Here is a 288,358-nt window from a genome sequence, read left to right on the forward strand (position 1 = left end):
ATTATCAACCTCCTGGCTCCAGCCTATACCCACAGCATTCCACTCCTCCCCCATCACAGTCCAACACTGTGGACTTCCAGTACCTACTGCACTCAACACCCATCCCTCTGAAGTTTGGCCGTGCTGAAGTACAGTACCTGCTGCATTGTACTCCAAAGGAGAAATTTGGATATGATCCCTGGACATACACAAATCTTTAGCTGTCCCGGGACCCCTCCTCCTCCTGGGACCTTCCCTTCCCCCATCCCACTCACTGCTGATGGCTTTTTTTGTTTAACTCTCTCCCCCAGTTGTTGTTTTTTAATAAAAGAATTGTGTTGGTTTGAAAGCAATCTTTATTCTATTAATTGAAAGCAAACAGAGCCCTGCAAAGCAACAGACAATTATCTTAAACCTTCATATTGCATCATCTGCACCAATCACCTAGCATTACAAGCACTGCACTCCTGAGAATTGCAACAAATATTAGTGGCTTTCAGCTTCAAATTGCTGCCTCAAGGCATCCCTGATCCTTATGGCCCTGCGCTGCGCCCCTCTAATAGCCCTGGTCTCTGGCTGTTCAAACAGCCTCCAGGTGCTGAGCCTCTGTTGTCGAGCCCTGAGTGAAGCTTTTACCCTTCACCTCACAAATATTATGGAGCGTACAGCATGCGGCTATAAGTACAGGAATATTGTCATTGGCCAGGTCCAGCTTCCCATATAGGCAGCACCAGTGGGCTTTTAAACAGCCAAAAGCACACTCAACAGTCATTCTGTGCTTGCTCAGCCTGTTGTTGAACCGCTCCTTGCTGCTGTCAAGGTGCCCCATGTATGGCTTCGTAAGCCACGGCATTAAGGGGTAGGCGAAGTCTCCCAGGATCACAGTGGGCATTTCAACTTCCTCTGTGGTGATCTTCTGGTCCAGGAAGAAAGTCCCTGCTTGCAGCTTCCTGAACAGGCCAGTGTTCCAAAAGATGTGTGTGTCATGCACCTTTCCAGACCGCCTTGCATTAATATCTGTGAAACGCCCACAGTGATTCACAAGGGCCTGGAGAACCATTGAGAAATACCTCTTGCGATTACTATACTCGGTGGCTCAGTGGTCTGGTGTCAGAATTGGAATATGTGTGCCACCTATCACCCCTCCGCAGTAAGGGAAGCCCATTTGTGCAAAGCCATCTACAATGTCACTCATGTTGCCCAGAGTCACGGTCTTTCAGAGCTGGATGCGATTAATGGCCCTCCAGACTTCCGTCAACATGAGTCCAAGGGTAGATTTTCCCACTCCGAACTGGTTAGCGACTGATCGGTAGCAGTCTGGAGTAGCCAGCTTCCACAGTGCAATCACCACATGCTTCTCCAATGGCAGGGCAGATCTCATTCTCATGTCCTTGTGCCGCAGGGCTGGGGTGAGCTCAGCACACAGTCGCATGTATGTGGCTTTCCTCATACTAAAGATCTGCGGCCACTGGTCGTCATCCCAGACGTGCATGACGATGTGATCCCACCACTCAGTGCTTGTTTCCCGAGCCCAAAAGCGGCGTTCCACTGTGGTCAGCACCTCCGTGAATGTGAATGGAAGCACAGGGATTGCTGGGATGCGAAGCAATGCATCCTGGGACAGGACCCAGGATGCCCCGCTACCCCCTCTGCCTTCCCACAACTCTTGGTGGCAGAAAAGGAAGAGGTGCTCTGTGGGATAGCTGCCCAGAGTGCACTGCTCCGAATACTACTGCAAGTGCGAACACGCTACTGCACAGGCAGCTGACAGTGTGAACACACAACAGCGGTTTCCCTTCAGTGCTCTCTGAGCAGCGCTGCAACTCCCGGCGCTGTAACTCTGGCAGTGTGGACATGCCCATATTCTCTGAATCTTGAGAATTGAGAAAGCAAGATGTCCATCCCAACCTGTAGGCTTCTATTCATCAGCTGACCTTGAATACATGGTGTATGAGTCACACTGAAATGGTGCCCTTACCTCAGTCCCTCATTTGTACCAGATGTCAGCTCTTCTGCCAGCTACAGCCCTTGCCCAGAAGTTTTTATCTAGCTTTATCAAGCCCTTTGATAACAGAGTGGATTAGTTCCAAGGTTACAGCTCACTCCACATGTACTGAGAGTTCCAGAACATTATGGTTTTGCTTCCCCTTCTTTAAAAAAAGAAGGATTTATGCTTTTATTTGTCTGTTTTCCCTCACTAGGGGGAAGGTTACACAAAAGAGGGATGCAGAGGGTTGCTCACAACTATGGTAATGGCAAGGAAAAAACGTCCTGCTTAGAATATGAATTAAAATCTATGCCTCATGCAAGGAAGGGTATGAACCCTTGGGCTGAAAGAACATAAAGATCCTTCTAGAGTAAGATTGGGAACCCATTAGAAGATTGGGGAGCAGTGGGTGGAAGAGGTCTAACTGTCTCTGCTGCCCCATCCTTTTTCTCTCCCACCCACCACACACATACTTGTTTCTTTATTTTCCCTGCATCTCCTCAAATGACTGGCTCCCTCAGGGATACATGCAGGTGGATTTGAGAGCATTTCTTCAGGAGCATTTCTGCTCTCATCCTTTTCTGACTGGTTCCTATTGAAATGTGCCGCAAACTGACAGCATGGTGACTGCTCCTGGCATATGTCTCTGATGCGGATGGGAAGATGCTGAATTGAAGCCAGGACCACATGGCTGGCTCCCAAACACCAGGTTAAAAGCACCCTGACTGATTTTGCTGACCCCTCAGGCCAAGTTCATGTGTGAGCTATAAGCAATGTCACTTGAGGTAAACACTCAAACAGGACTTCCAAATTCAGTCTGTTCTCATGTCTGAACTGAGTTTAATAAGTCCAATCTCTCAATTGCCAAGATAAATGAGACTGAGACAGTTCCCACCACCGTTATTTGCTCTCTACATTTCCATTTCTGTAGTCCATCCCCATTCCTCCACCCCTGCCCACACACAGCTCTGCCAATGCCCCTATAACCTGACTTCAGTGCTAGCCCTCAAAGCTCTACCAATGCATCTCAATCTGGACCTGACAGAAGGCTGTACACATTATCCAGCTGATGGCTCTCCATCTTGGGTCTGAGATATTCTCAACATCCTCCTCCCCTTTGCAGCAGTCACAGTCTCTCAGTTCATGCTAGTTAATCTTTAGCAGCTTCAGTTTTATGAGCTCTGCAGAGAAAGCTTTTTTTACAGCCTTAGCTGGAAACGTGGTGACAAAGCTTCATCCAATGCTGCAGCCTCAATTCTGTCTGTCTGCCCAAATCCTTCCCCTTCCCCTGTCCTGCCCCAATTCCTCTGAGATTCCCACTCCTCCCTGAAAGCCCAAAAGCTGGGAGAGGGTCCCACGAACGAACGTCATGCTCTGTCCCTTATCTGTGGCCAGTGACAGCTCTGTTGCAGGAGACGAAGTTATCACCACGAGAGAATTGCTTTGGCCTCACCCACAATGGATTTATTATACTGGCTGCTTTCTCTTCTGTCTTTTCCTTGTTTCTCATCTCCTGGCACATCATCACTGTGGATCATATTGTGGGAAGCAGGAGAAAGACTCCAGCCTCCTAGGTCTGTCATACATTTTGCTGCAGTGAGGTGTGTATCTGTGTGTGTGAGGCCTGATCAGCACTTTTAAGAAGTTTTATTGGAATAAGTGTTGGTAAGTGGTGTGATTTTTTAACCAACATAACTAGACCAGCAAAGCCCTAGTGTAGATGCAGTTATTCCAGTATAGTTTATTTCTTCCTGCTGAACTGGAATAAGCATTTTTATACCAGTATAACTGTGTCCACAGGTGGGTGGGTAATATCTTATATTGGACCAACAGAAGCTTTTGAGTTTACACAGTCAGAACAAGGAGCAATGGGCTCAAGTTGCAGTGGGGGAGGTCTAGGTTGGGTATCAGGAAATACTATTTCACTAGGAGGGTGGTGAAGCACTGGAATGCGTTACTTAGGGAGGTGGTGGAATCTCCATCCTTAGAGGTTTTTAAGGCCCGGCTTGACAAAGCCCTGGCGGAGATGATTTAGTTGGTGTTGGTTGCTTTGAGCAGGGGATTGGACTAGATGACCTCCAGAGGTCTCTTCCAACCCTGATATTCTATGGTTCGTGATTCTTTGAGAGAACTCACCTAGTCTCTCTAATAGGGGTATGAAAAAACCACATCCCCTACCCATCATAGCTATGATTGCAAAAACCCTGAGTGTAGATGCAGCTATGTCAACAAAGAGCTTCTGCCTGCATACCTACCATCACTCAGGGAGGTAGTGTGACTATGGGTATGTCTACACTATGAAATCAGGTCTCTTTTATAGAAGTCGATTTTTAGAAATCGATTTTATTCAGTCAATTGTGTATGTCCCCCCTAAGCGCATTAAGTTGGCGGAGTGCATCCTTAATACTGTGGCTAGCATCGACTTACAGAGCAGTGTACTGTGGGTAGCTATCCCACAGTTCCCGCAGTCTCTGCTGCCCATTGGAATTCTGGGTTAAACTCCCAATGCCTGATGGGGCAAAAACATTGTTGCGGGTGGTTTTGGGTACATGTTGTCAGTCACCCCTCCCTCCCTCTGTGAAAGCAACAGCAGACAATTGTTTTGTGTCTTTTTTCCTGGGTTACCTGTGCAGACACCACATCACGGCAAGCATGGAGCCCGCTCAGCTTACTGCTGCTGTTGTGAGCATTGTAAACACCTCACGCATTATCCTGGAGTATGTACAGAACCAGGCTAAGAGAAGCCAGCACAAGGATGATTGTGGTGAGGACTTGGACACAGATGTTCCTGAAAGCACGGGCTGTGGCAATTGGGACATCATGGTGGCAGTGGGGCTGGTTGATACAGTGGAACGCCAATTCTGGGCCAGGCTCATGAAGCAGTACACAGGCAGCCTGGACAGTAGTAAGGAGCAGTTCATCTACAGGCTGAGCAAGTGCAGAATGGTGGTAGAATGTGCCTTTGGATGTTTAAAAGCTCGCTGGCACTGTTTGCTGACTAGGTTAGACCTCAGCGCAACCAACATTCCCATTGTTATTGCTGCTTGCTGTGTGCTCCATAATATCTGTGAGAGTAAGGAGGAGAGGTTTATGGCGGGGTGGGAGGTTGAGGCAAATCACCTGGCAGCCGATTTTGAGCAGCCAGACACTAGGGCGATTAGAAGAGCACAGCAAGGCGTGCTGTGCATCAGAGAGGCTTTGAAAACCAGTTTCATGACTGGCCAGGCTATGGTGTGACAGCTGTGTGTGTTTCTCCTTGCTGCAAACCTGCACCCTTTGTTGATTTTAATTCCCTGTAAGGCAACCACCCTCCCTGCTTTGATCACAGCTGGCAAAGGAAATAAAGTAACTATTGTTTTGAAACCATACATTCTTTCTTTATTAATTAAAAAAAAGTGAGATAACTGACAAGGGAGCCTGGGTGGGGTGGGGTGCGGGAGGAGGGAAGGACAAGGGCACATTGCTTATTGTAGACACACTACAAATCAAAACTGTTTGAATGACAGCCTTCTGTTGCTTGGGCCATCCTCTGAAGTGGTGTGGCTGGGTTCCCGGAGCCTCCCGCTCTGTGTTCTTGAGCATCTGGGTGAGGAGGATATGGAACTTGGGGAGGAGAGCAGGCGGTAATACAATGGATGCAGCGGGGGGTCTGTGCTCTTGTTGGCTTTCCTGCAGCTCCAACAGACACATCATCATGTCTGTTTGCTCCCCTGTTTGCTGCCTCTGCTCTTCACGTTCACTTAATGCTTTCCTGGCCTCTGCCACTGAATGCCTCTATGCATTAAGTTGTGCCCTATCAGTGCGGGAGGACTGCATGAGCTTGGAAAACATGTCATTGTGAGTGTGTTTTTTTTGCCTTCTAATCTGCGATAACCTCAGGGAAGGAGATGATAGAGGGAGCATAGAAACATTTGCACCTGGAGTGAGATAAAAAGGAAGAGTAAAATTTAAGATGATACATTTCTGAGAACAAAAGGGAAACTCTTTCACAGTGAATCAAGCAATTCACAGCAGACAGCACATGTGATTTAGGTACAAGGCTGCATTTTGCTTTTATATTGAGCGCCTGCTGGTATGGTGACACAACACAAACGGCTGGGCAACAGAATTCGGTTTCCAGGCAGCCATGGTAAGCCTTTTGGTACATGGGGTTGGCTTCTTACGCCTTCATAACATGTGGGAATGGTTTCAAACTGCAGCGCCATCCTTTCCCATAGCAAACAATGCTGGTTGGGTTTCACATTTAAAAGGAGGGGCTGCTGTTTTTAGGTGGATGTGTAGCACCCACTTCCCCCCAACTCACCGTGTGGCTATTCCCTGGGATGATCTCTTCACCCCTCCCCCAGCCATGTGGCTATTCTCCAGGATAATTCCTTTTAGCCAAGTGCAAACAACCCAGCATGAACAGGGTCCTTTTACTGTTCCCTTACAAAAATTCCCCTATTTCAACCAGGTGACCATGAATGATATCACTCTCCTGAGGCTAACACAGAAAGATATAGACTGAATGTTACTTGAATGCAACCAAAACCCAGGACCATTCGCTGCTATGCTTTGTGCTGCAATGATTCCAGACTACTTGCTACTGGCTTGGCATGGTAAAGTGTCCCACCATGGCGGACAAAATAAGGCTGCCCTCCCCAGAAACCTTCTGCAAAGGCTTTCAGAGTACCTCCAGGAGAGCTTCATGGAGATGTCCCTGGAGGATTCCCGCTCCATCTCCAGACAGGTTAACAGACTTTTCCAGTAGCTGTACTGGCCGTGAATGCATCCCAATTCTTCAGGGCAAATCAAACATTAAACACTATTGCTTTTAAACCCTGTACTGTAGTTACAAATGTGCACTCACCAGAGCTGCCTTCTCCGGCTTCAGGGTCGGGGATCCCACCTTGGGCGGGTATTGGCTCCAGGGTGATGAAAAGGTCCTGGCTGCTGGGGAGAACGGATTCACCGCTTGCCTGTTGCACATTCTCCTCCTCCTCTTCCACAAAATCCTCCTCCCTGTTGCATGAGACTCCTCCCTTGCAGTCTCCACGGACAGTGGTGGGGTAGTGGTAGGGTCCCCCCATAGAATGCCATGCCGCTGATCATAGAAGCGGCATGTCTGGGGCTCTGACCCAGAGCGACCATTTGCCTCCTTTGTCTTTTGGTAGGCTTGCCTGAGCTCCTTAACTTTAAGGCAGTACTGCTGTGTGTCCCTGTTGTAGCCTCTCTCCACCATGCCCTGTGTGATTTTGGCATATATATTAGCATTTCTTCTTTTTGATTGGAGTTCGGCCTTCACAGATACTTCTCCCCATACAGCAATCAGATCCATGGTCTCCCTTTCGGTCCATGCTGGAGCTCGTTTGTGATTCTGGGGGGACTGCATGGTCACCTGTGCTGCTGAGCTCGCCGCTCTGACCAAACAGGAAATGAAATTCAAAATTTCCTGGGGCTTTTCCTGTGTACCTGGCTAGTGCAATGGAGTTCAAAGTGCTGTCCAGAACGGTCACATTGGAGCACTCTGGGATAGCTCCTGGAGGCCAATACTGTCAAAATTCGACACAGCAAGGTCAATTTTAGCGCTACTCCCCTCACCAGGGAGGAGTACAGAAGTTGATTTTAAGAGCCCTTGAGGTCTATGGAATGGGGTTGGTTGTGTAGACACATTCATTTTAAAATCGACCTAATGCAGCTAAATTTGACCTAACCCCGTAGTGTAGACCAGGGCTATATGTTGACATATGCTGTGTCTACACAAGGGTGTTCTGCCAATATTGCTGTATCTGCAAAGCTTGTGTAGTTTACATTAGCCCTAAATGCATGTAAGAAAGAGTGAGAGATATGTGGTTTCCCCTTTCCCCTTAGAGCAGGGGTGGGCAAACTTTTTGGCCCAAGGGCCACATCAGGGAATAGAGATTGTATGGCGAGCCATGAATGGTCACAAAATTAGGGTTGGGGTGTGGGAGGTGGTGTGGGCTCTGGGGTGGGGCTGGGGATGAGGACTTTGGGGTGTAGAAGGGTGCTCTGGGCTGTGACAGAGGGGTTCGGAGGGGAGGAGGGGGATCAGGGCTGTGGCGGGGTGCGGGAAGGGGTGCAGGTTTTGGCTGGGGGTGTAGGCTCTGGGGTGGGGCTGTGGATGAAATATTTGGGGTGCAGGAGGGTGGTCCAGGCTGGAATAGAAGGGTTTGGAGAGCAGGAGGGGTATTGCATAGGAGCTGGAGCGGGGCTATGCTGGCTTCCGGGAGCTGTGTGGTGCAGCCCCGACCCAGTGCCCTGGCCCAAGCACTGGAGCAGGGGCCGGCTTAAAATGGCTTGCAGGCCAGATTTGGCCCGCAGGCTGTAGTTTGCCCACCCCTGCCCTAAAGAATTGTCTTCTACACTTCTGAAAACTGAAATCAAACCAATCACACATCCCTGCAGCCCCACCAGCTGTGGTTCAAAACCTACACATCTTCAGGTTCACTCTGTTGAAGCTGGACAACGAGCAATTCCAGAGTCTGGCATGTATGTCAGTTCTACTGCACTGTACAAAGGATTTTTTTCTGAATTGTGTCTCCTTCCAAGCAGAGAGCATTGGGTGGTGACTTAGTAGGGGTTGTCCTTCAGTCTGAGTTAGTACTGACTCCATTGCTCTACTTGTCTAACCCAATGCTAATGTGTATATAGGATTCATGGTGGAATGTTGTGTTATAAAGATTTCATCAGCATAGGTCTGGGATGGCAGCATTACCCAACTGTGAAAGGTGCTTCACTGATGGCTTTGGAGACTGAAGTATCCCCACAACAGGTACACAGCTGGCAGTATCACAAGCTTGCATATGGGTCTCTAAGGAAACCAGTCTCTAAGGATGAGTCTGCATGCCCCATTCAGTCTATGAGCCATTGCTGAGAATACCTGTAAGGGAACCAATTGAGATGCTGCTGTTTGGAATGTGGATACCTGTCCTACTAGGAAACGGACAAAGACCCACCTAACTCATTTCAAACAGCTCACAGAGCAGTTGTCAGGTGGAAACAATTTTCATTCACTACCGAGTTAGGCTGGATTTGGACTAGTAGCCTACAGTTGAAAGGTTTCAGAGTAGTAGCCATGTTAGTCTGTATCTGCAAAAAGAAAAGGAGTACTTGTGGCACCTTAGAGACTAACCAATTTATTTGAGCATGAGCTTTCGTGAGCTACAGCTCACTTCATTGGATGCATGCAGTGGAAAATACAGTGAGGAGATTTTATATACACAGAGAACATGTGTATAAGGAAAGTGCCGTGCTCTATGTGTGTGTAAAGCTCTGTCTACCTTGCTGGCACTCTGTACAAGTTGTTTTGCATAATAGTAACTCTGCCTCCTCAAATTCTTCCCTCATCTCCCTGAAGTTTTAATTCAATATAGGATTCTTCATCACCCTTTGCTCTAAGCTGTTGTGTAGCATTGCTGAATGGCCCACTAAACAGCTGTCATGTTCCATCTGGGAGGGGGCTGCATTCTAATGGGGGGTCCTGAGATTCTTATACACAGAGATTGTAAAGCGCTCTAGGGCCTTTTAGAATGAAAGTGCCAGAGAAATGTATGAGATTGTTATTCCTCTAATCCCTGGTTTGAACACAAGGCTCAGAACCTGGTGTTTGAGAACTGTATGGGCAGGGCACAGTGGGTAGTATTAGTCCTACTCCTGGTGATTGATAGCACTGGGATTTGAGGTAATAAATTTCCAGGACAGGGCTGTGAGAGAGGTGCTAGCACCCAAGGTCGGTCTAGATATCGCCCCCTCCTCTCACTCCTCTTCAGTGAGAACCTGGGAGGAGAAGTCTCACTGTTTACATCATAAAGGTGGCAGGTGGGAAGGGTTTGGGAGGGTGAGTGGGTGGGAGACTAGGAACTATATTACAGCAGGTCTAAACAGGTGACTGCAGCATCCTTAGAGACAGAAGAAGTGAGTGTTGGCCTGGAGTGAGAGACTGGGGATCAGAAAAGAACGTGGGGCTTGAGAGTGAGCTGGCGAGGGAAGGAGAAAGAGAGAGAGAGACAGATGGCTGACAGGAGGAGACTCCCATCTCATGTGAGTCTTCCCTCCATTTCTCTTCCTTTCTGTTTCATGCTGTTTTAAATAAAAATAGAGTACAGGGCTGTAGTCACAGCCCCATGCTGAGATGGGGGTTTGCAACCTGAGGGGAGTGCCATGAGCACTGTGCTTTGGGGGAATCCAGATCTGCCGTCCCAGTGCTGCCAGGCATGCAGAGGGGCCACACCTGTGAGGGGTTGAGGCATATTAGAACGGGGTGACATTTTTTCAGAGAGTAGAAATTTCACCAAAAATGCATTTTTTTGCGGCTCTGAAATGTTTCATGAATTGGATCAAACTGGACAAAACCCCTGATTTTTTCCAAAAATTCAAAATGTTTCTTTTCAACCATTTTGAGACATTTCATTTTGATTTTTTTCATTTCAAACTGGCATTTTGTTTTCAAATTTGGCCAATTAAAAAAAAACACAAAAGAGGGTGAAGAACACCCAAAATGGCCAAATCACAATGAAAATCTGGAGAAAAAAATCATTTCAAATGAATTGAAATGATTTGGTTGATTCAAAATCAATTTTTTCCTAGTTTTTCAATTCGATGGAAAATGTTGAAAAAATTGATTTCAGTTCGAATCAAAGTGGATTTTTCCCCAGATTTTTTAGTTTGGCCCCTGAACCCCAAAATCCATTATTTGCTCAGCTCTGCAGCATATGTCCTCTTGCACAGTCAGCTATCTTGGGTAGATGCTGGAGCAGTAATGAGGAGCCACCCCTGAGTTTGTGCCAATAGTGAAGGCTCCTTGCACTGTCCCCTGCTTTGTACACTTACCCAAAATGAGAAATGTTTACTGGTCCTGGAGTGGGGTCACATGGGTCACTTGCCAAGCACCACAGTACAATGCTGCTGTGTCTTGGGGGAAGGGGAGTGATATGCCAAGCAATGATGAAACCAGGTAGCAAGGAGGACTTGGGGGGCTGAGGGCAGTAAGAGAGATGGGGGGAGGGTGAGAGACAGAGAGGGATATCACTTCAGTGGATACATGGAGGATGAACTGGGGTGATTCACAGCAGAGGTGGGAGGTTGATGGCAACAGACACGGACAGGGGATGCACACAGGAGTATGGGCAGTTCCGAGCTGGGTGACCACTTGTAAGAGTCACATAGGGAAAGAAGGGCTGAGAGACGCAGAGGGGGAATCTCTTCTAGGGGATCCTCACCAGGGGATTTTGGGCAGATCTAAATAGAGAATCTCCCTTTAATGTTCCCACAGAACGAGAGAAGGAAGGGTTGGAAAGCTGAAGCAGGGGGTCTCAAACTGGGACTGTGGAATGGAACATTTGGAGACCCCAAGCAGTATGGGACTGAGCCCATGAAAGGGCCATCTTCCCCGCAAAGTGGTCCCCAGAGTGAAAAGCTGGGTAATCCCTGCTCTTGGGGGGATTGTGTGGGGACTGGGGCAGCCTCTTTATCATGGAGAGAGTGATCAAACCCCAGGAGATACACACAAGGGACTGGGACCGTTCAGAGAGGCTGACCCTTTTTAGCTTCCACAGGAGGAAGGAAGGGGCTGATAACAGCTCCTGGACAGTTGTGTCTCAGGCATATGATTTCCTCTTTCCCTGCATGCGATTCCTGCCAAAGAAATATTCCTGGGTTCCTTGCCTCATTAATTAAAAGCCCATTAACAGTCATAAAGTCACTGACAGGCCAATAACAGCATGAAGACTTGCGGCTGGGCCATGTGGAGGAAAGTGTTCCCTATTCTTGTCACTGGCTGGCAGGCTCAGTGGCCCAGATGAACTGGGTGCTCCCTAGCCTGACTGCAAGCAGAGCTGTGAAATGGAAGGCAGAGAGATGGGGTGAAGGTCCCAGCTGCTCCAGTCCATGGGAACCTTAGCACTAGGACAAATAAATTTCTGAAAGGAGCCAAGGCTGAGCACCCACAAAACTCAGTTCAGTTACATTCTTACAGCAAGTTAATCCTTGGGGCAGTCAGCAGGGATGTGGTTAAAGACTAGTTATAAGTACCTTCAGGAGGTGCTCTAGGACCCGTCTTCCATGTGCTGCTACTCTCACAGCCACTAGGGCCTTGAACACTTATGGGGCTTTGTGCACATTCCCAGCTTGTTCTAGTTGCATGATTCCACACTGGGCCCCATGGTCCCCTTTACCTTTTAATTTTGGTTCCCCAGGCTCTCTTGGGAGCTGGAGAAACATAGGAAAGAAACAACCTACTAACGGGGTACTGTAAATGTGGCACACTCATGACAGGAAAGATGTGCAGGGACAGGGGAGCCATTGGACGGGCACTCCTTCCTTCTCACACTTCCTCCTTCTGTGTCTCTGTACCTCTGGGTTTTTTTCTCACTGTGTATCTCTCTCTCCCTCAGTGCCTTCTTCTCCCCCCTTCCCTCTCCTTCAGGATTCCCCCCTCGCACACACCTGATACTCAATCCTGGCAGAGTTAATGCCTCTCGCTCAGATCAGATGTGGCACTGGGGGGGGATCATGTGACAGAGGACGGTTGCTATAAATATAGTTAAACCCTGCAATCACTGCCCCAGACGCCTTTGGGCAGGAAGAGGAGAAAGTAAGAGAGACACAAGGAGGAGGGTGAGGGGGGGAAAGAGAGAGAGAGAGAAAGACAGAGATAAGGAGTAGGAGTACATGACAGGCAGAGGCCATGCTCTGGGCCAGCCGGCTAGGTGGTTCAGGGTTGGGCCTAGACCAGCACCATCGTCACAGCTGAGAGTGTGTGTTTGTGGGGCAGGGCAGTAGCATCATGGAGAGTTCTGAACATAAGATGGCAGAGCCCAGATCGGACTCAACCCTGTGGGGTGGTGCTCCTCAGTACGTCTATGTCCACTTTGAGAAGTGCACCAGTTACGGAATCCCGTCGGAGGCAGGGTGCGAGGTGAGGGGTACGGGGGATGACCTGCACTATCTGGAGAACTCCCTCAGCCATCCACAGGTAGGGCTGGGCAATGGGGATGTTGGGGCAGCATAGATCTCTGTGGGGTGACATGGGCGGATGAGGCTGAAATGGTTCTGGGGAGTCCTCCTGGAGGTGCCGTGGAGCATGCAGCCCTATCAGAGTGCCCTTCCAAACCTCTCCCTCCCTTTGTTCCTTGGCCCACAGAGCTGGAATTGGCCCATCCACCAGGCTTCTGTGGTGGCACTTACATTCAGGAACACTGAATAGTGCTGTCCAGGGTTGTCCCCCCTTCAGGGGACACAGAGTACTTCGTGGAGATGGGGAAAGTGGGGTGGGGGGAAGAAAACTGCCCCCATAACATATGTATAGTGTGATAAGAGAAATGTAGTCTACCACAAAAGCATAGCACTGAGACACCACTGTGATAATATTTAGAGAGATCTGGAGAGAGAGAAAAAGAGAGAGAACACATATAGATGTATAGACAAAGATACACACCCGATGCCATGATTTATCCCTGCACTAGTGCTGAGCCCAGCACAGGGACCAACAAGAGACAGCTTTCACCACCCCCTCCCTGATCCTGGGGCTTCTGGGGGCTGGTTTGACTCCTCGTGCAGATTAAGATTTATTCAACCCCTAATGCTGCTCTGATTTGCACCCATGCCAACCTCCCTCCCCTTGCCATGCTCATGACCTGCCTCTGGTATGTTCCCTGCACCAGAGGCTCCAGCGGGGGCAGATGAGGAGCTGGTTATGCTAGCTCTGTGCCTGACAAAAAGGCCTCCTCCACTGGTATTCCCTGGGGAGGCCCTTATGTCTGCTTTTCAGCCACTTTGCTCAGGTTTAGCTGGCAACAAAGGGGCTTTACAATGACAGTGAATTTAGCCCAGTGATTATAGACAGAAAGAGTGAGAGAGTGAAAGACAGAGTGAGAGAGTGAACAGGGCTGGAAAGTATTTGCAAACATTTGTTTGAATAAAATGCTGCCAGTTTGTCTGGATGTTTTTTCTGGCTTCTGTGACGTTGCACTCCATATGTTTTATGGAAATATGCTTATGAGTGTAAATATGATGTAACTGGAATATGCTTAAGCAAAAGGTCTTTTGTAAGGTATCATTACAAAGCTTATAATCTACTGAGTGTGTTCATCCTATTTGTGTGCATGTATCATTCTTGTATCTGAAGCTAGAAATATGAAGTCTAACTCTGAGGTCCTATTGTAATTGTGCAAAGTGTGGGCCATTAATGATGGTTTGGAAGTTTGATGGCTGCCATTGACTTGGACAATTGGTTATAAATGGCTCTGTTTACTTGCAAACCTCCCTGGGTACACGCGGGCCAGCCCTAGAAGAATGAAGAATGAGGGCTCACAGGACATGTGACCATATCACATAATGCTGAAATCCATCTTAAATCTGGTGCTTTTCCATTTAGAAGGAGGGGTGGGGATCCAGAGAGACAGAGGGTTCCCACCTTGGGCCAAAGCTATAAAAGGAGATGGAACAGAACAAAGGGGGCTGCCAGTCATGAGAAATTCCCTAGTTACCACCTGAGCTGGAACTAACAAGGGCTGTACCAGGGGAAAGGATTGGGCCCAGAATAGGAAGGAGTGTAGTCTGTGAAAGAATCTTATTGGAACATCTCTGAGGGTGAGATTTATCTATAAACAGTTTCTTAATATGTTAGGCTTAAAATTGTGTGTTTTGTTTTATTTTGCTTGGTAACTTACTTTGTTCTGTCTGTTATTATTTGAAACCACTTAAATCCTACTTTTTATACTTAATAAAATCACTTTTGTTTATTAATTAACCCAGAGTAAGTGATTAATACCTGGGGGAGCAAACAGCTGTGCATACCTCTCTATCAGTGTTATAGAGAGTGGACAGTTTTTGAGTTTACCTTGTATAAGCTTTATACAGATTAAAATGGATGTATTTGGGGTTTGGATTCCATTGGGAACTGGGTGTCTGGGTGCTGGAGATAAGTGACCTGCTGAGCAGTTTTTGGTTAAAGTCTGCAGCTCTGGGGTGTGGACCAGACCTGGGTCTGTGTTCCAGCAAGCTAGTGTGTCTGGCTCAACAAGGCAGGGTTTTGGAGTCCCAAGCCGGCAGGGAAAATGGGCTCAGAGGTAATTCCAGCACGTCACGTGACAGTCCCGGGGGGGGGGGGGGGTGTCTCTGTGACCGAACCCGTCACAGCCTCTTTCTAGTTGTTTTTCATAAATATTTAGATGAGTGATTTTTGTTGGTATCAGAAAGTGACAATCTGGTGAATATTCATGCACAGCTTCCCATCTTGAGAATGCTTTGATTTCTATCCTCCTGTATAGAAAGGTGTCAGCCATCCAATCGGGGAGCAAAATGCCAGATCATGTGGCTTAGGTGACCAATCACACGGACAAAAATAACAAACTTTCATCAGCAATAGCAGCCACAGCAAAGAGTTACAAGTGGCCCCTAGACCGAAATATATTCACAGGAACCATTTGCTGAATAATTTGGAAGAACGAGCCAAAATAGAAAAATTGGAAAGTGTCTGCAAACAGAAAAGTAGTCTAAATTTGTTATATATAAATTGTTCTCTTCTAAAGATTGCCTAACAACACACAGAATGAGAGACAGATGGATAAACACATACACATACACACACCCAGATAATATATAATATATGCATGCTCCATCATCAAAGCACATCCATACAAACACAGTACACTAACACACACAACCTCACGCATAAGCAGAGCTACCTAGACACACACAAAGCCACCCCCATGTCCACCCGCTCTCACACACAAACAAGCACACAGGGACACAGACACCACAAACAATGACACCAAACACCCTACACACATGCCCTGGTTCCCAGACACTGCATGGAGTTATAAGCAGACACATACCTCAAGTAGTCAAACACATGTTTTTCCCTCAATGTCCTCTACCTGAGTGCACATGCATAAACACGCCCTCATGCAAAAAACAGCATGAAGTCACACGTGTGCATGCACATACACATACATACCCCCCACATGTATATGCGTACATGGTCTCACACATTCTCCTTCAACATCCATACACATGCAGCCACACAGATGTTTGCACACTCACTGAACACATGCACACACTCAGACACACAGCAATATGTACATAGGTCTCAAACATACAAACATATGCACATACAGCTTCACAAAAAGATACATTCATGCACAAACATGCCTTGCACACGCATTTCTCATGCACATATATTGCATGTGCACAACCCCCCAGCATAAATACATATGTGGACACTCACAGCTTCACACACATAACTTGCACAGACACACATGCATGCACATAACCTCTTGTGCATATATGTGAATGCACACAGCCTCCCAACCTCCCACTCACAGAATCTCTCTCTCTCTTGCTCTCTGCCACATACACACACAGAGAGACCCTCATGCACATGCACTGTCCGATGCATACCCACAAAGAATCATCTATACATGAATGCTGCTGCACAGTGGAGTTTTGGATCATTCTATCTCTACATCTTAAATAAGACGCTTTCCCAAAGAAGTTCCAGGTGCTGCAGGGAGTGCAGCAAGCAGGTTGTGAGTCACACTAGAACAGTCTCCCATTCTGAGTCCCCCACTCGCAGCAGGGGGTTCTCTGAGCAGTGAGTGGGCGAGCAAAAGGGGAATTGGAGGTACAATAATTACCAGGAGATTGCTGTGGGAGATATGGTGGATGAGGCAATGACTTTATGTCCCGTTAGGTCTAGAGACTTATCTTGATATTTAAAGTTACACATGAAATGAATATAGTGAGGTCTCAAACATCAAGCCCAAGAGGAACTGTGGCCACATCACACTGCTAGTTGAAGTAGAACTGCAATAGCAGGGGGCTGCCGGGCAGGACTGAGGGGCATTGACAGGGCTGTGTGGGGAGCTCAGCACTGGAATAGCATGGAGGTTGCAGGGCAGGACTGAGGGGCATTGGCAGGGCTGTGTGGGCAGCCCAGCACTGGGACAGCAGGGGATGAGGAGGCTGCTGTTAAGGCTAAGGTGAATGGGAAGCAGTTCGTGTTTTGGACTGAGTTATACTGGCAACTGCATGCAGTTGCCCAGGACAAGAATAGCAAATCGGTAAGTCTTGTGAGATCATCACTACATACATACATTTTACCTGGTGCTCTCTCCAGCCTCCCTTAGAATAACTCAAGGCATGAGGCTTCCCTCACTTCCTTTGGGAATCTCTTCTGTGCTCTAGTAGATTACTAGATTTCACCACTAAGAAATACTTTCTTATATCCATCCTGAAATTTACCATTGCCCAATTTCATTTAATTTACTTTTAGCTTCTTCTCCCTCCTCAGTATTTACACCCTTCAGATATTTGGAGCCTGTTATTATGTTCCCTCTTAGTCATCATTTAGCCGAGCTAGACATACTTAGCCCCTTTAATCTTTCCTTTCAGGTCCATCCCTCCAGCTGCTTCTCAGGATCCTCTGCAAATTTCCTGTTTTTTTCTGGTACTGAGGTTGCTCCCTGTGCTGAAAAAGTGAAGTCACTGAACTAGTCCCATCAAGAGAGGGACTGTCTCTCACACACATACCCCACCCCCAGTCAATGGCAGGAAACCTGTTGTGCTATTTTTTTAGTTATACATCTCTTCTCCCCTGACAGAATGGGGAGTTCCTGGCATATCCCAGTTTTCCTAAGTACTAGGAATGCCAGACGCTTTAATTTTCAAGGCTCTGTCCTACTCTTTCCTCCTACCCCTTCCTCCTTATGATCTCAGACAATTCCAGAGGTCTAGAAGCACCTAGAAGCCTGGATATTTGGTCTGCCATCAGAACTGGACAGTTAATGTGATTTTTGGTATCCCCTGCTTCCAGTTGGGCAGGACCTGCTGTATGAAGGCCTTTCACTTGGGCTATTGCAACCCTTCCAGTTGATCCAGTCTAACCAGCCTGAATCAACAAATTTTTCTAGCTACTCCAGATAGGTTTTTTCACCTGGCCTCTTCTAGTTCATATTCCTTTTTCTTGTGAGACTCTTCCTCAGCCCCAACAAACAAACACTCACACACAAGCTCCATACAGACTTTAACCTGTCTTCACTGGACAGACCTTTCTTCCAAGTCCTTTCCCTGCCCCCTGGGACTAACTCATTTTCCTCCAAGTCCTGATTCTTTCATCCTCCTGTCAAATGAGGCTGCCCGGGCAAGTGCAGCAGGAGGCTGACTGGCTGGCAGCAGCACTCAGCTGGGTGGTCCCCTGGAGTTTCTGCTTTCAGGCCTCTTTAGACGAGTCAAAGCAGTCTTGTTTGAGCATCATACATCGCTCAGGTTCCAGTTCATAGCTTGGATGCTGTTCATTTTACCTGAACTAATGACAGTCCATTCCTGGTCCATGTGTGATAATGGAGCAAACATTAGGTGAGGTGATCCAGATACACTCAAATGCATTGGCCGGGTGAAATCCACATAACGAATGAGAGATGGCGCATGGTCTGGCGGCCAGGGCAGATAACTGGGAGTCAGAACTCCTGGGTTGTATTTGTGATGCTGACACTTATTTGCCATGTGAGCAAGTCCCTTTCCTACCTGATGCCTCAGTTTCTCCCTTCGTAACATGGGCATAATAATATTGACCTACCTCGCCTCAGGAGGCTGTGAGGCTTAATGTCTTCCGTGCTTTGAGATCCTTGGATGGAAATGTCTGACCAGGGAAGCAGTTAGTAACTAAATGAAACTGACCCTCTCTTTCCCAGACCTGCCTGCAGTGAGTTCTGAGCTCCTCTGCCTAGCACGTTTAGGTTTCCTGGTATGGGCAGCTGTCCTTGTGACCACCAGCTGGGGTCTGGAAGAACAAAAAGGAGGAAGAGATCTTCTTATGTTACTCAGTGTGGGTAACTCCTGCTCGTGTTAATGGCGGGGGAGATGGATTTATCCTAAAAGACTGGCATTAAGTATGAAATCCCTTGTTCTAACTCTTTGTCCCTTTTTCCCCTTGACAGAGACTTGGCTCCATCTCAGTGTACAGACTGCCTCTGCCTCCCAAAAGTGCCCAACCTGGCCCCACCACTGTAGGTTTCCTTCACTCAGTTCCCAACTCCCTTCCTATAATGCTGAGTTCTCCAGTTACACAACATCCCCACTACAGAAATGATCTAACACCCTCCAAGTACTCAAGATACATACTAACCCCTCCAGCTTCTACTCCTTGCCCACTAGTTCCCTCCTTATCCCTGGATGGCCTACAGTAGCCTTGCAGCAGGCAAGGTGCATTTCTAGGGTGGAGGAGGGATAAGGAGCATTTCCAACAACAGGGTAGTTAGCTGAGGAGCATGCCCAGCAGGTGGTATGGGACCATACAGTGTGCAGGGGGAACTGGGCAGTCTCTGACAGCCAGGAAAACGCCTTGGAAAAGCAGTGACTGAGTGAGCGGAGTGTGATAACTGCTTACAAGTATCTCCAGAGCGTAAACACCAAAGACTCTAGAGAGGGATTGTTCAGGCTGGTACAAGTGGAGATAGCTGAACTTCAGCAAATGGGGGACATTTTGGCCTGGTTAGAATCCCCAAGGGACGTGATGGCAGCCCCATCTCCTGCAGCACTTACAAATGAGTCTGGACAAACCCTTATGTATGGGGCTCAGGGTAACTCATGATGCTTTATGTCTCTCTCTTTTATATCCTGTGATTCTCCTGCTGAAGTGTCTGGTTCTGCTGTTCCAAGCAAGGCCCATCCCCCTCCTGGCACTCAGAAAATCTTAAAGGACTCTTGTGTGTGTGGGCTGGAGGGTGGGGGAGGGCTACATTCTGGGAGGTGTGAAGTGCCAAGACCTCAGGACATGCCACCAGCAGGGGAACACGAGCTTCAATGAGCCCTCAAGCCAACGTCGGGTCATTGAAGGGCATGTGACGAGGAGCCGCCTATTCTCAGCTTCTCAAACAAATCACTCCCCACCCTACTTGCTGAGCCCAGAAGGAGGGAGGGCAGCTACTCCCTCTGGAGCCTGATACCCTACAAGAGAGCACAGCCAGGATCCCTGGAGTTTCCATAAAGAAAAGGAGTACTTGTGGCACCTTAGAGACTAACCAATTTATTTGAGCATGAGCTTTCGTGAGCTACAGCTCACTTCATCGGATCATCATGCATCCGATGAAGTGAGCTGTAGCTCACGAAAGCTCATGCTCAAATAAATTGGTTAGTCTCTAAGGTGCCACAAGTACTCCTTTTCTTTTTGCGAATACAGACTAACACGGCTGTTACTCTGAAACCTGGAGTTTCCATGTAACCCCGGACCTTCTAAGAGTACCTAGTCTCTGAGGACATTAAAGGGTGGGGAAGTCATACTGTTCTGAGCTGGTCTGTCTCCCTCAGCTCAAGTGTGTCCCTGCCTAGAGATCTCTCCTGCTCTCACTCTTTCTCTCTGTGAGGTGGCATGGCTGCCAAGTTTGGTGCAGCTCAATGTGGGACATTTCATGCAAATTATTTAATGACCTAATTTGCATATTTTAACTAATTTGCACATAGCCTTATACTTTCAAGCAGTGATGGAGACAGGGTGTGGAGCCACATAGAAGTAGGCATCTCTGGCGGAGGAGGTGTGGAGGTGTGGGGGTGCTGGGTAGTGGTCTGGGGTGCTGGAGAGTGGTAGGTTGAGTGGCTGCTGTTTCTGAGGTCTGGGGTAGCTATGTGCTCAGAGAGGGCTGTTTGAGGGAGTGGCTGAGGCCAGCACTAGGTCTGCCTCACATGTCTCTGCTGATTCTGCCTGTTGTTCCCTCCCCATTGGAATCCAGCACGGGTAGCTGCGAGAGGGGAGGCAGAGTGGCTGCCACGCTGCCTGCAGGGCAGTCCCACAGCCACCCACCCTGGCAGGAAGAGAAGTTGGAGGCAATTCTTGCAGCCATCTGGACGTGAGAGATCCCAGCTGGCTGCAGGGAGGTGTGACAGGGATGGCTAATGCATGAGGCAGCCCTGAGGGCATCACCCTACGGTGAGCTGCACCAGCCCCCTGTATGTGTTCCCTAGCGATCCCCCAAATGGTATCTCTCAGCCCAACTTTCTCTTTGGCTGAAGAGAGCTGGAGATACTTGTGGTTGTATCTGGTACCCAAAGAAGGGGGTCTCAGAGGAGATTGAGGGCTGGCTGGCAGGTGGTGGAAGAAAGACTGAAATACTGAGCAAACCCCTATCCCCTGCCACCTTCAGACAAATTTTTAAAAATGCCATTTAAAAAATGCACATTCAGGGAGGTAGAGTTTGCTTTAGGCACCTGCAATGTCTACAGCGAAGGGTGGAGCTTCCACCTATCCCCAAATTCCCAGGACACCCACGGGGTTTATGAATTCTTTGTGGGATAACTAAAGTGGTAAAATAATTTCAAGAGTCCCATGCACACCCATAGCTGCTGCAGCCTCCACTCCCTGGGGAGAATGCTGTGTTCTCATGGCATCACAATGCAACAGTGAGTGAAAGCCCCACTGCAACTCATGGGATTTCATGTCAAAACCCGAGGGCATCTGTGTAAGCGGGGGAATGGTCCTGCTATTGTAGGGAACTTTCCTGGCTTATCCACTACCCTGGTGAAGTGGGCTAGAGAAAGGATCTGAGTTCTTGCTCCCACTTCCTTTAACCAGAGGCCTGCTTGACCTCAAGGGCTCCCCTTCCACTCTCCTGTGTGGCAGAGTCCTCGTATCCCCAACAAGACTGGGCCTAGGATTCCTGGGGGGCTTGACCCCCAACCTTGTTGTGGTCACTTAGAGTAGGGGCTAGGATGTCCCCACTCCGGGGTGCTCTCTCTGGATTGGATGCTTCCCTGACCCATTGATCATTTCATACAGTTCAAAGTAAATACAATTTATTAAACAGCAATCCATTAAAAAAATAAGGAAAAAATGGGAAAGGTTAAAGGAAAACACATAACCCTGCTCTGTGGCACGGGGACATCACAACCAGCGTCTCTGGAATGTAAGGGAAGTTCACAGTCTGTTCCTCACAAATCCCAGGCCTCCTTCTTAGGCCCTGGCTGTGCTGCAGGGATGCTGCGGGTCGGACACTTGCTCTGGCGGTGGCCATATGCTCTCAGGCTGTAGGTGGCAGGACCTTTCTTCCCAGTGTCGCCCCGCCCCGTCGAGGTTACGATCCCCCTCGAAGTCTGGCCTGCATGGGTGTCTTCCTGCACTGGGACTGCTGCCCAGGGTCCCCCTTGCTTTCCCCAGCTGCTCACTGCACCTGGCTCCGGATTGGTCCAGGCCCAGCTCCACTCTGCCTCAGCACTGCTGCTGCTGCTCTGCCTCCAGCTCCCTGAGCTGCTTCTCTGGCCCCTCTGGCTCTGGTTGCTGCAGATCTGCTCCCAGGACAAGTCTGCTGTGTGGGCTGCTTCTGTCACTCTGCTCCCAGCACTGACCTGCTTCCTGGGCTGTTTTTCTAACCCCTCTGGATCTGACATAGCTCTGCTCCCTAGCTCAGCTTGGGCCCAGGCTTTCTTCTTAGCTCAGCCCCACTCTGTCTGACCCAGGCAATTCCAGCTCACACAGAAGATGGGACCCCACTGGCCTCCTGACTCCCTGATTAGCCTGCCGGCCCTGTCAATCAGGCTGACCTGGAGCATTGGCCTCTCCCCATTGTTCATGGGGACTCTCAGTCTCAGGGTCCTGATTTCCCATCGACCCTTCCCCTTTCTTTTGGTACTAGGAGCTAGCCAACCAAAACACCCCCTGTGACGTTATGAGTGTAGTATAATATTTCATTGAAAGGTGAGATAAGGCCAGAAAGAATTAATTAACTCACAGACTGACCTGACCCATAGCTGAACTTTAAAGACTGGTTAGGAAGATATGTAAATGAATAGAGCTTTAAAATGCAAGCCTGCATTATTAGAGATAGAAGGGTAGATATGTGCTCAGGTCTTGTGATGTAAGCAAACAAGTCTTGTCTATTGCTATAGCTTTGATTCAAAGATCAAAAAAGGAATATTAACATTTATGAAGACACTTGAGTAAAATTGTATTGTTGTCTATATGTCTCTTTGAAGGTTGTGGTAACCTGTATCTGAACTGTTTAATGGATAAATTACCCTGTGCTAATTGCCATGATGTTTAGGAGAAGGAAAGTTAAGCCTATTGTTTTCTCAGGCCAAAAGGCTGTTGGAAATTTATAAAAACCTTGGGACATGATCCTTCTTCATCTCAGATCTACTTTGGGTTTCAAGAGGGGGAAACCTTAAGCCATAAGGATTGAGATCCCCAGTCACTGACTGGAGTCACACTGAATATGGACATTGGACTATAACCTATGGACCATTTCTAAAAGGATTTTTGGCAACTACAAGCTCATCTCTGCTATCTATCTGAACCTCAAGAATTGAATTCAAGTCTGTATGGAGATTGATCTTTTAATCAACACTCTCTCTTCTTTTTTTAATAAATTTTAGTTTAGTTAACAAAAATTGACTATAGTGTGTATTTTGGGTAAGATCTAAGTTATAATTGTACCTGGGTCTGGGGCCTGATCCTTTGGGATTGGGAAAACCTGTTATTTTATATGATGAAGTAAGATTTTCAGAATTCATAGAATATCAGGGTTGGAAGGGACCTTAGGAGGTCATCTAGTCCAACCCCCTGCTGAAAAGCAGGACCAATCCCCAATTTTTGCCCCAGATCCCTAAATGGCCCCCTCAAGGATTGAACTCACAACTCTGGGTTTAGCAGGCCAATGTTCAAACCACTGAGCTACCCCTTCCTCTCCAAGTCATCATTATATGGTTGACGTGTGACTGGATAGAGGCCTGAGGCTTGGTACTTTAAGGGAACTGCATTGTTTGAACTTCTGAGTAACCAGTGAGGTACAGTAACTCCTCACTTAATGTTGTAGTTATGTTCCTGAAAAATGCAACTTTAAGTGAAATGATGTTAAACGAATCCAATTTTCCCATAAGATTTAATGTAAATGCGGGGGGTTAGGTTTCAAGGAAAAAATTTTTGGGCAGACAAAAGGCATTATGTACTGTACAGTACTGTACTGTGGTTGGGAAGTGCCCCTGGCTTACCCCACACAGGCACAGCCCACTGCAGGCAAGGACGCTAGGAAGCACCTTCGCAGCAGCAGTGGCAGCTTACCCAGAGAAGAATATGCGTCGACTTTGCCAGGGGATGCTCCAGACCCACCTCTTCCTGTCCCCGCTCCACTCCAGGCCCTCCTCTTCCCACTCCCACTCCACCTCTTCTCTGGAGCACACCGCATCTGGAGCAGCTCCTTTCCCCCCTCCCCGAAAGTCCTAAGCGCTGCCAAACAGCTGTTTGTCGGCGATTAGGACTTTCTGGGGGGGAGGGAGAGGAGTGGAGACGTGGCGCTTTCTGACTTTCTGGGACGGTGGGAAAGGAGGGGGCTCTCTTCCCCCTCCCTCCCAGAAAGTGGGGGAAGCGCTGGGAGGGAGGGGGAGGAGGTGGAGAAGGGGAACTTGTGCAATGCTCCCTTGTAAAGTTGCTGCTCTTCCACAAAATCTTACAAGCAGTGGACAGAGCAGGCAGCCAAACGATGTTATAAGGGAGCATTGCACAACTTTAAATGAGCATGTTCCCTAATTGAGCAGCGACGTAACTTTGAAACAACGTTAAGGAGAGAGGACTTTAAGTGAGGAGTTACTGTACTATAGAAGCTGTTTTGTGTTGGCTTGGTATATCTAAATATTGGAATATCCACCAGGTTTTGGGGTTTGTCTGCCCCGTTCTGTTTGCAGTTCACCCTAATTGAGTGACCTCAGCTGGCTCCCACGGGCAGCATCATTACAACAGTCCCCTTACATCTGCACCAATTCCAGGGAGTGTCTGTAACCAGAAGAAATTTCACATTTGATTATACCATACTGTACATCTCTATATATTTGCTGGCTTATTTGAGTTACCCACACCACTCTGTGCAACACCTGGCCTTTTCAGAAGGTCTCTCCTCCAACTATTACCAGGCATAGTCCAGTTTAGTTTATGGGGTTTGCAGAAGTAATAGCACCTGAAAGGGGGATGGGTGCAGACCATGCATTTAGATTAAAATATAGAGGGATAAATTCAGTCCTGGTGTAAGTGTGTGCTCCTCCAGTGAAACCAACTGCTTTGCATGAGATCTGAATTTGGCCCATCTTTTCTAATAGGGGAAGCAGGGTCACACTAGTCAGCCCCGTGAGGTGGAGTGGATCCACAGCTGGGACATAGGGACAAGGCGAGCAAGGAGAGCAGGAGTGGAAACACTAAAGACTTTTGACAGGGGAGTCAGGCCTCCCTGGAGAGGGATCTGAGGATGTTTACACCTTTACACTGTATTATTACTATTATTAAGCTCAAAACAATACCCCCATGGGCTTTACAGAATGAGACAATGCTCTCCCGATACCTGGTGCCATGTCTTGCCGAGACAACAGATGGGGGGGGGCATGCAGGGTCACATGCCCACCCCCACCCCCCAAGATTTCTGCCAGGGTTCACACCACAATATGGTCAGCAGCAACCTTTTGGCACTGTGAAGGAGGGAAGTGACAGGAGCTACTTCCAGATGCAGCAGGGGAGGAGGGGAGGAAGGGATGACCTGGCCATGTCTTTGCAGAGTTCATTTCTTTTTCTTCTCCCCTCATGCCCCCCATTCCCAGCTGGAAGCAGCTTGTTCCTTCCTCCCTGCACATTGTTTTTTTTTTTTTAATTTTGTATTTATTTTATTTTTTTACAAGAGGAATAAAAACTTTTATTTGAAAATAGGCCCCCCACATTTCATATTTCTGCCAAGAAGAGCTCTACAAAAATAATTCTCTAAAGAGAAAATCTGAATAATCACAAGAAGAACAACGTTAACCCTCCCCAACAGCAGCAGGATCAGGCAGCTAATACCTCCAGGCTGCTGCTGGGCACTGACATAACCCAACCACCTCCTGTCCCCCGGCTCCAGCATGGGCAGGAAGGGGTTAAGCCCTAAGGACATATTGTGCACCAGGGCCCAGGGAACCTGACTTCAGGGCCTTCAGTGAACCAGCCAGAGAGGTGGCTCAGCAGGGGAGGATACAGGAACAAGCTGGAAATTGCTTCCCCCCCCCAACTCCAGAGCTAAGCTGAGGGGTGGAGAGGCTTTCCCATGCCAGTGCTGTGCAGGGCTTTGGCACATGTAGGGCTTGGCTCCTCCTGGCCAGTGACTGGGCCGGTGGGTCTTGAGCTTTCCCAGGGCGCTGGCCCAGCCAGAGGCAGTGGGGGAAGGAAGGAGCCTGACAGCCAGGCTGTGATGAGCTGAGAGCTCTGACCAGGAGCTGGTTCTCTGCACAGTGCTGGGAGCAGGATGTGCCCCACCTGGGGCGATATGGAGGAGCAGCGGGGCTTAGGGGGTGAAGGGGCAAAGCAGGGAGAGGACAGTGAGAGGGGGAGTCCATAAAGGTGACACGTAACTGGCCGCCGCCTGGTGCCTGCCTGCATTGACTAACCACCACAGCTTGCAATGCACAGTTAGTGCCAGCCAGAAATGGGATGCGGGACGGGTCTTGAGGGCCAAAAGCCAACATGTAGCAGGGGCTGTGCTGACAGACCAGAGTGGGGAGCGGCTGGCCCTGCGCGCTGCATCTTTGCTCCGTCACCAGCCTTGCACACGCACCCCCATCGTCAGTCACTGTACCCCCTCCCTGCTCCCTGCTAGTGGGCTGGTGACTGACGAGCAGGGATCTGGCCAGCAGCAGGACCCGCCAGTACTGATGCGGGGTGGGGGGAGACAGAAAATATGGGAAAATTTACCCATTTTAAAGAAAAAGTCAGGACACCTGCAGGGGGGCTTAAATACGGGACTATCCCTTTAAAAACGGGACATCTGGTCACCCTAGTCATTCCCAGCTTGCGTAGACATTCCTGCAATAGCTCTGATTTAGCTAGTGCACTGAGAATAGAAGTAGCCATGGTGGTGCAAATGGCAAGCCGCCACAAGTATGATCCCATCCAAGATGCAAGGCACATACTGTGGGCAGCTAGCCCCTCCCACCACTGCATCTGTGCTTCTATTTTTAGCACCCTAGCTCAGTCTGAGCTAGTGCAGGTATGTCTACTTAAGCCGCTAATTACACCTTCCAGCTCAAAGTGTAAACATAGCCTTAGTATTTACCATCTCAATGATTCCAGATCAACTGTACTCCATTTACAAGTAAAAAAGTTTTCTTTTTAAAAGCAGCACCACAACATCCCTTTGAGATGTGAGGGTCAAGCTGGGATCTTTCCATCCTGCACAACATCAACATAATTAGGCTCTCTGTGACACCTGTGCCTTTCGGGAGGTGGTGGGGGGCAGTTTACAGGCACAGATAAGACTACACTTTGAAGACAATGTGGTTGCACAGGTGTCAGTGAGGACACAATTTGTGTAGCAGAACCTTTATTATGGTTTATGAAGAGGGAAGGAGCCCAGCTTGACTCTCAAATACCAGGCTGAATGTGCAAAGTTGGCAGCAGGTGAAAATGTTTTTTTACTAGTAAACTGCATACGTTTGAGCTAAGAAATGATAAACACATAGCCCTATCATGGCATTTATGTGGACATGCTTTTTAAAGTCCTGAGGTAAGTGGGGAAGTGGGATACCGGGAGGAAGCACGAGCAGGAGATGGTGAGAGGGAAGGGCTCCTGCCTCATACTGAGAAAGAGGGACGATCAGCCATTTATCTCAAGTGCCTATACACAAATGCAAGATGCCTGGGAAACAAGCAGGGAGAACTGGAAGTCCCGGCAGAGTCAAGGAATTATGATGTGATTGGAATAACAGAGACTTGGTGGGATAACTCACATGACTGGAGTACTATCATGGATGGATATAAACTGTTCAGGAAGGACAGGCAGGGCAGAAAAGATGGGGGAGTTGCATTGTATGTAAGAGAACAGTATGACTGCTCAGAGCTCTGGTATGAAACCGCAGAAAAATCTGAGAGTCTCTGGATTAAGTTTAGAAGCATGAGCAACAAGGGTGATATCGTGGTGGGAGTCTGCTATAGGCCACCGAACCAGGGGGATGAGGTGGACGAGGCTTTCGTTTGACAACTAACAGAAGCTACTAGATCACAGGCCCTGGTTCTCATGGGAGACTTCAATCACCCTGATATCTGCTGGGAGAGCAATACAGCGGTGCACAGACAATCCAGGAAGTTTTTGGAAAGTGTAGGGGACAATTTCCTGGTGCAAGTGCTGAAGGAACCAACGAGGGGCAGAACTCTTCTTGACCTGCTGCTCACAAACCAGGAAGAATTAGTAGGGGGAGCAAAAGTGGATGGGAACCTGGGAGGCAGTGACTATGAGATGGTCAAGTTCAGGAAACCTGACACAGGGAAGAAAGGAGAGCAGCAGAATACGGACCTTGGACTTCAGAAAAGGAGACTTTGACTCCCTCAGGGAACTGATGGGCAGGATCCCCTGGGAGAATAACATGCGGGGGAAAGGAGTCCAGGAGAGCTGGCTGTATTTTAAAGAATCCTTATTGAGGTTACAGGGACAAACCATCCCAATGTGTAGAAAGAATAGCAAATATTGCAGACGACCAGCTTGGCTTAACAGCGAAATCCTTGTTGATCTTAAACACAAAAAAGAAGCTTACAAGAAGTGGAAGATTGGACAAATGACCAGGGAGGACTACAAAAATATTGCTCAGGCATGCAGGAGTGAAATCAGGAAGGCCAAATCACACTTGGAGTTGCAGCTAGCAAGGGATGTTAAGAGGAACAAGAAGGGTGTCTACAGGTATGTTAGCAACAAGAAGAAGGTCAGGGAAAGTGTGGACCCCTTACTGAATGGGGGAGGCAAACTAGTGACAGAGGATGTAGAAAAAGCTAATGTACTCAATGCTTTTTTTGCCTCTGTCTTCACGAACAAGGTCAGCTCCCAGACTACTGCACTGGGCAGCACAGCATGGGGAGGAGGTGACCAACCCTCTGTTGAGAAAGAAGTGGTTTGGGACTATTTAGAAAAGCTGGACGAGCACAAGTCCATGGGGCCGGATGCGCTGCATCCGAGAGTGCTAAAGGAGTTGGCGGATGTGATTGCAGAGCCATTGTCCATTATCTTTGAAAACTCATGGTGATCGGGGAGGTCCCGGACGACTGGAAAAAGGCTAATTTAGTGCCCATCTTTAAAAAAGGGAAGAAGGAGGATCCTGGGAACTACAGGCCAGTCAGCCTCACCTCAGTCCTTGGAAAAATCATGGAGCAGGTCCTCAAGGAATCAATTCTGAAGCACTTAGAGGAGAGGAAAGTGATCAGGAACAGTCAGCATGGATTCACCAAGGGCAAGTCATGCCTGACTAATCTAATTGCCTTCTATGATGAGATAACTGGCTCTGTGGATGAGGGGAAAGCAGTGGACGTGTTATTCCTTGACTTTAGTAAAGCTTTTGACACGGTCTCCCACAGTATTCTTGCCATCAAGTTAAAGAAGTATGGGCTGGATGAATGGACTATAAGGTGGATAGAAAGCTGGCTATATTGTCGGGCTCAACGGGTAGTGATCAATGGCTCCATGTCTAGGTGGCAGCTGGTATCAAGCGGAGTGCCCCAAGGGTCGGTCCTGGGGCCGGTTTTGTTCAATATCTTCATTAATGATCTGAAGGATGGGATGGATTACACCCTCAGCAAGTTTGCAGATGACACTAAACTGGGAGGAGAGGTAGATAAGCTGGAGGGTAGGGATAGGATACAGAGGGACCTAGACAAATTAGAGGATTGGGCCAAATGAAATCTGATGAGGTTCAACAAGGACAAGTGCAGAGGCCTGCACTTAGGACGGAAGAATCCCATGCACCGCTACAGACTAGGGACCAAATGGCTAGGCATTAGTTCTGCAGAAAAGGACCTAGGGGTTACAGTGGACAAGAAGCTGGATATGAGTCAACAGTGTGCCCTTGTTGCCAAGAAGGCCAATGGCATTTTGGCTGTATATGTAGGGGCATTGCCAGCAGATGGAGGGACATGATCGTTCCCCTCTATGCGACATTGGTGAGGCCTCATCTGGAGTAGTGTGTCCAGTTTTGGGCCCCACACTACAAGAAGGATGTGAAAAAATTGGAAAGCGTCCAGCAGAGGGCAACAAAAATGATTAGGGGACTGGAACACATGAGTTATGAGGAGAGGCTGAGGGAACTGGGATTGTTTAGTCTGCGGAAAAGAAGAATGAGGGGGGATTTGATAGCTGCTTTCAGCTACCTGAAAGGGGGGTGCCAAAGAGAATGGATCTTTACTGTTCTCAGTGGTAGCAGATGACAGAACGAGGAGTAATGGTCTCAAGTTGCAGTGGGGGAGGTTTAGGTTGGATATTAGGAAAAATGTTTTCACTAGGAGGGTGGTGAAACACTGGAATGCGTTACCTAGGGAGATGGTGGAATCTCCTTCCTTAGAAGTTTTTAAGGTCAGGCTTGACAAAGCCCTGGCTGGGATGATTTAGTTGGGGATTGGTCCTGCTTTGAGCAGGGGGTTGGACTAGATGACCTCCTGAGGTCCCTTCCAACCCTGATATTCTATGATTCTATGAAAGCAAGGCCGTATTTCAAACCATTGTAGGGAAAATGCAGCTTTAATACTATAGTTTAGTCCAGGCAATGGAGAAAGATGATTTGTCACCACTGAGAGATTCAAGCTGAGCTCTATCACTGGTGGATTAACGATCACCCAATTCTGGCACAATGTGGAGGGAGGATGGGATGGTCAGCAAAAGCCCCATTCTGCCCTAAATGAGCCTGTTGGTCCTTACTAGGAATGGAAGTTGTTGGGAGTCTGTAGCCCTGGAGTAGACTGTGGATGATGGCCTGGCCCCAGCAATATGGTGACAGGAGACATGTTTGAGGGAAGATCAGTCACATGGAGTATGTAATATTCATGCCACCCCCCAATCCCAGACCATGCTTGCTGTGGAGAGGAGCTGCTCACAGTGGTCACACCCAGTCTTAAGTGGCTGGAGATGATGGGGAGTGATTGTAGGCAGGGAACAGTGGATGGGCTACTCTGGGTGTGAAGTTGTTTCCTCCCAATAGGTAAGGACCAGCAGAGGAGAAGAACAATGAGACAAACTCTGTCTGTCTGGGTCTTCCTGAGTTTCTGTCTTCTCTGTTTGGGTTTGTGCATCTGACTGTCTGTGGTACTCTCTGTCCATCTGTGGAGCTGTCTCTTTGTCTCTGTCTGTGAATTGGGACATTAACCTTGCTTTTTCCTCTCATCTTTCCCTCTTCTGGCTCCTCTAGCTCTATAGGCAGTACACAGACCAGCTCTCTGACTTTGCACAGAAGGAAGCGGCAAAACTACTGGGTGAGAAAGAAACCCAAGGGAACAGCCAGAGCCCCCAGAAACAGGACAGCCAGACAGAAGTCAAAGAGGAGCGGTACTCCAAATGCCAAGGTAGGACCACTCAGCCGCACTGGACAGACAGGCTCACTTTATTACCAAAAGATGGACAGTTCAAGCTGGAGGTGCAGAGGGATGGAATTCAAGTGGGGCAAAAGGGGGACAAGTGCACACTGTTCCAGGAGAAGGAGGAAGAAGTCCCACTGGGTGGAAGAGGAGAAGCTAATAGAGGCTAAATTTCCTTTCCCATCTGCCCCGCAGGAATATGTGTGACAGCAAGGGATAGTTTTTCTCAGAGCAGTCTCTCCTTCCATCACACAGTAGGTTACAGATCTCCTGTAGGGGGAGATCTGTAGAAAGAGGCCTTTTCACACTTGCGGGATCATTTGAGGAGATCTCTCCTTCCGGTGCACAAGAGGTTAAACACCCCATCCTGCCCATACTGCAGATGACTTTGCAGTACTGTATAGCACAGGGATATGTGCCGAGTCCTCCAGCACTCAGACATGATGTTTCCACAGGAGCTGCTTGTGATGGGATCTCCAGGGTGCAGCCTGAGAGTGTGGGACTGCTGTGTGCCCTGAACTCTCTCCAGCCTGGGCTATCTCTCACAATGCCTTGCTAGCAACCAACAGCAAGCCCCTCCAGGCACTGTGATCACTCAACACAACAGCATGTGGAGCCCCACACCCAGCTTTATTGCATGAATGCTCCCAGAGCCACTCATGAATCACATAGAGAAAGGCACCAGAGTCAAATCCCCCAAGCTCCCAGCACTGTACCCCAGGAATATACTGTCTTGCACTGCTTATGATGAGCAATGCCGATTTATTAATTGGTTCACCACTTCATCAATGGAAAGTGGACATACACCAGCCTTTGCAAAACCTAAGCAGATTTACCACACACTTCATACAAACTTGCTGGTAAAGGTAAATAGTTAAACAAATTTATTTACTACAAAAGATAAATTTTAAGTGTTTTAAGTGATAGGCAAATAGTCAGAGTTAGTTACTAAAAGAAATAAAATATAAGCACGCTGTCTAAATTTTCAACCCTATTAGACTCAGCAACATATAGATTAAGCAGTTTTTCTCACCCCACTGGATATTGCAGTCCCTAGTATACAGATTTCACCCTTGAAATCTGGGCCAGTCCCCTCAGTTGGAGTCTTCAGAGTGTCCTTGTTGCTTGCAGCGTAGGTGGGGGCAGGGGAAAGGTCCAGCTTGTGGCCACTGTGTTCTGTTTTATACCCTCAGTCCCATGTACTTGGGGAGCACAAGTCCAGGCATGTCTGGGGGCATTGCTGAGTCTCCAGGCAAGGTTGAGCAATTCCCCTGGTGTGGCCTCATGATGCATTCAGGTGAGTCATTGAATTGCAACTCCCTTGCTGGACAATGGTTGTTGATGGGTTGTTTGACATTCCACCCGGACATTGGTTATTTTCCTTGCTGTTGCCTCTGGGGAGCTAATATCTGGCTGATCCCCCAATTTACAGCATGGTTTAGTGACAACCATACACAATCTCACAACTTCATAGGCATTAATGATATACATATTTGGATAGAAAAATGACTTTCAGCAGATTATAACCTTTCCCCTGATACCTCACATGGCTTGCTTTATATGCAAGATCACAAATATATATAAATGAGGAATATGGAGGTTACAGGGTGCTCCCCCAAGGTATAGAATGTCACACTGCTATCTTGCCATCCTCAATAAGGGAAAGAAGAGACAGACACGGGGCTTCCTCAATATTTCTTGACCCTCCCTGGCTTACCCTCTTGTCTCAAGACTTTTTCTCATCCACAGACTGTTCTAGACACATTCAGAAATATGTTACCAAGAAGCTTGGAGAAGACTGGATATTCCTGGTTCTGTTGGGTCTGGTCATGGCACTGGTGAGCTGGGGAATGGATTATGCCAGCGCCAAGAGCCTGCAGGGTGGGTCCCATTCAGGTGCTATGAAACTGCCTCATAAATCACATGAACAATTCACTTCTATGCCTAATGTCTCATGTTCCTCATCCTTCAGCACCAGTTCCCTGCAGCACATTGCCCCATAGTGCCATTGGGGTCAGTACTAACTCCCAGGGCAGAATATCCCCTAGTTTGTTACCCACACCACTCCCTGAGTACAGCTTTTCTCGCACCACACTGGGGCACTGGGATCAGTACTGACCTAGAGGGGAGAGTATCCTCTTCTAAAGAGTCACACTAGATCTTGCAGAACATTCATTTTATTTGGAAGTTGCTCCTCAAAATATAGGCCAGACATCCTCTGCTTAGCTTAGGATATTTAACAGTTACAGACCAAGGTAGAATGGTATGGCTTGACCATGAAGTCGTGTTAATTTAATATTATATTTCTCCTCTCAAGATACATACGTACACACAGCTCCTCTAATCCAGTCCCCACGTCCTCTTTATACTGGGGTGAATTCAGTCTTCAGGTTCATTCAGCCTTGTGTTTCACATCCCCCTAATACACACTGCTCCCTGTGACACCTGCTGTCTGCTGGCAGGACCCCTTTCTGCTGAGGGGTTCAGTCCTGAACGTGGTTGGATTGTTCTCGGTGGGGCTATCCTGATTTTGAGCTGGGTTTGTTTGATGCTCATCAGCCCCTTTGGGGAGGTACTGCTCTCGCTGACTCCTGCTCTGTCTGCCCACAGCTTACAAGTGGATGTACAAGGAGCTGCACCCGAGTGTCCCTATGCAGTACCTGGCCTGGGTCACCTACCCCCTCATCCTCATCCTCTTTGCTGCTGTCTTCTGCCACCTTGTCTCCCCACAGGCTGTTGGTGAGAGCAGGGGGCAAGGGAAGATCTGCCTTTGTCTGTCTCTTTTTCTGTATGGCATGTTCCTTGTTTCTATGGCTTATTTATTCATTCTCTGGTCTGGTTTTTTTCAGGGTCTGGGATTCCTGAGCTGAAAACAATCATGCGGGGAGTGGTCCTCAAGGAATACCTCACGCTCAAAGCTTTTGTGGCCAAAGTTGTAGGCCTGACAGCTGGGCTGGGGAGTGGCATGCCTATAGGGAAAGAGGTGAGTGTTGCTGTTGTGTCTGTGTGGAGTAATGGCCAGGGAGGGGGAGGCAGGTATAGGTGTCTCTTTGGGCACTGTGAAGCCCTGGGGAGGAAGGGGCTATAAATAGCTTATCTTTATGGACAAGGGGCCATTTCTCCCCCCACCTCGCACTCTGCTTTTGTTTCTGAATTTCCCTACAGCATTGACCTCCCATTGGTCATTTTCCTGACTCTGTAAAAGGTTTGCTAGAGAAGGGGTTAAAGGAAGTGTGACATCGCACTCCATAATGATTTATGGAAATATGCTTAAGAGTGTAAATATGATGTAACTGGAATATGCTTTATGCAAAAGGTCTCTTGTAAGGTATCATTACAAAGCTTAAAATCTACTGAGTGTGTTCATTCTATTTGTATGCATGTATCATTCTTGTATCTGAAGCTAGAAGTATAAAGTATAACTCTGAGGTCCTATTGTAATTATGCAAAGTGTGGGCCATTGATGATCATTTAGAATCTTGATGGCTCCCATTGACTAGAACAATTGGTTGTAAATGGCTCTGTTTACTTGCAAGCCTTCCTGTGTTCCTGTAAGCCAGCCCAGGAAGAATGGTGGACTCCATCTTAAACCTGGTGCTTTTCCATTTAGAAGGAGGGGTGGGGACCCAGAGAGACAAAAGATTCCCGCCTTGTGCCAAAGCTATAAAAGGGGGTGGAAGAGAACAAAGGAGGCTGCAGTCATGAGAAAACCCCTAGTTACCACCTGAGCTGGAACTAACAAGGACTGTACCGGGGAAAGGATTGGGCCCAGACTAGGAAGGAGTCTAGTCTGTGAAAGAAGCTTATTGGAACATCTCTGAGGGTGAGATATTATCTGTAAGCAGTTTCTTAATGTATTAGGCTTAGACTTGCGTGTTTTTGCTTTATTTTATTTGGTAACTTATTTTGTTCTGTCTGTTATTATTTGAATCCACTTAAATCCTACTTTTTATAGTGAATACAATCACTTTTGTTTATTAATTAACCCAGAGTAAATGATTAATACCTGGGGGAGCAAACAGCTGTGCATACCTCTCTATCAGTGTTATAGAGGGTGGACAATTTATGAGTTTACCTTGTATAAGCTTTATACAGATTAAAATGGATGTATTTGGGGTTTGGATTCCATTGGGAACTGGGTGTCTGGGTGCTGGAGATAGATGACCTACTGAGCAGTTTTTGGTTAAAGTCTGCAGCTTTGGGACCAGACTTGGGTCTGTGTTGCAGCAGGCTAGTGTGTCTGGCTCAACAAGGCAGGGTTTTGGAGTCCCAAGCTGGCAGGGAAAATGGGCTCAGAGGTAATCTCAGCACATCAGGTGACAGTCCCAAGGGGGGGTCTCTGTGACCAAACCTATCAGGAAGATGCTGAGATACCTTCAAATCAGTGATTTCCTACCTGAGAGAAAGAGGGGAGAGGTGGGAGGAGAGAGACAGAGATGATCAGAGAGAGAGAGAGAGAGAGAGAGAGAGAGAGAGAGGAAAGCGTGCGCCAACTTCTGTGTTTATTAAATCCATGTCAGTTGCACAATGCACTGACCCTCTTTCCTCATCATCTTTTCCCTTCTCTTCTCTGACAGGGTCCCTTCGTGCACATTGCCAGCATCTGTGCTGCTGTGCTCAGCAAGTTCATGTCAATCTTCTGTGGCGTGTATGAGGTAAGGCACAGGTTTCTGTGTACACTTGTCCTGAAGCTCTCCATCTCCTGGGAGAGACAACATGATTTCTTCTCTGGAGGAGGGCATAGCAGGGGGAGGGGGCAGGATACTGGTACAGGGAACGCAGTCAGTTCACCAAGGTGTTACAGACCAGTACATTACATGCACTGGCCAGGATTATGGACAGTGGCCAGGTATACAGTCCAGTAAGTTATAAGTACTGGCCTGGTATGTGGCATACTAAGTTACAGAACAGACTGGCTAGGAATATGATCTGGCAAGTCTGGATTCTGATAGTGCTGAAGCCATAAGCTGCCTCATTGTAGTCACTCTCCATACATAAAGACTTGCCAAAAGCTTTGCATAAAGACCAGTTTGTCTTAGAATGTGCATGCACAGAGCACTGCTAATCATAGGAGTGGTCTATATATCTGCTGTAGAAACACCCTTTACAGTAAAAAGATCATTGTAGTGATGAGCTGTTTATTAAGACTGGCAGTGTCCCTAGAGGCTAACTATATGCTATATAGAGAGACTGACTCACTGTAATAGAAACAGCTTGTGCAGACTGGCTCCCTGCAGAGACTGGCTGTGTAATATAAGATAACTACAGCAGTTGTTTATATAGACCAGATCTGTATAGAGACTGGTGCACAAGAGTAGATTGGTGGCATGCAGGCACCACATCACAGCAATACAGTAGACCTTGGCTGTGCATAGTGACCAGATCTCCATATTAGAGACAAGCTTACTGTACTAAAGACTGGCAATGTGTAGAGCCCGGCTCACCATAGCAGAGACGTCTGCATTTGCTGCTGGCTGTTGCTTCATTTTGGAGGATGGGGGGACTAACCCTGTGGCTGTGCTCCCTCTAACCCTGGCATGCCCTTCTCTGGCTGGGCTCTCTGTTCCAGAATGTGTACAGGCAGCTAGAACTCCTGGTGGCGGCTTGCGCGGTTGGAGTTGGATGTTGCTTCGGGGCTCCTCTCGGAGGCAAGTGTATTCTTATATACAACAGTTTGTATACATCACCTCAACTGTCTCACTGTGAATCTCCTACATGAAAACAAGTTCTGCACAGACTTACCTCCTTTCCAGTTCTGTGGTGAAATGTTATTTCTTTTTTCATGTAATCATGGAGGATGGAAGGCAAGGCAGGGGGAAGGAGGGGGGAATGCCATAGAGGAAGTGACATTTGGGCAGGAAGTGTCATAACTAATGGCTGAGCCTATTTAGTCCCCAAGTATCAGGCCGAACCTCCAAAGATGGGTCTGCCTACACAATCAGTAAAGACCACCTTCCACAATAGAGAGGAAGGACCAAAAAACACTAGTGGCGGGGAGTGACATCACTCATGGGCAGCAAGTGATAATACTCATGAACAGGAAGTTATATTTTTAGTGCACAAAATAAATTCTTTATCAGTAAGCTAGAGAATAATAAGGCTTTGGAGAGAAATGTGAGTGTTAATCACTCACATCTTTGCTTCTGAATCAGAGCCACTCTCTTAAATAACACATATGACAGAGATATAGATATATATCTATTGTTCAGCTAGATGGGCAAGGCCCAGGGCAACAGTACACAAGGTGCAACAGCCTCCAGTCAAGAGGGAGAAAACTGATACATAGATCATTTGTCATAGAATGTTTCCCTTTTGATTAGTCCTGAGCGGGTGTCTGAGTGTGCCCACCCCACCCCAAGGCACTACTCCGATCACTTGGACGCTGTGCCCAGGGTAATTTTGAGGGTATTCACAGTTTGATGGTTGTTCAAATACTGTGTTATTTCCTTGAGACAAATACTTCACTTCCTGTCTTTAGATGGAGTGAGTGAGGGGAGTAATAAACTGTAGCCCAGTTGGCTCAGGCCATCCGAAAGAGTTCATTTCATTACTGTTTGCCATAAACAAAAAGCAGCCAGTTAAGCATCTAGCCAATAGAGGGCTTCTGAATGCTTAGCAGACTGGTAACAGACCTGACATCCAGAGGGCAGGGGATCCTTCTAAGGGAAAGAGACAGAGGTATGTGTGTGAGAATGGAGCAGCAGGCCGGAGACAGCTTGATGTTGGCTTCAGAGGGAAGGCTAGATAGCAGGCAGCCTGAGAGCTGCAACAAGGAGGCTGGATGAGAGCCAGGTGTCTAGCAGAGAAGCAGGCTGTGACTGGCTGAGGGCCAGCAACACCACACAGGAGGAGCCCTCTACAAACACGAGGCATGAGACTCTCACTATCTGGATGACGAGAGAACAGTGCAAAGGGGCTCCCACCAGATGATGGGCCAGTGGGGTCTGCAGGCCAACTCTTAATTACCTCCAAGAGAGGGATGGACTAGAGGAGCAACTAGGGGTTAAAGGAGATTAAAACAGAAGAAGGCTCTCTTACAGCATCAGCCAAGAAGCAGGGTGAGCTGTGAAGGGGCACTGCTTACCCAAGCCAGGGGGAAGAGGGAGAGCTCCCTCTGCATTTAGCAGAGGAGGGGGAGAAATGCCCCCACCCCACTTCACTTCAACCCCTGTGGACAGCCCATTACCTCTCTACTGGACTGCAACATCCATTAATATACATGTTTAAGCCTTGCACCTAGTGTACATGGACTTTTTCTTGTCTCCAAACCTTAGTAAAGAATCCTCCATTGCTCACGCAGAATGTGAACGTGGTGTGTGGAGCAACTCTAGTGCTGGCCACTGAGTGTGCTGTCCGATCCCTAGAAGGAGCGGGGGTACCACAGCCCAACAGTGACAATACCTGAGGAGGAATCCAGTGCTTCCCATAGGAATATTTTTGTGGGGAGGTGGTAAAAGAAAGCAAAACAAAAACAAAAGAAAGTGGCCTCTCCATGGGACAGTCCAACGTGTGTCTCTCCTTTGCAACAGGCTGCAGAAACGCCCCCTTACAAAAATGGTAGCCACCCAGCAAACAGCAGATTCCTGGACATGCAGAACTGCAGCACAGAGGAAACAGGAGTTGCACGTAGCAATTACAAAGATAGATATACCACAGGAGAATCTCTTCCCATAGTCTCCCGGCCCCCCAAACTCCATATGTGGAGCTGATAGACTCACAGAAGGAGCAAAAGGCATTTCATTTGGCTTTTGCCAAGCTCATTGTGTCTGCTCTAATTGTGGGACCCTCACTGCTTATCAGAGATATGCATGCACAAAGCAAACACTGCTGGAATGAGCTGGGGTGCTAGCAGCAGTGAGATGAAACCTTCTTCCAGACTCACCAACTGATTGGGCCCACCAGCCTTGAAGGTGAGGCAAATAAATGCAGGGATACCCAGATACCATGTTTTCATAATGGCTTTTCTGAGCCTAACCATGATTTAGCTTCCTGTTTCTGCCACGGAAGCAAGTAGAGGACATTTCTTGTCCTAGCTAGCTCCTTTTGAGGTTATTTCCTGTTCAGATATATGTTTAATGTTATTTCCTGTTTGGATGGATTTGTTCTGAGGTAATTTCCTGTTTGATATATATTTTACCACGGAATGGTGTGTTCCTCTCTCCTCATTTTTAAGCAGTGGATTTCAGGGGTTCACACAGGGCAAGATTAAATCAAGATGGGTCCCTAGGCTTTTCCCCACTTGTGGGTACCCTTGGGCCTTGCTCCTGCACTATAGCTATGGCCTCTACCCTCCTTGGGGTGTCAGGGACCATCCGCACAAGAGCGATCTGCTGAATTGGTGTTTGACCCACTAGCACTCCTCTTTGGGAAAACTGGGGCCTCCCCTGTCTCTAGACCATCACCCCCTTTCTTCAGACAGGCAATACATGACTGGTGCCTCCCCATACTGGAGGGGCACAAGGTAAATGTGAGGACACATGATCGCCCCACATGTCTTCCCTGCCTAGTGACCCCTCCCGCCCTGAACCCAGCCCAGGGCCACAGCACTCTCCCCATTCCACATTATCTGTGAGGGGCTGGGCTCTCTGCGCCGCTCCAGTGCATGTTTGGCTGCTCTCCCTGGCAGCTGCAGCTCCGTCCCACTCCCCGCCTGGCTGCCAGGGAGAGAGGCTGAATGTGCCAGGGGTTGGGGTGGGGGAGAGGCACAGGGAGAGGAGGATAGAGTCCCTCTCCTTCCCTGCCTGCATTTGACCCCCCCCCATGCTGCCCCACGCGTTGCCTCTGCACTGGAGGAGGAAGGACTTAGCTCCCACTGGTCTGCATATGGGGCCTCCGCTGACACCACACCAGCAGTCATGATGAAGTGGCTGCTGTGAGAGTCCCCACAACACAGAATTCCTGGCTGGGGCATTTTTTCACAACCATGAGGGCTAGAAATACATGTACTTCAATGAGAGCTGAGACTGTGCCCTCATCACTTGACTAGTGCCTATGCCTTATTCCAGACCCAATTTTACCTCAGCCCCTTTGGATATTTTGGAGGTGTCCAGGAGGGAGGAATGAGAGAGAGATTATGGACATACACCCCACAAGCATTAGTGATAGCGGGTTGGTGACAAGCTGTGACACTTGGTCTAATTTTGTCACTCACTCTCCCTTTTCTTTCCTCTTGTCTTCTGTCTGTCTGTCTCTCTTCTGTCTCTTCCACCAGTAGCAGCCGTATTATTACACTGATGTCCTAACTGTGGGCTGTGCTGTGGGGGTTGGCTGCTGCTTCGGGACACCACTTGGAGGCAAGTGGCTGCTCCCCTTCCTCTGCCTTTCCTCAGGATACCTTCGTCCCCGACCCCCAATTCAATGACCATTCCCTGTAGTTTCAGCCTCACCCACACTCATTCCCTGTTATGTCCTCCCCACAGAGAGATACCCTCCATCAGCAAGAGACTCTGCCCTCTCACTTTTGCCATCCCTTCAACTCTGCCTCCTTTGCAAACTCTTTTTGATCCAAACTTGATGGGAGCAGTGGCCAAGGATGGCTGGACGGGATTCTAGACATTCTGGGGAGATTTCCAGTATATGTCCAGGTGATAACATCTCTGTTTTATCTAGGGGTGCTCTTCAGCATTGAGGTTACTTCCACCTACTTTGCCGTGCGCAATTACTGGCGTGGTTTCTTCGCAGCCACATTCAGTGCCTTCATCTTCCGAGTGCTCGCCGTGTGGAACAAGGATGCAGGTAAGGCTAGAACCATGACCTCTGTGTCTGGTGCATAGGCCTCTATTATCTACTTCATCTCCAATTTTTCCCCAAATCCAGAAATACAGTGGGGATGTGACATTTCCTCCACCATTTTCCTTGCATACATAACAGGCAAAGACAGGGAAGGAAGCGGGAGAATGGCAAACTTTTGTCACAAATTAGCTAACTCCCTGATTCCTCTGAGGCCTAGGTGTGTCTGGGGTTACCCAAAAAATTCACCATGCAGATACATGAGTCCCCAAGAACTGGGGGGATCCTTGAGGTGAGAATTCACAGTTGGTCAATGTAATGTGGGGCTGCATACACAGAGGCATGCCATCCCAGAGCAGGGAGGTGACAGTATTTGCAGCCTCACACTGGGAATGCTGTGCTCTGGTTGGGTACCTGTCAAGCAGAAAGGTAACAAATTGGAGGGAATTCAGACAAGTGCAATAACCAACTGATTAGGAGGCTGGAAGGACTGATTTATGAGGAAAGATTGAAAGAGCAAAATATACTGGTTAATGATGATGAAAAAGGACAAAATAACTCTACAGGTAGCAGAAGAGGGTAAATGCATTCTCATGCAGACACAAACACCACAGGGGGTGAGGCTTGTTCAGGATGGTGCAGGGAGGTAAAGGGAAAGTTTCAGATATTGCAATAATGGAGACAGAGAGAGATTAAGTAGCTGGATATGAGGAAAATATCTTCTAATGTTGAGGGGTTGTTAAACTGTGCATGGTCCATCTAGTCCAGTGTCCCATCTCTGACAGTAGCCAGGACCAACCGCTTCAGATGAAGGTATAAGAGCACTGCAGTGTGCAGATCTGCCCCCCCACATTAGGCCTCATCCTAGTCCCTAGTAGTTAGAGACTAAATTAGGGCCTGAAACATGGGGTTTAACATCCCTTCCAATACTTACTGTCATTAACTATGATAACCCTGGATATTCTTGTTAATCTTGTCCAGTCTCTTTCTGAATCTTACTAGGTGCTTGGCTGCAAGTACTTCCTGGGGCAGTGATTTCCACAGTGTAATCCCACTTTGGGTTGGAAAGTATTTCCTTTTGTAGTTCTGAATTTTCCACCTTTCAGTGTCATTGAATGTCGCCTTGTTGTTGTGTTAAGTGACAAGGAGCATAGAAGTTCTTGCTCTACCGTCTCTAGACCAGTCATAGACTTTTATCATGTCCCCTGTTATTTGACTCCTTTCTAAGATAACAGTCCCAATCTTTTCAATCTCTCTTCATACAAGAATTTTTCCAGGTCCTCAATCATTCTCATTGCTCTTCTCTGAGCCCCCTCTAGCTCTTTAATATCCTTTGGAAATGAGGTGACCCGTGCTGAAAACAAAATCCAGATGAAGCTGTACCATGATTTCTATCAAGGCATTATAATGTTCTCCATATCATTCTTCATCCCATTCCTTATGCATTCTAGCATCTTGTTTGTTTTTTTGATTGCAGCTGCACATTAAGAAAACGTCACCACTGCTGTCTATGAGACCTGGGTCCCCTTCCTGAGTTAATACAGTTAATTTAGAACCCTATACTGTGTATCAGCTTAAATTTTTCCCTCCACTGTGTGTTACTTTGCATTAATCCACACTGAATTTCATTTGCCACCATGTTGCTCATTCCCCTAGTGTGTTTAGGTCTCTCTGAAGTTCTTCCCAGGCCTCTTTGGTCCTGACTAACCCAAATAACTCTCATCTTCAGATTCTGCTACTTTATTACTCATCCTCTTTTCCAGATCATTAATATATTAAACTGAACAGAACCTATTACAGAACCTTGTGGCCCCCACTGTTAATCTTTAGCCATGATGAAAATGGACCCTTTACTCCTACTCTTTGCTTTCAGTCTCATAGCCAGTTTTTTCTCCATGAGAACACTTTGCCTCTTACCATATTGTGCAGGACTAAATAAATTATGTCAACCGGCCCCTATTTTACTGACATGTTCAAAGAATTCTAAGAGATCAATGAGACATGACTTGCCTTTGTAGAATCCATGCAGGTTACAACCTGTCAGATCATAAACTTTGTTATTGTTTTTAATGATCATTTCAACCAGTTTATGGATCTGAGGCTCACTGGGTTGTCATTCCCCAGAGCACCTCTAGAACCTTTTTAAAATATAGGTACATTTGCTACTCTCCAATCTTTGGAAGCAGTGGCTGTTGTTAATGAGAGACAGTGTATTTTTTATTAACAACTCATCTACTTTATCTTTAAACTATTTCAGAACTCTTGGGTGTAACCATCTAAGCCTGGTGATTTATTGCCTTTGAAATTATCAGTTTGTCCCAGCACCTCTTCTCTGACACCTCAATCTCTGAGACCTCATCTCTAATGTTAGGAAAGAGAAGGTCAGGGTCAGAATCTCCCCAACACTCTCAGCAGCAAAGACAGATGCATCTTACCTTCTCAGCCAAGTCCTTATCTTCCTTAATTTCTCCCTTTAACTCCTGGGGGTGATCAAAGGGACCCACCAATTCTTTCTCCAGTTTTCTGCTTCCCATATACTTGTTTTTACACCTTCAGCTATTTGCTCTTCAAACTCCATTTTAGCCCTTCTAATTTCCCTCCCACTTAATGCCTGCTATAGTTTGTTTTCCTGTTTACTGGCTTCACTAGGGTCAGATTTTCAAATTTTGAAGGATTTTTGTTTGGCTTGGATAGGCTCTCAAGCCTTGCCTGAAGCTATATTTGTTTACTCCTTGCCTTCCTGGTTGTCTTTTTGTTCAACGGTGCACATGTCTTCTGAAAGTACTAATGTTTCTTTAAATTGCATCCATTCCACCTGGAGGGCTTTCACCTCCTTTGCTTTCAGCTTTAGGGCCTTTTGACTAACCATTTCATTTATTGAAGTGTTCCTTTTTAAAGTATAGTGTCACTTTTTGGTACCTTACTTGCCGCTGGGATGTTGAGCCTTATTATACTGTGGTCACTGTTACTTAAGTCTGGTCTACACTGTGGGGGGAGGGGGAGAATCGATCTAAGTTATGCAACTTCAGCTACGTGAATAACGTAGCTGAAGTCGGCATACTTAGATCTACTTACTGCGGTGTCTTCGCTGCAGTAGGTTGACTGCTGATGCTCCCCTGTTGACTCTGCCTATGCTTCTTGCTCCAGTGGAGTACTGGAGTTGACGGGAGAGCGCTCGGTGGTTGATTTATCGCGTCTTCACTAGTGAAGACGCGATAAATCGACCCCTGCTGGATCGATCGCTCCGGAGGTAAGTGTAGACATGCCCTTAGTGACTCATCTACTGTCACTTCTTGAATTAGCAACTCTGTTTCATAAGAGTAAGCTGAGAATAACCTCTCTTCACTTGTGGTCTAGAACTAGCTGTTCCCAGAAGCAATCACCCCAGTGTCAAGAAATTGTTTCTCTAAATTTGGTCATGTTGTGCTGTTTGACCAGTTTATATTTAGGTAGCTAAAGTCCCCCCATTATCACCATTTATTAGGTTTTCCTGCCTCTGATCTCTCTCCACATTGTGCACTCAATTTCCTTTGCTTCATCTGGAGGCCAGTAGTACATTCTTACATCTTGGAATTTGAGATTTAAAATCCTAGAGATTTTAAAATCCTAGAGATCCTAGAGATTTAGCTGTGTGGTTCTGTCCACTCTACATTTGTATCTCACCATATTCTATGGAAACCTTCAGTCACAAAGCTACTCCCGCACCTCTTCAGCTTAGTTTGCCTTTCCTGTATAGTTTATAATCAGATATTGCAGTATCACATGAATTTTTGTCATTCCAACACGTTTCCGTAAAGCCTATTGTATTAAAATCCTCATCTGCTGCAAGACCTTCTTAGTTCACTGATTTTAGCTTTTGAACGTCTTGCATTAGTATGTAGATGTTTATAGTTTTAACTCTTGGGTAGGTGCCTCCAAGGGAAGAAGTGGTAACCCCATCACTTGAGTCATTTAAAACTAGAGTGGAAAACAGTGAGGGTGTGGGAGCAGAAGGTAGGAAGGGGCTGATGGATAAGATGTGACCTAATTGGTCTCTTCCCTCTTTGATTTCTATGACTGTGATAATTCCTTCTGTACCTCTTATGAGAACTGGGTAAATGCAGTTCCCAGAGAGGAGCCCAGCTTTGTCCCCATGAGGTGATCTTGTCAATTTGTGACAGGGATGATCTTATCAGGGGCTGACTGAAATGCAGTGAATAGAAAGGAAAAATCCCATTTATCTTCTGAGGATAAGAAACTATTCCCAAGCAGAAAACTTTGACAAACTGAGGTTAGATTGAAAGTACATCACTTCCATTAACCCTCTACCCTCCATCTCCACACAAATTAAAAGAACATTAAGGGTTTGCACCAAGTTAAAGCTGTCTGCACACACTTAATTTGGTGTGTGCATTGCCATGCAGTCTTTAATTACACAAGCCCATGCTGCTATTTCCCCACAGATCCTATCTCATATTCTCATTCAGTATGCAGACTGTACTTTCTCACACTTTCCCCCCCCCCCCCTTCCCGTCTCTTGCTCTCTCTTCTCTCACGCAGTCACCATCACGGCCCTGTTCAGAACTAACTTTCGAATGGATTTCCCCTTTGATCTGCAGGAGCTGCCAGCCTTTGCTGTGATAGGGTAAGTCCAAAGGGACTCAACAAATTGCAGTGCTAAACTGATATCAAGCTGACCCCATTGCAAATCTTCATATAAAATGGAATGACAGTCTGTTTAGACCATAAAAAGAAAAGGAGTACTTGTGGCACCTTAGAGACTAACCAATTTATTTGAGCATGAGCTTTCGTGAGCTACAGCTCACTTCATCGGATGCATCCGATGAAGTGAGCTGTAGCTCACGAAAGCTCATGCTCAAATAAATTGGTTAGTCTCTAAGGTGCCACAAGTACTCCTTTTCTTTTTGCGAATACAGACTAACACGGCTGTTACTCTGAAACCTGTTTAGACCATAGGACTCTTTCTGGAGGCTTGCCCTTAGAGATATTGCAGAACAACCATGTTTGAATGAGCATGGAAACCCAGTCCCAGTTCTTCGACTGCTCACAGGGTCTGAGCCCAGAGCCCATTCGAAGAGTGCAGAAATCCAGTTCAGGTTCTTCACCTTCTTTTGGGAGGCTGCACCCAAATCCATTCTAGGGGGGTATAGAACTGCAGTGGAATTTTCAAAAGCACCTAATGTCTGCACTTCAAGCTGGTGGCGTACCTTCCAGCATGAGGGGATATATCCATGCTAGGTCTGATTGAGCTAGCACACTAAAAATGGAGTGTAGCTGCAGGCACAAGCGATGGGAGGGGCTAGCTGCTTGAGTACATATGTACTCGTTTGAGATGCTAGGCATATACTGGGGGCAGCTAGCCTCTCCTACTGCTCATGTCCATCAGTGCTGGAACTAGAGGTGCTGAAGTGGTTTCCATCATATACAGGGTTTACACTGGGGTTCAATGGCTCTCAGCACCCCCACTACACAAATTGTTCCAGCACCTCTGGCTGTGCCACTGTGGCAACACTCTATTTGTAGTGCACTAGCTCTGATATGTCTATCCAAGCTCGAATTTACACCTCCAGCTCACAGTGTGGACATACCATAGTGAGCTAGGAACACGAGTCCCACTGAAAGTCACTTAGGCACTTTTGAAAATCCCACCCATCCAGTTTGTTCTCCTGCTTCTAAGGCTGCCTTGCAAAAGTCCACTCACTTACTGACTGTAGGTGAGTCCATTTGTTTGGGTGGGCAAGGGGAAATTGCTTTTTAACTTTGAAACTGTAGGACTGTGACAGCTCCTGCAGATGTCTTTTGAGCTGCCTCAGACTGTAGTTCTGTTCTTCTCCAGCACCACCCCTCCGGGAAAGGGGTGTACTGATGGGACACTAAAAAAACCCTTCTGAAGCTGAAAAGGAGTGTCAAATATCACAGCGATCAGTGTGGTATAAAGGGAGAGAGCGACCTCCCCTGGGGGAAGCCAGGTGCCACCTTGGAACTCACAAAGCTCATTGCAGCATAGCTCTAATCCTCCACCCATTTAGAAATGCATTTCCCCCACTCTAGCCAGCATCTTTCCTCACTTTCAGGAAGCACAAAGAAAGACACAAGTCCATGCAACATGAGTGAACAGATTTTGTTTTCCTGGGCTTGTAAATGTACAAGACTGTTCTAAGAGGAGCACCGCCTCCCCTCAGTGCCAGGGTGGTGGGGAGGAGAGCACAGAAATCCACGTCAGATTAGAGAGAGCACACCTGAATCCACCAAAGGGAATTTCTTTTCTATTAAAACCAGAAAATGAACCAATGTTACAAACATAGTGTAGACAACACATGTGATTTTATCATGTCTTATGCTGTTTGGCACTTCTGTTAAAACACCAGGTCCTGGAGTTATGTGATTTCACGAGAATTTCAGCTTTCATTGAAACAAAGTAAGTTTCTAGCCATTGTGATTTCAAAGAAAAGCTTGAAAAGGCACCTGAGTGCACGTCAAAGGCTCCAAAACTGGAAGGCCAAGAAATACAGCTCCCCTGTTTATTGTTTAAAAATCTCATGATTTTTAAGCCAATCTCAAGATTTTTTGGGGCCTGACTCATGAGTTTGAGTGCTTGGGGTTGGCAGTAAGATTACATTTTCCTTGTGGATATACCCAGAAAATATTTTAGAGCTTGGTTAAAGGTCTGGTTGTAAAAATATTTCTCTCTTGAGTAAAGGCAGCTGGTCAACATTTTCTGAACAAAACTCTTTTTAATTGAAAAATGGTTTTATTTTAAAAATGAACATTTTGGTGAAAGTTTCCTCATTAGGGTTTTTCTTCTTTTGAAAAATATGGACAGATGCTGTATGTGAAACACTCAGTTGCTGGTGTTTTTGTCTTTGTTTCTCTGTCGGGCTGTTGGTGTTTGTGATGTGGCAGGTGTGGCCCGTGCAGCTTGGCCAGAGGTTTTTGTGGCCTGTGCAGCCAGTGAGGCCCAGTGGTTGGTTGTGAGTAGTTTTTGTTCCCATTGCCAGTTTTGATTGGTGGGGCCAGTCACATGGCTGGAATTTTTCAAAATGACATGTATCTTTTTGTCATTTTTCAATTTTGAAATAAAAAATAATATTTGGAATGGCTGAGTTGGAAATTAAAAAGATAAAAAATTCTATAGAAAATTTCATAAAATGAAAAATTCATCAATTTTGAAAATGCATGCAATGAAAAGTGAGTTCTTGACGATATCTTGTGGCAATGAATTCCCCAGCTTAATTATGTGCTGTGAAAACAGTATTTCCTTTTACCAGTTTCCAGCATGTTGCCTTTTAACTTCATTGGGTGAATGAGATGCAACCCTGTCTCTCAGGTTACATTCCCTGGTCCTGATTACAGCAGGAAGTACAGAGGCAAATGCTAGCACAGAGAGTCCGTCACACTTTTTGGTAAAATAATGAATAATTAGGAACATAGGCTTCTGTTCAGCAAAGCACTTAAGCATGTGCTTTCCTTAAAGCACATGAGTGGTACCATTACTTTGCTGAATCAGGGCCAGAGTCTCTGTATACTCTGTATGATTGTATTTCCTGGTCCAATCTGACTTCTCAATTCTTCTGGCCAGATTGGTCCTCCACCTTGACCCGGATCCCCTCTTTCATCCCCCCATTGGATCTATCAAACTCTCATAGTTTCTTATACCTCGCCCATCACCCTGGTATCTGAGCAACTAGTCAGTTGCTCGTACACATAGCTACAATGATGTGCAGTGTGGTTGGTCTCCATCTTGGTAATGCCAAGTGGAACCTCTGACAAGTCTTATATCCCACTGCTGAGCAAAAGCGGTATCCCCTCCATTGCACCGGATCCCTGCAACCAACGTAACACAGACTGACTGTGGGGTTTCCCTATGGGGTGTGTGTGCCTCCAGAAAGCATCTTTGGAGGCCTTTGTAACAGATGGCACTCTCCAAAAAATAAATAAAAAGCTGGAAAGCAGCAGACAAAAGACTAGAACACCCTTGGAAGGTTCCTGTGGCACTCAGGACTGGGGCGTCCCTTTCTAACACATGTTCTGGATCCCCTTTTGGACATGGGAATGTTTAAGATATAAAGTGGGGGAGAAGGGAGTTATAATACGTTTTTTATCCCTTTACCAGAAACCCCAGTGACATCAGTAAGTGGCTGCTCTGACTGAGATACGCAGCCTTAGGTGCAAACTTTGATTCTGCCCATTTGTTGCCATTTAAAAGGCAGGTGAATATCCATATGTGAAAAATACTTAGACTTTATTCCCTGGTGGATAAATGGCATTTTGTGGGTTGTGCTTCATGTTACTTTATTTCATTTCCTCCACTTTAGGATCTGTTGTGGGTTCCTTGGAGCCTTTTTCGTTTACCTCAATCGCCAGGTGGTTCTGTGTGTCCGACGGCATACAGCTCTGAGCCGATTTCTCACCAAATAGTGAGTGTGCTTGAGCAGCAGTACTCTGCCTTAGAGGCCATTACCCTTCCTGACACTGGATAATACCTGTGGAGTTAGGTGCTACTCAACATCAGTAAGAGTATCAGAATCTGGCCCTAAGAGTCTAATTCATGATAAAATATTTTTATCTGCAGGGAAGAAAATCTCTTCTGGGCTGAACGTTTGTCTTTACAAGCCATAAATGGCTTCTTGGTCCAGGAGAGACAGTCTAACAACCCCCTGCAATTTTTATTAGGAGGAGAAAATATAACTGGTTAGAAAGGAAATGTTCTTAAAGTAGAAAATCAATAATTTCTTCATAACAGCCACAGTTTATTTTTAGAATATATCAAAGAGAAAATGCCAGTTGAAATCTGACCCAGTATTTCAGTTTTGTAAAACAGACATTTATAAAATTAGGGCTGACAGAAATGTTTCCATGTTAAAAAAAATTCCAGTGAAAAAGTGATTTTTAAAAAAACAATTAAACACTGCCTTACATCAACCCAAATATTGCATCCCTGAGAACAAACAGTGAAACTGATTCTGTTGATGTTCTTTGTCCCAGCTGAAAGCCATATTAAAAAGAAAGATAACAAAGAGCTTTAAAATAATGACATTTGTGCAGGACATTTTGAAATATCTTTCACCTCTAATAAATCCTAAATTATTATTACCAACACAGAGAAAGAAACATGTCTGTTTGCAACATGTGTGTTTTAAGTGAGCATTGTTCATTTAAAGAATAAATAAAATATTGTATTGCCTCCTAAAATTTTTAAGGTCCTTACCCTCTGAGTTGCTGAGTGGCCTCAACAGCTAGCAATTTGCAGGTCTGAGTAGTGAGGAGCTCCTAGTTAAAGGAAAATAGTGACATTTCCCTTTGAGTGTCAAAAGAACTGGATTAATGATGTGGAGGCAGAATTTTCTTTCATTCATTATGGAGCCTTTTGCTGGGGTACCATCAGAACAATCTAAAATATGACAAAGTAAGTGTAAAAGGAGAGCAGAGCCCGAGAAGCAAGTATTTTAATTTATATCTGTGAACAACTTTTCCATAGATTCATAGAGTTTAAGGCCAGAAGGGACCATTACATCATCTAGTCCAGAGGTGGGCAAACTACGGCCCATGGGCCGCATCCGGCCTGCTGGACCGTCCTGCCTGGCCCCTGAGCTCCCAGCTGGGGAGGCTAGCCCCTGGCCCCTCCCCTGCTATTCCGCCTCCCCCGCAGCCTCAGCGTGCCACCAGCGCCCTGGCTCGCCGCTCCTGCCAGGCAGCGCAGGCAGTGTGGCTGGCTCCGGCCAGGCCGTGGGGCTGCGAGCTCCTGCCGCTCTGAGCAGCATGGTAAGGGGGCGGGCAGTGTGTGTGTGTGGGGGGTTGGGTAAGGGGTAGGAGGTTCCGGGGCGCAGTCAGGGGATGGGGAACAGGGGGCGTTGGATAGGCATGGGAGCCTGGGGGGCCTGTCAGGGATCGAGGGAGTCAGGGGACAGGCAGCAGGGGGGGTTGGATAGTGGGTGGGGTCCCGGGGGGTGGTTAGGGTTGGGAGGTCTCGGGAGGGGGCAGTCAGGGGACAAGGAGCAGGGGGGTTGGATGGGTCAGGGGTTCTGAAGGGGACAGTCAGGGGGCGGGAAGTGGGAGGGGGCAAATAGGGGGCAGGGGCCAGGCCATTTGGGGAGGCACAACCTTCCCTACCGGGCCCTCCATAGAGTTTCACAACACAGATGTGGCCCTTGGGCCAAAAAGTTTGCCCACCCCTGATCTAGTCTGATCTCCTGTATGTCACCCAGTTATTCCTGTATTGAGCCCAGTAACCTGTGTTTAATACTAAAAGCTGCATGAGAGGAATTCAGAAAAGTGTGATGAATAACAATAATATCTTGCACTAAAATCATATTTTTGCCCAAAGGATTCCATTGCCTCAACTTTACATCTCAGCTAAGCAACATACTTCCCTTTAGCATCATACTGGGCCATTGGGATCAGTGCTGATTCAGTGGGGAGAGCACCCTCCCCACTACTAAGCCACCCACCCCACTGCCTGCAGCACAGCGACCCCTAGCACCACACTGGCACCTTGGGGTCAGTGCTGGCTCAGAGGGGAGAGCATCCCCTAGTGAGTTATTCTCTGTAGTCTGTCTAACACCTTAGTTGTTGACTCTTCTGCAAGCATTATGAACATAAGAACAGCCACACTGGGGCAGAACAATGGTCCATCTAGCCTAGTATCCTGTCTTCTGACAATGGCCTGTGCCAGATGCTTCAGAGGGTGTGAACAGAACAGTGCAAATTATTGAGTGATTCCCCAGGCCCACCTCTGCTTGTATGATCTGACATAGTCACAGCCAAGGAAATAAGACTGCAGGAAAAGAACATAATATTACAGTTTGTTAAACTTCTTTCTTTCTTGTTTCAGCCACCTTGTATACCCAGGAGTTATAACCTTCCTGATAGCAACAGTGACCTTCCCGCCGGGGTTCGGGCAGTTCATGGCTGGAGAGGTAAGAGTAGTTATAAAGGAGTAAATGTGTAATCCTGAAAGAATCCCCAAATCAACAAACACACACCATGGTGAGTAAGAAGAACTCTGAGGTTCCCCTTCCTGAGCAGGAGGCAGGGAGAGATTTAGGAAGAGTCTGACCTCTCCTGGGCTGGAAGGAGAGATTTCTCTGAGAGTAATAATCTCCACGCTCCCCTTCAGGCAGATCTGGGGAGGGTCCCTCCATTCCCACCTAGGGGGTTTAGGCGTGGAAATGTAACCCCTTGAACACTAGAAGAGATTAAATAGATTCTCCTCCATCCAAAGCCCTCTCTCTTTTCTGAGCGGGTTAAGGTTTAACGCTTCATATTCTAGGAGGAAATATCCAAAGAGAATCAAATGTGGGGATCCTCTCTCCTCTCTGGTGGGGACCCTGGGTATAACATTGACCCCATTTAATCTTTTGAGACTCACTGACTGTTTTCTTGTCTTCTTTCCTTGAAGCTGATGCCCAGGGAAGCCATCAGCTCCCTGTTTGATAACTACACCTGGGCAAAGCACATGGGGGACCCACAAATCCTAGGGAAATCTGCCATTTGGATCCACCCCAAAGTCAGTGTCTTCGTCATCATCCTGCTTTTCTTCGTCATGAAGGTAGGAAGCCCACCCATCCTGACCTGGCAGTGTGTCGCCCCTCTTGTGGGGGTCAGAGCTCTTGACACCACCCTGCTGTTTGTAAAGTGCTTTGAGACCTGCTGATGACAAAGTTCTACCTGAGAGAGGAGATTGAAACAGAAAGAGATTTTCTACTCCAGTGACCAAAATAGGAACTAGCAAGAATGAGATTTCCTTACAGAAAAATAATGATGAGGACAAACTGTGTGTTATCCTGGGGGAAGGAAGAGAGACAGCATCCCCCAGATCAGGACTGGACAATAATGGCCAGTGGGCACAGGGGTCCCAATATACCATCCTGGGCAGACTGTATGTACTTCCAACGGACGCTAACAGGTTCTGCTTCTTTGGTAATGCTGGGATTGCTTGTCATTGCATGCAGATAAAGGGTTAATTATTTGAACTGAGAGATGGTGGGCAATGGGGAGTAGCAGTGCAGTGTACATCTGATCTGCAATGCAAGAAGTGTATCCTTCTAGAGTCATGTGAATGTTCCCATATAGTTTTATAGGTCATTCCTGCCTCTAGAGTCTTTGCTGATGTGACAAACTGCTAGAGTGGCTGTTTCAGGCTGCTTATTTTGGTGTTGGTTTGTGTTAAAGAGGAGCAGACCGCACAAAGAAGCCCTGCCTCTGTGGCTCTGGGCAAAGGTTGGGCCTGATCATGGGTCGTGCGTGAACCAGCCCCACACCTTCCACCCAAGGCCCTGCCCCTTTGCCCCCCCTCCACCGCAGACACCGGCTCCAGGCCCAAAGGAGTGCCAGGAGGGCGAGCGGTGCGCAGCCCCAGCTTCCCCAGCTCCAGAGCATGAGCAGCCCCAGCCCCGGAGTGCCGGGAAGGCGGATGATGCGGCCCCAGCCTCCCCAGCTGGAGCACTGCGGGCTGAAGGACTGGAGCCGCACACAGGGAGCAGTGGTAAGCAGGGGCTGGGGTCACACCTGGCTGTTTGGGGAGGCAAAGTCTCCCCCAGTCTATGCGATCCATCGCCCATGGGCCTGATTCTGCACTGCATTGCACCTTGGTCCCAATACTCAGCTGCATATGGGCTGAGTTTGGTACTGCTCAGTGGAAAGGGAGCAGAGCTGGTTGTACTCCTCTGTTGCAGCTTCCAGATTCTGGGACCAGCCAAGAACCAATCAGGTCCTCTTTGTTAGAGTAGCCACAGGGCTGCTGACCCAAGGGCCCACTGCAGCAGCCAAGAATAGCCAGAGTGTGGAGGTGCTCAGGCCATGGATACTCACCCCTAGCATGTCTCTACACTAGAAGCTGTAGAGCTGTTCTGCTGGCTCCACACCACTTGGAGGTTCTCCATCTGCTGGGGGTGTAGCTGGATATACTAGCTTTATGGCCCTTTTACATCAACTACTCTGCACAAAGCTACCCTTGAAAGGCATTCAGCAACTACATGATGCAGAGTGTGTCACACCCACTTTCTGAAGCGCTTACTGACTTTCAGCTCTCCTAGAGGAAATTCAAGGTGTTGCTCTCTGGATACCATAGACAGCGCCTCTCTCCCTAGGAACTGTACCACTTCAACAGCTGAGATCTGCTGGGCCACACCTGCTGAGAATCCCTTGATGTGAGCTGTCTGGGGATGGGTGGCAGAGTTCTCTGTGGAGTCATCAATGGTAGAATTCACTCACCCTTTTAATCTGATGAAGGCCAAGTGTGTTGGCTGTCAGGGCATGGGACAAGGCTGGTCTGTTTCCTGAAGAAGGTGACTGTGAGATCAGCTAGGGAGAGGTTTAGGGGTGCCCAGTTCCAGCATGATAGTTTGTTGTGGCTCTCCCAGAGGTTGTGGCCTGCACCATTTTATAAATAAATAAAACTTCCTGCAGCATGGGGGGGGCCCATCTCTATGGATCAAAGGGAAAGTAATTTTCCAAGTTCAGCCCATTCCTTATGGATTAGCTTCCCTAGCAGCACAACAGTCACTGGGAAGCTCTGTGCAGTAGACAGTCTCTGGGAGTGATGGTGGTTTGCATTAATTCTTCCCACTCTCCTTTGCTCCCCACATTCCCAGCTGCCCTTGGCTTCCTTGCTGAGTCTGTCAGATTCCCCAGAAGGCATTTCCTCATAAGCAGGCAGGCTGGAGGATGTGGTGCAGCTGCAGGAGATGCTGTTACCACACACTAACTGTGACCCCATATCCCTCTGTCCTAGTTCTGGATGTCTGTCGTCGCCACTACCATGCCGATACCTTGTGGAGGCTTCATGCCTGTTTTTGTACTGGGTGAGTGTTAACCTCCTTCTTGGCCTTCTCAGAGAGAAAGAGAGAGAGAGAGAAAGAGGGAGAGAGAGAGAGAGAGAGAAATTATCATTGACAGGGAGACAGAGAGAGCAAGCTCACAATGGTGTTTCTAAGAGGGAATTCGGATCATGGCTCCCACAAGCTGTCTATGAGGAGCTTCATTAACAGTCCAGTTGCCCAGCCTCTGACCTTCAGCTCCTCTTCCTTTCTCCCCAAACTCACAGATGCTGATCTGGAAATTCCTGCAGTTTCTCCACATAATGGACTGTGCACAGTAAACAACAGACATACTTACTAGATAAATCAGACACAGGGTCAGGACTTGAACCCTGACACTTCAGTTCCAAAAACTCAGGTCCCTGCCTCTTGAAGAAAAGCTCCCCTAACTAGTACTAATAGTAGGTCCCCTGTCCTCTCTGTGGGCCCAGCTACAAGACAGCAACATCCAGCCTTCACTCAGAACCAGTACCTTACAACCTCAGCCATGGATTATCAAGTGATTCATGACAAGTGGTTGATGACTGATTATTGATTGTTAATCCTAAAACAGAAAAAAAACTATGTTAAAGTGTCATTTGTACTGAGAGTACATATTAGTTCAGTAGAACCTCAGACTTACGAACACCAGAGTTACAAACTGATCAGCCAACCACACACCTCTTTTGGAACTGGAAGTACACAATAAGGCAGAAGCAGAAACAAAAGAAAAACAAACAAAAAAGCAAATACAATACATGTTAAATGTAAACTACTAAAAAAATTTAAAAAGAGAAAGCAGCATTTTTCTTCTGTATAGTAAGAAAGCTGTATCAAGTCAATGTTCAGTTGTAAACTTTTAGAAGAACAATAATGTTTTATTCAGAGTTACGAACATTTCAGAGTTATGAACAACTTCCATTCCTGAGGTGTTCATAACTCTGACGTTCTACTGTAATTTAGAGTAAAATGTTGTAATTATCCAAGCAATTATCCAACAATTAAAATGTTGTAATAACCAAGCATTGCAATCCCAGGAAATTCAGTTATGGTTGCACTTAAAAGATATCCAAACATGGCTGGACTCGCACAGTTTGGACACCCAAAGAACCCTTAACTTTGCACTATATGGACATCATGCAAAATATGATCCAAAACCCAGTTTTGTCCAGTCTGGGACCACAGACTCACAGTAATCATAATTGTATGGTCATTGCATGGTGTCACTACAGGGCAGAGTTAAGGTTATTTGAGTGCCTTAACTGTGCATTTTCAGACTTGAACATATTTGGATTTATTTTAAGTGTAAACTTAACTCTAAATTTCCTGGATTTGTATTTCTGTGTTTTGGGATAAATACACCCTCCCTGGAGTGGTTTTTGTCCTTTTATTACTGATACAAAATCTCTACCTTAACTCCGTCATAATGTAGTTTTTGTTTTAACATATAAGCACTGGTAAATTACCATATGGCTTTTATCGGCAGAAGAGCACAGCCATTTTGGGTGGATGGGTGTTAATCACTGACTTCATGTGATGCTTTCCAGGGGCTGCATTCGGCCGTCTCATTGGTGAAATCATGGCATCACTCTTCCCTGATGGGATCCTCTTTGATGGCATTGTTTACAAAATCTTACCTGGAGGATACGCCGTCATTGGTGAGTCTCTTTTTTCTTTTTTCTATCCCTCCTCCATGAATCCCCTGGTCTGCATGACACTGTCTTTCCTCTTCCCCCACAACTGGGAAAGGTGCAGCAGCCCTGACAGGAGCAGTGAGCCACACTGTCTCCACAGCAGTGATCTGCTTTGAGTTGACGGGTCAGATCTCCCACATCCTGCCCATGATGGTTGCCGTCATCCTCGCCAACATGGTGGCCCAGAGTTTGCAGCCCAGTCTCTATGACAGCATCATCCAGGTGAAGAAGCTGCCTTACCTGCCTGACCTGGGCTGGAATTACATAAGGTGTGGTACCACCAGTGGGGATTGGGGAGAGGAGGGAGAACACAGCAGAAGAGGGTCTGGCAATGGGAAATGAAGGGGGATAGGCTAGGCCACAAAGAAATGGAGCAGGGATGGGGGGTGGCAGACACATAAATAGAGTGGGATGAGGCAGAGAAACAGCGGGAGGGCAATAGAGAAGGAGGTGATCATCCATGAGGGGCGGGAGCAGAACCATGCCTTAGTAGAAACCCAGTTGGTTTGTGGATGGTCTCACTTCCCCTGTAGTTACTCCCACATGCAAGTATGTATCTGGCTGTATAAAGCACACACCTGAAAGGAGCTCCTGTTTTGCTTTCCTCTTTGGGAAGCTTTTCTTTTAGACATATTTGAATGGTATGTTAACCCCTCTCTTTATTTTCTTTGTTCCTCTAGCAAATACAATATCTTTGTTGAGGATATTATGGTCTGTGATGTGAAATTCATCTCCTCTACTTGTACATACCAGGACCTGCAGACCCTGCTTCAGAGCACCACTGTCAAGACCTTGCCTCTGGTAGATTCACCAGGTACGCAGTATGGGGAATCTGACCTTTTCTGAAGCCTTCCTTGTTTGAAAGAGTCTGTCTCCAGAGGTATGTAGTTTGGAAGATAGGGAACCAGCCTGGGAACCCAGTGATGTGACCCTAGCTCTGCTGCTGATTTGTTGTATGACCTTGTCCGAAAAAACACCACCATCTCCATTCCTCAGTTTCCCTATCTGTAAAATGGGAATGATCATGCTCCTTATCCACGTGGATAAAGTGCTTTGAGATCTTTGGATGAAGAACATGATTAGTTTTCTGCTTTGGTTGGAATGGATGTCAATTGGCCATTGTGGTAGAGACACAGGATTTGGCTGTAATGCCACTCGGGGGATTCTCTGCTGAGGCTGTTGGAGAAGACAGACCCTGTTGTTCTCTCTGGCTCTGTAGCTGCCTTTTCTCACCACACAGGGATTCCCCTGTCACAGAAGAGACTGGTGACTATAATACCTCTAGTTGTCTGGGAGGGAAAAAACTCAGGCCTGAGCACTTTTGAGAAGAAGGGATTGCAAGGAGGGTTTCACAGCTGGGAGTGGGATAGGCATTTGTTGTGCGGGTTGTGAGGGCAGCTTGGCAGGGTGGGGCACTGGGGAGTGAGTGGGTGAGGGCAGAAAGCGGGAAGGAGACTTTGGCCAAAAGTTTTGGCTGCAGGGATGGCTGTTGTATTTCAGAAGGAGGCTGATCTGATTCATTGTCAGGCAGAGATGGGGCTCAGCAGCAATTCGGACTTGTGGGAGGTCAGTTGGCTGGGGTGTCATGTCAGGGCCATCTGTTGGGTAGCAGAAGGGAGAAGGAGTCAGGAGTGTTTTGTAGAGGCCTCGAGCTGGGATGAGTATGAGGAGGACCTCTTGCCACACCATCTTTGGGATCCTCAGGGCTAATGTGGCCAGTTTGGGCAGGGAGTGTTGGCCCACACACATCCTTCGACTGGCTCCCCATGTTATCTCCTCCTGCAGAGTCCATGATCCTGCTGGGCTCAGTGGAGCGGTCAGAGCTGCAGGCTCTTCTCCAGAGGCATATTGGCCAGGAACGGCGCCTGCACATCATCAAGGAGATGCAGCAGAAGCTGGCTGAGGCGCCCTATGACGGGCACAGCAAAGGCCAGTGGGCAGCCATGCCCAGTTGGAAACGCGAATCTTTTGCTTTTGTGGATGAGGATGAGGATGAAGAGGAGAAGGCTGAGGTAAGGAGGGGAGGAGCGAGAGACTGAGGTGGGGAGATGAGGGGGAGAGAGAGAGTGAGCCCTGGTCTACACTAGAAACATGTCTGTATAACTCCGTTGCTCAGGGGTATGGAAAATCCACACCCCGAGTGACGCAGATATACTAACTGAACTCCCAGTGTAGACAGCACTATGTCCCTGGGAGGGATTCTCCCATTGCCAGCATAGCTACTGCTGTCAGGGAGGTGGAGAACCTACACTGAGGGGAGAGCTTCTCTCGACAGCGTAGGCAGAGTCTTAACTACATGCTACAGCAGCACTGTATGCGTACACGAGCCCTGAGAAGCAGAGAGGCACTGGGAAAGGGAGGGAAAGGAGCTATTCAGGGTGATTCTTGTTTTATTTCCTTTCCTTCTGTAGCCACCTCAGCAACCCTCTCCTGCTCCCAGTCACCCTGAGGAACCCAATGGCCCAGTGGCGCCTCATAAACCAATGCCAGAAACACTGGGGCCCCAGGAAACCCCAGGTATTGTGACCTCCAGAGTGCCCCAGCTTGCCACGTCCCAGTCAGCACTGGGAAAGCCTCACTGCCTATTGCTTGTGTGAGTGTGAGGGGCTGAGGCTAGAGCTGGCTGGAAAATTTTCACTGGAAAAACTATTTCAAAATTATTTTTTCACCAAATTGTGTCAGTTTTGACAAAATTTACTACAGAATTTTTTCTCAAAACAAAAATGTTTTTGTTTCATTTTGAAATTTTGTTTCAAATGTTATTTTTTTCATTTTTACATTATTTTTGCTTTTCTTATAGTGTGTCCTGACATGTCCATATGAATAGTACATGTAATGCACTACTGTTATTAACATGTCATAATATAATAGTGGAGCTAGTTTATTTTTAAAAGTAGCAGCTGCTCTTAATGATTTTAACAATATTATGCACAACTACTACTGACGTCAGGAAGTAAGGTAAAAATTGCATACAGATGAAAAATAAAATAAAATTCAAAATGAAAATTTGACATTTGAAATGAAGATTCACAGTTCCAAAACAAAAATCCAAAACTTTCTGAAATGCACATTTTCCAAAATGGACATTGTATAGAAATTTGTTTCATGGGGAAAGCACACAAATTTTGAATATATTTGTTTTGTTCCAATTCAGAATGAAAACAAATTTCAAAATGTGGAAATTTCTTGCAAAATGGAAATTGTGAGGTTTGACCAGCTGTAGCTGAGACACTGTGTCTGTTTGTATGAGTGATGATGGGGAGGTGCTGGCTGCTGTGAGCTTATCTGCTCTCCGCATGTTAAGGGGATTGTGTTGAAATACTATCTGCAATGTGCCTTGTTACCATATACTATGAGCATGTGACTTCCTCTGTAGCCTTTTGTAGACTCGTGGTAATGTGGACAGATCAGGCTCACCAAGTCTGTCTCCCTCACATTGCAGGACTCATCACACCGTCTTTCTCACTAATATCTCTTCTAGCCAGCTCTAGAGAACCTGTGGTGAAGTTGCCACCACCACTTGCCCACCTGCTCCACATTGTCCTGCCTGTGAAGACTCTTGTCCTGACATCTTATCCTACATTTTCATCCTTAATAGCTTAGACTATCTCCTTAGTGCCATCTCCTGAGGCTGAATGGCCTCCCTGCCCCACATATACACACATCTTTACTTATCCAGCTCCGTCTGTGGGGTGTATGTGCAGTGACATATTGTCTTCCCCAGTTTGGAACCATATGAGCTGAGCTCTCCTGACTCTAGTCACGTCTCTCCTCTGATCCCTGAATCACATTTGTTGCTCCATGTTGTAGTTTCTCTCTGTGCCTCCTGTGCACAGAGAGAGCCTAATGGTGGCTAGCTCCTGAGGGTGAGCAAGGAAGGCAGGGCTCCTGGCTAGTGTTTGTAGCTGTCCAAAAGGGAAGAGGGGAGTTGGGACCATAGTCTCACTCTCCACCCTACCCTGGCCAGTGGAGCTGGCTGGCCAGGGAAGAGAGCACTTCCTTGCTGCACTCCATTGGGGTGTAGCATTGGGCACAATCCCCTTTCTGCAGCACCACCAATGTGGGCCAGTGCCTTTAAGGCACAATAGGGTCCCTTATATGCTCAGTGTGGTTGCAGAGCAGTATACCAGCTAATCCCCCTACTTACCAGATGGCAAAGGTTTACTTGTCTGAGGAATAGTCACCCCAAGGAAATTGGGTGGGGGGGCATTGCTTGAGCCATTTTAAACAAGGCTAGACAAAGCCCTGCAGAATAGATTGCAGGGAGCCATCCTGAGGTGGCAGGAGGAAGAGGGGATGGAGCAGATGTGCCCGAACAGGGCTTTCCCCTCCCTCATTTTTATTCCTGGGTCACCATCAGCTTAAAATCTGCGTATCAATATCAGCTCTCCTCTCTTCTTGTTCCTATCAGGATGAATAATCCATGGTCCTTTCCATTCCCAGCCTCAGGCCCATGGTGTTATCCTTGACCCCTCTCTCTCCTACACCCCTCACATCCAGACTGTTGACAAATTCAGCTGCTGCTTTGTCTATGATGGCATCTCCAGATCCCATCCTGCCCTGTCTGTCCCTGCTGCCCAAACCACATTCCTGCCTCTGCCACACCCTTTTTGCTCCCCTCTAATTTAACCAAAATGCTGCCAGACTCCTGTTCTTCACCCACCACTCTGACATCATCACCCCTCCTTTACGAGTCCTCTCAGGGTCTCTACAACCCTTTCTGTGTGAACAGCATGGCACTGGGACCTTGCACGTGGGTGACCCTCTGCTTCTGGCCCCTTCTTGAAATCATTGCTCTCTGGATAGCCACCTTCCAAGGCTCTCTCTTTGCAGAGTTAGTTCCCCTCAGTAGGTAGGGGATATTGCATGGATTAGTGTGGTTGATTCCTGCCTGTCTCAGATCTTGCCCCATCAGCAATGGAATAGTGTATTCTGACTGGCTGGACCCTTTCATACTAACACTGAATTCTCCCCAGCCTGCCTTGGGCGAGGCCTGGTGCCTTGTGTTTAGTCTCTCACTTGTCCTCGTTTTTTCTCCTCTTTGTTCATTCTCTTCCTGCAGCCAGGAGTTTCTGGAGCTTGAGGCAGCTGATCCAGCAGCTTTTGTGTCATTACAACCGGCCACCAGAGATGGAGAGTGTTGCCCAGGTTAGGGACCCAGAGAGCTCACCTGCACAGTAATGAGGGAGGGAAGGTGAAGGAAAGAAGGCTCCCTCTGAGAGGTCTTGGTCATAGGGTGGGGGCAGTGGTGTCAGAAAGGGAGATGCATGAATGATGCTGAGTGTCATGGCGTCACTGGGCCAATGCTCTGGAACTACTCCATATGAAACCAGTCAGGACTCTGGGGTAGCATGCCTCCTCTCTCTGAGCATACTGTTGCCAGGGCAAGAAGCTTACACAGCTTCGACCTTCCTGGGTTTGACCTCGGAACATTCAGCATCCCCTTCCAAACTGTGCACTTCCCACAGCGAGTCCGCCTGGGCGGGGAAGCCAGAGGTCCTGTACTCCAACTCCGCAGTCAGCAGTGACTCTCAACCAGCATAAAACAGTATAAAACAGACTTTATTAGTCGACAGGAACACAGCGTAGAACAGAACTTGTTAGCACGGAAATCAGTGACTTTCAGCCAAGTCCATCTTGGGGGAATCCTGGGCCAGATGCCCTGGACTCCCCGCTCCAGTCCCTCCAAGCAGATCGGCCAGCTACCAGCGACCCAACCTCAAAGACCCCCATTGCGCCTCTTCCTGGTCTTTGTCTCACTTTCCAGGCAATGTGTCACCTGGTTGCATTCCCCTCCTGGGGCTCAGGTTACGAAGGGCACCGGCTACGGGCTGGCAGCTGGAGCAGCCTCACCTGCTTCTGAGGGTCTCAGTCAAAGTCCCACCACCTAGGCATTGGTGCAGCACAGAGGGAAACTGAGACACACACAGTATTCATGAAAAACAGTAAGACTCACATAGGCTCACAGACCACATAACAAGGGAAAATCCCCTCTTTGTTACACTGAGCTCCTGGTAAAGCATTAGGGATTTCCGCAGAAGAGAATGGCTATGGCATGCATGGGGAAGTGAGGATCCTGCTGGCTAGGTGCTGTCTGTGCTGCCAGTACTGAGAGAGACAAGGTGGGTGAGGTCATATCTTTTACTGGACCAACTTCTGCTGGTGGGAGGTACAAGCTTTCGAGCTATACAGAGCTCTTCACTAGCTCTGGGAAAGGAAGCAGACTGCAAACTGCAGGTACTGAGGCAGGCTTTATGATGATCTGTTCAGATCTAAAGAATGTATAGGCCAAGGGGGCTGTCCAAAAGGCATCCTAAGCAAAACCCCACACCAAACCAGAACCTGCATCAGTGTGCAGGTCAGAAGCATCCCAGTGCACAGATTCCGACCTCCATGACGGTGACATCTGGGGAAGGACGAGGGCCCCTGAGTATCTGGGGGGTGAACAGTGGGGATTAGGGGGAGCAGGAAGCGGGGGATCCTGAGTATAATGAAGACTTTCTGGGCTTAGGGATGGGGTGGGGCGACAGGAGGGTTAGTTGCCAGAGAGTGGGTGATACAGCTGAGATTAGGAATAAGGGGGTCTTGTACTCCGGGGTTCTCCTGTGGAGCTAGAGCTGCATACTCTTTCACTGACCATGGCCGTGTTTTCTGTTCTCCCCAGGAGTCTGTAGAGGTTACAGATACAATGAAGCCAGAGGAGGTAAGTCTGGATGAGGAGAGGGGGGGCGGGCTGATCTCTCCTCTCACCCTTGGAAGTTGTCTCTTTCCTGGGAGGGTCCAGTGGCCAGGATATGCTCATATGCTACAAGGAGAGGCCATCCTGAGAGAAACTATCCCCTCATCCCATGGAAATGGAGCAGCCTATCCTGGAGTGACTGAAGCAGGAAGGAGAGACAAGGAGCTCTCATCCCCTCTAAGCAGGCCTGGGGAAGCCCTCACCTTCCTGGCTATTTTTCTCACTGTGTGTCACTGTGTGTCACCCTTGCTGGGGGCATCTCAATCAATGACACCTCTAGTGGCTGCAGCACCACCAGGTTTCCAAAAGGGAGGCTCCAGCTCATGCTGGAGGGATGGGAAACCTCAGAGGAATAATATATTGGGGGCGGCAGATAGGGAGGAGCGGGAAACAGCAGCAGGAGACTGGGGAGGCTTGGAGTATGGGCTGGGAGCAGTGTTGGTCACTGTGATTGTGATCCCCTCTTCCCTGTGTCAGATAGATGCTTGGGAGCAGGACGAGCTGAATAAGGAGGTGTGCTTTGACAGCTGCCGCATAGACCCCTCCCCTTTTCAGCTAGTGGAGAGGACTTCCCTGCACAAGGTGGGTCGGACCTCCCTCCCAGCTACAGTCCATCCTTCTCCAACTTGTCTGTCTCTGTGCTAGCCCACCCCAGGGCTCATCCCCTCCCCTCTCCCCGTCTCCCTCCCCTCGCTTTGCATTTTTCTCTCTCTTGCTCTCTCTTTGTTGCCGTTGCTATCTGAGGAGCTCACTGAGCTCCCATCAGCACAGTGTCTGACTGCAGTCTCCTGGAACGTGAGCAGATTAGTTTAATAAAAGAGCTTCAGAGAACCACACTAGGATCCAGCCAGCCATTGCATTAGTGTTGGAATTCCCTCTCCCAGCCTCTGGGGGCTGTCTAGATACACATACATTAGCACTGGGATTCCCACTCTCAGGCACTGAGTGCAGAAGCAGCCACACCTTAGGTGTTTGTAAAAGCAATGATACAGTAATGATGGGTTTCATACATTAGCCGGTCCACGTGCAGCAGTGTGGGGTGGGATTCACACTCCTGGCTCCTCTCGGACCAGGGATCTCCATACCAGCACATGAATCCTGGGATTCACCCTCCCTGCCTGAGAATGCCTTTATCATTGTATTTATTAGGGGTCTATCACTGATTATAGCATTGCTGGAATCCACACTCTCAGTCCCAGAGCACAGCAGGATCTACCCCACTGTGCATTGGTCCCTGCTGGGTGGACTGGGATCTGATCCCTCGTAGCCATATGCCAGGTGTGGGGATGTGAGTTAGTGTGAGAATGTTCTGGGTGTCCCTAAAGCATCCCAAGCATGCACCAGTGTGACCTGAGGGGAGTCCTGGCTGATTAGAAGTCCCAGGAATAAAAGGAATGTTTGAGCTGTATGGGACTGCTGCTCTGGGCTAACTACTGGTATATACCAGGAGTTCCAGGTCCTCCGGAGTCCCCACTACCACCCTGCAAGTGCAATGAGACTACCCACCAAGGATTAACATTAGATTTCCCACTCCTAGGGCAGCTTCTTACCAGGGTGGTGCCAAACCCAAAGGAATTTGAGTTGGGATTCCCACTCCTAGCTTTGGAGCCCAGAGGGGATCTCAGGCCTAGGCTTAGCACCAAGACTCTCATTCCCAGCCTTTGAGGACATCAAGCCCTATGCAACTGGTAATGGAGATTCTCTTGTGTTTTCTCCCACAGACACACACCTTGTTCTCCTTGCTGGGCCTCAGCCATGCCTATGTGACCAGTAAGGGGAAGCTGAAGGGAGTGCTGGCTTTGGAAGAGGTAAATACAGTCAAGTTTTCGTGCAGACACTCCCACCTCCTGCTCAGCCTCAGACATTCTGTGTGTTATCGCAATATCCCACAGCAGGCGAGAACCAGCTTTGGGATGGAAGTTTCAGCTCTGCAGTCAGTACATTTCCTAGCATTCCAGTTTTGAGTCGTGGCAGCACACTGACTTAGCCCTTTTCCCTTCTGAGGGGAGAAATTCCGTTTCTGGATGTGAGTTTTTCAGAAGGGGCCTTAACAAACTAAGGGCCTGTCTGCTTTACATGGATATTAAAGATCCCCTACTCCTTTTTGTGAGAGACAGGCTCTTACCTGTTTGGCTCGTGCCGAATCCATTTAGCCAGTGTCCCTCCCAGAAGTGGCTACATTGAGATGGCATGGAGTTTGCCAAGTGCTGTGGGATGAAAGGCACTGTAGCAATGCAAAATCTGATCTTTCCAGGGGCTAGTCTCCTGCCCCCTTATTTTGGAGAGTAGCTGAACTGTTGTGCTGTGGTTTATCAGCTGCCCTTTAATTCCTTCTCTGTTCCTCTAACCTTCTGCCCCTCCAATAGCTCCAGAAGGCAATTGAGGGCTCCACGTGCTCTGGTGTCCGCCTCCGTCCGCCCCTCGCCAGCTTCCGTGACACCAACAGGACCTCAGTCAGCAATGACCAGAGTAGCCATGTTTCACAGGTGTGGAGCCGACAGGACAGCTGTGTGGTGCCTGTGAGAGGAGCTGCAGACTCAGGAATGGGGAGCCCACTGTCCTCCAGCTCCCCTTCCCCACAGCCTCCGCCCTTCCCTGAGGAGGGGAAGGGGCTGCGCTCTGTCTCAGCTGCTGACGCTGAGCTGGAGGAGATGGAGCTGTCTGGCCCTGCTGCTGAGAACATCTCAGACATCCTCAAGGATCTGAGCCTGCGCTCCACGGACCTGGAGGAGGAGGATGAAGAGGATGTGCCCCTATAACCGGGAGGAGGAGGGGATGTCCCACTCCACTCCCTTCAGCGAGCCAGCCCTGCTACACATGCTTCTCAGGGAGAGGCCTGGGGACTCTCTCGCCAGTGCTCCAGCATCCGCAGTAGCTTAGTTGGGGGAGGAGTCACAGGACTGCCCTTTTGTCTGCTGCCCTCACTGCCTGGAGTGTCGTACTACCTGGGACAGATGGGGGTGTGTGTGTGAGAGTGGGGAGATGGACTCCCCCAGGTGGCAAGGGGGTGGCTGGGATTAAGGCCCCTACTCTTTCTTTCCCAGCACTCATGGTAAGCATGTGGGGGAGAGGCAGCAGGAACCGTAATCAGGCATGGACACCACCTGCTGCAGGGGCAGACAGTCTGGATAGATTGTGCCACTGTGAGAGAGAGGTGGGGAGCAGATGGGGGCCACAGCCCTTCCTCTTCTCCATTCCCCAAACACCCTGCAGAACAGCATGACTTTCTCTGCTTCCCCCACCCCCCAACAGTTCCTGCAGGAACCTCCCCACAACCCAGGATTTCTGACTAGTGAAAATTCACAGGGCCAGGGGGATTGTGCAGGCAATGAGAGGGGAGAGGGCAAGACCCCTGAGCACCATCCTGTACAATCCACCTAGCCACAGCTGTATCCCCTGAGATTGTGGGTTGAGCCAGCCTGGCACCTAGAGACACCCAGCATCCCTGGGGTAATAATAGCTTTATAAACAGTGGCTCATTCATTAGCACGACACTCTTTCCTGCAGTTCCTAACGGTGGTCGCCATCTTCCCAGACACCTCACACGCACACGCTGCCCACACTTGTATCCTAGAAGCAACTTTCTATCTCAGAATCCCAGCACTCCATGCCCCTGCAGCCCCTTCAGGCCCCTCTCCCATCCTGTGCACCAAGAACATTCTTGTCCAGAAACACTGGGTCTTGTTCTGGATTCTTCCGCTGTTATTTTTCTTGGTGGGAGGAATGCTGGGGGCTTCTCCTGGGCCTGCCAGCACTGCCACAAAGAAGGAGCTTTCTTACTGCTCCCATAAGCATGGTTGGAAGGGAGGAAAGGCTGCCTGATCTGTGTCACTGTTCTTTAATATACTCAGGACTTTAAAAAAGAATTGGACGGGAGGAAAGACTCCTTGCTGTCCGGTTGGCTCGCTGAAGTCTTTAAGCAGAATGGCCAAGATTGGAGTGGGTTGGTCAGAGGTCACAAATGCATGGGCAAATGGCAGTAAGACTATATATATTTTTATCTTTCAGATATTCATGTGTTTGTTTCTGAACCACTATCAGCAATTTCTATGAAGTTATAGTCTTAAAATATAAGATCGTCCACAGAGGGGGATTGTGGGCTGGGAGCAGGCTGATGAGCCACTCCCCTGCCTTCCCCTTTGCTAACACAGGAAGGCCCCTGTCTTTAAACACTGCTCTCTCCTGCTTCTCCAGGAGTGGGTACCTTCCACACATCTCTGCCAGTACAACTCAATTGTAACTTGCAGCACCCTTTGCTATTCCAGTTCCATCTTCACCTGTGTCCGGAGGAGAGACGCTGCAGCAGCTTGGTGCATGCATGTGACACTCTGACTCTGGGAGATGAGAGACTGCCAGGCTAACTCACTATCCCTGCCAGGTTTTCTCAGTACAATGGCAAAATTCAATGCTGTAGGGTCGGCAGATTTCCCCAGCCATTGTGCAGCTTTCTACTGTCAAATTTTTATAAAAGAAACCAGGAGCAGTCCCTGGGGCTCTGCCAGACACAATCCCACTCATCAGGCTGTGAGGAGAGGAGATCCCAGGCACTTTATGGTATGTCCTGATGCCTGGCCAGGTGCACCTCCACGAGCTGGCTGCCTGGAGACTATGACAAAGCCAGAGGCAGCACGTTTCGCAGTTCCTGCCCTGTTCCCTGTTCTGGGAGACATCTCAGAGACAACTGGGAGACATCAACTATGTTGGGTTTGCCAGGCTTATTTAAGCAGATGGTTCCCCTGCAGTGCTCCAGAGGCAGGTAAAATCCTGGGGCACCTGCCAATATACTAGTGAGAATTCTTCCTTGGCCTCAATTCTAGCAATTAGGCTTGTACATGTAAACAAAAATCCTTTCTAAAGCTGGGGGTCTCCATTGTGACCTGACCTGGCCTGTGTCCAGCTGGGGGCAGTTATATTGGGGAAGAAAGGGTTTGATTTAATTCCCTGGCAATCCCAGGGTCCCTGCCCAGCTCACCCTTCCCTCTGCATTGGAATCTCTGCGTTCTATGTCTGTCCCTCCCCTTTGGGGACAGATGCTTTCTCTCATACTCTTTTTTGAGCTGGTGTTTATTTTTTCCAGTTTTACGTAGAGGCAACATAATTTTAAGACTAACACAAGTAAATAGAAGGGGGGTGGCAGCCTCATGGCAGCAGCCCAATTCACAGAGACTGCCTCTCCCCCAGGCAGCAGTGCTCAGACAGGCCCTGTTTCCTCCCTGTCCCCATGGGGGGAGAACAGAGTAGCCACCCTTTTTTTCTCTTTATCTTAAAGTTTTAAAGCATGGGGAAGTGGGAAAGAAAGAAAACAATAAAGGCTTATCTTCTCGTAAAGTACCTGCAACTATCTGGTGTGTCATGCCCCATCAGCACTAGGGCTCTGTGAGCTGCCACCAAGCCTGAGTTCTTACCTCTCTGGGATGGCAAGGTCTGTGGCTTGGGCTGATGTTGAAGCTGGCTCTTTAAATCAAAAATCAGAGAAAGGGAGAAAGGTGTGTGCATGAGAGCAAGACAGAGACAGATACAGACAGAGAAGCGATAATTAAGTCCCAGGCAGACTGTGAAGAGCTACAAAAGGATCTCTCATTATGGGCAACAAAATGGCAGGTGAAATTCAATGTTGATAAATACTAAGTAATGCACATTGGAGAACATAATCCCAACTATACATATAAAATGAAGGGATCTAAATTACTTGTTGCCGCTCAAGAAAGAGATCGTGGAGTCATTGTGGATAGTTCTCTGAAAACATCCACTCAATGTGCAGCGGCAGTCAAAAAAGCAAACAGAATGTTGGGAATCATTAGGAAAGGGACAGATAATAGGACAGAAAATATTATATTGCCTCCATATAAATCCATAGTATGCCCACATCTTGAATGCAGATGTGCAGATGTGGTCACCCCATTTCAAAAAAGATATAGTGGAATTGGAAAAGGTTCAGAAAAGGGGTATGGAATGGCTTCTGTATGAGGAGCGATTAATAAGACTGGCACTTTTCAGCTTGGAAAAGAGATGACTAAGGGGGGGATATGACTGAGGTCTATAAAATCATGATTGGTGTGGAGAAAGTGAATAAGGAAGTGTTATTTACTCCTTGTCATAACACAAGAACTAGGGGTCACCAAATAAAATTAGTAGGCAGCAGATTTAAAACAAACAAATATTGTATTGCAAGTATTTCTTCACACAACGCAGTCAGTCTGTGGAACTCTTTGCCAGAGGATGTTGTGAAGGCCAAGACTATAACAGGGTTAAAAAAAGAAATAGATAAATGCGTAGAGGACAGATCATTAAAGTGGCTATTAGCCAGGATGGGCAGGGATGGTGTCCCTAGCCTCTATTTGCCAGAAGTTGGGAATGAGTGACAGGAAATGGATCACTTGATGATTACCTTTATCTTTTCATTCCCTCTGGGGCACCTAGCATTGGCCACTGTCAGAAGACAGGATACTGGGCTAGATGAACCTTTGGTCTGACCCAGTATCCATATCGTTCTTATGGTCTTAAGATGGGAACCGAGAAATACAAAGAGGGGGAATCTTGGGCTTGCACACAAAGGGCTGGGGCAGCTCAAAATATACCTCGTAAGGCCTCGTATACACTAAAGAGTTTTTGTCTGTGAGCTAGGAGTGTGAAAAACTCACGCCCTGAAATAGCTAACTGTCTAGATGGTAGTACTGCTGGAAAGGTCTGGGGGTTATATTGGATCACAAATTGAATACGAGTCAACAATGTGATGCAGTTGTGAAAATGGCTAATAGCATTCTGGGGTGTATTTACAGGAGTATTGTATGTAAGACACAAGAAGTAATTGTCATGCTCTGGTGAGGCCTCAACTGGAGTCTTGTGTCCATTTCTAGGCACCACACTTCTGAGGAAAGATTAGAAAACCTGGCCATGTCCTGTCTTAGAAAAGAAGCATGAGCAAGAATGTGCTAACTGCCTTCAAATGTGTAAAGGGCTGTTTTAAAGAGGATGGTGATCAGTTGTTCTCCATGTCCACTGAAGGTAGGCAAGTAGTAATGGGCTTAATCTGCAGCAAGGGAGATTTAAATTAGATGTTAGGATAAACTTTCTAACTATGAGGGGTAGTTTAAGATCTGGAACAGGCTTCCAAGGGAGGTTGTAGAATCCCCCACACTGGAGGTTTTAAGAATAGGCTGGACAAACACCTGTCAGGGATGGTCTAAGTATACTTGGCCCTGCCTCAGTGCAGGGGACTGGCCTAGTTGACCTACCGAGGTCCCTTACAGCCCTACATTTCTATGATAGCTATGCTACAAAAGCCCTGGTGTACATGCAGTTATATCAGCAAAAAGTGATTTTGCAGTATAGCTATATCAATACAGTAACCTATGATGCATTTGAACACCTGGAATAGACTTCCACTTCAACCGTTGGGCAAAAAAGTAGAACTGGTTGTGGATTCGTATACCCTAGGATACAGCATTGATAAGCCCATTACTGGAATACTGGCTCCAGTTCTATTATCCACTTTGAAAAGAATGTTGAAGAATTGGAAAGGACTCAGAAAAGACTTACAACAATAATTAGAGGTCTGGAAAGCCTGCCTTACAGTAAGAGCTATAAGAAGCTAACTGTTGAGTTAATCCAAGAGAAGGCCAAGAGGTGAGTTGATTGATTCACGGGGAAGAGATTTTTTGATCTTGCAGAAGGCATAACAAGATCCAGTGGTTGGAACCTGAAGCTAGACAAATTCAAGCTAGAACTAAGGCATACATTTTTAACTCTGAAGGTAACTTACCAATGGATTTGGTGAGTTTTCCATCACTTGGCGTTGTTAAATGAAGACTCGATGTCTTTCTAAAAGGTACATTCTAGCTCATCCAGAAGTTATGGGCTCGATGTAGAAACTATTGGGTGGGTTCTCTGGACTGTGTTATGCAGGAGCTCAGTCTAGATGATTATAATGGCTCCTTCTGGCCTTAAAAGTATAAGAAACCATTTCTAGGCCCTGTTGAAAAGGGGATTCATCATCTGGAAGTACTGAGGCCAGCAAATAGAACAAGGGAAGGAAGCTTGTGTCTGCTTGATCCTGGGGGCCAGTTCAGTCATTGAGCTAGTAAGATCAGACCCCAGATCTACCTCAATGTGTACCTCAGCTGATGAAGTGCCTAAAGGCCTTGTGGGAGCTGGGGAATAATCAGGTGTAGGAATCCTTTGTCCATGACTCCTCCTGCCCTTGGCCCAGAATGCCCCCAGCACTGGGCAAATCCTGCAGGGCATGTGCAGAGCTCTCATAGGGTACCTGGGTATTCCTCAAGAATTCTGAAGGCTGCTCTGCAGCCCCTTTGTGCCATGTAGCCAGCCCACAGATGCTGTAGAGCAGTGAAGGATTCCCCTGAGGGCTGGTCTCTGACTCTGCCCAGGCTTCCCGTTACACACAGTAAAGGCACCACACTCCCTTAGACCTGTTTTTTTCTGGATACCTTTCTCCATGCATAGAAGTGGTCCTGTGTGCTGTACAGGAAACCATAGATGCCAACTCCATGGGTGCTTTAGGGCTGGAGCACCCATGGGGAAAAAATGGTGGGTGCTGAACACACACCAGCAGCTAGCTCCCCCTTCCCTCCCAACGCCTCCTGCCCATCACAATCAGCTGTTCTGCAGCATGCAGAAGGCACTGGGGGGAGAGGGGGAGGGGGAGGAGCGGGGGCTGGGCAGCTTGGGGGAGGGAGCGGAATGTGGCGTGAGACAGGAAGAGGTGCGGTGAAGGTGGGGGCTTGGGGGGAGAGGTAGAGTGGGGGCAGGGCAGGAGCGGAGCAGGGGTGGGAAGAGGTGGAGCGGGAGTGGGAGCTTGGGATTAGGGTGAGGGTTAAGGTTAGGTACATGAGTTGACACCTCTGCAGGAAGCCTCAGAGTTTGACCTGGAAACCTTTGCTCCACAACATGAATCCCAAACCTTCAGGCCAGAACCTGAATCTCCAGCTTCTACCCCATAAAACACACACAGGGAGCTTTACTTTAAAATCAGAATCTTTTCCCAAAACCTGTAAACTTCATCCCACAATTGAACTATCACCAAAGCCTTGAACTTTCTCTACAAATTCAAACCCAGGTCTATATGCCCAACCTTCATCTGCAAAACTGAATTCTTCAAAGCCAAGAAGCACTGGAGCATACAGAATTGAAAGCAGATTGTATCACTCCCTAGCACCACCTTGCCCTGCCCAACTCCCCTAGCCTTTCTATACCTCTGTGCTTTTCCGTTTCCTCACTTGAAGAATGCAATATTCCACGTGCTCGGAATGGCCTGTTGCCACTGGATGTTGCTAGCCCAGTGCTTAGCCAGGGAGCACTGCAGTAAGGGGAGGGTGAGAGAAACTGATTCTGGGTGATTTCCTGAGCCCTTTTCTCTCCAGAGAAGACAGACAACCCCACCCAGACTTCTGGCTCCTGCTGGACCTGGTGGCTCTGAGAGCTAGTGGAGTACGTGTCCTGGGAGGGGATATTGTCAGTAACAAGGCAGTGTGGAGGGAGGCACTAAGGGAGGGAGGGAGCTGAGCAGCAGTACTTGCTGCAGCTGAAAGACAGATATAGCATGTGTTCCCCACAGGCCTGCACTTCCACAATGGCTGGTGTATGGGGTGGAAGGGAAGCCAGGCCTTCTCCACGTCCCCTTACTTCCCTATGTGCCCAGACACATCCCCCCGAGTTCACTCGGAGAGCACAGGCAGCAGTAGCATTTTGGCAGCCGCCTCCGGCCAAGGTGTGCTAAGGGGTAGACAATACTCCTGTGGCCTCCTTCTCCTTCCCAAACTCAACTCAGTGGATTCACACAGAGCAGCCATAACAGAACCAGTCTCCACTCCGTTCCTCAGTGTTCCCCACCTATACAATGGGGAGAATTATAATTACCAATGGTACCTTCACAGAGGCATTGTGAGGCTCAGTTCATTAATGTTAAGGCCTTAAAGTTCCTGAGCTGGAAGACGCTAAAGGAAGAACTTGGATACTACTGAGATGACTAATCTGTATAAATGCCTAGAAAGAGACAAACATGGAGAGAGAGGACATGAGAGAGCTATTACTGACTTAATTTTCCAATCAAGAACAAGTTTTAAAACAACCATAATGAAGACAGATTTTAAAATGTAAACTATTTATTTTTAAATAAATGTCTTAAAGCTGCCCAGTAATAAATGGCAAAGTCACCTGTGACTCTGAACAATGAAGGAAAATTAAAGAAAAAATCAAGGTAGAAAAAGGAAAATCACTAACATAAGGTCAGCATTTCAGCCACACAAGCTGAAGCTACAGTCTCCTCAAAGCCTAACCTTTAACCCCAAGTGCAACAGAACTGTGAGCAAAAGGCAGCACTGAGGATTTATGAAGAATAAGTTGACAACAAACTTGGCTGCCTTTTGCTCCTGAGATATACAATATAAGTGGTTACAGAGAAAGCAGGAGTTGTAACATACTTGGATGTTGGTCCAATATTTTATGAGATGTTTGTGTGTTTCACCAACCTAACCCCAGTGTAAACAATGCTATGTTGAGGGAAGGGCTTCTCCCATCAACATAGCTACCTCCTCTCGCAGAGGTGAATTAACTATGCCGATGGGAGAAGCTCTCCTGTCAGCATAGTAGCAGCTTCACTAAAGTGCTACAGCTTTATAAGTGTAGACCTGCAGCTTTATAAGTGTAGACTTGCCCTCACTCTCAGTCATAATTCAAAGTGACTGGGATATGAGAACTGCTATGTGCAGCTAAGAACTGTCTGAAGAACTGTAAAGAAATCATGCTGGCAAATGGCAAAGCTGAAGCTGGGGAGGTGTCAAGCAGGACTGTTCCACGTCCATCTTATTTAAAATCTTCATGAATAACTGGAAGAGGAAGTAAATGGCCTGGCTAATGAAATTCACAGACGATAACTTGGGAAGAGCAGTGAATACCAGACAGGACAGAGAATAAGAAAGAGACCTACAGAGAGCTGAGATTGGGACAGAAAATAACAGGATAAGAAAATAATGAGATAAGAAAATAACAAGAAAACACAGCTAACTTGTCTGGGCAAAAGAATCCAAAACATACTCAGTGGGAGGAGAACCCTAGGACAGAGAGATGCTTAAAAAGACCTTGAAAAGCTACAACATACAGCAAATTAAACATCTGTTTGTAGTGTAACAGGCAGTAAAAAGGCCCATACAGTTTTGGTATATGCAGAGGCATCACTTCAGGGGTCAGGGAAGTGATAGCCCTCTTCTGTGGCTCTGGTGCAAGCACACTTGGAGTATTTGAACTCCGAGCACCACATTTCAAGAACAACTATTGGCAAACTGGAGGCAATTCAGAGAAAAGCACCAGAAATGGTTAGAAGGCTAGGGACTCACCGACAAGGAAAGACTAGAGGTGTTAACAATGTATGTTTTGTGAAAGCAACATCTAAGGTAAAGGTGCACAATAGTATAGACATATCTGCAGGGTATTCACACCAAGGAAGAGAGAAATTATATTCGGTGGCAAAGGGGGTACAACTAGGAGTTTTGGGATGAAACTAAGGTAAAAAAACATTTAGAATGGACAGCAGCAAACTCTTGCTGACAGTGAAATGTATTAGGCCATTAGTCTTTCAAGTGTTGAAAGCTACATTGGTTGGCAGATGTAAACTAGACTGGAAAAGCTGCAAGGAGATGGCAGCAATGTTGGCGACTCCATAGGGGCATCTCCCCTCTGAGTCAACATTAAACCACTACTCCAATACACTAGTAGGGGGATCAGGCAGCTAGAATTGCAGTTTTTTGGATTAGATGTACAGCCAAAGTCTGGATTATTCAAGGTCATTATAGATCTCATCCTGTTTAAACCTTCCCTGTGGTTTCATCTGGCTCTGGATTTTTCTCCATGTCCTGTCCTAACCTGCTGTCTAGCACATTGTGTACCATCTGCTAGGCTCCATCTCAAAGATGGCAGCATTTCATTAGTGATTGAATGACTCTTATATGTATAGTCTGTAACATGCTTTGAGATGAAAGACTGGAGAAATATCAGTATGAAAATGCATACCACAGCTAAATGAAAAGAGAAGGGCAGGGGAGGGCAGCAGTGTCAGGCCAGACACTGTTGAGCTCACACAATGATCTCTGTTCTGTGACACAATGGCTGCAGATGAAGTGTCATCTTTTTATTGTGGAGTGCAAAAAGCTCTCTTGCCTGCTCGGCATGAGATACTGCCCCTATACTTGTATATGTCTCCAGCATGCTCTGGCTTTACTCCTATCAATGATTTTGTGCCTCCACTCCTGCTAGGATACTGTTTCCTCAGACGCAAGTCCCTTGGATCCTCCCCGCAGAAATAAAACACTTCCACCAGACAGAATGGCAAGACCACATTCTGTTTAATAATAACTCTATAAGGACTGTACATGCCATTTTGGCCTACATCGTCTCCTTTTTCAGTGGCTGCTGCCACACATAGGTATGGACGTGTGTAGTGCCATATAGTTTCCTATGTCTGTATGTATAGTTTATATCTATATCTCTATATATATATTTTTTCTCATAAGTCACATTATCAAAACATGCAAAGAATAACCAGCGAAAAAATTTCAGGCAAAGAAGTTTTGGACTGGGAAGACCGAAGGCAAATCAGTTTTGTTTTTGTTTATTTGGGGGTGGCAGGGGTAGGAGGGTTTCAATGACAGACCCCCTTCTCTTCCTGCTCTTTCTTTCCCCATGAAGAGCCATGGCCCTCCACAAAATGCATCCTTGAGGGATAAAAAGAATCTCTATTCAGTCCCGCACAAAATCACACACAGCTGGGGAAGAGGGTCTTTACATTGCCCAGCTACAACCCCTCCTTGTCCTGTCCCCTTATGCAATAGCAGTTTCATATGTTGAGAATACAAAATCTTAAGCCCCAAACCTTTGGTTGCTTTTAAACATGCTTCAAGATTCCACTCCCCATTCTCCCACCCACCAATAGACACCCACCCATACCACCCAGAGATCACTGTACCTCCCACTCCCCAGCCCTTACCCACCCAACCCCAAAAAGAGCTTTTTAAAAAAGTCCTGCTCATTGTAAAATGATTTTTGATGCTCATTCTGTAGTTTGGAGGATCCCAGGGACCCATTGGTGACTACCCCAATCATGGAAGACACCCACAAAACCAGAGAAGATAAACAGAAATCAACAAACAAAATACACCTGCAAAGCTGTTTCTGCTTTTCACACTGCTCATCTGTGCACCACACGGGAACTGGATGGAGGTGGAGTAGATGCCTGTGCTTGCCTGGAATGGACTGGGCACAGCATCTAGGTCAAGAACCTGAATGGGATTTATGACCTCTAGAAAGGGAGCAGGGCAACAAGGGAAAATGCTTCTACTGGTTTTCTATCCCTCCTGCAAAGGGCTTTGGGGTTCAGGTGAACCTGGACTGGATGCCTGTGTTATCCTGGAATTAACTGTCAATGCATGACTTTTCTCCTGGGTGGAGAAGAACTTTGCCTGACAGGATGGACACTAGTTGTACCCTTGGGAGGAGCAGAACCAAAACTAGATTTCTGAAGACACTGAGCATTGACTCAGTGCAAGGTGGAAATGGAGGCTGAATTCCCACCCACCCAGTGATAAGATAGCAACTCTCCCTTCTTAAGAGTACCACTTAGCCTAACCAGGAGCCCTTACCATCATTCTAGAACAGGCAGGTTCCTTGTTGACTGCCCTGAGGAGCAACATTCATGACTGAACAGATAACCTGTCAGTCCCTACATTTCCAGGAGAAATCCTATTGTCTGGGTGGAAATATTGTCCAAAACCGGGGCCTGGCCTGGTTACATTGCTTCCATTCGAATCCAGATCTGTCTGTGCTGGGGGAAATACAATACACAACCCCAGCTGGTCCATATTACTCTTGTACAGACCTGTTCATATCCATACAAGGGAAGGACAAAATGTCCAAAAAAGGTCTAACTGGTACACATCACACACACCTGTACATGTACTGTCTGTGCTAGGAAGAGCCAGATATATAACAAAAACCCAGATGGTCTCTATGCTCCAATGCAGATCCTGCCATATCTGTGCTGGTAACACAGTGACCATGTGGTCTGTATCACTTCCCAACAAACCTAGAGAGCTGTCTGTGCTGGCAGGGGCCTGTGATCTCCAGCAAGGGGCCAGACATTCTGCATAGTGAGAAACACTGTGCTGGGGAGAGAGGCAGAAAGATACTGATCTGGCACAGATGTCTGTCACTCTCCTACAGATCCAGCCCTATCCATCTCACCTGGGGAGCGACTGTGATATGAAAGAGGGCCCCAGCTGGCTCCATTCATAACAGACACTGCCTCTGCTGTGCTATCTAATGGGTGCACACCAAATCCATATTCTGCATATCGCTCTGTTTATCCTTCCCTTCCCTGAGTTAAGGCACAGCACATCCCTGTCAGACTTCCTCTTCTGTGCTCCAGCTAAACAGAGAATGTTAATTCCTCTCCACTTCTCTCCAGACAGCATTAAATATGCTGATTGCAGATCACTGGTGATTGCTGTATTTGGAAGGCTCTTTTGGTAACAGCAGTTTAAAATGACATTTCCCATTGTTTAGAAATGTCTGAAAATGAGGAAAATCCAAAGTGGGGTGAGATGGAGAAATTTTCCCTCATACCAGCTAGTGTGAGATAGTCTGAGCTGGCAGGAAGAAACAGTTCTAGGCTGTGAGAGAGCAAGAACCTTCTCCTTACATGGGAAGGCTGAGGTGATACCTTTCCAGATTATGCAGCTAAGCTTAATGCCAGCCTGCGCTACTCTCCAGAGTACTGAAGGGTGTTTACTTTTTACTTATCTTTTCCTCTGTCAGGACAATTAATCTGACATTTAAGTCAAATGGGACTGACTCTGGTGATTCAGGGCCTCACCCTGTTCCCATGAAAGGCAAAGTCCCAGCTAACTTCAGTTGGAGCAGAATTGGGCTCTTACTTGGGACAGTTGCTGGCTGGTGCCCACAGGAGGAGGAATATAGTATTCTGGCTGTTCAGGGGAGACAAGGAAAGAAGTAGGTAACTTCTTGAGTGTGGAGAAATCGCTCTCTTCCTCCTTGTCTTCCAGAGGGGAAAGCTAGATGGCCTATGCATAGGCTTGGAAGGATTAGATTTTTATTGGTAACGGTCAGTAAACGCTGATTTCACTGTACACACACACACAAAAACTAATGAAAAAATATTTCCATTGACAATAAATGAAATTTACAGCTAGGCAAGGTAAGAAAAATGCTGCTTGAGAACTTTGAGTTTGATCTAAAGATATTTACTTTGTATATTTTAACATGACATGTTGACAATTTGTGTTTTAACACTTATGAAGCTATATAACTTTTTGAATCTCAACATCTGTCATTAAATAATCATTGTCTGACCCACCCATAATTTCATGCAACTGTGAAAACTGAAATAGATAAAACTAGAAAAAATGCTTAAAAATAATATTGATATTATCCATCAAAATTATATATTAAAAATCTAATTCTGCCAAGCCTATTTATTCAGTACCAAGCTCTGTAACAGCACTTGAGCTACACCAGATTGGAAGAATCTCTTTCTTATTCTGTGATTAACCCCTCCCCCCAACACACACACCTTTTCAGATTTAGAAAATAGTTTCCTTTCCCCTGGCTGTCCTGCCGGCTCCACAGACAATTTCCATTTGCTGGACACAGTAAGGATGGTCCAGGCTTTAGCCACACATGTGGCCAGTCTATAAATCTCAGGGCCATTCCAACTCTCAAGTCACCTTGGAACTGGCATGAAAACAGGCATGTTCCCTGGCTGCAGAAGCTGTCTCACCCCAGGAGCCCACCACAGTCCCCAGTCCTTCTCACAGACTTGCTCCTGCCCTACAATCACAGGACAGGACTTATCAGTGGTGCTTACCTTTCCCTGTCCCAGCGTAGTCAAAGAAAAGGGGTGGAATTGGCAAGGGTGACTAGCCACTGCCTGAGATCTGTCAGTTCACATGGAAACTGAAGAGCTGCCAGATGGGAATGACTGTCAGTCACTACAAAGTAGGAACAGATTGGAACCAGTCACCTAGGAGTGGTAAGATCTGTGGCCTTTCCTTAACTCCCTGAGCCATTTCCCCAGACCGAAGGATGTATCAGAACTGATGCCCTACAGATGAATGGCCCCTTCCCCTTGTCTCATTCACCCAGCCAGTTCCCCCAGCCTGGAGCCAAATTGAAAATTGTGCTTTAGAGATGAAAGACCCTATATCTCACTTCATGATTCCCCTGAGCCAGGCACTGGAACTGGTGCCCTGGAGGTAAAGACTCCAAACCTGCAAACAACTTGTAGGTTTAACAACAGTAATGTGAACTGGACAGATGGTGACAGTAGAGGGCACAGGAGTGAGAAAGAGGTCTGTCTGTCTGAGAGCTGATTCAACTACTAGAGTCACCCATATTTAAAGAAACACTTCTCTGTTCAGCAAAGAACAGAAGTCATGGCTCCTACTAAAGACTTAATGGCTTTACGGCGGAAAGCAAACAAAGGCAGGGAGCCCTCTAGCTACACAGCTTCAAGCAATTTTAGAAATATTTCATGAGTGCAGCTCTGTTCACAAGTGACGACTCCAGATCAAACTTACTTGACAAATAAAAAGATATTTGTTTCTGTCAGCCCTGCAAACTCAGCCTGGGCTCTGAGAGTCAAGTTGGACTCTTTCCAGATCATCCCCTAGAATAAAGGATCTGCAATTCAAATTGTGCCCCCAATGACACCTGTGGCAACCCCATGGCCTTCAGGAGGTTTGCACAGGTGTGACTAATTAGAACATAGTAAACAATTCTGCAGATGCTGCACAAGAAGGAATAGGTTCCATTACCCTCTTTCTGAGCTAGGCTGGCTCTGCAGAGATAATTTGAATAAAAAGCAAGTCAAAATCTAGGGCCAAGATTTTCAAAAGGGACTAGTAACTTTGCATTCCTCTGTTTTTGGATACTTTCAGTAGACCTGATTTTCAGAAAGTGCCGAAAATCAGGGAGCCTTAAGGCATCTGAAATTGGGCCCCCAAAAACTGATGAATCCAGAACCATGTGTCACTTCTGAAAACCTTAGCAACGTGAGAAGATCTGATTCTGGATACAGGCAGGGTGCAGGCCTGTTGCATAAGGAAAGCCCATTTTTATACAGTCACTTTTTAAGGTAGAATAACATTTTGCAGGAGACTCAAAGTGACCTATCAGTTTGTTATTAATATTGTCCATTTGGGCCTCACTTAGGCAATAGTTGGAGGCCATGGGAATGCTGTGTCCAGTCAGGTTCCTGGCAACGAGAAAGGCATATGTGTTCTTGGATGGTGGGGACACCAGCGGAAAGTGCTGTTGTTTTTAAAAAAAGGTAAGATCTTTATTTGCAAAAAAGCAAGATCTTTATGAAAAATCTTATAGAATTTAATAACGTGAAAATAATACGTTTCTGTAGAAATTACTTTAAACACCTGTAGGATTTAATAGACAATGAGATCCCATCTATAAGCTTTTTGAAACTGTGCTATAGAATTCTGTAGCAGAAGTATAATTCTCCAGAGGTCAGAAAACTCTGTGGGAAGGTTTTCATTTGCTATTACATTCTGTGGGATTTTCATAAGGTACATTTCTTTTCTTTTTCTTTTTTAGTCTTTGTTTTCCATGTAATGTGTGTCCCTCTGTCACTTCTCTCCTATGGAGAAAATGCACCTCATACATTTGTCACACATCTTACCAAATGCACAACTTGTCTGCATTAAAAAAAATAGACCTAACCAAGATGACCCCCTTGTCCTGGTCCTGTGAATGACAAGGTGGGAGCAGGATACATTTGAAGATACACTGAAATATAATTACTGTAAACATCGGTTGGTCCTGGCTAGGACCTTGGAGGCAGAATGGTTGGGAAAAAATAAGAAGCAGGCTTATCAAACCTTCCCCCCGAAAGAAACACCCCAAAGAAACACACCTTCAGTTTTCCTGCCCATGCACTTTCCCAGTTTCTCTGTTCTTGCTAGTGAGATTTCCCCAATCCATGTAGCAGCCAAACCAAAGCAGTTCAGATAAACTCAGGATAATGAGTCCTCCCGGGATTTTGGGAGGTGCTTTAGCCAACCTTCTCAACCTTGGGAGGTTGGTACCAGAACGTGTAAACATATTTAAGTAGATATTGAAACCTCATCACCCATGAAAGGAGCAACCTCCCCTGGGAAAGACAGGGAAGCTCCAAAGAAATGGGGACAAAGAGGTGGTAACAAATGCTTTTGTCTCATATCCACCCCCAAGCGTCAGCCTCACATAATCCTCCCAAACACTCCTCCCAGTGGCGTTTCCATTAGAGGTGCAGTGGAGCGGGAAGACAGATCCTCTTGAAATGGAGCTTTGCCAGAGAGACTCAGAAGTTCTCTGTGGAGTTCCCTATAATCCCAATTGCTGGTAGGAAAGGTGTGTGAGCGGAAATACCATCTCCAAGGCTCCATAATTCACCCTCCTCTTGACTCCTGGACATGATCCACTTCTGTTTTCCTGTGGCTGTCTCAGCTCCTAGCCTCCTGGATAATATTCCTGCCACATTCTCCTCTCCTGATACATTCTCCTTCCCTGCTACATGGGTTGGGTTCCAAACCTGGATCAGGAGAGGAACATGCCTCACTCTCCCATCCTGCAAGCAGCAATATCAATTCTACCATCAGGGAGGAGAAGACAGAGAGGAGACAAACATCTGTATTGCAGTTGAAAAGAGTGGCTCTGGCTTGGAGCAAGTGGGGAAGAGATGCCTCCGGGGTAGTGCAGAAAGAGGGCAATCTCCAGCTTGGTTCATTTATCCAGTCCCCCACCCTTAACTCACCCTTTGGTGGGACTTCTTTGTTGGAGGGATGCAATTGCTCACACACTGCCCACATTTCAGTGAACACCCAACACTTCTACCATCCCCTGGTGGTCATGTTCTGCTATCTGAACATCTGAACAATGATTGCCCCCACACAATTTTTGTCTCCTGTTTATTCCCTAGCAAGAGCAGAGGGGAAACAATTGGTTAATACCTATTTAAAGTCCCTTCTCCTGTAGTATGTCTGCAGCAACAAGAAGGGGAATCACATGGAATCAAAACCCCATCAGTCCATGAATCATAAACTTTGTTAACAAAAATATAGAACCCGTACAAATGGGGAAAATTCCCCAAAACCCAGCCTTCCCCACCCCTGAAAGAGAGATGGGAGGAATGAGAAAAAAGAAAACAGTGCCAAGGAATATTTACATTGTCAAGAAAAAACAGAAAATGTAAAGCAGGAAAGAGAAATGAACAGGAGGGAGGAGAAAAGTTTCCCTCCCACCCCCTTTCCTCCATCCACATTTGGCACCACAGAAGGATCGGGGATACTGAGAATGGTATGGCAGTTATGGTCAGTGGTGGCCAGCCCATAGGCCATTCCCTTTGTTAACCACTGTGTTTAGAACCAGTACTCGGCAATATAAACCTGTAGAAAAAGAAACAGCAACAAAAATCCAATATAAACTGGAAAATGGTGATACTGTTTGTTCCTGCTGTTCCTGGCCTCCCTGCAGAGGAAAAGAGGGAAGGATTCAGGCAGCAGTACAGAGGTGGACAAACTCCCAAATCCTCCTGGAAAGTCAGCTTTATGTTACAATGTTTATATAGTAGAAAATGGCAGGTGACCCCCTCCCCGTGCATGTAGTGTCCAACACCACCTGGAAATATCCCCATGCCCACTCTCCCCCCACCCCCCGCCCCCTGGCCTGTTCTCCTGCAGCTCCCAGGCAGACAGACATGTCAGCGGGAGCAAAAGAAAAATGTTTCAAAGAGACCGAAGCACAGCTGTTGCTGTATGGATTGAGGTCTGTATCCACAGAGCCTCACCATCCGTACCAGAGCACAGCCCGTGTCCACAGAGCCACACCATCCGTACCAGCACACATCCTGTATCCACAGAGCCTCACCATCCGTACCAGAGCACAGCCCGTGTCCACAGAGCCACACCATCCGTACTAGAGCACAACCCTTGTCCACAGAGGTATGCCATCCTTACCAGAGCACATCCCGAATCCACAGAGCCACACCTTCCATACCACAGTACAGTCTGTATCCACAGAGCCTTGGTTCTGCATCAAAGAACTGTACAGTATTTATCCATATAGCTCATCCATCCTATTAGTGCAGTGGCTATATCCATACAGCCTTACCCTGTATATCAGCCACAATCCCTGTATCAGTGCAACCTATATCCGCACAGTCTTGTGCCCTGTTCAAAACAGACTCTGTATTCACATATCCCATGGATCAAAGCAGATTGTAGCCCCAAAACAACATCCATTCTGCCAAGATAGATCCTATCCATACAGCCACATCCTTGTATCAAGCCACTGTTTGTATCTTGGGAGCCACATCCCAGCATCTGAGCAGTCTGAATCCAGAGCCAAACCCTTGTATCAAAAAGATTTAAAGTCCAGAGTTCCCTGAGCCCCCAGCATGCTGTCCAGAGCAGTGGGGCCAGGGGATCAGCCCATGATGGTGGGCAAGGAGGGCTCCGCCCCTGTCAAACACCTCCAGTCCTTTACTTCCCTTTTGTTAAAAATTAAATGTCTGAATGAAAGATGTGTCCGCCTGGGAACCTGGGGAGAGGTTTTCCTGTCATTTCATTCCCCCCTCCCCTCCCATTTGGTAATGGTGAAAGATTCCTCACTGGCAGCATCAATTGTTTGCTTCCCCCTCCTCCTCATCAAAGGATTGCACCCCAGATGAGGTGACATCTGAGACCTTGCGGCTGAGTGCGGCATGTTCCAGCTCCTCCCGAGGTGACAGTGACTCCAGGTCCCGGCATACAGCATCGTCCTCCTCTGGAGATGTCTTCTTGTTTAGCAGCGGGGCCTTCTCCAGTAGTGGGTTCCCTTCCTCCTCTGTGTGCACCCCCATGTATGTGCTGGATTCAGCCCCACCACCACCCCCTGCAGCAGTCTGAGGGGGCCACATGTCAACGAGCCCTGGGTTCTGGAGCAAGGCCTGTGGTTGCTGCTGCTGCATCTGATGCTGCTGGATGAGGCTACTCTGAATCAATGTGCTCTCCTGCAGGTTGGACTGGGTCTCCTCAAAGTTCTGGCCTAGGTAGGAGCCAGTAGCCGGGGAAGCAATGAGGGATTGGTCACTGGTCTCCCAAGCATCAGAGGAGCCCAGGCAATACATGCCCTGAGAAACATAGGAGTGGGGCCAGCTGTCATACTGTGTCTGGGCCATGTGATCTGCAGAAAGAGAAGGGGGAGAGTGAAAGGGGAAAAGAAAGAGTGCAAAGGGAGGAATTGGAGAGAGAGAATGAGAAAGAGAGTGAGACAGAGCAACAGAAACAGGGAGAGACAGAGGGGGGAGATCAGAGAGAGGTGTCGGGGAGGTCAGGAAAAGAGAGGGAGGGCAAGATGGGAGCCATTGGAAATGGCAGACAGACAGATCTGCAGAACCTGGGTATACAGGTGATTGATTCCAGCAGATGCTGGCCTCCCCTGCTGTGCCCAGAGGCCTAGGAGAATGGGGTCTGGAGTTTGTCTGCTGGGCCCTGACTCTACGGGGAGCTCCACGAGTGGGGAATATTCCTCTCTCTGCCAGATCTCAGCTCAAGAGAAAGGGTAACAGTGACTCCCTCAGAGGATAAAGAAACTAGTAGGGATGGAAAGGAGCCTGGCAGCAAGGATGGGGGAGGGCAGGGACGTCCCAGGACCAGCAGGAAGGGGGTAGGGCTCACCCTGGTTCTCCATCAGCTCCTGGTAGTTCTCACTGTAGTTGCCTGCTGGGTTCTCCTGGTTGGAGTTGACACTCACATCCTCACCATCCATGGAGGACCAGGCCATGAGAGTGGCCTCAGAGATGGCGAACTGCTCCATCACCCCTACACCAGAGAGAGACAGGGAGAGGCAGTGGAGACATGAGGAGCTCCCCATGTACCCCCACCTCACTGACACCCCTGAAACACTGATCCTTCCTATTCCTGTCTCAATGATATCCCCTGCTCTGACCTGCCCCCCCTCATGCATATCCCCCAGCGAGTCCCTCCTGCCCCCATCTGAGCTGCACCTCCCCAGCCGATCTGTGTGCATTCCCCAGCAATTTTCTTCTCTGGATCTCTCAGGCTCCCCTTTCTCTCTCTCTGCTCTCAGACACCCCAGATCCCTGGTGTGGGGGAAGTCAGCACTACCTGCAAGGAATCGGGCCTCCTTCTCACCGTCGCTCAGGTCTGAGTAGGCATCAGCATCCTTGCGCACCGCCTCATGTGTGTGCTGTTGTTGCTGGCTGTTACCTTTGCCCCAGCCTTGCCACTCAATCATGTGAGCTACACGACCCTGTCCCATAGCCGTTGGCTTTGTGACGTGATCCTTCATGCTGCGGGATATCCCTAAGGGGCCAGACATCAGAAAACAAGGAGGGGCTATTACACAGCTCCACGGCTGTTTGTCACTCTATTCACCCTTCCCTGGAAAGGGGCTCCCCCCATCGTCCCCTGGACTCCTTCCCTTAGATGGTGCCCCCTCCCTCCCTTGCTGTGGGGCTCAAAAGGCCTATTAAGCAACTCCAGGAGTTGTAATTGCTCTGTATACCCCTCCCTGATATGGTTTGTCATCATTTCATGGATAGGGTCCCATTGGGGGTGCAGTAAGGAAAGGAGGAGAAACCCAGAAGTGAAAGACCCTGGAGAAAGAATTATTTTTTTTTTTGCCCAGCACAGAGTTCAGTGTTAGGGGAACAGTGGGTACAAGGGGAAAATCCCAGAACTGGATGAACTAGGAGACTGAAAAAGGGTCTCCTCCCAGGGCAGTCTTGAGGGAAAGTAGTTGAAGAGGTCTGAGCATGGGGGCACAGTGAGAAGAGCCTGAGGGGTATGAGACAAACTTGAAGTTTTAAGAGGCAACAACTGGGATAGGCTTGAGGCTAAGCAGTTGTGGATTAGAGAGGTCTTTAGTTGGGCAGAGCAGTGAGGAGAGGACAAGGATTAAGGGGCAGCAATAAGAATAACAGTGAGGAGAGGCCTCAGATTAGGGGGCAGCAGTTAGGAGATCAGCAAGTAGAAGAGGCCTCTGGTTACGGGGCAATGGTAAGGAGAAGTCTCAGGTTGAACAGAGAGTGGGAAGACACCAGGGAAACCCTGCTGCTGCCCCACAAACCCAGGTGTCTCCCCACTCTCTGTTCAACCTGAACAAATGGGGAGAGGCCCAAGGTCAAAGGGAGAGGAGCAGTGGCAAATAAACCCAAAACAATGGGGAGAGGCCCCAGGTCAAAGGGAGAGGAGCAGTGGCAAATAAACCCAGGTTTGAGGTTCTCACCAGAGAAAGACGACTTAGCCAGAGCCCCGATTCCATAAGCATTGGAGTTCCGCTTCAGCTTGGGGAGAATGGAGGTTGTGTCTTCCATGGAAAGCTGAAAAGAGAGAGAGCATGAAGGTGTGAAAGAGAGGGAAAGATGAAGGAAAAAGAAAACAAGAGAAGGAGAAGAAGGGGATGGAAATGAGAGATCAGTTGAAGAGTTCGGGAAGGATGGGAAGCAGAAGAAAATGACAAGAGAAGGAATACAAAGAGAAGGGGAAAAGGGGATGCAATATAATCTGCGACAAAGAATCTGCATGACTCCCTTTGCAGGGCTGCATGAGGTAAGAGCAGGGTTGAGGGGGAGGCCCCTCTCTGTGGGGATGTTGCCCTTCCTCCATCTCTCTTTTGATGACTGTGGTGAGTTTTTCTTTATGGTGACTGCTGGTTTGGGGTGCAAGGAGTAGGGGTTGAGGGTGAGGAGGTGTGACGTTATTGACATGAACTGTGACTGTATAGACCATTGTTGTAACCAAGGTCCTATAGTGGCACCAAATCTTGTACAAAGGAGGTCACATAAGGTGTCCATTAAAAGGTTATGATTTGCTGGTTATGATTTTGCTATCTGTATGAATGTATCATTTTTGTATTTCAAGTTATAAATATTGGATCTATACTGTCTGTATTTCAAACTTGTGCTATGATTCTGGGTGACACTCCAGACAATTTGGTGTCAGCACTGCCTAACTTGCTTGATGGCCCATTAAGGACCATCAGCTATACAACTGACCCATTGAGAGAAAGCAGATACACCTTGTAACTCAGCAAGGCATGCAGGGACATACCTATGGACAGAACTCTAAGGTTTTTCCATGCCATGGGCGGGGTGGCTTGTGGTTGGAACAAAGAAAGCACAAGTCACATGGCAAAAGGACTATAAAAGGCATCATCATCATCTCCATTTTGTCTTCAATCCTGCTTCTGACCTCTGGAAGAACTGTGCTTGAAACTGAAGCTCTGAACAAAGGACTGAATGACCCATCCCAGATGTGGATGTACTCCAGAGACTTGATTTGAGCCTGCAGTTTATTCCATCACTGCTACAAGCCTGAACCAAGAACTTTGCCATTATTGTATGTAATTGATTCCATTTAACTAATTTTAGCTCTCATCTATATTTCTTTCTTCTTATGGATAAACCTTTAGATTTTAGATTCTAAAGGATTGGCAACAGCATGATTTGTGGGTAAGATCTGACTTGTATATTGACCTGGGTTTGGGGCTTAGTCCTTTGGGATCGGGAGAATCTTTTTTCTTTTACTGGGGCATTGGTTTTCATAACCATTTGTCCCCATAACGAATGGCATTGGTGGTGATACTGGGAAACTGGAATGTCGAAGAGAATTGCTTATATGACTTATGGTTAGCCAGTGGGGTGATACCGAAGTCCTCTCTGTTTGGCTGGTTTGGTGTGCCTTAGATATGGAGAACCACCAGCCTGGGGCTGTGACTGCCCTGCTCTAAGCAATTTGTCCTGAATTGATACTCTCAGTTGTGTCCCGCCAGAGGCCGCGTCGTTACAGGAGGTGACAGCACAACAGGGCAGGAGGCAAGAAGAAGTAATAACAGGGGAAGAATATGCTTTTGGCCATTGTTTTCTCTCACATTTTAAATAATCTGTAATGAAAAAAACAAAATGAAGAAGCATGTGATGATTCGCTCTTTATTCTGTCCATTCACAGCTACAAAAAAAATACACAAACAAACAATAATAATGGCCTCATCCTTGTAACTCCCAGCCATTCCCCTCTCTATACTCAGCCTCAACTCTAGAGAGAGGGGGACACTAAACCACCACAGGAGAGAGGGGTTAATTGGTGTTTGTTTCTCCTAGGAGTGCATTCATCCCCTTCTTCCTTGAGAATGACAGGGTTTTGAACTCCACATGCTCCTCCACAAGGGCTAGTTTCTCCAGCTAAATCCATCAGGTTCCCTCATCTATTCCAGCCAAAATCATCAGACTTTGGGGTTGCTTATAAAATTGGGCACCTATGGGCTGATTTTCACAGGGGCTGAGCAACCACTGCTCCCACTCCCAACAATTACAGGTGAAGATATAGGTGAACAGCCCTTCTGAAAATCATAAGAGCATAAGAATGATACTGGGTCAGATTACTGGTCCATCTAGCACAGTATCCTGGCTCTGACAGTGGCTGATGCCATATGTTTCAGAGGGAATTAACAGAACAGGACAATCATCAAGTGATCCATCTGTCATCCACTTCCAGCATTTGACAGTCAGAGGCTTAGAGTTATAGTTTTTGCCTTCACAACATCCCCTGGCAATGAGTTCCACAGGTTGACTGTGCGTTGTGTGAAGAAGTACTTCATTTTTGTTTGTCTTAAGCCTGATGCCTATTAATTTCATTGGGTGATCCCTTGTTCTTGTGTTATGTGAAGGGGTAAATAATACTTCCTTATACACTTTCTCCACAGCATTCGTGATTTTATCATCTCTTCTCCAAGTTGAAAAGTTCCAGTTTTTTTAATCCCTTCTCATATGGAATCTGTTCCGTATCCCTGATATTTTTTGTTGCCCTTTTGTTTTCATTTCTAATACATCTAATAATCAGGCCCAGAGTGTTTCAAGCTGGGCAACCAAAAATGAAGGCACTCAAAATTAATGGCACTGTTTTGCTGGAAGGTGTTAATAGCTGCTATCAAGCAATTGTTTGATCTAGGGGCAATCACAGAACTTGCTAAGGCTGATGAGTGTGCCAGCTACCCTTCATTCAGGTTAAATGGAAGAAGCAATTAAGTGCCTTTATGGAATAAGATTTCTGGAGACAGTGGAAGCCACCGTCCAGGGCACTAAGCCACATGCAAGGCCAATCAGAAGCTAAGCAATATGGCCAAGGGATTTCCCTGGAGATTGATCTGGGCCACTGATTAGTTGGAGTTCTGTATGTGTCTGCATGTGTCAGAGGGAGAAAGCAACAAGAAAGCCAGAGAGCAGTTCTGAGTATGGCCATGAAAGGAAGCAGAGGGACAGAGCTCCTTGGGACAAAGGATTGGCTGAAAAGGCAGGCTTTGGAACTGTGAGCAAGGAAACTGCCTGTTGCTGTTTGTTTCTATTACAATCAGGGAAACAGGACTTTGTACATTCTTTGTAAATAAACAGGTTTGCACCAAAGAAATACCTGACTGTATCATCAATTTCTCCTTCTCACAGAAATAATCCAGCAAGGCCCCAAATATTGGATAACCGCTCAAGAAAGTGGTCAACAGGAATTTTTGAAACAATGGTCCTTGGAGTGTAAATAATTGTATACACAGGGAACGCATGCAGGTATTGTTTAGTGCAAGGATTTTATCAACAGGAATTTGGGATGGTTCCATTACTCACTAGTGACAAAGCCACAAATCATCCAAGTGCCAAAAAAACTTTTTCTTCCACCACACCACCATGGATTCTGTACATGTCACAGATTTTACAGGAATACTATGTTAGGAACATTTTAAAGAATTTTTACAAAATTTTATTGGAACTTTAATTAGTATATTTCTATACTTGTATCCAGTCGCCCGGGTTACCTACTGTACAGGGCTCAGATGAAGCCATGGAAACCCCAAATAACATCTTTATTAAATAGCATTTTGATATATGAACAAATAATGATTTTAAGATCTGATAATTCAGGCACTACCAGTCCTACTTGTTCACTGGAAGCTGGGAATTCCCTTTCAAGTGATATGAAGTTCCTATTTCTAGCTTAGCAGTGACATGAGATTTGAAATGTAAATCTGTCAGTGGCATGGGATTGAGTCTCATCTATCCTGGATCTCAGGCAGGTGCAGTTATGGGGATAAATTTATACTTGTAGGAAGGAAACAGCTCTGTGCCTGGCTGATTTTGGAAAATGGTGATTGAGTAAGTACAGAGTGCTGGAAGGAGTCCCAAGGGAGTGGGCACAATGAGGGCTGAAAGATAGGGAAGCACAAAAAAATGCGAGCCATCTGATACATGTATTTATCCCCTGGAGACCAGCTCCACGTACTATACATGGTGAGACACACAGAGTTATTGTTGGTACAGTTCTTCTGGGGCTTGTGGTAGAGATGAATCTTCATTAAGGACCTGAATGTGCAGAGGAGGTGGCCTGAAGAACAGGGATAAGGTCAAGGAAAGCATTTCACACATAGGGGTGGAGTGGAAAAGGGCAAAAATGGAAGTGGACAAAGGAGGGGAATATGATTTCAAGGCTGATTGTCACTGGTGGAATAGAGGGCAATGTGATAAGACTCAAGGCCTTTGACCATTATCTTTGAAAACTCATGGCGATCGGGGGAGGTCCCGGATGACTGGAAAAAGGCTAATTTAGTGCCCATCTTTAAAAAAGGGAAGAAGGAGGATCCGGGGAACTACAGGCCAGTCAGCCTCACCTCAGTCCCTGGAAAAATCATGGAGCAGGTCCTCAAGGAATCAATTCTGAAGCACTTAGAGGAGAGGAAAGTGATCAGGAACAGTCAGCATGGATCCACCAAGGGCAAGTCATGCCTGACTAATCTAATTGCCTTCTATGACGAGATAACTTGGCTCTGTGGATGAGGGGAAAGCAGTGGATGTGTTATTCCTTGACTTTAGCAAAGCTTTTGACATGGTCTCCCACAGTATTCTTGCCAGTAAGTTAAAGAAGTATGGGCTGGATGAATGGACTATAAGGTGGATAGAAAGCTGGCTAGATCGTCGGGCTCAACGGGTAGTGATCAATGGCTCCATGTCTAGTTGGCAGCTGGTATCAAGAGGAATGCCCCAAGGGTCGGTCCTGGGTCCGGTTTTGTTCAATATTTTCATTAATGATCTGGAGGATGGCATGGATTGCACCCTCATCGAGTTTTCAGATGACATTAAACTGGGAGGAGAGGTAGATATGCTGGAGGGTAGGGATAGGATTCAGAGGTACCTAGACAAATTGGAGGATTGGGCCAGAAGAAATCTGATGAGGTTCAACAAGGACAAGTGCAGAGTCCTGCACTTAGGATGGAAGAATCCCATGCACTGCTACAGACGAGGGACTGAGTGGCTAGGCAGCAGTTCTGCAGAAAAGGACCTAGGGGTTACAGTGGACAAGAAGCTGGGTATGAGTCAGCAGTGTGCCCTTGTTGCCAAGAAGGCCAATGGCTTTTTGGGATGTATAAGTAGGGGCATTGCCAGCAGATCGAGGGACGTGATCGTTCCCCTCTATTTGACATTGGTGAGGCCTCTTCTGGAGTACTATGTCCAGTTTTGGGCCCCACACTACAAGAAGGATGTGAAAAAATTGGAAAACGTCCAGCGGAGGGCAACAAAAATGATTAGGGAACTGGAACACATGACTTATGAGGTTAGGCTGAGGGAACTGGGCTTGTTTAGTCTGCGGAAGAGAAGAATGAGGGGGGATTTGATAGCTGCTTTCAACTACCTGAAAGGGGGTTCCAAAGAGGATGGATCTAGACTGTTCTCAGTGGTGGCAGATGACAGAACGAGGAGTAATGGTCTCAAGTTGCAGTGGGGGAGGTTTAGGTTGGATATTAGGAAAAACGTTTTCACTAGGAGGGTGGTGAAACACTGGAATGCTTTACCTAGGGAGGTGGTGGATTTATTACAGCTGACCCACAAGAAAACATGTACTCTCTTTTTCATAAAAAAACCCCAAACCCAACTGTGGACAATCATATGAACAGACTTGTGAAGAGTAGAGAATAAAATTATGTGATGGATCTGCAAAGCAGGAAACGACAACTCCCATCAGCTCTCTCCACATTGTACATTCCCTTTCCCCTGGCTAGTGGCCATGTATGGGGAAAGGCCCTGAACCAGGAAGTGTCTGGGATCAGTTGACGAGGAGTAGAGGTTGTGGGAAGGGGAGCAGAAGCAGTGGCCACATGGCGGCAGCGGGGAGCTGGAGAGAAGCTAGAGGCAGGAACAGTTGCAGAGCTGTTTGTGGATTGGGCTGTGATTGCCTGGCATCACAGCTGGGTGCAGGGCTGTGCAGAGTTTATGGGGGAGCAGCAGCGGCTGGACAGGGAGCCAGTACAGAGGGGCCCCAGTGAGACACTAACTGAGCCTGTCCTGGAACCATGCAAACTCCTATTTGCATGAATAGAGACTGGGCTGGAGAGGACATCCTAGGCACTAGGCCTGAAGAGTCCTGACTCTCTATTGGACTGCCCCGTGGACCAAAACAGGAACCACTGTTGCTCCCTTTGAACTGTAACTGTTTAATCCTCTGTACCTAGGGTATCTGTAATCTTTCCCCTTCCTGCCAGCCCTAGGAAAATATCTTTTCCTTTAGCCATGTGTCTGAGCGGTTAGTGGGACCCATCAGGGTTAAGCCTACAAGGCCTAGTTGCTGAAGCACTTATAGTGCTTGCCTTGGAGTTGCAGTATACCTGGCACTAGGGTTGCCAGGTGTCCAGTTTTTGACTGGAACGCCCCGTCGAAAAGGGACTTTGGCAGCTCCGGTCACCACCACTGACCAGGCCATTAAAAGTCTGGTCGGTGGTGCAACAGGCTCCAGGGCTGTCCTTAGGCAATAGCAGCATATGTAGCTGCATAGGGCATCCGAAAATTTGGGGCATCCCTAGGTCTTAGTGTCCACCCTTCTGCCTCTTCCTATCCCTGTTCTGACCCTTTCTGCAGGTTCGCACCACAGCTGGCTGCTGCAGCCTGGTGAGTCTAGTACTTAAAAGCGAAAAAGCCTTCCAGCCTGCCAGACCTATTAGCACAACACTGAAACTGTTAAAGAGTCACTCAAGTGGTAATGAAGCCATTTAACAGGCATTTGCCAATATACTGTCAGTTTCTGAGTTTACTACAAAAACAGCTGTGCATTACTGTTTAAAATTTGCTTTAAAATATTTCATTAGTGTGTTGCTGAAGATTATAAAATCACATCTCTAAAAAATCCTTGCATAGATTTTTAGGTGCACAATCTGAGTATTCATCTTTAGCCTTAAATGCTCGGATCTTCAGACATATAGTTTTTTAAATAAATCCTTCAAAAGACCACCCTTATCTAAAATACATGTGTGAGCCCGGGCTGCCGTCGGTCATAGGGGCACCAGTTTAATAATACTGCATAGGACACCATAAATCCTAAGGATGGCCCTGGCAGGCTCCCTGCCTGCTCTGGCTCTGTGCGGCTCCGGGAAGCGGCCGGCATGAACCTGTGGCCCCTAGGTGCAGGGGCAATCAGGGAAGCTCTATGCACTGTCCCTGCCCTGAGCGCCACCTCCGCATCTCCCATTGGCCAGGAACTGCAACCAAAGGGATCTGCGGGGGTGGTGCCTGCTGGCATGGAGGTACCTGGCTGCCCCTGCACCAAGGAGCTGGGTTGGACATGCTGGCTGCTTATGGGAGCAGCGCGGAGCCAGGGCAGGCATCCCTGCCTTAGCCCCCCTGCGCCACTGCCCGGCTGGAGCCCACACACTGAACCCTCTGCCCCAGGTCAGAACCCCCTCCCACACCCTAACCCCCTCCCAGAGCCCACACCCCAAACTCCCTCCCCCTCCCTCAGGTTGGAACCCTGTCCCGTACCCTAACTCCCTCCCAGAGCCTGCATCCCAACCCCAGCCCTGAGCCCCCTCCCAGAGCCCACACCCCACGCCTCCTCCCACACCCCAAACCCCTACCCCAGCCCTGAGCCCACTTCCGCACTCAGAACCCCTCGGCTCCAGCCCAGAATCCCCTCCTGCACCCCAAGCCCATCATCTGCACCCTCAACTGGAGCCATCACCCCCTCCAGTACCCCAACCCTCTGCCCCAGCCCAGTGAAAGTGAGTGGTGGTGGGGGAAAGCGAGCAACAGAGGGAGGGGGGAATGGAGTGAGTGGGGGTGGGGACTTGGAGAAGGGGCGGAGCCTTGGGGAAAGGGCAGGGTAGGGGACAGGGCAAGAGTGTTTAGTTTTGTGCCATTAGAAAGTTGGCAACCCTACTGCACTGCTTGCACCTTTACGGTGTGGGTTACTCCATTTCTGAGCAGTCCCAATAATCACATGACATGAGCTCATATCTCATGAGCTGCCAGTGCTAGAAATACTTTTGGGGGAACCAGTACAAATGGCTTCAGCACCAGGAAACTTTCCTCTGCACTGATATTGCACTAGCGAGCAGAGAAAACAAACACAAATATGGTCATTGCAGGTTAAATATGACCTGCAAAAGGGGGAGAAGTGGGAGCAATGGCTTGTATCTTTTCTCTTTTCCTTACGGTGTATGGAAAAAGCTTTGCTTTTAATCTATGCCTTTGCCTGTTGTTTTTTCCCCTCCCTGTTGACAACAGTGGTCAGTGCTGGATACTCCAGAGAGAAGCATAAAACCCGAAACCTCATTGTATAATGCTGTCCTGTAAGGATACATTTCTTCCTAACCTCTGAAGGTGATATTATGCCCTGATCAAGAGTATTAATAGCCAGATATGCTACAGATATACCTCAATAATCCAGCCATACCCAGAAACCCCAGGAAAGCACCCGAAATAATCTAGCAGCCTCAGAGATCACACATAGGCACCCAAAGATGGCTAGAGATAGCTCAAGATCCAATGGCACCTACAGAGCCCACAGTTATCTCCACTAGCAAAACACCAGAGGACCTGGAGACAACCCAAATCCACCAACACACAGATACTCCCCAAAATATTACTGCAAGGTCTATCAACAGCCAGACACCCCATAAAGATGCCCAGAATTTCAGTGGCACTCCAGGTCCCCAGAGATATCTCCATAATTGTGTTCACTATTCATAGTGACAGAGTTAGACATATTCTGTTAATCCTGGGGTGCCATTCAGTGAAAACTTGAACATCCTCATCAGCTGTGCAAATGCTCCTTTGCTGCCTCTCATTAAAGGAGGAGGGCTTCAGGGTTTATACTCACATTAATACCATCCCAGGAGAAATCTGTCCGGGTTTGCTATGGAAGAAAGAGAACATGTTAATGTAACACATGGGTGTAGTGTGTGCGACCATGTATTTCTCTAGTGGCTGGTCCTAATGATTATAACAGCCTGCTACTTACTCACAGATAAAGGAGTTACTCCTTTAGCTCAAGTGGTATGGGCTTGTGCTTTTGGTTCTGAAGGTCCCCGTTTCATTCCCTCCTGATCACTGTGGTGTCTGTATGTATGCGGCCATGGTTTATGACATAAGGGAGTGGGAATATACAAAGAAACACAGAGGGAAAAAGAGAGAGAGACAGACAATATATAACCCTCTGATAGGAATCCCCTGCATTCACACTGCCTTCCTTCTCTGAACATTGTGCACTGGCAATGTCAGATATTTTCAAAGAGGATGAATTTGTCAGGTCCTTATTTCAGGGCAGTAACAAGTGCATAACCCTTTGTGGGAGCTGCACGGCCCTTGGACTCACTCAAAGAGGAACTAGAAAACTAGAATATTTCAGACGAAAATGGTTCTATAACAGGGTACAAAACCATTCACTCCTGAAGTGGTTAAATGCATCCACAGAAAACCAATCTTCCTTCTGCAAACCAGTTCCAAGTGTCCCCTTCTGCCACTATAGTGCTAGTTCATTGAGGATCTCCTTGAGTTACTTATCTCCTGTTCATGGTACAACTCCCTAAAACAGGAGCTTCTGGGAGTTACACTCCACAGTTGAAGAAATGCTGAATCAAGATGCAATTCTTATATATCGTTATTTTGTAATGTGTAAAATTGTATGTGCTTTGTAAATTAACATGGCATGGCTACTGAATAAAAAGATCCGTGATCTTTTTTGTTTAATGTGAAAGGTCTTGTGATTGCATGCACTGGACATTACAAAACAGAAAACTCATATGTGTTAAATTACAGAAGCTGCATCATTCAAAACATGAAATGAATCAGCACAGGAGATACTGCCCAATAATTTAAGAGCAGAGATTTAACTGTGAATACCCCCTAAAAAACGTAACGAGAGACTAAAATGCTCTTTGTGTGGAAGAAAAATCTAATAGGCCTAAACTAATAGGCCTAAAACTTTGGTCAAGCTAACTGTGTGTTTAAAGCATAAGAAGAGGGTGAGGAAAATTCTATTAAGACGCAGATAGCAACAGCTCAGCTTAAAAATGTAACCACAACCGCTAGAAGTTAGAAAAGACCGTTAACCACAAAGGAAGCACCTGTCAATAACAGGTAAAACTTGTTTTACTATATTCCAAATAAGGCAAAGCTACCATTGAAGCTTGCACTATATGCTAAATAAGGAAAATGCTGTTGAAGGAAATGTGCTTAACAGATTGTGGTTTTCAGCTATATAAGCTCCTGTATTTTCTGTTCATGTCAGAGCAGCTCCGGCTGACTCTCTCTGTATGCACATACTTAAATAAAGTGGGTCTCAGGCTTGGTTCTGATCCAAGCACAATGTGTGGTTAATTTTTCCACTACAATCTTGGTGCTAGAGTAACAGCCGTGTTAGTCTGTATTCGCAAAAAGAAAAGGAGGACTTGTGGCACCTTAGAGACTAACCAATTTATTAGAGCATAAGCTTTCGTGAGCTACAGCTCACTTCCTCAGATGCATATCGTGGAAACTGCAGCAGGCTTTATATATACACAGAGAATATGAAACAATACCTATTCCCACCCCACTGTCCTGCTGGTAATAGCTTAACTAAAGTGATTTCCAGCACAAATCCAGGTTTTCTCACCCTCCACCCCCCACACAAATTCACTCTCCTGCTGGTGATAGCCCATCCAAAGTGACAACTCTTTACACAATGTGCATGACAATCAAGCTGGGCTATTTCCTGCACAAATCCAGGTTCTCACATCCCCCCCACCCCCATACACACACAAACTCACTCTCCTGCTGGTAATAGCTCATCCAAACTGACCACTCTTCAAGTTAAAATCCAAGTTAAACCAGAACATCTGGGGGGGGGGGGGGGGTAGGAAAAAACAAGAGGAAACAGGCTACCTTGCATAATGACTTAGCCACTCCAAGTCTCTATTTAAGCCTAAATTAATAGTATCCAATTTGCAAATGAATTCCAATTCAGCAGTTTCTCGCTGGAGTCTGGATTTGAAGTTTTTTTGTTTTAAGATAGCGACCTTCATGTCTGTGATCGCGTGACCAGAGAGATTGAAGTGTTCTCTAGCAAAGTGTGCGTTGTAAATGAACACTTCAATCTCTCTGGTCACGTGATCACAGACATGAAGGTCGCTATCTTAAAACAAAAAAACTTCAAATCCAGACTCCAGCGAGAAACTGCTGAATTGGAATTCATTTGCAAATTGGATACTATTAATTTAGGCTGGGGGATAGATCTGGATAGATAGATCTGGGTCCATGTGCCAGTGTGAAAGTGAAGGTTGGTAGACCGGTGTGAATGTGAGTCACAGGAAGACTCCCAGAGTGCCCTGCAAAGTCAGAGGTGTCTCTAAAGCAAGCCCTGTGACTCCATCTAGTGGGCATTGTGATAAATGCCCTGACCTCGGCAGTTTCTCTCTGCATGGCATGGCATGACCGGCGAGGGGCCTGTCTTGGTCTAGGAGTGTGTGATCCTATCCCTTCCGTCCTCGGACAGTCTGTTTCCGTACCCTCTTTCCTCCCCTGTCTCTAGCTCCTGCCCAGAAGGCGGCTTAACAAGCCACTGACTGGTCTGATCATCTCACCTGAAGCAACAGAGTATGTGGTGCCAGCCAATGCTCTTTGCTGAAGGCAGGCTGTAAGACAGTCGTGGAGACCCTAAACAAAACCTTCCCTGTGTGAGTGTGATGAGTGAATTGAGGTAAGTACTGGGGGCCGTGAAATCCAAAAAGGATTCCCCTCTCACCAGGTGAAGTACTGGGGACCAGAGGATCCAAGAGGATTCCCCTCTCGCTAGGTACAGATGGGGGCCGGTGAGTCAAAAAGGATCACCATCCAGCCAAAAGGCACACCGGCATGTACGCAAATTATAGCCCTTTCACTTGCAAGTTTTTAGAGAAATGGAATTGGTATACCATGGATGATCCGAAATTACAGTTTCCCCTAGAGGGAAGTTTCGACCTTGACAAGATTGTGCACCTCCGAGGCGCACTTCTTGCCAATAATGTCGGACAAGGTTAGTTTGATGCATATTTCGATTGGTATGGGAAAACAGAAAAATGGCGCCGTGAATCTCAAATGAGGAATCTGAAGGACTCCCAGGAGAAACTTAAAACACAATTAAAAGAGGCAAAGGAGAAATTAACTCTTTCCCAAACCCCAGCTGGCCAGCAAATACCCCTTTACCCTTCAAGGCCTCTTCAGAAAAACCCCTCGGCCCCATTCACTGATCTTATAGATTTATACTTAGAATGTAGACAGCTGACTGCCCCTACATCACCTAGACAGGCAAGTGCAGGTCCATCCACTCAGGGCAGAAGAAATGGAGAGGGCAGTGGACCCCACACACCTCCACCAGACTACAGTCTGGAGGCTGACTCCACTACCCAGGGACCCCTGCTCCAAGCAGTAACACCAATGTCAGCATCTACTTCACCCCCTTCCCCTGAGTTGCCCTCATATCCCACAGGGAGACCAACCACTACCCTAGCAGACTCGGTCCAATACAAAGACAAACTGCCGGAAAGTTCATCTGGACCGCCGGCAAGGAATACTAGACAACAGAAGTTACAATCCCAGGGGCCTCTCTCCCCGTCATGTAACAGTGTTCCCCTTGCACCAACTCCTAGGCCCAAGTGTTGATAATTCGGGTCACGCAATCCTGGTGACTATACACACCCCTTGGTCTCCCACAGATCTGTATAATTTGATTGAAAAATTTCCTAAAATAAGGGAAGACCCCATCAAATTTCAAGAAGAATTAAAAACAGTCATAAGCTGTTACAACCCTAACTGGGCAGATTTAAATCAAATCCTAAGAGGAGTCCTGTCCAGGGAAACATTAAATCACCTCCTACAAGAGGCCCAGTGGCCCAGCGATGACCAAGGCCATAATAGGAACTTAAACACAGACAGGAACAACCTGCTAGATGCAGTTCTCAAAATCTGCCCAAAAAGGCAGATTGGACTAAAATTAGTGCTTGTAAACAAAATAAAGGAGAAAACCCTGCTGATTATATGCAGCGCATTAAGCAGGTTTTCAAGAGATATTCTGGCATAAATAATGTAGAGGAAGATGCTAAACAAGACATAGTGGCCGCTTTTGTCCAAGGACTCAATCCACGATTGGGAGCCCAATTAAAAATTGGTACCATAGATTGGGAAGGAAAAAACCCAGATGAAATTCTAGCAGTTGCCCAGCATTACTACCGTCAGTTAGAAAAGAAAAAGGATGACATTGAAACTAAATTAATGACCCTCCAGATCCAGAATATACTGAAACCCCACAGCAACCGCCCGTTAAGGGGAAGAGGAGGGAGACCCAACAGAGGTCCCCACTGTCCCCCTACTCAGGGGCAAACCAATGATGCCTGTTACTGTTGCGGACAGGTGGGCCATTGGAAAAGTAATTGTCCCAATTGCTTTAACTGACCAATCGACCCTGCCCTTGCACTGCAATATTCTTCCACAGTTCCTTTGTGCCCTCAAAACCGTTAGGATAGCCAAGAGATGGGTAATTTCATTGCTCCGCTTGTCCCTTTAAACCAAACAGGACCATATGTAAACTGTATAATTAATGGCAGCCCTACCTCTTGCCTGCTAGATATCGGTGCCTTGTGGTCCACCCTCCGCACGGGCGACTTCCCTTCCCTTCCAGTAAGCTCCGAAATAGTAAATGCAGTAGGAGTGAGCAACACTCCTATTCCCCATCCCGTCTTCTCACCTCTGACTGTCTCTACCGGTCCTCTGTCTGAGCACCACGCTTTCCTCCTCAGCCCCTGCTCACCTGTTAACCTTTTGGGAAGAGACTTGCTGTGCAAATTAAATTGTACAATTTATTGTACCCCAGATGGTGTGTATTTGGATTGTTGGATCATATTAAAGAAGTTCTGTATTAAAATCACAAATGAGTTTGATTCCCCATAGTTTAAATTCCAGGGTATTACTAATTAAGAGGTCTCTTGGTTTTTGGTACTGTTTCTCTCCCTCTCTGTGTGAAACTTGCAAGCTGCTAATTGTGTTAGTACATTCTAAAACAGAGTTTGTTCTCAAAGCAATTCACACACAGAGAGAGACTCAAAGCAATACTCTGTAACAACAGAAACAGCACCCAGAGACTCCCCGCCCTTTTGTTGTATTAACAATTGTGATTAAAATAGAGATAGAGGATGTTTGTGGATGGATGCTTGGTGTGGATAATAACTGAATGATCAGGTAGGTGCCAGCCTAAGAATCCAGTGTCCATCGGCTGAAGAAGGCGTCAAGTCGAAATAACCAGAGGATCCCCGGAGGGCAGACTGGAATCCACCCAACAGCCTCAAGAATGGGAGAACCAAAGAACAAGATAATATCTGGCAGCACTGAGCCGTCAGGAATGTGCCGTCTGCTGATTGATTCAGCAATAACATGATGAAGCAATTCCCATAGACTGGCATAGGAAGAAATTCCTATAAAAATGGACTCTAGAAAGTGAGAACTTTGGGGTCTGATTCTGCAAACCAACTTCCAGGAGCATCAGATGAGCATCTGACAAGGCCCTGCTCCCTCCTCATGTCCAGGCCACCTGGCCAGTGGCTTGGCATGAGCAACTCTAAGGCTGGTAACTATGATAACAACTGTGCAGAACCTGTGTGTGTGTGTTTGTATGAATGAATGTGTGAATAAATATGAGATTGAATGGAATGTTATAGCTATAACTAACTGCTTACTATGATTCTTTCTGTATTCACAATAAATGTGGTATTTTGCCTTTTCCTCTTTAATAAGATCCTGCTGGTTTTTATTTTATTGGTATAACAGGATGTCCCTGACCCCCATCAAAATGAGGTCCTGGCAGTCCTGCAATTGGGTGCTCCAGAGGAGGAGACCGACCCCAGCCCTTCCTTGTTGCAACAGGAATTGCTGGCCAAGGTTCCTCCTTGTTTGTGGGCCGAGCATGCCAAACAGGTAGGGTGCATCAGGACTGCCCGACTGGTTCAAATTCGCCTAGATCCGACAAAACCCCTTCCTAGAGTTCAGCAATACCCTCTTTCAAGGGAGGCCAAAGAGGGAATCCGCCCAGTGATTACCTCCCTAATTTGGCAAGGAGTTATTATTCCTACAGTCAGTAAATGTAACACCCCCATTTTACCTGTAAGGAAACCTGGCAAGCAGACTTGGTGCTTTGTCCAGGATCTCCGGGCTGTCAATGCTGCTGTTCTCCCTACCTACCCAGTTGTCCAAAACCCTGCTATTATCCTCTCCTATATTCCTCCCTCTGCTGTTTATTTCACGGTTGTTGACCTCTGCTCGGCTTTCTTCTCTATCCCTGTCCACAGAGATAGTAAATATCTGTTTGCTTTCACCTACCAAGGGTGTCAGTACACTTGGACCAGGTTACCCCAGAGCTACACGGAATCGCCCACCTTGTTCTCGCAGATCCTCAAAAGGGATCTGGATGATATTGAATTCAAAATGGGGTCCACTCTAGTCCAGTACGTAGACGACCTGCTATTGGCATTGTCGTCTTTAGAGGCCTCTAAAACTGATTCCCTTACGCTATTGCAAGCTCTAGCGAGAAGGGTCATAAAGCCTCCAAGTCTAAACTGCAGCTCTGTCTGCCCAAAATCCACTATTTGGGACATGATATTTCAGCTGGAGAGAGATGCTTGTCCTCTGCGCAAATACAAGCCACCCTCCAGGTCCCTAAACCAACCACTAAGAAACAAATGTGCAGCTTCCTAGGTATGGCCGGGTATTGCCGACAGTGGATTCTTAGATATACAGCTATTGTTAGGCCCCTGCAAGAATTAACCCTTGACAAAGTCCCTGAACCCCTTCCGTGCACCCCAAAAGCTGAGGAAGCATTTACTAAGATTAAGGAGGCTCTTACCAGGTCCCCCGCCTTGGGCTTACCTGACTACCAGAAGCTTTTCACCCTCTACTGCCATAAGAAGGAGGGAATAGCCTTGGGGGTCCTTACTCAAACTCATGGTGACAAATGATGCCCCGTAGCATATTATAGCTCATCTTTGGACCCTGTAGCAGCTGGACTCCCTCCTTGTCTTCGGGCGGTAGCTGCAGCCACTTCCCTTGTGGAGGCTTCTGCTACTCTCGTTTTCGGTTCCCCCTTATGTGTTGCCGTCCCGCATGCTCTGACCACCCTACTTCTAAAAAGCAAAACCCAGCACCTCTCTAACTCCAGACTAAGTATGAAATGCTGCTTTTAAATGCCTCAAATGTAACTCTTACTCGCTGCCCTGTTCTTAACCCCACTTCCCTACTTCCCATGGCAGCTGAGGGAGAACCTCATGACTGTTTAGCCAAGACAGCAGAACTCTCCACCCCTAGAATTGATTTGAAGGATACCCCACTTCATAATCCTGATCTATTATTCTATGTAGACGGGTCCTGCCTCAGAAATTCTGCAGGCCTGCTCGTGGTTGGCTATGCTGTTTGTTCCTAACACAAGCCTGTTGAGGCCCACTCCCTTCCGGGAGCACACTCAGCCCAAGTCGCAGAGCTTGTCGCCCTTACCCATGCTTGTACTTTAGCCAAGGACAAGTCTGTTACCATCTACACCAGGGGTCAACAACCTTTGAGAAGTGGTGTCCCGAGTCTTCATTTATTCACTTTAATTTAAGGTTTTGTGTGCCAGTAATACATTTTAATGTTTTCTAGAAGGTCTCTCTCTATAAGTCTATATATTATATAACTAAACTATTGTTGTATGTAAAGTAAACAAGGTTTTCAAAATGTTTAAGAAGCTTCATTTAAAATTAAATTAAAATGCTGATCTTACGTCGCTGGCCTGCTCAGCCCGCTGCCAGCCTGGGGTTCCGTTCACCTAGGCCAGCAGCAGGCTGAGCGGGGCTGGCGGCCAGGACCCCAGACTGGCAGTGTGCTGAGTGGCTCAGCCCGCTGCTGGTTTGGGGTTCCGTCCGCTGGCTCCTGCCAGCCACAGCCCTGGGTGCTGACCCCACTCAGCCCGCTGCTGGTCTGGGATCCCGGCCCTGCCCACATAGAGTGGGTACCTTCCTTCTCCCTGATTCTAGCCGATTCTCTTCCTCTCTCTCTGCACTGAGCTGAGGGTGGGAGTGCACTGAGCACAGGGCTGGGAGTGAAGGAGCAGGCTGGGGGGTGCGGTGTAGGGTCTGGCCAGGAGCTAGAATGAGGGAGGGGACTCAGGGTTGGGGCAGGAGGTTTGGGGGTGGACTGCTTACTTGGGCAGCTCCCATTTGGTGGGAGGGGTGCAGATGGGAATGTGGGGGGTGCAGGAGTCAGAACACAGGGTGTGTGGGGGCTGGGTGTGTGTGAGGAGGGTGCAGGAGTCAGGGCAGAGGGCATGTGAGGAGGGTGCAGGAGTCAGGAAAGGGGTGTGGGGGGGCTGAGTATGTGTGGAGGGTGCTGGAGTCAGGGCTGAGTTCGTGGGGGGGTGTGGGCTGGGGTCATGGGGGTGCTCCCAGCCCCCTGCCCTGAGCAGCTCACGGCAGGGGGTTGGAGGGGATATGCCCTGATTCCACCCCCCTTCCCCAAGGTCTCGTCCCCTCCTCTTCTCTGCCTCCTCCCCAGAGCAGGAAGCACGCTAAGGCTCCGCTTCTCCCCCTCCCCCCTCCACAAGGGCCATCAGCTGATCGGAGGCAGGGAGGGAGAGGAGGAGGGGCAGGAACCCAGCATGCTGGGTGAAGAGGCGGGGGAGGGGGAAGCTTGCCTGCTCTGCAGCAGCAGCTGGCAGGACCAAGCTTCTTCACCCTGCCCCGGTGGGGGGGGAGCAGCGGCGGAGAAGAGCGAGCCGGGGCAGGAAGGAGTTTTAATGGCACGCTGCTGCCTGCCAGGGTCCTGGCCTGGGTTCGGCAGCGGGCTGAGCGAGGCCGGTGGCTGGGACTCGGCAGGCAGCAGTGTGCCATTAAAAATCGGCTTGCATGCCATCTTTGGCATGCGTGCCATAGGTTGACGTCCCCTGATCTACACAGACTCTCGATATGCCTTTGGGGTGGTTCATGATTATGGGCAACTATGGAAACACCAAGGATTTCTCACTTTGGGGGGGGAAGCGGGGGCAAAAATTAGTAATGGGCCCTTTGTTGGTGCCCTTCTCTCTGCCCTTCAACTCCCTTCTGCCATTGCCATTGTGAAATGTACTGCTCACCAAAAACCTTATGATGATGTTACCAGAGGAAATGTACTGGCAGATGCTACTGCCAGACAGGCAGCCCTTTTCGGGTCTCTGGCTCCACTTGATTTTATTTTCCTCAGTTCATAGTTCCCCCCCAGGCCTGCCTCTCTCCAAGATTTAGCTCTTATGCAAGATTCGTCCCCAGAACCAGAGAAGGACGGATGGAGGTGGGATGGATGTACTTTGCATCTGGATGCCTTGCTCCCCAGATGGCCGCTTGGTGGCGCCCAAGGCTGTGCTCCTCTATCTTGTCCGTGTGTCCCATGGATTGGCGCATGTGAGCAAAGGGGGGATGATCGCTTCAGTACTGCGTCATTGGTATGCCCCGAATTTCTCCATTATGGCACAGCAGTACTGCAATTCTTGTCCGACCTGCTGAGCCCACAATAGTGGCAGACCAGTTCAGAAAAAACCCGCTGCACACCCCACTCCATGGGGACCTTTTGTAAATATGCAAATCCATTTTATCAACATGCTGAAATGTTGTTCTTATGAATATGTTCTTGTTTGTGTCTGTGTGTATTCTGGTTGGATAGAGGCCTACCCTTGTGCCAAGGCTGATTCCCTCATCGTAGCAAAAAAATTGTTGAGGGATTTTATTCCTCGGTTTGGTCTACCTCTCTCTATTAACAGTGAATGAGGTACCCATTTCACAGGCCAAATCATGCAACAGATTTGCAAGGCTCTTAACATCACCCAATACTTTCATTGTGCTCATCACCCCCAGAGTGCAGGGGCGGTTGAGCGCAAAAATGGGGAACTAAAGAACAAAATCTCTAAGATCTGTGCCGAAACCAGCCTTAAATGGCTTGATGCCCTACCCCTTGCTCTCATGTATATGAGAAGCACACCTGCAAGCAAAAATGGCCTATCCCCATATGAAATCCTTATGGCCAGACCCATGCGTATGCTGGCATCCCCTCCCCCACTCCCTTGTCAGTTGGACTTGCAACTAAACGATGATACTGTTATAACATACTGTCAAACGCTAATTCATTGCATTAGGTCTATCCACTCACAGGTCCAAAGTGCCCTGGTGGAACCAGCTGACACACCGTGCCACCCCCTTCAGCCTGGAGATTGGGTTTATATTAAGGTATATCAAAGAAAGACTTCTTTGGAACCCTGTTGGAAGGGCCCCTACCAGATCCTATTGACCACCCATACAGCGGTCAAGTGTAAGGGACTCGTCAACTGGATACACACCTCCCACTGCAAGAAAATAAAGCCACCCTTGAACCCAGACGCTGAGGATTTCCAACCGCCAGACCCAGTTCCTGAAAGCAACGAGAGTGGCCGTGACGACAACCCCGCTTCAGGCCCCAAAAGGGAACCTAGGTATTACCTCAAGAAGAGACAGTGATACCTCTAGTGATTTGCCCTTATAGCCAGTTAAGGCTTCAGGCCTGCTGGTAAAGGGGACAACAGAGATCAAAGGTCAAAACAAAGCCTTTAGAAGTCCAGTGGAGAGCCTAGTACCCACTGGCACCCGACTGCCATGACTGACCCCGCGGTCAGAATAAAGGAATCAGCCATGATGCAAAAATGGCTGATGCCTTCTGTTTGGTTCGTATGTGGAACTATGTTCTTGCTACTATTGCTGAATTTTCATGATACTGTTATGTTCCTTTGGATGCACAAAGCCACCAGCAATTTACCAATAAACAACCCCTCCAAAGAACCGAATAAAGTGCCAGTAACCTCTCCCTTATATGATGCTAAACCACGGAGATTCCAAGAAAGGAAAAGGAACATCCGCTCTGCTGAAGCCAAGGTACAAGAATTTCTGACCACAAAAGACATTAAGAACTGGCCCTGGTGGAAAAGATGGAATGTTGTAAATTGGCAAGGAGGAACCTGTGGGTCCCATTCTTGGGAATGTGGTATTAATTGGGTATTGGGGTTTATTCCACAGGCTGCGCCCTGTGTTTTTGGACAAGTGCCTTCACCTTGCACTGCCCTCCCTAATTGGCTTCCAGACAATGAATATCAAAAATGCCTTGCTACCACAACCACCAAACCCACCATCCCTTCCTCCATTAACCTCACCACTGCCCCCACAACCTACCCAAATGTAGACGATACCATATATTCAAATGAAGCCCAATGGCCAAAACCTTCACATTTAAGTGATTTATGGAAATTTTGCTCAGAGAAATTATTTTTCAAGGTTCAGGACCGTTCATATAAGCGAATGATTGAGTGGAGAACAGATGGGGTGGTGGAAATAGAAATATATGATATCACCGCCACTGAGCCCCAAAAGTTGAAAATTGAAATTGATGGGGCCCATGGCGGGACAGATATGATGGCCATTCCCGGAGTTTGTAGCCTGATAAATCAAAAAGGCCCTTATTGTTATTTGGTTACCCAACTAGTAAATAATCAAACAAATACCCCAAAAGTTTGCTTCTCTGCTGAAAAAATTTCCTGTACTGAATATGTCCCAATAACTACTAATTTAAACTGCACTATATTGCAGTACACCCCGTCCTACGATATTGATGCTGAGGCCTCTCAAAAGTATATACAGGTGTTCAGCCATCAAATGTGGTATAATACTTCATCAAAAAGAGATGGGTTGCAGTTTCGATGGACTGTAATTAATGCTACATTAGGGACTGTAAAATTTACACTACCCTTATCTAGTTTTCAGATTACCTGTATATATCCTAATTGTTCAAAAGAAGCTGCCATTCGACTGGCACAGCAACGGACCTGGATTTCCGCTAGAAAAAGGAGGGACTTAGCCGGACACCTATGGGATGGGGCAAATAGCGTAGCTGCAGTCTGGAATATCTATAAAGGTCAGCAACATGAGGAAAAATTGGGACAGTTGGAAAAAGCCATGGGCCTTATTACTGGAGCACAGCTAGCCCAGGTTCAGGCCAGTGTTGGCGAATTACGTGTTATCTCCGCCCTTAGTTCAATGACTCAAAAGCTGTTAACAGAAATGGTACTGGGTATCACCAACGCTGGAAAGGTATTGCAGTGGGATCTGGCTTGTTTGGAGGTTCAGGATTTTCTGAATGACCAGCTTATGGCCATTCAAAGGGATCTTGAACATCAGGCATGGCCTACTGCCCTTACAAATACCTCAGGAGTTCCACCTAATCTGTGGCCGTGGAGACATACTTGGAGATTTTCTGCGTGGAACTGCAGATGTTCACAGTGCTCCTTCCAAGCCTACAGGCCAATCAAAGGGATATGGGCTCCCACCTACTGAATCCTGCTGGGTCCGTGGGGAGGATGCATGTGGGACTGGATAATTCATTTGGGAACTTAAACTACCTGGTCTGCCCAACCAATTCATAGTCAGTGCTCCTGGAGTAACACCCGACATTTGGCTAGGGGTTGGAAGCCAACGGACACTTTGGCCGTTAGAACCCCCTCAACTTCAGTGTGTACGTAAACTAAAATCAGGAGAGGTTGTTACCATTCGTGACAACATTTGTTGGGAGGGTATGGGACACAGAATTATCCTGACAGGACACTTACTTTTCCAAACTAATAATAGCTATGTGCATGTTGAGACCACCACCTTGAATGACGTACATTTTAATCTCACCACAGCCGCAGGCAATCATGTCATTTATTGGCCTGCGGATAACACTGTACAATTAGCCCTCAGGTTCCAGATACCCTTTAACTGGACTGCTTTAGTACCTGACCAATTCCAAAATTTGCTTTCAATTTTACCTAAGGTTCAGAAAATTTCCGAATTACAGGGACAAATTCACGTGCTCCAAAATATATATCAAGCTGAAAAAAATGCCTTTTATACTGCCTATAGAATGTCTACTTTTTGTACCAAAACTGATGTATTGTGTTTTGTAACTAAAGCTATTCGACAATCCCAACCACATCATATTATCGCCATGGGAATGTTGTTGCTTTTACTGCTGTTTAGCATAGGATTGTGTTATTGTTGTTATAAAAGATGTATTTACCATTGCCTGTCCAGCCCTAAACCTGACAGCCTCGGTGCAAGGAAGCAGGTGGCACTAATGATTGTAAATGAAATGTATGACACTGCTTGGGCAAAAGAACATGAGAACGAAAAGGAGGAAATTAACAGGCTGATGGCTATGGAAGTTTAGGCCCAATTAGTGGTGCCAAAAAAAAAAATGGCACCAAAGGGGGGAATGTGGAAGAAAAATCTAATGGGCCTAAACTAATAGGCCTAAAACTTTGGTCAAGTTAACTGTGTGTATAAAGCAAAATAAGAGGGTGAGGAAAATTCTATTAAGAGGCAGATAGCAACAGCTCAGCTTAAAAATGTAACCACAACCGCTTGAAGTTAGAAAAGACCGTTAACCACAAAGGAAGCACGTGTCAATAACAGGTAAAACTTGTTTTGCTTTTTTCCAAATAAGGCAAAGCTACCTTTGAAGCTTGCACTATATGCCAAATAAGGAAAATGCTGTTGAAGGAAATGTGCTTAACAGATTGTGGTTTTCAATCTGTGGTTATATAAACTCCTGTATTTTCTGTTCATGGCAGAGCAGCTCCGGCTGACTCTCTCTGTAGGCGCATACTTAAATAAAGCAGGTCTCAGGCTTGGTTCTGATCCAAACACAATGCGTGGTTAATTTTTCCACTGCATTTATTTCCCCACAACAGTGTAGATCTGTTCTATGCCAGGGCCTCCCATCTAAGCCAGCACTCAAGCAATTCAGACTGAAATGGTTTTCAGACTCACCCTGAGCTACTTTTAATGTTCTACTCTAGGAACTGAAAATCAAAGCTTTCACTTCTGAAAATTAACAAGGAGTCCAGTGGCACCTTAAAGACTAACAGATTTATTTGGGCATAAGATTTCATGGGTAAAAAACTCACTTCTTCTACCCACAAAAGCTTATGCCCAAATAAATCTGTTAGTCTTTAAGGTGCCACAGGACTCCTTGTTGTTTTTGTGGATACATACTAACACGGCTATCCCCTGATACTTCTGAAAATTGATGCCCCAAAGTCTTTAGTGCAAGTAAGACTTTTGTGCCTTTCCCAGCTGAGGTTGGTGACCCCAGACTCTTTATATGTATTCAGTGGGGTTGAGACTTTCTAGTCTTCTCCCCCTAAGCATAGGATGGGCACTCACCTCAGTGGAGGGTCGGTGGATGCTGCTGCCATGCAATGAGCTGGTGCTGTCCATATTGATCTGATCCACATCTTTCAATCCCTTCCAGTCCACTGCAATCACCTCATTCCCTGCGGGGACACAACATCCAGTCAGGATTCCTTGCTTCCATCACTTTAAACAGTGCTATAAGGGGTTTTACATGAGAGTTCAGCAAAGGAAGGAGTGTGTGTCATAGATTCATAAAGCTTAAAGCCGTAACAGGCCTTTAGATCATTTAGACTGACCTCTGTATAGAACAGACCATTCAGTTTCATCCACTGATCCCTGTATTGAGCCCAATAACCTGTGTTTGACTAAAGCATATCTTCTAGACAGGTATTCAGCACTGATATGGGATGGAGAATCCACCGCTGGTAGTTTATTCCAGTGGTTAATCACCCTCACTGTTACAATTTTGTGCCTTATTTCTAATTTGAGTTTGTCTGGCTTCAACTTCCAGTTCTTGTTCTGTCTTTCTCTAGATTAAAGAGCCCTTGAGTACCCAGCATTTTCTCCCACATGAAGGTTACTTATCCACCATAATCAAATCACCACTCAGTCTTCTTTTTGATAAGCTCTCTCACTGATAAATCTCTCACTGTAAGGCATTTTCTCCAGCTCTCAAATTTGTGGCTCTTCTCCACAGCCTTTCCAATTCTCCAACATCATTTTAAAAAATGTGGACACCAGAACTGGATATGGTATTCAAGTACTTATCTCAGCAATGCCATGTACAGAGGTAAAACCACCTCTCTACCAGGGTTGGCAATTTCCAGGGAAAAACTAGTTTAGGACAGGGTACATACTAGCTTAAACCTGGGTTAAACTGTGAAAAATAATGGCATCAGTGGCCAGCAAGTTCAGCAAGCACAGAACGAATCTTTTCAAACTTTGAATACATTCATTCAAAACTGAGGAATAGGTGCGGTCTATCCACTACCTCAAAGTTGGTCTTCTGCTACAGAATGCTGTATGGCCAAGTGGACCCGGACTAGTAGTTTGCAACTCTGCATGCTTCTGATTGCTTAATGCTTCAACTCTGCATTATTGTCATTTTCATATAATCAAATGTTTTTGACTTCTGTTTATATAATATTGAAAACTGAAATGAGTCATGACCTGTACAACTTCCTTGAGAAAATTCCGAACCAGAATGTATAGACAGTCAAATGTTCAGTATTATAATTATATATATTAGTATTACACTCACTGCAGGTTTACATTTTATTTGTACAACTCTAAATTAATCTACAAATCTACTGCTTTATGACACCACAACTTGAATATGGAACTAAAACAAAGTAGAATGTAGTGTGCATTAATGAAAACTTTTTTAAAATAGAAAATGCCTTAAACTGTGACTAACTAGTTTTTCCCATGATTTTACCAGGTAAAATGCACTTCTGGTAAATACCATGTCATCTCTGCTCCCTACTCCTACTCACTACTTCCCTGTTTATACATCCAAGAATTGCATTAGTCTTTTTTTCCCCCACAGCATTACTGAAAGTTCATGTTCAGTTGCTTGTCCACTGTGATCCCTAAATCCTTTTCAGAGTCTCTACTTTCGAGGATATGGTCCCCCATTCTGCAGGTGTGATCAGCATTCCTTGTTCCTAGATGTATAATTTTGCATTTGGCTGTATTAAAACACACATTGCTTGAATTGGCCCAGTCTACCAAGTGATCCAGATTATTCAGTATAACTGCCCTGCCCTCATCATTATTTACCACTCTGCTAATCATTGTATCATCTGCAAATTTTATCAGCAATGATTTTATATTTACTTCCAGATCATCAATGAAAATTTTGAAAAGTATTGGGCCTAGTACCTATGTCTGTGAAACCCCACTAAAAATACACACCAATTTGATGATGATTCCCCATTGACTACTACTTTTTGAGATCTGTCAGTTAGCCAGTTCTTAATCAATTTAACATGTGCTTTGTTGATATTGTATAGTGCTGATTTTTTAATCAAAATGTTGTGTGGTATTAAATCAAATGCCTTACAAAAGTCTAAGGGCTTGTCAACATGCAGAATAAAGCTAAGGTGTGAATTTAAAGTGCAATAGCTATTCCACACTAAGTTCCTGTGTGGACCTTCTTATTACACACTAAGAGTGTCTATTTATGGTTTAGGTTTATCCACTGCCAAAGTGGATCCAATTCCAAAGTGGATTAAGGTAAACCACACAAAGGCACTCTTAATGCAGAGTAAGTGTGTTCACACAGCAAACTATTGAGGAATAGCTATTCAGCAATACCTATTGTGCAATATATATTCTGGATTTTTCCCTGTATAGACAAGCCCTAAGTATATTACACCTATGCAGTTACGTTTATCAATGCAACTTGCAATCTCATCAAAAAATGAAATGAGGTTTGTTTGACAATACTTATTTTCCACCAAACCATGTTGACTGGCCTTAATTATATTCCTGTCCTTTAATTTATCAGTTAAATCCTATATCAGTTTTTCCCACTATTTTTCCCAACCTGCAGTTATTTGTGTCATCTTGCTTGCCCTCTTTGAATACAGGCATAACCAGCCTTCTGAAATTTTCCCCATATTCCAAACTGTATTAAAAATGAACATCAGTAGGCCAGAGATCTCATCAGCCAACTCTTTTAGGATTTTTGGCGGCAAGTTATCTGAGCCTGTTGATTTAAAAATGTTTAACATCCTCCTTAATTAATAATGGACTGGCAAGTACTTCATCATCCCCATGTGGTACAAGTCCATCATCTTGCTTCTTTTCAGGAAAGACAGGCAGGGCAGAAAAGGTGGGGGAGTTGCACTGTGTGTAAGGGAGCAGTATGACTGCTCAGAGCTCAAGTATGAAACTGCAGAAAAACCTGAGAGTCTCTGGATTAAGTTTAGAAGTGTGAGCAACAAGGGTGATGTCGTGGTGGGAGTCTGCTATAGACCACCAGACCAGGGGGATGAGCTGGATGAGGCTTTCTTCTGGCAACTCATGGAAGTTACTAGATCGCAGGCCCTGGTTCTCATGGGAGACTTCAATCACCCTGATATCTGCTGGGAGAGCAATATAACGGTGCACAGACAATCCAGGAAGTTTTTGGAAACTGTAGGGGACAATTTCCTGGTGCAAGTGCTGGAGGAACCAACGAGGGGCAGAACTCTTCTTGACCTGCTGCTCACAAACCGGGAAGAATTAGTAGGGGAAGCTAAAGTGGATGGGAACCTGGGAGGCAGTGACTATGAGATGGTCGAGTTCAGGATCCTGACACAGGGAAGAAAGAAGAGCAGCAGAATACGGACCCTGGACTTCAGAAAAGCAGACTTTGACTCCCTCAGAAAACTGATGGGAAAGATCCCCTGGGAAAATAACATGAGGGGGAAAGGAGTCCACAAGAGCTGGCTGTATTTTAAAGAATCCTTATTGAGGTTACAGGGACAAACCATCCAGATGTGTAAAAAGAATAGTAAATATGGCAGGCGACGAGCTTGGCTTAACGGTGAAATCCTTGCTGATCTTAAACACAAAAAAGAAGCTTACAAGAAGTGGAAGATTGGACAAATGACCAGGGAAGATAATAAAAATATTGCTTGGGCATGCAGGAGTGAAATCAGGAAGGCCAAATCACACCTGGAGTTGCAGCTAGCAAGAGATGTTAAGAGTAACAAGAAGGGTTTCTTCAGGTATGTTAGCAACAAGAAGAAAGTCAAGGAAAGTGTGGGCCCCTTACTGAATGAGGGAGGCAACCTAGTGACAGAGGATGTGGAAAAAGCTAATGTACTCAAGGCTTTTTTTGCCTCTGTCTTCACGAACAAGGTCAGCTCCCAGACTACTGCACTGGGCAGCACAGCATGGGGAGGAGGTGACCAGCCCTCAGTGGAAAAAGAAGTGGTTCAGGACTATTTAGAAAAGCTGGACGAGCACAAGTCCATGGGGCCGGATGCGCTGCATCCGAGAGTGCTAAAGGAGTTGGCGGATGTGATTGTAGAGCCATTGGCCATTATCTTTGAAAACTCATGGCGATCGGGGAAAGTCCCGGATGACTGGAAAAAGGCTAATGTAGTTCCCATCTTTAAAAAAGGGAAGAAGGAGGATTCTGGGAACTACAGGCCAGTCAGCCTCACCTCAGTCCCTGGAAAAATCATGGAGCAGGTTCTCAAGGAATCAATTCTGAAGCACTTAGAGGAGAGGAAAGTGATCAGGAACAGTCAGCATGGATTCACCAAGGGCAAGTCATGCCTGACTAATCTAATTGCTTTCTATGACGAGATAACTTGGCTCTGTGGATGAGGGGAAAGCAGTGGACGTGTTGTTCCTTGACTTTAGCAAAGCTTTTGATACGGTCTCCCACAGTATTCTTGCCAGCAAGTTAAAGAAGTATGGGCTGGATGAATGCATTATAAGGTGGATAGAAAGTTGGCTAGATTGTCGGGTTCAACGGGTAGCGATCAATGGCTCCATGTCTAGTTGGCAGCCAGTATCAAGTGGAGTGCCCCAAGGGTCAGTCCTGGGGCCGGTTTTGTTCAATATCTTCATAAATGATCTGGAGGATGGTGTGGATTGCACCCTCAGCAAGTTTGCAGATGACACTAAACTGGGAGGAGAGGTAGATACACTGGAGGGTAGGGATAGGATACAGAGGGCCTTAGACAAATTAGAGGATTGGGCCAAAAGAAATCTGATGAGGTTCAACAAGGACAAGTGCAGAGTCCTGCACTTAGGACGGAAGAATCCTATGTACTGCTACAGACTAGGGACCGAATGGCTCGGCATCAGTTCTGCAGAAAAGGACCTAGGGGTTACAGTGGACGAGAAGCTGGATAGGAGTTAACAGTGTGCCCTTGTTGCCAAGAAGGCCAATGGCATTTTGGGACGTATAAGTAGGAGCATTGCCAGCAGATTGAGGGATGTGATCGTTCCCCTCTATTTGACATTGGGGAGGCCTCATCTGGAGTACTGTGTCCAGTTTTGGGCCCCACACTACAAGAAGGATGTGGAAAAATTGGAAAATGTCCAGCGGAGGGCAACAAAAATGATTAGGGAACTGGAACACATGACTTATGAGTAAAGGCAAGGGAACTGGGATTGTTTAGTCTGCAGAAGAGAAGAATGAGGGGGGATTTGATAGCAGCTTTCCACTACCTGAAATGGGGTTCCAAAGAGGATGGATCTAGACTGTTCTCAGTGGTAGCAGATGATAGAACGAGGAATAATGGTCTCAAGTTGCAGTGGGGGAGGTTTAGGTTGGATATTAGGAAAAACGTTTCACTAGGAGGGTGGTGAAACACTGGAATGCATTACCTAGGGAGGTGGTGGAATCTCCTTCCTTAGAAGTTTTTAAGGTCAGGCTTGACAAAGCCCTGGCTGGGATGATTTAGTTGGGGATTGGTCCTGCTTTGAGCAGGGGGTTGGACTAGATGACCTCCTGAGGTCCCTTCCAACCCTGATATTCTATGATTCTATGAAATACAAAATAGAAATATTTATTGAACACTTCTGCCATTTCTGCATCTTTATTAACATTTTTACCATCTCTGCATAGTAATGGATTTATTTTTATGGTTTCTAGGAGTTTGTTGGTTCCTAATGTACTTTAAAAACTCTGTCTTGTTATTCTTAGCCCTGTCAGCCATGGATTTTTCCCTGATGTCTTTATCTTTCCTTACACATTTTCTCCACTTTATAGCTTCTAATTTATACTGATTACTTTCTAATTCCCCTTTTTTCCATTTGTAATATATTGTTCTTTTTTTTCTAAATGCTGCCATCAGTTCACCACTGAACCCACCTGGGCTTTTAGCCAAAGTTGTCCTCTTCCTTGATTGTGGAATCATGTCTTTTTGGCCAGCTAAAAAAACTCTTCTTAAAAGCTTCCAATTTACAGGCATATTTTTCTGCCTAAATTTTTCCTCACAATCAGTTTTGTTCATGAAGGCAGCAAATGTAATTATATATATCACAATCAAGAAAGATATATATACTGATTGGGACTGTCCTCTATTTTTCATAGGTTCATAGATTCTAAGGCTGGAAGGGACCATTGTGATAATTTAGTCTGACCTCCTGTGTTACACAGGCTATAGAACTTCCTATGATGAGGTGTGTAGCCCATACAGGTGCTGACAGGGTTAATGTGGGCCTAGGAGGCCAATAATGGTACCTGGCTGCACCTGGAAGGGGAGCCAGGCTTAACGGAGCCCACCTAGGCAGGAGCAGGCTGGTTAGTATAAAGGCAGGAAGTTGACAGCAGCAGAGGGCTGCAGAGAGGGAGTCTGCAGTCACTCTCTGGGAACAGAGAGGTGGTGAGGAGGAGGAAACCCAGGGGAGAGGATCAGTCCTAGGATCCTAGCCCTGAAAGAAGGGTCAACCCAGAGAAGTTGCGGGGAAGAAAGGCTGGGTAGGAAGAAGCCCAAGGAAACAGCATCATGGAATGGAACTGGCAGAACTTGGCTGCTGGCTCAAGGGTGGGAACCCACTGTAGAGGGAGAGCCTGGGTTCTCCAGTCAGCCACTGGGGGAAAGTGGCACAGGACCTGGAGATCTGGAATGGAAGACCATCTAAGACAGTGTATGGTGGGACTTTGTTACTTCAGAAGAGGAGGACTATATAGTGACCTGGACAGATGGCTGAGTCATGAAGATGGAGCATTCTGAATCACAAAGAGAGACGGGCCACAGTCTGAGCAACCAGCAAAAGGGGGTGCCAGACAGGGCGAGTGCTCATTCCCAGATGTACCCAAAAGGAGGTGCACCTGCAGTGAAAGAACTCCTTTACACTTCCCCAGAATAATTCCTAGAGCAGATCTTTTTAAAAAAATCCAATCCTGATTTAAAAACTGTCAGTGATGGAGATCCACCACAACCCTTAGTAAATTGTTCAATGGTTAATTACACTCACTAATTAAAAATTTACATCTTATTTCCAGTCTGAATTTGTCTAGCTTCAACTTCCAGCTATTGACTCTGCTTATACCTTCCTCTGCTTGATTGAGCTCCTTGCCTCTATCACTGTAAGGCAGGTTTTCTAATCCTTTAATCATTCTTGTGGCTCTTCTCTGAACCCTCTAAAATTTACCAACATTCTTTTTGAATTGTGGACACCAGAACTGTACACAGTATTCCAGCAGTGATTGCACCAGTGCCCATTTTGAATGTAATCAGGTCATGATCACTGGTCCCCATGGCAACCACCAACTTCCAGTCCAGTGAGTAATTCATCTTTATCCATCATAATGAGACCCAGAATAGTTACCTCATGTTGGGTGCAATACCTTTTGTGTTAGACAATTATCTATAACTTACAAAAGTACCCCCTGCTTGTTAGCACATTGATCCCTGTGCATTCGAGATACTGTGCCTCTGACTTATCAATATCTCTAAAACAGGTAAGGGTGTCTTTAATGTAGAGTGTCACTCCTCACCTTTTTCACCTACCCTGTCTTTCCTGAACGGGTTGTTGTTATGTTCATGGCATGCACACAGCAAAGTTAAATAGAAACATAAAATACTCTTGCCAGATGGTTGCAAAGTAACACTACTTTATTGCTTAACATTCAGAATGATAACACAAAAGAACCACATAACTGAAGAGACAAAGCAGGCTGCTCCCTAAGGCAGAGAGGCACAACTCATCCCAACTTACTGGCTCTTCGCAGTGTTGCCAACTCCACATACCATGAAGTCACCAGACAAACCCTGAAAAGTCACTAGATGTAGCTATTTAAGCACTCAAAAGGTGTAAAAAATGTCACTAAAAAAAAAATGTCCAGAGAATTCAACAGAGAATTATATATTAGGGCTGTCAAGCAATTAAAAAAATTAATTGTGATTAATCACGCTATTAAAAAAATAATAGAGTACCATTTATTTGCATATTTTTGGATGTTCTCTACTTTTTCAAATATATTGATTTCAGTTACAGCGCACAATACAAAGCATACAGTGTTCACTTTATGCTTATTATTATTGCAAATATTTGCACTGTAAAAAACAAAATAAATAGTATTTTTCAATTCACCTCATACAAGTACTGTAGTGCAATCTCTTTATCATGAAAATTGAATTTACCAATGTAGTATTATGTACAAAAAAAACTTCATTCAAAAATAAAACAATGTAAAACTTTAAAGCCTACAAGTCCATTCAGTCCTACTTCTTGTTCAGCCAGTTGCTCAGACAAACAAGTTTGTTTACATTTGCAGGAGATAATGCTGCCCGCTTCTTGTTTACAATGTCACCAGAAAGTGAGAACAGGCATGGCACTGTTGTAGCCGCGTCACAAAATATTTACACGTCAGATGCGCTAAAGATTCATATGTCCCTTCATGCTTCAACCACCATTCCAGGGGACATGCGTCCATGCTGATGACCGGTTCTGCTTGATAACAATTCAAAGCAGTGTGGACTGACACATGTTCATTTTCGTCATCTGAGTCAGATGCCACAAGCAGAAGGTTGATTTTCTTTTTTGGTGGTTCAGGTTCTGTAGTTTCTGCGTAAGAGTGTTGCTCTTTTAAGACTTCTGAAAGCATGCTCCATATCTCTCCCGCTGAGATTTTGGAAGGCACTTCAGATTCTTAAACCTTGGGTCGAGTGCTGTAGCTATCTTTAGAAATCTCATATTGGTACTTTCTTTGTGTTTTGTCACACCTGCAGTGAAAGTATTCTTAAAATGAACAACATGTGCTGGGTCATCATCTGAGACTGCTATAACACGAAATATATGGCATAATGAGGATAAAACAGAGCAGCAGACATACAATTCTCCCCCAAGGAGTTCAGTCACAAATTTAATTAACACATTATTTTTTTAATGAGAGTCATCAATACGAAAGCATGTCCTCTGGAATGGTGGCCAAAGCATGAAGGGGCATATGAATGTTTAGCATATCTGGCACGTAAATACCTTGCAGTGCCAACAAAAAAGTGCCATGCGAATGCCTGTTCTCACTTTCAGGTGACATTGTAAATAAGAAGCGGGCAGCATTATCTCCCATAAATGTAAACAAACTTGTTTCTCTTCATGATTGGCTGAAGAAGTAGGACTGAATAGACTTGGAGGCTCTAAAGTTTTACATTGTGTTGTTTTTGAGTGCAGTTATATAACAAAAAAATTTACATTTTTAAGTTGCACTTTCATGACAAAGAGATTGCACTAGTGTGCTTGTATGAGGTGAACTGAAAAATACTATTTATTTTGTTTATCATTTTTTACAGTGCAAATATTTGTAATAAAAATAATAATATAAATGTACACTTTGTATTCTGTGTTGTAATTGAAACCAATATATTTGAAAATGTAGGAAAACATCCAAAAATATTTAATAAATTTCAATTGGTATTCTATTGTTTAACAATGTGATTAATTAATCACTGTTAATTTTTGAGGTAATCACATGAATTAACTGCGATTAATCGACAGCCCTAATACACACACACACACACGTGCGCACAGGCAAGTATAGTAACAAAATCATTCAGAAGCAGCTCAATAGTGTTAATAAAATCATAGAATCATAGAATCATAGAATATCAGGGTTGGAAGGGACCCCAGAAGGTCATCTAGTCCAACCCCCTGCTCAAAGCAGGACCAATTCCCAGTTAAATCATCCCAGCCAGGGCTTTGTCAAGCCTGAACTTAAAAACCTCTAAGGAAGGAGATTCTACCACCTCCCTAGGTAACGCATTCCAGTGTTTCACCACCCTCTTAGTGAAAAAGTTTTTCCTAATATCCAATCTAAACCTCCCCCACTGCAACTTGAGACCATTACTCCTCGTTCTGTCATCTGCTACCATTGAGAACAGTCTAGAGCCATCCTCTTTGGAACCCCCTTTCAGGTAGTTGAAAGCAGCTATCAAATCCCCCCTCATTCTTCTCTTCTGCAGGCTAAACAATCCCAGCTCCCTCAGCCTCTCCTCATAAGTCATGTGTTCCAGACCCCTAATCATTTTTGTTGCCCTTCGCTGGACTCTCTCCAATTTATCCACATCCTTCTTGTAGTGTGGGGCCCAAAACTGGACACAGTACTCCAGATGAGGCCTCACCAATGTCGAATAGAGGGGAACGATCACGTCCCTCGATCTGCTCGCTATGCCCCTACTTATACATCCCAAAATGCCATTGGCCTTCTTGGCAACAAGGGCACACTGCTGACTCATATCCAGCTTCTCGTCCACTGTCACCCCTAGGTCCTTTTCCGCAGAACTGCTGCCTAGCCATTCGGTCCCTAGTCTGTAGCTGTGCATTGGGTTCTTCCGTCCTAAGTGCAGGACCCTGCACTTATCCTTATTGAACCTCATCAGATTTCTTTTGGCCCAATCCTCCAATTTGTCTAGGTCCTTCTGTATCCTATCCCTCCCCTCCAGCGTATCTACCACTCCTCCCAGTTTAGTATCATCCGCAAATTTGCTGAGAGAGTGCAATCCACACCATCCTCCAGATCATTTATGAAGATATTGAACAAAACTGGCCCCAGGACCGACCCTTGGGGCACTCCACTTGATACTGGCTGCCAACTAGATATGGAGCCATTGATCACTAGCCGTTGAGCCCGACAATCTAGCCAGCTTTCTACCCACCTTATAGTGCATTCATCCAGCCCATACTTCCTTAACTTGCTGACAAGAATACTGTGGGAGACCATGTCAAAAGCTTTGCTAAAGTCAAGAAACAATACATCCACTGCTTTCCCTTCATCCACAGAACCAGTAATCTCATCATAAAAGGCGATTAGATTAGTCAGGCATGACCTTCCCTTGGTGAATCCATGCTGGCTGTTCCTGATCACTTTCCTCTCCTCTAAGTGCTTCAGGATTGATTCTTTGAGGACCTGCTCCATGATTTTTCCAGGGACTGAAGTGAGGCTGACTGGCCTGTAGTTCCCAGGATCCTCCTTCTTCCCTTTTTTAAAGATTGGCACTACATTAGCCTTTTTCCAGTCATCCGAGACTTCCCCGGTTCGCCACGAGTTTTCAAAGATAATGGCCAATGGCTCTGCAATCACAGCCGCCAATTCCTTCAGCACTCTCGGATGCAACTCGTCCGGCCCCATGGACTTGTGCACGTCCAGCTTTTCTAAATAGTCCCTAACCACCTCTATCTCCACAGAGGGCTGGCCATCTCTTCCCCATTTTGTGATGCCCAGCGCAGCAGTCTGGGAGCTGACCTTGTTAGTGAAAACAGAGGCAAAAAAAGCATTGAGTACATTAGCTTTTTCCACATCCTCTGTCACTAGGTTGCCTCCCTCATTCAGTAAGGGGCCCACACATTCCTTGGCTTTCTTCTTGTTGCCAACATACCTGAAGAAACCCTTCTTGTTACTCTTGACATCTCTGGCTAGCTGCAGCTCCAGGTGCGATTTGGCCCTCCTGATATCATTCCTACATGCCCGAGCAATATTTTTATACTCTTCCCTGGTCATATGTCCAACCTTCCACTTCTTGTAAGCTTCTTTTTTATGTTTAAGATCCGCTAGGATTTCACCATTAAGCCAAGCTGGTCGCCTGCCATATTTACTATTCTTTCGACTCATCGGGATGGTTTGTCCCTGTAACCTCAACAGGGATTCCTTGAAATACAGCCAGCTCTCCTGGACTCCTTTCCCCTTCAAGTTAGTCCCCCAGGGGATCCTGGCCATCCGTTCCCTGAGGGAGTCGACGTCTGCTTTCCTGAAGTCCAGGGTCCGTATCCTGCTGCTTACCTTTCTTCCCTGCGTCAGGATCCTGAACTCAACCAACTCATGGTCACTGCCTCCCAGATTCCATTCCATGCTCTTCTTACTACATTCTGTTGCACACCAGAAGCAACTACAACAAACTACAACAGTACACTGTCATTATCAGGAGGGTGCCCTCTGCTCATTGAGAAGGAAATGGCAGCCCTCTGCTTATTGGGAAGGGCGCTTTGTACACTGCAGCTCTTGCCATTCTGGATTTGAGTCAACAGGTTAGTGAAAGGGAGAGCCCAGAGCCAGGGGGAAGAGGGCATTCGCCTCACCTGAGCTCGTTGCTGCAGGGAGCCAAGAAAGTAGATTTAAAAACAAAAATCTGCTAGCCAGCACCCTTCCCCACCCCTGAGTTTGATTTCTGAAAACAGGTGGGCAGCTAACCCCAGGCCAAGGCAGGAGAAGGAGTAAAGGGGAGCCGAAATCAAGCTAGCTCCACCTTTGATCCTGGAGTAAGGGCTTCATCCCTGGAGGCATGGTGCCCCTGCCCCATTGGGGCACATGGCCCTGTCTCATCCCACCCCATCTTCCATCTGTGCAGCTCTCCTCACTGGCTAACTTGCCTCTCCCACTCTGCCTACTTCATTAGCCATCTTTCTTTGCATCACAAAGAACATATCTGGATAAAACAAGCCCTGGCTAATGTGCAGCTCTCTCCGAAGTGTATCTGGCTTTAGCAAAGTATTTAATTAGCCTCCAGAAATTACTTTTCTTCACCTGCAGATTATAGTGATCTTAGCCCAAGAAGCCCTGGAGTGTGATTCCTTCCAAGGACATGCTCAGTTGAGACATAATGACATTGACTTGGTGTGCAAAAGAATGTAGTAAGAAGAACATGGAATGGATTTTATTAATAGTATTGAGCTGCTTCTGAATGATTTTGTGATTATATATATTGGTGACTTCTTTCTCTGAATGTCACTGTAATTTGCAGTGAAAGTCGCTAGATTTGTCACTGGTCAGTTTGACACTTATTTTTTCACTAGGGAAACCAAAAAGTCACTAAACCTAATGACAAAGTAGCTACACACTTCCCTACCGGGCCCCATAGCCCACAAGCAGGACCAGGAAAAACCCTGAGCATTTAAAGTGATAGCTTACAATTTCAATTCAGTTTTCAATGCACTACAGTTGTAACTAGGGTGACCAGGTGTCTGGTTTTCAACCAGAACACCCAGTAGAAAAGGGACCCTGGTGGTTCCGGTCAGCACCATGGACTGGGCACATACAAGTCTGGTCGGCAGTGCTGCGGCACTAAGGCAGGCTAGTCTCTACCTGTCCTGGCTCTGCGCTGCGCCCCGGAAGGGGCCAGGAGGTCTGGCTCCTAGGCAGGGGTGCTACCCAAGCACCAGCTGCGCACTCCCACTGGCTGGGAACCTGTGGACGAGAGCCTGCCACGCCTCCGATTAGGAGCCAGACCTGCTGGCCACTTCTGGGGCACACTGCGGAGCCAGGACAGGCAGAAAGCCTGCCTTAGCACCCCCCACTGAGTTGCTGACCAGGAGCCACCGGAGGTAAGTCTGTGCCCCAACCCCAAGCTCCAACCCCCTGCCCCAGCCCTGAGCCCCCCCAAACCCATGGCCCCCTCCTGCACCCCAGAGCCTGCAGCCCCAGATGGAGCCCTCACCCCCCTTCACCCCAACTCCTTGCCACAGCCCAGAGCTACCTCCCACACCCTGAACCCCGCTGCCACATCCCACAGCCTGGAGCCCCCTCCTGCATCCCAAACCCCTCATCTCTGGCCCTACCCCAGAGCCTGCACCCCCAGACAGAGCCCTCACCCCCTCAGGCACCTAACTCCCTGCCCCAGTCTGGAGCTCCCTCACGCACCCTGAACTCCTCATTTCTGGCCCCACCCTGGAGGCCGCACTCCCAATTAGAGCCTTCACCTCCTCACGCACCCCAACCCCCTGCCCCAGTCCAGTGAAAGTGAGTGAGGGTCGGGGAGAGCGAGCCACCAAGGGAGGAGGAATGTAGTCAGCGGGGGGCAGGGTCTTGGGGAAGGGCCAGTGCAGGGGGCGTGGCCTCGGGGAAGGGGCAACCCTAGTTGTAACTAGTGATTTTAATACTTTAATCATGTGAATTGTCCCAGCAGGTTTCAGCAATGCCAATTATATAAAATTTCTTCTAATCAATAAGAGTTTGCATTTCCTCTTGCCTGTTACCCAGACTCTTAGCACTGATGGGAGCCTGGGGTGGCTGGCTGTGACACATAGAGGAGTCTGAGGAAACTCCTCCAGGAGGAAATATGTGACAACGAAGGGAACCAGGGGGCACTCACTGGCTGACATTCACAGTAGAAAAAAATAATTCATTCCTTTTAGAAAGCTAAACTTTACTTAAGCTAAAACTAAAAGGAATCAAATGCCATCTGATGTAGAGCACATGTCATCCAGCAAACCACTGCTCTTCAGGTGGGAGGTAGAGACCCAGTAACTGTGCAGATATTCCATCTCACATTCAAAACATGCTTCCATCCAATAGCGTAATTGGGACCTGTTGTTTTAACAATGTCCCCAAACCATGTTATTGCCTTGGATAGAGTAGAGCAGAAGCAGGTTAGGGCACATGATTAAAAGACAAGTGAGGTTTCAGTATTGTATGATAACATGAACAGGCACATTAGAGCTTAGACACAGACACATTTCCAAAGAGAAGAGTCAGGACGAGAGTATGATGAGTATAAGGAGGATTCTCTCTTGAGGCAGTGGTCCTCACTGTCTGCTATAGACCACCGGACCAGGGGGATGAGGTGGATGAGGCTTTCTTCCGGCAGCTTGCGGAAGCTACTAGATCGCACGCCCTGGTTCTCATGGGTGACTTTAATTTTCCTGATATCTGCTGGGAGAGCAATACAGCGGTCCATAGACAATCCAGGAAGTTTTTGGAAAGCGTAGGGGACAATTTCCTGGTGCAAGTGCTAGAGGAGCCAACTAGGGGGGGGAGCTATTCTTGACCTGCTGCTCACAAACCGGGAAGAATTAGTAGGGGAAGCAAAAGTGGATGGGAATCTGGGAGGCAGTGACCATGAGTTGGTTGAGTTCAGGATCCTGACACAGGGAAGAAAGGTAAGCAGCAGGATACGGACCGGGGACTTCAGGCAAGCAGACTTCGACTCCCTCAGGGAACAGATGGGTAGGATCCCCTGGGGGACTAACATGAAGGGGAAAGGAGTCCAGGAGAGCTGGCTGTATTTCAAGGAATCCCTGTTGAGGTTACAGGGACAAACCATCCCGATGTGTCGAAAGAATAGTAAATATGGCAGGCGACCAGCTTGGCTTAACGGTGAAATCCTAGCGGATCTTAAACATAAAAAAGAAGCTTACAAGAAGTGGAAGGTTGGACATATGACTAGGGAAGAGTATAAAAATATTGCTCGGGCATGTAGGAATGAAATCAGGAGGGCCAAATCGCACCTGGAGCTGCAGCTAGCGAGAGACGTTAAGAGTAACAAGAAGGGTTTCTTCAGGTATGTTGGCAACAAGAAGAAAGCCAAGGAAAGTGTGGGCCCCTTACTGAATGAGGGAGGCAACCTAGTGACAGAGGATGTGGAAAAAGCTAATGTACTCAATGCTTTTTTTGCCTCTGTCTTCACTAACAAGGTCAGCTCCCAGACTGCTGCGCTGGGCATCACAACATGGGGAATAGATGGCCAGCCCTCTGTGGAGAAAGAGGTGGTTAGGGACTATATAGAAAAGCTGGACGTGCACAAGTCCATGGGGCCGGATGAGTTGCATCCGAGAGTGCTAAAGGAACTGGCGGCTGTGATTGCAGAGCCATTGGCCATTATCTTTGAAAACTTGTGGCAAACGGGGGAAGTCCCGGACGACTGGAAAAAGGCTAATGTAGTGCCAATCTTTAAAAAAGGGAAGAAGGAGGATCCTGGGAACTACAGGCCATTCAGCCTCACTTCAGTCCCCGGAAAAATCATGGAGCAGGTCCTCAAAGAATCAATCCTAAAGCACTTACACAAGAGGAAAGTGATCAGGAACAGTCAGCATGGATTCACCAAGGGAAGGTCATGCCTGACTAATCTAATCACCTTCTATGATGAGATTACTGGTTCTGTGGATGAAGGGAAAGCAGTGGATGTATTGTATCTTCACTTTAGCAAAGCTTTTGACATGGTCTCCCACAGTATTCTTGTCAGCAAGTTAAAGAAGTATGGGCTGGATGAATGCACTATAAGGTGGGTAGAAAGTTGGCTAGATTGTCGGGCTCAACGGGTAATGATCAATGGCTCCATGTCTAGTTGGCAGCCGGTGTCAAGTGGAGTGCCCCAGGGGTCGGTCCTGGGGCTGGTTTTGTTCAATATCTTCATAAATGATCTGGAGGATGGTGTGGATTGCACTCTCAGCAAATTTGCGGATGATACTAAACTGGGAGGAGTGGTAGATACGCTGGAGGGGAGGGATAGGATACAGAAGGACCTAGACAAATTGGAGGATTGGGCCAAAAGAAATCTGATGAGGTTCAATAAGGATAAGTGCAGGGTCCTGCACTTAGGACGGAAGAACCTAATGCACAGCTACAGACTAGGGACCGAATGGCTAGGCAGCAGTTCTGCGGAAAAGGACCTAGGGGTGACAGTGGACGAGAAGCTGGATATGAGTCAGCAGTGTGCCCTTGTTGCCAAGAAGGCCAATGGCATTTTGGGATGTATAAGTAGGGGCATAGCGAGCAGATCGAGGGACGTGATCGTTCCCCTCTATTCGACATTGGTGAGGCCTCATCTGGAGTACTGTGTCCAGTTTTGGGCCCCACACTACAAGAAGGATGTGGATAAATTGGAAGGAGTCCAGAGAAGGGCAACAAAAATGATTAGGGGTCTGGAACACATGACTTATGAGGAGAGGCTGAGGGAACTGGGATTGTTGAATCTGCAGAAGAGAAGAATGAGGGGGGATTTGATAGCTGCTTTCAACTACCTGAGAGGTGGATCCAGAGAGGATGGTTCTAGACTATTCTCAGTGGTGGAAGAGGACAGGACAAGGTTTAATGGTCTCAAGTTGCAGTGGGGGAGGTTTAGGTTGGATATTAGGAAAAACTTTTTCACTAGGAGGGTGGTGAAACACTGGAATGCGTTGCCTAGGGAGGTGGTGGAATCTCCTTCCTTAGAAGTTTTTAAGGTCAGGCTTGACAAAGCCCTGGCTGGGCTGATTTATTTGGGGATTAGTCCTGCTCTTGAGCAGGGGGTTGGACTAGATGACCTCCTGAGGTCCCTTCCAACCCTGATATTCTATGATTCTATGATTCCTCTCTGGCCCAGAATTTCTAACAGAACCTGGGAATTGCTTAGTGTTAACACAGGGTCTCCCTAAATCCTGGCCTGGCAACCACAGTTCATCGAAGGGTCTGCCGGCTACACTACATCTGTCAGTGCGCATATTGATTAAATAAAAACCTCAAAACAAAAAAACAAAAGCCACAGTTCCAAAGGAGACAAATCACAGAAACACAAAAACATTCAAACCCTCCACACCCCAGATTCCCTTCCCTCCCTCTACTCCTCTGGGTTATTTTCTAACAAGAATGCACCTCCCCAAGCAAACACAAACGTTTATTGCTGAGTTCTCCAACTGGGGGTTGGGACCCATCAGGGGGTCATGAAGTTATTACATGAGGGGTCACGAGCTGTCAGTCGCCACTGCCAAACCCCACTTTGCCTCCAGCATTTATAATAGTGTTAAATATAAAAAATGTGTTTTTAATTTATAAGGGGTTGTCACACTCAGAAGCTTGCTGTGTGAAAGGGGTCACCAATACAAAAGTTTGAGAACCACCGCTTTATCGCTATGTAAAGCCTGCCATATCATCCCAGGCCCCTTCCCAGCTTCCTCCCATTCTTTGCTTCTCCCATATCAATTGAAGCAAGTACTTTTATATAGCCCTGTGTGGGGTAGGGCAGCCACCTGTCCAGGATTTCCCAGGATCGTCCCTTTTTTGAGGTAGCTGCTCTGGGACATCTGCAAAAGGGTGCTCCAGACACTGCCAACTGGCTAGTTTTATGGAATCAGGCTCACCCCAAACGTCCCAGTTTTTTGAACCTCAGATGTGGTAAACCTAGTGTGGGGTGGAGCGGGAATAACATGGTAATGGGAGGTTGAGGACACTATTATTTAATTGGGGCAACAGAGCAGTCTGTTGGAAATCTCCCTATGAGTGGGGAAAGCTGCAGCTTACTACAGAGCAGATTGTGTCCATTAAAGTTGTTGCCATCTCTTGCAATTATATTTTAAGTCTCATGAATTTGGTGTTTTCCTTAAATCTTTAGCTCCTGGAGTCCTGAGAACACACAAGAATTTCAGCTTTCATTTAAAAAAAGGTTTTCTTTTCTCATAGTTGCAAAGAAGGGCTTGAAAATGTGAACCCGAAAGGCTCAAACACCCAAAGAATCAGAATAAATTTCTTATATATAAAACCTCATGGTTTTTTAATCCACTTGGGAGCCTAACTTATGCTTTATTTGACAATACTGTTATTAGGCTCTGGTTCTCTTTGAAGGTGGTACAGACTCTACCATGCTCAGAGGAAGCTCTAGGAGGCACAATGTCTCTCAGAGGTCAGTTGTGCAGCACAGGGGAAACATGCCTGTTGTAAAGTTTTTTGGATGCAACAGTGTGCTCCTTTTCAGTGGTTGCCCTGTTTTCTCCATTAGGGGGTACTATCAGGGAGCAGTTGCTGCATTCAAAAGAGTGCAATAACTGCAAACATGCATGGCACCTGCATAAGCGGGTAAGAGAGGGAAAGACTCCATGCACCTTCCTCCATTTGTACAATAGTCATGAACAATCTGGTCCTGTGATGGCAGCAGCTGTAAATGGGAAGGGGTGCAATCAGTCTAGGTAAAGCCTCTGCTCTCACTTCATCATGATGGCTTCAAATAGTCTCCTCTAAGGCTGAAACTTCCTATGTTTTGTCTCAGTCCAAAGGTTAATTTTAATTGTTTTTTTTTTGTTTTTGTTTTTTTAGGTTTGAGCTTAATTCATTTTCAGATCAGACATGCAGGAAACAAGCAAACTTTCTTCACTAGGAAAAAAATGACTTTGCATGCAGAAAAACGTAGAAGTGACTAAACCATAAGATGGTGAGTTGTCCTCCTCGGGGAGGATAATGGCACATTAAAATCTGCTTATATATAATAGTGAATAATTGAATTTCAATCAGAGTTGGGTTCCTACATACTTTCGGCTCCTTTAAAACTTGTTGCCTTAAAAACCACACAAGTTACAAGGAATTAAAATTTTGTTTCACAAACAATTTGTACAAAATATTAATGTTAGATTGCTAGGTATCTGCAAAAATTTTTGGAAATCCCAAAAAGAAAAGGAGTACTTGTGGCACCTTAGAGACTAATCAATTTATTTGAGCATGAGCTTTCGTGATCTACAGCTCACTTCATCGGATGCAATGAAGTGAGCTGTAGCTCACGAAAGCTTAAGCTCAAATAAATTGGTTAGTCTCTAAGGTGCCACAAGTACTCCTTTTCTTTTTGCGAATACAGACTAACACGGCTGTTACTCTGAAACCTAGAAATCCCAAAAGCTTCATGAATTTTAACATAATTATTTATCTGCAAATTCACACTAAAAAGTGCCTTATTTATCATTCATCATTCTCCTAATGAAATATTTCAGTCATGCAATCATGGAACAGAAACAATAATATGTGACCAATTGCAAACTAGAAATAGTGAATAGTCAAAGTGAAAAATTCATGAATGACCCACAAGCTGAAAATTATCTGTCCAAATTATTCAGTGAACACTTGGGAAAAATGAACACATTTGAAGGAAATCAGAAACAGTTTGTGAACATTTAACACACAGAAATTAAATGCAAAAAATAGGGGTTGCCAATTTTGGTTGGACATATTCTTGGAGGTTTCATTACATGACATAATCATAGATTATCTTTAATTCCTGGAGACTCCAGGACAATCCTGGAGGGTTGGCAACCCTAAAATCTGTATTAACAGTCAATGCTAGGGAGGAAGCGAAGGTAACTTTTGTATCTAAATATGATCAGGCCTGGGAGGTACCCCTCCTGTCCAAAGTCAGGAATAGTTTCAGATTTGCTTTTGTGAGAAACAGTCAAAACAGCATTAATTCATAGACAAAGAGCCAACTTCTGATCTCAATCATTGAACATAATGGGGTTGCACCAAGGTAAATGGGAGGTACATTTATCACATGATGTTGGATAAAGTGAATTTTCTATAAAAAGAAATTAGTGTTTGCCTTACAGTTGTGTTTTTCTAACTTCTTTCCCTTTCCCCCTCAGTCTTCACATTTCCTTCTATATTTTCAGGAATCTTTTCTTTCATCTTTTCCACCCTCAGTGTTAATTTTTTAAGTACGTGATCTTTAACTTTTCCCTCTAAAACATTCTTCTCCTTCAAAATGTTTTTCTTTTCTGATTTTACCTTTTTTCAGATGTTCCCTCTCTGCCCTCCTTACCCACCTTTATCCCAATCTCTACTAATGATTATCTCTCTAACCCATTGCTCCTTCCAGCACCGGTCTTCTATTCTCTCCCAGAGCACAGGTCTTGCTCAACCTACATATAAAGCTGATGAGAGCGTATTAAAGGGTGAATGGGTGACATAGCTAATTTGAGGGTGTCACCTTCCAAATGTGAGCAAGTTAATTGCCCTGTTAAAATGATGAGCAACCAGAAAATGAAAAGAAAATTGAGTTTTTTGTTTTTGTATAATGTATAAGGAAGGGCTGAAAGGGGTTGTCTTTTTGTTTTGGGGTTGTTTGTTTTTTGTTGTAGCTGTTGTTCTTTTTAGAGTCTTCTTGGGTTTTTTTTTATAGTAGTTTTTTACATTAGAAATTCCGATCTTCTCTTGGAACACCCTACAGATGACTGGCTAACTAGTAGGATGTAGCATCACAGGAAAGGAAAGGAAACCTGAGCAACTGAGATAGCAAAGTATTTTTAGTCAGAATGTTTATTTAAAGCTTTTTTTTGGAGGGAAGGGTGGGTTCTGTTTTTGTTTAACACAAATTTAACTCAAACATCTGCCAAACAGTTTGGTAAAAAGATCTCTTTGTTAACAATTTAACACTACCATCCCTTCAACAACTAAAGGGCAGGAAAGCTTCAATTCAAGTTCTCTGGTCCATCAGATCAGGAAAAGCCAAAGTGGTTATCCCTAGTATTTCTAAGGTAAAGATCAAAGAGATTTAAAAATAAATCAGACACCATAAAAAAGCAAAACATACAACAAAATAAAAATGGAGGTGGGGCATCACAAACACTTGTTTCCCTTTTCAACCCACTTTTAAAGTAAAAGTTAAAGTTCTCAAAGCAATGTGAACTCACCCACATTGTGAAAAATGTCATGGAACATCCAAGGGCTAGACTGAATGAATCTATCTCATTGTGTTCATTTTATATTACTGCCCATTTCTATTTCAGTGGCTCAGGCTGTCACATTCTGTCCCATATGTCCTGCATGTCTTTCAGTTCTCCCAGACACATACAGGGATTTTCTTCGTGGGTCATTTTTTTCTTTTTCGAGTGACTTTCTTCTATTTCTGTCTCTTTCTTGTACCTTTTGTATTTTGTAGGAAGAGTGTCTTGTTTTAAATTTCTCTTCTGTCATAATGTTTACAAGTCCATTCTCCTTGGGTTTCCAATGGGCCGTATGTTTTCTCAGTTCCTATTTCCAATCTGTAATCACTGATACTATATTTCATAAGTTTGCCTGTGTTTTGTTCATTTGACTATAATAAGGTCATCTGTACTGGGCCCGCTAACAATCTACTTTGTTGTAATCTTTCAACTGCTCATACAATAGGCCTGATGCTGTCTTTTTTCTTATTTGGTTTAGTGTGAAGTACAATTTTTAAATGTTGTTTTGTCTCTTGGTCCTGATTGTAAATGTCACTGGGAGCTGGAAGTGATGCTACTGTATACAGGTATGGAGTGTGTACCTATCACATTTTTAGGTGTTTTGTGATTAAAGCTGGTCAAATAATACAAGAAGTGATTTGTAAATAAACATAGTGATTTCCCTCCACTGCTACTGGTGGGGTCATATTATTAATTCTTTACAAATAATCTCCTGTTTCTAAAGTGTCCATCATTTCATCAGGGAACAAAAACACTATAATGTAATTTAGCTGACCAATCACACCCCCTGAATAATGAAGTTCATTCATTTCTCCTCATAAACTATTAGGCAAACAATAAATACAGTCATGGAAGTTCAGATCAGTCGTTGAGTGATTAATGAATAGAAAAAAGTTAAAAAGATAAGATACTCTTGCGGTGACCGAGGAAATGTATGTTGTTTTGACTGCAATGACACCAGAAACAGAATATTCTCTTTTAAAGAGTAACTAGTGGAGACAATCATCTCAGTGCGACGTTTCAGCCATTGTTGGAAACAATACTGTATTAAAAATGGGCCTGATTTTCCTCACTTATATTGGTAGAGCTGCATTTATTTCAGTGGTAATATTCCTGATCAAATATCAGGTCTGTAGCATTTATTTGCAGATCTTCAGATGCAGGTTTACTGGGTTTGGTCCCATATGTTATAATCTTTGGTAAGTACAGGGCCCTGGGTATTTCAAACATATATAAAGTAAAATTGATTGAATGACATTATCTATTCACTTATAATCCTGTACTTCTCTGAAGAGTGAGTGTAAAAATGGCACCTTTGTTCCCTGGTAGTTATTCACTCCTCTGCAGAGGATCAGCACAAGCACTATTTAGTGACTATTTAGGGATTTAGTGAAACTGAAGTAGTACATACACACTTTGTGCTTACCTTCCTAACAGAGATGAATTTCAAGCCCTGTGTCTATTTAGAGTCTTAATTCATGTCTTGAATGACAAAAATAAGTTTTAACAGCTCTTTTCCACATTTTAGCCCTGCAGAGATAGCACAGCTCTGAAAGTGCAAGCTAGGTACTTTTCCATTTTGGGCCTCATCAACAGAATTGTTTACCAAATGCCAATCAATGACCCCTGTGCAAACCCACTGAGGAAAAAAGAGACTGAACAGGAGTTACAGAGGCATCAAGTGAAGGCAATGAGGTTGCAGAGGAGTCAACACAGGCCTAATTTGGCCTGCATAACCTTGTTTACCTGTGATGATGTGGGAGGAGGAAAGAGCCCAGCTTGCCACTTAGCGCCTAGGCTGAGTCTGTTGGGCTGGTGGTTGGAGAGTATATCTGTGTAAACTGAATAGGACTTGTTGGAAAATATAATTAATTAACAGTAACAATACATTTCCATTCCAACAACAAAATTTACCATTTTCTGTTCACAGATTCTAGATTTTGTTCATAGATTCTAAGGCCAGAAGGGACCATTAGATCATTTAGCCTGACCTCCTGTATAACATTCAGCCTGGCAGCTGAATCAGGAGCATGCAATGGAAATATTGTGGGGGGGCTGATCTAGGTTTCTGCCCCCAGCACATCATTCTGTGTGCATTTGTGAGGAGGGGCCAGAGGAGGAAGTGGAGGCAAGAGTGGGATCCTCAGGGGCTGGAGAGGCCACTGCAGTGCCCAGGATCAGTCTGAGGATAGAGTGACCAGGTGTCTGGTTTTGGATCGGAACACCCGGTCAGAAAGGGATCCTGACAGCTCTGGTCAGCACTGCTGACTGGGCCATTGACTGTCCGGTTTGCGGTGGCATATCCGGCTCCTAGCCTTAGGGGTGGCCAGGGAGGGCCACGTGCTGCCCCGCCCGCTGCCTGCAAGGGCAGCTCCCTTTGGCTAGGTCAGGGCAGTGGAGGAACTAGCATGAGCGTGACTCGTGAGCGTTCAGCAGGCAGCTGTTGAGGGGTCGCATGGTGTGCACCTCTTCTGCTGCTGCTTGGTCCTCTTCTCACGCTCTTCATGTGGCTGGGCTCGAGCTCTGGCACGTGCCCTGCAGTGAACCGTGGTCTGTCGCCCCATCACCAGCACCCAGGAGTTTGAGGTATGTATATCCCCATCTCCAAATGCTGGGAATGGGGCTGCACCCCCATCCCCCTCACTGCATCTCTCCCCCGTCCCATGCTGTCCTTCACCCCACACCTTCCCATCCCAGCCCTGTACCCCTTATAGCGTTCTCCCACCCATCCTCTCCACCTTCCAGAGCCACCACCCCCATGTCCCTCACCCCCCACAGCCCTGCACCCCATTTACCTCCATACACTGCTGCACTCCCATTATGTCCCTATACACTCCTGTGCCCCCACATCCTCAAGCACCTGTAGCCTTCTGCCTCTCCCTGCATCCCCATCCACCCCACATACCCCTGACACCCATTCCTCTCTCCTTCACTGCTCCCTCTCATCCCCACCCTGCTCTCGTTCTTGCCCACTTTCCCTCCCCATCCTCTGTCCTCCACCGCCACCCATCTTTTCCCCCCCAGGACCACCCTCCTCCTTTCTGGCTGGGTGATTTAGGCAAAAGTGGAATGAGAATTGTGGCACTGGAAAAGTGTATGAAAAAGTGTCTCTGTGTAGGCAAGAGTGTGCATGCATACTTTGTATGTGTTTAAGAGACTGTGTGTCTTTGTGTAGGGAGGTGTGTGTATTGCCGCATGTGTGTATACCTATATGAATAAAATTAGCATCCTAACTCTTTGACTTTTATTAATTTTGCTGTCTTGCACACAAAAAAATTGATGATGTAAAATATGTGTGTATTCATTTCATAATAAGTTTTTAAACGAGAAGGGAACTCTAAAAGAAATGTATTATTTCTTAAAAAGTGAACGTCGTTGACTAGTAATTGAAGAAGAGCCAATGTATCATAGATTTCTCCCCACCTTTGTTTAGCTACATTATGAACTCTTTGTTGCAGACTCTCTCTTTTTATGTGTAAGTCCAGCACCTACCACCCTGGAGTCCTGATCCTAGTTGGGGTTTCTAAACACTAAACGACAATTGTAATATTAAATAATGTGGAAGTATACGCGTTGGTGCATGCTAGATGTGTACACATGAATACATATGTGTATCTGCATGTAGGTGTGGGAGTCAGTTTCTACAGATTTATTTATCTGGGTATCTGAACAGGTGTGCATTTCTGTGGTTGTGCTCTATGGATTTGTATTTGGGCTCAGGAGTGGGCCTTTAATGGACCCAGTGCAGTTGTGATAATGTGTGGTCCTAATTCCACACATAAAATTACAATAACTTTAGTGAACAAAAAAGATGGAACTGGTTACGAAAAATGGGAAGAGGGGAGGCAAAGAATCATGAAAACCTTTGTGAAATTTAATTTTTTTTAAAATTACCCTTTTTGACTATTTTGCTGCCAGCTCTAGCATCCTGTAACAAATAAAACCTGAACTTAGCATAGTACATCCATCAAAACTATAAATATGCCTGTTAGGACCTAGCAGTGAAAATGAGCACATGAGAGAGGACAGGGAAAAGCAAGCGATGGAGGGAGGGGAGAATGGAGTGAATGGAGGCGGGGCCTTGGGAAGGGGCGGGTCAGGGTCTCAGGGAAGGGGTGGGGCAGTGGGCAGGGCAAGAGTGTTTTCTGGAATTAGAAAGTTGGCAACCCTAGCTGAGGAGCAGGTAAGAAACACACTCCCCACTGCCAAGTCTCACTAGCTCCCATCACTCCCCTTGCAGAGCACCCACCCTGCTCCCCCTCCTATCTCTGAGACCCTGATCCCTCACCTCAACCTGCTGCCCTGATTCTACCCGCTGCCCATTCAGAGCACCTCCACTCCATCCACCCCCCCATTCAAAGCGAGTTTCTGCCACCTCTGCTGCATAACACCGGCTATAACACTTCTCCAAAATAAATTCTTCCAACCAGCTATAAAACTGAGCACATCTGATATTCTGTCACTAAGAAAGGTCAAACACAGTCAGAGCCCAAGAGCAGAGTGCAGACACACACTTTATTGGGAAGCAAAACACGTCTAGTGGACACAATTACTTTTTGAATTTAATCTTTTAATCTGGTGTTGATGAAAGGTGCCAGGGTGACAGTCTGAGACACTAAAGTCCTCCATTGGCCACAAGACAGATATTGGCTCAGCATAGACAGCAGCAGTGAGCTAATCATCATGCTGTCCCTGCGTCGGCTCGGATTAACCACTTGAACGTGTACCCACAGAATCAGGCGGTCTTAAATTTGGGCATCTAGCCCAAGCCGTGCCCTGGGCCAGTGTGGCCACACTGCTATTTTTAGTGTTAGCTTGAGCAGAGCTAGCGTGTTTCTGTTCATCAGTACTGAGAAGCACCATCCCAGCTGGAATGTAGACATACCCTTTGATGCAACTACAACTACAGACTTCAGCCTTCTCCACTTAAATTAGTAGAAGTTTTGCCATTTAATCTTTCCCCAGAAGCCATCTCGCCTCCCCATACCACCTCCTTCCCAGACATTCAGGCCACAATCTAGGTGTTACCTTCGACTCAGCCCTCTCTGTAGACTAGACCAGTCATCCAAGCTGTGTCTAAATCTTGCCACTACTTTCTACACAACATCGCTAATATCTGACCTTTTCTTTTCGTCCACACAGCTAAACTCTGGTTCAGGCCCCTATCATCTTCCATCTTGACTACTGCAACATTCTCCCATTCTGCCCCTTATCCATGGGAGGTATGACCCATAAACATCCACAAAGCCTCCTTTGTCCATGGTCCTCCTTCAAATTCACCTCTCATGTGATGCCTACAAAACTCTTGATAATGGCCCCGCAGTTAGTGTAACCACTGCTTACTATATTGAATATGACCATTCCCACTGTTACCTGTCTCCTCCCTTTCTTGGTCTGTTATATGCCAAGATCATAAGCACATGAGGACAGGGTCTATCTGTATGACATGTGTACATGGCCTAGAACAATGGTGCCTACTTTCCTGACTAGGGCTGCAATACAAACAATCAACAAACAATCATAATGATTACAGTAGGAGTGGAATCACACCCTAAGTGGCCCATTTGTGCCAGACGTGGAGATGGTCTTTGATGAAGATATCATTTCTTACATTCCACATCATGGTAAGCTGTGTCAAAAGCAAACAGATCTGGCATTTTCTAGAGGGTGCTAGGTTCCTGGTCCAAGTTCTGATGGATCATACAAAACTGCAGTAACTAAAACAGCTAGGCACCTAAACCAGTGACAGGCACCCTGATCCTTCCACTTGATGTGATTCAAGTTTGTGGTCACCTATGAGCCAGGGACAAGGAATGGGAAGGAGGATGCATTGTCACAAAAGGATGAGTACTACAAATTGGGTGAGGAGACTATGTCCATGATTCTCAAGCCCTCCAAGGTCATTTCTGGCACTCTATCCTTCAGGATAGGTTGTAGATCCTTGATGAAGCATTCTTACAACTACTATACCCACCTGCTGAAGTGAAGAAACAGATTGACAGAGCCAGAAGAGTACCCAGAAGTCACCTACTACAGGACAGGCCCAACAAAGAAAATAACAGAACGCCACTAGCCATCACCTTCAGCCCCCAACTAAAACCTCTCCAATGCATCATCAAGGCTCTACAACCTATCCTGAAGGACGACCCATCACTCTCACAGATCTTGGGAGACAGGCCAGTCCTTGCTTACAGACAGCCCCCCAACCTGAAGCAAATACTCACCAGCAACCACACACCACACAACAGAACCACTAACCCAGGAACCTATCCTTGCAACAAAGCCTGTTGCCAACTGTGTCCACATATCTATTCAGGGGACACCATCATAGGGCCTAATCACATCAGCCACACTATCAGAGGCTCGTTCACCTGCACATCTACCAATGTGATATATGCCATCATGTGCCAGCAATGCCCCTCTGCCATGTACATTGGTCAGACTGGACAGTCTCTACGTAAAAGAATAAATGGACACAAATCAGACGTCAAGAATTGTAACATTCAAAAACCAGTTGGAGAACACTTCAATCTCTTTGGTCACTCAATTACAGACCTAAAAGTGGCAATTCTTCAACAAAAAAACTTCAAAAACGGACTCTAACGAGAGACTGCTGAATTGGAATTAATTTGCAAACTGGATACAATTAACTTAGGCTTGAATAGAGACTGGGAGTGGATGGGTCATTACACAAAGTAAAACTATTTCCCCATGTTTATTTCCCCACCCCCCATCATTCCTCAGACATTCTTGTCAACTGCTGGAAATGGCCCACCTTGATTATCACTAGGGAAGGTTCCCTTCCCCCCCCCCCCCCCCCGCTGGTAATAGCTCACCTTAAGTGATCACTCTCCTTACAGTGTGTATGGTAACACCCATTGTTTCATGTTCTCTGTGTATATAAATCTCCCCACTGTATTTTCCACTGAATGCATCCGATGAAGTGAGCTGTAGCTCACGAAAGCTTGTGCTCAAATAAATTTGTTATTGTCTAAGGTGCCACAAGTACTCCTTTTCTTTTTGCGAATACAGACTAACACGACTGCTACTCTGAAACTTAACCAAGATAGTGTATTTTGTTCCATTGCAGGTGCCTCCTCCCTCTGGTCAGGAGACAGCCTGTTTATTTGTAAAAAGAAAAGGAGTACTTGTGGCACCTTAGAGACTAACCAATTTATTTGAGCATGAGCTTTCGTGAGCTACAGCTCACTTCATCAGATGCATGCTGTGGAAACTGCAGCAGACTTTATTTATACACAGAGAATATGAAAAAATACCTCCTCCCACCCCACTGTCCTGCTGGTAATAGCTTATCTAAAGTGATCATCAGGTGGGCTATTTCCAGCACAAATCCAGGTTTTCTCACCCTCCACCCCCCCACACAAATTCACTCTCCTGGTGGTGATAGCCCATCCAAAGTGACAACTCTTTACACAATGTGCATGATAATAAAGTTGGGCCATTTCCTGCACAAATCCAGGTTCTCTCACCCCCTCACCCCCCTCCCAAAAACCACACACACAAACTCACTATCCTGCTGGTAATAGCTCATCCAAAGTGACCATTCTCCCTACAATGTGCATAATTAAGATGGGCCATTTCCAGCACAAATCCAGGTTTTCTCACACACACCCCCACCCCCATACACATACATCCTGCTATTACCAGCAGGAGAGTGAGTTTGTGTGTGTATGGGGGTGGGGGGGATGTGAGAAAACCTGGATTTGTGCTGGAAATGGCCCATTATTTTATAAATAAAATCTGCTGCAGTTTCCACGGCATGCATCCGATGAAGTGAGCTGTAGCTCACGAAAGCTCATGCTCAAATAAATTGGTTAGTCTCTAAGGTGCCACAAGTACTCCTTTTCTTTTTGCGAATACAGACTAACACGGCTGTTACTCTGAAACCTGTTTATTTGTGAGCAACATCTTTCGTCTCCACTGCATGCCTGCAGGATAATGTCTGACTGAGGATCCCAATTTATCTCCTACTTCTGGTGAGAATTTCTATGCTGTCTGAGTGTCAATGCCCTAATCTCAGTGGCCTATCACCCAAGCACCAATGGGCAGGCAGAGCAGGTCAGTCAAGCCCTTGAGCTACATGGCTTCCTAAATCTATCACCAATATTACTGACTGTCCCTGATCCCTCATGCTGAGTTTGCTTATAGAAACCACCAAGCACACTCCCTTCTTTGCTCACTATGGTTTCTATCTTTGTGCTCATCCAGTAATCCCCTCTGAATCATCAATGCCCACTGCTACCAAACTCACAACTCACATCCAGCAAACTCTCCAAGAACTCCAGAGGCAATTAGAAGTCACCAGGGCAACTTACAAATGGCATGCTGACCTATCCCTCCAGTTGACACCTGGCTTTGGGGTAGAGAGCCAAGAAGAACATGTGCTTCAGCAGATTCTAGACTCTCATTGGGTCCAAGGGAAACTACAATATGTAATTGACTGGAATGGGTACATCCCAGACAAACATTCATGGGAATGTACAGAACACTTCCGTGCCCCAGCTCTCCTGCGTTCCTTTCACCATGCTTATCCTTAGAAACCAGACCCCAGGGCCTGGATGGTGCCCTCCAGAGGAGAGTATTGTCTAGAATCAGGACCTGCAGCAGACTTAATCTCCAAGCAGTTTCATCACAACAGCTGGCCTGCAGCATGTTGCCTGATTCACCATGCCACCTGATTGGCTGCAGGGGCAGCAGGCCGGCTCTTAAGACGGCAGCAGTAGCTCTCTGGCTGCTCAGTGCTCATGCTCACCAGTGTGCATGCTCCTGTGTTACCTTGTTTCTGCTGTCTCTGCCTTGCACCCAGCCTTGCCTCTGTATTGTCCTCTCCTTGAGTGCTACCCTGCTCGCTCCAGTTCCTGGCCTCCGGCTTGACCCTTGGCTCTGGTATCCAGTTCCTGACCTCTGGTTTGACCCTTGACTTTGGCTTCTGACTGCTGACTTCAGCTCTGATCCTTGTCCTTGGTTCTTGATGCCTGCTCCAACCACTAGACTAAATCACCCTCATCCTGGTTGGCTGAAAACAGTGTAAACAGGGTCTGAATGAGCTCTCCCCTGACATCTAGTGATGAACTGTGGAAGAACAGTTCAGGAGCTGACCTCATTTGCATCGGCACACCCACTCTGTCTCGGTGCTCAGCAGGATGGGATTGCTTGTCCAAATGATCACTTTTGGCTTGTGTTGGATCCCCAGTCTCCTTGTTATTGGGGCAGCAGTAATAAAGGGTTGTTATCCTTGGTATGTGCATCAAAGGCAGCAGAACTATGCTTGGCATACCCTGATTGAGGGACTTACCCTCGATGAAACAGCATTCACTAGGCAGGGGACATGGGTTCCAAACCCCCAGTGAGGGGAGAGAGGGTGGGGACAGGTAACTGTACCTGGTGGTGTGGGTACTGCTTAAGGGCTTTAGGTACCATTTGACCCTTTCTCTCTCCACTGTGTAATAAAAGAGATAATTTAGGATCAATTGAGAATCTTCTTACACACCACAGAGCTGAAATCATTGATATGTAGGTCTCAGCATTAGACCTGCTTTGGGACAGTATCTCTGATGCAAGGGACTACTCAGTGTGCACCAGCAGTAAGGATCCCCCACTAACAGCTGTGATCCCTACGAGCTGTGTTAAATGGTGGGAAGACATCCTGACAAGTGGCCAGCAAGGTGGCTGGCGATGAGGAGAGGTGAGCGAATGCCTGGACAGTGGAGTGAGCATGGTGTCTTCTTACACCCCTCTTCCACCTAGGGTGGGAGGTGAACTCTGCAGATGCACTCTGAACTCTGGGCCTGCACTGATCCAGGACAAGAACTGTGAGTGGGGTGCAGAGATGGGATGGGCATGTTAAAGGGACTTTTGGTTGCTTAACTTAAGAGCCTGAGGGAAAAGGACACTGCCCAACCTACTTAGGCAGGGTAGGGTGGGTCTTTTGCTCATGGTTTATGTTTATGAACTCTGATTGCGGCATTTTCCCAAATTAATGCCCAGTTACTTCCCTCCTTTTATTAAAAGTTTCTTTGCTACACTCAGACTCTGTACTTGCGAGAAGGGAAGTATTGCCTCTTAAGAGGTGCCCAGTGAGTAGTATGTATTTGTTCCAGGTCACTGGGTGGGGGCTCTAACTGGTTTTGTGTTGTATTCATAGAATCATAGAATATCAGGGTTGGAAGGGACCTCAGGAGATCATCTAGTCCAACCCCCTGCTCAAAGCAGGACCAATCCCCAATTTTTGCCCCAGATCCCTAAATGGCCCGCTCAAGGATTGAACTCACAACCCTGGGTTTAGCAGGCCAATGCTCAAACCACTGAGCTATCCCTCCCCCCATTGTTGAAAAGGAACCCCTAGATACTGAACCCAGCCCTTGTTGCTGCCAACTCTGAATGGCAGAAGGGTTACAACTGCACAGATAACTTGAATGTTACCCCTAACTTGACTCATGTCCACACCCAAAAATCGTCGTGCTTTTAACTCAGGCTAGCTGGCCTATCATGGTGGTGAGCTGAATCTTGAGAGATGCTGATGCTCAAGCTAGTGATGCAGAAGAAATGCAACATCTTGAGATACAATTCATCAGTAGCTAATCCAGTCACTCCATTCTGCTAATCATATTAGTTTGTACAAACTTTCGAGCCACAAAGAGCTCTTCTTCAGAAGAACTCTGTGTGGCTCGAAAGCGTGTCTCTCTCACCAACAGAAGTGAGCCTAATAAAATATATTACCTCACCCGCCTTGTCTCTCTAATATCCTGGGACCAACATGGCTATGAATACATGGCATATAACTCCAGTGTTGTTTTGCAGTGTGGTCACTCTCACCCAAGCAAAGCTAGTGTGAGTTCATTCGTTAAGACTCCCCTTTATATTCATTACAGCTGAGGCCAGTCTACACTATGGGGACTATAGCAGCATAGATACAGCACTGCAGCTCTGCCAAGATAACCCCATAATGTAGATGCCACCTACAGTGATGGCAAGGGGTTTTTCCATTGCTGTAGGAACTCCACCTCTCTGAGTGATAGTAACAGAAGCATTCTTCTGTTGACCTAGCTGTGTCAGCATATTTATGTCACTCAGGGATGTGGATTTTTTACATCCCTAAGCATTGTAGCTATGTCAACTTAAATATTAAGTGTAGACTAGACCTGAGTCCTGTCTCTTCTCTATCATGGGGGGGCACTACATATCTTTCAGGAAATTATGGTCCTACTCAGAGGTGGGCAAAATGTTTCAACTGAAACTTTTTTCTGTGAAAATTATAGTTCAGGCCACACCAAAAAAATTCATGAATTCCTGTCAATTTCACTGAATTGTTTCAATAAAAAAATCAAAATGTTTTGTTTAGACATTTTTGAAACAAAACAATTCAAATTTTTATTCAAAATAAATGTGTGAAATTTTCTTCAATTTTATCAAAACATAATTAAAAAGTGTTATGCTAGAAAAAAGGGAAGAAGGAAGATCCTGGGAACTACAGGCCAGTCAGCCTCACCTCAGTCCCTGGAAAAATCATGGAGCAGGTCCTCAAAGAATCAATCCTGAAGCACTTGCATGAGAGGAAAGTGATCAGGAACAGCCAGCATGGATTCACCAAGGGAAGGTCATGCCTGACTAATCTAATCGCCTTTTATGATGAGATTACTGGTTCTGTGGATGAAGGGAAAGCAGTGGATGTATTGTTTCTTGACTTTAGCAAAGCTTTTGACACGGTCTCCCATAGTATTCTTGTCAGCAAGTTAAGGAAGTATGGGCTGGATGAATGCACCATAAGGTGGGTAGAAAGCTGGCTAAATTGTCGGGCTCAACGGGTAGTGATCAATGGCTCCATGTCTAGTTGGCAGCCGGTATCAAGTGGAGTGCCCCAGGGGTCGGTCCTGGGGCCGGTTTTATTCAATATCTTCATAAATGATCTGGAGGATGGTGTGGATTGCACTCTCAGCAAATTTGCGGATGATACTAAACTGGGAGGAGTGGTAGATACGCTGGAGGGGAGGGATAGGATACAGAAGGACCTAGACCAATTGGAAGATTGGGCCAAAAGGAATCTGATGAGGTTCAATAAGGATAAGTGCAGGGTCCTGCACTTAGGACGGAAGAACCCAATGCACAGCTACAGACTAGGGACCGAATGGCTAGGCAGCAGTTCTGCAGAAAAGGACCTAGGGGTGACAGTGGACGAGAAGCTGGATATGAGTCAGCAGTGTGCCCTTGTTGCCAAGAAGGCCAATGGCATTTTGGGATGTATAAGTAGGGGCATAGCGAGCAGATCGAGGGACGTGATCGTTCCCCTCTATTCGACATTGGTGAGGCCTCATCTGGAGTACTGTGTCCAGTTTTGGGCCCCACACTTCAAGAAGGATGTGGATAAATTGGAGAGAGTCCAGCGAAGGGCAACAAAAATGATTAGGGGACTGGAACACATGAGTTATGAGGAGAGGCTGAGGGAGCTGGGATTGTTTAGCCTGCAGAAGAGAAGAATGAGGGGGGATTTGATAGCTGCTTTCAACTACCTGAAAGGGGGTTCCAAAGAGGATGGCTCTAGACTGTTCTCAATGGTAGCAGATGACAGAACGAGGAGTAATGGTCTCAAGTTGCAGTGGGGGAGGTTTAGATTGGATATTAGGAAAAACTTTTTCACTAAGAGGGTGGTGAAACACTGGAATGCGTTACCTAGGGAGGTGGTAGAATCTCCTTCCTTAGAGGTTTTTAAGGTCAGGCTTGACAAAGCCCTGGCTGGGATGATTTAACTGGGAATTGGTCCTGCTTTGAGCAGGGGGTTGGATTAGATGACCTTCTGGGGTCCCTTCCAACCCTGAGATTCTATGATTCTATGAAATATAAATGAAACATTTCAATAATTTTGGAAATTTTTTAGTATTTTTTTTAATTTTGAAAATGAAATTTCTCGTATTCTTCCATTTCCTAAAAAAAAGAAAAATTAAAATCATCTTCAATTCAACCTGAAACCACACACACACTTTATTGTTAGGAATTGGCAGCAAATCAAAAAGTTCATTATTTGCCCAGCTCTAGTCCTGACTAGCAATATGCAGAACTGTCTTCCTTCCATCACTGTACATGGAACGGCTCAGAGATAACAGTAGCATGTCCTCATATAAGGTTGCAAGGTGTCTGTAGAGGGGTGAGCACCAGCTCCAGCCCTGAAGGGGTTGGAAAAGCCCTGCAGAGGGCTGGGGCTGGGGAAGGGAGCAAAATCCTGGCTGACTGGGGGAAGTGGCAGCAACTGAGGGCCACGCTCCAATCAGGGCCCAGCTGGCTCTAGAAAGGCTTTAAGCCAGAAGTTTCAGTAGAGACTCTCTGTAGCTTGCAGAGAGGGGGACCTGGCTGAGAAAGTACCTAGATTGGGAGCCGGGGAGCTTGGGCCTACAAAAGCCCCAGGCTGCAGACCTGGAAAGGCCTGTTAGGTACAGCGGTTGCAGGGGCAGCCACGGGTAGGCAGAGGCAGCAGGTCCAAACCCCCTTGCCTGTGATGAGTGGCTCATACTGCAGTCTGCCCCAGGGAGCAGGGGCTAGTTGGTGACTGGCAGTAGCTTAAGACTGAGGTGAGGTGGGGATAGTGGGTGGGGGTTCCCCTGGGAGGGGGAGACCCAGAACTGTGGGGGTACTGCCGGGGGCCTGAAGAGGGTGCTTCGGAGGCTGGAATGCTAATTCCCTGAGACGACCAGCAGGAGGCACCGCCGGTGAGTCTGTGTCCGGTTACAGTGTCATAAAATCCCATTTCATTTATATTCTTACTGAGCTGCTCAGTCATGAAGCTGCTCAATCACTCTCCCTAGGGAAAGGGAACGTGTCACTCTGTGTAATAACTGGAAAGAACCACTCAGCATGCTTCAGCCAGGATGGCACCTCACCTTCCACCCAGAAGAGACTGGTTATACACCTCAGTCAATGGGAGATTGCATTGCCATTAGTTTTTACAAAACACATCATGCAGAGTAATTAACTACTTCCAAGATCTTATTGAGAAATCTTTACCTTCAACAAGGAGAGTGATCCAACTGGCTCAAGAGAGATTGGCTTTAACATGACTGAACTGACTTCCTAGTGAACTGTCAGGAATCGGGGCCTGCCGCAGAGCCAATCTCTGGACACCCTAACCAGCACAGCTGGCCTGTTTGCTGCCTGATTGGCTACACTGCCAGCTTGGTGGGAAGAGCCATCGGACCAGCTGTTAAGCCCAGCAGCAGCAGCAGCAGTTTGGTGGCTGTTCAAAGCATTCACCCACAGCTGTGATAGCTCCTGCCTTCTTCCCAGCCCTGCTCTCACTGGGGCTTATTCCAGGTAACCCAGTTCTGATCCATGGTTCTGATTGGTGGCTCTGCTCTGACCTTGGGCTCCTGTTCCTGGTGACTGACTCCTACTCCAACCAGCAGGCCTGACCATCCACATCATGGTCTCTGACATGAAGAAGCTGGAAAACTGATCACCAACAAGTCTGCTTCACAGGAGCGGGAGTCTGGATGAACACAGGGAAATGCTCTGCCACATCTAATCAAGGCAACTAACTTCTTTCATTGTCTGTACTATAGATCCAGTACAGGGTTCCTTGTACAATGTGATTATGCAGCTGCATAATAACCTTTTTTTCTTGAAGTTGGTACATAACTGTGCTCCAGACTCCATGTTTTCATTTTAAAAAACTGAAATCTCTTGCAGCTGGCTGGCAACAGTCTGGGAGACACTCTGTGGTCCATGTGTGTTGTGTCCTACCATTACAACCAATCCATACAGCATCTGAGTCTGTTACAGCCCCTCCTATGGAACCTGGTACTTTAGCTTAAGTTGGCTTTCTGTTCTGGGTCCCTAATGTCAGCCACGATAGAAGCCGTCACACCGGCACAGCCACTGTCCATGAGGTACCAGATCAGTACAGATCTTCAGTTCCTAATGCTGTAAACGTGGCAGCTTTCACAGCCAATAAGTCAATTTAATCTTTTGTTCAAAGTTTAAAAACAATGTGCTAGTGTTACCAGACTAAGGGCTTTTCTACATAGCAAGTTAGTGTGCAGTAAGCTCGGGTGTGAATTTAAAGTGCACTAGCTACTCTGCACTAACTCCCTATTTGGGCATTCTTACTGAGCACTAAGGGTATATCTACACAGGGATAAAAGACCGCAGCTGGCTCAGGTCAGCTGACTTGGGCTAGGGGTCTTGGGCTGTGGGGCTAAAAATTGCTGTGTAGATGCCCGGGCTCTAGGCCCTTCTCCCTCACAGGAGTCCAGAGCTTGAATTCCAACCCAGGCCCAAACATCTACAAAACAATTTTTCAGCCTCAAAGCCTGAGTCCCATGAGCCAGCTGACCCAGGCCAGCCAAGGCTTTTTTATCCCTGTGTAGACATACCCTAAGTGTGCCATCAGGCAGTTTGACTTAGTACACTTCCAAAGAGCATTAAACTAATGTACACAAGGTTACTTTCCATGGTCAGTAAGCGTGTCCACATAGGCAGTTAGTGTAGAGGAGCTGCTGTGCACCAGCTCCTGTTGGCTTTTTCCCCATGTAGACAAGCCCTAATGCATTAAGATGGTCTGGAGAAAGATACTCTGATCATAGAATATCAGGGTTGGAAGGGACCTCAGGAGGTCATCTAGTCCAACGCCCCGCTCAAAGCAGGACCAATCCCCAACTAAATCAGGGCTTTGTCAAGCCTGACCTTAAAAACCTCTAAGGAAGGAGATTCCATCACCTCCCATTTCCCTAGCTACCCCATTCCAGTGCTTCACCACCCTCCTAGGGAACAAGTTTTTCCTAATATCCAACCTAAACCTCCCCCACTGCAACTTGAGACCATTACTCCTCGTTCTATCATCTGCTACCACTGAGAACAGTCTAGATCCATCCTCTTTGGAACCCCATTTCAGGTAGTTGAAAGCAGCTATCAAATCCTCCCTCATTCTTCTTTTCTGCAGACTGACTAATCCCAGTTCCCTCAGCATCTCCTCATAAATCATGTGCTCCAGACCCCTAATCATTTTTGTTACCCTTCGCTGAACTCTTTCCAATTTTTCCACATCCTTCTTGTAGTGTGGGGCCCAAAACTGGACACAGTACTCCAGATGAGGCTGCACCAATGTCGAATAGAGGGGAACGATCACGTCCCTCGATCTGCTGGCAATGCTCCTACTTATACAGCCCAAAATGCCGTTAGCCTTCTTGGCAACAAGGGCACACTGTTGACTCATATCCAGCTTCTCGTCCACTGTAACCCCTAGGTCCTTTTCTGCAGAACTGCTGCCTAGCCATTCGGTCCCTAGTCTGTAGCGGTGCATGGGATTCTTCCGTCCTAAGTGCAGGACTCTGCACTTGTCCTTGTTGAACCTCACCAGATTTCTTTTGGCCCAATCCTCTAATTTGTCTAGGTCCCTCTGTATCCTATCCCTACCTTCCAGTATATCTACAACTTCTCCTAGTTTAGTGTAATCTGCAAGCTTGCTGAGGGTGCAATCCACGCCATCCTCCAGATCATTAATGGAGATATTGAACAAAACCGGCTCTAGGACCGACCCTTGGGGCACTCTGCTTGATATCGGCTGCCAACTTGACATGGAGCCATTGATCACTACCCGTTGAGCCCGACAATCTAGCCTGCTTTTTATCCACCTTATAGTCCATTCATCCAGCCCATACTCCTTTAACTTGCTGACAAGAATACTGTGGGAGACCGAATCAAAAGCTTTGCTAAAGTCAAGGAATAGCATGTTCGCTGCTTTCCCCTCATTCGCAAAGCCAGTTATCTCATCATAGAAGGCAATTAGATTAGTCAGGTATGACTTGCCCTCGGTGAATCCATGCTGACTGTTCCTGATCACTTTCCTCTCCTCAAAGTGCTTCAGAATTGATTCCTTGAGGACCTGCTCCATGATTTTTCCAGGGACTGAGGTGAGGCTGACTGGTCTGTAGTTCCCCGGATCCTCCTTCTTCCCTTTTTTAAAGATAGGCACTACATTAGCCTTTTTCCAGTCATCCGGGACCTCGCCCAATCGCCATGAGTTTTCAAAGATAATGGCCAATGGCTCTACAATCACATCTGCCAACTCCTTTAGCACCCTCGGATGCAGCGCCGAAATTCAGATTCATTAAAAAGAGCAAGAGCTCCAACAGGACAATATTTTTGTTCTGTGTCTATACAGTGCCTAGCACAATAGGATCTTGGCCCATGACTGGGGCGCCTGGGCACTACCACAGTACACATAAATATTATCACCATTATGTCTACTTGGCTGCAGAGCCTGAAAGAGAGAGAGAGAGAGAGAGACTCTCTAAATGACCAAATAGTGGATGCCATTATATCTGCAAAATCTCTGACAAACAAACAGAAGTTGTCCTCAGTATAGTGGCTGATACCCTCACAGCACCAAGGAATTCAAAAAGCAGGGAAGAGAGGTAGCTTAGTTAGCTCAAAGAAAAGGAGTACTTGTGGCACCTTAGAGACTAACCAATTTATTTGAGCATGAGCTTTCGTGAGCTACAGCTCACTTCATCAGATGTTTACCGTGGAAACTGCAGCAGACTGATGAAGTGAGCTGTAGCTCACGAAAGCTCATGCTCAAATAAATTGGTTAGTCTCTAAGGTGCCACAAGTACTCCTTTTCTTTTTGCGAATACAGACTAACACGGCTGTTCCTCTGAAACCTGTCATTAGTTAGCTCAGAGGTACCTGGCTACTGAGGCAGATGGCCCACCAAGAGGATTTTCAAAGAAGGTCTTTCCTGAGAGTAATAAATTGGGGCAAGGGGATATAACTAGGAGTCGTGAAATGAAATTCAATAAAGGAATATTTCAGGCTGCATATCAGCAAATATTTGCTAATGGTGAGATCTAATAGACCGTGGAATATTCTCCACGAGGGAGATTGTAAACCTCCTAGGACAGGAACCAGGGTGGATAAAAATCAATGATTTAAAAAATAAAATCTGATTTTTTAAAAAATTTAAATTGGATTTTGATAAAATAGTTTTAGTGAAGACACACTGTAGCTCAAAGATATCTCATCATGGAACAGGGATTATAAATTCTAATTCTATAGTATGACACAATATATTCATGTAATGTTTAAGAAAAGGTTTGTAAATGAGTTCCAGTAGTTCATGGATTAGGGACCCAAATTTATGGGATTCCAGGGGCTTCTGTATAGATTATTTAGGTTAATCTTTCTATCTACCCAATGGGACTCAGTGCTCAGTCTAGAAGATACCATCAGAGATGCTGAGTTTTGCAGTTCTCAAACTGGATTTGTGTCTCCAGAGATAACATGCTTGTTGACAGCAAAAATGTTTTTAAATAAATAAATATCGAGGTGAGAAATAACAGACCTCAATCCTACTGTCCCTCTGCAAATTTGTGTACAAAGAGTCAATCCCTTACCTCTCTCTAAAAGTGCAAAGTTTCAAAAACAAAATCAGTGAATAGGAGATTGTTGGGGGGGGGGGGGAAATAAATCTGGACGGGGGAAGAAGCTTGGAGATAAATGTGAGAAGGGAGGGACAGGCAGTAGAAACAAAAGTGAAACTGTTTGAGCAGCATATTCCAGAAGTCTTGAGGTCTTTGAGTGTAGCCTTCATTGATTTGAGATCTACTATACCATTCTCTCACTAGAAGGGAAAACCTATAATGGCAGCAGGCCCTAAAAGAGACCCAGTTTGGGAATATTTTAATGAAATTCCTCTACCTGTGGGTAAGACAGGCATGTGTGCAAAATGCAAACAGTGCAACAAAGAAATGCAAGAATGAAACAACATCATGAGAAATGTTCCCTCTCAGGAGGAAGCTGTGTTGAAGATGATGAAAGGAACATGTCTGAACATGCAGGATCTTCAGGTTGGTAAACTTTTTTATTTCATATTTCTTTCTTAAGGACTGCCTGTGTTCCTTCTGGACTATTCTTGAATTCTCATGTTTGAGCAAAAAAATACAGTTATTCTATGGTAGGGGTTCCCAAACTTGGTTCTCGGCTTGTTCAGGGTAAGTCCCTGGCAGGTTGTGAGACTTTGTTTATCTGAGCGTCCACAGGTATGGCGTTCGCAGCTCCCAGTGGCCGCGATTTGCCGTTTCTGGCCAATGGGAGCTGCAGGAAGTGGTGGCCCAGCCCGCGCTGGTTCCCGCAGCTCCCATTGGCTGGGAACGGCAAACCACAGCCACTGGGAGCTCCGAGTGGCTGTACCTGCAGATGCTCAGGTAAACAAAGCATCTCGCAGCCTGCCAGGGGCTTACCCTGAACAAGCCTTGAACCAAGTTTGGGAACCCCTGCTCTATGGTACTATCATTTTAGATGCAGTTGTGATAAAAAAATAAATAGTTGTAATAGGCAGATCATCCTTTCACAATTTCACCTTTAAAGTAGTACTGAGTGTCAGTAAATGCAATGAGTAATACTAAATGAGCGGTATGGTAATAATAATTAAATAACTGCATTGATTTATTTTGTTTAGGAAAATCCATCCCCAACATATAGGATTCTGAAGACTATCCACCTTCAAGATCACTATTGTTTTCTATAGTTTCAGAGTTATCTGCCAATGATAGTGTTTCAGTCACATCATGTATGTCACATAGCCACAGTATATCACCTGTAGCAAAAAAAAAAAAAATAAACAAATAAAAAATCTCCATCATCCAGAAACAACCATAAATTTGTGATAAGAACCAGCAGATTACAAAAAGAGGTAATTGATGAAAAAATTGCCTGGTTTGTTTATGCAACAAACTCTCCTTTCCGTACCATTGAGAACTCACACTTCATTAACATGGTTCAGTCATTAAGACCAGGATAGAGTCCACCCAAGAGAGCAGATGTTGCAGGCAAATTGCTGGATAAAGTGTATGAAAGAGAAACTGAACAGTGTGCAAAAGGTCTAGAGGGCAAAATTATTAACCTGAGTCTTGATGGATGGAGCAATGTCCACAATGATCCTGGTGTATGTGCTTGTGTGACAACAGAAGAAGGGAATGTCTTCCTTACAGAAATAATTGATACATCAGGAAATGCACACAAAGCAGAATACTTATAAGAAGTAGCAGTAAAAACTATAACAAACTGTGGGGGGAAAAAATTCAAATGTCTATTACGCAGCTTGGTCACAGACAATACACAGCTTGCAAATGTATCCAAGATGAGAAGAAATTATTTAGAAGAGAGTCCCAAGCTAATAACATATGGTTGCAGTGCTCATTTGATGCACCTCCTAGTCAAAGACTTCAGTGTTCCATAAATAAAGGCTAATGTTGTTGAAATTGCTAAATTCTTCTGTAACAACCACTTTGCAGCAGCTGCTCTGGAAAAAAACAGTGGGAGGAGCCAAGCTAACTCTCCCACAAGACGTGTGATGGAACTCAGCAGTGGACTGTTTTGAGCACTATATCAAGAACTGGCGTAATCTGACAGTTTGTGAACAAAATCATGAAAAAATAGATGGCACTGTCACAGCCAAAGTTCTCAACACTGGGCTTAAGAGAAATGTTGACCACATGCTGAATATCCTGAAGCCTATTTCTGTAGCCTTGAACAAAATGCAGGGAAATAGCTGTTTTATTGCTGATGCTGTTGGAATTTGGAAGGAACTGAGTGAGATCTTAAAAAGAGAAATATGCAATGACAGAGTTACATTACAAGCATTAAAAAAACAAATGGGACAAGCACTATCCCCAGCTCATTTTTCTTGCAAATATTCTCAATACTCGGTACCAGGGTCAAACCTTAACTGCTGAAGAAGAGGAGTTGGCTATGACATGGCCATCCAGCAATCATCCCTCCATAATGCCACCTATAATACCCTTCAGAGCTAAGGGTGAACCATTCAAGAAATATATGTTTGCTGATGATGTTTTAAAGAAAGTCACACCAGTGAACTGGTGGAAGCCATTTAAGCACTTGGATTCAGAGATTGTTGAAGTGATCATCTCACTTTTAACAGCAGTAGCTTCTTCTACCGGTGTAGAAAGAATATTTTCTTCCTTTGGACTAATTCATTCCAAACTGAGAAATCGTGGTTTTTCTTTTTCAAATTATGAACAAACAGGAAAATGAAGGTGAAGATAACTGAGTTAGCTGCAGAAGCCAATATTTTAAGTTTCTCATATTGACCTGGCTGACATAGTCTAATTTTTTTAAAAAAATTTCATTTAACTGTTTTAGTTAAAAACAATTTTAATAAAAACAAACCTGATTTTAAAAAACTTGAATGTTTAACTAAATAAAAAAAATCATGTTTGTTTTGTTATGTGATACAGCATGGTCAGAAGGCATCAGGATAGTGATATAGGAGAGAGATGTAAGTCCCAGGATGAGGAATCATAGAATCATAGAATATCAGGGTTGGAAGGGACCTCAGGAGGTCATCTAGTCCAACCCCCTGCTCAAAGCAGGACCAATCCCCAATTAAATCATCCCAGCCAGGGCTTTGTCAAGCCTGACCTTAAAAACTTCTAAGGAAGGAGATTCTACCACCTCCCTAGGTAACGCATTCCAGTGTTTCACCACCTTCTTAGTGAAAAAGTTTTTCCTAATATCCAACCTAAACCTCCCCCACTGCAACTTGAGACCATTACTCCTTGTTCTGTCCTCTTCTACCACTGAGAATAGTCTAGAACCACCTCTCAGGTAGTTGAAAGCAGCTATCAAATCCCCCCTCATTCTTCTCTTCTGCAGATTAAACAATCCCAGTTCCCTCAGCCTCTCCTCATAAGTCATGTGTTCCTGATCCCTAATCATTTTTGTTACCCTTCGCTGGTCTCTCTCCAGTTTATCCACATCCTTCTTGTAGTGTGGGGCCCAAAACTGGACACAGTACTCCAGGTGAGGCCTCACCAATGTCAAATAGAGGGGAACGATCACGTCCCTCAATCTGCTCGCTATGCCCCTACTTATACATCCCAAAATGCCATTGGCCTTCTTGGCAACAAGGGCACACTGCTGACTCATATCCAGCTTCTCGTCCACTGTCACCCCTAGGTCCTTTTCCGCAGAACTGCTGCCTAGCCATTCGGTCCCTAGTCTGTAGCTGTGCATTGGGTTCTTCCGTCCTAAGTGCAGGACCCTGCACTTATCCTTATTGAACCTCATCAGATTTCTTTTGGCCCAATCCTCCAATTTGTCTAGGTCCCTCTGTATCCTATCCCTGCCCTCCAGCGTATCTACCACTCCTCCTAGTTTAGTATCATCCACAAATTTGCTGAGAGTGCAATCCACACCATCCTCCAGATCATTTATGAAGATATTGAACAAAACCGGCCCCAGGACCGACCCCTGGGGCACTCCACTTGACACCGGCTGCCAACTAGACATGGAGCCATTGATCACTGCCCGTTGAGCCCGGCAATCTAGCCAACTTTCTACCCACCTTATAGTGCATTCATCCAGCCCATACTTCTTTAACTTGCTGACAAGAATACTGTGGGAGACCGTGTCAAAAGCTTTGCTAAAGTCAAGAAACAATACATCCACTGCTTTCCCTTCATCTACAGAACCAGTAATCTCATCATAGAAGGTGATTAGATTAGTCAGGCATGACCTTCCCTTGGTGAATCCATGCTGGGAGAAGCCTTATTCCCTGTAGAGGGAAGAAAGGTTTCTATAGATTAATTAAAAGCACCTGAAGCCAATTAGAGCACCTGAAGCTAGTCACCTGATAAAACCCCCCTGCTTCAATCAGCCAGGGAAAGGAGTTGGAGCAGAGTGCAGTTTGGAGGAGTTGGAGTAGAGGAGAGTTTGGAGAAGTGCTGTGGCTGGCTAGAAGATCAAGACCCTAGGTAAAGAGACACCCAGCTTGTGCAGAGAGAGAGAGAGAGCGAGAGAGAGAGCAGGAAGCCCGACAAGCTGAAGAGCAGGAAAGGGAAGTAGCACAGGGGAAGGAAGCACTAGTTCAAGTGGCTTACCACTATCCCGAGGGCCCCTGGGCTGGGACACGGAGTAGAGGGTGGACCCGGGTCCCTCCCTCTACTGTCCCACTAGTAACCCAGAGAAGGGTAGTGGAAATACCCTAGTTTAGGGGCAGGAAACTGTGCCCGAACCCCCCCACCCCCAAGAAGAGGAAGTGCGGGACCCATCATAATTGTACTGGCAATTTGCCACATGTGGTGTTAGGAGTGGGATCTGCACGCTGGGGACTTAAACCAAAGTTAACCAAAACCATCCTGTCCCCAAGATGGACAACGTGGTCAAGGCTCTAATACAAGCCACTGCGGCCCAGCAGGAGGCTACCCAAATCCAAGCAACCGCCCAACTGGAGGCGACTCGGGTGCAGCAGGAGATTAATCAGCTGTTGATGAATCAGGCTGCCCAGGACCGAGCTCTGCTACAGGAGCTGGCAAACCAGATGAAGGCCCTTATGGAGCAGAACCACAATTGTGACGGAACCCGGACTGTATGGGCCAGCCACTGCCTACAGAAAATGACATGGGAGGATGATGTAGAGGCATACTTCCTGGCATTTGAGAGAACAGCCCTGCGGGAGGCCTGGCCCTGAGATCAGTGGTCTGGTATCCTCTCCCTGTTCCTGTGTGGAGAGGCCCAGAAGGTCTACTACGATATGGCTGCAGAGACTGCGGAGGATTACCCCCAGCTGAAGGCAGAGACCCTGGCCAGAGTAACCACGGCGTTGCGAGCCCAGAGGTTTCATGAATGGCAGTGTACAGAGGACAAGACACCCCGATCGCAATTGTTTGACCTGATCCACCTGACCCGGAAATGGCTGCGCCCTGACGCCCTCAGCTCTGGGAAGATGATGGAGCTCCTGGTACTGGACCGGTATATGAGGGGGCCTTTGGGCTTGGGTTGGCCAGAATGACCCCTCTACCTATGATGAGTTGGTCTCCCTTGTGGAAAGACAGCTGGCAGCCTGTGAACTGTTCCAGACCCCAGGGGGTGAAACACGGCAAACCAGGAAGACACCCAAACCCAAGGCCCTGGATTGTTGAAAACTACAGAAGAACCATAACTGGGTGGAAAGACACTGAGGAAGGGCCCGAGGCCAAGAAGGGACCTGGGGGTTTGGGAAGAGAGGGCTGGGGGGGCCAACCAAATAGCCCCAGGCAGAGGGCGGCAACTGGGATAAGGGGTCGGTGTTACGAGTGTGGGGAATTGGGGCATATAGCAGCACAATGCCCCAACATGGAAGAACCTATGCAGTGCAATCTGGGGGATCCTGGGGAACAATGTGACCCCTACCCGGCTGATTAGGCCACAATGACCTCACATGGGTATACAAGGTCAGTAAAGATGAATGGTATTGTGACCATAGCATTAGTAGATCCGGGAGTGCTGTCACGCTGGTCTTGGGGAAGTTGGTGGGGCAAGACCAACTAACCCGGGCTAAAACCACAGGGGTAAGGTGCGTTCATGGCACCGTAAATTTCTACCCCACAATCCCAGTACGGATTGAGATCCAGGGAAACACTACCAGGGTAACTGCAGGAGTGGTCCGTATGCTCCCCTACCCGGTCTTAATTGGTAGGGACTTCCCTGGGTTTGAGAGCTTACTCCCCACAGTAGAGCCAGGGGAGGGTAGCAACCCCTGGGCTGAGACGGAGGCACCTACAGATAGCCTCACCCCAATTTTTGCCGAATTTGCCCCAGAGCTATTTTCATCCCCCGGGAAACCCTGAAAGTCTAGGCGGGAAAAGAGGGCAGATAAAAGGCTAGGGACCAGGATTCTAGCAGAGAACCAGAAAGCCTCCCTTGTTGGTAAGCAAACCCGTTCAGGAGGCCAGGAGACAATTCAGGCCAGTGAGGACTCAGAGGCAGTTCCTAGCCTAAGTAGGGCAACCCAAGGGGCGGAGAAGAAATAGGTCCCATGGAGTTAGGTCAAATTGGTACCGCAAGTGAGAATTTCGGGCAGGACGAAGCCAATGACCCACTATATGCGAATATGAGCGAGGAGGTAGTGGAAGTAAATGGCATACCCGTGGAAGGAAAGACCAAAGGCCCAAGGCCGTATTATGTAATCAAACGTGATCTGTTGTACCTAATAGTGCAAATTCGAGGGGAAGTAGTAGAGCAGCTCTTAGTCCCACGGAAACACACAAGGGCAGTACTAGAGTTAGCTCACAGTCATTTATTTGGGGGACATTTAGGAGTAGACAAGACACTTGATAGAGTCCTAAGAAGATTTTATTGGCCAGGAATACATGCGGAGGTCCAGTGCTATTGTACCTCCTGCCCAGAATGCCAGTTGCATAGCCCCCGACCTCACTTGCAGGCCCCATTAGTACCTTTGCCTATTATTGAAGTCCCTTTCGAAAGGATAGCCATAGACCTTGTGGGCCCGCTGGAAAGATCAGCACGGGGCCACCGAAATGTATTAGTCATCCTTGACTACGCCACACGGTATCCAGAAGCCATTCCTTTAAGAAACCCCACATACAAGGCAATAGCAAAAGAACTACTTCAGATTTTTGCCAGAGTGGGCATCCCTAAGGTCCTGACTGAGCAAGGAACCCCTTTCATGTCAAAATTAATGAAGGACTTATGTACCCTGCTCTGCATCCATGCCATATGGACCTCAGTCTACCATCCACAGATGGACTGGTAGAGCGGTTTAACCGCACCCTTCATGGTATGATCCGGAAGGTGGTAGCACAGGACGGAAAAGACTGGGATACCCTTCTACCGTATCTAATGTTTGCAATACGGGAAGTCCCGGTTTCTCTCCCTTTGAGCTACTATACGGACATCACCCACGCGGAATATTAGATATCGCCAAGGAGGACTGGGAAGAACCCAACCCAGGAAAGAATGCCATTGAGCATGTGACACAGATGAAAGAGCGTATAGTTCGAGTAACCCCTGTAGTATAAGAACATTTGGAAAAAGCACAAGAGACCCAGCGGACATATAACTGCCGGGCGAACGTATGGAAATTTCAGCCGGGAGAACAGGTGATGGTGCTAGTGCCGACAGCAGAAAGCAAACTCCTGGACAGCTGGCATGAGCCGTATGAGATAGTGGAAGCCATTGGGGAAGTGGACTATAAGGTCAGACAACCAGACCTCCAAAGACCGGAGCAGATCTACCACGTAAACTTACTGAAGCCCTGGCCTGACCGAGGCACATGCCTGGTCATTCGGAGAGCTCCACCTCAGATGGACGACCCACAGGAGCAGGTGAAGATATCTCACGAGTTAGTCCCAGAACAACGAACAGAGGTCATTGATAAGATCCAACAGAACCAAGATGTGTTCTGTACACAGCCGGGCCATACAACACTGGTCCAACATCATATTGTCACCAGGCCCAGAATAAGGGTGATGATAAGACTACCAGATACCGGAAGCTAAAAGAGAGAAAATTAGGACAGAAGTGAAGATGATGTTGGAACTTGGGGTTATTGAAGAATCCCACAGCCAGTGGTCCAGCCCTATCGTCCTAGTACCCAAGCCTGACGGCACCCTGAGATTTTGCAACGACTTCCGGAAGTTGAATGAAGTATCCCAATTCGATGCCTATCCGATACCACGTGTCGATGAGCTAGTTGATCAGTTAGGCAAGGCTTGATACCTAACCACTCTGGACCTGACCAAAGGATATTGGCAAATTCCCCTGGCCAAGAACGCCAAGGAGAAGACTGCTTTCTCTACACCTGATGGCCTGTTCCAATACACTGTCCATCCTTTCGGACTCCATGAGGCCCCTGCAACATTCTAACGAGTTACGGATAAATTGCTGCGACCCCATGCCAGGTATGCCGCCACCTATTTAGACGATATAGTCATCCATAGCCCTGACTGGGAAATGCACCTAGGGAAAGTAGAAGCGGTACTAGACACCCTGTGGAAGGCCGGCCTCGCTGCCAACCCTCTCAAGTGCGTGATAGGACTAGCTTAGGCGAGATACCTCGGGTATGTAGTAGGGAGAGGCTTGGTAAAACCCCAATGGAACAAAGTGGAGGCAATACAAGATTGGCCTCGGCCAGTCCGTAAAAGACAGGTCAGAGCGTTTCTTGGGTTAGTAGGATACTATTGGAGATTCATCCCTCTTTTCGCCACAAGAGCAGGGCCATTGATGCACCTGATAAAGGCTCGGGGCCCCAAGATAGTAAAATGGTCTGATGCAGCAGAAGGAGCATTCACAGATTTAAGGACAGCCCTTTGCTGCCATCCAGTACTCATAGCCCCAGACTTCAAGAAAGAATTTGTCCTACAAACAGATGCCTTGGAAGTAGGGCTAGGAGCCGTCCTTTTGCAGATGGTAGGGGAGGATTCATAGATTCATAGATATTTAGGTCAGAAGGGACCATTATGATCATCTAGTCTGACCTCCTGCACAATGCAGGCCACAGAATTTCACCCACCACTCCTAAAAAAGACCTCACACCTATATCTGTGCTATTGAAGTCCTCAAATTGTAGTTTGAAGACCTCAAGGAGCAGAGAATCCTCCAGCAAGTGACCCGTGCCCCATGCTACAGAGGAAGGCGAAAAACCTCCAGGGCCTTCCAATCTGCCCTGGAGGAAAATTCCTTCCCGACCCCAAATATGGCTATCAGCTAAACCCTGAGCATATGGGCAAGATTCATCAGCCAGATACTACAGAAAATTCTTTCCCGGGTAACTTGGATCTTACCCCATCTAAAAACCCATCACAGTCCATTGGGCCTATTTACCATGAATATTTAATTACCAAAACCATGTTATCCCATCATACCATCTCCTCCATAAACTTATAGAGTTTAATCTTAAAGCAAGATAGATCTTTTGCCCCCACTACTTCCCTCGGAAGGCTATTCCAAAACTTCACTCCTCTGATGGTTAGAAACCTTCGTCTAATTTCTAATCTAAATTTCCTAGTGGCCAGTTTATATCCATTTGTTCTTGTGTCCACATTGGTACTAAGTTTAAATAATTCCTCTCCCTCTCTGGTATTTATCCCTCTGATATATTTATAGAGAGCAATCATATCTCCCCTCAACCTTCTTTTAGTTAGGCTAAACAAGCCAAGCTCCCTGAGTCTCCTTTCATAAGACAAGTTTTCCATTCCTCGGATCATCCTAGTAGCCCTTCTCTGTACCTGTTCCAGTTTGAATTCATCCTTCTTAAACATGGGAGACCAGAACTGCACACAGTATTCCAGGTGAGGTCTCACCAGTGCCTTATATAACGGTACTAAAACCTCCTTATCCCTACTGGAAATACCTCTCCTGATGCATCCCAAGACGACATTAGCTTTTTTCACAGCCATATCACATTGGCAGCTCATAGTCATCCTATGATCAACCAATACTCCAAGGTCCTTTTCCTCCTCCGTTACTTCTAGTTGATGCGTCCCTAGCTTATAACTAAAATTCTTGTTATTAATCCCTAAATGCATAACCTTACACTTCTCACTATTAAATTTCATCCTATTCCTATTACTCCAGTTTACAAGGTCATCCAGATCCTCCTGTAGGGTATCCCTGTCCTTCTCTAAATTAGCAATACCTCCCAGCTTTGTATCATCTGCAAACTTTATTAGCACACTCCCACTTTTTGTGCCCAGGTCAGTAATAAAAAGATTAAATAAGATTGGTCCCAAAACTGATCCTTGAGGAACTCCACTGGTAACCTCCCTCCAACTTGACAGTTCACCTTTCAGTAGGACCCGTTGTAGTCTCCCCTTTAACCAATTCCCTATCCACCTTTCAATTTTCCTATTGATGCCCATCTTATCCAATTTAACTAATAATTCCCCATGTGGCACAGTATCAAACGCCTTACTAAAATCTAAGTAAATTAGATCCACTGCATTTCCTTTATCTAAAAAATCTGTTACTCTCTCAAAGAAGGAGATCAGGTTGGTTTGGCACGATCTACCTTTTGTAAAACCATGTTGTATTTTGTCCCATTTACCATTGACTTCAATGTCCTTAACTACCTTCTCCTTCAAAATTTTTTCCAAGACCTTGCATACTACAGATGTCAAACTAACAGGCCTATAATTACTTGGATCACTTTTTTTCCCTTTCTTAAAAATGGGAACTATGTTAGCAATTCTCCAATCATACGGTACAACCCCTGAGTTTACAGATTCATTAAAAATTCTTGCTAATGGGCTTGCAATTTCTTGTGCCAATTCTTTTAATATTCTTGGATGAAGATTATCTGGGCCCCCCGATTTAGTCCCATTAAGCTGTTTGAGTTTCGCTTCTACCTCAGATATGGTGATGTCTACCTCCATATCCTCATTCCCATTTATCATGCTACCATTATCCCTAAGATCCTCTTTAGTCTTATTAAAGACTGAGGCAAAGTATTTGTTTAGATATTGGGCCATCCCTAGATTATCCTTGACCTCCACTCCATCCTCAGTTTTTAGCGGTCCCACTTCTTCTTTCTTTGTTTTCTTCCTATTTATATGACTATAGAACCTTTTACTATTGGTTTTAATTCCCTTTGCAAGGTCCAACTCTACTTGACTTTTAGCCTGTCTCACTTTATCCCTACATATTCTGACCTCAATAAGGTAGCTTTCCTTACTGATCCCTCCCTTCTTCCACTCCCTATATGCTTTCTGCTTTTTCTTAATTACCTCTCTAAGATGCTTGCTCATCCAGCTTGGTCTACAACTCCTGCCTATGAATTTTTTCCCCTTTCTTGGGATGCAGGCTTCCGATAGCTTCTGCAGCTTTAATTTAAAATAATCCCAGGCCTCCTCTACCTTTAAACCCATAAATTCTTCAGTCCAATCCACTTCCCTAACTAATTTCCTTAATTTTTGAAAGTCAGCCCTTTTGAAATCAAAAACCCTAGTTGCAGATTTATTTTTGTTAATCCTTCCATTCAATTTGAACTGAATTAGCTCATGATCACTTGAGCCAAGATTATCCCCTACAACCATTTCCTCTATGAGATCCTCATTACTCACCAAGACCAAATCTAAAATGGCATCCCCTCTAGTCGGTTCAGCAACTACTTGTTGAAGGAGGAACACCCAATCCTGTACCTCAGCCAGAAGCTCCTCCCCAGGGAACGAAAGTATGCCGTTGTTGAAAACGAATGTCTGGTGATAAAATGGGCCATGGAAATGCTCCGCTACTACCTACTGGGGCAGCGATTTACCCTGATGGCAGACCACGCCCCGCTCCACTGGATGCACAGAAACAAGAAGAATGAAGAGTGACTAGATGGTTCCTATCTCTGCAACTCTTTCATTTCTGAGTACAGCATAGGGCTGGAAGCCAACACGGCAATGCAGATGGCTTGTCACAAAAGCATTGCCTCTCATCCCAAGTAGCCCAACCCCATGGTGTTGAGCTGGGGGGGAGGATATGTGATACAGCATGGCCAGAAGGCATCAGGATAGTAATATAGGAGAGATATGTAAGTCCCAGGATGAGGAGAAGCCTTATTCCCTGTAGAGGGAAGAAAGGTTTCGATAGATTAATTAAAAGCACCTGAAGCCAATTAGAGCACCTGAAGCTAGTCATCTGATACCCCCCCCCTGCTTCAATCAGCCAGGGAAAGGAGTTGGAGCAGAGTGCAGTTTGGAGGAGTTGGAGTAGAGGAGAGTTTGGAGAAGTGCCGTGGCTGGCTAGAAGACCAAGACCCTAGGTAAAGAGACACCCAGCTTGTGCAGAGAGAGAGGGCAGGAAGCCCCACAAGCTGAAGAGCAGGAGAGGGAAGTAGCACAGGGGAAGGAAGCACTAGTTCAAGTGGTTTACCACTATCCCTAGGGCTCCTGGGCTGGGACCCGGAGTAGAAGGCGGGCCCGGGTCCCTCCCTCTCCACTACCCTTCTCTGGGTTACTAGTGGGACAGTAAATACCCTAGTTCAGGAGCAGGAAACTGCACCCTGAACCCCCACCCTGAAGAAGAGGAAGCGTGGGACCCATCATAATCGTACCGGCAGTTTGCCACTGTTAAAATATTATATGTTTGCTGTTCGAAGAAAAAAAATCCAGAATACATAATGTTGTTGTTTTAGTTAAATAAAATAATTTAAATGTCTGTCTGGTGATGTTCTCCTCCTAATACAGCATGGCAAGAAAATCTTCCAAATACTAATGATGAATCTGTTGAATTGGAGATAGTTCACCTCCCAATGACTTCATAAATATCTGCTTCAGTTACCTTTGGTAAATAAAATAACCAAACAATCATTCATTTTCTGATATACCTGTAAAACTAATCTGAAAAGTTTTCAAAATAAGTCACTTTTAAAATGTATAGTGTGTACCTTCTAAAAATGAAACTTACATCTCTGGGTTGTGAAGAATATGTATTAAGGTTATAACAATCAACAAGAATGCACTTTAATGTAGAAATCCATGATTAAATTGAGTCTTCCTGACTAGTGATTTAACTCATGATTTAAATCAAATTGATTTAAATCAAATCCACCCTGACAGGAACTTTTTTTTTATTCAGGATTTGTACAGCACCTAGCACAAGGGGGCTCCTGATCCATGACTAAGGCTCTTGGGTGCTATGGTAATATAAATAAGAAATAATTAGGTGGGAGAAACCACTTGGATTGCTTAAAATTGGAATGGACAAAGCCCTGGAGCAATCCTAAGGAAAAATCCAGCAGTAGTGTATGAGGGACTAAATGTGATTTACTAGGTCTTTTCTATCACTAACTGCCATAATCCAAAATCCTGAGTTGAAAACTATTCCGATTCAGAGATACAACTAGTACAATATCATTGCTCCCTCTCTAGCCCCACAACCACTTGATCTGAGTGATGGAACATGTAGACCCCATATTAAATCAATTCTGCAAGAAACAGGGCAGCAAGATTCATAGATTCCAAGGCCAGAAGGGACCATTGGGATCATCTAGTCTGACCTCTGGTATAACATAGGTCATAGAACTTCCCTGAAAAAATTCCTAGAGGAGATCTTTTAGACAAACAATCTAATCCTGATTTAAAAATTCTAAGTCATGGAGAACCCACCATCACTCTTGTTAAATTGTTCCACTTGATAATTGCTCTCACTTTTAAAAATGTATACCTTTTTTCGAGTCTGAATATTTCTAGTTTCAACTTCCAACCACTGGATCATGTTATATCTTTCTATACTAGATTGAAGAGCCTATTATCAAATATTTATTCCGCATATATATACTTGTAGATGGTAATCAATCCATCCCTTAACCTTCCCTTTGATAAGCTAAATAGATTGAGCTCCTTGAGTCTGTCACTTGAAGGGATGTTGTCCAATCCTTTAATCATTCTCGTGGCTCTTCTCTGAACCCTCTACAATTTATCAACATTTTTCTTGAATTGTGGACACCAGAACTGGAGACAATAGTCCAGCAACAGTCACTTCAGTGCCAAGTACGGAGGAAATATAACATCTCTACTCCTACTTGAGATTCCCCTGTTTATGCACTCCAGGATTGCATTAGCTCTTTTGACCATAGAGTAGCATTGAGAATGTATGTTTAGCTGATTATCCAACAGGACCCCCAAATCCTTTTCAGAGTCAATGCTTCCCAAATTAGAGTCCTGAAACTATGGTTGACATATTTTGTTCCTCAATGTATACATTTATATTTAGCCATATCAAAATGCATATTGTTTGCTTGCAGGCAGCGTACCAAGTGAGCTAGTACCACTTCCGCAATTTTTGTGTCATCTGCAAACTTTTTCTGTGACAGTTTTCTATGTTTTCTTCCAGGTCATTGATAAAAATGTTAAATAGCGTAGAAGTGAGAACTGTTCCCAGTAGCGTAGAACTGAGAACTGTTCTTAGTGGGACCTCACTAGAAACACACACACACACACACACACTGAGTTCACATTTGAGTCCTAACAGTAAACCAGCTTTTAATCCATTTAATGTATGCCATGCTAATTTTATATAGTTCTAGTTTTTTTATCATGTCATGAACTAAGTTCACAACCATGTCTTGGAGCTCAGAGGCCTATACCTGTCTGACCTGGTATTTAAAGGCATTAATTTCCTACACTGGCCATCTTCACAGTCCTGAGGAAGCCTCATAATGGGAGCCTATAAGATTGGATAACACAGATTCTCCACTCCCAGCAGAATTCCTCCAGACAAACTTCCCCACTTTTCCCACCACTTCTGTGCAGTCTTTAGCTCCCTGACCCAGCACTCCAGAGAGATATGGTCACTGATGAGCCAGAGCTGGGAACAGTGGGCACAGGTGGTAGGCATCAGACACAATTACTAGGCAGATCTCTCTCTCTCACACACACGGTTCTACAGCTCCCAAAACACAGGTCTCTATCATATGAACTAAAGGCAAATTCCTTCAGCTAACTCTATTAGTAGATCTCTTATTTTCTTTGTGGGCCCAGCAACTATGGGACAATGCCCCTCATAAATATACAAAGCCAGTTTATTACAACAGGTCCAACAACACCTTGGGATATTATGGACCATATTTTTAAAAGTTATGGTATAGGTGCACTTGCACATGCAAGTTGCAATTAGTTATCATCAACAGGTGACCAGATGGACATTTAGTCACCTAAACAACCATGTCCACACATTGTTACCTGCAAATGCAGGTGACCAGTTACACAGACTTTTTGCAATGCAGAATTCAGGCCTCCAGTCATAAAAACATAGTCCTATGTTTAAAAAAAAAATGTGTGGGTAAAGATGAGCAGCTCAGTACAGTTCTAGCCAACTGGGAGTGGGTGTCACTGAAGATGTTTGTTATTTTCTGATGGGGGGGCAAAATGAGGGGGTGGAAGGGGATCAAATATGTTTAGTTCAGAGACCACACGGATATGGCAACATGGCAGGATAGATAAATAATGTCCTTGGCACAGTGCTCACTCAGCCTGGGGGGAAGAGGAGTAGGGAGGGCAGTGTTGTTGACTTGCTACAGGGAAAGGGTCCAGGTGCCATCATGTTGGGTAAGAAGTATCCTAGAAAGTGTTTGGTGTTCTCTGATGTTGTGAGGTATTAGAGAAGAGAGTACCTTCTTGGTGGATGTGGGGTAGAAACCTTTCTGTCATGGTGTACGCTTGTTACTCTGAGGGTACATTGGTGACACAGTGAGAAGATGTTCCCAGGAGTGTTCTCTTGATGTGTAGAGGGAGGGTGAGGTGCTCAGCAGCAGGGGAAAACTGGGTTTCTCGTCCTCTGATCAGGCACAGGTGTCACAGGATAGGAACACATCTTTTGAAAAGTCTTCCCTGGGTTTGCTTTTGGGGGAAGTGGTTCAATGACCCCCACAGCCCTAGTTGATTGGTTCTGGTCTCAGGGGGTTGTACAGGGTTTATGTAGTTTGGAAAGGTCTTGGGGTGGGAGATACTGGTGAGCTGGATGAGGTGGGTGTGTAACATATACCCCTTGGGGTGTGTTGTGTGAGAGTGTGGGCTGCAGAGGTAGATGTGTGGATAGTGTCCCCGGGGACCTGTGAGAAACAAGGTGCGTGAGGTCGTATCTGTTAATAGACCCCCTTCTGTTGGTGAAAGAGACCAGCGTTTGAGCTACACAGAGCTCTTCTTCAGGTCGTGTGAGGATGTGTTATTCTGAGGCATTGTGCCTAAGCGTGCGTTTAGTGGCGGGGGGGGTCCCTTGGCAGGATGGGGGTTGTCACAGAGGCTGCGAAGTGGGTGCACAGCAAAAGGGGGTGCCTTGGTATGCCTCTTGTGCGGTGGGAGGGACTCTCTGGGTGTTGTTATTCTCCGATGAGGCGTGGGTAGCAGAGGGGCGGGGGGGGGGAAGATGTGCAGCTCTCACTGCAGTGATATGGATAGTCCGATCATAACAATAACCCCCCCCCCAGTAGGAGGAGAAGGTGCGGCTGGCCCCTAATCCAGGTCTCCCGCCTCTCAGGAGCATACCCGCACCTCGGGATCCACTGAGCCGCACCGCGGGGGCTCGCCCCGCAGCAGGGAAAGCACGGCAAAGAACAGCAAAGAACAGGGAGCTGTAAAGCACCGTGCACACCCAATGGCGTTGAGAGACTGGGGGCAGGGATAGAGGGAGAGAAAGACCGGGGGAGAAAAGTCCTTACCTGTCCATCCCCCTTCAGCCACGGAAGGATCGCTACATGCAAAGGGAAGGGCAGCCGGAGAGCTGAACAGCAGCAGCTCCCTGGAGCCTCCTTCCCCCCACCCTCCCCGGCTTCTTACCTACAGTCCTGGATCCTATGCAGCCCATCAGTCTAGCAGGTCCCCGCGGAGGAGGCAGCAGCCGCAGCAGGGAGGAGGAGGGAAGTGGGCGAAGGTGTCGGAGGAGAGGGTGGGGTGGGGGAGCTCCAGTTATGGTGAATGTCCAGTGTGGCCCAGCCTGTGCCAGCGGAGGGGCATGGTCCGCAGTGAGCTCGCCTTACCCGCCCCGGACAGACAGCCCGGAGAAGAGGCAGGGAGGGAGGCAGGAGATGCTCCGGGCCAGGCTCTCCGACCAAGATGCTCTAACCAGCCACACCTCGCCTGCCACAGCGCTGCCTCCTCTCCCTCTGCGTCCCTGTCTCTTTCCCTCGCTCCTCTCTCCCCCCTCGCTCGCTCTTCCAGGCTTGGATGCTACAAGGATCTTCAGAGGAGGAGGCGCAGGAGGAGGGCTGAGATTGGGTAAACAGCTCAGGTCCTGAGCGCGGGGCTACCATTGGCTGAGCCCGCGCCGCGGCTGCAGGAGGCAGGGAAGAGGGAGCAAGGAGCCCGCACGATGCTGGACGCGCCGTCCGTACACACCCACCCGCTGGCAGCCGGGCTGGAGAGGCTGCCTGGCCCTGGGACCGGGGGAGGGCGGGAAGCAGGCGAGGAGGTGATAAGCGCTGGAAGGAGCAATTCGCGTTCCCAACAGAAGACAAAGGGAGCAATGGAGAGGGAGAGCTCCCAGGGACGGGGCCATTTTGAGGCTGTCAGAGAGGGACAGACGGACAGAGGCAGGGAGGGGAGCAGGGCAGCTGGCCGGAGAGGCCAAGACGTCACGCATCAGGAGTAAATGTGGAGCGAGCAGTTACACTGAGAACATCCTGACAAGCTCAGTTCACAAGGGGCTAAGAGGCGGTGGAGGAAGGGGAGAGAGGCAGAGGCCAGGGAAAGGAAAAGCAGGGGGAAAGGAAAAGAGAACAAGTGACACAGGGCGGGGCAAGTGGCCAGAGGTCAGAACCTGGACAATGCAGTCCCGTCCATACACACATAGTCACAAACAGCACACCAAGGGGAAGAGGGGGGCAGAGAAACGATCGCTGGGAGGGGGCCCAAGCTCCCGCACCGCCGGCCCCCTGCGGGAGGGAGGGAGATGCTCTTTGTCACACGCTTCCATCTGTCCAGAGCATCCCATCTCCAAAGCTCATTTGCTAATCTAGCTGCAGCACTGTGAGGGCTGGGCCCAGCCAACGCCGAGAGCTGCACCGCACAGCCGTGGTATGAATCACCAACGGGGGCAGGGAGAGAGGAGGAAAGAGATGAGGTGAGAAGGCAGCAAAATGTGTGTGTGTGTGTGTGGGGGGAACAGAACAGGTGAGAAGGTCAGGGGAGACAGTGAAGAGGAAGGAGGAGGGCTGGAGTGAAAACTGAGAAAGAAGTACAACCAGAGGAAAGGGATGGCCAAGGAGGAAGGAAAGAGGACGATCACTCGGGTGACTGAAGGAGGATGGAGACTGGAGAGAGAGAGAGAATCAGAGAGCAGGGACAGGCAAGTGGATGGCATGGCAGTTGTCAGAAAACTGTCTCAGTAACTATACTTCTAAACTGGATCCAATTAAAAGGAAAGACCCTCTGGTGGCCAGAGGTGGCAGCAGCAGCTGGATCCCATGGGGTGGGTCTGGCTCACTCACAGGTACTGGCTCTTAATTGAGCTACAGGTCCAGGAGCAGTTATTCCACGCAGAGAAAGGACAATCCCAAGTATCCCTGGCCCTGCACTGCACTGCCTCACACACTGTACAGCCCAAACATCCCCCTGATGCTCATGAACCAGGAGACCGCTTGCAACATTGGGCTTTTGCAGTGTGGTTTTACTCTAAAAAGAGACTAAAATATTGGTTGTTTTATGCTCACAGACCTGTCCCCTGTGTTATCCAGGGTCCTAGCTGCTGGTCTTGAGTTACAGCTTTACTATATTCTACATCTATTAGTTCAGCAGAGCCAATACTGCTCAGAGAAGGGAACCTCGTTCTTCTTATGCATCAAGAGAATTGTTTACCAAGTTCTTCTAATCAGTTACTACTGTATAGGCCTTTTGAAGACAAATGGAGCTGCACAGTAGTCACTGAGAAATGAATTTGGCCTGTAGAACCATTATTACCAATCACAGTGGGTTAGAGGGAAAGGTCCCAGCTTGACTCTCAGATCCCCCGCTGAGCCTGCAGGACTGGAGCACTCCCTCCTTCCCCAATCATTTTTTTTTTTTTAGATAGAATACATGTGAACCTGAACATGAAATCTGGCCTCCTTGAGGAGTTTCCTTGCATACTCCTTGAAACAGCATTTGTGCCTTACCTTAGTCATGGTAGAGGTGTTGCAGGCACAGCTAAGATTGAATTTCAGTTTTACACTCTCTTCTCTGAGTCCATTTCTTCTTTCAGACTTCTCATGCTCTCTAATCTCAAACTCTTTGTGGTTTATGTCTTCACACCTCAAATCTGACCCCTTTTCTCTCCCTGACTGGTGTCTTCTCTGGTTTTCTCTTCAAGTGATTTTAGAGCATGGGCTGATGAGGCCACTGAACCCCTTTGCTCCATCTTCTTATTCTCCATCCTTGCCTCCCTCAGTCTTAGTTTATCATCTCACCCAACCCAACTCATGGCCATATTCTTGTTCTCATCATAAGCAACTTTCTCTTTCCGCTTTCATATTCCATCTGCAGTATAACTTGTACCAGTCTCTCCTTGGTTATGACAAAGCCTCTACCCTTCAACCTTCAGAGGATTATTTTCCTGCCTCATCACTATCTCAAATGTCTTGATACTATCAGGCCTTTCCATCTTTATCTGTAATAATGATCTCTTATTTCCTTCACTTCCAACAGTTCCTTGTTTTGTTATATACAACCCTGTCTTGTCCACTTCCCTTAACCTAATTAACTTAATCACAGAATCCGTACTCTTCTCTTTACCTGTAGTTCTTCCTGATGGTCCATAACCAATTAATCTCTCACATACATAAATTTAAGTTTAAAAAATCATCTCTGTAGTCATGAAAAGTTCTGGAGATCTCATCATATTCTCAGGGTTTCTCAAACTGTGGATTGGGCCCTATAGGTGGCGCATGATGAGTCTTTAGGTACCTCATGATATGTAACTGATTAAAATTTTAAAATGTGGAAACTTTCCATTTTTCTAATAAATTGAAAGCTAACAGATAATTCAACAGGACTGAAAATGGTTTCCAATATCAAGCAAGGATTTACCAACAGTTATACGCATTGGCATCAGAAATACAACACTTAATCTAGCTGCATCTCAGACAGTAGCATGATAACTGCTAGTAAATACCGACTTAAAATGGCTACCACTATATCTCTTGTTTTCTGGAAGACAAAGGCCAACCATAATTGCATAATGACTTTGTAAAAGAAAGAGGGATCCCTGATTGTCAAACTGATAGTCAAACTAAATGCGGAATGTGGCCACATGAACACCATTAGGACTCTGCTAGGTTTATAACCACGACTTCTACTGCTACACTCCCAGCACCATATCTAATTTTCATTGTGTGCTTTTTCCTTCTGCTTTTTTCTCATCTGAAAATCCTACGACTTTCTAACCTGATAAATCTAGATTTGCCCTGTTTTGTTTTGTTCCAGAAGAAAAATAAACCAGGGAAATTAATATATAAGAACTTCAGTTAATATTATGTTAAGGACTATGAATTTAAATAAGCCCTCAACATTCAGGAAATACCAAAGTGAAGATTCAGCCAATAACCTTAAATCTTCACCCCTCTACAAATGCAATACAATTTTTTATTACATGATCATGTTATAGTTCTCAAATAATACATTATACCATAGTTTTTTCTACAGCTTTAGATACATTGGTGAGAGCTTTTTCATGTTTGAATATTTACATTAAATTTAGAACATTTTATATGATCAATTTTCTCAATCACAGAAGTTAGAGATGGAAAAAGCAAAATAGCTCATCAAATTCATCACACAACTAAAGCAGGATTAGAGAAATTTACAGACTGACAGATGTACTTTTTGCTTTGTAAACAAATACAATCAGAAAAGTTACTTGTTTTAGTAACTCACAAACTGGTTCTTAGTAAATTCATTTATAATGTAGTAACTTTGTGTATTTTAAAATATTTTTTGTATTATATCTTTTAAGCCGTATAGTTATTTGCATTCATCATACAACCTATCCTCAAACTTTCTTAATATTGTTAAAGTATTATTTGTAGGGCTTATTGAATATTTTTCTTCAAACCTGTTTTTCAACAAAAATTGGGGTTTTGATTAAAAAAATTTCACGAAAAGGAAGTGCTTTCTATGGAAAATTTCAAGTTTTCATCAAAAAATGTTCAATCAAAAATTTAAAAATTTTTTAAGTTGAACTCTGCAGATAATTTCACCATTTTTTTCTTCATTTTCATCAAACCTGTCTAAGAAAAAAAATACACTTTCTGACCAACTCGAAATATTTGCTTTAAGTATTGGAAATACTCTTTAAAACCACTCTGAAGCTGTTTTTTCACATAAGCATGTATACACAAAATGTATATTTGTACACAACTGATCTGAAAGTTATCCTGAAATTTCTTGACAAGTATAAGAGTGCTCAGATACTACCATGATGGGAGGATATAAATACATAAAGAGACAGGAATACAGATACTGTACATAGATTTATAGATAGATACTGCAGAGTGAAGGATTGATGGGGCCCAATTCTCCGTTCTACTGCAGCATGATAAAGGAAATGTATAGGGGGAAGAACTGTCCCTTGGGGAATATCCTCTGTGTTGGGGGGTTCCTTGCTTGATGTAGAACTCTATGTCACCCTCTTCCCAGACCATGATGTAGGAGGTGTGCTGGGTGTGTGAGAATCATAGAATATCAGGGTTGGAAGGGACCTCAGGAGGTCATCTAGTCCAACCCCCGCCTCAAAGCAGGACCAATCCCCAACTAGAATCATAGAATATCAGGGTTGGAAGGGACCCCAGAAGGTCATCTAGTCCAACCCCCTGCTCAAAGCAGGACCAATTCCCAGTTAAATCATCCCAGCCAGGGCTTTGTCAAGCCTGACCTTAAAAACCTCTAAGGAAGGAGATTCTACCACCTCCCTAGGTAACGCATTCCAGTGTTTCACCACCCTCCTAGTGAAAAAGTTTTTTCTAATATCCAACCTAAACCTCCCCCACTGCAACTTGAGACCATTACTCCTTGTTCTGTCATCAGCTACCACTGAGAACAGTCTAGATCCATCCTCTTTGGAACCCCCTTTTAGGTAGTTGAAAGCAGCTATCAAATCCCCCTCATTCTTCTCTTCCGCAGACTAAACAATCCCATTTCCCTCAGCCTCTCCTCATAACTCATGTGTTCCAGTCCCCTAATCATTTTTGTTGCCCTCCGCTGGACTCTTTCCAATTTTTCCACATCCTTCTTGTAGTGTGGGGCCCAAAACTGGACCCAGTACTCTAGATGAGGCCTCACCAATGTCGAATAGAGGGGAACGATCACGTCTCTTGATCTGCTGGCAATGCCCCTACGTATACATCCCAAAATGCCATTGGCCTTCTTGGCAACAAGGGCACACTGTTGACTCATATCCAGCTGGAGCATGCTGAATTCTGGCTATCCTTGTTGCCACTGCCCAAAGGGGGCTTTTGCAGCAGAGTGTGAATTAGAACAGCTTCAGGTCTGCTCTAATTTATATACCAGCAGGGTCAGGAATGCAGGAAATGAAAAGGTAGCATAAAGCCCCCTTGTCTCCTCCACTATTCCTGTACCTATCTGAGGAACACAGCAACAGGGAACTGGGCTCAGAAGCTGTAGTTAGATAGCATTATACTGCAGGTAAATACTGCAAACTGATAAAGTTTAAAAAAAACCAAAACAATCAGACATGTTTCACATGATGTACATTTTTCAAACCATTGTTGAATCATATCTATTAAACTGTATTCTTCCAAATGTTCCCTCAATCTATCCATAAATATCACGTCAAGATCTTTTCCTAATATAGATGTTAGATGTACAGGGCTGTAATTTTTCAGCCTCCTTCCTAGAGCCTATCCTTGTAACAAACGGGGCTATAGTCACTGTTTCCCAGCAACCTGATACCTATATACATTTATGTAATTAATTCATTTATTTAAATGTATACCAATTATATCACAATAATTAAAGAGCTCCAGTCCTGTGCCCTCGGTGCCCTTAATGACCACTTAAAAATACAAATATAAACCCAGCAGCATGATCTCCCACTCTCAGCTAAAAATATCCAGCCAGAAAGATAATTTACAATGTCATTATAACACCCACCCAAATCCTTGGCTTGGATGCCAGCCTCTCACAGCCTTCACTAGAACCCCTGCCCAAAAGCCCACAAAAAGACTTGCTAAGAAATAATTAAAAGGAGTACTTGTGGCACCTTAGAGCCACAAGTACTCCTTTTCTTTTTAGAGTAGCAGCCGTGTTAGTCTGTATTCGCAAAAAGAAAAGGAAAGGAGTACTAGTGGCACCTTAGAGACGAACCAATTTATTTGAGCATAAGCTTTCGCGAGCTAAGTGAGCTGTAACTCACGAAAGCTTATGCTCAAATAAATTGGTTGGTCTCTCAGGTGCCACTAGTACTTCTTTCCTTTTCTTTTTGTGGATACAAACTAACACGGCTGCTACTCTGAAACTTAAGAAATAATTGTTCACCTCTTTGCTCCTTGATCTCCTCTGCATTACTACCGGCTCCTTTGTGCACTTTAATTTTATCTAAATTCTTATGGCCAGATCACCTCCTCCCATGGAAAAACCTACAGGAGGAAGGTCCCCTTGCAGAGTTTCCTGAGAGGCATATATTCAGGTTTGGGAGACTTACAGAGGGCTGGGAGTTGAGGCCTCCTAACCTCATGCAGGAAAAAGAGCCTCCAGATCTGTGGAGCTAGGAACTAATTCTTCAAGGACTGTTGCTCCTCTGTGCAGTTCTGGTGGCCTTCTGCCATTGACAGTATAGCTTCTTCAGTAAGTGTCTGAGTCCCCTTTATGATTGCTATAGCAGTCATGGAGGAGACACCACAGGAGTTAATGATACATCAAGCAGAATTAGCACCTGATAGGCATTCTGCAGTACCATCTCCTTTCAAGTCCACAGGAAAAACCTAATGCCTGTTCTCTACTCTTTCCTGTCTGGAGCTCCTTCTGTGCAGAGGTTACACAGAGAACCTTTTGTGAGGACCCAAGGAATAGAGGAAAGTATCCTTAATATAATATTGTACCTTCTTTCGCTTTGTAATGGGGATTCCCTCCCATGTTAAGTTCCCTCTGCTCAGGTAAGGAACAGGGTCTATTTTAGGCTTGCTCAACACATTTTCAGTAATCTCAGTCTCTTCCAATTTGACCTCATTGGAACCCACAAACCTATCTGCCACAGGATACGTTGTTAATTCTTGATTTCTCCCACATCCCATTAATAACACCACTGCTTCTCTCCCTTTTAGTCCTCTACTATTATACGTGAACTGCAAAGCATTACCTATAAATTTGTCCAAGTGTTTCCATTATAAGTGTGAGGAGGCAGATTTAATTATAGCATTTCCTCTCTTTTGAGTACTTCACTTGTCCAAGATACTATTTTCATTTGGACTATTTAAAGGATCTCCAGTTTTTATCTCAATACCTTTATCTATGTATACTTAATTTCCCATTTGTTCTGGTACCCTTTTCATTCCCTCTGTCTTCTTCATAATCCTCTGTAGCTGTATTGCAGTCTTGAGCTCCCTCTAATTTTTAGATCTCACTTTTTACTCACAATTAATATTAACAGTATATCTTTCACTCACACTGGCTTTAAAATTTGATGTTTAGTTTAATATAGTAATACACACTCCCTTTGAACCAGCTCTGTGACTTCTGTAATCTTTAGCTAATTGTTGCTTGCAGTATTTCTTTTCTAAGAAACATTGTCAATATTTCTCTCTTCATTTGATCAAACTGGCCATTTACTAGGGTGAGCATATGTCCCGTTTTGGCTGGGACAGTCCCTTTTTTAAGCCGTCCCAACTTTTTTTTCCAAAAGGAGGCATTTGTCCCGTTTACTCTTGCTGACTTGATCAGTTGACAAGAGGAAACAGGACAAATGTCCACTTTTGTCAAAAAAGTGGGGTGCAGTGCAGATGGTGCAGGCAGAAATGCCAGCCCCCCACAGGTTGGAGGCAGGGCTGGGGGGTGGGAGGGAAAGCAGGGTTCCAGCATGCAGGGCTCCCGCAGGGTTCCTGCGACCGGACAATAGCCTCCTGAGGGGGCCCTGCAGGGTCCCAGCGACCAGGCAACAGCTTGGCATGGGGTGGGGTGGGGGGATAGAGTTCCAGAAACCGGCAACAGCATGTTGGGGGAGCCCTCGGGAAAGCATTTAGGGTTGTTCCATTTTCTCTTTGGGAAATATGGTCACCCTACTATTTACTTATATTTGAATCCAAAACATCTCCAATAGTTAAAATTTGGACCTTATTAAATGGAAATCACTATTTCCAAAACTATCCTTTATAGTCACTTTATTTACCATTTCTTCAACATTCACTAACATCTCTAGTTATCAGAGACAGTATAGGTGCAGTGGTTCCCAAACTTGTTCCGTTGCTTGTGCATGGAAAGCCCCTGGCTGCGGTTCGCTGCTCCAGGCCAATGGGAGCCACGATCGGCTGAATCTGCGGATGCAGGAGTTAAACAAACCGGCTCGGCCCGCCAGGGGCTTTCCCTTCACAAGTGGCAGAACAACTTTGGGAACCACTGGTCTAGTGCATAAGGCAATGAGATCAGTTTTTTACTTGATTCTGCCATAGACGTCTCATGTAATCTTAGGCAAATCCCCTAGACTAAAATTTTCAAAACTAGCCACTAATTTGGGGTACTTCAATTTTTGGGTGTCCAATTTCGGGCACTTTGGGCCTGATTATGAGAGATGTTGATCATTCACAGCTCCTATTTATTTTAGCTGGAGTTCTGAGTTCTCATAAGTCCTGAAAATCAGGCCCTAGGTGTCCCAAATTGGGCACCCAAAAATGGAAGCACCCAAAATTAATGGACAATAATGAAAATACGGTCTTAATCTTTCTATGGTTCAGCTGCCCACCTACATGATAGGGATAATGATACTTGCCATTTTTGTAAAACCCTTTGAGGTCTACAGATGATCACTAAGAATTATTATTATTAACTTTTATTTAGTTTCAAGTGCTTTTTTGCCATTCCTGTGACTGTACCCAATTTTAACTTTTTGTAACTATTAGTAAACAGTTTTGTCAGAGATGACAAGCATGAAAATTATTATTTTTTTATTTATTATAGTTGAGAACTAATGGTTTACTAATGCCACAAAACCTCACAGCTCAGTAATATTGGATGGGAACGCTAAAGCACCATTATTTGCCCTTTAACTGGGAGACTCCTTCTGCCTCAACTATGTTGTGACGGGTTGGACCCCCCCTTCCGGGGTGCCACTTGATGCGCTGGGATCCCACTGAGCCCGCCCGTTCCACCAGCCTGGGCTCCCTCACCCTGTTCCTCTGTGCCAGGCCCTCAAGCCTTCTCCAGCACACACACACTGGTAGGGACACACTCAGCTGCAAATGGACACAGTGACACTGGGATCAGCTCTGTGTGGAAGGATTCAGCTTGGGGATTGCCCAGCACTGAAGTGAACACCTCATTTGGGATGCAAATCCAAAATTATATTGTCTTTCGCTATATAGAGATTTATGTAGCGTAAGCTCATAAATTCGCCTCTTCTCTCAAAGTGGAGGAAGGTATAACTGGGGGAGGCGCAAAGAGCTGTGCATAATTTGCACAAACTGGGTTTTAGAAAACAAAACAAGTTTAACAACTACAAAAGGTAAATTTTAAGTGACTATAAGAGATAGCAAACAGAACAAAGCAGATTGCCGAGCAAATAAAACAAAACGCGCAATTCCTCATTAGCACTACAAAAAGTGATTTTCCCTCTGTTGATATTCACCCCTTCTTGTCCACTGTTGGGAATGGGCCACATCCACCTTAACTGAATTGGCCTTATTAGCACAGACCCGCCACTTGGTAAGGCAACTCCCATCTTTTCATATGCTGTGTAATTATATATGCTTACTGTATTTTTCACTCCACGCATCTGATGAAGTGGGTTATAGCCCACGAAAGCTTATGCCCAAATAAATTTGTTTAGTTTCTAAGGTGCCACAAGGATGCCTCATTGTTTTTGCTGATACAGACTAACACAGCTACCCCTCTGAAACCTGTCAACCTTTCCAATGATACCTCATATGACTCATCTTGCATAAAACATATGTTAGTTATGCCATATTCATATTATAAAAATATTTTTATGAAGAATATGAGGTGCAGCATCACATACATGTCCTAAGAAAAGGATACCACCCTGAAAACATGAGTGCTTTGTTTTTCTTATTCTCAGTCGCATAGTCTCGAAGTTTATAGAGCTTTCTGGTTAGAGGAATGCATTGCTGAGAGGTCCCCTTAGCTATAATACTGACCTGATAACATTTTGCTCCTTGCAATATCTGATCCATAATGCAATGAAAAAACACCGTGGCACTAGTCATACCATAGGGTAACCAGTTATAGTGGAATAATATTTTCAATAAACTAAGGCCAAAGAATTGTTTAGGTTTCAGTATCCAGAGCCAATTTTGATGAAATTCTTCCCTCCTGCCATCACTGAATTACAGATCCAGAGTCTTAGGAACGGGACATTATACTACCTCAAAGCAAGGATGTCACTTTATAACCCCAGCAAATTTTCCACTACTGTAGATGCAAGGCCTACTCGCTATGAGTCTGAGAGAAGATTGTGCAGTCAAGGCCTGATCCAACTCCCACTGAAGTCTATGCAAAGACTTCCATGGACTTCAATGGCAGTTGGATAAGTCCCTCATTTTCTAGTTCCTTGGCTTCTGAATCCCAGTATCTCTCAGTGGACATAGCACTGGTCTAATTTTATAGAGTTTAGGAATGGGCTTTCTCTGAAACATACAGGTTTGATTCATTTCCTTTAACCAAACCCATTTCCAATTTAAATATGGAGTATATTTCACATACAACTGTCAGGCTCAAGCTATCTGGTTAACTGTTCACAACTCTTAACATAGCTTCTCACCCTAACTTCAGCTCAACAGAGCAGAACCTTTGTTATTTGATATTGAGAGTGTTACAGTTTCCACCTCATCCTGATGTTTCACTTCCATTAACTTTCCCACAGTTTTTCTAGTTATTGTGTTTTCAGAACAACATTGCTGTGTTATACCTTAGTTTTTCAAAAATAACACTATAGCTCTTCCAGAATCTATGTCCATTCTGATCTTCACCCTCTGCCACAGAGGATTGCCGGATATGATTAGTGCTGTATTTGTTACACAGAGTCTTATATCAATATTGTCATTTCAACAGTTCCCATTTCAAGATTTTGGGTGTATGGAGGATTAGCAGAAAGTAATCCACCATCTGGAACTATGGTTAGATAGGTTGTCTATTAACATTTCTGAAATACATTTGTAACATACTGGCCTAGTTTGTGTGATCATACCTCTTTCTAGTGGCTGGCTGGCAGTGACTATAACATCCAGCTACTTAGCTACAGCTAACAGATGTCTTGTGTTAGCACAAGTGGTGAGAGTTTGTGCATTTGGTGCTGAACACCTAGAGTTCATTCCCCAAAAATGACCACAGTGTTTGTCTGCCTTTTGTCTTTTTGTTTGTTTGTCTCACATTTTGTCTTTTGTATTCATACATTCCCACTTTGGATACTGCCAACACTGGAATTCTTTAAATCTGCATCTCTCTGCAATAAATGTCTGATCCTCAGACAGGAAACAAACAGAAGCTAGTTTTACTAAGTGTTCACTTTTGAGGCTTTGCACATGACAACCTGTTGTTCCCTATGAATGGAATTGTTAAAAGTGATCTGCCAATAAAAAAAAAGAATAAAAAAGCTTTTTTTATTTTATTCTTTTTTTTTTCTTCTCTCTGATGTATAAAAAAGTAGAACATTTTCTTCCTAAATAATTTGTTTTTCAGATTGTTTTTTATTTTAGGAATATCAAGGCTTGTTTTCCTTCCTGTGGTGCTCTATACCTCGGGGGGGGGGGGGGGAATACCCAGCACCCCCATGTTCATCTTTATAAAATGATTGTGTGGTATCCAGTATAAAGTTTGTCATGTTGGGTGTCTTCGGAAGCCTCATGATGCACTGAGCATGGTTATTACAGTGATTTATAATGATGTTACAGGTTATAATTTCATGTATATAGTTATGAGGCTGAAAATGTATCCTCATGGCTTAAAACAAGCCCAGACAAAAACTCTCCAGAAGCAGAGGGGCAATTCACACCTCATCAGGGTGTGGATGGGACAAACCCAGCCCAGCCTCACAGGAACAAAGGTCACTGGCTTAGGCAGCAACAAAAGAATCTGTTAGACTCTGGAGGGAGTCACTCCCCTTCCTTTGGTCAGTTTGGAACTGCGATGAGGTAATGCTCACCTGACTCTGAAGGGGGGGCGGCAAAGCCAAGAGGGAAGAAAGGACATGATAAAAGGGAGACACATTTGCCATGCTCTCTCTCTGTCTTCCACCTACATCTACAGACACCACACCAAGCGACTGAAGCGCTGATCAAAGGGTTTCAGAGTAATAGCCGTGCTAGTCTGTATTCGCACAAAGAAAAGGAGTACTTGTGGCACCTTAGAGACTAACCAATTTATTTGAGCATAAGCTTTCGTGAGCTACAGCTCACTTCATCGGATCAAAGGGGAGAGCCTGGCTGAAGAGCAACCAGCCAGCCAACCTATTCGACATTGGTGAGGCCTCATCTGGAGTATTGTGTCCAGTTTTGGGCCCCACACTTCAAGAAGGATGTGGATAAATTGGAGAGAGTCCAGCGAAGGGCAACAAAAATGATTAGGGGACTGGAACACATGAGTTATGAGGAGAGGCTGAGGGAGCTGGGATTGTTTAGCCTGCAGAAGAGAAGAATGAGGGGGGATTTGATAGCTGCTTTCAACTACCTGAAAGGGGGTTCCAAAGAGGATGGCTCTAGACTGTTCTCAATGGTAGCAGATGACAGAACGAGGAGTAATGGTCTCAAGTTGCAGTGGGGGAGGTTTAGATTGGATATTAGGAAAAACGTTTTCACTAGGAGGGTGGTGAAACACTGGAATGCGTTACCTAGGGAGGTGGTAGAATCTCCTTCCTTAGAGGTTTTTAAGGTCAGGCTTGACAAAGCCCTGGCTGGGATGATTTAACTGGGAATTGGTCCTGCTTTGAGCAGGGGGTTGGACTAGATGACCTTCTGGGGTCCCTTCCAACCCTGATATTCTATGATTCTATGATTCTATGGTGAGAAGCATCTACGTTTGTAAGGGCATTGAAAGTGTTAAGATCAGCTTAGAATGAGTTCTGCTTTTATTTCATTTGACCAAATCTGACTTGTTATGCTTTGATTTATAATCTATCTTTCATAATTAATAAATTTGTTTGTTTATTCTACCTGAAGCACTGTGTTTGGTTTGAAGTGTGTCAGAGACTCCCCTTGGGATAACAAGCCTGGTACATATCAATTTCTTTGTTAAATTGATGAACTCATAATAAGCTTCCAGTGTCCAGTGGGCATAACTGGACACTGCAAGATGGAGGTTCCTAGGATTGTGTCTGGGACCGGAAATATTGGCTAGTGTCATTAGGTTGCAAGTAACTGGGAGCAGCTTACATGCCAGAGGCTGTGCGTGAACAGCCCAGGAGTGGGGGTTCTCACAGCAGAGCAAGGTAAGGCTGGCTCCCAGAGTCGAGGATTGGAGTGATCTAGTAGATCACCGCTCCAGATAACACCAGAGGGGAATGTCACACTTCCTTTGTTGGAGAACTCATTGGAGTCATCAGAGATGAGGACTGGAAGCTTCTTCAGTCCTTAATTGAAGGATTTCTCAGACATTTGAGTTAAATGAATGTTAATAAAACCATATCAAAATGATTAAAATAAAGTCCAAATAAAAATTGATTCAATTTTTTTCCTTTTATTTTCTTTCAGAGATTTATCGAGTCCTCTTCCTCATCTAAAATACATGTGTCATAAATATAAAGGGAAGGGTAAACCCCTTTAAAATCCCTCCTGGCCAGAGGAAAAATCCTCTCACCTGTAAAGGGTTAAGAAGCTAAAGGTAACCTCGCTGGCACCTGACCAAAATGACCAATGAGGAGACAAGATACTTTCAAAAGCTGGGAGGAGGGAGAGAAACAAAGCGTCTGTGTCTGTCTGCTGCTTTTGCCAGGGACAGAACAGGAATGGAGTCTTAGAACTTTTAGTAAGTAATCTAGCTAGGTATGTGTTAGATTATGATTTCTTTAAATGGCTGAGAAAAGAACTGTGCTGAATAGAATGACTATCCCTGTCTGTGTGTCTTTTTTGTAACTTAAAGTTTTGCCTAGAGGGATTCTCTATGTTTTGAATCTAATTACCCTGTAAAGTATCTACCATCCTGATTTTACAGAGGTGATTTCTTTACTTCTATTAAAAGTCTTCTTGTAAGAAAACTGAATGCTTTTTCATTGTTCTAAGAGACAAGGGTTTGGGTCTGTGGTCACTTATGCAAATTGGTGAGGATTTTTACCAAACCTTCCCCAGGAAGTGGGGTGCAAGGGTTGGGAGGATTTGGGGGGGAAAGATGTGTCCAAACTACATTTCCCAGTAAACCTAGTTAAAGTTTGGTGGTGGCAGTGGAAATTCCAAGGGCAAAAGCTAAAATTAATTTGTACCTTGGGGAAGTTTTAACCTAAGCTGGTAAAAGTAAGCTTAGGAGGTTTTCATGCAGGTCCCCACATCTGTACCCTAGAGTTCAGAGTGGGGGAGGAAACTTGACAGCATGCAATTTCATCTTTATTGTCAAATTGTTATATTTGAGTAACAATATTAAGGAGACCAGAAGTGAATTTGAAATATAGCAATGGAGGTTAATTAAAGAGATTAAGTGAGTTTCGGTAAAACTGCTCAAATCTAAAGAGCGAATTCCAGTTCCCGGCTTCTCAGGCGAAGAAACTCTGCCCACCCAAAAGGGGAATAGGCATAGAAGGGAGTTGCAGTGGGAGTTGTTTGCTTCTGGAGTTACTCACATCTGGCAGAGGGATGGCATCCAGGTTTGTTTCCAGATTACAAAACCACAGGCTTTAAAATCACTTAGGTGGCAGGTGTGACTCAGACTCACAGCTTTATCATTCCTGTGAACTCTGCTCTGTCATTTCCAGGTTTCCTATACCCACCTGCTAAACACTTCTCAATTTCTTATCAGCTTTAGTTGTGACAAGTTACTACAAAAAGATCTAAGTGCCTGCTTTCATTCCTCCCATTCCTGATCTATTTGACGCTGCCAGATAAAGTACATTTCTGTTCAGTCAGAGAGGAATATGCCTCATGATGGTGAGAGAATTGAAAGTACTAGAGGTGTGTGAAGTGAAACCGAACAGGACCAGGCTTCTGCAGTGAAATTATACTGCAAGAGTGTATTATACTAGTAGCTGATAGACTGGCTGTCAGAGGTGTAATTCATAAAATCGTGTGTAAAAAAACTGAAAATGGCTGATGTGACAAAGCTCTGTCCTTGTCTCTTTAGGTCCCGCATTTCCTGGTGGATTTTGCTAGCCTCAGAGGCTCACTGTGACCCTCCACGTAACCCTTCTCTCTCTAGAGACAAGGGTCACAGTCTACTGAGCCATTTTCATCATAAGCCAGCAAGGGAGGTGAGGAGAAGCTATCCTCCCTTGCACAGTCTCTGTTGTCTCCCAGTCTCAGTGATTAATCAGGGAGCCCAGGCCCACCCTCTACTCCAGGCACTAGCCCAGGGACCCTAATAATGTCAGTTATGGTAGCTGACCTTTTAGAAACATGACACATACCACTCCCTGGGCTACTTCCCCACAGCAGCCCCCACTTCCTCAAACTCCACTTCACCCTTACCTCAGGGCCTCCTTCCTTGTGCCTGATATGGCATGTACTGCTCAATCTCTCCAACAGCACAACTTCCTCCCATAGCTCCTAACATCCACACCCACCTGACTAACTGGGAGGCTTTTAACTAGTTTCAGCCAGCCCCTGATTGGCTTCAGGTGTCCCAATCAACCTAGCGGTCTCCCTGCCTTCTGGAAAGTTCTTAATTGGCCCCAGGTGTCTTAACTGACCTGGAGCAGCTGCCATTTATCCTGGTACCAGGGATTTGTTTAGCCTGGAGCTAATATATGTATCTCCCACTACTTTTCTATAGCCAGCTGGCCTTGACCCATCACCCTGAGAACTTAAAAATTGGACAGTAACTGACCGAGAATCCCAGTGATGATGGAACTTGAAGATATTGTAAACAAAAGATCTCTCAACCATGCTTGGAGCTGTTTCCATCACGTCACAGGAACTCAACAGCCCATTCTAGGCTTCCAAGTGATGTTTCAGGTATCGTTTGTACTGGGTGTTTGGTGTACGTGGTTGGGGAGAGTTGTGCAGGTGGCAAGTAAGGAGTGTGTGCTTTGGTGTGAGGCAAAATGTGTGTTTGAGGTTATTGCGTGCACAGGCTGTGTTGTTGTGTGGTTGGTTTTGAAGAACTGTGGCAGTTGATCAAAGTAATCCACCATCTGTGTAGTCTCCTTCATACAACTAATGAATCTGTTGCATGGAAATTGGCTGGAGAGTAAGTGTGCTGATTGATTGAATTACATCTTATGCCACACAATGATCATAGAATCATAGAATATCAGGGTTGGAAGGGACCCCAGAAGGTCATCTAGTCCAACCCCCTGCTCCATGTAGAGAGACAAGGTGAGTGAGACATGTTGATGTAGAGAGACAAGGTGAGTGAGATAATATCTTTGATTGGACCAACTTCTGTTGGTGAGAGAGAGAAGCTTTTGAACCACACAGAGCACTTCTTCAGTTCTGGGAAACTAACTCAAAGGCCAAGTCTACACTACAGACCCATATTGGTATAACTACGTCACTCAGGGGTGTGAAAAATCCACACCAGTGAGACGTAGTTATACCGACCTAACCCCCCATGTAGACAGTGCTATGTCGACGGGACAGCTTCTCTCACCGACATAGCTACTGCCTCTTGGGGAAGTGGATTAACTACGCCAATGGGAGAATGTCTCCCATCGTCATAGTAGCGTCTTCACTAAAGCGCTACAGCGGCACAGCTGTACTGGTGCAGCTGTGTCCCTGTAAGGCTACCTCTACAGTAGAAACTTCAAGTGCTTTGAAGTGTGAGTGTGGTCACGCTCAAGTGCTGGGAGAGAGCTCTCCCAGCACTCCTTGTAATCCACCTCCACGAGGGGAATAGCTCCCAGCGCTCTGAGCCTGTCCACACTAGTGCTTTAAAGAGCTCAAACTTGCTGTGCTCAGTGGGGTGATTTTTCACACCCCTGAGCTAGCAAGTTAGAGCGCTATAAAATGTAAGTGTAGACAAGCCCTTATCAGTGAAGACAAGCCTAAAGTGTCACTGCTAAATCCAAGGTTTGAACAGATTGTTTAGCATAAGTAGTTAACACATATTTCAAGGGACCATTCACAGTGAAGTGGCCCATTAACACCCCTCCAGTCAAAGAGAGGAAATGAAGGCAGGGAGGGGAAACAACTGGAAGAGGGTTGTTTTTAGGTTACAGGTTGTTGTAATAAGCCATAAATCTAGTGTCTCTATTCAGTTCATGATTGTTAGTGTCTAGCATCTGAAAGTGTTTTTTACCCACGAAAGCTTATGCCCAAATAAAGTTAGTCTTTATTAGTCTGTTAGTCTTTAAGGTGCCACCAGACTCCTTGTTGTTTTAGTGTCTAGCAAAGTTATGATTTTATGATCCCAGGCTCGTCTTTTAAAAGTGTTGTGCAGTTTTCCTTTGAGGATGAGGACTGAGAGGTCGGAAGTGATCGGTTTGTGAAAAGTGTTCACCCACAGGTGATCTGATGCTTTTGTCTTTTATAGTTTTCCTGTGTGAGTTCATTCAAGGGCACAGTGATTCTTTCACCCACATAATTGCGAATGGAACATTTAGGGCACTGGACGAGTAGAGCCCTGCAAATCCGTGGATATCTGTATTGTATCTGCGTAGGGCTCTGTGGGCCAGCAGATAGAGGGGAATGATCACGTCCCTCGATTCGACATTGGTGAGGCCTCATCTGGAGTACTGTGTCCAGTTTTGGGCCCCACACTACAAGAAGGATGTGGAAAAATTGGAAAGAGTCCAGCGGAGGGCAACAAAAATGATTAGGAGGCTGGAGCACATGACTTATGAGGAGAGGCTGAGAGAACTGGGATTGTTTAGTCTGCGGAAGAGAAGAATGAGGGGAATTTGATAGCTGCTTTCAACTACCTGAAAGGGGGTTCCAAAAAGGATGGATCTAGACTGTTCTCGGTGGTGGCTGATGACAGAACAAGGAGTAATGGTCTCAAGATGCAGTGGGGGAGGTTTAGGTTGGATATTAGGAAAAACGTTTTCACTAGGAGGGTGGTGAAACACTGGAATGCGTTACCTAGGGAGGTGGTGGAATCTCCTTCCTTTGAGGTTTTTAAGGTCAGGCTTGACAAAGCCCTGGCTGGGATGATTTAGTTGGGGATTGGTTCTGCTTTGAGCAGGGAGTTGGACTAGATGACCTCCTGAGGTCCCTTCCAACCCTGATATTCTATGATTCTATGATTAGGTACACCACATGTTGTGACAGGCATGTGTAGGACCCATGGATGTTGAAACGTGTGTTGTGGCGGGTGTTGATTGCTGTAGCAGTGGAGATATGTCTACAGATTTTGTATCTATTGTTCTGGCAGGGTCTGGTGCTGCTGTGAGTTGGTGTGTCCTGGTCTGTGGGGAGAATGTATACCTTCAAATCAGCGGCACTGCTATGGGTACCTGCATGGCCCCACAGTATGCCAACATTTTTATGGCTGACTTAGAACAACGCTTCCACAGCTCTCTTCCTCTAATGCCCCTACTCTACTTGCGCTACATTGATGACATCTTCATCATCTGGACCCTTGGGAATTCCACCATGATTTCAACAATTTCCATCCCACCATCAACCTCAGCCTGGACCAGTCCACACAAGAGATCCACTTCCTGGATACTGCGGTGCTAATAAGCGATGGTCACATAAACACCATCCTATACCGGAAACCTACTAACCGCTATTCCTACCTACATGCCTCCAGCTTTCATCCAGACCACACCACACAATCCATTGTCTACAGCCAAGCTCTACGATACAACCGCATTTGCTCCAACCCCTCAGAGACAAACACTTACAAGATCTCTATCAAGCATTCTTACAACTACAATACCCACCTGCTGAAGAGAAGAAACAGATTGACAGAGCCAGAAGAGTACCCAGAAGTTACCTACTACAGGACAGGCCCAACAAAGAAAATAACAGAACGCCACTAGCCATCACCTTCAGTCCCCAACTAAAACCTCTCCAACGCATCATCAAGGATCTACAACCTATCCTGAAGGACGACCCATCGCTCTCACAGATCTTGGGAGACAGGCCAGTCCTTGCTTACAGACAGCCCCCCAACCTGAAGCAAATACTCACCAGCAACACACACCACACAACAGAACCACTAATCCAGGAACCTATCCTTGCAACAAAGCCCATTGCCAACTGTGCCCACATATCTATTCAGGGGACACCATCATAAGGCCTAATCACATCAGTCACACTAACAGAGGCTCATTCACCTGCACATCTACCAATGTGATCTATGCCATCATGTGCCAGCAATGCCCCTCTGCCATGTACATTGGCCAAACTGGACAGTCTCTACGTAAAAGAATAAATGGACACAAGTCAGATGTCAAGAATTGTAACATTCAAAAACCAGTTAGAGAACACTTCAATCTCTTTGGTCACCGATTACAAACCTAAAAGTGGCAATTCTTCAACAAAAAAACTTCAAAAACGGACTCTAACGAGAGACTGCTGAATTGGAATTAATTTGCAAACTGGACACAATTAACTTAGGCTTGAATAAAGACTGGGAGTGGATGTGTCATTACACAAAGTAAAACTATTTCCCCTTGTTTATTCCCTGCCCCCCGCCCGTACTGTTCCCAACAGGTTCTTGTCAACTGCTGGAAATGGCCCACCTTGATTATCACTACAAAAGGTCATCCGTCCATCCCCCGTCTCCCCCCCCCCACTCTCCTGCTGGTAATAGCTCACCTTACCTGATCACTCTCATTAAGTGTGTATGGTAACACCCATTGTTTCATGTTCTCTGTGTACATAAATCTCCCCACTGTATTTTCCACTGAATGCATCTGATGAAGTGAGCTATAGCTCACGAAAGCTTATGCACTAATAAATTTGTTACTCTCTAAGGTGCCACAAGTACTCCTTTTCTTTTTGCTGGTCTGTGGGGAGCTTGCTTCTGATGATGACCTTGGAGAAGCTGGGGGGTTGTTTGAAGGTCAGAAGATGGGGTTCAGGAAAAATTGTTTTCAGGATGGGGTCCCCATCAAGTATGGGTTGTAGCTGTTTGATACCCTGCAGGGGTTCCAGTGTGAGGTAGTAGTTGACAACAAGGGGTGTGCAATCAGGAGGTGGGTATTTCTGTATTGAAGCATGTTCTCTTGGGGGTATTTGGGTGGCTCATTCCATCATGCTATCTTCTCTGGTAGATGCTCTGGGGAGAAAGTCTGGGATATACACCTACTGCCTTCACCAAACAATGACAGTCCACCAGAGAAGTCGATCACATCATAGGTGCTGACTTTTATTTTTCCCTGGGGGTGCCCTACCCCTACTCCGTCTCTTCCCCCAAGGCCCTGCCCTTGCTCTCATAGAATCATAGAATATCAGGGTTGGAAGGGACCTCAGGAGGTCATCTAGTCCAACCCCCTGCGGTAAGGGGGCAGGGAGCTGGGGGGGTTCGATAGAGGGCAGGGGAGCTTGGGGGGTGATCAGGGGCATGGATAGGGGTTGGGGCGGTCAGAGGGCGGGGAACAGGGGGGTTGAATGGTGGCAGGGCTCCTGGGGGGGGCAGTCAGGAAGGAGAGGAGGGGTTGGATGGGACGGCGGGGGGCGGTCATGGGACAGGGAGCAGGGGGGATGGATGGGGCAGGGGTCCCGGGGGGGGCAGTCAGGAAGGAGAGGGGGGTTGAATGGGGTGGTGGGGGGCAGTTAGGGGTGGGGGGCAGTTAGGGGCGAGAGGTCCGGGAGTGGTCAGGGAGAAGGGGTGGTTGGATGGGGCAGGGGTCCCAGGGGGGACAGTCAGGAAGGGGGGGGTTGGGTGGGGCAGCAGGGGGCAGTTAGGGGTGGGACGTCCGGGGGCTGTCAGGGGACCGAGAGCAGGGGAGGTGGATGGGGCAGGGGTCCCCGGGGGGCCTTCAGGGAACAGGGGGCGTTGGATAGGGCAGAAGTCCTGGGGGGGGGGGTGAGAAGCAGGGGGGGTTGGATAGGGGGCGGGGCCGGGCCATGCCTGGCTGGTTGGGGAGGCACAGCCTCCCCTAACCAGGCCTCCATATAATTTGAGAAACCCGATGCGGCCCTCAGGCCAAAAAGTTTGCCCACCCCTCAAATAGAGGCACCGGATTTATGGCTTATTACAACAATCTGTAACCCACTAACCCTCCTCCCTCTTCTTTTCCTCCCTGTGACTGTAGGGATGTTAACGGGCCACTTCACTGTGAATGGTCCCTTGAAATATGTGTTAACTACTTATGCTAAATAATCTGTTCAAACCTTGTATTTAGCTGTGACATTTTGAGTTACTGTAGTTTCTCAGACCTGAAGAAGAGCTCTGTGTAAGATCAAAAGCTTGTCTTTCTTACCAACAGAAGCTGATCCAATAAAAGATATGACCTCACACCCACCTTGTCTCTTTAATATCCTGAGACCAACATGGCTACAACAACACTGCATGCAACACTGGTGTAGGACATTCAATATTGCATAGATACATGCCTTACTGTAATGTACACTGCACGATTATAATTCTTAAGGACAAAATGGCTGAGAATTTAAAAATAAGATTGTAACAGACTGAAAAACCCAGTGATGATTGAAATTGGTGGTATTCTGAACAAAGTGAGATCTCGACCACACCTGTAGTTGCTTGTATAACTTCACATGGACTCAACAGATGTTTTAGGCTCCAGATCAATATTCCTGGAAGCTTTTATTATATAGATTATTCATATTCCAGTAGTGCCTTGAGAACCAAATGAGATTATGGCCCCATTGTGCTAAGCATGGTACATAGTACAAGGCAATCCTGGCCTTGAGGAGCTGAGTCTAAGCAGATGAGACAGACAAAGGGTGGAAGACTAAACAAATGGAAAGTAACATGCTCAAAATCGGTCACCAGCAAAGCCAGTAATAGAACTCATATCTCCTGAGTCTTAGTCCAGTGCCCTAATGCACTAGATCACACTGTCACCACCACACTGGGTTCTATGCTCTTGCAGCCAGAGCAGTTTGGGCTGGAACTCTGTTATCATAGCTAGCTCATATATCCTACAAAATCACATGGTGCATGAACTGTGTCTGGGGACAACCAGATTGTAAACGGGTCTCCTGACATGTCTGCACTTGTAGTATCATAATAACAATACTCAGCACTTGTATAAGAGATAATCAGTATAGTTAGTCCCATTTCACCAACAGGAAAATTGAGGCACAGAGAAATGCAGTGACTTGCTCAGGCTACACAATAGTGGAGGTGTCATGTTTCACATGACATGTACAATTAAGGGTTTGTCTGTGTTAGAGTTTTTAGACACTCTTGTAGCTACACCAACATAGCTGCATCAGTACAAATCCCTAGTTCAGACACTTTGTACCAGTGTAAACTGGGATTTGAACTAGTGCCTTTTACCCCAGACAAGCTGCACCAATGAAAGTCCCATGCACCACTAGGGGTGTGCACTGTGGCAGCTACATCAGTGTAATAGGTGAATAAATACCCCAGTGTAGATATTTCCTAAATCCTCTGAGCATTGCAAAGAGTAAGTAACCTCTGGAAATTTGGCAACAGGAGAGCAGAAAGCCCAATATCATGGCCAGATTCCAAGGTGAAAGTATGGTGATTACATAAAGAACAGGAATTCCCCCTTGGCTCCCTACTTGGAAGCAATAGGTTTAGGGAGGCTGCCCTGCAAAAAGAAGGGCTCAGGGAAAGAGAACACCAAAGATAGGAAATTTCTATTTTAAACTCCTTGATGCAGGGACCAGATCTTCTTCTGTGTGAGGTACAGTATTAAGCACGGTATCCATGCTCAGATTAAAAACAAAACCTAATAGGTAATACTGGAATGGATTTGGGAATAATGTGGATCCTACAGATCAGTAGGTACAATTTGCAAAGCACAAAACTGGAATAGCCAGAGGATTGCATCATGGCTATGTTAGGAGTGAGGGGCATCAGTAGAGCTGTGTGGCCTGTGAGAGCATGTCACCAGGGAGTTAAGTGGTCTGTTTGGGTGCTGGGGTTTGGGATAAGGTCCTGTCCAGTACTGAGTAAATGAGGAATTACATTACTTGGCAGTATTGTGGGTTTGGTTGTTTTTTTAAAAAAACAGTGCCTGTAGGATTAGGAAAGTCTGAGTCACATTCTCTTGCAGCTGGTTGCTGTGGGGAGGGGGTGGGGAAGAGACTGAGAGGGACCCTGACTCACCAGAACTGCCAAGTTTCTCCTTACATGTAGGGTTTAGTGGAAATGAAGTCACGGGTGGGTGAGGGAAAAGTGGGGGTCACTGGGTGAAGGAATGGGGTGGGGGTTGACACAGGGAAAACACCAGCTGCTGAAAAAGAAGGAGGCAGTTCCCATTCTGGAGCAAGAGATAAAACACAAGCCAGCAGGGGGAAGCCTAAACTGAGGGGCTTTGACTGAGCTGGGGGCTGGGGGGAAGAAGACAGGAGTGGATTGGAAGGGGCTGGGAAGCAGGATTAAGAGGCCTGACAAATCTCGGGGAGTGGGGGGAAGAGAAAATCCAGGAATAGAAAGAAAGCAGAAAGGGTATGAAATATGGGCCTTCCATAAGCAGCAATAGGACAGAAAACTAACACCTCCATCCCTTGAAAACACAGAGGGAAAGATAATGAGATGCTGATTTTAAGAGTGGGAGAGTTGCTGTTTTCCCCCCAACAGCCCTGTCTAGTGAATTCATCCTCCCCCGTTACCTCATTGCCACATTCCCTGGTGAGTGAGCTCAGCTGTTCACATAGCCTCTCTCCTTTTATGGTCAAACAGCTTCGCTTGGGCGAGGCCTTTTTGCTAGATGTTAGGGAAGTCCTTAGGCCTGGTAACTCTACCTAGAGCCACTCCTCTTCCTCCCCCCTCCCCTTTTTGGCAGACATGAGACTGAAGCAAGTCCGGAGTGGAGCGCAGGGGGCGGAGAGAGCAGGACGCTCAGCTACGGGGTGGAAGGAGTGAAGCTGGGCTTGTGTTCCAGCAGCACTAGAGACTTTACAAGCAGCAGCAGCAAACTTTTAGTCCAAGGGACGCCACCCTTCTCTTCCTGAACTTCTCTCCGAAGGTGAGTCCTCTCCCCCACGCTCCCCTTGGAGAAGAGCTTGTCCTGGGGGAAGCTCTTGCCTCTTAGTTTTATTGTAGCTTTATGCTCCGAAACTAAATGCATGTTTGTTCATCAGGGAACCCCACCCCCCAATTTCCTACCACACCCACTGCGGATGAGAGGCTGAACTTGCTGTTGTGTTTTGTGGTTTATGCTGGTTGCACAGCTTGGGACCGTATTTAGCGTTAAATTTATGGGTTTGACGTGTCTGTGTCCCCGACTTATTTTCCGTGGGAGCCTCAAATTTTTGAAAGCCTGACAAACTACTTGCCAACTTTTAGCTGGGTACGTTCCTCCCCTCCCCATCAAAATGAAATATTTTCCAAGTCGCCTCCTTTCCTTTGTAAAGGTTTAGCAATGGGGGGAGGGGGGAGGAGAAGGGGCTCCGCTGGCTGGTTTGAGTTGAGACATTCTTCTAGTGTGTGTGAGACCCGCTCTAGAGCCTTTTCCAGATGTGCTTAGGTGGGGAAAGAACCCGTAACACTTTTGGGAACTGCTTCATTTCTCCTCTGCCTTCCTGGGCGGGGATCTGAAGATACTTGTGCCTGCAAATTTGTGACTGCCTGGAGTCTGAAATATGTTTGCATGTTCCTTTCCTGCTGTGCAGAGAGGAAGACCGGGGGGCGGTATTTAGTTATGTGTTTGTTACAGATTGACTCCAGGCCTGGCTCGTAGCTTTGAAAGTTCCCCTTTCCCCGGTCCGATTCTTGACTACAATTTACATGCAGGGTTTAGTGACTGGAATGAATTTACTGGTGGGGGAAGGGAAGTGGGGGTCACTGGGCAAAAGAATGGGGGTGGTGGTTGAACAGGGAAACACCAGCTGCTTGAAAAATAAATGACTTTGTTGCTGGGGCTCTGTAACTTTTTTTTGCCAACCAAGCAAACTTTGCAGGATTAACCAGAGTTTGAAGGGGTGGAAATGCATGTGGCTCTTTGTTTAATTAAAAACAAAACAAAATCCTTCAGTTTTTGGGTTTTTTGTAAATCAGCTTGATTCTTTCACTTCATATTTTTAATAGCACATCCCCTTTCTCCACTTTCCATTTGGAGGAGGCCTGTGACTCTGTGGGTGCAGTTGCCAGAGTTACTGCATTGTGGCAATTCTAAAACATTACCCCTCCTCCCACCCAATACTCCCTGCTTGGTCTGAATTGATATCCTACATAACAGGGGTTCTCAAACTTCATTGCACTGTGACCCCCTTCTGACATCAAAAATTACTACACGACCTCAGGATGGGGAGACTGAAGCCTGAGCCCACCTGAGTTTCAAAACCCAAGGGCTTCAGCCCTAGGCATGGGACTTATAACCTGAGCCCTACCACCCAGGGCTAAAGCCCTCAGGCTGCAGCTTCAGCCCTGTGTGCTTTGGCTTGGGCTTTGGCCCGGGCCCCAGCAAGTCTAAGCCAGCCCTGGCGACCCCATAAAAATAGGGTCACGAACCGCTGCTTCATAGGGAAGGAATAATTTTGGAGGATGTTAGGGTGGGTCTCTCTTTCCATGTTCCCTTCCCTACTTGAGAGTGGGATGCACTGGAGACTGGCCCATGGAGGCAGAAGCCTAAGACAGAGTTGGTTAGTTTCCCTTCCCAGAGTTGGTGGGTCACTGAGTAGGTATGGTTTAGGTCAGGGGTCTACAGCACTTGCATAGAAAACAGAGCAGTCTGTGATGCCTTAAAATGGGTTGCTTTCATGTAACCAGTGCAACTATGGCCAGTGAAAGGATCTAAATCTCAATTTCTGCCCCTAATCAGTAGAGACAGGTCATACATAGCCCTTGCTTGAGGCTTTGGTGTCATTAGCCTCTACGGCTACATGGATCTGTGGCTACATCTTCTCATTGATGTAGATGTCAGGAAATATCTTTCTTTGGGGGAGGTCTGATAACTAATTTAGGCTCAGGCTTGCCTAGTGACACACCCTCAGTACTTTTTGTTTTTTTGGTATGCTTGAGTAACAGGACCCTGTTAATGCACATTTCATAATCGGGGAGCTGCAAGTCAGGATTGATGGATACCAGTAGAACTGTGGCGGAACCATAGCATGGATAGGGGGAGGAGAGGAAGGCCAGTCCCTGACATCTCCGTTTTCCCTTCCCTCTAGGCTATAGGGTGGCTGATGGACAAACAGAAGATATGCCTTCATGCTGTTTTTTAAGCAGAACTTGGGACAGACAGGGGCAGCTGTAGGAGGGAGGCTGCTGTGAGGAGAGAGAGGCTTTGGGCTAGAGAGAGTATATGGGGAAAAGGACTGCTCTGGGGTCAGGGAGATGGGAACAGCTGCTGGTAATGAAACTAAGGTATCTGCATGAAGCAGCAGATGTCCCACAATCCATCTCTATAAAGACCAGCCCCATTATAGAGTATGATCATGAGGTGACTAGGATGTCATCTTCAAGTGCCGACAAGGGGAGAGGATTTTTCATGTCGGAGGACACTTTAAACTAGCCCGTAAAGGCATAACAAGACCCAGTGGCTGGTAATTAACCATTGGAACAGTTTACCAGAGTACACAGTGTATTCACCATCACTTGGTGTCTTTAAATGAAGACTGGATATCTTTCAAAATGATATGCCTGATATCTCAAGTGGAAATTAGTTAGAAGCAGAATCACTGGGTGAGAGTCTATGATCTGTTATGCGGAAGGTCCCAATAATGATGGTGTCATAAATATAAAGGGAAGGGTAAACATCTTTAAATCCCTCTTGGCCAAAGGAAAAACTTTCACCTGTAAAGGGTTAAGAAGCTAAGATAACCTTGCTGGCACCTGACCAAAATTACCAATGAGGAGACAAGATACTTTCAAAGCTGGCGGGGGGGGGGGGGGGACAAAGGGTTAGCTCTGTCTGTGTTGCTTTTGCTGGGACCATAGCAGGAATGCAGGTCAGAACTCCTGTAAAAAGTCAGTAAGCAATCTAGTTAGATATGCGTTAGATTCTGTTTTGTTTAAATGGCTGATAAAATAAGTTGTGCTGAATGGAATGTATATTCCTGTTTTTGTGTCTTTTTGTAACTTAAGGTTTTGCCTAGAGGGATTCTCTGTTTTGAATCTGATTACCTTGTAAGGTATTTACCATCCTGATTTTACAGAGGTGATTCTTTTACTTTTTCTTCAATTAAAATTCTTCTTTTAAGAACCTGGTTGTTGTTTCATTGTTCTTAAGATCCAAGGGTTTAGGTCTGTGCTCACCTATGCAAATTGGCGAGGATTTTTATCAATCCTTCCCCAGGAAAGGGGGTGTAGGGTTTGGGAGGATTTTCGGGGTAAAGACTTTTCCAAGTGGGCTCTTTCCCTGTTATATTTGTTAAATGCTTGGTGGCAGCAATAAGGTCCAGGGTCAAAAGGTAAAATAGTTTGTACCTTGGAAGTTTTAACCTAAGCTGGTAAAAATAAGCTTAGGGGGTTTTTCATGCAGGTCCGCACATCTGTACCCTAGAGTTCAGAGGGGGGAAGGAACCTTGACAGATGGTAAGGCCCCTTCTGGGCTTAACATTGGGTAATCTACTCCCCAGCACCCTTATGGATGGTTGATATGCCCAGTGCCTGACCTTGGGGGGGAAAAATAAGGTCTTGTGGTTTCAGACACTTAGGGCTTGTCTACATTGGCACTTTACAGCACTGCAACTTTCTTGCTCGGGGTAGTGCTTTAACATTGCCAGTATAGATTTGCCCTTAGTCAATGCTGATGATTCTTCTTCCCTCCCTGACCCTCAGCTGGATGTAAGTATGATATAGGGGGAGAGGGAGGGCTGGTGAGGATTGGTTCCAATATAACAACTAACTCAAATACAGTATCTGAGGTATCAGTACCCCACAACTTCGAGAACTTGTATGGGTAAGTGGCCCACGTATGTCTCCTCAGTGATAGCAGCACTGTGGAATAGCTGCAGGAGGACGTCCTGTTGTTACAGCAGCCCATCATCATCCATGCTGACAGTGCAGCAGCAGGCACTGTAGAAGAATGTTGTTCAAAACAAACTAAGTCCAAATGCTGGCATACTTGCCTCTCTACCATTGGGAGCATTACTGTGTGCGGTCAGCATGATAAACTTAGTGCCTCTCTGGCCTGGATACCAGCATGGGGAGAAATCTTAGACATCTGGGCTCTTATCAGGAGATTGTCAATAGCTCCTGGCTGTTGTGAGTTTGGAAACATCCTGAGGGCAACATGAGTGGTGGTTTGGGGGGTGGGGGGAGGATGAGGCAGGAGATGGGGAGTGTTTCAGGGAGTTCCAAGTTCGCCACATACAAGCCTTAGAGAACTTGCTTTTCAGGACATGGCTGGGCCCTGATCCTGGGAGTGGAAATATGCAGCTTGCTGTACTCTAGCTAGACCAGGGATTCTCAAACTAGGGGTCGGGACCCTTCAGGGGGGTTGCGAGGTATCAACCTTGCTGGGAACCCTGCTTTGCCTCTGGCATTTATAATGGTGTTAAATCTATAAAAGTATTTTTAATTTATAAGAGGGGGGTTGCACTTGGAAGCTTGCTATGTGAAAGGGGTCACCAGTACAAAAGTTTGAGAACCACTGAGCTAGACCCTAGGAAGACACCATTGGTAGGATGGACCTGTGAGCACATTCTGCGGCAAACAGGAAAGTGCTGCGTGCTGTGCTATGCTGCACCCTGAGGCCAGGCCATGGATGGGCTGGCTTTAGGGCAGCATCTATACCAGAGGTGGGCAAACTATGGCCCGTGGAACCCTTCTGCATGGCCCCTGAGCTCCTAGCCCGGGAGGCTAGTCCCCGGCCCCTCCCCTGCTGTTCCCCCCTCCCCTGCAGCCTCTGCCCCAAGCCACTGGCACAATGCTCTGGGCGGCCGGGCAGCGCAGTTGCAGAGCCACGGCCTGACCCGGTGCTCTGGGTGGCGCGGCTGTAGCGCCGCAAGCCACCGGCCTCCAGGCAGCACGGTAAGGGGGGAGTGGGGGTTGGATAGAGGGCAGGGGAGTTTGGGGTGTGTGGATAGGGGTTGTGGCCGACAAGGGCAGGGAACAGGGGGGTTGGATGGGGCAGAAGTTCTGGGGGGGCAGTCAGGAATGGGGGGGTTGGATGGGGTGGCAGGGGGCAGTCAGGGGTGGGGTGTCCGGGGGCAGTCAGGGAGCAGGGGGGTTTGATGGGGCAGGAGTCCTGGGGGAGCCGTTGGAGTGGGGGGAGAAGGGGGGGTCTGATAGGAGGCAGGGGCCAGGCCATACCTGGCTGTTTGGGGAGACACAGCCTCCCCTAACCGGCCCTCTATACAATTTTGGAAACCCAATGTGGCCCTCAGGCCAAAAAGTTTGCTCGCTCCTGCTCTATACAGCAGGGGCTGGGAGGGAATGACTCTAGGAATGTGTTAGTGAGGCTGGCTGGATCCAGGAGCTGCTTCCTGCAGGAAGGGGCGGGGGCAGGGCAGGCAGCCGTTGCGGCCATTGAGGATGCTGTAGGAGCTCTTGCTTATTGCTACAATGATAGGAAGGGACAGCAAGACAGAAATGACAGCAAGACAAAGGGCTTGGCTGGGGAATGTGTGACCTTATGGAATCGCCCAGGCTTCCCTTTGTTCTGCTTGTGCTGCAGCTGTCGGAGCTTCCCCCCGACCAGAGAGGGCTGAGGGTCTACAGGTAAAAGGATGGGGGTGGGGTTGTGAGGAGAGGATTGGGAGAGGTGGACAGACAGAGTTGGAGGGGATGCAGTGGTGACACACCCTCCTGAAGCCCCGAGCTTATGGGTGGTAGTGTGATGTGAGATGCTAAAGCTGCCTCTTGGGGGGGGGGGGGGGGGGGGCTCCAGTGTGGGGATCTGAGCCATCTGCAGAAGGCTGGCTTCTCGAGCAGTTCTCTTCTGCATTGATCCCAGCTTTGTCCTTCTCTCAGTTTATAATTACTGCCTCCCCCCCCCGACCCCTCCATGTTTGTTAATCCCATTCAGCAAAGGGCTGAAGGTGGAGAGAGTTTATTGGTGCTTTGGCCAGTTGTTCCTCCCCTGCATCCCAGGGAGAAGCACTTGTTAAGGGTTTGCCTCTGGGTTAGACAGTATTTCTTACTTCAAAACATGTGTCTCCCAGTCCTGGGGGCATCCAAGCTCTACTCATGTCCCTCAAATCTCACTCAGGTGCACCCACCCTCCAATTCTGTTTCCTGCTATGCCTTTCTCCAGATTTGTTTTCCCTTGCAGGGTCATGTCTGATCTCATGTCTGTGTCTCCACTCTCCTCCTGGCCCCCAGGTGCTGAGCAGCCAGCAGCAAGATGGCATCATCTGGTAGCCCGGGGACTCGCATGACTTCCACAGTCAGCATCAATATTTCCACCCCAACTTTCTACAACCCGCAGAAGAAGTTTGCACCAGTGGTTGCCCCTAAGCCCAAAATGAACCCATTCAAGGCTGGGGGTGCTGTACCTGGGAGTGCCTCAGATCTGCCACTGCCCCAGCCTTCTGGGGCTGGTGCCCAATGTGCTCGGATAGGGAAAGTGGGGGAGATCCCACCAGCTGCAGCACCTTTGCTTGCTGAAGGTATGTGATATCCATAACTTATTACTTGCTCCATCTGTGGGAGCTTATGTGCATTCCTGCGTTCTCAGTGCATATGGTCTGTGCCTGGTCTAAACAATGAATAAGCAACTTGCTACGAAGAATAGATGGGTGCTCACACTGGGAGGGTGGCAGGACTCCAGAGCGAGCTACAAAGGGGTGTGTGTGTTGGGGGGGGGGGGGAGGGGGAAACAGGAGGAAACTATTCTGATCACTTTGATCTAGGCATGCATAGCATCTTCCTCCCCAAGAGGAAAGGGGGCGGAGAGATTCTGGTCTCTCACCAGAGTCTGTAGGAATACCATAAATATCAGTGTAGGGGGCAGTTATATTGCAGGGAAGAATCCCCCAGCTTGGCTCACTGTGGGATGGCTCACACTGTCTTCCATATCTGTGATTCATCCCTTACCTCACTCTGTAGCTTGTCTCAGATTGTGAAAGCTCTTCCCCTTTGGTCTCACTCACTTCCTGCCATTTCACCATTGTGCATACCCTGCCTGAGTGGCTGGAGTAGTTGCGGGGACAGATGGGAGCTGCCATAAACAGGAAGTGAGACGTAGCAGTTTGCCTCCCTGGGTTTTGTTTTCTCTTGTGGGGGGTGTGTGGTATTTTTTGTTGTTGTTGTTCTTTGTGTTTTCTGGGCAGGGTTCTGGTGCAAATATAGCTTTTACTTTAGCTTTTGATCCCTGTTGGGGCCCTTTTCACTCCCCTAAGACCACCTGGTGATTTAGCCCCCATGCTAGACCTGGCCAGCACAAGCCACTAGGAGTATCCTTACTACCCACATTCTCCTTCTTGACATCTCTGTATATCACCACAGTGTCACTGGGTTTGTCTCGACTAGGATAGGTGGTGTGATGTTAGCCACCATCTTCTAAAAGGTAGTGTAGACAAGATAATGTCAACTTTAATGTTCGCTAGCTGGCCAAGTTAGTCTAGCAGGCAGCCTAACTGATGTTCTAACACCATCTTTAATTCCTGGTTAAGACACACAGCCACAGAGGAGATAGGTGGTAATGGGAAAACTTGCTGTGTGTGGCCCCCCCCTCCATTTTTTGGCAGTGTATCTGCATTGACTTCAGTGCTGTTCCCGACCGTACTCCACTGGTAAAATGAGAGCAGGATTAGGCCCCCACTAGCTTTTCATTGGTAGTCAGAATGAGGAACTGAGATAAGGAACTTTTTCTCTTGCCTTCTGAGTTTCTTCTGTTAATTTGCCCTACTGAAATGCTCAGTCCCTGTTCCTGAATTCAGCCCTCTGTGGCTTCGGTATCTCTTCAGGTATATGCAAGTTGTGTGCTGCAGCCAGCTCAGAATGTCTGTGGAGATGATGGCTTGCAGTGTGTGGTCTGTCATTGCAGTAAAAGACACTGACTACATTGGGAAACATTAGGTTGGTAGCAGCCTATCCTGTAGCTGCTCTTCATCCGGCTTTAGGAAGCTGTGGTGTTGTCCAGTTGTGAATACTAAGTAGGAGTAGAATGGGGCAGTTGCTTAATGGGAGGATAAGAAAATTGGGGATGTGCTTTCTTCCTTCTGAGTAAGTAGTGATCTCAATGCCCCACGGTGGTGCTTTGCTGCATGGAGGTGACTGGATAGATGGTGGTTGAGCTGTTGTCTATATCCGATGCTACTTCATTGGGTTATGTTCCTGATGCAGTACTATAGCCCTGGGCTCGGGCTGTGGGGAGGGAAGAACTTGAACAGAATATTGTATTTTTTTTTTAAAGGGTGGTACATGCTGGGAAACTCAAGGTTACATTTTTAAAGTAGACCTGCAAAACGTGGTGAAAAATGAGCTTTGTACACTTTCTTTGTTACTTTATAGGGGATAAAGGAGGCCTGAAATGCTTTCCCTCTGGGGAAAAAATGGAAGGTTTTTTGTTGTTTGTTTTTTTTTCTCCCTCTTCTCTCCCTCCGTGCTTATTTCTTTTGTCTGGGAATTCAGGCCCTGTCTAGCTTAGGAGACTCTGGTGACTAGTGTCACAATTTTCACTAGTTCTCTAAACAGCAAAACCTGAGCAGGAAGGGGACTTTTAATTGGACTGGTTAAAACTTTCTTAAACACTACTCTAACTTCAGTGAAGATGGGTGCTCACTATATATATTCTTATCTATCCATTTCTCTGCTGTGGAGTCCTATTTCAGTGTGTTCAAAATTCTGCACAAACATGAAGATTGGATAGACTTGAATCCTTAGTACTGCTTTGTGAGGTAGCTGTTCTCCCCATTTTACTGAGGAGGAAACTGATGCTGAAAGGTAAAATGACTTTCATAATAGGCAACGTGGCTTTATTTATTAATCTCTGAACTGGGAGTCAAGAGACCTTTGTGTTCCCATTTCTGCCATGGGCACACTTGGACAAGGCACTGCTTCAGACCCTTTTTCCCCAGCTGGGAAACAGGGATATCCACTCCGTGGACTGTGAAACTCCCTTTTTCTGGAGTCTGGCTGTTTGTAAATCACATAGTGAGTCCTTGGAAAGGAGCTGTATAAATCCAAAGGTGCCTTGTTAGGGCCCACCTATTGTGACAAGGCTGGGACTAGATCTTGTGTATTGCTGGCTTCCAGCTTTCTCTTTGGCCACTAGATGTCTGTGTTCCTGTCCAAACAAGATGGCTGCTTGAAAATGGCAGGGTGATTATAAAACACCCAATACTCTCCAGACCTTAAGAGTCTGGAGAGGATTGGGCTCCACCTAACGAAGAGAGGGGAGAGCATCTTCGCAAGCAGGCTGGCTAACCTAGTGAGGAGAGGGCTTTAAACTAGGTTCACCGGGGGAAGGAGACCAAAGCCCTGAGGTAAGTGGGATACCAGGAGGGAGCAAGAGCGCGCATGAGGGGAGGGCTCCTGCCTCATACTAAGAAAGCAGGACAAACAGCAAGTTATCTCAAGTGCCTATACACAAATGCAAGAAGCCTGGGAAACAAGCAGGGAGAACTGGAAGTCCTGGCAGAGTCAAGGAATTATGATGTGATTGGCATAACGGAGACTTGGTGGGATAACTCGCGTGACTGGAGTACTGTCGTGGATGGATATAAACTGTTCAGGAAGGACAGGCAGGGCAGAAAAGGTGGGGGAGTTGCACCGTATGTAAGAACAGTATGACTGCTCAGAGCTCTGGTATGAAACTGCAGAAAAACCTGTGTGTCTGGATTAAGTTTAGAAGTGTGAGCAACAAGGGTGACGTCGTGGTGGGAGTCTGCTATAGACCACCAAGTCAGGGGGATGAGCTGGACAAGGCTTTCTTCTGGCATCTAACAGAAGTTACTAGATCACAGGCCCTGGTTCTCATGGGAGACTTCAATCACCCTGATATCTCCTGGGAGAGCAATACAGCAGTGCACAGACAATCCAGGAAGTTTTTGGAAAATGTAGGGGACAATTTCCTGGTGCAAGTGCTGGAGGAACCAACTAGGGGCAGAGCTCTTCTTGACCTGCTGCTCACAAACAGGGAAGAATTAGTAGGGGAAGCAAAAGTGGATGGAAACCTGGGAGGCAGTGACCATGAGATGGTCGAGGTCAGGATCCTGACACAGGGAAGAAAGGAGAGCAGCAGAATATGGACCCTGGACTTCAGAAGCAGACTTTGACTCCCTCAGGAAACTGATGGGCAGGATCCCCTGGGAGAATAACATGAGGGGGAAAGGAGTCCAGGAGAGCTGGCTGTATTTTAAAGAATCCTTATTGAGGTTACAGGAACAAACCATCCCGATGTGTAGAAAGAATAGTAAATATGGCAGGCGACCAGCTTGGCTTAACAGTGAAATCCTTGCTGATCTTAAACACAAAAATGACTCTTACAAGAAGTGGAAGATTGGACAAATGACCAGCGCGGAATATACAAATATTGCTCAGGCATACAGGAGAGAAATCAGGAAGGCCAAATGACACTTGGAGTTGCAGCTAGCAAGAGATGTGAAGGGTTTCTACAGGTATGTTAGCAACAAGAAGAAAGTCAAGGAAAGTGTGGGCCCCTTACTGAATGAGGGAGGCAACCTAGTGACAGAGGATGTGGAAAAAGCTAATGTACTCAATGCTTTTTTGCTTCTGTCTTCACGAACAAGGTCAGCTCCCAGACTGCTGCACTGGGCACCACAGCATGGGGAGGAGGTGACCAGCCCTCTGTGGAGAGAAAAGTGGTTTGGGACAATTTAGAAAAGCTGGACGAGCACAAGTCCACGGGACCGGATGCTCTGCATCTGAGGGTGCTAAAGGAGTTGGCGGATGTGATTGCAGAGCCATTGGCCATTATCTTTGAAAACTCATGGTGATCGGGGGAGGTCCCAGACCACTGGAAAAAGGCTAATGCATTGCCTATCCTGAAAAAAGGAAGGAGGAGGATATGGGGAGCTACAGGCCAGTCAGCCTCACCTGAGTCCCTGGAAAAATCATGGAGCAGATCCTCAAGGGATCAATTCTGAAGCACTTGAAGGAGAGGAAAGTGGTCAGGAACACTCAGCATGGATTTGCCAAGGACAGGTTAGTCAGGAATGACTTAATTGCCTTCTATGATGAGATAACTGGCTCTGTGGATGAGAAAGCAGTGAATGCGCTATTCCTTGACTTTAGCAAAGCTTTTGACACAATCTCCCACAGTATTCTTGCCAGCAAGTTAAAGTAGTATGGGCTGGATGAATGGACTATAAGGTGGATAGAAAGCTGGCTAGATCGTCGGGCTCAACGGGTATTGATCAATGGCTCCATGTCTAGTTGGCAGCTGGTATCAAGTGGAGTGCCCCAAGGGTCGGTCCTGGGACCGGTTTTGTTCAATATCTTCATTAATTGTCTGGAAGATGGCGTGGATTGCACCCTCAGCAAGTTTTCAGATGACACTAAACTGGGAGGAGTTGTAGATATGCTGGAGGGTAGGGATAGGATACAGAGGGCCCTAGACAAATTAGAGGATTGGGCCAAAAGAAATCTGAGGTTCAAAAAGGACAAGTGCAGTGTTCTGAACTTAGGACGGAAGAATCCCATGCACTGCTGCAGACTAGGGACTGAATGGCTCGGCAGCAGTTCTGCGGAAAAGGACGTAAGGGTTACAGTGGGTGAGAAGCTGGATATGAGTCAACAGTGTGCCCTTGTTGCCAATAAGGCTAATGGCATTTTGGGCTGTATAAGTAGGGGCATTGCCAGCAGATTGAGGGACATGATCATTCCCCTCTGTTCGACATTGGTGAGGCCTCATCTGGAGTACTGTGTCCAGTTTTGCACCCCACACTCCAATTTTTCCACATCCTTCTTGTAAAGAGTCCAATGGAGGGCAACAAAAGTAATTAGGGGCCTGGAGCACATGACTTATGAGGAGAGGCTGAGGGAACTGGGATTATTTCTTCTGCGGAAGAGAAGAATGAAGGGGGATTTGATAGCTGCTTTCAACTACCTGAAGAGGGGGGAGGGGTTCCAAAGAGGATGGATCTAGACTGTTCTCAATGGTAGCAGATGACAGAACAAGGAGTAATGGTCTCAAGGTGCAGTGGGGGAGGTTTAGGTTGGACATTAGGAAAAACGTTTTCACTAGGAGGGTGGTGAAGCACTGGAATGGGTTACCTAGGGAGGTGGTGGAATCACCTTCCTTAGAGGTTTTCAAGGTCAGGCTTGACAAAGCCCTGGCTGGGATGATTTAGTTTGGGAATGGCCCTGCTTTGAGCAGGGGGGTGGACTAAATGACCTCCTGAAGTCCCTTTCAATCCTGATATTCTAGGAAGCTTTTTTCACGTAACTTCCCTGTCTATAAATTTCCTCTCTGATTCACTCAAACTTGCAACAAAAGTCTAAGGGCAAGAGGCCAAAGACAGACTTCATGCAGATTGGTTTTGTGAATTTTGAAGCTTAATTGTGGAGAGACACTGCCTTTGTGTTATGGAGAGAGAGTAAAGAAAAAATACCATGTTAATGTGGAAACTAAATACAAAATCAAGTAATGCAGTGTTAACTGTATCAACTTCTGTGGCCTGTTTTTATAGAGGAGGTCAGACTAGATGATTTGATGGTCTCTTCTGGCCTTAAAGTCTATGAAACTCAGCCATGCTGCACAGACAGACTCAACTAGTAGTACACAAAAAACACTAGTAGTATAATGTTAAATGGGAAGAGAAAATGCTGCTTCTATGCAACATGGCAAGTAAATATTGCTATAAGAATTCTTTCATATCTACTATTTAGGATTAAGATCAAGCTAGTGTAGGTGCAGTAACTAACCAATTAATCTTTTATGAATAATGGTATGAAGCCATTTTGGTGGCTAATTCATAATCTGTCCTGGTACTACACCTACCATCCTGGCAGATCTTGGTTCCATTTTGCAAACTGCTTTGTGGTGTTTGAGCAACTATTTTCTTTTTGCATTCAATCTTCCAGCATTATCTTTCCTTCTCCAGTTGAAACAGCTAAATGGACTTTGCTTGAACTTTCCATTCAGTTGCGGGGGCGGTGTGTGCACGCATGCAGAAACCAAGGTTTGAAAATTCCATTTGCTGGTGGCAAGCAGGAAGCTTTCCCTGAGTTGGGGGTCAAATTGCAGGTTCGGGGTGAAGGTGGTGGTACTTTCTCATGCTCTAGCTACAAAAATAAGCTCTGCCCTCTTGAGGAGAAAATGAGATGGTTCTAGCAATAGACTATGCAGATGTTCAGAATATGATCACGTGTTCCACTGGGCTTTCTGTACCTGGCTCCTTCCATGAGCTCTTCTGGGTGCAGTGGGTCCCGCTCCTTGAACAGGGAGGGGAAAAAACAAATGGTATCTACTAACTTGTGGTGCCAAAATGAGCTTGTCACTCAGAGTAGATCCTTTTGTTTTTTACATACTTTGAGCAGTGAAAGAGCTAACAGTGACAGTTAACTTCAATACCGATTGATACTTTAACAGATGCTTAGATCAGGGTTGGCCAACCTGAGGCTGAAAAGGAGCCAGAATTTTGGCAATGTTCATTGCCATAGAGCCACAGTAATACATCAGCAGCCCCTAATCAGCACCTCCCGATTAACTGTTTCATGGCAAGCAGGAGCCTTTGGGATGGTAGAAGGGAGAAGCAAGGGCACTGCAGATTCAGGGGTGGAGTGGGGGCAGGGTCTGTGGCAGAGCCAGGCGTTGAGCAGTGAGCACCCCCCAGCCCATTGGAAAGTTGGTGCCTGTAGCTCCAGCCCTGGAGTCGGTGCCTATACAAGGAGCTGCATGTGGTTCCGGAGCCACAGGTTGGCCACCCCTGGCTTAGGTGAATGGGCAGTGCCCACATCCCTGAGTTCTTGTTTTGGGCTCTCTGTAAACTCGAGCAGACCATGCTGCTATGGTTATGTTTGTATCACATCTTCATGGTTTTCTTTGCAACCATAACAGTTAAACTTTTTTTTTTTAAATGAAGGCAGAAATTTGGAGAATGAGAGCGGCTTGAGAGCAAGTCTGCATAACACCAAATTCACGAAAAGAGAAAAGGAGTACTTGTGGCACCTTAGAGACTAACATTTATTTGAACATAAGCTTCCGTGAGCTACAGCTCACTTCATCGGATGCATTCAGTGGAAATTCAGTGAGCTGTAGCTCACAGAAGCTTATGCTCAAATAAATGTTAGTCTCTAAGGTGCCACAAGTACTCCTTTTCTTTTTGCGAATACAGACTAACACGGCTGTTACTCTGAAACCAAATTCACGGTGCACCTTGGCTAAAAGGAAATCTTAAGAAAAGGTGTATCCTATCCCTTGTAGTTTTGAAGAGAACCTCTCAAATGTGATCCAGCATATTGCTGATGGTTGAGTCTAACTTCCCCAAGCAGCAGCAAGTCAAAACCAACAAGGCTAGAAAGTTTCGCTTCTGCTCAGAGTTCTGTATCCAGCAGTGGAATGGACAATAATCAGGTCAATTTCATGCTGCTAGTCAGGGGTAACTATAAGCAGCAATAGACACAGTGGATTTCGGGTAAGGGATATAATAGTGGATGCCTTCCCTTTCCTAGCAGGAGCCAGAAGCCTTTGTAGCTTTGGGTTGAGGGGAGGAGAGAATGCAAGGAGAGTTCTATTCTCTTGTAGAAGGTGGGGAGGAGAAGAGGGTACAGGTTTATCTGAGCTCTGCTGGCTTGAGGACATCTGCCTCATAAGAACCTCAACAACTGGAGGGGAATGGAGTTTTTCACCAGAGCACGATCCCTGGACTTATGGGTCCCTTCCTCTTTCTTCTCTACCTCTGTCAAGAAGGTGTCTGGTAAGTTTCTCAAGGCCTTGTGGAGACCAGGCATGGAAAACTTTAACCCCAAAGTCAATGTTTCTTTCAGCTACCAGAAAAAGAATAGCGGCCTACAACAGCACCCTAGTGTCTGGTTTGTGTGATGGGCCAGATAGAGAGCCACTGCATTAGGCTATCTTTCCAGACTACTGTACCCCTTTCAGGAGTCTGATTTGTCTTGTGTACCCCCAAGTTTCACCTCACTTAAACTGCCTGCTTAACAAAATGACACAAATATAAGAGTCATAGCACACTAGTACTGAAAAATTGCTTGCTTTCTAATTTTTACCATATGATTAGAAAATCAACTGGAATATAAATATTATGCTGAAGTGTAAGTACATAGAGCAGTATAAACAACTCATTGTATGAAATTTTAGTTTGTACTGACTTTGCTATTGCTTTTTATGTAGCCTGTTGTAAAACTAGGCAAATATCTAGAGGAGTTGATGTACTCCCTGGAAGACTTCTGCATACGCCCAGGGGTACATGTAGCTAGGGTTGACAATCACTGGTCTAATGCACCGGTTCCCAAACCTGTCATCCATGTGTACTTGCTGGCAGGTTATATGGTCATATCTGCTTGGACTTGATCTATTTAGCCTTCTAGGCTCTTCATTGCAAAAAGCCTGGGTGCTTGAAAAGGTACTGGAAAATGAGGAATAGGCACTCTAACCTGTCCTAATGGAAGCTGCTATGTAGGAGTAAGAGAGGAAATGGGAAGCCACCTGCTAGTGGGAGAGGATCAGGCACTGGAGAAGCATGTGCAGGAGAATGAGGAGAGAGGACAAAATGGCTGGGAAGGGAGATATTTAAATAAGGGCAAACATGCATGGTGGTATATGCACACCCCTTCCCCTGCCAGGGTGGATAGTGGGTGTGTGGACACTGCGGTTACTGTCTACCTGACTGTCTCATACCTCACCACATAGAGGTCCAAGAGCCAGAGTGAAAGCAGCAGCCCTTGGGTTCAGGGTCGCATGGCCTAGCAGCCATTATCCAAGGGGCTGCTACCAGGGGTGTGGCAGCCCAGGTAGGGGGGCCTGGGCCCACCCAACTCCACCAGACCCCAACCCAGGGCTCTATCAGTGGCAAAGTGGACCACCACTGGGTCAGTGGGGAATCCCAACGAAACATGCTGACCTCACACAGGTGGGGATATCACTTGCTCACCCTCCTTGAGTCACTTTCTGCCATGCTTTCTGAAGCTGTAGTCCATAGGCTATCAGGGTCTTTGGGCTCTTCAGCACAGGTAAATCCCTGGGGCTTCATTGGTCACAGATATCCAGTCTGGTTCTTGAGATCTCTAGCTCCTGCAAGCAAGGGCTGTGATGGCTTCCCAGTTAGAGACTCCACCAAGGTCCTCCCTCTCCATCAGTCAGTCCAGACTGGGCTGCTCCCTTTTATACTGGCATAGCACTTGGATCATTCTTCTGCCCATAGTGTGGTGTTAATCCCTTCTGGCCCAGTGTGGGGTATGCACACCCCATCACAGTGTGCAGGAGATCAGACTGGATGATCACAGTTTGTCCCTTCTGACCTTAGTCTGCATCTAAAATACATTAAATGCTATGGTAACTCTCCAAGGTGCACAATTGCTGTTTGTCTTCTATGCACTGGCAAATGTGTTGGGGAATAGTCTGTGTGATGCCAAGCTCGTGAGGGTTGTGGTCCCTGTGGGATGAGAGTTAGAGACCCCATAGTTTCACAGTTCTTGTGTCTCTGGTCTGACAAGCTCTTGGATCTTCTGTCTGAGTGTTGCTGGAGAAGCATGGTCAAAACCTGTCCTTTTTTTCTTTTCCTTGTTCTTACCTGCAGAACTTCCACTGCCACCTCCGCCCCCTCCAGGAGAGGAGACAGTCATCTCCCCAACCAGTGCTTTCCCCCCGCCCCCACCGCCATTCGAAGAGCCCTTCCCCCCAGCCCCAGAAGAGGTTTTTCCTTCTCCCCCTCCCCCCATGGCTGACGAGGGGCTTGTGACTGGGGTACCTGCCCCACAGGTAAGTATAGCCATGGCTAGTCTGGGGTTCTTTTCTTAGGTGGGCCACTCTAGTTCCCTCTGTTCTGAACACATACAGGCACTTGGCAGGGCTGTGTGGCCTTGAGTCAACACTTCTGCACGCACACCTCAGCACTGGGAAGATGCTGGGAGCAGAGAAGCTCTCACTTCAGGCACCTCCTCAGTGTTTTCAGAGTGCTTTGTTCCTGGGGAGGTCACTACTGTGGCACCATCTGTCTGGGCCTGCATTCTGTACTGCCCACAGTGCTCCCACAGCATGCACCTAACCCCCACCGTCACCTCCAGCTTGCCTCTCAACCAAAATGAGTTGTAGGATTATGCTATGATCCAAGACTCACAGCATTCTATTGCAGCAGAGGACTGTGGGGTTGGATAGGGATGACCCCAGGTTTGCAGCTGTTCCTGATAGGGGTGAGTCACGTAACATGTCCTATTGCTCCTTCCTCCCCCATTGGTTGATGACACAGGTGCGTGGGAAGATGAATAGCATTGATCTGGAGATTGATTCACTGTCCTCAATGCTGGATGACATGGAGAAGAATGACCCCTTCAAATCCCGGGTGGAGCTGCCCTCTAGGGTACATTGCGCTCTCTGGATGGATCATGTTGAAGGGAAGGGGTGGTAGGCTGGTTTCACTAGGGGTGAGGTGGGGTCAGAAGGGATGGCTGAATGGGGATATTGTGGGGGTGGGGGAAGGGGTAGCTGGAGCTGTTCCTGAAGTAGGAAATGAATAGATAAACCATAGGGAGAGGGAGCATAGCTGGAAGGGGGGAAAACAGTCCTGCAACTGAGATGTCAGGGATGTTTAGTGGATTGAAGGGTTAGCCAGATAGATGAGGTGGGATGTGGAGTCAGGGAGAAGAAAGAAGGGCAGCTCTAGCCTTCCCTCAGTCTGTGGGAGTGGATGAGCTCAGTGTGTGTCTGAGGTTGGGGATTGCCTCAAGCAGTGATGCAGACTCTCCAAGGACCTTATACTGAAGTGCATTAACACTCCTTGCAAAGCATGGTGGATTATCACTTCATAATACTGATTGGCTGTCTGTTCTCCCTATCTGTTCTCCTTGCAGGTGTCTCCAGGATCCACAGCTCCCCTGGAAACACCTCCTGCCCCGAAAGGCCATATAGAAATCATGGCTGTGCCTAAAGATCCCCTAGCTCCTGCTTCTTTCCCCCCTAAGTTCACCCCAAAACCCAGTGGAGGCTTCATGCCAAAACCATCTGAAGTGGATGTGGTCCCTGCACCAGCACCTTGGGCAGCCCCACTGCAACGTAGAGACCCCACAGCAACGCAGTCCAAAGCACCAGCCCCATCTGCGCACCTTCTTACCTCAGGCCAGCCTGCCCCCAAATTTACTCCATCCCCGGTTGCCAGCTCCCCCAAATTTGGATCCAAACCAGCTGCCAGTGCTTCTGGGGTCCCCACAAACTCCATGAGATTTACTGCCCCACCCCCTGCTCAGACCCGATTCACAGCCCCTTCAGCTATGGGCTTGGCCCCAAGGCCCCAGCCTCCCAGTTTCACCTATGCCCAGCAGCGGGAGAGACCTCAGGTGCAGGAGAAGCCATGTCCCACAGGACAGCCTGCTGCCCCACAGGACATGGTAAGGAGCAGAGCCACACTTCAGATAGCTTGTGACAGGGAGTGTGTCGGGGAGGGGGAGAAACAGCGTTCCCTCCAATGTGAGGAAAGTTAGTACTCCTATCTGAAAGGGATCAGCTAAGGAAGAGCCTTCACTGTATCTTATTTGAGGGGAGGGGGCAGGCAGTATGTGGAGAAGGGTGTTCCCCAGAGATACCAGGGAAGGGGGCAGGCATTGCAGGGTGCTCCTGAGAGATACTGTGCCAGTGGGGAAGGGGGTGCAAACATGGAGGGAGGGAGGCTCCTGTCCCCCAGTAAATGCTCTCTGGCACTGAATGTCTTCCTCTGCCTTTCTGCAGCACAGGGCTCCTGTGGGCACTGGTTCAGAGTCCCCCAGGGGAAACACTTCACTGACCATGAAAGAGGTGGAGGAGCTGGAGATGCTAACCCAGAAACTCATGAAGGATATGGAGCACCCACCCCATGCAGAAGCCTCCACTTCTGGTGGGTGCTGGCAAGTGAGGTCCCCCCATGGAGAAGCTGGGTATTACAGTCTGGGTTGTGGTGGCTATCCCCCTTCTCTAACCCTCTCCCCCCTCCTGTGGCAGAGCTGTGCGGCCTCTGCCGGAGGCCCTTGTCCCGAACTCAGCCAGCTGTACGTGCTCTTGACCATCTCTTCCATGTGGAGTGCTTCACCTGCTTCAAGTGTGAGAAGCAGCTGCAGGGGCAGCAGTTCTACAATGTGGACGAGAAGCCCTTCTGTGAGGACTGCTATGCTGTGAGTGATGAAGGGGCCCAGGGTGTTGGGGCATTGCTGTGCTGGAAGGGTAATGGGCATGGGGTTGCTGCTGTGCTCTCAGTGGGCACAGGGCCCTGTGTGGTTGGCCTGCCCTAGTCTCCCCTCCCTCAATTGCCTGAAGGAGGGCTGCCCCTCCTGTCCAGTGTGCCACCCTGGGCATACTGTTGGGTTGGGCTCTTGTCTCTCTGGTTCACTTGCTCTTTCCTCTCCCTAGGGTACCCTGGAGAAGTGCAGTGTCTGCAAACAAACCATCACAGACCGGATGCTGAAAGCCACAGGCAACTCATACCATCCCCAGTGCTTCACCTGTGTGGTGTGCCAGACCCCACTCGAGGGAGCCTCTTTCATTGTGGACCAGGCCAATCAGCCCCACTGTGTGGATGACTATCACAGGTAGGCAGGAGGCCTCTGGCCAGAGGAGGAGCCAGCCCCATAGGTAGGTAGTCTCCCAAGAGAGGGGAGCCACTCTCTCCCCCCCCGCCATCCTTGCTGCAGGGAGGCCCTCTTCCATACCAGGCTGCCTCTCCGCTCTCCTGCACTGTTTGACTGGATCCCCATTGGGAAGGCTGCTGTTGTCAGTGTCTCCTCTCCTCTGTGTGCTGCAGGAAGTATGCCCCCCGCTGCTCAGTCTGTGCCGAGCCCATCATGCCAGAGCCCGGAAAGGATGAGACCGTGCGTGTGGTGGCCTTGGAGAAGAACTTCCATATGAAGTGCTATAAGTGCGAGGTAACCAGCCGCTCTTCCAAATCTCCCTCCGTTTTCTCTATGTCCATTTCCTGTCCATGTCTCACTATGGCATTGTCCTGTTCTCAAGCCTGTCAACCCTCCCACGGGAGTCCCCCATGTGCATCTGTCTCTTCTCCTCCCCTCCCCCCCCCAATCTCATTCACATTAGTTTTAGTTGTCACTGAACTTCATTCATCTTCTCCTCCCCAGGACTGTGAGAGGCCCTTGTCTATTGAGGCAGATGAGAATGGCTGCTTCCCTCTGGATGGTCACGTACTGTGTATGAAGTGTCACACCACTCGTGCCAAAGCTGCACGCTGAGGGGCTTGGAGTGGGGTGGGCCCCTGATACCTCTCCTCCCCCATACCAATGGCCTGCATTCCCCTGCTCTCAATGGTCCAATCCCTTTGCCCCACAGGGCACATTCCTACCTACAGATACCCTGGCAGCAGTCCTTCCTTCACACAGGGATCACCACCCCTAATCCCCTCCTCCGTGCCAGGATCCCCTTCTGCAATGCCCGCTTTTCCTGGCCACAGTGCATTCCAGACTGGGGAGTATGGGAGATTCCTCTGTTTCCCCTAAATTGCTGTAGAATGGATATTTAAATAGTCTGGCCTCTCCAGCCCTGTGCTCTCACTCCTTCAGTTCCACCTGGTAGAGCTAGGCAGAACTACCTAGTGGTTGTCTGAGGCTAAAGGTATCTTTACTCCACGGAGCAGTACACGTATTTGGCATTGTGAGGTGAAGTGCCTTTCTCTTCAGCGCTCCTTTCTCTGCTGTCTCCCTCTCATGCCCATGCTCCTAGATGTAGGTATTTATGAGAAGAGTGGAGACCGAACTTGGTGGGTGGCCTTGCTCCCTGGGCTGGAAAGAGTTAATCTAGGTCAGGGGTGACCAACCTGAGCCGGAGAAAGAGCCAGAGTTTACCAATGTACACTGCCAAAGAGCCACAGTAATATGTCAGCAGCCCCCCATGAGCTCCCTCACCGCCCACCCACTGGTAGTGCCACAAATCAGCACCTCTCCTCCTTCCCCCCCCCCCCCATCAGTTGTTTTGTGGCATGTGGGAGGAGCGAGGGCATAGGCTCAGGGGAGGGGGTGGGAAGGGGTGGAATTGGGGTAAGGCCTGGGGCAGAGCCAGGGGTTGAGCAGTGAGCACACGCCACCACATTGGGAAGTTGGCGCCTGTAGCTCCAGCCCTGGAGTCGGTGCCTATACGAGGAGCTGCGTATTAACTTCTGAAGAGCTGCATGTGGTTCTGGAGCCACAGGTTGGCCACCCCTGTGCTAGGTTATAGCTTTCCTGCCTCTGTCAGATCTCACCAGCTGGCTGATCCTGTCTAACATTTTTCCCTGCCAGATAAACCGGTCAGCCTGGAGAGGGGCATCTCGCTGGGTTTGGGACCCTCTTCCTCCCCTCGTCTCCCAAAAGGTGTCTACTCCATTTCCTTTCATTCAGTGTCTTCCTTGGTGCTTGGCCCAGTTGCTTGGCATAGCAAACTATCCAAAGGATTTGTGTGTTTACAAAGGACTCTTAGAGCTCATTGTGGGGGCTGCCAGTGCCCAGTAGGGAATGGCCCCAGGGTGTGGTATGAGGATTCACTGCCAGCACAAGGTGGGAGGGATGTCTCCTCAGGTACCAATAGGGGTTGCTCACTGTTACTGGGAAGGCTGCAGTGAGATTGCAATGTCCTTGTTGGCTCTGCCTGTCACTAGGGTGATCCCCTCTTTCTGGGCTGGAATCTGTCTGACTGAACTGGCATTTTGGATACTGTACTTTCCAGCCACTGTGTGCATCTAATAAAGTGTTTTTGGGTTTTTTAATTGAAATCTCCTCCTTGGTCTGTTAATCCAACCTTGTGCACGAGAATCACCATGTTCCACCACCATACAGCCATGAGATAGCATTGCTGTCCCAGCAATGGTCCGGTCACTTCCCCATTCCACACCTGAACCCCAAGGTTATGGATTCTGCCTTTGCATTGGCAATGAAAAGGGCTGGGTTTCCCCCACCCTCTGTCATTCGCTTCCTCTTCACACTGTGTAAGCTGAAGAGCTCAAACTCTCTGCAAATCTGGCCCTTAGATCAAAGGTATTTAGGCACATATTGATGCAGATAATCAGGTGTTTTATCTGCTTAGGTACGTAACTCCTGTTGAAGCATCTCTAGGAGCCTTAGTACCTTTCAAAAATCTGACCCTAAAGCCCTCCATACTTTTGATTAGGCTAATTGTTTTTGTTCTCTGGACTGTCTCTAGAATTGAATGGTGCCCAACCTTGAATGCATGTCCTTCTTTGGAAGTACGGTAGCATCTCTGGGCTCATTCACAATGCTCCTGTTGTATCCTCTTCATTTTGACACCTAAATCTTTTTGTGGATCTAGCCCCACATGACACAGATCTTCAATTCCCCACTCAACTACTGCCTAATCCTCTAGGCACCTAAACTTCCTCTACTAAAGTTCCTTAGGTGCCAAGTTTCTGCCAGTGAGCATGTTCACAGCATCCTCAGTTGAGGTGCCTAGGTACTTATCTCACACTTAAGTATCAGTGGGATCCTCAGGTGGGGAAACACCTACTTGATCTTGCCTGTGGGGCCTGATCCATTCAGAGTTCTCCAAGCATGCCAAACCTCACATAAAATGGCAGGAGTGGAGAGTAGGTGGGGTGCCCACTGGTTAGAGCTCTCAGCTGGGATGTGGGAGACCCAGGTTCAGTTCCTTTCTGCCTGATGTGGAGAATGGATTTGAATTTGGGTGTGTCATCTCTCTCTCCTCCCCCCTCCCCCCGCACGCAAAAGAATGCCCTAACCACTGGTCTATGGAGTCCTTCTCTCTCAGAACAGCTCAAACAAGGGAATGAGAAGCATGTATGATGGGATAATATGATTTTGGCAATTAATTGATCTTTAAATATTCATGGTAAATAGGCCCGATGGGGTGGGATCTGAGTTACCCAGGAAAGAATTCTCTGTAGTATCTGGCTGGAGAATCTTGCCAATATGCTCAGGGTTCAGCTGATCGCCATATTTGGGGTCAGGAAGGAATTTTCCTCCATGGCAGATTGGAAGAGGTCCTGGAGGTTTTTTGCCTTCCTCTGTAGCATGGGGAACGGGTCACTTGCTGGAGGATTCTCTGCTCCTTGAAGTCTTTAAACCATGATTTGAGGACTTCAATAGCTCAGACAGGTGAGAGGCTTATCGCAGGAGTGTGTGGGATTCTGTGGCCTGCACTGTGCAGGAGGTCAGAGTAGATGATCATAATGGTCCCTTCTGACCTTAATATCTATGCCCCAGAATACTCCATAGACCAGTGTCTAGGGCACTTGCAGGGGAATGGGGGTGGGGTGGGGACTCAAAGTTCCAGTTTCTTCACATGAAGCAGAGAGGGCAATTGAGCCTGGGTGAGTGCTCTAACCCCTGGGGCAAAAATTATAAAGGGGGAGGAACAGTGCTACCATCTCCCTGCTTGTCTATTTTTTAAAAAAAAAACAAAAAACACACTCCTTGCCTGGCTTGGGTGCCTAGCCCCGGAAGAGGGGTTCGTGGCTGTGAATCCTGAGCAGAGATAGGCACCTCACCTCCTGTTAGCTTTGTCTAGTGTCTCTGTGGCACTCACAGGAGTGAAAAGCAGGAAGAACTTTAGACACTACAGCGTGTAGCTGGGACTCTGCTACACATGGTGTAGCAGTATAGAATGAGGAGGGACCAGTTTCTCATAGAACCACATTTTGTCTCCCTCTCACTTGCAACGTTTCATGTGTTTAACCAGTTCAGTATGTAGGTTGCCTTACCTTTACAATTGGAAACGCATACCATGAGTATGATGATTAAATTTTTGAGGCTTCAAAGTCAAACTATTAATTCAATTTTCTATTTTAGAGACAGGCAACAGTTGCCTCTCTCCAAAGATCACTTGCAAACTGAGACGTGACTGACCACTGAAACATCCCACTAGCAGCTTAGTGGTCACATGAATGCTTGATGCTTCTAGCAAGCAAGTGGTTGCGTATCTCATTCATAGGCCTTTCTAGCCTGAATAAGGATCAGGTGGCAATAATACTTGTTGCTTTACACACAAGTTCTTACATTCATTCCATCACTTCACAACCAACTACTGCTAGTGACACCTCGGGGAGTTAGATGTATAAATGCTCTCTATTTGACTGTCACTGTTGTCAGAAAACCCAGTAGCTCTTAGAGCTTGTCTACACTACCAAGTTTTGTTGACAAAACTTATGTTGATGCCCAAAAGTCAACAAAACAAAAAATTGCCAGTGTTCACACTTGCTCCCTCTGTCGACAGATCACGTCCACACTGGGGACACCATCAACAGGGTGAGCAAAGCACCATGTGTTTGTATCCTACAGTGCAGTGTTGTGGGAAGGAAGAACTGATCGCTGTGCATCTTGGGATTCTCTGAGTTCTCCTACGGCCCCCTTAGCTACCGAGAGCAGCATCACGAGTAGCTCTGAACTCTCTGTTATTGAGGAATGGCAAAGCAGCACGGCAGTCTGCCTGCTGCTGTGTTCCTAGTGCCAGGCAGAACAGGAGCATGCCAATGATTTGCTCTTTGTTCCCCAAAGGGAGCAGCACACACATACTTCCAGGAGCTTTGAAAGGGGCAGGGCGCATGCCTGCAGGGCAGCAGAGATCAAAACACTGAGCAGAGCAATCAGGGCAGTCATTGTGGGACACTGGCAGAAGCCAGTTTTGTTGACAAAACAATCAGCAGTGTCTACACTGGCTTTGTCAACAATAAAGGGAGGGGAGAAGACAAAAAGTCTCATAGGGATGGAAGTTTTTAGTCGCCAAAACTGGGCCTGGGTGTTTTTCGTGATGAAAGTCCCATTGTAGTGTGTACCACTCTTGCTGTTTTGTCACCAAAAGGCAATTTTTGGTGACAAAACTTGCCCGTGTAGACACGCCCTTATTTTGCCTGCATGTATGTGTAATCTTTTCTGCCTGATACTTATTTACAGCTGAATTAATGCTTCTAGAGCAGTGATAGGTGCTCTTGATTTTTGGTGCTGAAGGCTTCTATATACGTAGATAGGTTAAGGCGATGCTGAGCTTTCAATTGCATTGAAGTTGGAAAAGCATGTCCCATTGTGCATATGACCTCTCAACTCAGACAGCAAGCAATAGGACTAACATTATGGGATTATAACAGAAGGTACTTGTAAAATGCATATGTAATGCATACACACCCCACCTGGTTTGTGTGCTGAGCACTGTAGGGTGTGTATGCATTTTACAAGTACCTTCTGTTATAATCCTATAATGTTAGTCCTATTGCTTGCTGTCTGAGTTGAGAGATCATATGCACAATGGGACATACTTTTCCAACTTCAATGCAATTGAAAGCTCAGCATTGCCTTAACCTATCTACGTATATAGAATGTAACCTATTGCTTGTAATAAACTCATTGTTCCTGGTGGCAGGAAACAAGGGTGAGAGAGTTAAAAGCAACACTGCCAACTTGAAACTCATGTTTCCCTCTGAATGCTTCATTTCTATTCTAAATAACCCGCAAGATCAGTAGAATAGATGCACTCCATGCATCTAATGAAGTGGGTTCTAGCCCACGAAAGCTTATGCCCAGATAAATTTGTTAGTCTCTAAGGTGCCACAAGGACTCCTTGTTGTTTTTGCTGATACAGACTAACATGGCTATCACTCTGAAACCTAGAATAGAAGTGAAAGAGATTAGAGAACTATTCTCCTTGTTTGTTTACAATGTGTATTTGATAACATTGTCTAGCCATTTTTCCTGTTTTGTTGAAAGTTGGTTGCCCTTCCTGTATGATCCACTAGCATGATATCACTCAAATATTGCTCTGGGGAAGCTTCAGCCTATTCCCCAGGTTCTGCACAAGGGTATTTTACTTGTAACAGGTACAGCAAAGGGGTAGCTGGTAAATATATTGGGGAGGGTGTGTGTGTGTGTAAGGGACAGGAGAGGTAGATTCCAAGTTGCTCTTGAACTGACCTAAAAGTTCCTTCCACACCTAAGCTGGGTACCAGAAAACCATCACTGCCTGAATGTTTTGAAATTTGTCACCTTAAATTTAACTTTCAGGTTTACAGGGTCTTGCTGGGATAGATATACTGGCAAAGCAATTGTCATGTAGACAAGACCTTAGTTCCAGTGGCTGAGGTCTTAAAGGACAAAGAATCTGCATCTGTGTGTATGTGGCTATTGCTTGTCACATATACATCCCATGATCATAAAATTTGCCATAGAACCATAGGGTTAGAAGGGACCGCAAGGGTAATCTAATCTAGTCCCCTGCCAAGATGCAGGATTTATTGTGTCTAGACCATCCAAGACAGATGGCTCTCCAGCCTCCTTTTGAAAACCTCCAGTGAAGAAGCTTTCACAACCTCCCTAAGCAGTCTGTTCCATTGTCCTACTGGTCTTAAAGTTAAGAAGTTTTTCCTGAGATTTAATCTAAATCTGCTATGCTATCGTTTGACCCCATTGCCTCTTGTCCTGACTCTGTGGCAAAAGAGAACAACTTTTTCCATCTTTTTTTTATGGCAGCCTTTCAAGTATTTGAAGACGGCTGTCCTGTCTCCCCACCCCCACCTTAATCTCCTCTTTTACAAACTAAACATACCCAGGTTTCAGAGTAACAGCCGTGTTAGTCTGTATTCACAAAAAGAAAAGGAGTACTTGTGGCACCTTAGAGACTAACCAATTTATTTGAGCAAGAGCTTTCGTGAGCTACAGCTCACTTCATCGGATGCATACTGTGGAAAGTGTAGAAGATCTTTTTATACACACAAAGCATGAAAAAATACCTCCCCCCACCCCACTCTCCTGCTGATAATAGCTTATCTAAAGTGACCACTCTCCTTACAATGTGTATGATAATCAAGGTGGGCCATTTCCAGCACAAATCCAGGGTTTAACAAGAACATCTGGGGGGGGGGGTAGGAAAAAACAAGGGGAAATAGGTTTGAATAGAGACTGGGAGTGGCTAAGTTAATTGTATCAAATTTGCAAATGAATTCCAATTCAACAGTTTCTTGCTGGAGTCTGGATTTGAAGTTTTTTTGTTGTAATATCACAACTTTCTTGTCTGTAATCGCGTGACCAGAGAGATTGAAGTGTTCTCCGACTGGTTGATGAATGTTATAATTCTTGACATCTGATTTGTGTCCATTTATTCTTTTACGTAGAGACTGTCCAGTTTGACCAATGTACATGGCAGAGGGGCATTGCTGGCACATGATGGCATATATCACATTGGTGGATGTGTAGGTGAACGAGCCTCTGATAGTGTGGCCGATGTTATTAGGCCCTGTGATGGTGTCCCCTGAATAGATATGTGGGCACAGTTGGCAACGGGCTTTGTTGCAAGGATAGGTTCCTGGGTTAGTGGTTCTGTTGTGTGATATGTGGTTGCTGGTGAGTATTTGCTTCAGGTTGGGGGGCTGTCTGTAGGCAAGGACATCCATAGCGGCCAGGATGGTGTTATCAGGAAGATCACCGATGGATTGTAGTTTCCTCAGGAAGTCAGTGGTGTCTCGAAGGTAGCTGGGAGTGCTGGTAGCGTAGGGCCTGAGGAGGGAGTCTACATAGCCAGACAATCCTGCTGTCAGGGTGCCAATGCCTGAGATGATGGGGCGCCCAGGATTTCCAGGTTTATGTATCTTGGGTAGTAGATAGAATATCCCAGGTCGGGGTTCCAGGGGTGTGTCTGTGCGGATTTGATCTTGTGCTTTTTCAGGGAGTTTCTCTATATCATATATCTATATCTACATACAGACATATACATACATATACATGATATATATATACACACATACATATATACATATAGATATATCTATATCTACATCATAATCAAAAAGGCTGACAAAGGAGGTGCTGTTGTCATCATGAATAGGTCAGAATATGAACAAGAGGCTGCTCGGCAGGTCTCCAACACCACTTTCTACAAGCCATTACCCTCTGATCCCACTGAGAGTTACCAAAAGAAACTACAGCATTTGCTCAAGAAACTCCCTGAAAAAGCACAAGATCAAATCCGCACAGACACACCCCTGGAACCCCGACCTGGGATATTCTATCTACTTCCCAAGATCCATAAACCTGGAAATCCTGGGCGCCCCATCATCTCAGGCATTGGCACCCTGACAGCAGGATTGTCTGGCTATGTAGACTCCCTCCTCAGGCCCTACGCTACCAGCACTCCCAGCTACCTTCGAGACACCACTGACTTCCTGAGGAAACTACAATCCATCGGTGATCTTCCTGATAACACCATCCTGGCCACTATGGATGTAGAAGCCCTCTACACCAACATTCCACACAAAGATGGACTACAAGCCGTCAAGAACACTATCCCCGATAATGTCACGGCTAACCTGGTGGCTGAACTTTGTGACTTTGTCCTTAACTATTTTACATTTGGGGACAATGTATACCTTCAGATCAGCGGCACTGCTATGGGTACCCGCATGGCCCCACAGTATGCCAACATTTTTATGGCTGACTTAGAACAATGCTTCCTCAGCTCTCGTCCCCTAATGCCCCTACTCTACTTGCGCTATATTGATCATAGGCAGTGATCATAGGCATCTTCATCATCTGGACTCATGGAAAAGAAGCCCTTGAGGAATTCCACCATGATTTCAACAATTTCCATCCCACCATCAACCTCAGCCTGGTCCAGTCCACACAAGAGATCCACTTCCTGGACACTACAGTGCTAATAAACGATGGTCACATAAACACCACCCTATACCGGAAACCTACTGACTGCTATTCCTACCTACATGCCTCCAGCTTTCACCCTGACCATACCACACGATCCATCGTCTACAGCCAAGCTCTGCGATACAACCGCATTTGCTCCAACCCCTCAGACAGAGACAAACACCTACAAGATCTCTATCAAGCATTCTTACAACTACAATACCCACCTGCGGAAGTGAAGAAACAGATTGATAGAGCCAGAAGAGTTCCCAGAAGTCTCCTACTACAGGACAGGCCTAACAAAGAAAATAACAGAACGCCACTAGCCATCACCTTCAGCCCCCAACTAAAACCCCTCCAACGCATTATTAAGGATCTACAACCTATCCTGAAGGATGACCCAACACTCTCACAAACCTTGGGAGACAGGCCAGTCCTTGCCTACAGACAGCCCCCCAACCTGAAGCAAATACTCACCAACAACCACATACCACACAACAGAACCACTAACCCAGGAACCTATCCTTGCAACAAAGCCCGTTGCCAACAGTGCCCACATATCTATTCAGGGGACACCATCACAGGGCCTAATAACATCGGCCACACTATCAGAGGCTCGTTCACCTGCACATCCACCAATGTGATATATGCCATCATGTGCCAGCAATGCCCCTCTGCCATGTACATTGGTCAAACTGGACAGTCTCTATGTAAAAGAATAAATGGACACAAATCAGATGTCAAGAATTATAACATTCATAAACCAGTCGGAGAACACTTCAATCTCACTGGTCACGTGATTACAGACATGAAAGTTGTGATATTACAACAAAATAACTTCAAATCCAGACTCCAGCAAGAAACTGTTGAATTGGAATTCATTTGCAAATTTGATACAATTAACTTAGGTTACCTTGCATAATGACTTAGCCACTCCCAGTCTCTATTGAAGCCTATTTCCCCTTGTTTTTTTCCTACACGCCCCCCCCCCCCCCCCGACGTTCTTGTTAAACCCTGGATTTGTGCTGGAAATGGCCCACCTTGATTATCATACACATTGTAAGGAGAGTGATCACTTTAGATAAGCTATTAGCAGCAGGAGAGTGGGGTGGGAGGAGGTATTTTTTCATGCTTTGTGTGTATATAAAAAGATCTTCTACACTTTCCACAGTATGCATCCGATGAAGTGAGCTGTAGCTCATGAAAGTTTATGCTCAAATAAATTGGTTAGTCTCTAAGGTGCCACAAGTACTCCTTTTCTTTAAGCATACCCAGTTCCTTCAGCCTTTGCTCATATGGCTTGCATTCCTTCCCTTTAATCATCTTTGTTGCTTGCGTCTGGATCGTTTCCAGGTTCTCTGTTTCTATGTATTGGTGACCAAGATTGGACACACTACTCCAGCTGAGGCCTAACCAGTGCCAAGTAGAGTGGTACTATCATCTCCCGTGACTTGCATGCTATGCCTCTGTTAACGCAACCTAAAATTGCATGTGTTTGCGTTTTTTTTTTTAACAGCATCGCATTGCTGACTCATGTTGAGGTTGTGATCCACCACAACTCGCAGATCCTTCTCAGCAGTGCTGCAGCCAAGACAGTTTTTTTCCCCATTCTGTATTTGTGCCTTTGGTTTTTCTACTCCAAGTTTAGCACCTTACATTTGTCTTTGTTGAATTTTATTTTGTTGTCTATAGCCCAATCCTCCAATTTATCAAGATCCCTCTGAATTTTCGCTCCAAGGTATCAGCAAACCCCTGCCCTCTCGCAGCTTTGTCTCATCTATAGACTTGATCAGTATGCTCTCTATACCTACCTCCAGGTCATTAATAAAGATCCCTGTGGAACTCCACTTGAGACCTCCCTCCAATCTGACATCATTCCATTAATAGTTACTCTTTGCAGTTGTTTAACCATTTTTGTATCCACTTAATGGTAGTTCCACCAATCCTGCATTTCTCCAGTGTAGTTATCAGAATGTTATGTGGGACTGTCAAAAGCCTTGCTGAAGTCCAGGTATAATACGTCCATCATGTAGCAGTTGTGTGTGCAGTAGACAAAAGCCTTTCTGCAATACACCGGTGGGGGTGGGGTCAAAATTTGCAATAGGAAATCTAATTCTGGATTTCTTGTGTGCATTTAAACCAGCAATATGCCTTGTTGATTGTCTACTACATGCTTCCTGTAGTAGGAAGATGCTGAAGTGCTTGTGTTTGCATATAGAGACTTGCCCAGCGACCTAATAGCTGAATGTGGTTGTTGCTAGGGTGACCACACACAAGTGTGAAAAATCGGGATGGGCGTGGGGGGTAATAGGTGTCTATATAAGACAGCCCCAAATATCAGGACTGTTCCTATAAAATTGGGACATCTGGTCACCCTAGTGGTTGCATACCTGAAACTCTACACAACAGGACAAGAAGTGAAGCATAATATTCCATTCTGTTGAAATGGCATGGGAGAGTGATTGGGAGTATAGAAAATGTGGGCTGCTGGCCTGAAATATGCAATTTTGCAGATGGAAAACTGGATCTTTTCCGGAAAACCAGTCTCACTGATTGGCGTGGGGCAGCGAGCACTAAGTACAAGCTAGACAAGATGGATACTGCATCTAGTACCGCAGTGGTCACCAACCGGTTGATCACAATTGACTGGTCGATCCTAGAAGATGTCCCAATTGATTGCGATCTCTGGTAGTGGAGCTTGGCTGCCGCTAAGGCAGACTCCCTACCTTGGCCCCACACTGCTCCCGAAAGCAGCCAGCGCGGCTCAGCTTGGGGGGAAGGGGTCTCCCTTTGCATGCTGCTCCTGCCTGCAAGCATTGCCCCTGCAGCTTGCATTATCAGGGAGAGCTGTAGGGGCGGTGCTTGCAGAGAGGGCAGCATGCAGAACCACATGCCCCCCTTCGCAGGGGTATGTTGGCTCCTTCCTGGAGTGGTGTGGGGCCATGGTAGGCAGGGAGCCTACCTTAGCCTCCTTGCACCTGCCACCGACCGGGAGCTGCTGGAGGTAAGTGCTGCCTGGTGGGAGGCTGCACCCTATACCCCCCCTCCTGCACCCCAAACCCCAGCCCTGAGCCCCCTCCTGGAGCCAGCACCCTGTACCCCCTCCTACATCCCAATCCCCTGCCCCAGGCTCAGCCCAGAGTCCCCTCCCACACTGCGAATGTCTCAGCACCAGCCCGGTGAAAGTGAGGGTGGGGGAGAGCGAGCAGGGCAGGGCTTTGGGAAAGGGGCAAAAAAGTTGGTTGAAAAGTGATCTTGGGTGTAAAACAGAGACCCCTGTACTACTGACTGCGAGTGTCCTTCCACGGGGAGTTGCTGCTTGGTTGTGCCTCCTATTTTTATTCTGAGGGTATTTTCATGCTGCTGCTGTGCTTCTGCCTAGCTTGCCTGGCATTCTGGGGATGTGTCGTCATTCATGTCTGAGTAAAACACAAATACTCCAGTGACAGATAATGCATTTGTTTTTTCTTAGCACACTAATTCATTGCCAATTGTAGCCAACAGGGATACAAGTCCTAGAAGTGTCTTTGCTTGCTATCGAAGCAAGCGTGTTCAACAGGAAACTGATGAGTAGCCCCTCAAGTTGAATCAGCGGAAGGATCTTGTGCTGAGAGAACTTGGACTGGTGTGCCTTTTTGGAAAGGTGGTGTGGAACTGGAGCCTGCTGATTCCTCCTGTTCCCACCACATTGGAACATACTCCTAGCCAACTAAACCTGTGTGAAATGGGGGTGTCCAGACTGATGCAGGGGTATTTTGAGAACTGATTGGTCTTTTGAAGTTAAGGGTTTTTAAAAATCTATGCTTCGGCTTTGTTTGAGGTGTGTGGTTTGTTTTTTTTTTTTTGTCAGAGCACAAGCAGTTGAGGGTTTTCTGGGATCAGGGATCAGGAGAAGGTAACTTTGGCAATGTGTGATTTTGTTTTTAAACAAAATCAGCTGTAACACCTCCATAGTTTAGAGTAGGAATTCAAAAACTGGCCTGTCATGTGTTGAGAGAAGTTGTCTTTTGTTGTACCTGTGACTTCCAAGTATTTGCCACGTTATCTATGCCTCTAAACATCTCAGTGTTTGCCCAAGCTCAGTGCAGCTTACTCTACAGATGTTCCTTGATTTTGAAGAATGTTCCAAGTGCATAGGTTCTCAGTACCCCTTTGTTTAGGGGAAGATGCACCAGGCTTGAAGTCAGCGGAACAGGGCCTCACGTATAGCCTTTTCTACTGCCTGGTGTTAATGTTTCTGTATACTTCATAACCCTTGTGGCTAAACAAGGCTGCATGTCCCTACCCAAGGGGCAGACAAATATTCTTCATTCTTTACAGCTAGAGGCAACTGAGAAATTGCACAAGCTTATGATCACATTACATACTTTCTTTCTCTTTCCCTCCCTATTCCATTATAAAGGATCTATATTGGCTGAAGAAGGGTTGCTTGTGGGATGCCTACCACACTGGAAGATGTGTAGACAATTAGGGAGGACGTTGCATGAAAAAAGATGACTTTGTGTTTAAGCCCCTGGATTGGAAACTAGGCAGTTTTTCTGTGTCTGACATAGACTTCAAGCTGCTATTGGGCAAATCACTTAAACCAGAGTCTTTGCAAGATTGCTAATTGTATGCTTCTCATTTTCTGGAGGCCCACCATGAAACACTTATGACCTGACTTCTGCAATTGTGAGAATGCTCTCAACTAAAGTTGGAGACAGTGGGTGCTGAAGATGGTCGTTGTAACAAAGGGGACTTAAAATAGTGGTCATACACAACTTTGGCTTTAATGTCTCTGTGCCTGTGTTAGTTCTTCAGCTATCTTATCTCCATCTCCCAGGGATGTTGGGAAGTTGCATTCAGTTGTGTGGGAGGCTCTCTGACATTGTCAAAGAAGCCCAAGAGAAATGAATATTTGTTCCTGCAGTCAATAAAATAAATATTGGATAGCTGCCTCAGTGACCTGAGCACCGTTGTTCTTTTTTCCCAGCCCTGGCTGGGATGATTTAACTGGGAATTGGTCCTGCTTTGAGCAGGGGGTTGGACTAGATGACCTTCTGGGGTCCCTTCCAACCCTGATATTCTATGATTCTTGTGCACTGAATGAGGGAAGGGTCCTAGGGAAAGATAGTATGTGATCATGTATATGTTGTACCCCAATATATACTAGGGTTACAGCATAAGGTAGGATGATAGTAGGGAATGTGTTACTGAACGTGGGGATTGTGAATAAATGTGGCTATTGCTGTGCAAATAAATTATTTAGCCCTGTGTTTACTCTGCCACTTTTGGTGTTGAGTAGAAACCAGGCTGCATCAAGTTTCTGAATCTACAGCAAGTAGGTTATCTCATCAGCCTCCTATGTTCCAGTTTATTAAGACAAATGTTTAGTTTTAGGTCAATAAGGTCAAACTGCCCCACTTGAAATCCAGCTAGACTTAACACTGCTGCTTAAAAATTGATGAAAGCTTTAACCATGGCTGTTCCAGATGGAGGACTGCACCCTCTTATTGCCTATCATTCTGCATGGACTAGAAAGGCAAAAGTCTAGCTTGAGTTCCCAACATCTCTTCCTGTAGCATACAGCACTTGGGGAGGCACCCTACCCACCTATGAAGCCAGCCCCCTTATGGGGTGAGCACTGCTGAGCTGAGTCCCACAAGTCAAAATTAAGGAAATTCTACATCTCCTGCAAATCCTGTCTTTTGCTTTATTTTAAAGGATTCCAGCTCTCTTCATCTCTTTTGTTCTTCTCTCCATGGCCCATGTGCCACTAGCACCCAGTGACAGCCCTCTGCTCTTGGCAAGGACATGAGGAAATCAGATTTCCTGCAGCACTAGTAATGAGTGGGGGCCTTACATAAGCTAATCAACAGCATGTGGTATATGATCATGCAGTTCAGATAACTTTTTTTTTTGTGACCAGCTGCAGAACTAATCCGAGGGAGGGGGAAAGAATGTCTTCTAAATAGAGAGCCAGGAGTAATGGTGTCTGGAAAGGGGTCCAGGCCTGGGGCTCCTGTTCAGCAGCCTGCATTGTATTTCACTACTGTAATTAAAATGCTACCTTATGCTTCAGTGGCGGGGGTAGGAGTTTTCTTGGGAAAGATTTGACATTCTGGTGTCTGACTCCCTTGAACTGGGGGAGGTTGGGAAAGCAAGCCTTGTAAGTTGAAGAGAAATCTCCATTCTCTGATGCTGGCTGGCCATAGAGTAGGGTCTCTCCTGCAGTGTGGCTGCAGAGCTGACAAGAGTGTCATTTCTGCAGCAGCAGCTGGGAGTGCCTACACTGGCTTCACTTGAGTGCTTGCATGGCTGACAGCTGTGCCACTGCAGCAGGGCTGTGGTCTGTCAGATCTTACAATGCCAGGGCAGCCAGTTTGGGCTGGAGCTGGGAGATCCCCAGGGACAACATAAGTGATACAGTATTAATAGATACAGCAGTAAATCCTGCCCCACTGGGGTGAGGGACTCCTGGGGTTGAGTGCCTGTTGGGGAACAGGGGAAGGTATAAGCCAGCTCAGGTTTGAGCAGTGCGGCACGAGAGAGCCTATGCCTAGCACAGCTGGCCCTTACAGATCTCGCCCTGCCTCTGGACACTACTGAAGGAAAGCTCCCTATAGTGCCCACATACTAGTCAAGGAAAGCCACAGAGCCCCTGCCTCTGCCATTAGTTTATTTACAAAAAAGTTACAGCCCACAGTGCCTTCCCCTGAGCACCAAGACTTTAAAAATCCATATTTATTCCACACAGGAACAATTCCCCCCTTGCAGCAAAAGCAGCCCATCCCCACATTTGGAACAGGCTGCAGAGGAGAACAGGAGAAGGGGAAGTACAGGCTACACATGGTGGGGTGTGAATATCCCTGCTTCAGCATTAACCCTGGTTTTGTCTCATGGAAGAAACTACAGGAAGCACATGAGCAAGAGCAGGGTACCCCATTTCCTTCTTTTTCAGGCTCTCCCCTCCCTCACAGGGAGGATGGTGCAGTGTATAATAGGGGAAGGTGTATATAGTTATTTAGCATTATTGGCAGATAAACTCACTGCAATGAGAGCTAAGAACAATCCTTACCCTGATCTCTGCAGATGATTGTACCTGCTTCCACCATAACAATGAAATGGGGAAGGCAGATGCCCTGTTGCTGCAATAAGGAACATGCTCCAAAGGTGGTAGCAGGAAAAGCAGGGATGGGGCTTTCTTCTGTCCAAGCCCCCATATAGGTTCCCTAGAGATTTCAGTTCTTGTCTCTCAACAGATCTTAACAGGGTCGTCACTCCATGTGTCTTTGCATCCCTAAAGATTTCCTCCTCTGTATCACTCAGGCCCCAATCTGTGCTGCAGGGGCTATTTCAGTGCTGCACAGAATATTGTACAGAGAATGTCAAGTGCTGGAGCTGAGAACGCTGTCCTGGCTCTGGTGTATGTACAGCACCCTGCAGCCTCGGTGCAGACACACTCATGGATGGAGTAAAGGAGCAGGCAGAGCAGAGCAGGCAGGTTTTGCAAGAGAGTTCTTTTTGTCCTGTTAGTTGCTTTGATCACCTCAGTCTCTCGTCTTGGAAACAACTGCTATGGGAATGGCTCCAAGTGACACCCAGTAGGCTTGGGAACGTTGGCAGCTTGAGGGCCTGAGGCCCGGTCACTCCTTGAAGCCCTGGATGCTACAGAGAATCCTCTTCTGGTGGCCTGGAAGTGACACCCCCATCTTTTTCAAGTCCCTTAAAGAGATTGGGGGAGGGAGAAGAGAAAGATCGGTTGACTCAATGCTCTTGCTCCTTGTTGACAGGGGAATGGAGTGGCACAGGGCTACCATTCATTCTGTGGAAATGTGGAAATCAAACTCTAGGATCAGTTCCTAGGTCCAGGCACTTCTCCCTGCCTTTATCTTAGAGCCTACTGCCCCCCAGTGCCCTCCCCTGTAGTCAATGGATGTTGAGAGCCTACAGCAGGGCTGCATGTCACTACTGCCATCAGACTCAGCAACTTACTCTTCCTGCCGGCATGGGGATGTGGGACGTGAAGGGAGAAAGATGGACACCCATGACACTGGACCTAAATGTCACTGTTGTAACTATCACACATGATACACCAGTTGTCTTCCCCCCCGCAGAATAAACCAGCATCTTCCTACGTCCCACTCCTATGGCTCCTGCCCTTCCTCTAGGCAGATGCTTCCTTAAATTATGTACTTACCATACTCCCCTGGTGCTATGCCCCTCCCATTTCCTGATATCTCCTTACAAGCATGAGGGCTATGCCACCCACGCAGCCTGCTCTGACTCCTTCCTATTGAGCATCAACCACATGGGCTCTCTGCTGTCCAGGTGGCATGGATGAGCAGCACCTGGTTCAGGCTCCCCATGGACAGAGCAGAGAAGACTGTCAGTTGGCAGAGCCTGCAGAGGAATCTGTCCTCAAAGGTAGGGGAAGTCCTGTTAGACTCAGCTCTGCTCCTTGATGTACTTTCCCCTCTGGGTCTGAGCAGCAGATAGCCCTCTTTCCTGGCACTGGAGTCCCAGGCAGAGCTTTAGCATCTCCAGACCAGACATGCTGTACCTGCAGCAGACTGTGCCTGCCACTGAGAAACTAAAGCTGGTAGAGCACAGAGTGGCTGGCCAGCTGACTGAGAGAGACCATGGATAACATGTCCCTACAGAGCCTCACATTCTGCCTTCCCTGCCTAGCCAGTTCAGAGTCTGATGCAAGCCCCTGCTCCTCCTTTCCAAAGTCCTACATGGCTGGGAACAGGCCTGCTCAGGAGACTGCCTCTCAGTGCTCAAGAAGAGCAGCTGCCTGTGGCTGATGGCTGTCCACAATACGTCTGGGAGGACACAGCAGAACCAGAACCAGAACTCCAGGAGGGCAGAGCAGAAAAGACTCAGCTGGCAGAGCCTATGAGGAGGTGGAGGGCTACAGCTATGGAACAAGCTCCAGGGGATTAGGATGAGTTGGTTTTATCACCTTCCGGGAAAGGGGAAAGCTTCCCCTCTTTGTGACTCCAGAGAGCTGGAAGGGGATGCTATGATCCCCATGGGTAATCTGTGTACTCATTTCTGGAGGTGTGCTCAGATACCACAGGGATGGCTGCATAAGTTTAGTGTGGGTCTCACCCCATGCCCTGCTGGCTCTAAGAGGAGCCAGGTCTACCCAGGAGGACCACAGTGGCTTCTGCTTACTCAGTAGTGAGCTCCAGGATGGATTCCATGGTGTCCAAGCCAGCGGTGCGGAAGTTGATGATATACCGCTTCATGCGGATGGATTCCAGCCATTCTGGGATTGACCTATAAGGGATCCCGTCAGACCCACTGCAGCTGGGGAGCCGCAGCGTCACCCTGGGGACAAAAAGTCATTATCAAGGCAACTACCTTGAACTGAATGCCAGCACCATAAAACTGAAACTTATCTAAAGAGCAAGAGTATCCTCTGCTGGGGCCAGGCAGGTTTGTCTGCTCCCTACACTCCCTGAGCCTTAACTCAGCAACAGTGTCCTGTGCTGGCACCAAAGAGACAGTACTTCCATGTCCTGCACACACAGCCTGGAGGCTCCTCTCCCCTGTGTTGTCAGTGCCCCATCTTCTGGGGAGAGCACCGATGCTGGAGCCAGGAACCAACTGCATTCTCTCCCAGTTCTGCGAAACCTCCCACCCCAGCACCACCTACCTGGGGTCGAAGTCTGCAACAGATCGGAGTAAATGGGGGCTGGAGATGAAATGTTCTAGCTGGCCCTGGATCTCCTGGAAGCGGGGCCGTCGCATGCGATCGTGCGACCAGCAGCCTTTCATGAGCTCATAGAGGATGGATGGGCAGTCCACAGGGGGGGGGAGTCGGTACCCATCCTCTATGCTCTTCATCACCTACACCCAGAAGGACAGAGAGACTTGTGAACAAATTCTACTCATGGCAGAGACACCACAGAGATTATCAAAGAGGAGCCAGAATGCCTCCCTAGGGAAAGCCATGCGATGGTCACAGAGTTCTGTGGAGCCCTGTGCGATGAAAAGCAGATGGGGTCACTTCATAAACATGTATGGGGGAAGGTTACTGGGCAGCCTAGTGAGGGATCAGGATGCTTGGAGGTGCCAGGGAGCACATTGATAGGTACAATGGGGTTTAAATTGACACTTGTCACTGGGCTCCCATCTCCATACACACATGTTCATCTTTCCAGATGTGAGATATGGGGGTCTATAGTCCTGTCCCAGGATTAGTGGGGAAAGGGTTAACAATCTCTGAGGAAGAATTCAGCGGGATAATCTTGCTGAGGCAGGGAGTGGAGAATAGGGATGATAAGGTAAAATAATTATCCAGAATACTACAAAAGGGTAGTCTGGGTGGGAGGAGACTGAGAGGGGTTTTCAGAGGTGAAGGGAGGAAAAGAGCTTTTCTCTGTACTTATGGTGGCCTTGGCCAGAGTAAGCCATCCTTTATCTTTATATGGGATTATAGCTGAAGAAGCCCTTGCATAACCAACTCTGCTGGGAACAGCCTGCCACGTGGTGTGGGGGAAATATAAGTGTGACACCTCAGAGGGCTGGGTCTTTTTTCCTCGCTCCACTAACATGAATGAGGTTAGGGTAACAAGAGTTTATTCCCCTGTCATACGGCAGAGGTTAGCATACACTGGTGGCAGTGGCTACTCTTAGAGCGGCAGGGGTGTCACGAGCAGGGATTGCAGACAGTGGGTTCCCCAAAGCAGGTGGTCCTGTGTGCCTTCTCCATTCCATTCAGCTTAGGCCCAGCCCTGCCTGCTCAGCACATGACCTCCACGCCAACACCACAGCCTCTCCCTCCCTGTTACCTCCTGATTGGTCATGTCTCCGTAGGGCTTGTCCCCAAAGGACAGCACCTCCCACATGACAATGCCGTAACTCCAGACATCACTGGCTGAGGTGAAGATCCGATGGGCAATGGCCTCGGGTGCTGTCCAGCGGATGGGGATCTTCCCGCCCTGCAGGAAGGGGTCAGAGCACAGCTAGCGGTTACCATCTGGTCATATTTCAGCACTGTTCACCCCAGAGGATCCCAAAGTGCATTACAAAACACATATAACAATGTGCTTGCTTCATCCACCAGTGACATGCAGCCATTGCTGGGCTAAATAAGACAACTTTTTAACAGTGAGTGACAGTTTTGGGGAAAAAATGAAGGAGACTCCTCTATCCAACTGAATCCATAGGGGGAATGCTAGGGAGGTGTCACAGAACCATCCAAGTTGGAATTTGGTCAGGACGCCATGGTTAATTCCGAAAGTTTATACAAAGTGACATAGGTTCTTAACTGACTGCAAATGGTCAGGACTTTGGTTTTACGCCTCACCTAAATGACAGCCACTCCAGCACAGTGCTTACCAGCACCACTCTGAGGTTCATACTGACTCCAGAGGGAAGAGCACCACCTTCTGAGTCACCCACACCCCTCCTTGGAGGTTTCCCATCCAAATCTTCACCTGGCCTGGTCTCCCTTAGCATGAGATCCAGAAGGCTCTCTACCCACAATGTACAATAATTCCATTTAGAAGTTATAAGACCCTGAGGGGCCCCCAGCCTTCACACAGGTTGCTGCCATGTCACCTTAGTTTCGTATGTCCCCTCCACATCATTTTCCAATATCCGGGACAGGCCGAAGTCAGACACCTTGCACTGTAGGCTGTGAGTTACCAAGATGTTGCGGGCAGCCAGGTCCCGGTGCACGTAGTTGCGGTCTGAGAGGTAGGTCATGCCTGAGACAATGCCCTGCAGCATAATTACCAGCTGTACAGAGCTGAACTTCTCCTCGTTCTCCTGCAGGGCAAGGGGGAAGATGTGGCAGTTCAATGATGAGACAGAACACAGCTTTATGCAAGCAAGCAGGCTGGTCAGCTGAGATGGGCTGTTCTGCCCCCCGCCTTCCACCTTCTCCTTTTATTATATTTCTCCCCCCTAAGCATTACACACTGCTACCGCAAAAAGATACACAAAGGAATGTATGACGTTGATTAATATACTTATTTACCATCTTTTATCTACTACAATCCTGGTTCTCAGACCTTGAGCCCAGGCTAAGAAAGCTTCCCACAGCCACTGTCCCAACAATCAAGTTCTCATGGTTCATATCTAGCCCTTGTCCTTGGATAGAGCAATGTGTGCATTGCTTCTACAAAACAGTCAGGGTGTGCCCTGCCTGCTTCCAGGTGGAATAACTAAACATGAACCCTTCAGGAAGAAACAGGTCCCATCAGGTCACTGGAGTCTGCAGATTCTTGGCTAGCGGGCTTACCAGTTCGCAAGGGGACTAGCAAACATCACAGGTGAGAGGATCAGAAGGGAGGAAGGAGAGCCCTCTGGAATCATATACAGGGATCTGCAGTTCATTCCCCAGCAGGGAAAGCCCTTGGACAATAAACAGTCTGAATGGGATCCAGCCTCAGCTGCTGCAACTGCGGGAGCAATTCCCAGCAAACAGAGCTCTCTGTGAGTGGAAGTGGCCAAGTTGGCCTAGTTTTCCTGCCCCTCAGCACAGGCAATGGCTGGCAAATGCCAACAGCATACAAACACATTACAAACTCCTGTCCCTCACCCGGAGGAACGTGTCCAGGGCACCATTCTCCATATACTCAGTGATGATCATCATTGGCTTCCCTGGGGCAAGAGGAAAAAACAGCATCACCCACACTGCACCCCTGTCTGCTACAGGACCCACCGTGAGCCACCTGGCTCCCTTACTCACAAAGCAGCATGACTCCTCACCTCCTCTTCACCCTGCAGTGCCCTTCACCCCACACCCCCAACTTGGAGCCCAGCCCCAGCCAGCTCCCTGCCTTTCCCCCTCACACCTCCAGAGATGAATTCATACCTTTCCTCTCCTCATGCCCACAGGAGACACATCCCTATTCCTCACTCCCCCACCATCCCTACTGGGGGCTCTCATGATGGTGTCCCCCAACTCTCACAGAGCTACATCCCTCTCTCTGCCACAGGCTAACATGATGGTAGTCTTCCTCTCCCCCCTGCACAGGCTAGTGGGCAGCACTCCCTCCTCCTCTGGCTCTCACAGGAATATTGCCGTTCTATCCCCACCCTGGACTCACACAGCACTGCCCATCACTGCCCATCCCACATGGGATCTTACGCTTGGTGACAACCCCCTCCAGGCGCACGATGTTGTGGTGATTGAACTGGCCCATGATTGTTGCCTCACGCAGAAAATTCCACCACTGAGAGTCCGAATACGTTGACTTCAGGGTTTTGATGGCAACCACAATACGCTCCTTCCCTGGCAGGCGTAGGGTGCCGCGATAGACCTCCCCGAACTCCCCTGCGGCACCACCAGAGACAGGAGGTTACTGGGGAATGCAGGAATAGGGGCAGCAGGCAAGGGGAGGTCTGAGGGGGAAACCCAGGAATGAGGGCATGGAGCCAGCCCCAACGAGACTCACCCTCCCCGATAACATTCTCCATGGTGACATAGGCCACATCTAGTTCCTTGGTGAACTCCAAGACCCCCCTGCTCGGGTCCTCATAGGGCTGTAGATCCACATAGGGCTTCAACCAGACCTTCTCCTCTATGGCAAAGGGAAACAGAGAGAAATAAACACCCTATCACCAAGATTCCTGGGACTTTCTTGAGAGCCAGGATGCTCTGGTTTCCCAAGCAGAGCACTGGGCGAATCAGCTGGCAATCGTATGTGGAAAACCAGAGCCATTAAGGGAAGAAACAAACTAATGTAGAAAGTGCTGACAGCCAAGGAAGCCCATCCAGAGCCAGGGCCCTCCAGTCTCTCTCATTAAGAATGTCTGACCCACCCCAGACCTCCTCCTGAACCCGCTGCCCTCTCTCCCAGCAGAGCTCCCCTCCCCTTCCTGGCTTTGGATTTCACCTCGGTCGAAGGCTGAGATGTCATAGTCTGGCCGTGCTTGGTGACAACGGGCTTTCCTGGAAGACATAGATAGACAGTCATCATTAAACCTGAACAATTAGCAGAGCAACAGGACACTAAGGCAAAGGCAAAGGCAAGAACAGACGTCTTGGAATCCTTTCCCCAGCTGGTCAGGATCAGGGCTCCATGCACTCTGCAGCAGTGTGGATTCAAGTGCTGCACCCACTTCCTGTGTTCTGATGACGAAGGTGCAAAATACCGGAGCAGCTTCATTTACGCTTAAAACTGAGGTTTTAACTCACTACGCATGGGAATGAACAATACCATTGCACAGGGCCCAGGGAAGTTACTTAGAGATTAAAATCCATTAATTTACATTGTCCCCACACTTCTAGTTTTCAGTGTGCCACAGGTCCTTCTACTGACAACATATAATGGCATCATAGAGAAGCTGGAGAATTTAGTAGCTGAGCTAGCCTGGGGACAGCTGTGGGAGGTGGCATATGGGAGATTGAGATCATGGATATGAACATGAGCTGGATGTTTCTGCTGAAGTGATCAGTACTGAAATAAGTTACCCGTGCTATGTAAATTATTGCATAACAACAACAAACTGTCACAGCTAACACTCTCTTAATAGAAACAGAGCAGTTCACACCTCTGAGTTATTGTTCAGGCTGTCTGCAGACCCAGTCGCAGCACCACTTACATTTGGTTCACATTCTCAAGATTTTCTTTGCAACCAGGAGAGGCAGACCCATAATTAATAGGGGGTGGAGTTTGCTGTAATTTCTGCAGCTGCAGAATACATAGGCCCTTGTGAAAATGCACAAGACTGCCGGCCTCAAACCGCTGCTCTTCTAGTTCAGACTATGAACTTTACAATCTTTAGTGGCTAAAATGTCACAGACTTAATCAGCTCCTGCTTCCTTCCTCCTGAAAGAGCTCCCCTTCACATCCAAACATGAGCAGACAACATCAGCTTTCTATGGTAGGGGGTGGGCAGGGCCAGGGTTAGAATTTGGAGTCCACCATCCCAAACCTGTTCTGTCCCCCTGCAATGCATGAAATGGCACCCTGACAAAGATAATGCCATCACAGTGCCAGATCATAAAGGGGCAGTGTCCAAGCAGGGCCAGTGCAACCACTAGGCAAACTAGGCGGCCACCTAGGGCGCCAACTGGTTGGGGGTGGCTAAAAGCACGCTCTGGAGAGGTGGTGGAGTGGAGGTGAGCTGGGGTAGGGGGGCGCGGGGAGGGCTGCCTGCAGCTAGTAACGGGGGGGGAGGGGCTCGGCGCACAGGAGAACCACTCCCAACCCCAGCTCACCTCTGCTCCGCCTCCTCCCCTGAGCATGCCACCCCGCTCTGCTTCTCTCCCTCCCAGGCTTGCAGCACCAAACAGCTGATTGGCACCACAAGCCTGGGAGGTGAGAGAAGCGGAATGGTGGCGGCGTGCTCGGGGAGGAGGCGGAGCAGAGGTGAGCTGGGGTGGGGAGCTGCCGCACAGACTCCCTGGGCCGAGGGGGGTGGGCCGGGGAACTGCCGCATGGCTCCCCGGGCCAAGGGGAGGGAGGGGGGTAGGGAGCTGCTGCATGGTTCCCCAGGCCGAGGGGAGGTAGGGAGGGGTGCGGGGAGCTGCCGCACGGCTTCCGGGGTGGGTGGGTGCACGGTGGAAGTTTCGCCTAGGGTGTGAAACATCCTTGCATTGGCCCTGTGTCCAAGAGGAAATAGGATAGTGGGGAAAGCCACTACTCCTTTCTCAGTTGTCAGCAGTGAGTGCCAACCCCACAGACCTATCATGCAAACCTCATGCCAGCCCTGCAAGTCACCTTCTACAGCATGAGCACATTGTCAATGCAAATGGGTAAGTCCCTCAGTACACCGTCAAACCACAACTGTCTCCTTCCAGCTGGCCATGGCCTCCCATCCTTCCTTCCATCTCTAACCAGTCACCCCCAACTTCTATCCGTTCTGCTCCCCAATGAACAGCCAAGCCTCACCATCACACTGCCCGGCTCCTCTCTCCACAGCTCGTCCCTCACCATACCACCCAGCCCACCCCCCCCCTTTTAACCCAAGAAGGGGCTGAGTTTACCTTTGTGTGAAGACGAAGATTCCCACAACCAGCCCAATAAACAGTAGGATTCCAAAGACAATGGAGACAAGCACCCCGCCAGATGGAGCCCCGGTGTCTGCGGGATAGAATGACAGTCACATGCTTTCCCCACACAAATGCAAAAGACCAGCACTCCCCTCCCCAGGTTGTGGTGACTGGGAATGTAACAGCCAGCCGGTCTAGCAGATGGTGCTGAACGAGCCATGGCCATCTGCCCTCCCTAGTGCTGGGCAATAGCATAGAACTACAAGTGGCTAGAAATACCAGTTGTGTCATTTCAGGGAACATGGGGATGGGAGCAGGGAAGGAATAGCGCTGACACATCCTAAGGTGTGGCCATCAGCCAGACTGGACTCCCAGTGTATAATTATTACCCATGTACATAGTGCATAGCCACATGGCACTTTGAGTGTAAAAGCCAGCAGGTTTGGGCCAAATACCATTATTATTGTTATTTCACATGTTGGATGAATAAAATTCACCTTCAAATGGATCTCTGGATGAATCCCAGCTAAGATCCTGATATTCAGCTCCAACTGAATTATTTTTCCAAATACTTTCAGATACCAAATATTTCCGCTCCCTCCTTCTCAGCTGTTCGTACCTACCCACTTTGTATTAGACCCTTCGTTCTGCTCAGGAATGAAGTCAGGGAGCCTGGCACACAGGAGGCTTGAGTCTCCAAAGGAGTCTAGCTTGCCTTCTTCCCCACTCATGCAATCTGTCCTGAAAAATGGACATTTTCCTCCACCTTCTGCACACATTCATCAAACTCTGAGCTTGGTCCTGAGGCCAATTAGTTCATTGGCAGTTGCTGGATACTGAGCACTTTTGAAAATCCAGCAGATGACTAATTATGGATTTGGGAGCCTAACTGCAGGCTCCTGTTTTTAAAATATTGGTCCTAGTTTCTGTCTTGCAATGGGGTTTGTGTCCGGTTTGTTTGGATAAAGCAGATTCTCTTCTCCATTCAGATTCTTGAGGCAGAGCAATTCTAGTCCACAACAGCCCATGCATGTTTATCACAAGAGCTACGTGACTAGGAGAGCTGGGTGAATTATATTAACTGAATCACTTACCTGACACAACTTCTCAACTCTATTATTTGATTTTTTTTTATTATTGTTTTTTACCCAGTTCTAATAACACCACTATTCTTTAGAAAATTTAACTAGTGAGACATTTGGGGAAACACCCAGGAGAAAGAAAAACAGGAAATTCCTAGACAAAGAAGAACTAAGGGAGAATGAAGGATGAGACAATATTTCACTTACAACCAATGCTAGCTAGACCACTAATTCAAAAGCCAAACAAAAAGCGTTAGAGCTAGTGGCAGCAGTGTGACATTAAGGAAGAGAAAGTTTCGGCTGAATGTCAGGACACTATGTTGAGATCTGTGAGTCTGTGGAATTGTCTCCAAAAGGGATTGAGAGGGAGACCCCCCATATAGGATGTAGGGAACAATCCTGCACTGACCTGGGGCTGGGGGTGAGAGGCCTGTGAGAGACAGGGTGCCTCCCCTATCATGTGGTGTCTGCAGCACTAATCGCTACACTCTGTGCTCTCAGGGAGACCTCCCTTCCTTCACCTACCTTGTTCCAGCTTGTAGCTGAGTTCACAACCAGAATCATGCTCAGGGGCCAGGTAAAATGCGGCGGGACTTGGCCCCAGATAACAAGAATCCCAAAAGTACTATTCGTCTGTTCTTTTCTTCCACAACTCTATGTGTTGGGGGAAGAACCTAGGGCATAAGTGGGAAGCCCCTGCAACCCACCAATCAGATAGAGGGAAGCTGTGCCTCACCTGGCGGGAGGGTGCGAAACTCCTGTTCCTGGGAGAAGGGGCCAGGGCCTAGGGGCGTGATGGAGCGCACACGGAGCAGGTACGCTGTGTCCGGCTGCAGGTCCCTCAGAGTGACATTGGGTTCATGGAATTGCTTCACCGTGTAGTGTGCATCCTCTCCCTGTGGGGGCCAGACAACAGATAACAGCTAACACACACATGGAAACAGAGAACATAAGAACGGCCATAATGGGTCAGACCAAAGGTCCATCTAGCCCAGTATCCTGTCTTCCGAGAGTGGCCAATGCCAGGTGCCCCAGAGGGAATGAACAGAACAGGTAATCATCAAGTGATCCACCCCCTGTCGCCCATTCCCAGCTTCTGGCAAACACAGCCATTGATGGACCATGAACTTATCTAATTCTTTTTTGAACCCTGTTATAGTCTTGGCTTTCACAACATCCTCTGGCAAGGAGTTCCACAGGTTGACTGTGCATTGTGTGAAGAAATACTTCCTTTTGTTTGTTTTAAACCTGCTGCTTATTAATTCCATTTGGTGACCCCTAGTTCTTGTGTTATGAGAAGGAGTAAATAACACTATCTTATGTACTTTCTCCACACCAGTCATGATTTTATAGACCTCAATCATATCCTCTCTTAGTCATCTCTTTTCCAAGCTGAAAAGTCCCAGTCTTATTAATCTCTCCTCATATGGCAGCTGTTCCATACCCCTAATCATTTTTGTTGCCCTTTTCTGAACCTTTTTCAATTCCAATATATCTTTTTTGACTTGGGGTGACCATATCTACATGCAGTATTCAGGATGTGGGCATACCATGGATTTATAAAGAGGCAATATGATATTTTCTGTCTTATTATCTATCCCTTTCTTAATGATTCCCAACATTCTGTTCGCTTTTTTGACTGCTGCTGCACATTGAGTGTATGTTTTTAGAGAACTATCCACAATGACTCCACAATCTCTTTCTTGAGTGGTAACAGCCAATTTAGACCCCATTACTGTATATGTATAGTTGGGATTATGTTTTCCAATGTGCATTACTTTGCATTTATCAACATTGAATTTCATCTGCCATTTTGTTGTCCAGTCACCCAGTTTTGAGAGATCCTTCTATAACTCTTTGCAGTCTGCCTTTGACTTAACTATCTTGAGCAATTTTGTATAATCTGCAAATTTTGCCACCTCACTGTTTATCTCTTTTTCCAGATCATTTATTAATATGTTGAATAGGACTGGGCCCCATACAGACCCCTGGGGGACACCACTATTTACCTCTCTCCATTCTGAAAACTGACCATTTATTCCTCCCTTTGTTTCCTATCTTTTAACCAGTTACCAATCCATGAGAGGACCTTCCCTCTTATCCCATGACAGCTTACTTTGCTTAAGAGCCTTTGGTGAGGGACCCTATCATAGGCTTTCTGAAAATCTAAGTACACTATATCCACTGGATCTCCCTTGACCATATGCTTGGTGACCCCCTCAAAGAACTCAAGTGGATTGGTGAGGCATTATTTCCCTTTACAAAAACCATGTTGACTCTTCCCCAACAAATTATGTTCATCTGTATATCTGACAGTTTTGTTCTTTACTATAGTTTCAACCAGTTTGCCCAGCACTGAAGTCAGGCTTACCGACCTGTAATTGCTGGGATCACCTCTGGAGCCCTTTTTAAAAACTGGCATCACATTAGCTATCCTCCAATCATTTGGTACAGAAGCTGATTTAAATGAAAGGTTACAGACTACAGTTAGTAGTTCTGCAATTTCACATTTGAGTTCCTTCAGAACTCTTGAGTGAATACCATCTGGTCCTGGTGACTTATTACTGTTTAGTTTATCAATTTGTTCCAAAACTTCCTCTAATGACACCTCAATCAGGGACAATTCCCCAGATTTGTCACCTAAAAAGAATGGCTCAGGTTTGGGAATCTCCCTCACATCCTCAGCCGTGAAGACCGATGCAAAGAATTCATTTAGTTTCTCCGCAATGGCCTTATTGTCCTTGAGTGCTCCTTTAGCATCTCGATCGTCCAGTGGCGCCATTGTTTGTTTAGCAGGCTTCCTGCTTCTGATGTACTTAAACATTTTTTTGCTATTTCTTCTTGAGTGTTTGGCTAGCTGTTCTTTTTTTGGTCTTCCTAATTATATGTTTACATTTCATTTGCTAGAGTTTATGTTCCTTTCTATTTTCCTCGCTAGGATTTAACTTCCACTTTTTAAAGGATGCCTTTTTGCCTCTCACTCCTTCTTCTACTTTGTTGTTTAGCCACAGTGGCACTTTTTTGGTTCTCTTACCATGTTTTTAATTTGGGGTATACATTTAGGTTAAGCCTGTATTGTGGTGTCTTAAAAACTTTCTATGCAGCTTGCAGGGATTTCACTTTTGGCGCTGTATCTTTTAATTTCTATTTAATTAACCTTCTTATTTTTGTGTAGTTCCCCATTCTGAAATTAAATGCTACAGTGTGGGGCTGCTGTGGTGTTTTCCCTGCCACAGGGATCTTAAGTTTAATTATATTATGGTCACTATTACCAAGCAGTCCAGCTATATTCACCTCTTGGACCAGATCCTGTGCTCCACTTAGGACTAAATTAAGAATTGCCTCTCCTCTCGTGGGTTCCAAGCTCAATGGGTAGTGATCAATGACTTGATGTCTAGTTGGCAGCCAGCATCAAGTGGAGTGCCCCAGGGGTTGGTCCTGGGGCCGGTTTTGTTCAGATCTTCATTAATGATCTGTATGATGGGATGGATTGCACCCTCAGCAAGTTCATGGATGACACTAAGCTGGGAGGAGAGGAAGATACACTGGAGGGTAGGGATAGGGTCCAGAGGGACCTAGACAAATTGGAGGATTGGGCCAAAAGAAATCTGATGAGGTTCAACAAGGACAAGTGCAGAGTCCTGCACTTAGGACGGAAGAATTGTATGCACTGCTACAGGCTGGGCACCGACTCGCTAAGTGGCAATTCTGCAGAAAAGGACCTGGGGATTACAGTGGACAAGAAGCTGGATAGCAGTCAACAGTGTGCCCTTATTGCCAAGAAGGCTAACGGCATATTGGGCTGCATTAGTAGGAGCATTGCCAGCAGATCGAGGGAAGTGATTATTCCCTTCTATTTGGCACTGATGAGGCCACATCTGGAGTACTGTGTCCAGTTTTGGGTCCCCCTCTACAGAAATGATGTGGACACATTGGAGAGAGTCCAGCAGAGGGCAGCAAAAATGATTAGGGGCCTGGGGCACATGACTTATGAGGAGAGGCTGAGGGAATTGGGCTTATTTAATCTGAAGAAGAGAAGAGGGAGGGAGGATTTGACAGCAGCCTTCAACTACCTGAAGGGGTTTCCAAAGAATCATAGAATGTTAGGGTTGGAAGAGATCTCCTGAGGTCATCTAGTCCAATCCCCTGCTCAAAACAGGACCAACACCAACTAAATCATCCCAGCCAAGGCTTTTAGAGGTTGTTCTCAGTGGTGGAAGATGACTGATCAAGGAGTAATGGTCTCAAGTTGCAGTGTGGGAGGGCTAGGTTGGATATTAGGAAAAACTATTTCACTAGGAGATTGGTGAAGTACTGGAATGGGTTGGTGAAGCACTGGAATACCTAGGGAGGTGGTGGAATCTCCATCCTTAGACTTTTTTAAGGCCCAGCTTGACAAAGTCCTGGCTGTGATGATTTATTTGGGGTTGAGCAGGGGTTTGGACTAGATGACCTCCTGAGGTCTCTTCCAACCCTAATCTTCTATGCTTCTATGACTAGCTGCTCCAAGAAGCAGTCATTTAAGATGTCAAGAAACTGTAACTCTGCATCCCATCCTGAGGTGACATGTACCCAGTCAATATGGGGATAGTTGAAATCCCCCATTATTAATGAGTTTTTTATTTTAATAGTTTCTCTAATCTCCCTGAGAATTTCACAGCCACCATCACATCCTGGTCAGGTGGTCGGTAATAGATCCCTACTGCTATATTCTTATGATTAGAACAGGGAATTACTATCCATAGAGATTCTATGGTAGAGTTTGGTTCATTTAAGATTTTTACTTCATTTGATTCTACACTTTCTTTCACATATAGTGCCACTCCCCGACCAGCAAGACCTGTTCTGTCCTTCCGATATATTTTGTACCCTGGTATTACTGTGTCCCATTGATTACACTCATTCCACCAAGTTTCTGTGATGCCTATTATATCAATATACTCATTTAAAATGAGGCACTCTAGTTCACCCATCTTATTATTTCGACTCCTAGCATATTATTGAGACATCTAGAGGAGGAAAGTTTCTGAGTGTCACAAACAAAAAGCAGAAGAGACACAGGTAAGGAGCAGAGAGGAGGTGCCTCTCACCTTCTCAAAGTACATGACCTCGTACTGCACTGAGCTCCGGCTGCGGTGCCGTGGGGCTGGCCAAGACACAGACAGGCTGCTGTCATCACGTTGGGTGAGAGTCAGGTGGGACACCGTTACTGGAGCTACAGGGGAGAGCAATGGCATGAAACAGAAATAGATGAGAACACAAACTAAACCCACTCCATCCTCCCAGGCTCTGTGTGGCCCCTTTGCCCAGATTACAGCTTCTCCCATTGCTGCCCCTGCTGAGCTTCCAGTACTGCATTCAGCTCATCCTTCTCTGGTGTGCCTGAGGGTAAGCCAGGGGTTCAATAGTAAATCATTGCTGATGGCAAGGGCACTTCAGCTGTGATTTTGTTGTACTTTTGAAACATCATCCACACCCACTGTAGCTCTATTAATGCAGCATCGAGGTGAAGACTTTAAATGCAGAAAGGAATTTCCATAGGTAGGGCTCCTACAGCAACATGAATACACCCTCACTTAACACCATACAGCTCTGACAAGTGACAGTGAAATGCCAAATTCCTCTTGTTTTTTCCTACCCCCCCCCCCGATGTTCTGGTTTAACTTGGATTTAAACTTGAAGAGTGGTCAGTTTGGATGAGCTATTACCAGCAGGAGAGTGAGTTTGTGTGTGTATGGGGGTGGGGGTGATGTGAGAAAACCTGGATTTGTGCAGGAAATAGCCCAACTTGATTGTCATGCACATTGTGTAAAGAGTTGTCACTTTGGATGGGCTATCACCAGCAGGAGAGTGAATTTGTGGGGGGGGGTGGAGGGTGAGAAAACCTGGATTTGTGCTGGAAATGGCCCACCTGATGATCACTTTAGATAAGCTATTACCAGCAGGACAGTGGGGTGGGAATAGGTATTGTTTCATATTCTCTGTGTATATATAAAGCCTGCTGCAGTTTCCATGATATGCATCTGAGGAAGTGAGCTGTAGCTCACGAAAGCTTATGCTCTAATAAATTGGTTAGTCTCTAAGGTGCCACAAGTACTCCTTTTCTTTTTGCGAATACAGACTAACACGGCTGTTACTCTGAAACCTGAAATGCCATCGTGAGACTTCACATTTATCATCTCTCAGCTAGTCCAGGGCAAACGTGTTCTGTTTAGGTGTGAAAACATGGTCCCCTAATGGCAGCATTGTGAATTATCCTGGGATCCAAGAGTCAAGCCACACTCTTTCCATGTCTCACACCATCATTGGTGGATAAGTGAGTGGTGAGGTAGGAACCTGCACTTGTGAATGTCCTGACTTCAGTGTGTTTAAAGGCTCTATTTGCACCAAGATGTTGTGGTTTGTTTGTTGCATATATCGGACAGGAAGGTGTCTCTCTCTACAGGCCCAGTTCGGTACTGTTACATGGGGGCACCTTAGAAGAGACTCAGTCAATAGGCAGAAGGTAGGTACCATGCTGACGGGTGCAGCATAAGGAGAGATATAAGATGAAGAAGGCTCAGAGACCCACAGTGACTCTCCTCTTGCCTCCCCTTCGAAGGAAATCGCTCCCCTGCCCACCTCGGTGACTCACCTGCGTGCCCGACAGAGACCCAGACTGCAGGGGAGGTCCGCTGAGGGAAAGGGCTGACCTCTGAGACACCATTACGTGCCTTCACGGTGAAGCTGTAGTTGGTATAAGCCTCTAGACCATCCACATCTATGGATGTATTGTTGAGGCCTGAGGCACTGGGGGAGAAGACCACGCTATCCTCACATGGCTCGCATGCCAGGACAGAGCAGCGCTGGCATGAGATGCTGTAGGTCAGATCCTTGCGCCCACCATGGTCGCTGGGTGGCTGCCACCAAAGGGAGAGTTGCGTCCCCACCAGGGAGAAGCTGACATTGCGGGGAGTAGAAGGGGGACCTGCAGAGAGTGGGGGAGAGAGAATTAGATCCAGCATACAGGCTCCAATGCACAAACCAGTACAGTAGTTTCTCTTCTCCCTCATGTGGCTCAGGACTGCCTCTCTCCCCGCCCCATAAGGCACTTCTCTCTCCACAGCACCAGCATCTCCCTCTCCAAAGCCTTCTCTCTGCACCTGGATCTCCCCCCTCCTCTCTCCTGCTGACCCTTCCTCTTCTTGCTCTCCTCCCCAAGCCCTGACTCACGAGTGCAGGCAACACTTTGACTCTCCGTGGGTGCCCGGTAGAAGCCCAGGTTGCAGGGACAAGCTGTGGCCCCTGTAGCACTGGACGAGCTGTTCGGGGGGCACTTGAGGCAGCGCTTGGTCTCTGGGAAGTGACGGTAGAATCCTCGCGGGCAGGCTGCAGACACACAAACAACAGGGAAGCACAGGGTTAGTGGTAAGTAACCAGCCAACTCTGCCTGGCTCCCACATCTTCCACCTCCACAGCCCTGGTACTCCTCCCTCTCTCCTGCTCCCAGGGGTAGGGAATACAAGATCATGGCTGCTGGAGACTGCACATGGGAGGTCCCTGGAAAAATCAATCAAACACTTGGGACTTGGTCAGCCTCAAAGAGACTCCTCCCAACATAAATACAGCACATTTCCTGTCCCTTCAAGATTTACACCAAACCTGGCTGTGCCACCCTGGGCTGCAAATGCCAGAGCTGGGTGTGGTCTAGGGCTAGGCAGCTATGGAACTGCTAGCACTTAGTTTTCTTGCACTACTCCTCTACTTTCTGGAGCATCTGCTTGTCCAGAAGAGCAACTGTGAGGCAGATTTGATGCAGCCTGGTACCAAAAAAATGCCCACACTCTCATGAAGACTTTCCTTTTCTTTCTTATTTGATTGTTTCCCTTAATCTAAAATAAAAATGTCACTGGACATACAGGGTTTCTCTTTGGGCTGTGGAAATCCATAACAAGGAAGGGTGCCCACTGACACCACAGGTTTCAGTCGGGGGACTGTTAGCACGAGTGGCCTTGCCGATCTTGACAATGCATTGCCTAGCCAGCCTCGGGGCATGTAGCAATTTCTAGATCAATGTCAACACCCTGAACTACACTTGGATGCAGCTGGACATGAAGCCAGTGTAGACTGCAAAGAAGAGATACCATGTGCTCCCTATGGCCAAAACCACTAAGTCAGAGGGCAGCTGTATTCTGCATTGGTTGTAGCATCTCAGGAGTCTTCTAGGGAAGCCCAATGAAGAGTACTTGCAATCACCCAGTAGGGAGGTCACAGGTGTGGGTTACCGTGGTGAGGTTTGCACCACATAAATGACTGTAATCATCTCACCCAAAGGAGATGGAAAGAGATGCTCCAGGCCACCAATGCTATTTGGGAACTGGGGAGCAGTTGAGGGACCCAGCAATGTTTCCAGGAGCTCATTGACAAAGGGCAGGCATACCCCTTTCAACAACAGGGTCAGGCACTCTCTCTGCCACAAATTCAGGCTTCTCCCTAACTTCTGTCACTGCTGGACTGAGCCTCAGCCTTTCATTTCCATCCATCCTTTGTCTTGGCCAGGGAGAGCAGGCAGACCGCTCCATCCAGGTTTGATGACACAGACTTGTATGTCAGTCCCATAATAGTGGCGTCATGACCCAAACAGTGTCACAGCCTCACCCATCAGCTGTGGATACACATTGAGCAGGTAAAGCACAAAGAGTGAAGCCTGCAGAGTGCAGGAAGAGGGAACCACTGAGGACATGTGGGCACTTGCCCAGCAGCACTCTCTTGTCATCTTTCAGGAAAAAGCAGAACCATTCAAGTGTAAGCCCATCTTTGCTGGCCAGTATCTGCAGCTGAATCAACAAAATTACGTGCCCCGTGGTGTTAAAGGGTGCTGATAGATCTAGAAGAATCAAGGATGGGCCCCTGGCTAGTGCCGAGTGAATAACTGATTTGTCAGTTCAGCCAGCAAACTGAAAAAATATTCAGTTATGAAAATGTTCTGATTTTGTCAACAAATTGAAAAAGTCTGCTTCAGGTTAGCAAACCATCTATGGGTATGTTTACACTGCAATTAAAATCCTGTGCCTGGCCCGTGCCAGCTGACTCAGGCTCACGGGGCTCGGGCTGGGGGGCTGTTTCATTACACACAGATGTCTGGGACCACCGTGCAGGATCCTAGAGCCCAGGCTCAAGCCCGAGCCCAGAAATCTATATGGCAATTAAACCCTTCTAAGCAAACCCTAGTCAGATCACTAACACCCCAAAAGGGGCAACCATCTCACCATACAATTCTCAACCAACCCTACAGACCTCTTCTAATTCATGGATTGGAGGGACAAAAGCACTTATGTGATGCTCATCCCCTATTGACCTCGAAACCCTTTACAAACCCTGGGGAGCAGGAGCACTATCACCCCACCAGACAGACAGGAAGCTGAAGAACAGAGGGGAAGTGACTTTACCAAGGTTTCAAGCAAGTCAGTGGCAGAGCCAGGAATGGAACTCAGGTCTCCTCACGCTTACTGAACTACACTGCCTGCCAGGTATGTGGAGATGGCATATATACCCAGTCCCTGCTGCTAAGGTGAGCAAGGGCTGAATGGGGAAACCAAGTGAGGAGGACAACCACTTCAGTGGATACCAACCCTACATCCTGACTTTACCCCCAGAAACCTGACTTCCTCTGCCCTTCCTTCCTCTGAACTCTCACTTGTCCAGCAATATCATCTGCATCCTCTTGTCACCTGCAGCAATCCTGCCACCAAGCAGCTTTGGGGGGTCTCTCTCGCCCTTCCCCAGGTGGCAAGGACTGCAGGTGGGAAAGAGTCCAGCGGAGGGCAACAAAAATGATTAGGGGACTGGAACACATGAGTTATGAGGAGAGGCTGAGGGAACTGGGGATGTTTAGTCTACGGAAGAGAAGAATGAGGGGGGATTTGATAGCTGCTTTCAACTACCTGAAAGGGGGTTACAAAGAGGATGGCTCTAGACTGTTCTCAGAGGTAGCAGATGACAGAATAAGGAGTAATGGTCTCAAGTTGCAGAGGGGGAGATTTAGGTTGGATATTAGGAAAAACTTTTTCACTAGGAGGGTGGTGAAACACTGGAATGCGTTACGTAGGGAGGTGGTGGAATCTCCTTCCTTAAAAGTTTTTAAGGTCAGGCTTGACAAAGCCCTGGCTGGGATGATTTAATTGGGAATCGGTCCTGCTTTGAGCAGGGGGTTGGACTAGATGACCTCCTGAGGTCCCTTCTAACCCTGATATTCTATGATTCTATGATAGGACAGGGCCTGGTGAAGCAGGATTGGACAGGGCCTGGTGAAGCAGCAGCCTCCAGGGGTTTCCAAGTGCTACAGGCAGGGAGTGGGATGAGTGTGTTTTTATACTCTCCCCTTACGCTGTCCTGATATGTTTCCTCATGTACTACCCTTCTCCCCTCTCCTGCCCTGCACTGCTGGTGTTGGTGACAGTTGGCAAGCCCATCAGAAGACAATGGGTGGGGATGAGGCATCATTTGGTATGCGGCAGAAAGGGCATTTGACCTTAGCTCCCCCCAGCTCCCAGACTTTGAGGAGGGTGGCAGATTTGGTCCAGCTGTCCCTGTGTCATGACAGGGGGCGGCTGGGCCTGGCCAAACAGGAAGAAGAACAGAGAGCCTCTGTCCTACCAGCCAGACAGGAAGCAGCACCAACCAGGGCCAGAGCTGAGCATGGAGCAAGCTGGGCCCTGATCCTTGTGCCAGGCCAGCCATTGGTGAAAAACACCCCACCCCCACCTCTACCTCACTGCCCACTCCTCAGGATAGAACCAGCCAGCCACTTCCCCGCCCCCCACCAGGATAGGACCGGCCCACTAACCCCCCACAAGCTGCCACAGCCTCAGTGGGGAGGCGGAAGCAGGGATGCTGCTCGCCCTCCCTGCATTTTTCTGAAATGATGGCCCTGGGTGAGGAACGCCTAGTTAGACAGAGTGGGCTGCTGCTTCTAAAGGTAAGAAAATAAGATGGGAAATTGTAGTGTGGGCCTGTGGAGGGTGTGCTGACGAGCAGGGGAGGGAACACGACTAGAATCTAACAGGGAAGAGGCATGCCAGACAGACAGGATTATGTCACCACACTGAGCTAGCATGAGAGAATGGAATGAACCCAAGTCAGATGGAAGGTGCAATGGTAACAAGTGCCTGCAAGGGGCAGCACCACACCAGAAAGGCAGATTCTTACTGCAGTGCAGAGTGTGGCAGCTTGCTTCCCATACCGGTGTCCTTAGGGACCCCTGCACACACTACCCCTGGGGGCTGGGGTGGCTGGATGGCAGGAAGGGGTTAAGCAAGATGGCAGGGGTAGCAGAACTAGGGGAGGAGCACAGGCTAATGCCACAGCAATGGAAATATTATGAGAGCTGATCTATGTTTTGGTCCCCACAATATTTCCTCTGTCCCATGGGAGGATTGATTGTGAGAAGGGGCAGCCTGGTCTCCCTTGGCATGAGGGAGAGACATGGGGGCTGGTGGTAGGCTAGGTGGGAAGGGGTGGCCAGGCAGGTGTCATTTCAGGGATGTGAGGAGAGCTGTTTCCACTCCAGGGCAGGAACCTCTGCCAGTAGTCTAAAAGCAGCAGATGGGGAGCAGGAAGGTGGCTGGGGGGATGCTTTTGAGGCCTGGGGTGGGGGTGGGGGTGGCAGGGATACCAAGCTGCCTAACTGTGCCACTTCCTCAACCTGCTATTTGGGTCTGAGGCCAAGGTGAGTGCTTGCCCCGCTGCTGCCCTCCCACCCCCATGACTGCCAGAACCCCAAGCTCCCTGGCACACACCCCAGCCCCCATCCCCCACATTCAAAGCAAGGTTTCCCTGCCTCTGTCTGAGGGGCAGCTGTGCCGGGTCTCCATCCCAGAGCCGAGAATTCTGATTCACATGTGGGAGGAGGATATGAGAAGGGAACAAGTTTCAGATAAATCAGATACAAACTGGGGTGACCCCGCCACGTTAGCAGAAAATGAGGCACCCCTCCCCTGCGGGGGCGGTACAGAGTGTGGGACTGGCCCAGCGCGCTGTTGCCATCGCTGCCGCCATGTCCCACCCACCAATTATCTTTAACAAGGCCTCTGTGGGCTCATCAAACAGGAAGAGGAACAGAGAGTCTCTGCCCTCAGTGCACCCAGAGTGGGAGGTGACTCCCCGTTAGAGACGTCAGCTGAGCCCTTCTCAGACTTCCTGTACCCTGCCCCTCCTCGCCACCCCCAACTGCCTGTTCCCCATGCCTTCCCAGCACATAGCATATGAGCAGCTTTGTTGTTTGGAATTAAAGTCCGAAGGAATCAAATGGGGAAAACAGGTTCTGGGAAAGGCAAAAGACCAGGACCGCCCTCCTGAGGGCAAAGATCAGAACCGGCTGCCCTGCCCTTCATTCATCGTTATTACAAGTATTTATTTGGTGCATGTCACTAGGGTGACTGGGCACCTTACAAGGATTAAGATGAGGCAATCAAGAGTTCAATAATAAAAGACCAAACCACATGCTCCCTGCTGCTTTGCCATTCAGCTAGGAAACCAGGGGACCCAACTGGCTTGGAAGTCTTCGGCAAAGAGAGGCATCCTGCACCTTCATAATTAATTGTTTTACCGCAGGGAGCTCATGCCAGAGGTGCAGGCTGGCCACTGGGAAAGCTATGCCACCAGTGCCCACAAGCAACACCTTTGGGATGCAGAACCATCTATCTCCACATGAGCATAGATCTATGGTGGGTGCAATGAGGTGAGATGCCTGGGCTTAGACCCCTTAAGGCTTTACACTCTGATATCAGTACCTGGAAAGTCACCCAACAGTTGTCTGAACTAGTGCACAGCTGGGACCCCCTCACACCACAATTACTATCCCTCCTTATCCTCCTATTCCAAGGCAAAGGTCAGAGATGTCTTCCATGCGGTGCCCTCCTCCCTTATCAGAGGGTACAGGTCACAGCTGGATCTCCCCCGGCCCCCATCCCATCCCATCCCATCCCATCCCATCCCATCCCATGACTCTTCCTACCTTTCCACCCCTCTTCCCATCAGAGGACAACAAAGGCCAGAGCTGAGTCCTCCTCATGGAGGACCAGAGCTGAGTCCTCCTCCCCATGCCAGGATGGAGCTCTGAGCTGGAGCCCGCCTCCTTCCAAAGGCAAAGGTCAGAGCCACGATCCTGGCCTCTGCCGCACTGGGTGGGTTCAGCAAGAGATCTAGATCAGTTCTGATCCTTTGCAGAGCACTTGGCCCCTTGCCACTGGCAAGCAACTGGAATGGAGATGTGGGTGGACAAACAGGTGCCCTAGACCTAGCCTTCCTTCTTTGCATCCACCAACAAGATGCCACTTCAAGCTTTGCCATTCCCTCACACACACCCCAACCCACCCCCACCACCCGCTGGGCGACTACCCTGATCCCTGCTGTCCCTTTGGAGGACACATCTGGCTTCAGCTATATTTGGGTTGGGAGGGGGAGTATCACCCCATGATAGCGGTGAGAACCAGCCCAGGCATGATGGGTTCCCTGCCCCTTCCCAGGAGAGCGTGCTCAGCTCCCAGGAGGGCGGGGAGAGTTCAGCAGCAGCAGCTAAGTGGAAAAACTGGCTGAGCCATTGAAGGAGAGCAAAGGGGAGGGGCAGGGATCTCCCTTAACCCTTCATCAGCTCCCAGAGCAAGGCTGGAATGGGGAGGCATCAGCAATCCAAACAGAGATCAAGTTGCCACACTGGAGCAAACAGAGGGAGAGCAAGGCAGGGAGACGGGGAATCAGTCAAGGCCCCTATAGACACTAAGAATCTAGTGTGGATTGCCTGACACCCTGTGCACTTAGGCTCCCATCAATTCTCCCTCTCCTCTTCATTCCTGTAGCTGCAACTATGCGGGACATGAGCAGGAATGTATCACTTGTGGGCCCTGTAACTGCCTGGGCACAGTCACCACCCCCATCAGCAATATAGGTTCAGCAATGTGCCATCCACATACCCTCAACACATCCCCTTTCTCTCCCAGCTGCTACAGGCTGGAAGACAGTCCACTAGCACCTTCTCTCCCCTCGCTGCCAAAGGGAGACTCAATCTACTGCTGTGATGGGCCCAGTTCAGTTTGTCAAGCGCTCCCCTCCAATACAGTGGGTGTGCCCATGGTCTCTCATGTGCTCGTTCTCCCTGAATGCTGAGTTGGGCTGTGCAGGGGGTGCTACACTCATTCCCCAACATAGCAGAATTCTCTCCCACACAGGGAATGCATGTGCACAATACAGGGAGAGCTTTGACCCTTCCCACCCACATATCCAAGTTCCTGGACATGGGGGACAAAGGTGCTGATCTGTCCATCTGCTCTTCCCTAACCTAGCTGCAGTACCCCAGAGAACACGGCTGCCATTTAATGGTTGGGAGCTGGTTGCTGAGTGAGTCAGTGTCAGTCATATACTTACAGCTCCCAGAAACCAGCTCCAGACCTGAAGGGCTGCTGGAAGGAGACCAAGAGGGAGTGGAGGAGTGTGTGCAACTGTTACGCCTGACAGGGACAGGAACAAAAGAGAGAGAGAAATAAAGAGAGACTAACTGAATCAGTGAGAGACAGACAGGGCACAGACAGCAGGGGTGAGAGATGGGGACACAGAGAGAGAGGCAGTAGCAAAGTCAGATGCACTTAGGGTAGCTCTTGGTCCGGTGAGTATAACTCACCTCTCACCCCCTGCAAATACTGCTGGATTATATCACTGCCCAGATCTCCATCTCCCCATTGTTCCCCTTGCACCTGACTGCCCCCTTCCCACCTCTGCACACCTACCTACACAGCTTCTGTCAGCCTCCTCAAACCCAACAGCACACAGGCACCGGCCCATTGGCACCAGCCACTCCCCATCAGCACTGCAATGCATCCTGGGTGGGAAGCCTGCTTCTTCGGCTGCATCCTTTACACAGACCCCTGGCACCTCTGTCAGCCCCTCTGAGCCTGCCAGTGTCTCTGGAAAGCGGGCCAGTCCCCCCACTGTTTCTGGGCAAGTCTTGTAATATACCCGGACAGAGACCAGAGCCACACAGGCCCCAGAGTTCTGGAAAGCAAGGTAGAATCCACGCTGAGACAGCTTCCGTATCGGGCACACTTCCACATTCAGCTGCATAGCGCCTGACTCAATGTCCCGGCTTGTGAAACTCCGATCTGCTGCCACTGTGTTGACCTGAATAGGAGAGGAAGAATCAAGATCTATGGCACCTGAAGATCTTCCTCCAAGGTTACATTTGTCATGCGTCTTTCACCCCAAAGCCCCTGTGTCAAGAGTGCTGAGATAGATGGGCCAGCACTCTGATCACTGTAGCCTCAATTAGTTTCCCAGTGACAGCTGATTGAGGAAATAGAGGAATTAGCTAATCAGATGGGGAATCTGGGTGAGTGAGGGAACTAACTGGCTCATCAGTTGACTATCTTGATAAAAGGCAGGAAGGAAGCATTAGCAGGAGGGGAAGACAGGGCTAGCTATGCCCAGACTGAAGCTGATCCCAAGAAAAGGAGGTCTCTTTTCCTCACAGGGCCCTGAAGAACAGGTAATAGGGTCATAGGTATTAGAATTGTTGTTATTGCACTGCACAAGTGTTGGTGGAGGCAACTGAATAAATTCTATGGAGTGGACACTAAAAGAAGAGAGTCTGAAGGTTATTGCAGTGATCAGGGATCAGGTGTGGGAAAGAAAACCTATGCCCTGTTACAGCCCCATACAGCCTTCATTGTAACTTCTTTCTCTATGGCCTCTCTAGCTCTGGTGCTCTGGACTCCAGGATCTTCCCATCTTTGCATGTGGATGACTAAGCACAAACACATAAAACCAGTGCACTCGTTCCCCATTGTTTCCCTCATTTTATATAACCCCTATGGACATCCCCCATCTGCCTCACAAGCCTTGTTTCTATTTTTTCCTCCCAGCTCTCCACTTAACTTCTCTTCAGGAGCCATGTGACGGATTCATTGTTTGTACACCACCTAGCATAATGGGCCCTGATCTCAGGATGGCCTTTGAGCGCTGCCACAGCACACTTACAGACTACAGAAACAAGTCATTCTTCTGAGGTGGATTCGTTCTTTTTCTGTCAGCAATTTGTCTACCAATAAACAGTGATAGTCTTTGGATTTGTTTAGTTGAAATTACATTTTGAATAAACTGCTGCTGACAATTCTCTGTCTGTCAGGTGCTTGTGAGCAGTCCTGCATGTGCCTTCGATATTTCCCATCTGTTGATATAATCCATAGGGGACAGTGGGTGTGTTTCCAGACCCTGGCTAGATGGGCATTGCTTCTGCATTTAGGCTTTTGAGGCAAATCTGAAGTCCGTGGGAGTTGGGCACCTAACTCCCTTAGGTCTTGTTTACACTTACTGGAGGATTGATGCTGTGGCGATCGATGCATCGACCGCCGATTGCTCTCCCGTCGACTCCTGTACTCCACCTGATCGAGAAGAGTAAGGGAAGTCGATGGGAGAGCATCTCCTGTCCCCGTCGCTTAGTGTGGACCCCGCGGTAAGTAGATCTAAGCTATGTCAATTTGAGTTACGCTATTCATGTAACTCAAATTGCGTACCTTAGATCGACTTTTCCCTTTAGTGTAGACAAGGCCTTAGACTCCTCTGAAAACCCCAGCCTGAAACATCTCTGCAGTCAACTGGTAATCAGCTCACAAGAAACTTCAAGTGGGCTCAACTGCCATCTTTGGATGCAGCAACAACAGACGTGAGGAGTGGGGAATTGGGACAGCTGTTGCCGTAAAGCTGGATGCAAAGAAGTAGGTGTTAAAATTCCACAAAAAAACATGTCTAGTCACTTCTGCCCCTGCCCCAAGGGGGAGGAAAAGAGGTGATGAAGGCAGTGTTGCCTAGTGGATACAAAACCAGACTGGGACTCAAGAGACCTGGATTCTATTCCCAGCTCTGCCACTTGCCTGCTGGGTGACCTTCAGCAACCCTCTTCACCTCTCTGTGCCTCAGTTTCCCCATCTGTAAAATGGGGATTTGATCCTGTCCTCCTTTTTAAAGTGTTTTGAGATCTACTGATGCAACATGGTAGATATCAAAAAACATAGGCCATAACTACAGGATGTGGGACTCTGCTTTGGGAAACAGTGACTCTGAAAAAAATTTGGGGCTTGTGGTGGATAATCAGCTGAATATGAGCTCCCAGTGTGATGCTGTGGTTAAAAGAGCTAATGTGATCCTGGAATGCCTAAAGAGGGGAATCTCGAGCAGGAGCAGAGAGGTTATGTTACCTCTGTATTTAACATTGCTGTGACCATGGCTGGAATAGTGTGTACAGTTCTGTGCCCACAATTCAAGAAGGCTGTTGGTAAATTGGGGAGGATTCAGAGAAGAGCCACAAGAAAGATTAAATGATTAGAAAACCTGTTTTACAGTGATTGAGCTCTTTGAGTCTATCTATTTAACAAAGGTTAAGGGGTGACTTGATTGCAGTCTATTAGTATCCACATGGCGAATACATATTCGATAATGGGCTCTTCAATCTAGCAGAGAAAGAGATAATATGATCCAATGACTGGAAGCTGAAACTTGACAAATTCAGACTGGAAATATGATGTAAATTAATGTAAATTGAAGTGAGGGTAATTAATCACTGGAACAATTTACCAAGTGTCTTGGTCAATCACTGACAATTTTAAAATCAAGACTGGATGTTTTTTCTAAAAGGTTTGCTCTACAAATTATTTTGTGGAAGTTCTGAGACCTGTGTTATACAGGAGGCCACAATGGTCCCTTCTGGCCTTGGAATCTATGAATAAGATCTGGGTGATGATGATCTCCTCCTTTTTAATACTGGAAGCCCCAACTTCCTCCTACCTGTCAAAATCCCCACCTGTCCCCTACCCAACTGCCTAAATCTCCAGAATTTCACTAGAACATAGTGAAAATGTGGGGGCAGCGGGAATGAATAGAAAAACATGAATTTAATGTCAAAATAAATAACCCAAATGAAGTTACAAGATACTTGTATTTTTCATTTTCCTATTTAATTCAGTGCAACTCTCTGGGCTTGAGTTTACTAGAAGTTGCTGTAGAAATTTCAAGAAGAATTTTATCATGATGTGTTGCAGAAAATGAAGAGGGGAGGACTGCCAAAGAATGTAGGTCTATGGCTTGCCACAAAACATACTGGGCCCTGATTATAGGAGACTGTTTACAGGAAAGCTGAGATTCTCTTCACTGGAATTCAGCTGCTTCTGGGGAAGAAGGGACAATAAGTACCATATCCAAATGAAACTGCAGGAGAAACATAGGGCGGCAGAGCATGGTGATGCAAATAAGAATTTGGTACAACCAATGAGACCATTACCTCTACCCTCAAAGAAAATGCCACGCACTCTTTTCTGACCAGTGATCAGAGCAGGGGATTAGGTGTCGGGAGACCTATGTCCTATTTCTTTATCTGTCCTGACTTACTTTATTACCTTGGGCAAGTCACTTGATCTCTCTTGGTCCCAGTTTCCCTATTTGTAACATAGGAATGATGATGTTTGTTAGAACCCTTCATGGTCCTTGGATATGTAAATGCAAAGCATTACCATCAACATTAAATGTTCTCAGTCCCTCTGTTCTACAGCTCATTTGACAATTGGCACCTCCTGCAGCAAAGAGGGCCCTGACCATCATGCTGGGGCAGCAGAGAGAGAGCATTTCCTATGGCATCACCCATTCTGTTCCCTATGGGACCCTTGATTTCCATGGAGGTCTCCCATCTGGCCAGCCTCATCTTGTTTAGGTTGGGGGGTCAAAAGGATCCCCAACCCCCATTGCTACTGACCTTGGTGAACAGGGGGCGACGGAACTGGATGCCGACATCCTGCTCTGACTCCATATAGTAGAGATTAAAGGTCTCTTTGCAGGTCACCACCTCACCCCTGAAGCTCTTGCAGTCACGCACGGTGAACTTTAGTTCCACATAGATGCGGGAGGCTGCCTCACCCCGGTATATCCAGTTGGTGCGGAGCCAGTGATCAGTGTCGCCCAATGAGAGCACGCTGCAGTCCTGGTACATATAGATGGGGGTACTGTTTATCATCTGCTGCACCTCGCTCCACTACACCCAGGGGGAAAAGAAAACACAACACATGCAAACAAGCTGATGTTATCCAGAGGAGAGACATGTGGCACTTAAATATGCAATAAAACCAGGCCCACAAGATCCAAGCCCCTGCAAACTTCGGACTCAGATTCTGACTAACCTCAAGGCCTTGAATAATGAACAAAATCTGCTTCTGGTTCAGAGGGCTGAACCTGCCTTAACACTGTGAGCACGGAGCAATAAATATGATCTGCAATTCGGGTATGACTCAGGTCTAGCTGACAATGACTCACCACTTCTCCTGAACATGAGCTCCTGATGCAATGCTGTGGCCAGAAGGGCTAATGTGATCCTTGGATGTATAAGCAGGGAAATCTCAAGTAGGAGTAGGGAGGTTATATTACCCCTGTATTTGGCACTGGTGCAACCACTGCTGGAATGCTGTGTCCAGTTCTGGTGTCCACAGTTCAAGAAGGATGTGGATAAATTGGAGAGGGTTTAGAGAAGAGCCATGAGAATGATTAAAGGATTAAACAATATGCCTTCTAGTGGTAGATTGAGCTCCTTGAGTCTAGTTAGCTAAACAAAGAGAAGGTTAATGAGTGATGATCGCAGTCTAAAAGTACCTACAGATGGGGAACAAATATTTGATAATGGGCTCTTCAATCTATCACAGAAAGGTATAACATGATGCAATGGCTGGAAGTTGAAGCTTGACAAATTCAGACAGGCAATAAGATACAAAATTTTAGCAATGAAGGTAATTACCTTTGGAATAATTTGGAATACATCTGTGGCTTATTCTCCATCACTGGCAATTTTAAAATCAAGATTGGGTGTTTTTCCAAGGCTATGTCTACACAAGATAGGGCTGTGATTCCCCTACTTATGTACACATGTTCATGCTAGCTCTCATCAAGTTAGCATGAGTATAAATAGCAATGTAGCCTTGGCAGCATGGGTAGTGGCTGAGCTGTGCCAAGTACAAACCCAACTGAGACCTATGGGTATGTAGTGAGTATGGCTAGGGCCTCCCATCTGCCCCTGAAAATTGTGTCACCAGAAGGGGTATCAGACGCTAGCGTATCCCCCTCTACAAAGGCAATACCAGCTTGGAGAGTAGAGTGAGTAAGGAGATGGGTCTGTCACAGAATCTCATTGTGGGAGGGTCAATCACAGGGCTTTCTTTCTTAATCCTAGTCTAAAATGACATGGAAACACACAGCTGCCACACCATTCAGTTAGCATCTGGGCTGGCAGCTGGCTCATGGGGAATTTTAAAGTAAATAAGCGTTTTCCATGCTGCAAAAGAAAGCAAAAGATTTATTGGATGGTTTATTAATTGTGTAAATCTACCAGTGACAATCTAGACTAATGTGTTTAGTTGTGTCTTGTAGAAACACTCTCCTCTTGCTTATTGTTTTTCATAAATATGTTTTAATTCTTTTAAGGAAACTGGCAGCCTGCTTACATAAACGAGTAATGTTTACCCCTTTCAGCCAGCATGGTGCTACCATCAGGGCTGGCTCCAGGCACCAGCTTTCCAAGCAGATGCTTGGGGCAGCATTTCATAGAATATCAGGGTTGGAAGGGCCCTCAGGAGGTCATCTCGTCCAACCCCCTGCTCAAAGCAGGACCAATCCCCAATTTTTGCCCCAGATCCCTTCATGGCCCCTCAAGGATTGAACTCCCAACCCTGGCTTTAGCAGGCCAATGCTCAAACCGCTGAGCTCTCCCTCCCCCCATTGAGAATGGGGCGGCAGTCCGTGTCCCGCAGCAGCAATTTGGTGGCAGCTCCACTGCTCTTCCCGCTATGGTGGCTTGCGGTGGCAGCTCCGCTGCTTTTGCAGCGGCAGCAATTCAGCGGCGACTGCTTGGGGCGGCAAAATTGGTAGAGCCGCCCCTGGCTGCAATGGCATCTACCTGATGAACATCCGGAAACAGAGGCAGAGACAAGAGACCCCCTAACAGAGAGATGGTTTGGGGAGAGTTTTCATACAGCAGGCAGCACAGGAAGGGTTGGCCAACCATTATTTCTTCAGGAGGAAGTTATACTTTGGTAACAGATACATATTACCTGCAGCAAACTCTTATCTGAAATACAAAGATTCTGCTGCTGGTGAAACCTGCACAGCCTCATTATACCTAGGGGCCTGATTTGGCTAGCATTTCCACTGATGTAACTCCATTGATTTCAGGGGACTCATTCCTGACTTACATTGGTGGAAGTAAGCTCAGATTCAGCACCAGGTTGCCTATTTGAAAGCCACCTTTTCACAGGAAATCATACATTATTTATTTTGATAGTCTGCAGTAGCGATGGGTAGCTTCTTCCTTTGGTCTGGTCTACGCTACGGATCTATATCGGTATAACTACATTGCTCAGGTGTGTGAAAAATCCACACCCCTGAGCAACGCACTAATACCCACCTAACCTCCAGTGCAGATAGTGCTATGTTGGCAGAAGAGCTTCTCCCATCAACACAGTTAATCCACCTCCCTGAGAGGAGGTAGCTATGCCGGCGGGAGAAACTCTCCCATCAACTTACAGCAGCTTCATTAAAGCACTACAGCAGGGCAGCTGCATCAATGCAGAGTTTTAAGTGTAGACTTGCCTGTAGTCCTGTTTATGTCCCTTGTCTGTGAAATGTTCAGCAAGCTGCTACTGTTTTGTATGGGAATTTACCAGGAATCAACTAATCACTAGGGCTGAGAGTTTGTCATAGTGACTGTTTCTCACTGGCATAAACTAGTCATGTGCCCTGCCACAGCGGCCCATGAGCAATCATGGGTACCACAGGGGTGTGTGTGAGCAGTACAGAGACTAACAATGGATTGAAAGTAGGTTGAGGGATCAAGGTAGTGAGGGTGGGGGAAGAGGAAGACCATAAAGGTTAATTAACAGCAAACCTGACACTGAAAGAGATAAAGGAAACTGAGGCTGGAATATTTTGAAGGAGAGAAAAGACAAGGAATAAAAGAGAAACAGCAAAGCCAAGGGAGAGGCAATAACTATAATGTCATATACCATTTGAGGCAAACACAGCGAGAATGGTATAGATTTGAACTTAACTCAGGAGACATGATTAGATAGAGGATGGGTGGGTGCGTGGGTGGATGGGAGACATGGGAACGCTGTGATGTATTTTTCAAGTTCATTACACTGAGACGGGCTTTTGGAAGGTTTTCTGTATACAGTATGGCTGTATGCCTGCATGTCTGTTGGGAAATACATGAGTATGCTGCTACAGCAGGTCAGAGCAGATGATCACAATGGTCTCTACTAGCCTTGGAATCTCTGAATATGAGGCCCAGCAGCTGTGCTGCACTGTTTGCCACAGGCAAGATATTTAAGTACAGCATTTCAGATGAGTACCATCAGGTGGCTTAGTGATTTTGCATACATGTTTGAGGGAAGGGAAGGGCAGCAGAGGCTGAAAAGGTTCGAAAAGATAGGGAAAGGTTAGAAAATAAATGAGATCTGTGTAAAGACTTGCATGGACTGGATAGCAGTCCTGTGGAAGATGCTGGGGGGGCTTCAGTGACAAATGTGCTTGGGAAATTCCAAAGCTTTCCATTGTAACCCAAATGACGGTGTACACAAAAGGGAACAGTTTCCAACATGACTTAGGCCCTTAGGCGCTTTTGAAAATTTTACCCTAAGTTCTGGACAAAACCACCGAGTCCTCCCCACCTGCAAACAAATAACAATGAAACTGGCAACAAACCCTACACAAGTTAGACCAGATGGATAAAGCAAAGCAGAATGAAGCCATCACCTATTAACGCAATTTTTCCCATTAAACAGTTCAACTTTTAAATTCAGCGAACTGTGAAGTATGCAACATTGATTAAAGGGTTAATCAGCTCACCAGTTGCTAGGCAGCAGTGTAATGTCCTTGGAACATCAGCAGCCAATCAGAGTTTATGCCTCTGATGCAATGCTTATTAATTCAATGTCCTTGCAGAGTTGTGTGGGTGAAATTTGGCTCAATCACTCTAAACTACCTGCCCTTCCAGCTTGCCTGCTGGTGGTATTGAATTAATCTCCTCTAAAACAGTCGTTACCTTTCCATTTCATCTCCACACTCTTTACCATTGCTCCAGTCACCACAGGTTGGCAATGAGGAAAAGAATTGGTGTTGCTTAGGAAGAGAGGGAAAAACAGAGAAAGGACCATTTTAGCAGTGAGTCTGGATTGTGCTTTTGTGATCCTACAGAAAGCATTAGAGCTCATGAGAAGCATCTAAGAGTTTTTAGAAGCAGGGCCAAGATTTTCAAGACAGGATCCCATTAGGGACCTGGTTTTCAAAGAGGGCTAAACACCTTACCCACTCCACCTGGGATCAAAAGGAGTGATTGGGTACTCCATACTTTTGAAAAATTAGCCCTCTTACTTAGGCATCTAATTTTAGACTCCTAATAAGCAAGCCTTGGCTAAATACCTTAAGAATAATGCAGAAAGAGAGCCAAGTTCTTGTCACTGTTGTGCCCAAAGGCATTTGGTCAGCTAAAGGACATATCCAGGATAAAACCAGGTTTAATGTTACCATCAGAGTGCTAAGTGAATGAATATCTCTTAAGATAGCTATCTTAGCAAAAAGAAAAGGAGTACTTGTGGCACCTTAAAGACTAACCAATTTATCTGAGCATGCTCGGGGGTCGCATAACTTAGCAAAAGTACCATTAGTGCCCATAGACAGCTGGGAGCAGCAAAGCAATCTAATTTAGAGAAAATACAAGAGGTTTGGGCTTCCCTGTGCAAGTGTGATTTTATGTCAGGAGAATGGCTGGGAGGTAAATTTGTTCAGGGGATTATTAGTTGTGAGCGGAGCAGCAAATCAGTAAAGGCAGCCTTTGGAGAAGACTGGTCTTGGATCTGAACTCTGGCCATTGCGAATCATTGGGAGAGCATTAGACACATTTGATGATTTAACTCTGATAACTGGCGATTTTAAAATCGAGATTGGATGTTTTTCTAAAAAAATATGGCTCTAGCCTAGTTCAGAGAGGAATTAATTCAGGGAAGTCCTATGGTCTGTGTTATACAGGAGGTCAAACTAGAAGATCACAGAGGTCCATTCTGGTCTTAGTATCTACAAACTGCATAATGCTGCTCTACACAGGCATACTGAACATTCTGATCAGAGAGCAATATGGAGCCGGAAAGCAAGACTTGTAAAGATTTCAGCCCTTTGTTTTCACTGACTTAGGGCTTGTCTACATTACTCACTGGATCGACGGGCAGCAATCGAGTCAGCGGGGGGTCAATTTATCGTGTCTAGTCTAGACGTGATAAATTGACCGCCAAGTGCTCTCCCATCGACTCCCATACTCCACCGGAGCAAGAGGCGCAGGCGGAGTTGATGGGGGAGCGTCAGCAGTTGACTTACCACAGTGAAGACACCACGGTAAATAGATCTAAGTACGTCGACTTCAGCTACGTTATTCACGTAGCTGAAGTTGCGTAACTTAGATCGATCCCCGCCCCTACTGTAGACCAGGACTAGCACTGGATATATTCAGGTTTAAAGACATTCTAGAATTGGTATCAGAGTAACAGCCGTGTTAGTCTGTATTCGCAAAAAGAAAAGGAGTACTTGTGGCACCTTAGAGACTAACCAATTTATTAGAGCATAAGCTTTCGTGAGCTACAGAGCTGTAGCTCACGAAAGCTTATGCTCTAATAAATTGGTTAGTCTCTAAGGTGCCACAAGTACTCCTTTTCTTTTTTAGAATTGGTATGTTCACAGTGGAGGCAGATCAAGAAGGATGTGGAATTAGGAATCAGATTTCTTTTGGCCCAATCCTTCAATTTGTCTAGGTCACTCTGGACCCTATCCCTACCCTCCAGCATATCTACCTCTCCCCCCAGCTTAGTGTCATCTGCGAACTTGCTGAGGGTGCAATTCATCCCATCATCCAGATCATTAATAAAGCTGTTGAACAAAACCAGACCCAGGACCGACCCCTGGGGCATTCTGCTTGATACCGGCTGCCAACTAGACATCAAGCCATTGATCACTACCCATTGAGCCTGACAATCTAGCCAGCTCTCTATCCACTTAATAGTCCATTCATCCAATCCTTACTTCTTCAACTTGCTGGCAAGAATACTGTGGGAGACTATACCAAGAGCTTTGCTAAAGTCAGTATATATATCACATCCACTCCCAAGTCATGCTTCTGTCAACCCTCCCCTCATCCCTACAGTGAGTACCTTAGTGTAGAGAAAAAAGAATGAGGAGTACTTGTGGTACTTTAGAGAATAAAATTTATTTGGGCATAAGCTTTTGTGGAAAATCCACTTCATCAGATGTATGGAGTGGAAAATACAGTAGGAAGATATATATATATATATATATACACATACACATATACACAGAGAACATGAAAAGATGGTGGTTGCCTTACCAACTCTAACGAGATAAATCAATTAAAGTGGGCTATTATCAGCAGGAGGAAAAATCACTTTTATAGTGGTAATCAGGATGGCCCATTTTAAACAGTTGACAAGAAGGTGTGAGTAACAGTCGGGGGAAAAATTAGCAGGGGGAAATAGTTTTTAGTTTGTGTAATGACCCATCCACACCCAGTCTTTATTCAGGCCTAATTTGATGGTGTCCAGTTTGCAAATTAATTCCAGTTCTGCAGCTTCTCGTTGGAGTCTGTTTTTGAAGTTTTTTTGTTGAAGAATTGCCACTTTTAGGTCTGTAATTGAGTGTCCAGGGAGGTTGAAGTGTTCTCCAATTATTTTTCGAATGTTATAATTCTTGATGTCCATTTATTCTTTTGTGCAGAGACTGTCTGGTTTGGCCAATGTACATGGCAGAGGGGCATTGTTGGCACATGATGGCATATATCACACTGGGAGATGTGCAGGTGATTTCTCCCCTCTTGTCTCCCCAGCCCACAGCAAAAGCAGTTCATTTTTCACTGAGCTGAATATTTATTATGAGGAAGAACATGGCATTTCCCACCTGGTACGGATGAGGAGCAGCAGGAGTGGAAGAGTGAGAAGGCAGAAGGAGGAGATGGTATGATGGGATAACATGATTTTGGCAATTAATTAATCTTTAAATATTCATGGTAAATAGGCCCAATGTCCTGTGATGGGATGTTAGATGGGGTGGGATCTGAGTTACTACAGAGAATTCTTTCCTGGGTATCTGGCTGGTGAATCTTGCCCATATGCTCAGGGTTCAGCTGATCGCCATATTTGGGGTTGGAAGGAATTTTCCTCCAGGGCCTCTTCCAATCTGCCCTGGAGGTTTTTCACCTTCCTCTGTAGCATGGGGCATGGGTCACTTGCTGGAGGATTCTCTGCTCCTTGAAGTCTTTAAATCATGATTTGAGGACTTCAATAGCTCAGACATAGGTGAGAGGTTTATCGCAGGAGTGGGTGGGTGAGAGTCTGTGGCCTGCACTGTGCATAATAGTCTCTTCTGACCTTGATATCTATGAATCCATAAGAAGTGTTTCTATTTCCACAGCCAGTCGCTGTTGATTTTGCAAATCAAACAAAACCCTGCCAGTGTTTTATCCCAGGTTTTCTAACTTCCTTGCAAACTTAGTCCAGATGAAGGAGCTACAAACGTGACAAGCCCCATACATTAACAGCAGGTGGAATCACAGAAAGCAACCCCACCCAGGACTTCTTAGCGAACCCCCCACCTACACACCCCTTGAGTCAGTCCTTCCACTCAGAGCCATATGGAGACAGACTCATCAGCTGGGGGACAGACAAATATTAGGTATAGAATTTCCACAGGTTATTTCCCCTGCAATCTATCAATCTATCTCAGTCTTATCTGGAATGAGCTTCAACTGGCTAGGTCTCTGCAAGCCCTTATTTCAGGAAGATACTGAGAAAGCTGATTAATTGCACTGTCTAGGTATGATGCAAGACCCAGAGCTGGTATTTAGCTGCACAGGGAAGGCAGCACAGCCCACAATGCTTCCCTATCTCCCCTAATGACAGTGTCGAGGTGTTCAGCAGGAGTGATTATACAGCCCTCTGATATCCTGCTTGTGAATGCCCTCAAGGCAGACGAGCAATCAGCTAACGCTACCCTTTGGGACCTCTCAGAAAGGGAAGGATTTTACAGGAACACTGTCTATCCTTGCCAAGGTCAGCAGGCATGTAAACAATACTTGGTAGTCAGTGGTATCAAAGACTGCTGACAGGTCATGGATCAGTGATCTTCACCTATCACTACAAGAAAATCATTGACCAATGCAGTGCCTCTGCAATGCCTGGGATTGAACACCAGACTAACAGGGAAGAAAGAGAACACAGGGAACTATAGCCTCACTTCAATCCCCAGCAAAATCATGGAGCAGGTCCTCAAGGAATCCATTTGGAAGCACTTGGAGGAGAGGAAGGTGATCAGGAACAGTCAGCATGGATTCACCAAGGCCAAGTAATGCCTGACCAACCTGACTGCCTTCTATGATGAGATAACTGGCTTGGGGATATGGGGAAAGAAGTGGATGTGATACATATTGACTTTAGCAAAGCTTTTCATACAGTCTCCCACAGAATTCTTGCCAGCAAGTTGATTGGATGAATGGTCTATTAGGTGGATAGAGAGCTGGCTAGATTGTCAGGCTCAATGGGTAGTGATCAACGGCTTGATGTCTAGTTGGCAGCCGGTATCAAGCGGAGTGCCCCAAGGGTCGGTCCTGGGTCTGGTTTTGTTCAACATCTTTATTAATGCTCTGGATGATGGGATGAATTGCACCCTCAGCAAGTTCGCAGATGACACTAAGCTGGGGGGAGAGGTAGATATGCTGGAGGGTAGGGATAGGGTCCAGAGTGACCTAGACAAATTGAAGGATTGGGCCAAAGGAAATCTGATGCGGTTCAACAAGGACAAATGCAGAGTCCTGCACTTAGGAAGGAAGAATCCCATGTACCGCCTCAGGCTGGGGACCGACTGGCTAAGCAGCAGTTCTGCACAAAAGGATCTGGGAATTACAGTGGATGAGAAGCTGTATATGAGTCAGCAGTGTGCCTTTGTTGCCAAGAAAGCCAACGGCATGTTGGGCTATATTAGTAGGAACATAGCCAGCAGATTGAGGGAAGTGATTATTCCCCTCTATTTGGCACTGGTGAGGCCACACCTGGAGTATTGCGTCCAGTATTGGTCCCCCCACTACAGAAGGGATGTGGGCAAATTGGAGAGAGTTCAGCAGAGGGCAACGAAAATGATTAGGGGGCTGGGGCACATGATTTATGAGGAGAGGCTGAGCAAACTGGGCTTATTTAGTCTGCAGAAGAGAAGAGTGAGGGGGAATTTGATAGCAGCCTTCAACTACCTGAAGGGGGGTTCCAAAGAGGATGGAGCTAGGCTGTTCTCAGTGGTGGAAGATAACAGAACTAGAAGCAATGGTTTCAAGTAGCAGTAGGGGAGGTATAAGTTGGATATTAGGAAACACTATTTCACTAGGAGGGTGGTGAAGCACTGGAATGGGTTACCTAGGGAGGTAGTGGAATCTCCTTCCTTAGAGGTTTTTAAGGCCCAGCTTGACAAAGCCCTGGCTGGGATGATTTAGTTGGTGTTGGTCCTGCTTTGAGCAGGGGATTGGACTAGATGACCTCCTGAGGTCTCTTCCAACCCTAATATTCTATGATTCTATGAACAGCGGCAAAGAAAATCTGACAACTCTGTCTACTGCTGAAGTTATCCTATTCACAGATTCCAAGGCCAGGAGGGACCATTGTGATAATTGAGTCTGACCTCCTGTGTAACACAGGCCAAACGACCTCACACAGTAATTCCTGCACCAAGCCATAACTTTTCACAACAGTAATGGCTGGAGTTAGCGGTACTGACTTGCTCACCGTTTTGTGACTCTGACCAGGTTCAGGTGACTGGGATGAGGTGCACACCCTTATTACCAAGTGTCAAAATGAAACTACAGTAGAACTTCAGAGTTACAAGCACCAGAGTTAAAACCTGATCGGTCAACCACACACCTAATTTGGAATTATGATTATCATACTATCTATGATTCTATGAACTGGAAGTACGCGATCAGGCAGCAGTAGAGACCCCCCACCCCAAAAAAAAGAAAAAAAAAGGCAAATACAGTACAGTACTGTGTTAAACATAAACTACTAAAAAAATAAAGGGAAAGTTTAAAAAAAGCTTTGACAAAGTAAGGAAACTGTTTCTGTGCTTGTTTCACTTATATTAAGATGGTTAAAAGCAGCATTTTTCTTCTGCACAGTAAAGTTTCAAAGCTGAATTAAGTCAAGGTTCAGTTGTAAATTTTTGAAAGAACAACCATAACGTTTTGTTCAGAGTTATGAACAACCTCCATTCCCAAGGTGTTTGCAAAGTTAGCAAAATTGGACTAAATGAAACCTCCTTCATCCTGAAAGGTAAACGGTCAGGAAACTGAAGCCGGTGGCAGCACTTCAAAGCTTTCACGGAAGTAAGTAGCACTGCAGAGAAACCAGAGGCGCTAAATCCTCCACACCACTACATGGGGCAGACCCCGAGCCACTGAAGGCCCGAGGCCTGCCATACTCTCCAGTGGGAGCACAAGGGTACTGCAAACCACCCAACAGAGCCATTGAGAAATCAGCAAGATACTGTGATCCATGCAAGAATGTCAGTTGGAGAAAATATATTTTAAACCACAAGAAACTAGCTGATAGGTGAGAGCAGAGCCTATGTAATAATGCTAAGTCATGCAAATTTGAAAATTAAGAGAAGGACTAGAGACCAAATTATTTGTGAAATAACTGATGACCAGGTCAAAATAAAGTTTTTGTGAAAAACTGACTGCGAAAAATAATAGGGTAGTTGCAGGGCTAGTGAGAAGTTGTGCTTCCCAAATGGAAGCATTAATAAGTAGCAAAACAACTGAAGTGCATTTTATTAAAGATGTATACAGAGGTATAAAGATAGAACACAAGGATAAACAGCAGAGTGTGCAGTAAATGTGGAAGCAATTGCAATACCACACACAGATATCTAGAATAAGGAATATAGTGTCAAGCATGCAATAAAAGCAAGTATTGTGCAAGTGTCACTCACAACAGACTGCAAATAAATACAGTAGCCAAATATATTCATGAACATTGACCTGGATGATGCAAGCACAGTTGAGCATCTTAATACATTTACCAAAAAAAATATCTATAAGTGTGGCATTTTATGGTAGACACTGGAGTTGAGTTGCAATGTAATCATAGCAAACATATATAAAAAAATTAGTGATTGTTCAATGCTGAAGTTGAAAATGTCATGAACACAAAAGAAGCCCATATGGCAAAATTACATTGGCATATCAATAGGCTCAGATACCACTCTGTTTAAAATAGCCGAACAAGAAGAACTGGAAGTCCCCTGTGTGCTTGGGCTGAAAAGCAGACTGAAAATGCAGCTAATCAGCAGGTATATAACTTGTCTACAGGAAGCAGAATGTGAATGAATAATAAAACACATGAGACTTCTCATCACCCTTGATCCAAAATTGATGTTAATCTATTTCTTTTAAAGAAAAAAATTACTGTAGCTTTTAAAATTGTGTTATTCTACAACACACCAAGTAGCAGGATAATAAATGTGTTGTAAATCAGTTTGCTTACTTTTAGGATTCCAGATGAATTCATAACAGATATCTTGAAGTATATCAGTTCAAGTATCCCATGCTAATCTGTACAGTTTAGTGTGCTAGGAGAAAAGTCAAGACAAATAATAAAGGAGTTGATTTAAAGAGTCCTGATGAATTCAAGGGATCTGTCTTTAGTTAGCATTGTGAGAATATCACAACAGACTTCACAATGCTTTACTGGATTCACTAGCTCAGAGACTCATAGATCCGACAAAATATTTCTAAACTCCTTGATAAAAGACAATTAACTTTGAAATAGTTATGAGCTATAGGCCCCATCTCGACAAGCCCAGAAAGTTCTGTTTTTCAATCATGTTTGCTTAAAATGGGTTCTTAACAGTCATTAAGATGCAGACTAACACACTTTCATACATTTTAGCCTGTGACTTAGACCTCGCCCAGACTAGGATTTAAGGTTTGACAGCATGCTAGCTACCACATACACCCTTTAGAAGTCTATTGTAGAGAAGGAGTACTTGTGGCACCTTGGCACCACAAGTACTCCTTTTCTTTTTGCGGATACAGACTAACACGGCTGCTACTCTGAAACCTGTCATTATTGTAGAGAAGACACTGCCCATGTAAGTTAAAGCTTAGCTTGCCCACTAAGCTTTAAACATGAGTTTTGCATGTGTTAAAGGAAACAATGTCTACACTAGATATTTTTAAATGTGTTAGTTAGCAAGTTAGCTAGCACATGCTAACATCACACCTTGAAGTCTAGACAAGGCCTTGTCAAGTACTGAGTGCTTTTCAATCACATTAAGCAACTTGACTGAAGAAAAAAAAAACCACACCTTTTTGCCCATTGTGGTCAAAACTCAATAACTGAAAAAGGTACAGTTCTGTTCCCACAGACAATCTCCTCTCTAAACCCAAGTGACCGTATCCACAAAGTAAACTGAAAATTCCTCCCAGCGAGAAATGCTTGCTGCCTCTATAGCTAAGCAGACAGATGACGACTTGAAAGCTCCAGGTTATCCACCACTGATGACGCCTTTGCAGATTGGGTGGAGGCAACAAATCGTTTCTTTGCTCCTGCATAGATGTTAGCTTTCAAACATTCTTTATGTCACAAGTCAACTTAATTTGGGCCACGGTTTCACCACAAGGTACTCTAACCATCACCGCTCCCGAGTCACTTGTGGCAGCCCATTCTCCTATCAAAATTACCTCAGAGGACAGAAGAGGGTGAGAGGTCTTTTTATGTGTCATTGTGCCAAAGACACAAAATTACGCTCCGACCAGGCCATCAAAAGAGTGGTCTGTCAGAATTCATCCTCAAAGTCATCCAAAAGCAACCTGGTTTCATTAGCTTCTGAGGTAAGATCTGTATAATAGGTTCCATCACTTCAGTGAGAGACGTGAGCCCTTGACCATGAAAGAGAGGGTAATAGCTAGTCCATGACAAGAGTATAACTCTACTCCTCTCCTCCTCTCTTATCCACATATGTCTAGCTATATACCCCAAATCAGTAACATCCAAGATGGCCAGCGGTCTTGAGCTAATCCAGAACAATCACCAGGATGGATAATCACGTCACCCAGAATAAACAGTCTCAGCAACTCCTAAAACCACTGCCAGAGGAAACTCAAATCATCTCAAGCAGAGCCTGTGAACATGTGTGGCGTGGCCAATACACCAACACTGTCCCCATCCGAACTCCAACCATATATCTTACACACAAGACAAGCACATTCACACGAATCCAGTTTGGAATGGGAGATCCTGCATTTGAGAACAGCAGTTACCACCAAATCCTCATCCTCCTTCCAGTCCTTTAGCTATTAATCAAGCTGCTTAAGCTATTCATTGTTAACCTAGCCATTTTTATTCAAGAATTTTATGAACTGATCCTGATTTGCTTGGAATATGTTATTTCCAATTTTTTGGAGGAATAGCTTTCAAACTGAATTGTTCATGAACTGTTTGTTTCAACAACATAAAAACAGCCATACTGAGTCAGACCTATGGTCCATATAGCCCAGTATCCTGTTTTCCAACAGTGGCCAATGCCAGATGCTTCAGAGAGAATGAACAAAACAGGCAGTCATCAAGTGATCCATCCCCTGTCATCCAATTCCAGCTTCTGGCAATCAGAGGCTAGGGATACCTAGAGCATGAGGTTGCATCCCTGACCATCTTGGCTAATAGTCATTGATGGACCTGTCCTACATGAACTTATTTAATTCTATTTTGAACACTGCTATGGTTTTGGCCTTCACAGCATCCTTTGGCAACAAGTTCCACAGGTTAACTGTGCGTTGTGTGAAGAATTACTTCCTTTTGCTTATTTTAAACCAGCTGCCTATTAATTTAATTGGGTGACCCCTGGTTCTTGTGTTAGGTGAAAATATAAATAACACTTCCTTATTCTCTTTCTCCACACCATTCATGACTTTATAGACCTCTGTCCTATCCCCTCTTAGTTATCTCTTTTCCAGCTGAAAAGTCCCAGTTGTGTAATCTCTGCTCATACAGAAGCTGTTCCATATCCTTAATCATTTTTTGTTGCCCTTCTCTGTATCTTTTCCAACTTTTATATATCTTTTTTAAGATGGGGTGACCAGAACTGCACACAGTATTCAAGGTATGGGCATACCATAGATGTATATAGTGGCATTATGATATTTTCTGTCTTATTTTCTACTCCTTTCTTAATGGATCCTAACATTCCGGTAGCTTTTTTGACTGCCGCTGCACATTGAGAAGATGTTTTCAGAGAACTATCCAAAATAACTCCAAGATCTCTTTCTTGAGTGGCAACAGCTAATTCACAGCCCATCATTTTGTATGTATAATCGGGATTAGGTTTTCTAATGTGCATCATTTTGCATATATCAACATTGAATTTCATCTGCCATTTTGTTGCTCATTCACCCAATTTTGTGAGATCCCTTTTTAACTCTGTTTTAAACTTAACTATCCTAAGTAATTTTGTATCATCTGAAAATTTTGCCATCTCATTGTTTATCCCTTTTTTCAGAACATTTATGAGTATGTTGAACAGTACCGGCCCCAGTACACAAACCGCTATTTACCTCTCTCCATTCTGAATATCGACCATTTATTCTTACCCTTTGTTTTCTGTCTTTTAATCAGTTACTGATCCATGAGAGGACCTTCCATGTTATTCCATGACTGCTTAATTTGCTTAAGAGCCTTTGATGAGGGACCTTTCAAAGGCTTTCTGAAAGTCCAAATACATTATATCCACTGGATCACCCTTGTCCACATGTTTGTTTATCCCCTCAAAGAAACCTAATAGATTGGTGAGACATGATTTCCTTTTACAAAAGCTATGTTGACTCTTCGCCAACAAATTATGTTAATCTATGTGTCTGATAATTCTGTTCTTTACAATAGTTATAACCAGTTTGCCTGGTACTGGAGTTAGCCTTACTGGCGTATAATTGCCAGAATTGCCTCTGGAGCCTTTTTAAAATTTGGTTTCATATTAGCTATCCTCCAGTCAAGTGATACAGAAGCTGATTTAAATGATAGGTTAGATATTACAGTTAAATGAGAAATTGCAGAACTTCTGAGTTCCTTCAGAACTATTGGGTGAATACCATCTGATCCTGGGTGACTTATTACTCTTTAATTTATCAATTTGTTCCAAAACCTTCTCTATTGACACCTCAGTCTGGGACAGTTCCTCAGATTTGATACCTAAAAAGAATGGCTGAAGTATGGGAATCTCCCTCACGTTCTCAGCCTTGAAGACTGATGCAAAGAATTCATCTAGCTTCTTCGCAACAGCCTTGTCTTCCTTGAGTGTTTCTTTAGCACCTCGATCATCCAGTGGCCCCACTGATTGATTGGCAGGCTTCTTGCTTCTGATATACTTTAAAAAAAATTATGCTGTTAGTTTGAGTCTTTGGCTAGTTGCTCTTCAGATTCTTTTTTGGCCTGCCCAATTAAACTTTTACACTTGACTTGCCAAAGTTTATGCACCATTCTATTTTCCTCAGTAGGATTTAACTTCCAATTTTTAAAGGATGCCTTTGCCCATTGTTTTTGTGTTTGTGGCAACTTTTCATCTATTCACATTACAGTTACTGAGAAATGATCAAGCAAATCCCTGCAATCTTGTTGGTAGAAAACCAATACAGGTCAGAGATCAGGGAGTTCCATAAATGAAAAGTAATCAAACAGTCATGGAGCAGTAACCATAGAATACCCTCTCTCAACAAGTCTCAGCACAATTCCCTTTCAAAATAGTCTCTCACCTCTCCTATTTCACTAGGCCTCTATTAGTACCACCAGTACAACCATGGAAGTCTTTTCAATGCACATTGCAGTTAAGTCACTATCACTCTCCGCTGTATGGTACAGGACATTTTGTAAGTAGGCAGGCTAAAAATACAGTTTGTGTTTGTTGACTGTTCTGTAAAAGTCTCCATAAAACCCATCTGGCAACCTGGATTTCTCAATGGTCTAAGAATATTTGCTGTCCAATATGCACAGATGAACCTAGTATTGCCAACCCCATCTGTTCAAGAATCATGAGATTTCAAAATACATGGGCTTTTCTCTTTGCCTGTGATTTCTGAGCCTTTGGGATACAAGTGGGTCACATTCTCAAGCATTTCTCTGCAACTGCAAGGGCTAGAAACTTTTTTAAAATGGAAGGTGAGATATTCATGCAATCTCTTGATGCAAGCAGCTGGGGCATTGGGAAACTCCCCCCCGCTCCCTCCCACCCCCCTTCCACCAAATATTGTGACATGTGGCAAAACCTACTCAAAAAATAACTTTGCCACTAACAGACAGTTTGTTCTCTCTACCCCACTTCATCTCCCAAATCCCCTTACCTAATCATTTTAACCGGCACTCCTCACTCCCTGCTGCCTGATCCTAGGCTTTTCTTTCAACAGTTGGGGCTGCACACCTCCTCTTCAGAGTCCAAGAGTCCAAAGTGGGGTTTATATTGCTACCAATCTACTGGAGTGGAACATTTGGATTCCATACTCCCCATTAGCCAACTGGGAATATTGTATTAGTCAAAGCCACATGGTGGTGGCAAGGCAGGCGGAAAGACTGAGAAGTGTTACTGGCATAACTATTTTGGTTAGAGGCGTGATTTTTTTTTAAAACAAAATAGTAATACTGGTAAAAGTCCTAGTGTGGATGCAGTTTTGCTAACTTATTCTGCTTCTTAAACTGGAATAAGTTATACTGATACAAGCACATTTATACGGATATAACTGTGATCACACTGATGGGGGGGCAGGGGATTGCACAGGAATTGTCATGCCCTGTAATTGCATTCCCAGCTCCCAAGAAACATAGAGAAGGGGCATTATTTTAGTTGCTGCAGCTACAGTACAAAGACAGGCTCTTTGGATAGGCATTGCCAAAGTTGGCTATCCAGGCTTATCCTATGCAGATGAAGATATTATCTTGGTGCCAACTAGTGAAACCCTTCCTGTGGTAATGGTATGTGGCTATGTAGCACTTCATTTTACGCATAGTGCATCTTTAAACTTTCTGAAAAATCTGCTATTTTGTATGCAGTTCAGATGCCACACATTACGGAGAAGACAAAAGACCATATCGTCTTTTCATAGAGTCTTTATTTTTGTTCTCTTATTTTGGTGAGGGGTTGGGTTCCCTTGATCTAAAACAAAAGTAATTTTATGGAGCGTACACAATTGCTTTGTTTGTACATAACAGATAAGAGCAGAAGAAAACCAAGCACTCAGTGAGACGTGTAAATGCCAGGTCAGAGTTTGTAGTGCTGGCAACTAGAAAAGTCATATTATGATTTGTAATAATAATAGATCTCAAAGCACTTTAAAAATGAGGCCAGTATCCTTATTCCCATTTTACAGATAGGGAAACTGAGGCACAGAGAGACGTGACTTGCCCAAGGTCACCCAGCAGGTCAGTAGCACAGGCAGAACTAGAACCCAGGTTTCCTGAATTCTAGTGTAAGGCTCTATCCCAGGGGTGGGCAAACTTTTTGGCCCAAGGGCCATATCAGGGTGCGAAACTGTATGGAGGGCTGGGTAGGGAAGGCTGTGCCCCCCAAACAGCCTAGTCCCAGCGCCCTACCCACCCCCACCCACTTCCCACCCACTGACTGCCCCTCTCAGAACCTCTGACCCATCCAACCCGCACCCCCGGCTCCTTGTCCCCTGACCGCCCCGACCCCTATCCACACCCCTGCCTCCTGACAGGCCCCCCAGGACTCCCATGCCCTATCCAACCCCCGCTGTTCCCCGACCCCTGACAGCCCCACCTCAGAACCTCTGCCCCATCCAACCGCCCCCTGCTCCCTGTCCTCTGACTGCCCCCCCGGGATCCCCTACCCAACCCCCTTTGCTGCCGCGCACGCCGTCGCTGCTGCCCCCTTACCATGACGCTCAGAGCTGCAGAAGCTCGCAGCCCTGCTGCCTGCACGGAGCCAGCCGCACTACCTGTACGGTGGCATAACTGCAGGGGAGGAGGGACAGCGGGGGAGGGGCCCGGGACTAGACTCCTCAGCCAGGAGCTCAAGGGCCTGGCAGGATGGTTCTGTGGGCCAGATGTGGCCTGCGGGCCATAGTTTGCCCACCTCTGCTCTATCCACTAGACGAGTGGTCACCAACCAGTCAATCACGATTGATTGGTCGATCCTAGAGGAACCAGCTGGGGCAGAGCTCTTCTTGACCTGCTGCTCACAAACCAGGAAGAATTAGTAGGGGAAGCAAAAGTGGATGGGAACCTGAGAGGCAGTGACCATGAGATGGTCGAGTTCAGGATCCTGACACAGGGAAGAAAGTAGAGCAGCAGAATACGGACGCTGGACTTCAGAAAAGCAGACTTCAACTCCCTCAGGGAACTCATGGGCAGGATCCTCTGGGAGAAAAACATGAGGGGGAAAGGAGTCCAGGAGAGCTGGATGCATTTTAAAGAATCCTTATGGAGGTTTCAGGAACAAACCATCCCGATGTGTAGAAAGAATAGTAAATATGGCAGGTGACCAGCTTGGCTTAACAATGATGCATCCGATGAAGTGAGCTGTAGCTCACGAAAGCTCATGCTCAAATAAATTGGTTAGTCTCTAAGGTGCCACAAGTACTCCTTTTCTTTTTGCGAATACAGACTAACACGGCTGTTACTCTGAAACCTGAAATGAAATCCTTGCTGATATTAAACACAAAAAAGAAGCTTGCAAGAAGTGGAAGACTGGACAAATGACCAGGGAGGACTATAAAAATATTGCTCGGGCATGCAGGAGTGAAATCAGGAAGGCCAAATGACACTTGGAGTTGCAGCTAGCAAGGGATGTGAAGGGTAACAAGAAGGGTTTCTACAGGTATGTTAGCAACAAGAAGGTGGTCAGGGAAAGTATGGGCCTCCTACTGAATGGGGGAGGCAACCTAGTGACAGAGGATGTGGAAAAAGCTATGTACTCAATGCTTTTTTTGCCTCTGTCTTCACGAACAAGGTCAGCTCCCAGACTACTGCATGGACAGCACAGCATGGGGAGGAGGTAACCAGCGCTCTATGGAAAAAGAAGTGGTTCAGGACTATTTAGAAAAGCTCGATGAGCACAAGTCCATGGGGCCGGATGCACTGCATCCAAGGGTGCTAAAGAAGTTGGCTGATGTAATTGCAGAGCCATTGGCCATTATCTTTGAAAACTCATGACGATCGAGGGAGGTCCTGGATGACTGGAAAAAGGCTAATGTAGTTCCCAGCTTTAAAAAAGGGAAGAACGAGGATCCGGGGAACTACAGACCAGTCAGCCTCACCTCAGTCCCTGGAAAAATCATGGAGCAGGTCCTCAAGGAATCCATTTTGAAGCACTTAGAGGAGTAGAAAGTGATCAGGAACAGTCAGCATGGATTCACCAAGGTCAAGTAATGCCTGACTAACCTATTTGCCTTCTCTGATGAGATAACTGGCTATGTAGATGAGGAGAAAGCAGGTGACATGTTATTCCTGGACTTTAGCAAAGCTTTTGATACGGTCTCCCACAGTATTCTTGCCAGCAAGTTAAGGGAGTTTGGGCTGGATGAATGGACTATAAGGTTGATAGAAAGCTTGCTAGATCGTCAGGCTCAACGGGTATTGATCAATGGCTCCATGTCTAGTTGGCAGCCGGTATCAAGCGGAGTGCCCCAAGGTGTCGGTCCTGGGGCTGGTTTTGTTCAATATCTTCATTAATGATCTGGAGGATGGCATAGATTGCACCCTCAGCAAGTTTGCAGATGACACTAAACTGGGAGGAATGGTAGAAACGCTGGAAGGTAGGGATAGGATTCAGAGGGCCCTAGACAAATTAAAGGATTGGGCCAAAAGAAATCTGATGTGGTTCAACAAGGACAAGTGCAGAGACCCTGCACTTAGGATGGAAGAATCCCATGCACTGCTACAGACTAGGGACCGAGCGGCTTGGCAGCAGTTCTGCAGAAAAGGACCTAGGGGTTACAGTGGACGAGAAGCTGGATATGAGTCAACAATGTGCCCTTGTTGCCAAGAAGGCTAACAGCATTTTGGGCTGTATAAGTAGGAGCATTGCCAGCAGATTGAGGGACATGATCATTCCCCTCTATTCGGCATTGGTAAGGCCTCATCTGGAGTACTGTGTCCAGTTTTGGGCCCCACACTACAAGGAGGACATAGAAAAATTGGAAGTTCAGTGAAGGGCAACAAAAATGATTCGGGGGCTGGAACACATGACTTATGAGGAGAGGCTGAGGGAACTGGGATTATTTAGTCTGCAGAAGAGAAGAATGAGGGGGGATTTGATAGCTGGTTTCAACTACCTGAAAGGGGGTTCCAAAGAGGATGGATCTAGACTGTTTTCAGTGGTAGCAGATGACAGAACCAGGAGTAATGGTCTCAAGTTGCAGTGGGGGAGGTTTAGGTTGGATATTAGGAAAAACTTTTTCACTAGGAGGGTGGTGAAGCACTTGAATGGGTTACCTAGGCAGGTGGTGGAATCTCCTTCCTTAGAGGTTTTTAAGGTCAGGCTTGACAAAGCCCTAGCCAGGATGATTTAGTTGGGGACTGGTCCTGCGTTAAGCAGGGGATTGGACTAGATGACCTCCTGAGGTCCCTTCCAACCCTGATATTTTATGATTCTATGATCTCCCAGTTGATCGCGATCTCCAGTGGCGCCGCATAGTTGCTGCTAAGGCAGACTGTCTACGCTGGCCCCACACCACTCCTGGAAGTGGCCAACACGGCCCTGTGGCCAGGGGTCTCCCTCTACGCACTGCTCCTGCCCACAAGCAGAACCACCGCAGCTCCCATTGGCTGGGAGAGCTGTGGGGACGGTGCTTGTAGAGAGGAGCAGCTCGTGGAGCCACGTGTCTTCTGCCCCTTCCCCCAGGGACCGCAGATGTGCGTTGACCCCTTCCAGGTCTCGTGTGGAGCCAGGGTAGACAGGGTCCCTGCCTTAGCCTCGCAGCGCCCACTGCCAACCAGAGGCTGCCAGAGGTAAGTGCTGCCCAGAGGGAGGCTGCACCCGAATGCCCAGCCCTGAGCGCTCTCCCGGAGCCAGATCCCCAAGCCTCACCCTGAGCCCCCTCCCAGAGCCAGCACCCCAAGCCCCCTTCTGCATCCCAACCCCCAGTCCAGAGCCCCCTCCTGGAGCCAGCACCCCATACCCCCTTCTCCACCCCAAACCCCCTGCCCCAGCCCTGACCCCCCTCCCAGAGCCAGCACCCTGTACCCTCTCCTGCACCCCAACACTCTGCCCCAGCCTGGAGCCCCCTCCTGCACCCAAACTCCCTCCTAGAGTTTGCATCCCTCACTCCCTCCTGCACCCCAACCCATGCCCCAGGCTCAGCCCAGAGTCCCACAGTGCAAAACCCTTGGCCCCCACCCAGAGCCTGCACCCCAATCCCATAACCCAGCCGGGTGAAAGTGAGTGAGGGTGGGGGACAATGAGCAACGGGGGATGGTGGGGAATGGAGTGAGGGGGCGGAGCTTTGAAGAAGGGGCGGGGCCTCAGGGAAGGCATGGGGGTAGATCCTTGGTTGCCCTTAGATTCAAAAGGTGATCTTGGGTGTAAAAAGGTTGGAGACCACTGCACTAGAACATACTGCTTCTCCATGGGGCAGTCTCTCAATTGACTGTTCACAGTCAATTAATAATCTAGTATATTCAGTTTATAACCCCTGAGAGGGAGCGAACAGAGAGTCCCACTTATTTTCAAATTGTTCCAGATTCTTCAAAATCATTAGGAAGTAGTTCTGTCGTGGGTATTTCAATGGGAGTGGGAAGCGCACACTCTACTTACAAAAAGGGACAGAGGAACTCAGGTGACAAGACAGGACATCAGTTTTATTCTTCTTCCTCCTGTATTTAGATTCAACATATGAATCCATTTGAAAGATTTCATATTTAAATACCAACTGCCAATAATCACTAAAAAGTAACAACATTATTATATTTCTTTAGTAATGGGATCCATGGCACTGAACTAACAGGGCAGGGCAGGACTTAGGGGCATTGGCAGAGCTGTGAGGGGAGCCTAGGACTGGAATAACAGGGCGGCTGCAGGGCAGGACTGAGGGGCATTGGCAGAGCTGTGTCGGGAGGCCAGGACTGAAATACTAGGGGGAGCTGCATGGCAGGACTAAGGCTAAGACTAAGAGTCCCTTTTTGGGATTAATCCTTCATTTCTCTCCATTTCTCTCCAATACTCCAGAGTTCTGCCCTTCCTTCCCCAGCATAGTACTCACCCCTGTTTCTGGAGGATCCGGAAGCCAGCCCAGTTCACTCTGTGCAGTGCTTGTGTCCAGGAGATTCACTGAAAGCCAAAAGGAAAGGATGAGAAACCCAACTATCACGGTTTTTGGAACAGGCATAGAGAGCCTTTCCATTTTGTCACTGCTTCTTAGCACTACTGCTTTTGACTTTCCCCATTCTATTCAATGTGACTGTATCCAGGTCATTCAGCAATGTCTGCAGCTCTGCCCCGCAATTCATAGCCATATCATCTCTCCCCAATTCCTTCTTCTCCAGCCAGGAAAAGAGCATCTTTCCCCTCCACTCATGCAACAGCATGGCTAGAGGGAGGATAGCAATAGATTGCAGTAACACTGCAGCTATCCAAAATTCTTTCCAATCCACAAACCTAGGCAGCAAAAAACCAAAGAGGAGCCCCCCCTAAAGCCCATCAGAGAAGGCTCCCTCTCAGTGCTCCCCCACCCCTCCTAAATGGGTAAGAGATACTGGGATGAATTAAAATGGGAATTCAATGCCCCAAAAACTGGCATGGTAATGGAACCTCTCCAAGAATCTCCCTTCAGAACAGGAATAGCAAAGCCAACAGGGGGATGAAAAGAGATAAGTGCTGAGGTGACTGAACAAATTACCACCAGAAAAGGTCAATTTGTGTTGCCTCAGGGAACTAGCCAGGGCTGGGGAAGGGAGAGCAAGGAGGGTCATGGGAAGGTGCTGTGTAAAGAGACCACATGAAGAGTGTAACCTCCACTGTATCAGTCACAGCAACCAGGAGCCTTTAGCAGCTAGTTCATGGATGTATCATCTCCCCTACATATGGAAAAACAATGAGGAGTCCTTGTGGCACCGTAGAGACTAATAACTTTATTTGGGCATAAGCTTTCATGGGCTAAAACCCACTTCATCAGAAGCATGGAGTGGAAAATATAGTAGGTAGGTATAAATACACAGCACATGAAAAGATGGGAGTTGCCTTACCAAGTGGGGGGACAGTGCTAACAAGTCAGTTCAATTAAGGTGGAAGTGGCCTATTCTCAACAGTAGGCCACCTTAATTGAATAGGCAGGAGGGTTTCAGTCAGCTATGTTTTAGTATCAACTGTCCACAACCACCCAGTTTCTCTCTCCTCTCCCTCTGTATTTCTGTGGGGAGGTGTTTTAACTCAAAGATCTCCTCCATGTGCAGGGATGGGAATAAGAAAGAAATTTACAAGCCTTATCTCAGCATTCACCTTCCCCCATATCCCAATATCTCCCTCACTAACCTTCCATCTCCCATCCCTCATACCCACGCTGTTCAACTCATCTCTCTCCTTTGACTTTTGTAACCCATGACCTCCACCTTTCATCCCTTCCCCTTTCAAATGCACTGCCTCAACTGCTTCATGCAGTAGCTAACTCAGCAAGCGTGCAAGGGCTGCAGAATGCAGTATTGCCACTTCTCATGGTTTTCTCATGAGTCTCAAGCTGTTTGGTGTTTTTCTTAGTGTCTTGACTCCTGGAAAGCATGTGATTAGGTGAGAATCCTGCTTTCAGTTTAGTTTCCAACCTTCATGGTTGCTGTGAAAAAAATGAAAATGTGATCTGTGTGCACCCTAAAGTCTTGGGATCTAGAAGTAGGGCTGGCTCCAGCATTTTTGCTGCCCCAAGCGGCAAAAAAACCACAACTTGCCGCTGAACGGGGAGGCGGAATCCTGCCCGCCGAACACGGAGGCAGAGTGACGGTGTGCCCGCCGAATTGCCGCCGGTGAACAAAGAAGAATTGCGTTCCCCGCCACCAAATTGCCGTCAAGAGCGAAACGTGCTGTGACGGAGTGGCCACCGAATTCCTGCCGCCTCCGAGGGCGGATTGCCGCCCCAGAGCCCGACATCCTGCCACCCCTTTACATTTGCTGCCCCAGGCACCTGCTTGGTTCGCTGGTGCCTGGAGCCGGCCCTGTCTAGAAGCCAGCCTCATGATTTTTTGAGGTTTGGCTCACGATTTTTGAATGCTTTTGTAGTTGGCAATCCTGAGGCCAGGCCTACACTATAAAGCAGGGGGTCTCAAACTGGGGGTCGGGACCCCTCAGGCGGTCACAGGTTATTACAGGATCATGAGCTGTCAGCCTCCACCCCAAACCCCGCTTTGCCTCCAGCATTTATAGTGGTGTTAAATATATTAAAAAGTGTTTTTAATTTATAAGGGGGGGGGTCACACTCAGAGGCTTCCTATCTGAAAGGGGTCACCAGTGCAAAAGTTTGAGAACCACTGCTATAAAGCTTTGCCGGCTCTGTTGGCCAAGGTATGAAGAGGAGTGTTCCCTGATCAACAGAGCTGTGCTGACAAAAGTCCCTAGTGTAGATACAGTTATACCAGCAGAACTGCACTCTTCCATGTGCGGATCTTAAACATAAAAAAGAAGCTTACAAGAAGTGGAAGGTTGGACATATGACCAGGGAAGAGTATAAAAATATTGCTCGGGCATGTAGGAATGATATCAGGAGGGCCAAATCGCACCTGGAGCTGCAGCTAGCGAGAGATGTTAAGAGTAACAAGAAGGGTTTCTTCAGGTATGTTGGCAACAAGAAGAAAGCCAAGGAAAGTGTGGGCCCCTTACTGAATGAGGGAGGCAACCTAGTGACAGAGGATGTGGAAAAAGCTAATGTACTCAATGCTTTTTTTGCCTCTGTTTTCACTAACAAGGTCAGCTTCCAGACTGCTGCGCTGGGCATCACAAAATGGGGAAGAGATGGCCAGCCCTCTGTGGAGAAAGAGGTGGTTAGGGACTATTTAGAAAAGCTGGACATGCACAAGTCCATGGGGCCGGACGAGTTGCATCCGAGAGTGCTGAAGGAATTGGCAGCTGTGATTGCAGAGCCATTGGCCATTATCTTTGAAAACTCGTGGAGAACGGGGGAAGTCCCGGATGACTGGAAAAAGGCTAATGTAGTGCCAATCTTTAAAAAAGGGAAGAAGGAGGATCCTGGGAACTACAGGCCAGTCAGCCTCACTTCAGTCCCTGGAAAAATCATGGAGCAGGTCCTCAAAGAATCAATCCTGAAGCACTTGCATGAGAGGAAAGTGATCAGGAACAGCCAGCATGGATTCACCAAGGGAAGGTCATGCCTGACTAATCTAATCGCCTTTTATGATGAGATTACTGGTTCTGTGGATGAAGGGAAAGCAGTGGATGTATTGTTTCTTGACTTTAGCAAAGCTTTTGACACGGTCTCCCACAGTATTCTTGTCAGCAAGTTAAGGAAGTATGGGCTGGATGAATGCACTATAAGGTGGGTAGAAAGCTGGCTAGATTGTCGGGCTCAACGGGTAGTGATCAATGGCTCCATGTCTAGTTGGCAGCCGGTATCAAGTGGAGTGCCCCAAGGGTCGGTCCTGGGGCCGGTTTTGTTCAATATCTTCATAAATGATCTGGAGGATGGTGTGGATTACACCCTCAGCAAATTTGCGGATGATACTAAACTGGGAGGAGTGGTAGATACGCTGGAGGGGAGGGATAGGATACAGAAGGACCTAGACAAATTGGAGGATTGGGCCAAAAGAAATCTGATGAGGTTCAATAAGGATAAGTGCAGGGTCCTGCACTTAGGATGGAAGAATCCAATGCACCGCTACAGACTAGGGACCGAATGGCTAGGCAGCAGTTCTGCGGAAAAGGACCTAGGGGTTACAGTGGACGAGAAGCTGGATATGAGTCAGCAGTGTGCCCTTGTTGCCAAGAAGGCCAATGGCATTTTGGGATGTATAAGTAGGGGCATAGCGAGCAGATCGAGGGATGTGATCATTCCCCTCTATTTGACATTGGTGAGGCCTCATCTGGAGTACTGTGTCCAGTTTTGGGCCCCACACTACAAGAAGGATGTGGATAAATTGGAGAGAGTCCAGTGAAGGGCAACAAAAATGATTAGGGGGTCTAGAACACATGACTTATGAGGAGAGGCTGAGGGAGCTGGGATTGTTTAGCCTGCAGAAGAGAAGAATGAGGGGGGATTTGATAGCTGCTTTCAACTACCTGAAAGGAGGTTTCAAAGAGGATGGATCTAGACTGTTCTCAATGGTAGCAGATGACAGAACGAGGAGTAATGATCTCAAGTTGCAGTGGGGGAGTTTAGATTGGATATTAGGAAAAACTTTTTCACTAAGAGGGTGGTGAAGCACTTGAATGGGTTACCTAGGGAGGTGGTAGAATCTCCTTCCTTAGAGGTTTTTAAGGTCAGGCTTGACAAAGCCCTGGCTGGGATGATTTAACTGGGAATTGGTCCTGCTTCAAGCAGGGGGTTGGACTAGATGACCTTCAGGGGTCCCTTCCAACCCTGATATTCTATGATTCTATGTATTGCTTGTTTTTAGGCTTGGAAGGATTAGATTTTTATTGGTCAGTGTTAGTAACAATTCACACAAACTGATAAAAAATATTTCTATTGATAATTAAAATGTGCAGTTAGGCAAAGTAAGAAAAATGCTGCTTGAGAACTTTACTAGAGTTTGATTTAAGAATATTTACTTTTTATATTTTGCCATGTGATGTTGACAATTTGTGTTTTAGCAATTATAAAGCTTTAACTTTCTGAATCTCAACATCTACTGTCATTAAATAATTATTGTCTGACCTCCCCCCCTAATTTTCTACTACTGTGAAAATTTAAATTGACAAGCATTGAAAAACTGCTTAAAAATAAACATTGCTATTATCCATCAAAATGATCAAAAAATAAAACCCAAATCCTGCTAAGTCTACTGGTTTGTCTTGGGGTGTGGGTTGTGTCCAGGAATAAACTATACCAGCAAAGAGTAGTTTTGCTGGTATAAGCTGCATCCTCACTAAGAGCACTTTGCTGGTATAATATTCCAGGTCAGCTATACCAGAAAAGGACTCCTAGTGTAAACCTGGCCTGAGAATTACAGTTTTGCAGCACATAGAAAAAACCCTGAAGATGCCCTGTTGAATTCCACTAGCTTTGCTCTGAGGGCCATATCCAACTGGACTGGGAAAGAACTGGGGGTGATAAAGAGCCATTTAAATAGCTGGAACCTCTCTCTTGCTTCCCCTGACTAGTTCTGTAGCTGGCAGGCAACACTGATCAAGGAGCAACAGTCTCAAGTTGCAGTGGGGGAGGCCTAGGTTGCATATTAGAAAAAACTTTTTCATCGTATTTTCCCCAGGAATTGAAATGGGGGGAGGGGGTGTTTGAATTTACGAAAGGGGGGTGGTGTCAGGGCCGATGAGAGGTGAGACTGTGAGGGTGAAGGCAGGCTGTATGTCACCACAGTAAAAAACTGAAAAATGTTTCATGAACATTTTATTTAGATTTAACTCATATTTTAAAATCATCACACAAATTAAAGTTGGCTACTCAAGCCTTCTATGAAGCACTACATCTACATCCTTCTTGGTTTCTTGTTATAATTTTGCACAACTCTGTTAATGAACTTCTTGAATGAAATGTATTCATCTTTGGTGGCTTCTCGTGTGTCCGGTACTTCCATTCCTTCAAGTGATATGTTCATTAGTTCATTCACATGATCAGGCAGAAGGCGACTTCTTTCAGAACACAAAATTCTATTCAATGATGAAAAAGAACGCTCAACTGTGGCTGTTGTGACTGGGAGTAGCAAAAGATGAATTCCCACTTCTTTCAGCCCAGGAAACATAACACAAAGATTGGGTTGAGCCACTAGTGATGATAAAGAAGAATCTGAAGTCAAATCTTCATTCATTCGTCATATGATATTCCACTCTGTGTTCAAATTCTCTATTCTGTCCTGAGCAAATGGCAGCCCCATTGCTGGTAGCGCCTCACTCCACTCAACTGTCAGTGTTTTATAGGACAGGGATCTGTAAAAGCTACGTAGAAGTTGAGCAGAATCTAGAAGTCGCTGTTGTAGATTTTTAAGAATCAAGTCTGTGTACTTGTTCAGTTGTCTTAACAAACACTACTTGTCCTCTTCACTTAAGGATTCAATATAAATGCCTTCATTCGTCAACTTCTGGACTGAAGTCTTTGCTTCTTCCAGTACTTTTTCAATGGATAGCTCTCTGATTGATCCAAATGTAGCTTCTATTGCTGAACAAAGATCTACTACTGTTGTAGCAGATGCCTGGATGGCATTGTTTAATAACCCAAGTGGTTTTAACAGTAGACTTACTTACTGTTCTTCACTTTTTCAACTGTTGAGTCTTTCACCACATGCTTCTAGCCAGTCAGTTGAGTTTCTTGCAGAAAGATAGTGAGCATTTGCTGGTCTTGTTCGGAACCAGTGTTCAACTTCAGGATGAACAAGTCACAATGCACTTAACATTGGCCTCCAGTTTGCAGTGTGTGGTATCTCTTGCTTAAATAGAAAGTATGATACCACAGCCACGTTTGTTCGCATGAACTGTGTTGTGTCTTCAGCATTCTTAACAGCCTCATTAAGTACTTCTAAAATTGGCTTTGAAAGTGGACTTTTAAGGCTTTCTGCATGTTGATGCACTCCAGAGGCATGGTGTTTTGCAGCCTTTTCACATAGTTTGTCAGCATTGGCTTTGCTGATCGGTCTAACAAACCAAGCTCCTCCACTTTTACCAGTTGTAACACTGGAAAGCTTTCCTTCTTCATAAGCTTTTTTGCAAGAGGTGCATCAGTAGCCATCTTTTATAACTTCAATAAATGGGAACACTTTGACCGACAAAGACTGGGAACTGCCTTTAGGTTTTGGAGACACTGTTTCTTCAGTAGGTAGCTGTATTTGTGCTGCTCAGAGGTAGATACACCACTTGAACCTTCAGATGACATGTTGATGTATTCTTGGTTCTTGATGTGTTCTTCACATTGGTTGGTTTTTGAGGCCTTTGGGTGGAAACATTGTTGCATTGTTTTTTTTCCTTTTCATTTTCACTTTGACCTGCAACATATAAAAGAGATATGAATAAATTAAATGTTTTGTTAGGATAATGCAAATTTAACATAAGGATAATGCAAATTACACCAAAACACATAACAGTTCTAGATTTCTAAAACAAATATACATTTCTTTTTTAAAAAATATTTAATTTAAATTGACTTTTGAAAAGTAAGCCATCATGGGGTAAGAGGGAAGGTCCTCTCATGGATCAGTAACTGGTTAAAAGATGGGAAACAAAGGGTAGGAATAAATGTTCAGTTTTCAGAATGGAGAGAGATAAATAGTGGTATCCCTGAGGGGTCAGTACGGGGACCATTACTGTTCAACATATTCATAAATGATCTGCAAAAAGAGGTAAACAGTGAGGTGGCAAAATTTACAGATGGTACAAAACTACTCAAAATAGTTAAGTCCAAAGCAGACTGTGAAGAGTTACAAAGGGATCTCACCAAATTGGGTGACTGGGCAACAAAATGGCAGATTAAATTCAATGGTGATAAATGCAAAGCAATACACATTGGAAAACATAATCTCAACTATACATACAAAATGATGGGGGTCTAAATTAGCTGTTAACACTCAAGAAAGAGATGTTGGAGTCATTGTGGATGGTTCTCTGAAAGTATCTACTCAATGTGCAGGGGCAGTCAAAAAAGCAAACAGAATGTTGGGAATCATTAAGAAAGGGATAGATAATAAGACAGAAAATATCATATTGCCTCTATATACATCCATGGTACACCACATCTTGAATACTGTGTGCAGATCTGGTCACCCCATCCCAAAAAAGATATATTGGAATTGGAAAAGGTACAGAGATGGGCAACTAAAATGATTGGGGTATGAAAAAGGAGGAGAGATTAAAATGACTGGGAATTTTTATCTTAGAAAAGAGATGACTAAGGGGGGATATGATAGAGGCTTAAAAATCTTGACTGGTGTGAAGAAAGTGAATAAGGAAATGTTATTTAATCCTTCACATAACACAAGAACTAGCAGTCACCCAATGAAATTAATAGGCAACAGGTTTAAAAAAACAAAACAAAAGGAAGTACTTCTTCACACAACATAAAGTCAACCCATGGAACTCTTTGCCAGGGGATGCTGTGAAGACCAAAACTATAACAGGATTAAAAAAAGAACCAGATATGTTCATGAAGGTTAGGTCCATCAGTGGCTATTAGCCAGGATGGGGAGGGATGCCACACCATGCTCTGAGCATCCCTAGCTTGTTTACCAGAAGCTGGGAATGGGCAACAGGGGATGGATCACTTGATGATTACCTGTTCCGTTCATTCCCTCTGAAGCACCTGGCCTTGACCACTGTCAGAAGACAGGATACTGGGCTATATGGACCACTGGTCTGACCGAGTATGGCCATTCTTATGTAAAAATTAATTATAATAATAAGAATGTTTAGTACAGAAACTCCCCAACATAATGACCTCTCAAGATAGCAGCGATGTGAGATAACAACCTTGGCAAATAATGCACTTTAAAAATCTTGGCCTGCTAGGAAACATATTTATATAAGTTTCCATTCCCAGTCACAGATCTAGCATTCTGGAGCAAAGTCACTAAAATATAGTCCAATAAACAAATGTCTATTTAACGTGCCCCTCACTTTTCCCTCCACCACACCCCACTCACTGGTGTTGTCCTTGGTCAGTGGAGACTCAGAGTTCAGAGGTGCTTTCACATAAGTTCACCTCCCAGGTGGGGGGCAAGAAGGCACCTTGCTTGTTCTTCCAGCTGCTCACTGTTCACTCTGGTCACTGCTGTTCATTGTGCTACCGTTCACTCCATCGCTCTGTTGCCAATGGCCCTGTGCCGTCACCTTCTGCTGCCACTGTGACCCTGCAAGTTGGTCTCTTGTGATTTCAGCTGAGCTCTCAGTGGGGGAACCTTGCTGCTAGTGCAGGCAGGGCTGTCTCTTCCACAGAAACACTGTCCCACAGCAGGTCTAAGCACTTAGACCTGATTATCAATGCTTTCAGCTGTAGTGCTGACTTAACAAAACAAAAGACTATATCTATGGAGCCTAATCAGATCTGTCTGTAAACACTGGAGAGGGGCAGGTCAAATAGTACTTGTTTCTAAGGCAGACCATCAAGCAAAATACCTGTTCCCACCCTCTCTCTTGATGCCCCCAATCAGCACAGGTTAAGTACAGTTCTACTGCCCTTTACTCATACAATAAGAATAACAACATTTCACACCCCCCCCACATTCAAGTGGTTTGTAACCCAACCCCAGCCAAAATCACTTGGGCAACACAACTCTGTCTGCTGTATATCTAGGTAGATTAGGTGTGAATGTAAATACAATCTGGTCCTGAAGCCTTTCCCCCCATCCCCCAGCTCATCACTACCTGTCAGGGAGAGTTCAATTAGACTTTGCTTACAAATCATAATTTGAAATTATTAGATTGGCCAACATCACCGAAATGAATGCATTGACATTGTCATAAAAACAACAGCTGTATAAGGAAGTTAGTCTATGTTCATACTTTTCAAATCTATTATACTTTTTCAGATAAACATATTTTATCATACACTTTATATGCTTTTAAAGTGCGTATTAATGTTTCCATTTCAATTCAAATTCCCAAACAATCACTAAACTGGCAACACTGCATGTAACTAGTTCACAAAACTAGGATGGGAGGGTGAGGGATGTATGGGAAATTCAGGTGTGGTGTAGGGAAATCCCTGCTTTTTCACTAGGAGGTTGGTGAAGCACTGGAATGGATCACCAAGGGAGGTGGTGGAATCTGCATCCCTAGAGGTTTTTAAGGCCTGGCTTGACAAAGCCCTGGCTTTCACAGCTTGACAGAGCCCTGGCTGGGATGATTTAGTTGGTGTGCTCTTGTTTTGAGCAGGGGATTGGACTAGACAACCTCCTGAGGTCTCTTCCAACCCTAATCTTCTATGATTCTACACCCAGCAGAGTATAAAGTGCAGGAGAGAGCATGCAAGAGACCTGTGGAATGAGGAAGCAGGGCATGGCCCAGGATCAGAGATTCGGTCATGAATCTTTGCAGCCCTCCCTTCTTCTTCCCTTCTCCACTGTATTCTCTCTGGGACTTTTGAGGAGATAACACTTCCACAGTACTTGTAGTCCCAAATCCTATTTGCACGAGGTGCTCCTCACTCCAGTCACTTCCTAGAGGACACAGTATCTATTCCACACTAGTAAGGGGCAGGATAAAGTGAGGGAGAAGAGATCTGAGAGGGACAGGCAGTTTTTATAATGGTAGGGAGAGGAGACAAATACTATAGTCAACAAGAGAGATTTAAGAGCTTTCTAGGCAAGGACAGGACCCAGCTGTGCAGAAGCTCATGCTGCCTTGGAGTACCATCTGGTAGTACAGGATTGCTGCTGTGAGTTGTGGTGGGAACACATATATGCACAGCCTGTCCCCATGGACAGTGCACCGGCAAGGCAGGTCTCCAGATGGGTCACACCCACAAGGCTCACAATTTGGAAGCTGCATGGAGGTGGAGGGAAGGTAGTGTTGAGCCACTGACCTGCAAAGTTTAGATATTGTGGGACAGAGGGCACACTGGTGGGGTAGAGAGCTTGGCTGCCCATCCCCTGGCATGTGCAAGGCTCACTGATATGTGACATATAGTGAGGGAGGGAATCTCTCCAAGAGAAATAAAGGTCCCATCCATATTGGGACCCAAACAGAGTCAGGGGATATGATCAGTGGGGATGAGTCCTATTAGGGCCTGTCTACCCTTTGGGCTGGGGGCACAATCCCCAGCGCAAGGAGATATACTTGCACTGGCTCTGACTGAACTAGTGTGCTAAAAATAAAATGTAGCAGCCGTGGCTGGCATCAGGGGCTAGCTGACCCAAGTACCTATCCATCAAAGACTCTAGGCATAGACTGTAGCCACAGTGGAGAGATCAGCTAGCCACCCTGAGTCCATGGTATGAACTGG

General features: G+C 46.6%; 4 protein-coding genes across 16 annotated transcripts in view; 2 read left to right on the forward strand and 2 right to left on the reverse strand.

The window, feature by feature from the left end:
• Positions 1-12,749: 12,749 nt before the first annotated feature.
• CLCN1 (chloride voltage-gated channel 1) lies at positions 12,750-66,000 on the forward strand. The gene is made up of 21 exons (XM_073331061.1): positions 12,750-12,938; positions 31,118-31,271; positions 33,033-33,164; positions 33,894-34,022; positions 34,133-34,266; positions 35,861-35,938; positions 40,498-40,576; positions 40,893-41,018; positions 45,552-45,636; positions 49,328-49,429; positions 51,844-51,928; positions 52,411-52,560; positions 54,745-54,814; positions 56,356-56,466; positions 56,558-56,771; positions 57,183-57,316; positions 58,288-58,514; positions 63,167-63,205; positions 63,719-63,823; positions 64,963-65,049; positions 65,608-66,000. Exons 1-21 carry the CDS (start codon positions 12,750-12,752, stop codon positions 65,998-66,000), a joined length of 2,823 nt encoding a protein of 940 aa, XP_073187162.1.
• On the reverse strand, positions 50,333-166,469 carry FAM131B (family with sequence similarity 131 member B). Of its 7 annotated transcripts, XR_012155015.1 has the most exons (9): positions 166,009-166,466; positions 109,853-109,962; positions 95,446-95,481; positions 86,549-86,642; positions 85,426-85,623; positions 84,976-85,119; positions 83,275-84,481; positions 54,225-54,838; positions 50,333-50,403 (listed from the first exon to the last, which is right to left on the reverse strand). XR_012155015.1 is itself a non-coding variant. In XM_073312476.1 (7 exons), the coding sequence occupies exons 1-7, from the start codon at positions 166,034-166,036 to the stop codon at positions 83,937-83,939; spliced, it is 1,128 nt and encodes a 375-aa protein (XP_073168577.1). In that variant the 5' UTR covers positions 166,037-166,469; the 3' UTR covers positions 82,984-83,936. The 7 variants fall into 7 exon arrangements, 4 of the variants coding, with proteins under 4 accessions (XP_073168577.1, XP_073168554.1, XP_073168598.1 ...); XR_012155017.1 differs by lacking the exons at positions 50,333-50,403; positions 54,225-54,838 and adding an exon at positions 76,244-82,786 and having other exon boundaries at positions 83,429-84,481; XR_012155016.1 differs by lacking the exons at positions 50,333-50,403; positions 54,225-54,838 and adding an exon at positions 76,244-82,786.
• Positions 166,470-190,338: 23,869 nt separating this feature from the next.
• ZYX (zyxin) lies at positions 190,339-224,124 on the forward strand. Of its 5 annotated transcripts, none has more exons than XM_073312575.1 (10): positions 190,339-190,543; positions 196,786-197,072; positions 207,129-207,310; positions 207,798-207,908; positions 208,399-208,932; positions 209,270-209,414; positions 209,519-209,688; positions 209,924-210,102; positions 210,315-210,435; positions 223,550-224,124. In XM_073312575.1, exons 2-10 carry the CDS (start codon positions 196,808-196,810, stop codon positions 223,616-223,618), a joined length of 1,776 nt encoding a protein of 591 aa, XP_073168676.1. In that variant the 5' UTR covers positions 190,339-190,543; positions 196,786-196,807; the 3' UTR covers positions 223,619-224,124. The 5 variants fall into 5 exon arrangements, with proteins under 5 accessions (XP_073168676.1, XP_073168666.1, XP_073168640.1 ...); XM_073312565.1 differs by lacking the exon at positions 223,550-224,124 and adding an exon at positions 221,661-223,543; XM_073312539.1 differs by lacking the exon at positions 223,550-224,124 and adding an exon at positions 211,798-212,261 and having other exon boundaries at positions 190,340-190,543.
• Positions 224,125-225,788: 1,664 nt separating this feature from the next.
• Positions 225,789-288,358, reverse strand: part of EPHA1 (EPH receptor A1) — a 64,484-nt gene continuing 1,914 nt past the window's right edge. Inside the window, exons 2-18 of one of the 3 annotated variants that reach the window (XM_073312508.1) lie at positions 277,523-277,590; positions 254,942-255,217; positions 250,932-251,322; positions 243,385-243,540; positions 242,807-243,139; positions 241,263-241,387; positions 236,909-237,068; positions 235,085-235,181; positions 232,989-233,044; positions 232,548-232,673; positions 232,241-232,426; positions 231,689-231,750; positions 230,704-230,913; positions 229,932-230,081; positions 228,794-228,987; positions 228,310-228,465; positions 225,789-226,851 (exon numbers count right to left, since the gene is read on the reverse strand). In XM_073312508.1, the coding sequence (XP_073168609.1) occupies positions 226,773-226,851; positions 228,310-228,465; positions 228,794-228,987; positions 229,932-230,081; positions 230,704-230,913; positions 231,689-231,750; positions 232,241-232,426; positions 232,548-232,673; positions 232,989-233,044; positions 235,085-235,181; positions 236,909-237,068; positions 241,263-241,387; positions 242,807-243,139; positions 243,385-243,540; positions 250,932-251,322; positions 254,942-255,217; positions 277,523-277,590 (2,825 nt within the window). In that variant the 3' untranslated portion in view covers positions 225,789-226,772. Of the gene's footprint in view, positions 226,852-228,309; positions 228,466-228,793; positions 228,988-229,931; positions 230,082-230,703; positions 230,914-231,688; positions 231,751-232,240; positions 232,427-232,547; positions 232,674-232,988; positions 233,045-235,084; positions 235,182-236,908; positions 237,069-241,262; positions 241,388-242,806; positions 243,140-243,384; positions 243,541-250,931; positions 251,323-254,941; positions 255,218-255,362; positions 255,384-277,077; positions 277,125-277,522; positions 277,591-288,358 lie in introns of those variants that run through there. The other 2 variants (XM_073312525.1, XM_073312517.1) reach the window with 2 other exon arrangements.

Source organism: Lepidochelys kempii, chromosome 1 (assembly GCF_965140265.1).
Source record: "Lepidochelys kempii isolate rLepKem1 chromosome 1, rLepKem1.hap2, whole genome shotgun sequence".
In the NCBI taxonomy this organism is placed as follows: Eukaryota; Metazoa; Chordata; order Testudines; family Cheloniidae; genus Lepidochelys; species Lepidochelys kempii.

Excerpts from the sequence above, each read along its gene's own strand:
- ZYX (XM_073312539.1), top strand. The coding sequence starts at position 196,808 with ATGGCATCATCTGGTAGCCCGGGGACTCGCATGACTTCCACAGTCAGC. Across the intron at positions 207,909-208,398 it reads GGGTGGAGCTGCCCTCTAGG|GTGTCTCCAGGATCCACAGC; the intron begins GTACATTGCGCT and ends TTCTCCTTGCAG. Across the intron at positions 210,436-211,797 it reads TGAAGTGCTATAAGTGCGAG|ATAAACCGGTCAGCCTGGAG; the intron begins GTAACCAGCCGC and ends TTTCCCTGCCAG.
- FAM131B (XM_073312453.1), bottom strand. The coding sequence starts at position 166,036 with ATGGGCTGCATAGGATCCAGGACTGTAG. Across the intron at positions 109,963-166,008 it reads CATAGGATCCAGGACTGTAG|GGAATGAGGTGATTGCAGTG; the intron begins GTAAGAAGCCGG and ends GTGTCCCCGCAG. Across the intron at positions 85,624-86,548 it reads GGCTAAGTCGTCTTTCTCTG|GGATATCCCGCAGCATGAAG; the intron begins GTGAGAACCTCA and ends CTGGCCCCTTAG.
- CLCN1 (XM_073331061.1), top strand. The coding sequence starts at position 12,750 with ATGGAGAGTTCTGAACATAAGATGGCAGAGCCCAGATCGGACTCAACC. Across the intron at positions 12,939-31,117 it reads ACTCCCTCAGCCATCCACAG|CTCTATAGGCAGTACACAGA; the intron begins GTAGGGCTGGGC and ends TGGCTCCTCTAG. Across the intron at positions 41,019-45,551 it reads CGTGTGGAACAAGGATGCAG|TCACCATCACGGCCCTGTTC; the intron begins GTAAGGCTAGAA and ends TCTCTCACGCAG.